We start from the raw sequence: 243,793 nt of genomic DNA on the forward strand, positions 1-243,793 counted from the left end.
AGGTGACCCTTTCAGGAACTCCTAGTCCTTTCACTGAAGGCAGGGAATGTCCTGAGTAAACATCCTTTTGCTCCTCCTTGCAGTTGGCTCAGAAAAGAGGAGCCTCTCGGCCTGTATTCAGGGAAGTAACCCAATACAGGTGCCCTGGGCAGTGCTGCCAGCAAAACAGCATTCCTGGAATGCAGTTTCAGATTGCGCCTCATCTGGTGTACCTAGCATAGGTGCTGAAAGCATCCCTCATGCTCTTTCCCTATGGTCCTGGTTATCCAGCCATTCATCCTTCTTTGCTGTGTGGTTGGAGAGGGCATGGTTCAGAAAGCTGAATGAGACTGAATTGCTTCTAGCATCCAAGTCCACCCACCCACAGCAGGGTCTGGTCCCAATACCACACTACAGATTATCCTACTTGCCCACATCAACTGCCAGCACTTCCCTGAATTCATGTACTAGCAGAAACGATAAATGCAAAGTAAAACAGTGACAGCAGCAAGGACTCCAGTGGTGCTGAGTGCCTGATGGGGACAATTCTTGGCTCTTCTCACAGGAAGTGTCTCTGTTGCTCTGATAAATGTCCCTATTTTTGCCATTGAAAACAGGCCCCACTCAGGGTCTGGAGAAAAGGATGGGTCTCTTTCTTGGAAAGCCTCTACATGACCCAGGAGCACTGCCCAGCCTGTCTCTGCATTTCTCTTTCACACGGGAATGATGGCAGCCTGTAACAATCTCACTGCCACAGGTAGGCACGAGGCAGAGTGACTATTCCCATTAGAAGCCCAGCTATGTGGGAGCCAAGTTTCTATTCAACTGCAGGAGGTAGGTAGACTCAGGTCAGAGGGAAAGCAATAACTGCTGCCTTGAAAGGTGATTGCTGGCAGTTACAGGAACTGTGTGCATCATGCCAGGACAGAAATGCTGAGCCAAGCACTGGTTTGGATCCAAACATTGAGCCAGTCTGCGTGCTCAGCACCACTTTCACCCAATCACATGACTTCGTGAGTTCTCAGCCTGGACATAAAACACCACCAGTCAAACTATGCATAGGCTTCCCTGCACCTATGGTGCCAGCTGTAGTCACGGACAGCAAACAGAAGAGCAGCCAGGGCTATCCTTCCCAAAACACAAGGTCTCACTCTAGTTTGGATGCACCAGGACTCTCCTTCATGTCCCATACTCAGCCCCAGAGAACCACCTTCAGGCCCAGACACACAGGGGAACAGCTGCTTCTCCAGGCAGAGAACATACACCACGTATTACAAACGATATTTTAAAGTAGGGGAAATTCCAGTCCAGAAGATTACAGACAGCTAAAGCATGGTTTGGGAGCAACAAAACAGTGAGCTGTCAAGAGGTGGTGCGTATAGCCTACCCAACCTTATCTCAGCCTTCTGCAGATGAAATGGCATGAAAGGGGCTGGAGCACTACCAATAAAATGAATTCTGGTCTTTCATCTGGGCCTGATGTTACACATCACTGCTAGCAGCAGCAACACAGCTCCTCTGTCCAGTCAGGGTCCTTAGAGATGATGCTGCAGTAAACCACTGGTATCCTGCTGTAGGCCTAAGCTTGCAGGAGGCCATTTGGTACTCACATCCTCTCTCTGAGCACAGAGAAAAGGTTCAGGTCTCAATAAAGGTATAAATAACGATTTAATGCCTTCCATTTTCAGAAAGTGCCAGCTATGATCACTGCTAAAAGCTTTCTACTACACTGTAACTCTCTTGAGTCAATTGTAGCTCTGAGCATTGACGTTGCTTCCAGAAGCCTCCAGAACTTCCCTGGGTTTGGTGGGCTCAGTTCATTTGCAAGTACCTCTCTCGCAGGTTCCTGACTCCAGTGTAGGAAGTTGTCCTAGCTAGTTGTCCTGCCTGCTGCTAGGCTCACCCAACTGGATGGGGGTCTCCCAGGTATGGAGAGACTTGTGGTCAATAGCACTCCTTCTCTTGACCTTGCAGGAACCAGCACACCACAGGTATGGCCATAGTGCCAGTGCTCTGTAGCTTGTGTACTCAGAACACCTTAACATGACTAATGTTTTCCCATTGCTCCACAGCCAGGGCTGAATACAGGGCTGGATACAGCATTGTCTTACTGGGAGAGGGAACTGGCTGGAGGATGAGGCTGGGTAGACTGAAAAGCTCAGTGTTTACTTCAGGGGTCTAGCTGTAAATCCACAAAGGCCTGGTTGGAAAGTCTTTGGACTGCAGCTCACTCTAACAGTGTATCCGGTTTTGTTGCAGACCTGACAGCAAAGCAAGGGTTATAGAAACCTGACATAAGAACAGGGTCGGATTTCGGAGCCCTAGGTCTGCACCAGATGTTCAGCACTGCAGTTCAGTTGAACCACACTGTATATTTCATAAAACAGCAGATGTCCCTTAACAAACTTCAGTTCAAAGCCAAAATTCAGTATGGGTTGTGCTGTACAGTCACAGGTTTCCCTGGCAGACAGCTGTCAGTAGAGCCATAATAATGCAGTGCGCTCACGGAGATGATGAATCATAGCACCAGTATTTGGGCTGTTACAGCACATTCATATTTCTAACAAGGCACTTTTATCTGATGGAGAAGCCAAGCTCAAGTCCTGCCCCTCTGAGCAGGGATCCCTGGGGCACTGCAGAGTGACTGAATGCTGTCCTAAAGCACATCTTTCACTTCTGAGGAGGAAAAACAAGAAACATAAACCAGGGGACCATCCAGCCGTACACTTTAGCTTGTGCAAATCAGGGCCATCCCAGGGAAGTCAGCAGCACTACACTCATCTACACCACTCGGAACACTGAGTTCGTGTGAGTGACACCAGCTTTCACTGTTCGGAGGGTTGGCACATGGAGGCCAATGAAGCTTTGATTCACAGTCATAGAGGAACTGCTCTTCTCCCCTCTTGCTTCTGGATCCTTTCCAATAACAGTGTGTGCAGCTGATTTCTGTGCCAGCGCTGAGTCCCTGCCAATCCCCCAGACCCAAATGGACACTAACTCAAGAAATGCTATGGTGCTGATTGGCCTATTCTTGTCTCTAGGGCCCCACATCCGATGCTGTGGCTCACCTAACCATGGCGAGCAGTCCTCCAGAGTGTTGCCACAGATGTTCTGCAGCTGGCTTTGTGGCACTGAGTAGAGAAGCTAATCTGAAGCCAGTAGGCAAAGTGTTCCTTAGGAAATCCAAGACAATACCTAAGACTCTATATACACAGTCTCTTCACCCACATGAGAGCTACATAAGCTGATAGATTGATAAAAATCTGATTTCCTTGGAAATCAATTCCCCTTCGTCCTTCTTGAGAGACAGTTATTTTTTTCCTGCTTTAAATTTATTAGGAACAAACATATCAAGAGATCTCTGCTATTCAGAACTTCCTGGGGGGCAAACAGTGGGCATTTCCTCTGTGAAGGACTAGTTTGATGTACGGGGATGCACTGGTGTGCAGGAAACCTAGGCTAAATTCTTTGCTTTCATCCTCACCTTTGGCCCCTTCATCAGTACAATAGCTCTCGCAGTTAGCTTCCCAGTGAAGTCCCCTCACCTCCTGGGTCTTGTCTCATTCATTCACAGAACAAGGCCTCACTCCTTCCTGTAATTCCTTGGTCCAAATGCAGCTGATCATCCTGGTAGGCCTGACTGACAGAGGACAATTTATACTTCTATCACATCAAGCAATATAGCTCCCCATACCTGTCAGTTGGGCTGATGTGATGCTGTCTCAAGTATCCAGACAGAGGACGTGAGCAAACAGAAGCAGCTGTTTCTGAGGATGGAGTAAGCACCAGTGTCCTAAGAGGGGCAGGGTAATGATCGCAGAGCAAGAACCTGACACCAGGTCATCCATACTCTAATCTAGACAAATCTCCATAAAAAAAGCCCAGCTCCTCCTTCCTTTCCTGCATGAAGGAAAACTTATCATAGCTTCCATCCCTAGAGGGTTCTGCGCTTCCTTTCCACATGGTTCTCTTCTCTCTCAGTGCATAGGCATTATGATTATTTGTCAAATTTTACAAAGGGAATTGAATGCACAAGAGTGGTAGTTCTTGAATGGTTTTTCAAAATTAGCTATTGCAGATCCCCATGTTCTGTTATCTCAACATATTCCCCTCTGCCTGCCCACCTCTAATAAGCACAAATTAAGTCCATTGCCAACACAAATTTCATCACAGGCAATCCTGCTAACTGCCACTGCTTTTCTGCCTAGGGTAAGGCACCAGCAAGGAATGGAGACAGGAGACTTTTTTCTTAGTTGTAAAGGCAGATTTCATTTTATTAACAGATCCTCCAGCAACTCTTTCTCCAATCCACTGCAAACAGGGAAAACCAATAAAGAAACAGTCACTTCAAGCTAATGGAGTTCAGGTGGCCCCTCCTCAGGAAATTTGCTTTCTAATAACATTTTCTCCAAGCTGAGCTTATGGACTAATCAATGTGTAGGCATCAGAACAAAGGCATCACAGAAAAACTTCAGAATGAGGGCTGTCAATCTGTAAATACAAGCAGATAAAGCACAGTGTCTGTGTTTTTATATCTAAAGTAGACCTGTGATAGGCAAGTACCAAATAATTCCTCAAACAAGTACCCAAATGAATGGCTCAGGTTGTTTGTAGCTTTTAAAACATAATATGTTTTTAGATAAAATTGTATTTGTTTTTCAGTTTGTTTTACATGTACCATGTGCACTACTGCATAGTCAGAATGTCCCAATAGCCGGTGCATCCAGTCCTTGGACAGACCAGACTCATGGTTTAACAGGGTACAGTAATATCATGGTGGTTCTGGGCCAGTCCGTGTTATTTCTTCTTCATTTCCTGGCCTAATCTGCCTTGCAGTGAGACTAAAAAGGCTTAGCAGGAAAGAGATTGCATTGCAGGCATCGGTAATTTGATTTAGTTGTGCATTGCACAGCTCAGTTTTACTCTTAAATACATACAGTAATTAGAAATGGTGAGAACCAAGTTATTCCACTCTTAATGGACAACAGCAGTGCACAAAGAGTGAAGAGCTCCCCCAAGCTAAAATTTGGTTGTAGATTTCCAAGTTGCAGGACACTATTTCAATCAGAAGGTGAACCTTCGGGCTACAAGGGCTTGTGTTTTAAAGTCTTTTGGGGATGATCTTCCACTTTCCGCAGTCAGGAGAATGACTTATTTCTGTATTTGAAACTCCTGCTGTGTTCTGTAACACCAAGCTCTGTCTGAGTTCAGATAGGAGCCCTAAACTGGGTGTTACCATAATAGAGCTAATATGACTCTCATTTTATGTCTCCTAAATTTGGCAAGATAATTATTTCTTATCACTGTTTCTCTTGCTGATGCTACTGACAGTGAAAGATTCAGAGGCTTGTGTTCTGCATCTCAGGTACAACAGCTAACTCCTAATTAGTCCCTGCAATGCACACAGGGATGCTTCTGTGTCAACTGCATGCAGCAGTTTTTGCCCAATGACTCTGCAATTATTCTGCTGTTGTAGCATTTCCTCTCTTTGAGGACTTGGTCTCCCTCTCAGTCTTTTTATGCTAGGTAAGTTGTGGGGAAGGATACCTTGGGCCTGATGGTTGTTCTGATGTTACAGTCCACAGCTGGGGAACAGAATCAGCTAGTGCATCTCTACTATTTCCACATCAAGCAGCCCTGCAATTAAGCTGTTGTGAGCAATTCTCTTCACTACATAAGGGGAGTAGTAGATGGGCTGGAACTAGATTCTGACAAAGGGGAAGATTTCTCTGTGTGGAAGAGAGATTACGTTCTGCCTTCCAGGAGCTGGAATAAAAAGGCAGAAGAGATTAAGGACTCAAACTCCTTAATGGTCTGAAAGCACAGCAGGTCACAGGTGTATGCAACTGCATTTGCTCTATTTGAACTCAGAGAAAGCATATTCAGGAAATCTTCCATACTCTGCTCTCTTGCTGCTGAGCACCTTCTCTCCCTGGCCTGGGGAGCAGGGGGAGGGTATAGGGAGAAAGCAGGAAAGTGCTACAGTCTACTTGTATAAAGAAAGCACTGAAATACACTGAAATCATTTATAGCCTGCCACATATAACCAGTATTGAAACAGAGGCTTTAAAATTGAAGTGATCTGAAGATCTATGTGAGAAAATTGATACAGATTTCAAAGGTCTAAGTGAGGAATAACAGTGAGAAAGAAGCCTTTTGAGATAAATAACTAGTTTTTAAAGACAGCTCAGTGTTCATATTGCAATATTCAAGGTTCTCCTGCAATTCCCCTGGCTATAAAACTCATTAGCTGATCCACACTTACCATTTTATTCTCTTTATATGGCTCTTCCTGTAGAACACTCTCTTTAGGAATCAAGAAGGATCTCACAAGCTTTGGCTCTATCAGTTTCCAATGGCAAAGAAATGCCTCTAGCTAATCTGTACCAGAAAGCAGATAATGAATAGGGTGTAGCATTCTTACCTAACAGCACTGATCACTCATAACTATGCATGGCACTTTGTTCTGTGCTTAGCACTGAAAGATCTCCAAGCCCATCAGAAACGTGGGAAGTTTTAGCCACAGGATGCCCATGGAAGTTTGGTATTAATTATACCCTTGCCAGGGGGCAGCAAGGGCTAGCTGCTCCCTAAGGGATGGGGAACCAAACATAATAACATGGCCAGAAGGGCAAGGGCCTCACCAGCCAGGACCCTATCTCACAGTACCCAAGCAAGGTGAGCAGGGTAAACTTGGAGACAGGAGCTAGGTTCATCCAAGAGTCCAGATCATCAGGCAAGCTCATAATAATGAGGCAAGTTCAAGTCAAGCTGGGAACTCAGTCTACAGGTCAGGGTTCAGGTCAACAGGGTCCATAACCAGGCATAGCTGTAGCACAGCAGCAGCTACAACATAGCTCAGGCACAGACTGAGTGCCCAAACCAGAGCTTTAATAGGTCTCCTGGGCCCCAAGAAAGAGGGTATGGGTGGAGGCCCCACCTGAGGCTTGTCAGGGACAATAAAGCCTATTGGTGCCCTCAGGGTGCTGACACCCCAGATAAAGGATTGTCCTGGAAAAGGAAGCATTGCTTGTAGTCATGAAGTGAATATGTTTCCTCTTCTCCAGCCCCTGGTCCACCAGAAGCTCTCACCTCCTTTTAAGAACCAAACCACAAGAACTGACCAAAAGTTCTTTATTAATAGTATTAACATCTGGGTTTCCAGCAAACTGTTCCAGAAAAAACATCTCTCCCTCACAGCCGAGTGTCAACCAGCTCCCCAGGAACAGGAAGCTCCCCAGGAAGTCTACAGGCTTGTATTTACTGCACTGAAAGGCAAATGGAGGTGTGGGAGGAGATATGTAAATATATAATTACAGTATAGTGATCTGCATACATGCCTAGGAAAGTTACAATGCCAGACTAGGCTTCTGCAGTTCTTAAAATTAATGGCTTTGCTGTGGAGTTCATCGCGCATATGAATCAAGGATGTTAACATCCAAGAGCACAAACTTGACTCCTCAGGGTGATAGTTGACTGACAGTTCTGTCACCATCCCACTTTGAGTTGCAAAGGATCTTTTCGGGACAGACTATGGAAAAGATGATAGAAGGTTTATTGATTTTTTTTCACCTGAATATTTATGCAAAATTTTAGATTCTGCATGATATTTCAAAAAGGAGAAAATGGGAGCAGCTATCTCTAATATAATCCTGTTTATTTACAAAGCTACACAAAAATATTTTTTTCTCTAAATAGGACAGGGAACAAACAACAGGAGCATTTTTTCTCCTGTTTGCAGAAATACTTTTGAATGTCAAACACAAAAATATTTTTGAAAGGAGAACTCTAATCCCAACATTTAAAATTGTTTTCGAAAGCACCTTGGTTGGCAGATCAATTTCTGTTTTTAATAAGACTGCAAAACCACAGGAGCAGCTCTGTTTGGCCAGCCACTTTCCTGGGAGAAGGGGGGAGAATTGTGACAATCTTCTAAATAGCTGCTACATAGACTTCTAATTAAGTGGGAGATTCAAATGATATCCTAGCACAGCCAGGAAAGCATTTTTAATGAGGTCGGCAAAGCACAGGGGTGTGGCATATGACGACAGGGACCTCAGGTAGGGTAGTGCAAAGATCCCTTATTGAAAAACACAATGGCCGGTTACATAGCAATCAAGCCCAGCCACTCCTCCAAGTGTCTCCTAAGCATTGTGGCATCTTGTGATAGGTAGGAAGACATCTCCTGATCCCTGGCAGGCAGGCAAGCAGGCCAGCAGGACAGGCCAACTGTAGCTGCTGACACGTAGGCAAGAAGGCATACGGTGACTGCTGGTACACAGGAAAGAAGGCCCATCACGGCTGCTGGTACATAGGGAGGAAGGCACTTCATGATCACTGGCAACACACGTGCACACATTCTGGCCACAGATCATAGTTACCACATCATCACTTTCTGTCTTAGAGATTCTCTGCTGTCTTACACAGTGCCATCCTATTTTGGTCCCCAACACAGGGGATGCAAACCTGCTTAGTACCTGCTTAGTACATATGCACAGCTAAGAGATTTTTTAAACAGAGCATCCATCTTCACGCTCTTCAAAAGGCTCACAGTAGCAATGAATAATTCAAGGTTTGGCGAGATAAATGATCCGAAACAATAGTGCTATCATGAGCCTCATAATAATAACAAGCAGGCATATAGAAGTTTGGTCCAGTGCATTTTCAAGCACACTAGGCAAGGAGCAGCACTGTTACTGTTCCTTTTACAGATGGGGAAACTGAGGCACAGAGAAGGGAAGTTACTTGCTCTGTCACACAGCAGGCCAGTTGCAAAGCTGGGAAAAGATTTTGTGTCTGTACTGTTTCTTTTTGGACTCACGGATCAGTATCAATCCTCAAAATTTCTACAAACCAGTCTTATCTTCTTTTCTCTAATAAATGCATGTGTGTGTGTGTATGTCTGTGCGAGAGAGAGAGAGAAACACAGAGAGAAAGGATCTTTAAAAGAGTCATCCTGAGAAGTCCATTTCAGTCTTGTCCCACCTAGTTTCTCCACGGCACTCTCAAGCCAAATGGTTCCTAGGGGAGAATGCAAGGTAGCAGCCTTCTCTGGAGCTGAAAGATCTGAAATCTTTTCCCAGATCTATCCAGACATCCAGGGAAAATAACTATTGAAGACATCCTGCTTTCAGAGTTATGGCACAGGTCAGTCATAGTGCTAGTAAAGTCAAAAATCTGTGCAGGAAAGAAGATGGCACTGTATGTAATAAACATGATAAATGGCATAGAGGCTTCCAAATGGTCTGAGCATTTACTGTGCCTGTCTAACAGCCCCTGATTAAAATATGTAATATTTTTCAAGACCAAGTTACAACCTCTAACTGGAAAAAGAACAAGACACACAGACAAAAAGCAAAAAAAAGTTACAGGAAGTGGAATCAAGATCAGGCTAAAAACATATGCAGAGAACAGAAAGGTTCTCAGTGCACAGATCAATTCGCAAGATGGAGAAGCAAGAAAAGAAAGGTGTAAATCGGCACAGTTCTTGAGTTTCTGTCTTACTTGAGCTTTGCTATCCTTGAGGAAATAACATAAAAAGATGGACTGGCTTGCACAGATTAAAAGCAGAGAAAAGAGAGAAAACCAAAGAGGCTGTAAATATGTTTTTAATTGCATAACAATTTAAGACTTTAATAAGACCTGGTTAAGCCCTCCATAAAATGTATATATTGCTATCTCAGTCCCACCTACAAGAAAAGAAATAACATAAATTGCTGGGAATTTCTTTTAACACCCAAAGCGTGATCATTTCCAAAAATCAACTGTTAGAAAACAATATTTTGTTTTGCCTTCAGAGAGAAAAAATAAGTTGTTTAGAGCAAACCAAGGGCTCAGTCAATACTGATGGTGACGGAGATATTCTAAACAGACTGAAGTTAGATTTAGCACCCCAGTATAGGCTTGGGTAGTATAAGGACACTGTAGATTAAACTGCTTCAAAAGTAATGCCTGTCAGTGGCAAACTGAGCCTGGATTATACTCGTGGCTTAAAGTGGGCAGAAAATAATGACGACTACCTGGAGACTACAGGCTGTCAATGCCTTCCATTTATGCAGTGCATGCTCCTCATGCATCTCTTATGCAAAAAAAATACCCAACACAATCAGAAGGGTTAACAGCCAGCTGCAGCTTGCTGCAAAAATTCCTCCTCTCAAAGTGGGGTCCTCCTCCAGCAGCACATCTGCGCAGGAGGCCTGAGGCTTTGCCAGAGGCATCCGGGCGCGTTGGAGGCCAGGGAGGAAGGGCCAGGACTCTGGACGCTGATGGCTGGGGAAGGGGCCTCAGAGGAGGCTGGCCTGCTCCTCACTTACAAGCAGATCATGCCCGAGTGCCTGCCAAAGGGGCTCATAAGGAGCCTGCCTTCTCCTCGACAGCAAGCGGATGCGTCCTGTACCCACACCGGGCCCTTCTGGGGGAAGGCAGGAGGATCCTTTGGTTAGCGCACGCAACGGTTCTCGTTTTCTGCCTCTGGGAAGGCTGAATAAAGTACGCTGCAGTAAGTTAGGGCCTAAACACGCAAAACAACACCTTCCGCAACAGCCACGCTCATCCCCACGCACACCAACAGACACACCAAACAAAAGTCTTCCCAGAAGAGAAAAAAAGAGCACGCTGCAGCACCGCCGCCGGCCTCCTCTTCTCCCAGGGGCAGACAGGTATAAAACTACATCCAGCCTACCGGCAGGGGGCCGATACTTACACCCAAAAGGCCTTCACACCTCCTCTCAAAGTGCAGCACACGGCACACACCGAGACAGTGAAGCCTGGGGCTACGCGCCCGAGTTACAGGCGAGCCCGGCCCCAGTAACTGCCGCCCGGGCGTGAAGCCCCGCGGGCAGAGACCTCGACCCCGATTACGGAGCGGGCAGGCGGCTCCGGGTACCAAGGGCCTAGAAATACGTAGCCCGCGGCTCCCACCCTGATTACAGGGGGCCACGCTACGCAGGCTGCCATTGCACGGCATAGGGCCGCCGGTGCCGAGACCAGGACCCGGTTTACGGGCTGGTCCCATGGCTCAGGCACCTGAAGAGCTCCCTCTCCCCCAGAAATGGGCAGCACGCTGACTTCCACCCTCCTTACAGGGCAGTCACTCTCACCAGCCGGCAAGAGGGGTAGCTGGGCAGACGGCCAACTGAGCAGAGACCGCGGCCCTCGTTACAGGGCGGCCACGCTGCTCTGGGCAACAAAGGGGCTCAGGAGCAGCAGGGAACGTGGATCTGCTTCCGGAGCCCTGCCTACACGGAGGTGCCAGCGTCAAGGGTCCCTTTCCTTCTCCTCCGTCTTCTCCGACTTGCATCTTCGGCCTCGTGACTTGCTTGCAGATTCTTCACTCTCGTCGCTTGCAGCTTCTCCAAAGCCACCTTCTTCTTGCCCGCTTCACCCTTTGCGGGAGCAGGGAACCGGGAGCAAGACACAGATGAGAGACGAGATCAGGACATCGAGGAAACAGCTCTGTGCCCCGGTCCAGCTGGACGGGAACAACAGAAGCGCGCTACCCCGCAGCGAGCCCGCGGCCTGGCGCTCGAGCTCTAAGGCCACCACAGGCCCTGCCCCGCCCCGCCACCCCCCCACACGCACACTTCTCGGTGGGTCTTCCGGCTCCCCTCCGGATGCCCCCGAAACAACAAACCCACCAAGACCACCAGCCGGCAGAAGGCCAGCTCCACGCTCCACCCAGGCAATTGCTACGTGGCCCCATTCCAAGTGTACCGGGAGAAAGGAAGGGGGCTGCCGGCGACTTCCATACAGGCCGGCTCCCGAGACAGCCATCCAGAGGCACGCTGGCTGCACCTTCACCTCAGGACTGCTAGAGGGGCTGCCCTTCTTGCCCTTACCCACCGCAGAAGCGGGGTCCTCCTCCAGCAGCACGTCTGCGCAGGAGGCCTGAGGCTTTGCCAGAGGCATCCGGGCGCGTTGGAGGCCAGGGAGGAAGGGCCAGGACTCTGGACGCTGATGGCTGGGGAAGGGGCCTCAGAGGAGGCTGGCCTGCTCCTCACTTACAAGCAGATCATGCCCGAGTGCCTGCCAAAGGGGCTCATAAGGAGCCTGCCTTCTCCTCGACAGCAAGCGGATGCGTCCTGTACCCACACCGGGCCCTTCTGGGGGAAGGCAGGAGGATCCTTTGGTTAGCGCACGCAACGGTTCTCGTTTTCTGCCTCTGGGAAGGCTGAATAAAGTACGCTGCAGTAAGTTAGGGCCTAAACACGCAAAACAACACCTTCCGCAACAGCCACGCTCATCCCCACGCACACCAACAGACACACCAAACAAAAGTCTTCCCAGAAGAGAAAAAAAGAGCACGCTGCAGCACCGCCGCCGGCCTCCTCTTCTCCCAGGGGCAGACAGGTATAAAACTACATCCAGCCTACCGGCAGGGGGCCGATACTTACACCCAAAAGGCCTTCACACCTCCTCTCAAAGTGCAGCACACGGCACACACCGAGACAGTGAAGCCTGGGGCTACGCGCCCGAGTTACAGGCGAGCCCGGCCCCAGTAACTGCCGCCCGGGCGTGAAGCCCCGCGGGCAGAGACCTCGACCCCGATTACGGAGCGGGCAGGCGGCTCCGGGTACCAAGGGCCTAGAAATACGTAGCCCGCGGCTCCCACCCTGATTACAGGGGGCCACGCTACGCAGGCTGCCATTGCACGGCATAGGGCCGCCGGTGCCGAGACCAGGACCCGGTTTACGGGCTGGTCCCATGGCTCAGGCACCTGAAGAGCTCCCTCTCCCCCAGAAATGGGCAGCACGCTGACTTCCACCCTCCTTACAGGGCAGTCACTCTCACCAGCCGGCAAGAGGGGTAGCTGGGCAGACGGCCAACTGAGCAGAGACCGCGGCCCTCGTTACAGGGCGGCCACGCTGCTCTGGGCAACAAAGGGGCTCAGGAGCAGCAGGGAACGTGGATCTGCTTCCGGAGCCCTGCCTACACGGAGGTGCCAGCGTCAAGGGTCCCTTTCCTTCTCCTCCGTCTTCTCCGACTTGCATCTTCGGCCTCGTGACTTGCTTGCAGATTCTTCACTCTCGTCGCTTGCAGCTTCTCCAAAGCCACCTTCTTCTTGCCCGCTTCACCCTTTGCGGGAGCAGGGAACCGGGAGCAAGACACAGATGAGAGACGAGATCAGGACATCGAGGAAACAGCTCTGTGCCCCGGTCCAGCTGGACGGGAACAACAGAAGCGCGCTACCCCGCAGCGAGCCCGCGGCCTGGCGCTCGAGCTCTAAGGCCACCACAGGCCCTGCCCCGCCCCGCCACCCCCCCACACGCACACTTCTCGGTGGGTCTTCCGGCTCCCCTCCGGATGCCCCCGAAACAACAAACCCACCAAGACCACCAGCCGGCAGAAGGCCAGCTCCACGCTCCACCCAGGCAATTGCTACGTGGCCCCATTCCAAGTGTACCGGGAGAAAGGAAGGGGGCTGCCGGCGACTTCCATACAGGCCGGCTCCCGAGACAGCCATCCAGAGGCACGCTGGCTGCACCTTCACCTCAGGACTGCTAGAGGGGCTGCCCTTCTTGCCCTTACCCACCGCAGAAGCGGGGTCCTCCTCCAGCAGCACGTCTGCGCAGGAGGCCTGAGGCTTTGCCAGAGGCATCCGGGCGCGTTGGAGGCCAGGGAGGAAGGGCCAGGACTCTGGACGCTGATGGCTGGGGAAGGGGCCTCAGAGGAGGCTGGCCTGCTCCTCACTTACAAGCAGATCATGCCCGAGTGCCTGCCAAAGGGGCTCATAAGGAGCCTGCCTTCTCCTCGACAGCAAGCGGATGCGTCCTGTACCCACACCGGGCCCTTCTGGGGGAAGGCAGGAGGATCCTTTGGTTAGCGCACGCAACGGTTCTCGTTTTCTGCCTCTGGGAAGGCTGAATAAAGTACGCTGCAGTAAGTTAGGGCCTAAACACGCAAAACAACACCTTCCGCAACAGCCACGCTCATCCCCACGCACACCAACAGACACACCAAACAAAAGTCTTCCCAGAAGAGAAAAAAAGAGCACGCTGCAGCACCGCCGCCGGCCTCCTCTTCTCCCAGGGGCAGACAGGTATAAAACTACATCCAGCCTACCGGCAGGGGGCCGATACTTACACCCAAAAGGCCTTCACACCTCCTCTCAAAGTGCAGCACACGGCACACACCGAGACAGTGAAGCCTGGGGCTACGCGCCCGAGTTACAGGCGAGCCCGGCCCCAGTAACTGCCGCCCGGGCGTGAAGCCCCGCGGGCAGAGACCTCGACCCCGATTACGGAGCGGGCAGGCGGCTCCGGGTACCAAGGGCCTAGAAATACGTAGCCCGCGGCTCCCACCCTGATTACAGGGGGCCACGCTACGCAGGCTGCCATTGCACGGCATAGGGCCGCCGGTGCCGAGACCAGGACCCGGTTTACGGGCTGGTCCCATGGCTCAGGCACCTGAAGAGCTCCCTCTCCCCCAGAAATGGGCAGCACGCTGACTTCCACCCTCCTTACAGGGCAGTCACTCTCACCAGCCGGCAAGAGGGGTAGCTGGGCAGACGGCCAACTGAGCAGAGACCGCGGCCCTCGTTACAGGGCGGCCACGCTGCTCTGGGCAACAAAGGGGCTCAGGAGCAGCAGGGAACGTGGATCTGCTTCCGGAGCCCTGCCTACACGGAGGTGCCAGCGTCAAGGGTCCCTTTCCTTCTCCTCCGTCTTCTCCGACTTGCATCTTCGGCCTCGTGACTTGCTTGCAGATTCTTCACTCTCGTCGCTTGCAGCTTCTCCAAAGCCACCTTCTTCTTGCCCGCTTCACCCTTTGCGGGAGCAGGGAACCGGGAGCAAGACACAGATGAGAGACGAGATCAGGACATCGAGGAAACAGCTCTGTGCCCCGGTCCAGCTGGACGGGAACAACAGAAGCGCGCTACCCCGCAGCGAGCCCGCGGCCTGGCGCTCGAGCTCTAAGGCCACCACAGGCCCTGCCCCGCCCCGCCACCCCCCCACACGCACACTTCTCGGTGGGTCTTCCGGCTCCCCTCCGGATGCCCCCGAAACAACAAACCCACCAAGACCACCAGCCGGCAGAAGGCCAGCTCCACGCTCCACCCAGGCAATTGCTACGTGGCCCCATTCCAAGTGTACCGGGAGAAAGGAAGGGGGCTGCCGGCGACTTCCATACAGGCCGGCTCCCGAGACAGCCATCCAGAGGCACGCTGGCTGCACCTTCACCTCAGGACTGCTAGAGGGGCTGCCCTTCTTGCCCTTACCCACCGCAGAAGCGGGGTCCTCCTCCAGCAGCACGTCTGCGCAGGAGGCCTGAGGCTTTGCCAGAGGCATCCGGGCGCGTTGGAGGCCAGGGAGGAAGGGCCAGGACTCTGGACGCTGATGGCTGGGGAAGGGGCCTCAGAGGAGGCTGGCCTGCTCCTCACTTACAAGCAGATCATGCCCGAGTGCCTGCCAAAGGGGCTCATAAGGAGCCTGCCTTCTCCTCGACAGCAAGCGGATGCGTCCTGTACCCACACCGGGCCCTTCTGGGGGAAGGCAGGAGGATCCTTTGGTTAGCGCACGCAACGGTTCTCGTTTTCTGCCTCTGGGAAGGCTGAATAAAGTACGCTGCAGTAAGTTAGGGCCTAAACACGCAAAACAACACCTTCCGCAACAGCCACGCTCATCCCCACGCACACCAACAGACACACCAAACAAAAGTCTTCCCAGAAGAGAAAAAAAGAGCACGCTGCAGCACCGCCGCCGGCCTCCTCTTCTCCCAGGGGCAGACAGGTATAAAACTACATCCAGCCTACCGGCAGGGGGCCGATACTTACACCCAAAAGGCCTTCACACCTCCTCTCAAAGTGCAGCACACGGCACACACCGAGACAGTGAAGCCTGGGGCTACGCGCCCGAGTTACAGGCGAGCCCGGCCCCAGTAACTGCCGCCCGGGCGTGAAGCCCCGCGGGCAGAGACCTCGACCCCGATTACGGAGCGGGCAGGCGGCTCCGGGTACCAAGGGCCTAGAAATACGTAGCCCGCGGCTCCCACCCTGATTACAGGGGGCCACGCTACGCAGGCTGCCATTGCACGGCATAGGGCCGCCGGTGCCGAGACCAGGACCCGGTTTACGGGCTGGTCCCATGGCTCAGGCACCTGAAGAGCTCCCTCTCCCCCAGAAATGGGCAGCACGCTGACTTCCACCCTCCTTACAGGGCAGTCACTCTCACCAGCCGGCAAGAGGGGTAGCTGGGCAGACGGCCAACTGAGCAGAGACCGCGGCCCTCGTTACAGGGCGGCCACGCTGCTCTGGGCAACAAAGGGGCTCAGGAGCAGCAGGGAACGTGGATCTGCTTCCGGAGCCCTGCCTACACGGAGGTGCCAGCGTCAAGGGTCCCTTTCCTTCTCCTCCGTCTTCTCCGACTTGCATCTTCGGCCTCGTGACTTGCTTGCAGATTCTTCACTCTCGTCGCTTGCAGCTTCTCCAAAGCCACCTTCTTCTTGCCCGCTTCACCCTTTGCGGGAGCAGGGAACCGGGAGCAAGACACAGATGAGAGACGAGATCAGGACATCGAGGAAACAGCTCTGTGCCCCGGTCCAGCTGGACGGGAACAACAGAAGCGCGCTACCCCGCAGCGAGCCCGCGGCCTGGCGCTCGAGCTCTAAGGCCACCACAGGCCCTGCCCCGCCCCGCCACCCCCCCACACGCACACTTCTCGGTGGGTCTTCCGGCTCCCCTCCGGATGCCCCCGAAACAACAAACCCACCAAGACCACCAGCCGGCAGAAGGCCAGCTCCACGCTCCACCCAGGCAATTGCTACGTGGCCCCATTCCAAGTGTACCGGGAGAAAGGAAGGGGGCTGCCGGCGACTTCCATACAGGCCGGCTCCCGAGACAGCCATCCAGAGGCACGCTGGCTGCACCTTCACCTCAGGACTGCTAGAGGGGCTGCCCTTCTTGCCCTTACCCACCGCAGAAGCGGGGTCCTCCTCCAGCAGCACGTCTGCGCAGGAGGCCTGAGGCTTTGCCAGAGGCATCCGGGCGCGTTGGAGGCCAGGGAGGAAGGGCCAGGACTCTGGACGCTGATGGCTGGGGAAGGGGCCTCAGAGGAGGCTGGCCTGCTCCTCACTTACAAGCAGATCATGCCCGAGTGCCTGCCAAAGGGGCTCATAAGGAGCCTGCCTTCTCCTCGACAGCAAGCGGATGCGTCCTGTACCCACACCGGGCCCTTCTGGGGGAAGGCAGGAGGATCCTTTGGTTAGCGCACGCAACGGTTCTCGTTTTCTGCCTCTGGGAAGGCTGAATAAAGTACGCTGCAGTAAGTTAGGGCCTAAACACGCAAAACAACACCTTCCGCAACAGCCACGCTCATCCCCACGCACACCAACAGACACACCAAACAAAAGTCTTCCCAGAAGAGAAAAAAAGAGCACGCTGCAGCACCGCCGCCGGCCTCCTCTTCTCCCAGGGGCAGACAGGTATAAAACTACATCCAGCCTACCGGCAGGGGGCCGATACTTACACCCAAAAGGCCTTCACACCTCCTCTCAAAGTGCAGCACACGGCACACACCGAGACAGTGAAGCCTGGGGCTACGCGCCCGAGTTACAGGCGAGCCCGGCCCCAGTAACTGCCGCCCGGGCGTGAAGCCCCGCGGGCAGAGACCTCGACCCCGATTACGGAGCGGGCAGGCGGCTCCGGGTACCAAGGGCCTAGAAATACGTAGCCCGCGGCTCCCACCCTGATTACAGGGGGCCACGCTACGCAGGCTGCCATTGCACGGCATAGGGCCGCCGGTGCCGAGACCAGGACCCGGTTTACGGGCTGGTCCCATGGCTCAGGCACCTGAAGAGCTCCCTCTCCCCCAGAAATGGGCAGCACGCTGACTTCCACCCTCCTTACAGGGCAGTCACTCTCACCAGCCGGCAAGAGGGGTAGCTGGGCAGACGGCCAACTGAGCAGAGACCGCGGCCCTCGTTACAGGGCGGCCACGCTGCTCTGGGCAACAAAGGGGCTCAGGAGCAGCAGGGAACGTGGATCTGCTTCCGGAGCCCTGCCTACACGGAGGTGCCAGCGTCAAGGGTCCCTTTCCTTCTCCTCCGTCTTCTCCGACTTGCATCTTCGGCCTCGTGACTTGCTTGCAGATTCTTCACTCTCGTCGCTTGCAGCTTCTCCAAAGCCACCTTCTTCTTGCCCGCTTCACCCTTTGCGGGAGCAGGGAACCGGGAGCAAGACACAGATGAGAGACGAGATCAGGACATCGAGGAAACAGCTCTGTGCCCCGGTCCAGCTGGACGGGAACAACAGAAGCGCGCTACCCCGCAGCGAGCCCGCGGCCTGGCGCTCGAGCTCTAAGGCCACCACAGGCCCTGCCCCGCCCCGCCACCCCCCCACACGCACACTTCTCGGTGGGTCTTCCGGCTCCCCTCCGGATGCCCCCGAAACAACAAACCCACCAAGACCACCAGCCGGCAGAAGGCCAGCTCCACGCTCCACCCAGGCAATTGCTACGTGGCCCCATTCCAAGTGTACCGGGAGAAAGGAAGGGGGCTGCCGGCGACTTCCATACAGGCCGGCTCCCGAGACAGCCATCCAGAGGCACGCTGGCTGCACCTTCACCTCAGGACTGCTAGAGGGGCTGCCCTTCTTGCCCTTACCCACCGCAGAAGCGGGGTCCTCCTCCAGCAGCACGTCTGCGCAGGAGGCCTGAGGCTTTGCCAGAGGCATCCGGGCGCGTTGGAGGCCAGGGAGGAAGGGCCAGGACTCTGGACGCTGATGGCTGGGGAAGGGGCCTCAGAGGAGGCTGGCCTGCTCCTCACTTACAAGCAGATCATGCCCGAGTGCCTGCCAAAGGGGCTCATAAGGAGCCTGCCTTCTCCTCGACAGCAAGCGGATGCGTCCTGTACCCACACCGGGCCCTTCTGGGGGAAGGCAGGAGGATCCTTTGGTTAGCGCACGCAACGGTTCTCGTTTTCTGCCTCTGGGAAGGCTGAATAAAGTACGCTGCAGTAAGTTAGGGCCTAAACACGCAAAACAACACCTTCCGCAACAGCCACGCTCATCCCCACGCACACCAACAGACACACCAAACAAAAGTCTTCCCAGAAGAGAAAAAAAGAGCACGCTGCAGCACCGCCGCCGGCCTCCTCTTCTCCCAGGGGCAGACAGGTATAAAACTACATCCAGCCTACCGGCAGGGGGCCGATACTTACACCCAAAAGGCCTTCACACCTCCTCTCAAAGTGCAGCACACGGCACACACCGAGACAGTGAAGCCTGGGGCTACGCGCCCGAGTTACAGGCGAGCCCGGCCCCAGTAACTGCCGCCCGGGCGTGAAGCCCCGCGGGCAGAGACCTCGACCCCGATTACGGAGCGGGCAGGCGGCTCCGGGTACCAAGGGCCTAGAAATACGTAGCCCGCGGCTCCCACCCTGATTACAGGGGGCCACGCTACGCAGGCTGCCATTGCACGGCATAGGGCCGCCGGTGCCGAGACCAGGACCCGGTTTACGGGCTGGTCCCATGGCTCAGGCACCTGAAGAGCTCCCTCTCCCCCAGAAATGGGCAGCACGCTGACTTCCACCCTCCTTACAGGGCAGTCACTCTCACCAGCCGGCAAGAGGGGTAGCTGGGCAGACGGCCAACTGAGCAGAGACCGCGGCCCTCGTTACAGGGCGGCCACGCTGCTCTGGGCAACAAAGGGGCTCAGGAGCAGCAGGGAACGTGGATCTGCTTCCGGAGCCCTGCCTACACGGAGGTGCCAGCGTCAAGGGTCCCTTTCCTTCTCCTCCGTCTTCTCCGACTTGCATCTTCGGCCTCGTGACTTGCTTGCAGATTCTTCACTCTCGTCGCTTGCAGCTTCTCCAAAGCCACCTTCTTCTTGCCCGCTTCACCCTTTGCGGGAGCAGGGAACCGGGAGCAAGACACAGATGAGAGACGAGATCAGGACATCGAGGAAACAGCTCTGTGCCCCGGTCCAGCTGGACGGGAACAACAGAAGCGCGCTACCCCGCAGCGAGCCCGCGGCCTGGCGCTCGAGCTCTAAGGCCACCACAGGCCCTGCCCCGCCCCGCCACCCCCCCACACGCACACTTCTCGGTGGGTCTTCCGGCTCCCCTCCGGATGCCCCCGAAACAACAAACCCACCAAGACCACCAGCCGGCAGAAGGCCAGCTCCACGCTCCACCCAGGCAATTGCTACGTGGCCCCATTCCAAGTGTACCGGGAGAAAGGAAGGGGGCTGCCGGCGACTTCCATACAGGCCGGCTCCCGAGACAGCCATCCAGAGGCACGCTGGCTGCACCTTCACCTCAGGACTGCTAGAGGGGCTGCCCTTCTTGCCCTTACCCACCGCAGAAGCGGGGTCCTCCTCCAGCAGCACGTCTGCGCAGGAGGCCTGAGGCTTTGCCAGAGGCATCCGGGCGCGTTGGAGGCCAGGGAGGAAGGGCCAGGACTCTGGACGCTGATGGCTGGGGAAGGGGCCTCAGAGGAGGCTGGCCTGCTCCTCACTTACAAGCAGATCATGCCCGAGTGCCTGCCAAAGGGGCTCATAAGGAGCCTGCCTTCTCCTCGACAGCAAGCGGATGCGTCCTGTACCCACACCGGGCCCTTCTGGGGGAAGGCAGGAGGATCCTTTGGTTAGCGCACGCAACGGTTCTCGTTTTCTGCCTCTGGGAAGGCTGAATAAAGTACGCTGCAGTAAGTTAGGGCCTAAACACGCAAAACAACACCTTCCGCAACAGCCACGCTCATCCCCACGCACACCAACAGACACACCAAACAAAAGTCTTCCCAGAAGAGAAAAAAAGAGCACGCTGCAGCACCGCCGCCGGCCTCCTCTTCTCCCAGGGGCAGACAGGTATAAAACTACATCCAGCCTACCGGCAGGGGGCCGATACTTACACCCAAAAGGCCTTCACACCTCCTCTCAAAGTGCAGCACACGGCACACACCGAGACAGTGAAGCCTGGGGCTACGCGCCCGAGTTACAGGCGAGCCCGGCCCCAGTAACTGCCGCCCGGGCGTGAAGCCCCGCGGGCAGAGACCTCGACCCCGATTACGGAGCGGGCAGGCGGCTCCGGGTACCAAGGGCCTAGAAATACGTAGCCCGCGGCTCCCACCCTGATTACAGGGGGCCACGCTACGCAGGCTGCCATTGCACGGCATAGGGCCGCCGGTGCCGAGACCAGGACCCGGTTTACGGGCTGGTCCCATGGCTCAGGCACCTGAAGAGCTCCCTCTCCCCCAGAAATGGGCAGCACGCTGACTTCCACCCTCCTTACAGGGCAGTCACTCTCACCAGCCGGCAAGAGGGGTAGCTGGGCAGACGGCCAACTGAGCAGAGACCGCGGCCCTCGTTACAGGGCGGCCACGCTGCTCTGGGCAACAAAGGGGCTCAGGAGCAGCAGGGAACGTGGATCTGCTTCCGGAGCCCTGCCTACACGGAGGTGCCAGCGTCAAGGGTCCCTTTCCTTCTCCTCCGTCTTCTCCGACTTGCATCTTCGGCCTCGTGACTTGCTTGCAGATTCTTCACTCTCGTCGCTTGCAGCTTCTCCAAAGCCACCTTCTTCTTGCCCGCTTCACCCTTTGCGGGAGCAGGGAACCGGGAGCAAGACACAGATGAGAGACGAGATCAGGACATCGAGGAAACAGCTCTGTGCCCCGGTCCAGCTGGACGGGAACAACAGAAGCGCGCTACCCCGCAGCGAGCCCGCGGCCTGGCGCTCGAGCTCTAAGGCCACCACAGGCCCTGCCCCGCCCCGCCACCCCCCCACACGCACACTTCTCGGTGGGTCTTCCGGCTCCCCTCCGGATGCCCCCGAAACAACAAACCCACCAAGACCACCAGCCGGCAGAAGGCCAGCTCCACGCTCCACCCAGGCAATTGCTACGTGGCCCCATTCCAAGTGTACCGGGAGAAAGGAAGGGGGCTGCCGGCGACTTCCATACAGGCCGGCTCCCGAGACAGCCATCCAGAGGCACGCTGGCTGCACCTTCACCTCAGGACTGCTAGAGGGGCTGCCCTTCTTGCCCTTACCCACCGCAGAAGCGGGGTCCTCCTCCAGCAGCACGTCTGCGCAGGAGGCCTGAGGCTTTGCCAGAGGCATCCGGGCGCGTTGGAGGCCAGGGAGGAAGGGCCAGGACTCTGGACGCTGATGGCTGGGGAAGGGGCCTCAGAGGAGGCTGGCCTGCTCCTCACTTACAAGCAGATCATGCCCGAGTGCCTGCCAAAGGGGCTCATAAGGAGCCTGCCTTCTCCTCGACAGCAAGCGGATGCGTCCTGTACCCACACCGGGCCCTTCTGGGGGAAGGCAGGAGGATCCTTTGGTTAGCGCACGCAACGGTTCTCGTTTTCTGCCTCTGGGAAGGCTGAATAAAGTACGCTGCAGTAAGTTAGGGCCTAAACACGCAAAACAACACCTTCCGCAACAGCCACGCTCATCCCCACGCACACCAACAGACACACCAAACAAAAGTCTTCCCAGAAGAGAAAAAAAGAGCACGCTGCAGCACCGCCGCCGGCCTCCTCTTCTCCCAGGGGCAGACAGGTATAAAACTACATCCAGCCTACCGGCAGGGGGCCGATACTTACACCCAAAAGGCCTTCACACCTCCTCTCAAAGTGCAGCACACGGCACACACCGAGACAGTGAAGCCTGGGGCTACGCGCCCGAGTTACAGGCGAGCCCGGCCCCAGTAACTGCCGCCCGGGCGTGAAGCCCCGCGGGCAGAGACCTCGACCCCGATTACGGAGCGGGCAGGCGGCTCCGGGTACCAAGGGCCTAGAAATACGTAGCCCGCGGCTCCCACCCTGATTACAGGGGGCCACGCTACGCAGGCTGCCATTGCACGGCATAGGGCCGCCGGTGCCGAGACCAGGACCCGGTTTACGGGCTGGTCCCATGGCTCAGGCACCTGAAGAGCTCCCTCTCCCCCAGAAATGGGCAGCACGCTGACTTCCACCCTCCTTACAGGGCAGTCACTCTCACCAGCCGGCAAGAGGGGTAGCTGGGCAGACGGCCAACTGAGCAGAGACCGCGGCCCTCGTTACAGGGCGGCCACGCTGCTCTGGGCAACAAAGGGGCTCAGGAGCAGCAGGGAACGTGGATCTGCTTCCGGAGCCCTGCCTACACGGAGGTGCCAGCGTCAAGGGTCCCTTTCCTTCTCCTCCGTCTTCTCCGACTTGCATCTTCGGCCTCGTGACTTGCTTGCAGATTCTTCACTCTCGTCGCTTGCAGCTTCTCCAAAGCCACCTTCTTCTTGCCCGCTTCACCCTTTGCGGGAGCAGGGAACCGGGAGCAAGACACAGATGAGAGACGAGATCAGGACATCGAGGAAACAGCTCTGTGCCCCGGTCCAGCTGGACGGGAACAACAGAAGCGCGCTACCCCGCAGCGAGCCCGCGGCCTGGCGCTCGAGCTCTAAGGCCACCACAGGCCCTGCCCCGCCCCGCCACCCCCCCACACGCACACTTCTCGGTGGGTCTTCCGGCTCCCCTCCGGATGCCCCCGAAACAACAAACCCACCAAGACCACCAGCCGGCAGAAGGCCAGCTCCACGCTCCACCCAGGCAATTGCTACGTGGCCCCATTCCAAGTGTACCGGGAGAAAGGAAGGGGGCTGCCGGCGACTTCCATACAGGCCGGCTCCCGAGACAGCCATCCAGAGGCACGCTGGCTGCACCTTCACCTCAGGACTGCTAGAGGGGCTGCCCTTCTTGCCCTTACCCACCGCAGAAGCGGGGTCCTCCTCCAGCAGCACGTCTGCGCAGGAGGCCTGAGGCTTTGCCAGAGGCATCCGGGCGCGTTGGAGGCCAGGGAGGAAGGGCCAGGACTCTGGACGCTGATGGCTGGGGAAGGGGCCTCAGAGGAGGCTGGCCTGCTCCTCACTTACAAGCAGATCATGCCCGAGTGCCTGCCAAAGGGGCTCATAAGGAGCCTGCCTTCTCCTCGACAGCAAGCGGATGCGTCCTGTACCCACACCGGGCCCTTCTGGGGGAAGGCAGGAGGATCCTTTGGTTAGCGCACGCAACGGTTCTCGTTTTCTGCCTCTGGGAAGGCTGAATAAAGTACGCTGCAGTAAGTTAGGGCCTAAACACGCAAAACAACACCTTCCGCAACAGCCACGCTCATCCCCACGCACACCAACAGACACACCAAACAAAAGTCTTCCCAGAAGAGAAAAAAAGAGCACGCTGCAGCACCGCCGCCGGCCTCCTCTTCTCCCAGGGGCAGACAGGTATAAAACTACATCCAGCCTACCGGCAGGGGGCCGATACTTACACCCAAAAGGCCTTCACACCTCCTCTCAAAGTGCAGCACACGGCACACACCGAGACAGTGAAGCCTGGGGCTACGCGCCCGAGTTACAGGCGAGCCCGGCCCCAGTAACTGCCGCCCGGGCGTGAAGCCCCGCGGGCAGAGACCTCGACCCCGATTACGGAGCGGGCAGGCGGCTCCGGGTACCAAGGGCCTAGAAATACGTAGCCCGCGGCTCCCACCCTGATTACAGGGGGCCACGCTACGCAGGCTGCCATTGCACGGCATAGGGCCGCCGGTGCCGAGACCAGGACCCGGTTTACGGGCTGGTCCCATGGCTCAGGCACCTGAAGAGCTCCCTCTCCCCCAGAAATGGGCAGCACGCTGACTTCCACCCTCCTTACAGGGCAGTCACTCTCACCAGCCGGCAAGAGGGGTAGCTGGGCAGACGGCCAACTGAGCAGAGACCGCGGCCCTCGTTACAGGGCGGCCACGCTGCTCTGGGCAACAAAGGGGCTCAGGAGCAGCAGGGAACGTGGATCTGCTTCCGGAGCCCTGCCTACACGGAGGTGCCAGCGTCAAGGGTCCCTTTCCTTCTCCTCCGTCTTCTCCGACTTGCATCTTCGGCCTCGTGACTTGCTTGCAGATTCTTCACTCTCGTCGCTTGCAGCTTCTCCAAAGCCACCTTCTTCTTGCCCGCTTCACCCTTTGCGGGAGCAGGGAACCGGGAGCAAGACACAGATGAGAGACGAGATCAGGACATCGAGGAAACAGCTCTGTGCCCCGGTCCAGCTGGACGGGAACAACAGAAGCGCGCTACCCCGCAGCGAGCCCGCGGCCTGGCGCTCGAGCTCTAAGGCCACCACAGGCCCTGCCCCGCCCCGCCACCCCCCCACACGCACACTTCTCGGTGGGTCTTCCGGCTCCCCTCCGGATGCCCCCGAAACAACAAACCCACCAAGACCACCAGCCGGCAGAAGGCCAGCTCCACGCTCCACCCAGGCAATTGCTACGTGGCCCCATTCCAAGTGTACCGGGAGAAAGGAAGGGGGCTGCCGGCGACTTCCATACAGGCCGGCTCCCGAGACAGCCATCCAGAGGCACGCTGGCTGCACCTTCACCTCAGGACTGCTAGAGGGGCTGCCCTTCTTGCCCTTACCCACCGCAGAAGCGGGGTCCTCCTCCAGCAGCACGTCTGCGCAGGAGGCCTGAGGCTTTGCCAGAGGCATCCGGGCGCGTTGGAGGCCAGGGAGGAAGGGCCAGGACTCTGGACGCTGATGGCTGGGGAAGGGGCCTCAGAGGAGGCTGGCCTGCTCCTCACTTACAAGCAGATCATGCCCGAGTGCCTGCCAAAGGGGCTCATAAGGAGCCTGCCTTCTCCTCGACAGCAAGCGGATGCGTCCTGTACCCACACCGGGCCCTTCTGGGGGAAGGCAGGAGGATCCTTTGGTTAGCGCACGCAACGGTTCTCGTTTTCTGCCTCTGGGAAGGCTGAATAAAGTACGCTGCAGTAAGTTAGGGCCTAAACACGCAAAACAACACCTTCCGCAACAGCCACGCTCATCCCCACGCACACCAACAGACACACCAAACAAAAGTCTTCCCAGAAGAGAAAAAAAGAGCACGCTGCAGCACCGCCGCCGGCCTCCTCTTCTCCCAGGGGCAGACAGGTATAAAACTACATCCAGCCTACCGGCAGGGGGCCGATACTTACACCCAAAAGGCCTTCACACCTCCTCTCAAAGTGCAGCACACGGCACACACCGAGACAGTGAAGCCTGGGGCTACGCGCCCGAGTTACAGGCGAGCCCGGCCCCAGTAACTGCCGCCCGGGCGTGAAGCCCCGCGGGCAGAGACCTCGACCCCGATTACGGAGCGGGCAGGCGGCTCCGGGTACCAAGGGCCTAGAAATACGTAGCCCGCGGCTCCCACCCTGATTACAGGGGGCCACGCTACGCAGGCTGCCATTGCACGGCATAGGGCCGCCGGTGCCGAGACCAGGACCCGGTTTACGGGCTGGTCCCATGGCTCAGGCACCTGAAGAGCTCCCTCTCCCCCAGAAATGGGCAGCACGCTGACTTCCACCCTCCTTACAGGGCAGTCACTCTCACCAGCCGGCAAGAGGGGTAGCTGGGCAGACGGCCAACTGAGCAGAGACTGCGGCCCTCGTTACAGGGCGGCCACGCTGCTCTGGGCAACAAAGGGGCTCAGGAGCAGCAGGGAACGTGGATCTGCTTCCGGAGCCCTGCCTACACGGAGGTGCCAGCGTCAAGGGTCCCTTTCCTTCTCCTCCGTCTTCTCCGACTTGCATCTTCGGCCTCGTGACTTGCTTGCAGATTCTTCACTCTCGTCGCTTGCAGCTTCTCCAAAGCCACCTTCTTCTTGCCCAACTCAGCCTGCGCAGGAGGCCTGAGGCTTTCCTGCACAACCTTTTGTCCTTTTTCTGTTTGCACTTCTCTTTTCTTGTTCTGGAAATAGGGATGTCAAGGGCAGATGTTAATGGAAATCTTCTAATCTTTCAAGTTATTTTATACATTTAAGATAGAAATTCTACCGGTTTAGTATTTTTAATAAATTGTCACCATAACCTGTCCCCCTCCTCTCTCAGTTAAATCGAAGGAAACATGACCCCATCTCCCTCCTTAGTAATTCCTACTAAATTCTGCCCATTTGTCTCTTCACAGCAATTCCCTTCACTTTCTTCCCCTCATAGGTCCCTGCCATACCTTGTACCCCACAGCTGTTCCCAATTTTTCCCCAGTAGTTCCTGATACCATTTCTTCCTTCAGTGCTTCCTCACGAATCCTTATCTTTCAACCCTCAGAGCATCTTTTAATTACCTTTCCCTCTGTCTCGCCTCAACAATTCCCATAAAAAACTGTCCCCTTCACTCCCCTCAGCAATTCCTGTCAAAAGCTTTGCTCCTCTCTCCCCTCATCAGTTCCTGCCAAAACCACTTCCCCGTCTCAACAATTCCCTGTAAAACCTGGCCCTGTTTCTCCCCTCACAGCTTCCTGCCAAGCTCTGTTCCCTACATCTCCCCTTTGTGATTCCCACATAGTCCCTTGCACCATCTCTTCCCTCAGTTTCCCATAATAAGCCTCCCCTGTCCCTTTTCTCAGTAATTCCCACAGAAACACCTTTCCTCTCCTCTTCCCTCAGAGATTCCTGACAAAACTTATCCCCCTTTCTCCTCAGCACTTACCACCAAACCCTTTCCCTGTCCCTCCTCTCAGCAATCCCAACAACAAAAAAACACTTTCCTTCTCTCTCTCCTCAGAGATTCCCGCAAAAACTTCCCCTGTATCTCCCCTCAGTAATTTCTGCCAAAACCACTTCCCCTGTCTCCTCTCAGCAGTTACCTACAAAACCTGGCCCTGCTTCTCCCCTCATAGCTTTCCACCAAACCCTGTTCCCCACAGCTTCCCTCAGAAACTCCCACCTATTATTTGGTGCCATCTCTTCTTTCAGTGCTTCCTCACAATTCCCCATCCTCATGTCACCCCTCAGAGCTTCCTGCAAACACCTTTCCCTCTCTCTCCCCACAGCAATTCCCACACAAAATCTGTCCTCCTCTCTCCCCTCAGAGATTCCCGCCAAAACCTCCTCCTCCGGCAGCACCTCCCCTCACACCTGTCACGCGCCTCTGGCAGCGTCTCCCTCTCAAACTTGTCTCGCGCTTCCCCTCACACCTGTCACGCGCCTCTGGCAGCACCTTCCCTCACGCCTGTCGCCGCGCGCCTCGCGCCCCTCCCGTCCCTCGCGTCCGGCGTTTCCCCCCACCGCCCGCTCCAGCTCTGGCCCCGCTCTCACGGGCCAGGGCTACGGGGCTGCGGGCCCCGCTGTTCCTGGCGCGGGGCTTGTCCCCTCCCCTCTCCCGTGGTACTGGGGTAGTCGCTGCTCCCCAGGGGGCAGGCGCTCAGCCAAGTCAAGGACCGTAGTACCTCAGGTTCCCCTGTCACCTGCCCCCGCCCGGGCTCCGCCCTGTCAGCCCGCCCTTCTCACCCGGCCCTCACCCGCCCCCGACCTGGGCGCGGCCCTGCCGAGCTGCCCCCCCCCCCCCCCAACATCCCCGGGATGCCCCGCCTGGGCTGTATGTGGCTCCCTGCATGCCCGCGCTGACTGGTCCCTTGCCTGCAGGCTTTGGCACAGGGCAGCGGCCCACCCAGCTGCAACCTCCTGCCTCCCATCACCCTACTGTACCCCGGCTTTCTCAATCAAGGGTCAAGCCCTTAAGCCTCCTTGCACACCGTCTCATCTCTACACTCTTGGCACTAACAGGTCTCTCACGCTGTGCCACTAGCTTCCCCCATTGGAAGCCCTTAGCTTATTTGTGCTTATTTGCATTGGGGGGCTCTGTGGAGTTCTCTTCAGGGCAGGTGTAGTCACCAGGGACTGCTCTGAGAAGCAGCAGAGGACCTTGGATAAGCAGCCATTCTAACAAGCTACATCCCATCTGTTGTTCCACAGTGATTGCCCTTGTGCCAACTTTTTATCCCTTTGAAAATGCAAAGGGGTTATACTATGTCTCTCTGAGGGCATGGTAGTGTGGTAGAAAACACAACTGCTTAAGGAGTCATAAGACTGCCACTACCCTGGCATAAGTTCAGAAAAACTTCACTAAATCCAGTGATTTGCCTTGTTGTAAATGAAAACACAGTTTAACCATGGGAGGTCTGAAAACTGTGTTAAGTTGATTTGCCTTTGAAAAAACACACATTCAAATTACTCTTCTAATAACCAAGCTAAATTCAAATCAAACAAATGTCAATGATAGTTAGAAAGATTCCCCAAACCTCTAAGTCTATAAAATTTCCACATCCCTAACAAGTAAATCCCTGTAAATGGGAGAGAGGTCTTGATAATGGTGCAAGTTATGGAGCAATTTCTAACAGCAGCTCATTGCTCTGAGGTGCTGAAACTGCTTTGATTAACAAAGATCAGCTGAATTCCAGTAGTTCTCCTCTATGATGGCAGTATGGCATCACCTTGTGGTTTGTTACAGTTCATAACTTTTATTTTATTTCTCACAATCTTATGGATGGGAGGACACTAAGAGATGTTACCCAGTACTGAATTATTCCAGGCGCTGGAAACAACACAAAAGCTTTTTACATAGCTTTAGCTAGTTTGAGCACTGCTAGCAGTATAGCCCAACAATGCGGAGGCAGATATTCATCAATGACTGCAAATCAGGCCAAGTGTTCACATAACTGTTTATAAACAGCTCCAAATGTCCTGCAGGATAAATGGCAACACAAAATGGAAAGTTTTTCCCTCCTCATGTCTCTGAGGAAGCATGGATTACTACTTTGGGAAGGCGTTTCACTGAGCAAATGTGATTACCTGGCCATGTCTCAAGGATCACAGGCTGAGCCTCTGCATACTAATGGTAGGTTATCATGTCACAGCATCTCAGGCTGCAGAGACAGGTCAATGCTTATCAAGATGTGTGCAGTTTCATAAGAATATCATAATGACTTTTTGTGACTACAGCTCGTCTAGTGTCATTTGCTCTGTTCCAGTTGCATTTACTTTCAATAGCTCTCAGCAGCTGACATACAGGTCACTGATGGACTGGATCTATGATTATCTTTGACAGGAGAAGAGCTTAGCCGACAACGGAAGAAAGAAGAAATGACCAAAGGCAACAGACCCAGAGATTGTTCCTGTAGAATGGAACACTGGCAGCATTTCTGTCAGAAGTCTGATGAACAGAGGGAAAGGCATTATGCTATTAACCACCAGAAAACATTAGCAGTGACCATAATCCATTCAGTCACTCAGTAATAAGCACTTGGCTTGTTGCTACAAGGCAGAAAGCAAAGAGTACAGTGTTCTCAGAGCCTGTATGCCTTGCTTGTAAAGTCTCTGGACATTACTAGGAACAATCAAGCCCAACCAAATGGCGTTTTGCATTAACACACTTTTTTTTAATTTTACGTGTAAATCTGTAAATCTGCATGTCATGTTACATATTCAAGTCTTTTCTACTCCAAAGCCTTGCTTATTTTGTGTAAGTTTTCTTTTTAAATGGTGCCAAGAAACATAGAAACAACAAGAACCAACAGACAAAATCTGCCACATGAAAAGCAACCTGGTAAAAACAATCAGTCCCTGACACCCAACACTCTAAGTCACCCTCCACTCGACAATAACAACAAAGTAATTCTGAAACAAATATGATTGGTGAGGAAAGCAAGTTTTTTTAACTCTTTCAATGGTTAGTTGTTACAGACAAGAGCGAGCTTTAGTTCTATGTTTTTCCATATGAAAAGTCTCTCTTTGATGTTTATTTACTCTTGCTTTTGGAGCTGTTTTAAAACTTGCGTAGATTGGATTTCTTGGTGTTGCATGTGGAGGAATGACCTCCAAAAGCAGCTAGTAAGCCTTACTGAAGAATAAAGGGTTCTTACTCTGACTTTGCTTTAATTGCAGTTTGATCATGATAGATACTCTCAAAATGCTGCTTTGTATAGTGCAGTTGAGCCAGCTATATAGATGTAATACTACAACAGCACATTTGACTACCATTCCCATAATTTAGTATTCACAGTTTCATGGTACTAACTGATGACCTGGCTATAAGCTTTCAAAATGCTACATCCCTCCATATGCTTAAAACAGGCAATTATGAACTGTTCACCATGAAGCTGGCACAGTAGCAATGTACAGCACAGTGGCCATACCTATGAGAGCTTATCAATGAAGGAAGGCGAATAGTCTGCTATTTAAAACTCCAAATCCATAACTGCGGTTGAAAGAGAATGGTGTGTAACAGAAGGGCCCAAGACTTATCTCAGAATACTTTTCAGAAATACCAGCGGTTTATTTTTAGAGGATGCACAACCAGAACTGCTAGATCTCTATTTCAGTCAGTGATGCACAGTAGATGCAATAAGAGCAGCAGCAAACAGAGGTTCCTGTAGTCACCATGCAGACAAATAACCTCATTGCTGATGTGGAGGTGCTTTTAACAGAAGTCGTGATACTTTTGCCACACCTTTCCCATGTAACACTTAGCATCCCTGCTTATACTGCTCAAAAACCAATCTAATTAGTAGCCATTATAGCTACAGGGAAACTACTTTGTGAAAAAAGAACCACCAAGACTTCTCTCAGAAACCAACAAAAAGCTGACAAATAGCAGTGCTCTGGAACTTATGATGCAGGCTCTTCCTATAATACTTCTACTATCTAACTTTCAGTGTGTCCTTTACACATGACGGTAAGGGTGCTGGGGCTGTTAAAAATGGACATTCAGCTAATTATTTGTGCTTTTTGCTATAGGAAAGGATGGACAATGTGGTACAGAGATCCTAAGAAAGTGCATAGAGCTGAACAAGGAAGAGACAGCAGAAGATCTGATGGAAAACCACTGAAATTGTCGTTTGGCAGATGGAGCATAACTCCTTGCCTGCCCATGAGCATCAGGGCTGGAATGAGCTCCAGCTGCCTGTGTGGGTTCTGAGACTGACACTATCCACCATCCAAAGCAGCTGCTTCAACATGGGCCAACAACAGAGACCAGGTGAACACTAAGCAGCTCACTCCTGAGTTCTGTCCCACTTCTGTTCACCAACTTCCTTTCCTCTCTCCCTTCAATGTTCCTGGCATATATGAACTGTAAATGTCATTTCTAGATTCCCCACAGGATGAAAACTTTTACACACTGCAGCACTGCATAGACGTATCCCACTGGTTAAATTCCTTGTGCAGCACACAGCAGTGGTTAATGCCATAGACAGACTGTGCTACAAAACCCTTCACTGAGCTATGCAGAATGGACATCTCCAAGTAGGTCGGTTCCTTCTTGCTCAGGGAGCTTTGGCAACAGCAAGGACTAACACTTTCATTGGTGCAGCTGCTCCTTCAGGGAGGTACAGATCTGGCCCATTTTGGACAGAGCTGTACTGGACAGCAGTGAATGGCTAGCTGCATAGTGTGAACACGCTGATTTGTCAAGGCCTTTCACAAGACCTCGGCAGGAACAGAAAAACCACAGCATTGCATGTTGCAGCACAGAGAGAAAAGAGTGCCATGATAATGCTCCAACTTGCCAAGAAGGTAATGCCAGTGTTAAATATGGGCTGGGAAGAACAGTGCTCGTTAAAAGTACAAATGAAAAATTAAACAGACATGGCTGGGATGAGGGAAGGGATGATAATTTAAGTGGTTATATTTGGTAATGTAAATTGGCTTAAACTGTATTGTTTTAACTTTTTAACTTGTATGCAACGGAAGCATCCTGCAGAGTCACAGTCTGCTTTATTATCTTCCCTATGAGAGGGAAATGCTAAGATGAATCAGCTGCTGCTCGTGTAGGCAGAAACCCTAAAATCCACCACTAACTGTTCACAGCGGTAGACAGCGTAGCCTGCCGGACAAAAGGCAGGATCCAACACGCTGTCGCAGTGACGCCGCGCCTCCGGCCTGCTCCGGAGCGGCGCGAGGCCCGCGGCAGCCCGTCCCCGAGAGCGGGAGCGACCCCGCCGGCAGCCCCCAGCGCCAGGCGCACATCTGTGCCATCACCGGCGCTTGCGGCGAGCCGGCGGCCGTAGCCGCGGCAGAGGAAGCCGCCGGGAGCGACCTGGCGGCCGCAGACGCCCACACCAGCGCCCCGCGCGGGCGGGGCGCGGTGCCTGCGCGGGAGCCCCCCCGTTGGATGGAGGCCGGGGCCGGGACGCGACGCCCCTGCCCCGCGCGTCCCCGCCCCGGAAGGCCGGGCGGCGCCGCGCTCCCACGTGCCGGCGGCGGAGATGGTGCTGCTGGGCGCGCCGCGCTGGCTCCGCAGCCGCCTCACCGACCGCTTCTGGAGGGTGCAGGAGGTGCTCAAGTATGCGCGGGTGAGTGTCCCCGCGGCCCCGCTCGTCGCCCTGCGTGCATCCGGTCCCCGCTGCCGCCCCCCGCGTGTGCCGGGCCGGCGGCGGGTCGCTCCCTGAGGCTGCCCCGCAGCGCGGGTGGCAGTGGCAGCGCTTCCCTCGGCTTGTCCCCCCGGTGGCTGGGGAGCGAGTATGCTCCCGAGCGCGGGGGGACCTGTCGTTTTGTGCAGGTGTCCCTGAAGTCCTGCCTGAGCAGAGGGATGTTAGGTTGCAAGCAGTATAATGGTCTTTGCACCTAGAAACGTCGAGGATCCATGAACTCAGCTGGTGTAAATTCAGCATTTTATGTATATGCGTATATGTCTCTATTTGGCTAAAGCTTGAGGCCAAAAAATACATCTGACATGCTTGCCGTGACACAGCATGTGTATGCATGTAAATTGGTACAAATAAATGTAACTGAACCCAGTACCGGAAGAAATACAGGCATTACAGGAAGAGCAGCCTGTCAATATGGCATGCCATAAACTGGCAATTTTGTTTGCCTTTTTTTGATTGGACAGAGCAACACCAAAAAAAAATTATATTTGCTTTTCAAGTTCATTTTAAAAGATGAAAGACATTTCTTGAAAACATGACTTCAACTGAATTTCAGACTATTGTACCTAGGCTTGTGAAGAACCTTTCTCAAGGGCAGACTGTCAGCATTCTGGGAGGTAATACCCCTTGCTGCAATATGGAGAAGGAAATTACTGAATTCAGCCATATCTCAGTCTTGTAGTCCCTAAGCTGCCCGCAGTAGCAGTACTGGTCAGCTATTTTACTACCATGCAGTACTGGTTGCTGCTTCCTATTTCCTATTAGATGGAGGTCAAGGGTAGCTCCAGTAAACTTCTTTACTAATGCTTTCCATTTGAGTAATGGCAGTGTTTTAGACATAGTAGAGGCTCCTGTACCATCCCTGTAGTTGTACTGGCAAAATTGAGAGGGTGGTTCAGAAATTAGGATAAACAGCTAAGTTTAGGGGTTGGAAGCAAGCACTGAAGATGATTTTGCTGCTGCCCTCTCCCCTGGAACCACAGCCTAAAATGAAGTCTGCCTTTGGCTCCCTCCAGCTTGTACTGAAATTTTTCAACCTGCTTCAACTTTTCAGCTTCAGGTTTCTCATGCTGTAAAATGAGGAAAAAATATTTGCATTATATGTCAACTGAAGGCTTAGCTGATGGTTTTGAAGTATTTTGTGATTCTTCTTATGAAAGGCTGCATAGAAATGCAAAAGAGCATTTATCAATGTTATCGAAGGGATTAGCAGCCTTAAAGATAACTGAACCAGAACATCTTGTTTTTGTTTCAGCATTTTCGTGGAAGGAAGAACCGCTGCTATAAGCTGGCTGTACGAAGTGTTCGGAGAGCTTTTGTGAAGTCTACAAAAGCCAGAAAAGAGAAGAAGAGATTCCTAAGAGCGGTAAAGAGCAAATAAACAATAAAATGGGAAAAGAGCAGGACTCAACTCAAATAGCCATTTTCTGTAGAAAATAGGGGGTGGTCTTTCAAAATGTTTTAAAAACAGCTGGTGGAAAATAGTGCTATGAATTTAAAGGCAAGCATAGTCCCTCTGTGGTCTGAAAAAGCTCACATTCTGAAATTTGTAGAGGTGTATGTTGTACTGAGAAGATTGTAGGTCTGAATGTTTTATTTAATAAGTGTGAGCAAATCACCATGACTAAAGCTTTATTTTAAAATATTTCATCATCCAAAATGATACTTTTTCTACCTTTAGCTCTGGATCACTAGGATTGAAGCAGCTTCTCTTGAACATGGTTTGAAATACCCAGCTTTTATAAGCAATCTGCTTAAGGTAAGCATGATGCTTGAAGAACAATTGCTTTGAAACAAGTTGGACAAAATATCTGATACCAGTCTTCTGAAGTGTCAGGCAAATGGATTTCTTAAAACCCTGAAAACCTTCAAGCAGGTGTAGTCTGACAAAATCTATCAAAGGGTTGCAGGTTACAGCCTCAGGACAGAACTGGAAGGAATTGAAACTGCAGCCCCCACATGCCAGTCTTTGAAGAATAATGGTGGGGACTTCCAGATTGGAGCTTGAGGAGGCAAAGAGCTGCTCATTGAGCCAAGCGTTGGCACAGAGCTTAGTGGAGGGGCTGAAAAGCTCCTTCTGTCAGACAGAACTGCTGCCAGCACTATACTGCTTTCCAGTTCTAGTGATGTTTAGTATGATACCACTTATGAAAGGAGTTTCACTCACTCCAGGAACTGAAGTGTGCTCTAAGCCTGTTTCTCTTCTTAATATGCATAATCCCCTTTTACCCTGGTGAACATTGTTGCTTCACACCTTTCTCCTCTCTTCCCCCAAACTTTTACTGCTTTTTTTAAGGAGGAGACTATTTTTATTTATTCCATAAAGGGGGTCAGTCAGTATAAGTAATTTCTTATAAAATGATTTTGCACCTGTTGCTACCACAAGTATTAAATAACTGCTGCCTTTCTTTTACTTGAAGAAATGTAAAAATATAAAATTTAGATTAGCAACAGCATGCATAAGAAATCTCCACTCTTTTTCCCTACTAGTTTTGTGTTTCACTGAGCATGAACAATGCAGATAGTGCCATTGTCTCTTGTTTCTTAAACATGCTGGGGAATTGATTTTAAATTGTTGATACTGGAATTGTAAAACTAAATATGTTATTCTTGACCATGATCATAATAAAAAGGTATTATTTCTGCTTCTTAAAGTGGAAAAATAATAGAAATTTAGTGGAATAGTAATAGAAATTTATAGCATACTTCTAAACTTATTTTAACTATAGGTCTATTGAATAACTAGGTAACTCTTCATAGGCTAACTTGCTTACAGTAAAGTAATACAGTTTCTGAAGTTAGTACACTGGTTATTGTTGTCATTCTGTAACCAAGAGAATCAAGTACTGTCTAAAAGCTAATCATGAGTCTTTTTTTTTTTTTTTTCCCCTGAGATGCCTGTCCCTTTGTCTCTTGTCTCAGAACTGTATTTTTCTGTAAGGTTCTCTGTTAAAAATTCCAAAAGAACAGACTGGTTTATGTAACAACTCCACCTTAGAATATCGTCCTATTGTTCTAGATACTGTTTAGAGCATTTGATCCTGTATTTTTCCACTCCAAGATGCGTTTTAAGACCCCAGGCAGCTCCTAGCACTACTAGGAAGCTTGAATATAACTAAGAACCAAAACAAATGTTAAGGGCTAACTGGTAACACAGTCTTCCATGACAGAATGGATTTTTTTTCCCTCTTCTTTGTTTCTACTACAAGGACTTTAACGTAATGGCTTAATAAGACATCCATGACTGGGTTGTCATGTCTCAAAGTTTTTTGACTGTTTCAAAATTGTAACATGTTGAAAAAAGACAGTATGTTTTAAAATGTGAGGTAATTGTCAGGAATTGCAGCGATGTCCCTAAAGATTACAGTACTCAACTAACAATTCTTTTTGCATTTAGTCTCAGGTCGAGCTGAATAGGAAAATGATTGCTGATTTAGCTATTTATGAGCCAAAGACGTTCAAGTCCCTAGCTGCTTTAGCCCAGAGGAGGAGACAAGAAGGCTTCCTTGCTGCCCTTGGAGATGGAAAAGAACCAGAAGGGATATTTTCACGTATTGTACACCACTATTGACATCAAAATAATCTGTGGATATGCATTATAAACAAGAACTGCAGGTGCTGCAGTTAGCTGTAGAGCAAAATCCTCTGAAGATGCTTCTAGCAAGGAAGAAAGAAGGGCAAGTCTAAACATGAAGTTTGCGAGTTGATGACTTTTTTTTCCCCATGTGTTGCTCTGACTGAAATGCATTGGGTTAAAAATTGCCATCTAAAGTCAGTGGTAAGTCAAGCCTGTAAAAGTTATATGTTAACAAGATACATAGTATACATATACCTTCTGTTAAGGACTTAATAAAGATTTCTTTTAAATACTATTGGAAAAACAATCTGAGCAGTAACTTCTAGCATTGCACTAGAAAAGCAAACTGCTTGGGTGGATCTTGGTGTTCACAGCACAGATGTGAGCAGCACCCCTGCTTCGTCTGTAGTGAGTACAACCAGGGAGGGAACCCCTGAAGCTCTGCCTGCAGCCCTGCTGACCCTCTGAGGGGTCTGGCGGTGAGCTCAGTGCCAGCTCCTGCGTGCCAAGGACGTGTGCCGCCTTGTGAGGCCGAGGGGTGCTACGGGAGGCAGCAGCCCCCCGTCCCCGCAGTAGTGCGGGTACAAGTGAAGGCCGGCGGCAACGAGACATGGCGGTATCAGCCGGGCCTCCTGTGGGGGTTGGGATGCGCTGCCCGCGCCGGAAGTTCCGCCCGCTCTACAATGTTCAAATTCCCAAGTAGTGCGTCACGCCGCTCCTTTCGGCCTGGGACGAGCGTCAGACGTAGCGACGGCCGAGCCAATCGGCGAGCGGGGCTTCGCCGCGTCCACCAATAGGGGACGAGCGGAGGTAGAAAGGGGTGGGAAAGGTGGTGAGAGACAGGCGCTGGCCGGTAGGAAGGGAGAGCAGAGTCAGGCGAGGCCGCAGCAGCGTCAGCTCCACCACTACAAAATGGCGGCGGGGCCAGGCAGCGCGGCGGCCGTGGCGGCGGCGGGGTGCGGTGGCGGCGGCCTGGTGGGGCCTCAGGCCGGTGGGGCTACGGCGTTGGGGGCCACGCCGGCGGGAAGCAGCGCGTCGGTGCTGGGCTCTGGCGCGGTGCTGATCGGGGACCGTCTGTACTCGGGGGTGCTGATCACGTTGGAGAACTGCCTGCTGCCCGAGCACACGCTGCGATTCACTCCATCCATGAGCAGCGGCCTTGATCCCGGCACTGAGACCGAGCTGCGTGTCACCGGCTGCGAGCTTATCCAGGCGGCTGGCATCCTACTGCGTCTGCCGCAGGTAGGCCTGGGCCTGGCCCAGTCCGGTGCGGAAGGCCTCACGCGGGCTTGAGTAGCTGGCCCGGCTCTAGGACGGACGGCAGGCCCTGTTGTGGGGGTGATGGAGTCGGGCGTCTTCCCTTCCTGGTGGGGGAGGGGAAAGGCTTTGTTCACCTGGCCTCGGCCCGCTCACACCGGCGCAGCCGTCGAGGCGGGGGGCGGGGGGGGACTGACCGCTGTCACTAGGCCAGAATCGCAGTTACAGAAGGGAGGAGGGCCGGAAAACTGCCCGTTTGGGTTGGTATTAGGGATGGAAACGCAGCGGGGCCTCCCTGCGGGGGCCCGCGGTTTTCCCCCGCCTGGTCGGCCGGGGCAGGAAGTGGGTGATGTAACCGCCTTCCTGCGCCTCCCCCGCCGCGTCCCCAGGCCGGCCGGGGCGGTGCGTGCGGGGCGGGGGCTCCTGCCATGCTTTGTTAAGCACGGGGTTTGCGGAAAGGAGAGTTGATGAGAACTTTTCGATTGTAGTGGTCTTGGAAAGCTTTTGTTTCCTGATGAGTTTCAATTACAGTCAATTTCGGTGATGTCTGGAGTGTAAAACTTTGTATGCATCTCTTGGCTGCCGAAACTTGGGTGCTCAAATCATGCTGTGAGGAAATGAAGATCACATACAGTTAAATGAAGGGGAAAAAAACTGTTTTTTTTTGGGGGGGGGGGGCGCGGCACCTTGTCAGAACTTTCAGTATCACTAAATTTTGTGGGTTTTCTGATCTTGAGTATATTTCTGTATTTGGTATAAAAGAAACTTTAGTTTTAAAATATGTATGTTAACCCATAAAAAAAGGGTTCGTGGGGGTTGGTGGTACTATTTCAAATGACTTTAGTTATTGAGATAGTGATACCAGTTTTCTTTAGACACCGCTGAATTTACTACCAAACCTAAAAATAGTTTAGTATGGTATTATTTTGGGGGGGGGCACAATACAGGGATATTTATATGTGCTTTTGGTTTTCATAATTGTTATTCTGGTCCCCATAAAGTATTTTGCTAGGGAATCATTGCAGATAAACTTGAGAGCAGCCGTTTAACTCCGTCTAATATAGAATGGTATGGGCTTTTTGGAGTGGAAGCATGCATTACAAATATAATCTGAAACATTGTGACTGCTTGTGCCTGGGTATTGCAGAGTATTTGCTACAGGTTTTTCAACCAGTTTTCTGGGTCTTAAACCTGTTGAAGTCATTCTAGATAACTTCTCTTTGGAACTGAGAGGGTTTTTGTTTGTTTTTTTAATACCTGTTGTGGTTTCTTTGTTTTCAGGTGGCTATGGCTACAGGACAGGTGCTGTTTCAACGTTTTTTTTATACCAAATCTTTTGTGAAGCATTCCATGGAGGTAAGAAACTTTTTAAAGACACAAAATATTAAAGATGCATATGGCTACAAATGCGATTAAATCTTTGAACTAGGTGTGGTCAGAGCATTTGGTAACAAAGCTATAGTTTTGATTTACTGATCTTACACAGCTATATAGAACCAAGTACTGATTTTGCTAAGTTTTGAGTATTTCCTGGTTTTACAATTCTCTGTTGTTATCCTTCCTTAAGCTGTTGGAGGCAGTCAGCTCCAGATTTGAGTAAAACATCAGTATGTTGCAATACTTATATTTCAGCATGTGTCAATGGCCTGTGTTCATCTCGCATCCAAAATCGAAGAAGCACCAAGACGCATAAGGGACGTTATTAATGTGTTTCATCGCCTTCGACATCTAAGGGAAAAAAAGTAAGCTTAGACTCTGAAGTATTACTTTTTGATGTATTTTAATAATTAAACTTGATGGGCTGAAATTACTATTGCTCCTTCCCTTATAAATCAGGGAACAGCTTGAAAAGATCTCATTAGGGAGAAAAACACGTTGACCAGTGTAGTGGTAAAGTCTTCATTTTTACGCAGATGCAACTTTAGCTGCATATGAATCCCCCACGGTGTTAAGAGTGTCTTGTTTGATGGAACTTGAAATTGTCTTGCAGAAAACCTGTGCCTCTAATACTGGATCAAGAGTATGTAAACCTGAAGAACCAAATTATTAAGGCAGAAAGAAGAGTCTTAAAGGAGTTGGGATTTTGTGTTCATGTAAAGCATCCTCATAAGGTTTGTACTGTTTGAAATACACTGATTACTTCTCAAGTTATGTTTCATATGGTTTGAGTAGACTGTTTAAATACATAGAAGATCTGTGATTTGCACCTGATAACACTAATTTAGTAAAGCTAGCTTCTTACAATGTTGATGTCTTCTTTCTCATTTAAGAGATTCTTACTAGTCGGTCTTGTATCGCTGCTGAATGACGACTGGAGGTGGATGCAGATGTTAAGTATTCCTTGAAGTCAAATGCATTCTAATTGTTCGCTTTAGAATAAAATTTACTTAAGCACGTAGCTTTGATGTTAGAAAACTTCTTGCGCCACAGCATTTAGAGCTCCAGGGTTGCAGTATTTTTATCATTATTGGAGAAATAGTGTCTGTCACGAATATTTTTTGTAGAGGTATGCTGAGGATATAAAACCTATGTGATGTAGTAAGCAGTGTTTCATATGTTCTGAAAGTTCACTCAGGTCTGAAGTAGTTGACTCAAAAAGAGACTGTTACTAATTTTAGAGTACCAAGCATCAGTAGAGTGACACTTTAAAGGTGTAACTATTGTAAACATTTAAGGTGGTACTTTCTAGTACCACCAGTATTAGCATTAGGCCTTAAATAGCTGATAAGAGGGATGGTGAAAGAATCTTATCTCTGTATCCTCAGAACTTGGGATCTTGCTCTTACTTCTAATGGTTACTGTTGTGTTAAGGTCTTCCTTCAGAGCCTACTTGATTTTTAGTATATGCTCATGTTATCAGTGCCTCAGAGGGACAGTTGTACTCGTTTGCTAACTGTTACAATTTTTTTGTATTTTAAGTAGTTTATCTGCATCCTGCTGGGCTTGGGGTGGTGGTGTTGTCTTTTTGCTGTTGTTTTCAAACTGAAATACCTAGGACTGAATAAAAAATGACACATATCGCATGCTAGGTCTGTTCTCTGCAAATACTGTTATGTTTCCATTGCCATTTATTGCAGATAGCTGTATTTTCTTCCAAGCTGCAGCTAAAAAGGAATGATGATTTGTGTAGGTGAACATACCTAGCTTGAAAACAGTTGGAAAACGAGAGTTGTAGATGCATAGCATGATGACTGAGCTCAGAAGTCAACGAGCTAGGAAGGTCAAATTTGGTTGTGTGTCAACTCATGCGGGCTTTTGCACTGGAAGGCAGAAGCTGTGCGGGTAAACACTGGGTGTGTTGCAAGCGCTCTTATCGGAGCATTTTAAAACTTAGAATAGCAGATGCCTCATGGATGTCCCTTTGAATTAAATAGGTGGCTCTCAAGATTCTTGGTAATAACTCAATAACCCATATCTTCCAGATAATCGTTATGTATCTTCAGGTATTAGAATGTGAACGTAACCAACACCTGGTCCAGACTTCATGGTAAGTTGATGGTTTTTTTTTTGTGTGTGTGTATGTTAAGAGACCAGCAGGGGCAGTAGCAGAAATATGTCACTTAAGACACTCTGGGCAACATTGTTCAGAAATGATTGTGGGCCAAACCAGACAGCTCCACTGTTTCTTGGAGTGCCTCAAACTACTACCCAAGTGTTGATCGGCCTCTTAAGTTTGAGGCACTTGTAATGGTAAGGTAGCTCTTCACCCTGGCTTCTCACTTACCTCTCCTCTGCTTCTACCTTCCAGCTGAAGGGAAAATGTTGAGTGGGTTTGCAGGGTTACTTTTTTCTTGTGCGTTTGTTATTTTTGGTTTGTTTGTTCTTTGCATAGATTATATATGCAGTTGAAGTCTGTTACCAATGTTGGGAAAAGGCCTTTCCCAGTGCTTGAGCTGTTTATTATAACAAGTGTATCAAGAACTCGCAGCACAGACAAATTCTTTTTAACCGTATGGATAATGCAAGATGTCAGCTTCTAAGACTGGATAAACTCAAATGTTTTCATGTTTGCCAAGAAATGTCCTCTACCTTGTTGCTCTCACTACTGTAAAGATTCTCTTGGGGATGGGCAGCTAACATAAAATTCCAGGTCTTTAAATTAAAAATTGAGAATGTTTTTAAACAATACTGTTGTTTAAAAAAAATCTTTAGTGAATCCAAAGATCATATTTCTGCTGACTGAACTGTCTGGTACTGTGATCTCTGTGTGTAGAGAACCAGTTTTGACTTTTCTTTTCTGTACTCTTTTAATCAAAGGGTAGCCTCTGAGGGTAAGTGACTAAGACTTCTCCTCTGCTGCCCAAGCGCTATGGTGCAGGGATAGCTGCCGTCTTCAGTCAAACCAAAGCAGGCTCTACAATGAGAAGGCTGACTCTAGACAGGTGGTATATACATGATAGTATAGTAACTGGCCAACTGCTTCTTGTGCTTTTATACTTTTTGACCTCTTACTGTATGTTATTTTTGTGGTGCCTTTTGACAATTGTGTACTTTATAACTTGGTGGTTGAAATTCTGAAAGATTTTTTTTTTAATGTTAAATTCCTATGACTGTTAAAATGGTGTTGTCTTAGATGATAAAAACAAATGAAGGTGGGGCTTAAATCTTAAAGGGATGGATTAACACAACAAAAGCTGAAATTAGTTTCTGTTTTTAAATTTCTAAGTAATTGAATGGATGTGAAGCTTGGAGTCAAATGTAACATTGACTGCGGGCTTAAGGAAATTTCTCATTACCAGATTCCCCAATACCATTATGTAGGATATTCAGATATGAATTGTGGACTATTAGTTATCAGTTTTTCTACTTGTTACGAAAGCAGAGATGAGTGAGGAGGAGGAGGGAGGAAATACCCCAGATCAGAAATGGTTCAAATGTTAAAATTATGTATTTGTGTACTGATGCTTCCAGTACATGAGAACTGGTGGGTATCCAGTATAACTGCTTTTTTAATTTTGTTGAAATGCTTGTTTTTACAGCATTACCTTCTTAAAATATTGTGACAAGTATTCATTTCCTCATACATCTGGATTCTGAGCCCACAGGGAAATTATACAGAGGGCAAGCTTGGAAGTAGGCAGTGTTAACAAGTTAGAAAAGGTCTATATGACTTCCAGATATTTGGAGTACCATTTTTCTCCTCGTATCTTATTTGCCAAAACTTTGTGCTCTCTTTGTAGAGTGGCAAAAAAGTAGTTTTAACATTATTTTCTCACAGAAGAATGAGCTACTATTTGTCACAGCTTTTCTGGGGTAGCAGTTGCTCTTTGTATAAACAGGAATATAATGGAGAGCTTGGGCAGGTGGGAGCTTGATATTGATGGATTTCAAGTTCCTTTTGTCTTTCCTATGTAAACTGGGTTTAAGTGGACTGTGGTCTCTGGTTTGGATGTCTTGGGGCTTAGTGAATCCTTGTATGCTGGGCACCCATATGGTCAAATACTGACTAGTTTCAGAAAGCTTATTATATAGAGGCCTCGGGGGATCTGCTTTTAGCTCTTTTCCGATCTGGTACTTTGCTTTGAAATATGTACTCAGAAACCTAGATCTATTTAAGCACTTCAGCTGACAGATTGAGAGGAGTTTACTCACTATGTTTAAGACTTTAGAAGAATAATTTTAAAGTGTACTGACTGGAATATATGCAATATTTTACAGTTTTCTCATTCTGTGAATATTCATTTTAAGCAACCTTATTGAAATGGGACAATTTGGATACCGTATTTTATATGCCAAAGAAGAGATCTGCCTGAATACTGAATATTCTTCTGAGTTGATGTTGCCAAATACCCGTTTCTTCTATGACTGCTTTTTTGCACCAAAATGGCTTCTGTTCTGGATGGAAAACAACCTTTTTTGAAGGAAAATGGACACCTTGAAAAACCTCCCAGTGGAAGCTGGCACATGCTGAAGTGGACTGCATTTTCATGGGACAACTACCACAGGACCTGCAGCTTTCAACAAACCATCCGAGTTCAGTCCTATTGCAGAGAAATATGTGAACCTAAAATTCTATAACTGAGTACTTCAGATTATATTGTATGTTGTCTTGAGGGAAAAAAAAATCTATTGCATGAGAGCAGGCCAGTAGAGATTCAGGGGGAAAAGTGAAATTAAAATTGGTTCTCTTCTCACAACTGAATTTTCAACAGCCAGCCAGTCAGTCAAACTTAATTCCTATCTCACATCCCTCTCCTTGAGGGATTTTTTTTTTAGTAAAGCTTTATTCAACTTTTCTTTAGATTTACAGGAGTATAATGTTGAAGCTTAGTAACTGAATGCAGAGAGGAAATAGTCCTTGTAGAAGTAAAAAGAACAGGAAAAACTTTGCAGCATTGTGCAGTTTTGTTGATATCTTGTCTTTCAGGAATTACATGAATGATAGCCTGAGAACAGACGTCTTTGTAAGATTCCAGCCAGAAAGCATTGCCTGTGCCTGTATTTACCTTGCAGCTAGGACACTGGAGGTGAGCACACAGTTCTGCTCAATTCAAGTCTGTTAGGTCTTTTTCACAGAAGCAGAAAATAGTGTGTGTTATCCCTTCCCTTTCAGATTCCGCTTCCTAATCGTCCACACTGGTTTCTACTCTTTGGAGCAACAGAAGAAGAGATTCAAGAAATCTGTTTAAAAATTTTGCAGCTTTATACTCGGAAAAAGGTTTGCTTTCTCACATCATGAGCCTTTGTTGTAGATACCACTTAGAATGGGAGTCAGAAATGCTTGTCCCATTCAAAGCCAGCTACAAGCCCGGTAGAGTAATGGAGCAGCATATTAGTCACAGGGTCTGGGTCTCTAGGCTTTTTTCCCCTGCCATGAGTCAGTAGAAAGTTCAGGTTACAAAATTTCATTATGAGCAGTGTTCATGTCTTTGCAGGTTGATTTAACTGATCTGGAAAGTAAAGTAGAAAAAAAGAAACTAGCAATTGAGGAGGCAAAAGCACAAGCTAAAGGTTTGCTACCTGAGGGAACCCCGAGTTTGGATAACACATCAGGATTTTCCCCTGTGCCAAAAAATGGTAAGTACTAGATGACTTACTTGGAATACTCCTTGTCTTGCAGGCACGGCATGTGTACTTTTGGGATGCACGTACAATGTCTTAAGAGTTTGGGGGAGGGGAGGGTTCTTTTTTTTCGTTCTTTTAAGCTGGCTTCTACTAGCGCTTCTATTGCCAAAGTTTATCAATAGCACTGTAACTTTGATTTCTTGAAACAGAGCTGTTAAACTCAAGTTAGTCTAAAGTTAAAGCTACCATGTAAACTTACACTGTTTGGAGACTTACTTGTATGTGGTTTTGTCAATAAATCTGAACGAATACTTGCAATCAGCATGTTATCCTAAAGAAATACAAAGGTGCATATGTGATTAGAAAATCTGGCAGGAATAGTATTTTTATTTCCCTGAATGCTTAGTCTGACAGTTTCCAGTCTAGTGCACGTCTTGTCTAGAAGATAACATTTGACATCTTTCTACTCAGTATCTTCTTAAAGGTAATCTGAATAATTGGCAGGAAAAAAGTTAATGTTCTACCACCTCGAAGTGGATTTATAAGCAATATGTCTTTCACAATTAAGTCCCTTGTTTTATGTATTTTGGCAGAAATGCTTCAAATTAACTTGTCTTTCCTTGAAGTTCTTCAGATGTGCTTCTGGTGGATGGTTGTGTGTATGCACACACGTGTGTGCAGTGAAGACTATCACAAAGAAAATGTTTTGGGTGTGGGTTTTTTCCTTTTCCAGTCCTTATCATCATTCAGTCACTACTCATCCTTGCAAAATAAGGTAATGGACCACTTGTTCTTTTAGAGTCTCCAAAAGAAATTAAAGGAAATAAACCTTCACCACTACCTGTTCAGGCAATGAAGAACGCTAAAAGAAAAACTGAGGGAGCAAAAAGAATGAGTTCAAATAGCCCAGTAAATGGGTAAGGTTTACATAATGAAGATGCTTAATTTTTTTTCCTTACTATTTTAAGCAAAATACATTATTCAGTTTATTATCCCTTGCAGCATTCAGAAAGGGAGAGAAAGTAGAAGTCGAAGTGGAAGTAGAGATCAGAGTTATTCAAGATCACCATCCAGGTCTGCATCCCCTAAGCACAGGTATGTGTTCTTGCCAAAGCAGGGCATGCTGTGAGAGAGCCTCCCAGATTAAACTGGTGCAAAGCTAAAATTTCAGGAATGAGCTTTGATAGTCTCTCAACAAGAGAGACTGAAATAACACGGCAGTATGTTCTCCTAGTTAGACCTCCAGAAATGATAAGGCTGAAGAATAAAATTTCTACCGTCTTGGCTCACCTGTCAAGAGAGTTGTAGAGCGTCTGGTGGTGTCATACCTGTGCAAAATGCACTGAAAAAATGTAAGCATAGTATCAGGTAGTTCTTGAACTGCAGCCTGTTTGTTGGTGGCATATTACTTAAGAAACAGGATTTGGTCTTTGTTTTGTGTTTCTATTTCATACTTAAAGTTGGGCTTTTGTGGCTACAACCTAAGCAAAACCCCTCTTTGGAAACTGGGTGAAGATACCGTGAGTGATAATGACAGGAAGGTTGGGAGAAATTTGCTATAGAAAGGCAGGCTATGAATAAGTATGTAGAAAGTACCAAAACTTAATCTGCTGACTGATAGTCTTCAATCTGTGAATTTATAATTACATTTTAGTAATTATCTGAATTTAATGAGAACATCTTTCTGAAATCCACTTTCTGCACTGCCTTTGACTTTTAAGTTCACCGTGTAGCCATAATACGCAGAGAGGGGAATTCTAAGAGACGTTAAGGGATTACCTTAAATACAGACTTAGACCTTTTGGTAATAGTGACACTAAAACTAAAGCATGAAAAGTAGTGTGTCTGTGGTTTTTTGGTGGGTTTTTTTTGGTTTTGTTTTTTTTCCTCTCCTTCTGCCTTGTTGTTGGATCTGGTAGAGTTAGTCTTAGATATTCGCGCAGGTTTCCTTAATGGTGAAGGAAGAGGAAAATCTGAAATGTGACTGCAAAACTTAAAAAGGATGTGGTTTCTAAAAACCAGTACTTCTACAGAAACCAGTCATAATCAAGTCGTAATCAAGTTTGGGACACAGGACTGGTTTCCATGGAATACTGAATAACACCTAAGAAACTGTGCTTGCATATGTAACTCTTGGTGAGCGTCTCACTATGTTGTATTCAAAGTGTGTGTGTGTCATGAGGATCTTTAGGAGCTAATAGTAATGTAGAGCAGTTCTGCTTCATCGTATTACGAAAACAATGTAGATTCTCTTCTGTACTTTTTTGCTATAGGAAAAGTGAAAGTTACTCTACTTCAAGTGGTTCCAAATCCCATAGCCGCTCTAGGAGTCGCAGTGACTCTCCTCCAAGGCAGTTCAACCACAGTTCTAGTTACAAAGGTTCCAAGATGAGAAGTTACAAGAAATCAAAAGACTACAAATACTCAACACACAAACCGAGGAAATCCCGCAGCAGAAGTTCGTCACGTTCTAGGAGCCGGTCCCGGGAGCGTTCTGACCATTCAGGGAAGTACAAGAAGAAAAGTCACTACTACAGAAATCACAGGCATGAGCGTTCACGCTCCTATGAGCGAACAAGTCATCGCTATGACCGAGACCACCCTGGCCACAGTAGGCATAGGCGATGAGGAGGACAAAGAGTTCTTTCCTTTGGAATTCAAACAGAGGAGTTCTTTCCTCCAGCTGATCTTTACAGCATAGGGTTAATCTGTGGTTTATAAACCACTTTAGTTTGTGATGTCCATTCTGCTGCTAATTCTGTACTTTAATCCAAAGGAGATATGCAAATGGGATAGGATGATGTGAAAGGCTTAATCTGATCATGTTCTGGTTGCTGTCTGCTGGAGTGTCATATAATAATACTTCAGAGCTTGCCTCTGTGGGTGCTCCTGTTGCCTGCTCTTTAGTTATTTACATACTGTGGCACAGTGGAGTGTTACTTGGGATTTGCAGTTCTGCAAGCAGGAACTCCATTGCTCAGTGGCTGAAGTACTGTGTGGAGCAGTCCTTCACTGTGGAACTAGAAGGCTCAAGACAGTTCATAAAAACGTTGGAGTGGCTTGGTGCTAACAAAGCTGTCTTTTCGTACTGATTCAACTATGTTGTACAAATGTGAAGTGACTTTTTTAGAATTATACCTATATTAGGTTATATATGTGTATATATATTTTGCAGTGTTACAGTATAGTATGGGAATATGGCCTTACTAGCCTTTACACTTTATCCACAATGTAAATAAGCATTTGTTTAATACAAGTGAAAGATATATACAGAAAATTCAAAACTTGAATTCTATCAAAAACTTGTGTGGAAAGTTCTGATAAATGTGAAAGTATTTAGCTCTGTGTATTGAAAGTAGTATATTTTTTATCCGTGCAATGCTGTGTGCAGGCCACCAGCTCATAATAGATGTTTCCTATATATACATTCTGTGTGGTATGAAATTCTTTACTCAGGATCTTTGACACTCTGAAGTAGTAGTTTGTCAATCTGCTTGCTTGTTGGAGAACAGAACATGTTTTTTTTTTTGTTGTTTTTTTTTTTAAAAAAAACCAAATACAGCCCAGTAGTATCAGTTCTAATGGTATATCTGAGCTGTTGCTCTCATGCTCCCTAACTTCATTAAAGTATTTGATTTTTATATTAAATTTACTTCATAGTAGTTTCTTATGAGCTATACATACATACCATTGTGCCTCTTAAGGAAAGAAGAAATCTGGTCTTGAATGAAGAGACAAACAGATTGTAGTAGACTTATTTTTAGCTTAAAATGTGACATCCTGAATATAAGTATGGTAGATGTCATGCTGGAGCCCATTCTGGCTGGAGGAGTAGATTGGTGCAAGGTAAAGTGTGAAATAGGGTGCTTTTTATTTAAGTCCTATAAGTGATGGTGGTAGATTTTTACAAAAAACACTAACTGCTGGGTTAACCTTCCTTTGTCCATTGTCAGCAAAATAAGATTCACGAGAAGCTCTCTGTGGTCAAGCTTTTAGGTGCCTCAGAATGACAGTGACAGATAACATCCATCTGTTGTGCTTCAGCTTCAGTACCCAGGATGTGACAAGAAAACAACTGTTTTTGTGGCTTCAAAGTAGCTGTTTTCACTCTTCCTTTTAAGTCCAAACCAGTCTCCAGATAAGGAGGCAAGGCAGCTGAGAGGGTTTGCATTCAGCCTTCCTCTAGCAACCTCTAGTCTACCAGTTTCCTGAGTTGGAGGTTACCTCTGAACTACTGTATACCATTTCTAATGGACCTACTCTTTGTGAATTTAACTGATTTCTTTTTGAAGATGATGCTTTTGGCCTCTGTGGCTTCCTCTGACATATTCTGTTCTATAGCACAAATTACTTATGTAGCAGGAATTTACACAACACAACTAGGTTACCTGTTTTAAATGTTTTGGCATTGGATAGTTTCAGTGGGTGCTGTTATTTCCTATACAGAGGAGAAGAGTGAATAATTATTTCCTGTTTACTTTTCAGTAGCAGTTGTCATTTTGTACATCTTTATCAGAGTTCTGATTAGTTGTCTTTTCTCAGCTGAGATGCAATTGGGAGAGGCAGCTAATACAAGGAAAGTCAGGGGTAGGGGAAAAGATACTTGCATGGAGTTGTGCTGTCTGGTTTTTAACTGGACTAGCCTCTTGTTTAATCTGTTCCCAAATCAGCAAACAGTCTGCCTTAACTTGATCTTTGCACACAGAATGAGAACTAATTATTCCATACTGGCTATACTAAAGAATTGAGTTAGAAGTCTTAGTATTAAAGTAGCCAAGACAAAATGCAGTATAACAAAGTAACTTTGATCTATGGGAAATTGTGTCACTATGCATAAAAATCAGCAGCTGTCTTAAACTATTGTGCATGTGTACAGTGCTGAATAACCAGTAATCTATTTATAACACATTTGTTAGAAGCTGGAGAGAGAAAAAGAATAAAGCATGGGAGAAATAATAGATATCTTTGTACCTTGAAGTGGCTTGGTCCCAAAACAAAAGGATTAATTATATCACAGGATCATATCCTGTTCTAGTGGAGAACAACCTGTTCTTACCAACAAAAAGTACAATACAGATAGCTGCACAGAATGTGTTGTCAGTGAGTTAAGTCTGGGAGAAAGTGCTCACAAAGTAGCAAGAGAAGGCATAAGATAAAACTGTTGAAAGAGAGGCTGATTCCTTAGCTGGGAATACATGCATGTTTTCTGACTTCAATAGAGGTATGCTTGTGTTTGCTATCTGGTGGTGTGATCAGTGGCCATAGCAACAGGAAATGCTGTCTAGTTTTGCTCTGATCAAGAAATCCAAGATTATCGAATATATTTGATAACTCTGAAGGAATTTACAAGCAAGTAGTTTTTCTGCTTTATTGGGCCGAGTGCTAAGGGCTGTAGATTCCATCTCATAGTTTATGGATAGCTGTGATGAGTTTTAATAACTTTTTATACCCCTTGTGTCCAGTTACTCAGCACTAGAAATACATGCTATTCCTGCAATAGGTCTATGCCAGAGGCTCTTTGGGCCCTTAGGAGACCCTTTCATTGATTGTGTATATGCCCAACAGTTGCCATCTGCCTGCAGAAACTGATCCCAGAATTGCTTCAAGACCTATCAAGAAGACAATCTCCTCAATCCAAATACCAGATTCCCATGATGTGAAGCCTGTGGGCCTCTGCCTTTTTTAGGAATAGGAGGCTGACTTATCAGCTGAAAGTTCCGCATATACAAGGTGCGCCATGCAGTCTTGTTCCCACAGACTGTATGGTTACCTTGGCTACCCTTACTTGTGAGTGGTGGAGAAGGTATTAAGCAGCAGTTTTTTTAACCCTTGATTTGTCAAGTGTCTCAGGGAAAGTGAAAAGAAGAAATAAAGCCAGTGGCAGCCAACCTCAGTATCCCAGAAAGGGGTCCCTACCTGCTAATGAGGAAGTGTGGTGGCTGTGAAATCAAATAAAAGTTGAAAGCAATAGAGTTCATTGGAATGAGCTCGGTTATACTTTTTCCATGTAACTTTGTATTTTCAGATTCAAAACCTAGATGAAGTTCTTCTGGTACTCTTGCTGAAGTTGCTGAACATCTGTGCTTTGAAAATGGGGGATAGTATTTCATTTCAGTCACTGGATAGTAAAAGGAATAGCTGGGAATAATTAGGGCTTAGGAACTGTTTTGAAAAGGAAAACTTCTTAGTAAACACTGAAACTAAGTGTATCCAACTGGTCTTGTTGGTGCTGAGGTCTCAGCAGGTAGCTGTATATAACCATTCCCACTAAACTCTCCACTCAGTAGTCAGCTGTGCTAGTTCTGTACTTTCCAATGGCCCTCAGTGATTTAAAAGTCAACATGCACCTCTGGAAGAACATGAAGCTTAAGCAGGTGCTAGCTATCAGCTAGGTCAAGATCTGAGGAACTTGCGGTTAGTTACAAACACATTAAAATCACATGTGCTTATTCATCTTCCAGTGACATGCTGAAGTTTTTCAGTATTTTTTTCCCTCTAAAAGCCATGTGAACAAACATCAAGACTGTGGTTAATGTGTCTAAAAATTACACTTAGCCCTTCTGAACTAACTTTGACTGCATAGTTTTGGAGTTGAATGTAGATCAGTACATGGTTTTCTGTATGTTCTGTTTAAAGGCGGGTTTTATCTATTTCAGCGGTTGCAAATGGCTGATTCCATAAAATGCTAGTTATACCACTCAGTGATTGAAGTAGTATGTCCTTGCTAGGAAAGGGCCTGGTAGCATGAACACATGTATCACTATTGCTCCAAGCCAGTTTTGGTCCTGTGGCAGTGTTTCTTTTCTGTAAAACAAAGCAGTGGTTTGCAGATGCACTGGCCTCTTTTTGTAAGTGGTGAAATGGCATTACAGAGACACCTCTTCTGTCTGGTAATGAACAGGTAAGCTGTCTGTCTTACTGCATAAGCCAACATAAACTGTCTTGGAATTAAGCCCAGTTGCTTAGATCTCAGTTAGAATTTGCAATGTAAAAGGTTCAGTTGAGCTCCAGCTGGTGACTGAGAATCTTCATGTTAGAGTTGCTTGATGTTTTCCATCTCCATCACAGTAAAGAGCTGTGGACAACATTTGTCTCATATGTACAGCTGTGTAACTTGGGTATCTACCTCCCATTGCTCAGAAAAATGCTTTGCTAATGGGAGAGAACCTTGCTTGTCCAGGGGAATCTTGTCACTAACCCTGTGCTATATGACTGTTCCCTGCCCCTATTTTCCCACCTATAAGGGTGGGGTACTATTCTGCTTTTTTTTTTTTTTTTTCCTAGGAAAAAACCTTGGAGACAAAACTTCCTTTGACTTCAGTGGGATTTGATGCATTGTTTTCTTTTAGCACAACAGCTAGTGGAAGAAAAATACTCAAAATAGCTCAATAAAGAGGTGCTGCTACTGCCAAGAGCTAGATCAGAGGAGGGACACAGTAAGAAGTCGGGTAAGAATTCAGGCAAATAGCAATGAAAAGTAGTTAGCGTTATGTATTTAACATGCCGTCACTGATACTCGGGCTTGATTGCAAGTGCATCGCCAAGCATGATGGAATATCCCTAATGGTTGTCTCTAATGCCTTGTGTCTGCAATGTTGTGCTATAAGCACATCAATCCTCATTTTTGACCTGTTGTGCTGTGTAAGGGGTTTCATAGGCTTACCAGTGCTTCTGTACTGAACAAAAACACATGAACACAGAGGCTGGCAAGCTGAGTACTGCCACTGTGGACTTAACTCACACGCACAAAATTCCAGCCCTGCCTGGAAGCACTGACACTTGCATGTGTTCACTGCAAGGACAGAATAAAGTACAAACAGAGGTCAACTAAGCAATCTTATGCCTGACAGGGATTTTTTTGAAAATTCTCTGAAACAAAGAAAATGCCATTGGTAATGCACAAGAATTGTTCCAAATTTACTATGGCACGCATGGAAGGGAGGTAATTGATTAAACTGTTTGGAAAAGAAGAGAATATCTGGAATGGGCTTTGTTTGGAAGAAAGGAGAAAAACATTGGAATCTGTATATGGGGTAACTTTACTACTGACTTGTCACATCTGATCTGTGCATAAAGATGAATTTTTCCTATAAGCTTTAGAGAACAGTTGAATCTAATTCTATGGATCCACTTTAAACAACGGGTGCTGTATCCACACTTTTTCACATGTCAAAAAAAAAATCAGTTGACTGTTTTCATGCTCTGAAACCCCTTGACGTTAGCCAGAGCTGCTGATTTGTGTGTGTGTGTGAGCAAGCACTTGCAGTTAATGCATGGCTGAATATGTATTTGTTCCAAATTGCCATGCATGAAACTGAACTCTTATCTGTAAGAGTGAGCTAAGCTTCAATGAGTGACTACAACCCAACACTGTCAGGGTAATTAGTCTATTTTCAAAGCCACCAAACCTTGAGTGAATAGGGAGTGCCTGAATTTCCCTCATTTCTGGGAAGCCGACATGACAAGAGAGGGATGTCAACTGCCAAAATTTGGATGTTGCTTTGAGAATTGTGTGCTTTGCTCAGCAAGAGCCTGGGACTCTACTTGAATGCTCTGTTGAAAGAAGAGAGCAGGCTGGGAACTCTTCGGTGTATAGAGACTTGGTACTTCAGAAATAAACATCACAGCTGTGCCTTTCTACACAAAGATAACAAAAACACCCAGCTCAGGTGATATGCTTGAGTCTCTAACAATGGGAGTCTTGGCACCAGGCACAACTGACCATCTCAGATCTTGGATCCAGTTTGGCAATGTTGCTTGAGAGTGGTATGGTAAGGAAAGGCTAAGCCTTCAGTGATATTCATTCATTCTCTCTCTCTTTTCTTTTTTTGAGTCTCCAGTCAATCGTGAAAACCTATAGAGTATAGATTACTGCACTCCAGAGACTGGTACTGCAGATTTGTCTTACTGTATATGAAAGGGATTTTGTCCCTTCAAGACCTGTTCCCCATGCAGACTGGGCTGTAAAGTTAAGTGACTTTTTGTTTCCATGCTAACCTGAGCTATCAGTGCCTGCCTTTTCTCTTGACAGTGATTCAAGCTGTTGGATTTTGTTTCCTTACACTTCATCTTGTGGTAAATGATTTTATTAAAAATTCTGCTCAGTATGAGCACACTGTCCCTCACTTTCTCTCCTGGATTAGAGGGTGAACTTGGAGACCAACGACTTAGTTCTTTTAAATTCTTCTCTGATCTGGCTTGGTAGAGTAGCATTTCCCTGTTGCAGAGTGCAGGGAGGGGAAAGATGGTGGGGAAAGGATGAATGAAAAGCCTTTTAAAAATCCTCTCAGTTTTGAAAGAAAAACTGGCTAAATATGCTTAGCTACTGGCAAATCCAGTGCACATCATGAGGGCAATAGTCAGCAGTGATTTCATAGCGGCTGAGAGTTGTCCAGAGAATCTCTCAGCAGAGCGTATGCTGTCACACAGACAACTGTGTATCTCAGAGTCCTCCAACAAGTTGACAGATTAAAGCCTGTGAGGTCCTGGCTTTAGAAAAAGATGCTGGAGCAGAGTCTGACTTTGCTTTTCCTCTGCTTACTACAGCAAGCAGCATATCTCCTGTAACTTGTTGACCCTGGGATGATGCCAAACAGCTGCAAGCTTTTGCATGTGAGTCTGTGATGGCAGAAGTTGTAATAACTTGTGGTCTTGTGCTAAATACCTCCTAGGTGGTGGCCCTCACAGAATATTTGCCTAACAAATAGGCTTTGGATCACATGATAACATGCAGCAGGCCTGTGGGTGGCTCTAGATAATCCTGCCCCTGACATGTACCATGTGGGACTCCTTCAGCCTGGCTTTGATTTTGGTGTCCTTTCACTTGGGCTGCTCCAGCACAGCGAGTGGAAGCAGCTACAAATGTCTTGCAAAATAATCCTGATGTCCCGTCTTTGCACTCCAAATGGACAAAACCACAGTGTAGTTATTGTGAGGTGGTCTCTATGGGCTCATGGACCCATCTGTAACTTTTCTTTCCCTATCTTACTCTTTCTTCCCCTACCCTGCCTCCCCCACCCCCAAAAGGGACAAAACTCTGATCCAAAGTCCAAGACACCTAATGATGGTGTAGTTCTTGTAGCTCCCCTCTGAGTTGCTGAGGTATGGATGAAGTGGCTGTCTGGGGAAGCAAAGTAGCTGAAGGGATTGAAATGGCCATGATGTGAACCTGTTCACAGTGCTCTGTGCTCTGCTTGGCTCTGCTAGGCTGTGCTGAAAGACTGAATGTGGGAGCTCATGACAGGAGCACTTCTTGTTCCTCCTGCCCTCCCCTAGCTGAAGTGTGTTCTCAGGTGGACAAGAACGCATTCAGTTTCTCACTACTCAGAGTCCTCTACTGGGTGCTGGAGGGCTTCCAGGGCTTAATATGCTGTTTCTCTTCCTCTGAAGTTGGAGACAGGGTTACTAACAGTGCTGTGTCTGTTCCCTTGTCAGAGACAGAGCTCTTGCTGAAATGCTTCTGCACACTGTCTTGGTCAGTCTTTTTCTTTGCTACGTATTTTAGCAATGCGGTCTGCTATCAGGAAGAGCCGCTGATCAATCCCCAGAGCAGTGCTCTAGCAAGATAGATCTGCTAAAGCAGGCAAAGTGGGCATTTTTGAAGGAACAGCACTGAAGTCTGGCTCTTCCTGAGTCAGAGGACTGTGGATTTGGTAGTCTGCAGCAGCTTGGTGTAAATTCTTACATAATCAAGCAATAAATTGCCTGTACACTGTGATACTCAGTAGCCTGTCTTAGAGGGATGCAGGCAAATATGAGGCATCTTTTGCTTTTTCCTGAGTGCAAGGAGGAGGATGCAAAAGGATACCTAAGTACCTCTTGCCTGAGAAAGCTGCCTGCATGCTACTTAAGGTTGGGTTGATAGCTTCCAACTGGCCTAGAATGGTCAAGCCCTTTCCAAGAGTTGTAACTGGAGAGAATAAGGCTTTCATAAAGAACACAAAGTAAATCTTGCCAAATGACAAAGACAACATAACAATCCTGGGTGAAATCTAGCAATAAAGATTCTATGTACTGATGAATCTGTACCTGGAGCTTGAAGTGCCAGAGGATATTGTTTAAATGGGAGTTGGCTGACTCTTTGTTAACTGTAACTAAAATCAGTAAGCAGGAAACAATAGATATTAATCACACTTTACATTTCTACTTGCAGTCTGTAAGAGTTGACTCTCATGGGTCACTATTCAGATATCAAACACTTTTAGAGTTACTACACTAAATACAGTACTGGGTGTTTTGTGCTGTGTTTTTTTCAATAGCATATCAGAGTATACTAACTGTAAATGACTTATCCTAGAAGGTTGGTTGTACCTACTGTCTTTGAACAAAACTGCTTACAACTGGGCTGCACTGGCTCTGTTAGCCTGTGCTCTGAGATCCTGGCTTCCAAGCAGTTTAACCTACTTCACCTACATGCAGCAGCTCTGTGCAAGCATGTTGGCATGGGCAAAGAAAGCAGAAGTCCGCTGCAAAAAATGTTGCATACAACTTTGCTTTTGGCAAAGGCATTTGGCAGATGACCATAGTGAGCTTTGCGGAAGCTTATGCCCTCAGTGGGGAGTCAATAATCTGTCTCTGTATACATTGTAAGAATGTGCTTGGAATCCTCTGGATTTGGAAGGTTTTTGATCTCTTAAATCAAAACTGCTGAGTGGAGGAGAGGAAGCATACATGACTGGTGACTTGAAATGGCTATTTCTGATTCTGCTGTCATTAATTAGTCATGGCCCTCTGGTCCACACCTCACTTCTAGTCATAGCTGGGAAAAGAATGGATTTTCCTGCAGTTTTTAGGTTGCCCAGTTGGGTTTTTCAGCTCATGTTTGTATTAGGTGGAATAACACCCTCTGTACCTGCTTAAGACCAAAGCTGTCTAAGTTAGCTTTATACCTGGAAGCTGCTTCTGAGAAACTCAGACCTCTGAAGTGGGAGTCACAGGTTAACTAAGCACTTAACTAAGTGAAAAACTATTGAGTTTCAAACCTCATCTCCATGCAGTAGTTGTAATGGCCATGCTGTTTATGCTTTGGCAAGTACATAATGCTACAGTGTTTGGAGTTATTTGCACATATAAGTGCATGGGTTATTTGGCAGAATATGAAGTTCTTACAATAAAGTAGCAATATACTTCTTCAAGTACTTGCTCAAGCTTTTGTTACAGGTGCATATGACAGCTCAGTTCAAGAGGATCTTTGTTATGGAGATCAATAGAACTTGTCAGTTCTTAGTTCACATGTGTTACCTATGAGCATAAAATACACCTTAATCACTCCTTCAGAAGCCCCTGAATTGCTGTCACTATACAAAACATCTCTGGCCTTCTATCAAAGGAGGATTATCCCATTCCTTACAGTTAGCAACTTGTTTCTGTCAGATAGTGAAGCAATCTGAGCATAAGTAAATGGACCTTTAGAAGCCAGAGCACTCCTGGAGTTTATTACGGAGCAAGTGATGCTGTCAAACTGAAGTCCAGGGGACAGCCCAAAGCCACATAGCTATTGCAGGCCTTGGCTTGTGGCAGAACTATTTCAAGCCTGGGTACCAATAAGCCAGACAACGTGCCCTGGGCCTTTACACTGTTGAAACTTGTCCCATGCAGCACTATCTAAGGGAAGTTATGTCTTTCAGTCTTGTGCTTGTGAGTTGTTTCTTTTTCCCTCTCATCTATAGTCTTAAATGCAATTGTAGATTGTCCTCAGTGGGAGAACAAATTCTCTAAACAAGCCTGGAGAGAATCCTGTAGAATATGAAGTGAGATAAAAGAACTATTGCATTATAGCTTAACAGAGGACATGGAGTCCCTAAATGTCTCCAAGTGCTTCCCACTTGGCTGCATGGCACAGAAACCTAAGTATTCCAGCTGTGCCAATAAATCCAATTTGAGCACACCTTGTCCAGCAGCAATACCAGCATAGCACTAAAGTTCTCCAAGAACATTAGCTGCTCTTCTCTACTAAGAGGAACAAGATGACTGAAATATAACTATCTAGCAGAGAGAACATGGTTGTCTTGGGCAGTTGCTGTGTATCTAACCAATTTCCTCTGTGTTTTAACTTGAATTTCAAGAATTGAAGCTAATGAGAGTGCTGGGAGGCAGAATTTCAACATGCAAATCACTAGGAAACTCTTCCTGCAAATAGTGTTTCCAAATAGCTTTTTTTAAAGCAATCCTGTTGGCCTAAACTGATCACTACTAGTAGCTGAACTTCTAGACAATTATGTTTCTCTTGCAGAAGATGGGAACTACTGGCTTGGAATGCACTCTGCTTCAAGGTTCAGCAGACCTTGTACTCAACTGCAGAACCTGGAATGGTAGTCACTTGATCAAAGACCTTTGGTTAGACTGCAAACACCCTCTAGATGTATGCACTCAAAACTAACCCTGTAATCTAGCATTCTGGTATCTTTACTGAGCAGCTGAAGAGTCTAGTTTCTTGGAGGGGTTGATCTTGCTCTTGGGAAAGCTACTCAGCAGGGTGGGAAAACAAAGTAGTGCCCCTTCCTGTGGTCCAATTATGAAAATAAATGGCAGTTACAGTCCCGGAGGTGCAAATCCCAAGCTGTTTTATGTGATGGCTATAAATACACACAGAAAAGAAAGCACACGTAATTTCTTCTTCCTAGGAACTCCAGCAGCTTAGCAAGCAATACAGCAATATCAGACTGCTTCAGCTGGGTGAGTAAAAAGGCTTAAACAGAAGTTCTACCAAGCCAAGTGAATGCATCTTAAGATGCTGGTCTCTTGGCTGATCAGTAGCTGTGCATGGCTTCCAGCAGCTGAAAAAGATCTGTAACTTCACCTTTATCTGATGATAACACTAGAGAAACAACCTACCTAAAGTCTTCTGCACGTTGTCTCCATCTCTGTGTGCTGACTAAATGTCCCTATTTAGACTAATGCCTTAGCTTTGTTTTAGCAAGTGTATGTTTAGTGACAGATGGCATTTGAACCACACAGTTCACTGTGGCTGTTTTTACCTTCTTCATGCAGATGAGGTCTGTGAAACAGTATCAAGAAAGTAGTCGAGGAAGTGAAAGAAATTGTGGGAGACAAAGGGTCGAACTGCCTCATTAACAAGGCTGGCATCAACGTGCTCACTTCCTTGGAAGAAGTCACAGCAGAGACAGTGCTCACCATTTATGAAATGAATACAGTTGCCCAGCTGATGGTCACTAAGGTAAGAATTGGGAGAAATGTGCTTAATCTATGGTACTGTGCCACTAGTGAGCTGGACATGTAACCCTAGAGTCTTTGTGGCCTCGGAACTGCACGGATGCAGACCTGATATCAAACTGCACTGGTTTTCTACCAACGATTCCTCTCTTTATTTAAATTCACCTGGTGTGAGGTCAGTTTAGTGGACAGGTTGGGTTGGAAGGCAGAGAGACTGAAGATCTTTCCTACCAACAGCTGACTGTTATAGAGAGGTTTCCTAGAACCTTGCCTTGAGAACCATGATCACTTTGTTCTGGTTGCAGAGTTGTATTGCAACTCTGCATAGAGCAGAACTTGAGTCTAGCTTGTCTTGAATGGGCCAAGATAAACGCTGACTGAATTAAAATGAACCCTTGCTTTTTACAGGCTTTTCTACCACTTCTGAGGAAGGCAGCCCAGCTGAGCATGGGGATGAGTTGCCACAGAGCTGCTGTTATCAATATGTCCTCACTTGCTACCTCCATGCAACTGGTCCAGGCAAATTAGATGCTCCTCAAGGGCTACCCATACAGTATTGCAAAGGCTTGTGGGTTTCCTGAGGCAGCGTTCACCGGATGGGGGTGGACCTGTGGGTTAAAGACCATCCTGAGCTTAAGAAGATGGGGTGAGGTATGCAGAACCCCTCTGGATAGGCTGATGCAGGAGCTGTTCTTGTTCTTAATGTGGGTGGAAGTGGGGTCAGTGAAAGCTGTACCTCTGGAGCAAGGCTGCCAACCTCTTACCATGAGGCTTGCAAGTGCTCTGTCATGCCTCTGATTTAGACCCACTTCAGAGGGACTCGGCATTCAGAGAAGAACTGATGACATGAAGTATGTGTCCTTTTAGCTGTGCTGCTCTCCAGCCTAAGCAAAATAGCCGACATGAAACTCAACAAAAGGTATGCTGGTCTCTACATGGTAATGCTAGTCAGTGAGAGGTGCAGTTTAGTTTTGGCACATCCAGAGACTGAGTTGGTATAAATAGACAAGAGTAGGCATACAGTTTCTCCTACAGCACCTACTCATAAGCTATTAATACTAGTGTTTTCCCTGTTCAGAATAATGATGGGTCTCTCCTGGAACCATCTCAACTAGAGTTTAAAAACTGTATGTTAGATCCAGGGGCTGGTTCCTCTTCACTTACAAAACCAAAGTGGGCCTCTCTTTCTCTACAGAAGTTATTGATCTGACCTCAGAGTTAGGCCAGTATAGGGTGTCAGATTTCAGTATGCTGGAGACACTTCTCTGGAAAAGGTCCTTTAGTTTGTGTTTGCAGGTAGAGGCAGAGATCAAGAGCAACTCTTGTACAATATAGTCTTATAGGCTAAGTGAGCCAAGGCTGAAATTGCCCTGCCCTAAATTAAATGAATTTGGCACTTCTGTAAACTCCTCAGCAGGCTCGCTGAGTGTCCCCAGGTTGGCTGCACAAGACACTTCCTTTGTTCCTAGCAGGTGACTAACACCCTGGTATGGGGGTGGGAATGCGGTTCTGTACATAAACTTCTGAAGTGTCTTCAATAAAGTCTTGTTTAAACAAAGTGTCTGTTTACTGAACTGCTTGAGCTAATTTCTGTCTGTAGCTTTCTTTCCCTGACTAGAGAGCTGTACCGCTACCTTTCTGGGAGCAACTCTAGACATTGCTGTCTTCTTCAGACTAGATGGGTTTAATATGGTGGGTCTGCCTGAAAATGAGACCGACCTTTGCTGTGTTCTGAAATACTGATCACCGCTGGTGAAAGATCCCTGTGCTCTGGCTGAGGTAGGGATGAAAGCAAAATGTTCTTTGAAATATGGGATTGGCTCGAACATGGATTCCTCAGGTCAGCTGATGAGGCACTTCCATGCTGTGGCAAGATGGTGGGTTCCTGTACCAAGTAAGGAAAGACAAACAGCAGCAAGGTTGGTGGGAGAGGCAGGTGTGGTCGTTCCTGGACAGCAGCCACTGTGAGACTTGCCCGCTGATGCATCTGAGGGTGCGTAAGGGAAAAGTGCCTAACTACCTTCTGCAATCCCTGAATTGACAGGGATGTGAAATTTTATTGTAACAACAGTTTGTTACATTACATTGCTGTGTTCTGACATTTTTAGCTATGTGCTGCTGTGACTGAACAGATGAAAAAAGTTGAGCTTTTTCTATCTGCTGAGAGCCATTGACTTTCCATCCTGAAGTGCAACTATAGCAGCAGTACAAATCTGCTAGGTTGAAATATTTGATATTTAGTTTGAATCAAACAGATGCTGGGTGGAGAAAGGGAACTGGTGTACCTGCTGCAGTCAGCCGAGATGAGTGCCAAAGGACACAAGCCCTACTCCACAGTACAGCTGTGTGAGAGCAGGAGAGAAGTAGTAGCTGAGGGGAACACATGACCTATTTGCAAAAGCCTTTGCTCAGATGTATGAGAATTGTTTCCTCCCCTAGACAGTCCAGCTCAAAACTAAGTCCAAACCTGGAGCCCTGTGCTTCCCCGGCCCCTCTATTGCAAGGAAATGCAATGCCCTGTTTGCTAACAGACTCAGCAGGGTGCAGGGCCTGGAGAGTTTGCTGCCCAACTGACTCAGAGGAGGGTGAGGGCAGTCAGCTCATGGCTGGCCTGGCCTGCAGTGCCGCTATGCTCCAATGTGTTCAGAGCCTGCTTTGTAGCCCAGGCTGTCAATACAGACGCTCTTTCTGAGCAAGGGGAGTGCTACCTGCAAGTAGCTTTATCTCACAGCTGTTTACCTATGTCAGTCTAAATTACCACCTGCAGGAACAAAGTGTCTTCCAAAAGCCATCCTCTTCCAGCCCTTCAGGAGAGGGGAAAAATCTGATCTGGGCCACAAGTGCTTGAAAAGAGAGGAGATTCGGATAGCATCTCCTCAGGTACTGTCTCCCTGCCTTAGCTCCTGTGATCTGTGCTTTTCTGCTTGGAAAGAGGCAGACAAACTGCAAGGGCTGAGGAGCAAAGGGGACAGTCTGGTTCACCCCAGAGCCTGGAAGAAGCGGAGGAGATTGGGAGCTGGCTGCTGAACCGGGGCGGGGGGGCTCCTTCCCCTGAACGGCTGGTGGCGCTGCTCCTTGCCGCGCCTCCTACCGTCTCTGCAGCCGCGGGCCCCGGGCGGCCCTGGCGCCAGCAAGGAAGCTGGCGGCTGCCGCAGGGAGCCGGGCCCGCGGCGGCGTCCCCGGCCCGCGGCGCCGCGGAGCCCCGGCGGCCTCGTCGCGACAGGGCCGGCGGGCGCCGGCTGGGGCCGCTGTGCTGACGGCGCGCGGAGTCTCGGGAGCGGCGGCGGCCGGAAGCTCGGAGGAAGAGGTGGGCGGACGGGTAGGGATGGTGAGTGATGGCGGAGGCCGGCGGGGCTGGAGCCGGGGCCGGGGCCGGGGCCGGGGCCGGGGCCGGGGCCTGTGCCCTGCGCCCTGCGCCCTGCGAGGGGCGGGGGTGCTGTCAGGATCCCCAGTCGCTTCCAGTATGCGTTGGCCTTCGAGGTGGAGGGAGCTGTGGGGGCTTCATTGGCTGGGCTGGGGAGAGGGCGGCCGTCCGCCATCACAGCGCGGGGCTGTGAGCCGGTTCTTGTCAGTCACGTCCCTGCGTTAAGCCGTGCTGCTCTTTCTGATGACCTGAGGTAGCAGATGGCTTTTGGGACACTCCAGTTCCTGCTGTGGAAACAGCGTGTTACTACAGGGCTGGGCAGAAATATGCAAGTGGGACTTGGGCCTGAAGTTGCCTTATTTTTAAACTCGAAGCAGTGGAAACTATTAATCATCTGTGAAGCAGCTATGGGGCTGTAAGTACTTGTGGGCCAGCCCCCTACAGCAGAATACAGCCGTGTGTTGGTCAAACAAGAAGGATGTTTAGAGCATCTCAGCCCATCTGTTTGGGGTTTTGAGTTAAATTTAGAGGATTCTTTTTGAATTGTCAGAAGTAGCATGTTTGCTACATAGAATAAATGTGCTTATTTTAACAGTCACTACTGAATCTAGAAGAGTGAAGAAGGTGAAAAAAATATGTTAGTATCACAACTGACTTCCCAGTTAGCGAAGGCTTCACGAATTGCAGGTAAATAGATACTGAGCAACCTACTTTTCTGTTTTTTTCTGGGATAATTAAGCTCCCAGAAGTTCCTTTTCTATCAAGCAATGCAAGAGTGGTCAAGTTGTTGATTCAGTCTTGGGATGTTACTAAGTCTCTCGTCTTGTCTGTTGTTATTGTGTAGCTCTGTTTTAACTTCCGTTAAACTTATGAGGAGGTTCCTTGGCAGCAGAAGGGTTTAATACAGAGAACTGTTTGCAGTCTTTTCAAATTGCACTTTCCTTACACTTCTTATACAGTAAAATTTTCAATAACATAATTCTAGCAGATAGACTTATGGTAATGTAAGTAGAAAAGACTTACTTGATTTTATGGAGAGAAAACGATTGCTTGTAAGCAGCTTCCTTTATTAGATTATCTTGGTTCTAGAGCGGGGCAGTGCTTATGTTAAGATAATGTTTGAAAATTCTGCCTCTTAAATGAAACTCTTTTCTTCTCAAAGGACACCTTTTGCCAAGGTCAGTCTCTTCCATTCTTTGCTCTCATTCTACATCTGCGAAGTATAGCACTCAGCCATCTAATAAGAATGGAGCCCAACCTCAGCGGTGGTATGCGCTGGACCCTGAACTGGAAGAGATGCTGGTCCCCAGAAAACTATCCATCAGCCCTTTAGAAAGCTGGTTGACAGTTAGATACTCCCTTCCTAAAGCGGAAGTCATCAGTGTTCATGGAAAAGAAGGCTATGAACCTGTCCAGCGATATGACTGTCCAACATCTGATGTGGAAGCTGATGTGGAGGAAGGGGAAGGAACACTTGGCAACAGGCTTGAATGTAAGAATGTTTTGAAGATCCGCAGGAGGAAGATGAACCGACACAAGTTCAAAAAACTGCTGAAGCGAAGAAAGTTTGTACGGAGGAGGATAAAGGAAGGTCGCAAGAAGAAACGTCAGGTAAGCTTGCATTAAAGAGAACAACGTAAGTGTACCTGCTTCACAAACTGGCTTCTGTTTCCTTTAGGTATGGGAGGAAAATTTTGGGTAGAATTGATTTAGGGGAAAACAACAGCAGCTCTGAGAGCCTTGGTGAATTCAGAGGTACTTTTTTTTTTTTTCTGTTTTTATGATTTGTTTGACCTGGATATCTTCAGAAATCATAATTTAGAATATTTCTGTGATTGTAAACAGATATGTGCGACAGTGGCTGTGCACGATTTTTCTTGCATAACAGTTAACTTGTAAAGATAGTGGCTAATAGAAAAGAATTTTTCGTGTCTCTGTGTGTGTGTGTGTGTGTGTGTGTGTGTGTGTGTAAATCATTAATTCATCAGCTTCCAATATATCTGGGAGGTTGGTTTAGTCTTAATTTCCTGCCTGTCTTGTCAGCATCCTGAAGTGGTTCCACGGAGCCACTGCAAAGAGAGAATATCCTATTTTCTTCTTCCATCTAGAAACCTTTTACATTTTTTAATAGAGGGGGAAGGACAAGACATGGGCCTTCTTTCAAATCATTATAGATGTTTTTAGTGACTATTCAGCACTGCCTTTCAATAGTCTGTTAGGTCTGCCATGCTATAGTTTTTTGTTTATTTCCTGTTAATTTTTCCCCATACTTAGACATCTCTAAATGTCTAAGTACTAAATGTACTCTACATTTAAAGGCTAAATGTACTTCCACTTCTTCAAATTTGTGGGCAGCAGGGTTGAACACATTATGGTGAGGAATCCTCTTAGTTTTCTTATGGTTTTATTATCTATGTTCTCCGTTTTCCTAATACAGGATTCTTAAACAATACTCTCAAGTTCCTCATGTGTTTCGCATGTATATTCTGCAGTAGGGCTAACTGCATTTAGACAGATAGAACAAGCTGCCTAGATAAAAACATTTGTTTCCTTTATGTAGATTATACTTAGCTTCTCCTTAGGCTACTTGGGCGGTGACTGAGTGATTGAATATTGCTTCTAAGCTATGTTACCTTTCCCCCCCCCCCGCTTCTGTTTCAGATCAAGTTTGAGAAAGATTTGGAGCGCATCTGGAAAAGAGCTGGTTTGAAAAATCCTCCTGCAGGATGGCAAACACCCAAGATATTTTTGAAAAGTTCAAAGCGATAAGAATGCTTGTAATGAATTTTGACCTATAATTTTAATTAAAAAATATTTAAGAAAGCAGATTTCTTTTAACCTTTTTCTGAATGTGATGAGATTAGCAGGAGGTCACTTTACATCTTGGTAAGCAGTTTTCCAAGGGCAAACCTGACATGGATGTGCTTTTCCTCCCCAAAAAATGGTTTGAGCCACTGTGCAGTGACTTGACGCTGCTGTGTGCAGTCTTGTGCTGCTGCTACCGACTGTGCTTTGGAGCAGAGATATCTTTTAGACTGTAGCTGAATTTCTGAAGTTGCTATTTAAGATGAGACTGGACTGTGTATGATAAAAACAACTGGCTGTGGGAGATGAAATGAAAGAACTTTTCTGATTGTTAGTGTAACTATATAAAACACCAGCAATTTGAAAGGTTATGTTTAAAATGACAACATTCTTTCACAGTCTTACTATAGAAGGCCTGCTATTTAATAACAGTTACAGTGAAATAGGCATTGGGTCAGAATTGCATTAAATATTTCTGCAAAAGAGCTTTCGTTTTCACTTGCTTGAAGTGTCAGTGTGCAGGTGGCTTAAAGGCATTGTATGAGCAGCCTTAAAAGGCAAATTTATTTTTTCTGCTCTGCTTGCACTGAGAAAATTTGTTTGAGCTTACTATTCACTGACAGCAAAAACTGCTTTTTGCCTGAGATGACCCTCTTGTAATCTGTTGTTTTTCCATGGTAGAAGAGAATAATGAAAGCTACGAAAAACAGGGATATTTATTTCAAACCCTGACAGTGGACTTGATATCTGAGTTCTGTTTTGGGTCCTGCTTTGATTTTCTATTTGAGGCAGTTAACTTCCCTTCTATGTGCTTTAGTTCCTGTTTGTATCTCAGCAGATAGATGTGGGGTGGACAGACATCTAAGAGAAAAGAGGAGGGGAAAAAAAAAGAGATTTCTTAGGTTCATTCTGCAGCCTATAGGGGAGCTAAGCTGAAAGTATGTTCCTTTTATCTACTAGGAGCAGAATGCTTGACTAAACTGAAAAGGAAGGGAAAAAAAAGGAAAGCAAGCCGTGGAACTCATTGCTACAAGCTACAGTTTCATCTAGCTGCAGGAAGGACAGGTGACTCCTGGCATATAATATAGTGAACTTTTCTGAGGTTCTGTGTATTGCTCTCTGATGTAACTAGCAGAAGCCTGTATAAAGCAAGCGTTTTTGGACAATGGGCGTAGTAGCTTAGTCCATCCTTCTGTAGGAATCTGTGCAACCAGAAAACATCTACTGCTCTGTCGGTAGATGGCAGTAAAGTCACAGCCTCTGAAACTCCTTAGCAACAGCTGCAGAAGCTCTCTGGATCTTTCTGAAGCTATTTTAGAGAAAAGGTACACCCAGCTTTAAAAATCGATTAATCTAGCCAGAGAACTGTTGGCAGCATGAGAACTGTGTTGGAATCCTGTAGAAACATGTGACTAGCACATTTTCGTAGTTTTTTTTCCAGACCATATATTAATAGTAGATAATTTTTGATCAGATAATTAAAAAGACTTTTCTTCCTCTTCATGCTTTCCAAAGGTGCAGTTGCTTTTAACCAAGACCAATAGGACTCTTTCTTTCAGCCTATTCTCAGGATTTGAATGAAGAAGATGATCTCTAGCCCTGTGCCTTAAAAGCTTACCAAACAAGAGAAGATGGAGTGTTGATTCTGGCTGACAGGTGTGTGTTAGATATGCAGAGTGCACCTAGGTATTTCTAATCTGTCAGTACACCTTTTCTGCACGAGCATGCATAGATGAAAGGCTGGGGCCTGAGACAATTAGCATCTTTGGAGTAAGGTCCCTGTCTTTTTCCCCCAATCACATTTGTTCCCAAGAGCCTTTATCCCAGCAGTGTTGTGCTCTCTCATGCGTACTACTCCTCTTACTGGCTGTTAGTCCAAACTTATCATTCTTCTGTATAGGGAAGAATACTAATCAGTTTGCACATTTCAAGAGCATTTCTGGCCGTTGAAGTGTTGGGATGCCTTAATAACTACACTGAGCAAAAGATTTTACAAAAGATAGCAGTAGCATGCCCTATTTCATTTAATGGTGATGTACCTCTGCATTTTTATATGTTCTTGCCAACCGGAAAAAGTCAAAGTCCCGGAGTTTTTGCCTTAATCTGAGAAGTACTGGTCTATCATTCAAATTTTCAGTGTAACAAAAGTGACCTTGGATAGCTGCAATTGATTCCAATTTTGAGGTTTATTCCTCCTTTATTTTCTTTTCGTTTTGCTTAGTAGCATCACTTGCATCTTTGTTCTTTGTTTCTCATGTTCCACTGCAAGTTAACCCTTGTTATGTCACAACCATTTTGTTATATTAGGGTATCTCTGGTGAACTGCAAGTCTTTGCTATGTAAACTATCTTATTAAATGGTATGCTCTCTAAATAGTAATCCAGCCCTCTAAATGGTAATCTGGCAAATGTAGTCACTATTTTTACGTCTGTTAGACATAATTACACATCCATCTATGGAAGTCTGGAAGTATAGTGTAATTTACAAAGGAATTTGTAAACTAGCCCTAGGAAGTTACTATAAAATTACATTCCAGTGACCAGTCTTAGTCATCTCAATGCCATATTCCTTTTTGCTGAAGTATCTCAAAGCATGTCTGAGGATTTATATTTTCTTTCTGTGGTAGATACTGCAGAGACTCTTTATCTTATGTGGTACTAATGGGGTAGTATACAGGGTTGCATAAACTTGCTTTAACTCTTGACCTTAGGATGCAATTTTCTACCCTTTGTTACTTTTCTTTCTCATGTTGCTAATTAGGGAGAATGAGATGGAAGAAAACTGGATCTATTTGTCTGCAGGGGGAGCACTAGTACATAATATTGTATTCACAAAGCTTTATTATGAGTTTCTGTTCCTCCCCAAAGTACACACATATCAGTCTACCTGCACATTTAATAAATGTATGCATGTATGTGCATGTGTAGTTGTGGTAGCAATAAAAAGCACTGTAAATAGGAAAGGTTTGATTTTTATCATTCTCAAAATATTTAAGGCTTGTAGATTTCTCCTTCTTCTCCCTATTATTCTGCTGTTCTGAGAGGAAATGGTTGAAAGTCAGCAGGAGGCTGCTAGAGGAATTCATGCTGTGTATTACAGAGATTGGAGATACCCAGTGAAGACTGATTTATATTTGAAACCTTGCCTGACAGCTGTGGGTCTGGAGAGATCCCTCAAAACTGGAATGTGAAACCAATTACACTCATGCTTACACCCCTAGTTCTTAGACTTTGTGCACTTAGATGCGGACAGCAAGCTTAGTTAGCTGAGCAGAACATCCAGTTTGCTAGTTTTATCACAATGATTGGGTTTGTGCTGAAATGAGATGGGCTCTAAAATAGGAAGTCAGCTGACTTCAGAAGGGATGAAAGTTCTGAACTTCATTTCTCCCAGCCAAAGCATCATATTGTAAACTCAGCAGGCTTTCTCTCTTTCTGAAAGGTCAAAACCCAACAACATGATGAAGTACCATCTCTTTGTAGTGCTAAGGAATAGCAGGTGTTAGCAAAACTTGAGAGTTTAGTTGTCTCCTTGACCTGGATAGTGATGACTTTCACTAATGCAGGAATTGGGTGCATTTTTAAGAGTCTGCTCTTGAAAATGTTTCGGTCAATTGCATCAATACGGACCTCTGAAGTTTTTCAGGGGCTTCTGGCCATAAAATAACAGCTCTTCCCTCCACACAAATGAATTCAATGTAATTTACAAATGATGTGTGGTGAGACTTGCATCTAGCCAAACTCAGCGCAGTCCTTCTGAATGCACTAAAATTGTATTGATTTCAACAGCTGAGAAATGGGGCCCATTTGTATACGGGAAATGGAACAATGCAGGAGAACTTGCAAAGATCAGACTGCTTGCTTAAGCTTTTCTTCAAGTATTGTGTTATCTAGCACAATCCGTGATAGGTTTGCTCAGCAAAGTGGGGGAGAAGCCCAGAGCAACTGCTAGTACATTGCGTACCTATACAATTTCTTTGTGGTTCACAGCAGTGCAGCTGAAGAGGTGTTAGCAATGACTGGAGATTTTTAGAAAGAAGGATAATGCAGCTGAGATCTGTGATACTGATGAGAGAAAAGGATTTATTTCAATTATGTTTTCAGAAAGGTTGCAACCACACTGAGATGTTGATGCTGTTTCAGTGCAGTTGGGGACAGGAAGCCAAGAAGCTTGATCCATTTGGTAACAAGGATTGAACCCCAGATGGGTGGAAGGTTGAAATGTGTGTAAGTATCTGAAGGGAGGGTGTAAAGAGGATCGAGCCAGACTCTTTTCAGTGGTGCCCAGCGATAGGATGAGAGGCAACGGGCACAAACTGAAATAGAGGAAATTCCATCTGAACATGAGGAAAGTCTTCTTTACTGTGAAGCTGACTGAGCACTGGAAGAGGTTACCCAGAGAGACTGTAGAGTCTCCTTCCTTGGAGATATTCAAAAGCCTCCTGGACACAATCCTAGGCAACATGCTCCAGGTGACCCTGCTTGAGCAGGGGGGCTGAACTAGATGATCTCCAGAGGTCCCTTCCAACCTCAGCCATTTGGTGATTCTGTGATTTAAAGTGTGTATAAACTGCAGCAACCCATCAATTTGGCTTCATCTCTTCAAGCACAAGCTGCAGCTGATTGTAGCAGTTCTGTCTCCTTAGAGCATTAATGCAGGATCTACTGGGCACCTTTGATGGCAAACAAGTTCCTGCTATTCAGGCAGTGGTATGTGAACCTCCAGTGGTCTGGAATCTGTGGCAGATTTCAGCTCTGTCTGGCAGCCATTGGTTCCAGTTCTCCACATAAATAGGCTTCTTGGGAGTTGTATACTGTAGTTTTGGCTCACTTCAAATTTTTTCTGTTCATCTCTGATTGATTCTGCCCTAGGAAAAGGGAAAGTCCAGCAATCAATAGAGTGTTCCATTCCTTTGGAAATCTTGAATTTACCCCAAAGCATGTTGAATAGTCTGCTAACTGGTAAAGCAGCCCTGAGGCCATGGAGGCAATGAGCCTGAGCTCATGAGTAACCTGTCAGTTAATACTGCCCTTGGCATAGCCAGAAGGGCGGTTTGCTGGCTGTCCAGGGAGCAGTCATGTGGAGGAGACAGGGAGTAGACTGTAGTGATAGCTTCTCTAGCTCCCTCTCTTGAGATCAGATCTGAAGCTGATCCAAAACAGGATCTGCATAGGTTGTAATGGGGCTGGGGACTTTACACTGAAGAAAACACTGATTTTAACTGAGGCTAGTTAGAGACATGCAAAAGGTTTGGGTAGCCCTTGTTTAATCCTAAAGCATGGGGAGGCCTGGAAAAAAATCTGCCACCTCTTAGTTTATGCTGGTACTACCCAGACAATGAAACTTTGTTAGGCTAATGGACTTCCTTTAAAGAGTCCAGACTGAAAGAGGCCTATGTTATGTTTGTTGGCAGTGATTTCAGCTATGATTTCATGGGAGCAGGTATGTGTGTATTGAAGTGCTGAGGACAGGCCGTGGGATGCCCAGTAAACCTGGCTGTACACAGCTGTAGCGGCAAATGTAAAGGGCGACATTTTTCATGCTTTTGTATTGGCTGCTGATAGGTAATGTGCCTGGGAATCTGGGCATCTTCACTGGAGTACAAGGCTGATGCCTTCTTTGCTGTCTCAGGATTTCCATGCATACCATGGCTCTGGCACTGGAAGCCCAGTTCTTTCTGTATCTGTACTGTGGGCACTGTTGTTCTTTCTTCTGTTAGTAAACTCAAGGCCTGTCTTAGATGAAGGGGTACATGCCATCAGGCCCATGTCAGGGAGTGTTCATGAGCATCTGGTGTACAAAACACCTTTCAGGGAACTATAGGGCATTGCTCCTGCTGTTACTGAGCTGGCTTTTTATAGGAATTATTAAAACTTAAGGAGCAACATTGCCCAATAATTCCTGAGCAGAAACAATGTGTACCTTTACATTGGTGAGCTAACAGGGACACCTTCATATTAACAACAGTGTGAAAAAGATACTAGGATAAGCAGGTGTATGTACATTGGCTTCAGTAACTCTGAGCTGGTCCTTTTCAAAATATGAAGTCAACTCTACTTTTGCAGGTGTGAACCCCAGTCCATGTCTTCCAAAGTTAATAAACCACACTTGTTTACACTAACTGAAAATCTTGCCAGAGTGATATTACTGATCTTGCAAGCATTACCTGTAGATTACTAAAATTAAATCTTTTTTTTTTCCATTCATGCTGTTCTGCTGTTGGCATTTCTGTTCAAATTTTAAAATAACCTGGTTTGAGTTTGCTTAGGCTAAGTGTGGTCAATCATTCTCCAAAAATATCAGCACTTAGTACTTAATCTGGAGCTTTGCATTTGCAGGACTGAAGCAGTTTTGAAGAAGGGGTTCTGCTCTTCCCACTGAAAGGAGTTTCAATGACTGCAGCTCATGTGGACATCTAAGTTAGCTTTAGGCAAACAGAAAGTGTGCTGGCTCTCCTGTGGAATTCTCCTTTCTTCCTTGCCTTTCCCCTTAAGACAGGGGAACAAAACTGAAACAAGGAGTTCTGTGAATCAGAGAGCTTAAGGCCATCTGATGCATCAATCTTGTGTCAATACCCTGAAATAAGACAGGGTTTTGTAGTCTTGCCCACAGCATGAGTGCTAATGCGTCTTTCCTCTGCTCTCTTCTTGTTCTCACAAAACTTGTAAGAACTGTAAAACTATGAGACATGTCCCCTGCTCTCAAATGTAGCCAAAATTGGCTATTATGTTTCAAAATGACAGGAAGAAGGGAGAAAGGAGTATAGATGGATGATCAAATAATTGCATGTGCCTTGTTTCCTTAGGAAATCTGGCTAAAATTTAAGTAGAACTATTAGAAATTGGGAAAAAATAACTAAAAAATAACTAACAGATTTTTCTTTTTCACTTGTTCAATAAACAGGTCTTCGTGTAGCTCAGGCAGGTCTTGTGCTGAGGGAGTGTCACTGCCTTTGGTATGTCTTGGTCTGGAGAGGACTTAGCACTCTGGGAGTTTCTCAGCAGCAGCAAGCATTTCTGAGTCCTGTAACTGCTTGCAAATGCATTGCTATTAAGCCAAGAATCCTGAGTCCTGAACAAGGAGTCGGCACATAAGGTGAAAAGTAATAGCTTGGCATTCCTAAGGTTTATTTTAAGGGAATTAGCAATTCATGGCAGGATGCTTCTGGTTGAGCTGTATCACCAGCCAGTGAGGAATTAGTTAAATTTGAAGAATAAGCAGTTGTGGAAGAACATGCCAAAGAAATAATGGTAAAAGAAGCTAGAACTGTTATGGTCAGCAGTGCGACTGTGTAAACAGCACTGTGTTACGCACCTTTCCATTCCCTGGGTGCTTTTGAGTCAGAGCTGTTTCCTCTACTGACAAAAGGTTTTCACTGCTCTGAGCACTGAGGGAGCCAGTTCATTATGGGACAGCCATCTGGAGTCTGTTCAGCAGCAGAATCACCAGATTCATCCTGAAGGCAGGATCTGTGATTGGTCGGTCACAAGCATCTTCCCACAGGCTTTGCGGGTCTGGATTTGGCTTCCCAGGTCATTCATACCGTTTCAGTTATTGTCCAGAAGATGTTTCTGCAGATGATCTTTTCCATCGCTTTCCTTACAGAGGTCTGAATGGGCATCCTCCAGAGAACACTCTAAATGTCTAATTTTACTGTATTTTTGTGATGTGGGAGAATGACCTATTTTATTATCAGCATCCTGCTATCTGTAAGACATTCTACTGTGGGCCATCAGAAGGTAGGACAGAGCTAAATGTGTCCTACTTCCTGATAATACTATCCATTCCTTGGGGAAGGGAAGAGTTGTATCCCTCAGAAGGGTAGGAAAGGCTTTCCCTCATGAGGAATTTCTGCAGAGACCTGGGACTGTGCAAAGAAAGCAAGCAGAAAATTACAATCTTAATATCCCTGTCTTGGGTGCAACACTTTCTGCTTGAGTGATTTCTATTTGTGAAATTGGGCAGGGGATTGGAAAGGAGAGCAAATAAAAATATACATATGTAGTTTTCAGTGTACAGACAACTGCTTCTGGGAGTTAGGCTGCTAATTTAAAGTAACTTGAACATCTTTATGTTGTATTGATAGGTGACTATGTATTGCTTCATTCAATGTTGTAGATCTTCTCTTCATCTTGGAGTAGAAACTTTAAATGAGCTTTACTGTTTTCTTCCCTTTCCCTTTCTTGAGGTGGTTTCTGTTACCCAGTCATGCACAGGAAGGAATGACAGGTTCCATGGCTCTGCAGAGCTCTACAAGCTTGTGTTGTCCTGCACAACTGTGAGGAGCTGGATTGGGAGAGAGCAGTGCAAAACACGTCTGCTGTAAGTTGGGCACTAGTACAATTTGCTCCAGGCAAAGCTTTCTCTTGTGTGCCTGCCTGGCATTTAATTCAAGGTGAGCATTCAGGTTTCAGGTTTATGTTTGGAGAGAGGAATGGGATCTGTTCCACTGAGCCAAGGGGAAATTGTCCCATTTCATTCTAAACGGATATTGCAAAGAGTGTAAAGCAAGTAAGGGGAGAGCCAGTTTGTTTGCTGTGCATTCCAGCCCAGAGTAGGCTAAAATCAGCTCAGATATACATTTGGCTGGATCCTCTTGAGTGATTATTTCTTTTCCCTTAATGCAGCTCAATGTTAGTGTGTATCAGGGTCCTGTAAGCTGCACTGAAGAGGTGTAGTGTGTTTGATGAGAGAAGCCTTTTCCCTTTTGTGTCTGGTTTTCAGAGACCTCTAGCAATGTTCTTAAAAGTGCAAGTGCATTTTTCCTCACAACTAGCAGTTCTGTCCTGATTAAGATGGCAAGTTTTGCAATGATGGAAGCTTTGACTTCTACTGATGGGCAGAATTAGGTGCTTGAGTCTTTGGGAGTGATTGACAATGCCACAATATCTTTAGGTTGGGGGGGTCTCCAGGTGGGTATCTTTCTTTTCTCTGTCCTAAACTATTATATAGTGGATTTTGTTCTGTGAAGCACTGCCATGTTCCACTCCAGAATGGCTACATTTTTATCATGGGTGAACATGACTGCTTTGAACAATGCTTTGCCATTTCTGGGTGAAGGCAATATGGAAATGTTCCTTCAGTTTCTCTAGAAAGTGGTACCAAATAGCATCAGTTTAGTGCTTCAGAGGAATGCTTTCATTTACTGTCCTGCACAATAACTCCAACAGTTGTATAGACACTCATGTCTATACCTCCCTTATTTCAAGTACCCAATTCCCCTATAGAGCCAAGAAGTACTAAAGGAACAGCCTTCTCTGCTGTGGTTCTGGCAGGAGCACCTCGTTATCTCTGACTGTAAAGAGCTCAGTTTCTATAAACTGACAGGATCAGTATTTTTCTCATCTAAACCATTCCCTGTGGAGCTGTCTATTTTTGAAGTTAATTTTGCTAGAATCATCATGCAGGAGCTTTTCACTTCTATAAGTCCTCAAGGGCCATTTGAGGAGCAGGCAGTTTTTGCAAGAAATATTAGGCAGTTACATGGTTTTCAACCCTGTTTTCATAAATCACACTTATCAGAGGATGCACTAACTTTAGAAGACCATTGTTAATTTCTTTGTTGATGGTGGCTGCTCTGCTAGCCTTTATGTTTAATGATCAGGTAAAATTGTACCCCAGAGCTGTAGGCTGATTTCATGGAAGAAAGGGATAGTAATTATGCTTATTACGCTAGTAAATCCTCAGAAACTAGTGAACACTGAAAGGTTCCATGCTGCACCACCATTTCAGCTGGGATTATTGTATTATATAAAAATTAATAACAAATGAGGAGCCAGGGACTTCTGAGCTCTGACCCATTTCCTTTGTGACATTTGGCAAGTCACTCAAAATTTTTGTTTCTCATTTTCATTCACCTTCTGAAAGGGGATAAATATCCGTTTCTCAAAAAAATTGGTGCTAGAAAGTTAAATTAAGTAGTGTAGTATGACACTCAGATCTCTCGATGGAAGGAGTGGTACTGGGTCAGGCAGGTAGGTTTATAGGCAAAAATATTCTCAGAGGATCTGATTTCTAGAGGAGGCAAAGCCAGCAGTGCTCTGTTTTCTTCAGATAAAGTTAAGGATGTCTGGGTCCTCTAAAAGCTGAATCTAAAGCAAATACACAATTCACATAGGCTACTCTTGCAGTGCAGGGTTTTAAAAGTTGGCCAAGCTCCATGTTTGTGTGTCTAAATTTGGCAGCAAGCTCATATTACATTGTGGAAAGCAACCTCCTTTCAGCTGAAGTATTTTTATTTTAAATGAAGTGGCCTGAAAACCTAAGGTAAACAATAAAACTCCTGGAGGCAACCTTTGAGCACAACTTTCAGAGCTAAGCTATTAATTTTTCCACTCTTTCTTAGTCATTTCTGATCTCAAAATAAGATGCTGTGCCTGGAATGCCACTGGTTAATTATTTTAGGCAGGCACAACAGATGAACTGCAATTACTGTGCCGAATGGAGTCCCCCTTCAAAAGCTCACTGTACCAAAACACTGTTCCCATGTGGAGAGAGACCTAAAGATGTGGTTTGAAGCACAAAGCTGATGGTTCGAAAGTGGACTCAGAGTGGCATCTCTCAGTTAAACGTGCCCCCTCCATGAGTACTTCCAGGGCTTCTGGTTCTTCACAGAAATACAGTGCTGTGTGCTTGTGGCTTAGGTCTTTTCCATGTTGAAGAAATGTGACCTAGTGCTGCCTGTGTGGGCGACTGCTGGAGAACTCATTTTTTGAGAAGTGCTCTGTTTAGGCACTGTATTAGCACTAGATCAATGCTGTTAGTGATCACTGCTTTTAATTTTGCTCTAGCATGGAAGTTTAGCACATGACTGTTGTGAGACAAACAAAAATAGAGAGGGCAATAACAATTACAGAGTCAAAGCCTGTTTATGTGAATGTGAATCTTCCTTCTGGCTTCAGAGTGCTTTTAGGTTCAGTCCTGGATGTGTTCCTTGTTTCAGAGAAAGGAGAGCAGAACCACAGGGCTTCTTGGTGCTGTATCTTGCAATCAGGTCCTGACAATATTCTTGGCATAATACTGCCAGCCTTGATTTCCCCGTGCCAGACTTGTGTTGGTCAGTGTCCCATCATGAAATTCCAGCAGTACAGCCAGAGACTCCACTAGTAGGTTATTCTGGCTGCAGTGAGAATGGGAGGAGCAAGGTTCTGATTGTGCTGTGTTCATGGTCAGTCAGGACTATGGTGTGGTCAGTCTGCTAGGCAGGCTCTAGGGACGTGTGATTGAGGAGTCCTGGACAGGTATACAGGATTTCTGGACACTGTTCTTAAATGTCACTTGGGCCAATTATGCATACCATCTTTTCCTCAGGTTCTGCTTACACTGTGTAGGATTAACAGCTTCTATGTAAACTGCCTTGAGAGCTGGAATGAAAAGGTGTGCAAGATGGAGGTCATTCCCTTACACCAGAGTGTTGCTTAATTGAAAGATGGGGCCCAGGCTTGCTTGTTTGGTGCCTCTTTTCTCTTCAGTCTGTGTCCTGTTTTCTTTCTTTTCTGGAACTTAGAAACTTTAGGAGCTTTATCCAGATCAGTTACCCACAGAGATGAGTAACAACAAGGTGGAATGTCACAGTTCTGAGCTGTTGCCTACTCTTACATTTCTTAAGACAAACACATTGGCTGTGTAAATGTTCACAGAGGTGACCTGATCCCTCTGTCATTTCCTTCTCATTCTTAGTGCTGTCTCCCATCTACTGAATTGGACCAAGACTAGGTATCTATCCCCTGGAGGGGGCCTAGTGGTTTCAGTGTAGGTTTGAAAAAGCCAAGACTCCACAGAACCACTGCTCCCATGGGAGTGAGTCAGTCCTGTGTCACAGGTTGCATACCCTTCTGTCTCAGGCACTTGATATTCAGAAGTTAATTTGGGGGATCTCATTAGTCTGCACAGATCTATAAGATTTGGAGGCACTTACATGCAAGCAATGGCTTTTCAGGAGCCCTGGAAAAATCTGCCTGCTTCCCAGCAACACGCAATTGCTGGCTGCTGCTGTGAACCTTAGAGGAAGATTAAAGGGTGCATATACATGCATAGAGCCAACTCCTGAAGTCATGGTTGATGGTAACTCCAATTCAGATTTTGATGTTTTCTGTCCCCTGAGTTGCTTGATGGTGCATGTTGCGATTCTGAGCCTAATACTTGTTTTTTTTAATTCTGTGTTTTGAAGGTACCACTGGCTTCTCATAATAGGTTGGGAGATAGTTAAGTACTTCATAATTAAAAAAAAAAAAAAAGCTTTTTCACTATTGTCTCCTGAAAAGAAGCAGGAGGTAGTAATGACTGTTGCCCTTCCTAGGGAATCAGGGTTCTGGAAAAATCTGAGAGGCATGAGCGATGCAACAGCCACTTTAAAGTTAAAAATCATGGTTCTGACTGAATGCATTTTGTCTCCCAGAGCTCCATGTATCATTGAAGCTTTCCAGAGCTGAAAGACAGGAAGGCGATTTTGTTTAACTTTGCCCTTCAGTTTGCCTCCTTGGCAATGTTGGCCGTCCTATGTGCATGAGTCCTCCCATTGGCCAGGATTTTCTAGGCCTCCTGAGAGGACAGAGGCAGCAGTCTAGGGAGTAATGTACAACTAGGCTGACATGCAGCTGGTCTGAGTTGTATTCCTAATTCTGCCACTGATCTGCTCTGTGATCTTCAGTGAGTCATTTCCTTTTGTGCTGTATGGCTCTCTCCTGCTCCTGTCTGTCTGACTACAAACTTTTCCTACCAGGAGCTGCCTGTGCTACGTGTGTAGAGCTTGCCTCTCTGGAGCAACTGAATGCTGGCATGATGCCACCAATAAAATGACCCTTGCAAAGATGAATAAGGGGGCAGGAAAAAAACATACAGTCTGCTTTTAGGTTGCCTATTTTTAAAGCCATTTTAATTAAAGTAATCATGGCAAATTACTTAAAATCAGCTCTTTTTACACTGGGCTATAAGGAAATGATTTTTGTAGAGAACTGAGTTTCCAGGTTTCCCTTTTCACATGCTTTGGTGTATGCCAAAAAAGATACCAAACTTAAGGGAAAACTATAATTTACACCTGCTTTGTGGATGTCAGTGAGGTGTTTCTTCATGTCTTGATTTCCATTTCTGATTTGCTTGTTTGCTTGCTTGTTTGTTTGTCTGTTTTTTCCCATTTCTCATTTGTTTGGTCTATGTGTTTTTTAGGGTGAGGACTTTGATTCTGTATGTACCTTCTCTGTCCCAAGGGGATCCTGATAATAGTTGGTGCCTACAGACATCATGAAATTTAATAATAATTGTGACACTTGATGTCTGAGAAAATGCTGGCTGCATGTGTGGAATTCTTCTCCAGTGGCTAGCCCAGTTATAACATCGTAGCCCGTTATGATTGTCATCTAATAGAGCTACTCCTTTAGCTTGAATAGGAGGCACCACTGTAGTGCAGGAGGTCATGGATTCAAATCTTGATTATGATTTATGAACTAAAATCAATTCAAAAGAAATAAGAGAAGAGATGAAGTCCAGTACTCTAGTGCTCTCTTGGTCAGGTACTTTAGACAAAGTTTTTGCCTACTGAGATCACAGAGGTTGTGCTTTAATAAAATACCATTAAAAAAACTCAGTAAAAACATGTATTAACCTGTGGGAGTTTAGTTAACTTAAAACTTAGCCTAATTACATGTAATTCAGATGCTTATTTGGAACAATGTGAAATTTGATGCTGATGCAAAAGAACTTTTTTTTTCTTTCAAGACGAAGATTCATTATTTACATTTTTTTGTCAGTGATTTTCACAGGCTATGAATTCCATGATCCATTGTATCAATAGGCAAATCTGTCCAGAGCAGAAAAGAACATTTTATGAAGCAGAGCTCTGTAGGATCAACAGGAATAAAATACCAAGCCAGCTTCGGCTTCCTGTGGTGAAGAAAAAGAGGAAAGGAAGGAGGAAGAGGAGCAGCATGGGAAGAAAGAAGAGGAAGAGAAAGAGACTGTGACTGCATTTTCTTCTGTTTAATGAAAGGGGTAAATAAATTTCACCATTACCTAAAGTTCCCTAGTGGTAGGATTTAATGATCTAGTAGGTCTGGAAGTGTTTCACGGAAGACAAGATTTTATGAGAAAGATCCTTAGCTGATGTAAACTGACATAGGTCTCTGTCAGTTTGTATAGGCTTGCTATTTTATACCTGCTGAGTATCTGCCTCTGATAATCTTTCAGGCACAGAAATCTATTTGGCTTTTCTCCCACACTGAACCCAGCCTTTTGGAATTTATGTTGTGAAAAAATCACCAAAATCTTTTTTTATCTTGGAAAAGTAATCTTCAGGCTTCAGTCTGGAAAAAAATCTCTTTTGGTTTCCTGGTCAGTTTTTCTGTTTTTCTAACTTGGTTTCTGTTAATGGTTTTGAGATGAATCCCAGGAATCTGAGGCTGACTGCCTTTCAACAAAAAGAGGTGCTTAAATATAGCGTCATTCAAAGATGCTAGATGACAGGAACCACTGAGCTGCAGAGATGCTTTACAGCGAAAGATGCAGACAGGGCTCTTTGACCTCTTACAAGGACAGAAGTATTGGAAGAGCACATACATGCACACACATATGTGCACACATCCATTGATTCAGTAAGAGAGCTGTCTGCTTGAATGCTACAATATAACTCCTGCTTTGTGCATATCTAGGTCTTTGCTAGGCAAACTGCAAAGCCCGGTGCTTTAAGCAGATTAAGAGCACCTTAAGATTCCATCTAACTAAATAGCTTACATCCTTGGACAGTTTTACTATTGCTGTATATGCACACATCACATCTATGAATTTATGCTTAAACACTTTTCGCACATAGGTGAGTGCAGCTTTCCATCTGGACATCTTGGGCAGGAAGAAGTTGAGAAATTACCTGCAAAGGACATTCCCCAAACAGCACTTGTTCGTGGGCAGCCTTCTTGTTCTGCTCCAGGAGTGCTTGGGCATAGCATAACTGAGGCCATTGCAGTGACTACAACTGTATGGTGGTTTTTTGGACTTCACCTTTGCCTTTGCCAGAAACAGGTCATCGCTGGGATGTTATTAACTGAAATTGCTGACTATTGCCATGATACTGTTTTGCATATACCTAATATAAACGGCATCAGAAAGCTGCAGTCTCATACACTGGGCATGTGTATTTGCCTCAGCTGCTGGTTTAGTTACTGCATTACAGGCTGGTAATCACTGAGGTCTCCAGGGGGGAAAAAAACAAAGCAGGAAACCATCTGGCGAGACCCTCAACTTGTCATTCTGAATATACTCTTCAGAAAAGGGATATTGGGGTTTAGCATTTACAGCTGGGGAACACAGGAAAAAAACATTGTAACATTAGGTCTATAAGAGATGCCACTGCTGTTACATCAGTAGAATAATGACATACTTCACTTGACAACCCTGTCATTGCAATTGGGTTTCAGTTTTGTCCTTTTAATTCACAGCTCTTGCTGCAAGTTAGATTATTTCAGGCTCACTTACGGGATTCATTGCAGCTGAAAGATTCATTTTAATGAGAAAAGCTTTGCAACCAAATGAAGCCTCCTGAGAAACATGCACCCTCTAGTAATTCACATCAATCTGTGTTACGCTGTTCTTTTCCATTGGTAAAAACAGCACTAAAAGCTCCTGCTACCCACACCAGGCCTTTCTCAGAAAAGAGGAGTGAATATGGATGTGTATTCATCCTGCTGAATGTTACGAGTTGTTCGTACCTAGGGCACAGCAAGGGTTATTTGACCAATTCCCACTGAAAGATAGATGGTGTCAGTGTACCTTAATCAAGAACTGCAGTATTCCTGCCTTTCCCTCTTTTGCTGTTTCCATGCAGAACTCTACTTATGCGTATGTTTTTGGCTTTGCGAGATCCATAGTACTTTTGCCACTGTATCTGTCAGTCGGCACCCTTCATTCCCAAGCTGTAGTATTCTCTGCTACTTTCCAGTTCTAGGAATTATGCTTGTTTCTGCTCAAGTGCAGACATTTTCTCCTTTCTGTTGACCATGGCAGAGTATGATGGTTGCTGTATTTAGAGAACATCTAAATAAGCTGTCAATAATATAAACATGGAATGTTGGCAAATCCTCTGCCCATGGCCTTGTGCTAGAATTTGTGTCTTCATGTCAACAGAGCACTAATCCTGTCATTCCTTGTTAATACTTTGCAGGTATTATAGTTGTGAATATGGGGCAGAAGTGGACACTTCTGCTTCTTCTTCCCAAGTTGTATGATTCTCCCATAGAGAACCCCCCCCCAGAAAACAGGGACGGAGGGTAGCTTTCTACATCAGACCTTCTTCCAGGTCTGATATTTGCTCAGTTTTCCAGATTGGTGATCTTCAATCCAGATTTATTGGGAGGTCTTCCCATGTGGCCTACAGCCACAAAATGGAAATTTCAAATGAAAATGGAATTTTTAAATGGAAAATGTTACAATGGAAATGAGCAGGGAGAACAAATTTTCTGACAGACATGGCTTGTTCAATATTATTTCCCACAAGCCAATTAATCTTGTGACCCCTGCGCTGCCTTTGGGCAGGGCTTTTTTCCCTTAAGTCACCAGCACTTCCATCTGAACTTGGGTTGACTCTGGAAACAGAAAAGCCTTTCTTCTCCCTGCCAGCCTGATCTATGATGAAGACAGCAGGTGAAGAGCTCCGGGAAACAAAAAAACCTGTGTTGGTGCTGGTGGTTACCTTTCCCTTGCATGGAGAAAGTCACTTTTTTGGACAGGCTTTGTGGTCAGGACAGGTAGTTAAGTTATGCGACTTGTTTTGAAAATCAATACCCAAACTACCACTGGAAAGGAGGAGGGGGGTAAGGTTAAGGAACACAGCTCAGGCCAGCCTCCAGAAAAGATCTAGTTTAAAGTTCAGCTCCTGATTGGGCAAAACATTGATACAACTGCCCTTCCAGCATTAATTTGGGCTAGCAAGGCTCTAGGAAGGCAGGGCTGACTGCTGTACAAGAGAAGAATTAAAAAGTGAGGGAAGGGCAAGGGTCTGTGAAATACCCTCTTGTGTCCTTTTCCTTTTCTCATCCTGAACCCCAAGGAAGCTCCTCCTCTTTCCTTCCACCGAGTTGTTTTCTTTAGGAGGCTCAGTGGGTTCAGCCTGGCCTTGGCTTCTTTCAGTCAGGAAATAGCCAATTCATGACAGCAGCAACCACAGCAATCTGCATCCATCCGAGAAGTCGTGCAAGAAACGACCAGTAACCTCTGCAGTGCCAAAGCTAGGTGACAGAAAGGTAGAAAAGCAACCTGCAATTGCAGCCTGGAAGGTTCAGCCAGTAGTTGAGTGAAACCAAGGGGAGAAGAGGGTGCATTGTCTGCACAACGGGAGCAGCTTCTTGCCTCCCAGGCAAACATTTTCCAGACTGATGATGCAGCTGACCAAAAGGCTGTCAGATCAGAGCCTTTTATCTAGTTTCCTGGCCTGACAGAAGCAACAGGAAGAGCTCCTTCCATTACACTTCTGTCTCAGCAACAGGTCAGCACATCAGTTGCTGTAGTTCAATACAGTCTTTGTTGTCATACTTACGAAGATCAGCTGAGAATCTGGCAAAAAGTCTTCAGTTTAGGGACATGGAGTGGTAGGAGCCTTTGCACACAAGTGATTATGGAGTTGGACTAATGCAAATATCTGAGCTTACATTTTTTACAGTAGGGTTGCAAATGGACTGGAACTGTGAACATATAGGCTATTGACATAGCTCAGCTGATGAGTTTGAGAACTTGCACGTGACATACTTGAAATTTGCAGTGAACCTTCATGGGGTTCTTATTGAAGATGATTTTAGAACTTTTTCTGGAAACAAAACCAGCACTGATCTGGATCTGCTCTGGACAATGTGAAGACTTGCTGGGGTTAACAGCAGGCTTTGTGCATGGCCAGATTATTTAATAAGAACAGCTCAAATTTCTTGGAATGTCTTTAGAAGCATCTGGTTCTGTCTGCTGCTGGAGACAGGATCTTGGACTAGATGAAGTTCTGGTCTAATTTAGTCTGTTTCCAAAATTCACTTGTTGCAGAATATATTTATATGTGTTTATCTAGGTTTGTGTTATAATGCTTATCTTTCTCTGTATCACCTAGCAATACAGGCCCCTCTAGGCTAGACTAAATCTATCATCTAGTATACTGGATGGTACAGAAAAGGGAAAAATTCTAGTGGGACAGTCAGGTTTCTGTCCTTGGTATGCCATGGGATCTTCACCAGCTTTTATTTTTAAGCTCTCATATGGGAGTCCCAAATATATTTAACTCTGTTCTACAGGAGGACATTTAAGAATGATAAATTAAGATATAATTCTCCCCCCCAAATTTTCCACTTAAAGACTAGTTTGATTGTATTGTTAAATCTGCTAAACGGCCATAAGCAATAGCAATCTAACAACAGAATTCAAGCAAACAGAAAGCTTTATTGTATTTTTTTAACATATACAAGCATCATCTGTGCTATCTCCTCAGTTTATACTTATGTAATTCTCCTGCAAGTTTTGGAATAAAAGACTCTCTCTGGCTAACTCAGTCATCTACATGGGCTAGGTTGTTTAGGCCTACACAAGGCCAGATTCAAATGGAGCCATATTCTTAGTCTAAAGCAACATTTAAGCCTTTCATTCCCATATCCCAGAACACTTTGTGGAGCAGCATGTTGAATACCCTAACTCAGTGTCTTTTACCATCTTGAAATTACCATTTTTTTCTTTTGTTTAATTTTGAAATTAAAATGCATTTTTTCACTGGAATTTAATTACTTGTTCAAGAACTCACACTGATATGAAAGAGAAATTACTTAACACTTACAGTGGAGTTTGGGCTGTCTTGTTGCTTGAGGTTTGGGTGTCTTCCTCCTATATAAGGATGCATTCTTCTTTTCAGTTCTGTGAAAAGAAGTTGGTATAGCAGGAGCTCTATCAGGTGTGTTGAATGTATGTCAAGAGTGAAGAACATGGTCAGACATGCAGTAGAAATACACAGAAATCTCAACTCACGTTTCAGTGTTTATGGGTTTCAGATATACGCCTTACTATTACTTTTAACTCTTTTCCTTTTGTTTACCTCTAGGGAGAGTTACCAGACCTGCCCATGATGAGCAGTTCCAATTTTCTGTTTCCTGTACTAGCTCCCTCCAGTGGCTCAGGGTATCTGTTGACCTCAACGGAACAGTATTCTGCTGAGTAAGGCTCCTAGCGTAGTTCGGTTCTTATATCAAGGGTTGAAAACAGAAGTTCTAAACTTGACTCAGCTTTATGTGTTCAGGCCTCTTGGATATGGAAACCTACACCCAACACTGCAGTGTTCTGGGGCTTTAAGTTATATTCTAGTCTCTTTTGCCTACACTGTCCTAAGCTCACGCATATTCAGCTCTTTGTCATTATTATTCTTTTGCTGGGATAGTTGCTGTTAAGCTTTCGCTTACAAATCACAGTCCAGAGAGTAAACATTGTTTTCTAAGTTCTTTCGAGATTTGAGCTTAAAGTAAAACCATATGAGGAGACAAAGATCAAAAAAACACTGAAGGCAAAAGAATAAATCCAGTTTCAAGCAGACAGCTGGATGAGTGTCAAACAAAGGAAGGAACAGCTGGTTCAAGTAAAGCGCAAGCAAAATTATTTCCATCCCCAGGGAGGGGAAAGATTGTTTCTAGAGCCCAGAGCTGAGTGGGACTAACTTTAACCAATAAAACTTTTACATCAAAGTCAGGGGCAGAGCAGAAGTTCCCAGAGGGAGGGGACAGGGTAGAGTGTGTGTTTGGAGTAATTGTGCAGAAAGCATTAAGGAAAGGAAGGAGGTGGAGTGTGAGTATGGGGGGGAGCAGAGAGGGGAGGTGGGGAACTGGAAGTTGTAGGTGGAGTAATTCTGCAGAGTATGAGCTGCTGTCCACAGCTTTCTGGCTGTAAATTGATGAGATCATAGTGTTTTAAAGTTACCAAAAAAAAGAGAAAAAAAAAAGTCTTTGACTTGTTTTTCAAGAGAGACAGAAACACAGAGAAGCTGAAGAAATGGAGCGACTAGCAAAACTCCTCCTGTGGCAGCTTTTGCTTCAGCAAAGTAAGCTCCTAGCTGATTGTCATCATGTTATTTGTCTTTATTTCACCTGTGAAGGACAGGGGGATGGAGGTTATCTGGGAGATTTTGAACTGTCCTCTCTGTAACATGTTGTTCAGATTCCTAAGCTAGCTGGGTTTTGGTCTGAGTAGAGGAAATCTTGGATTTCTCATGGCTTTTGGAGAGGGAAGGAGAGAGAACACAGAAATGTTTGGGGACTCCATTCAGCATGTTTGCACATTTTTTTATTATCTATAAATTACCTTGCTCAGCAGATTTAAAAGCAATAATGGGAATTGAATGAGAGTGCAGTAAAGCTTGGATAGTGTTAGATTTATGTGATCTGAAATTGCTTTACACTTTTGAGGATGCAGAAACAGATGATTGATAAGTGTGGATGTTCAGGGTGGAGAAAAATGAAAGGTTTTTGTACTGTCAACATAAAGACAGATAGTAATTCTTTTGAAGGTAAGGTGTAGGAAAGAGATGGGTTTGCAGTAGCAGAATGGCTTGTTTGCCCTTTTTTTATCACAGAGTTTTCTGTAAGGGCTAAAAGCAGATCTAGTGTCCTGAGAGCCTGACCCCAAGCTGAACAGACAAACCCCAGTAAGGCTTGGATGAAGGGAGAAGGCTTGAGGATAGATTGTAAAACTACAGCAAACCAGCACTTGCAAGACTGGGCTCTAAGGAAGGCACCTATGGTCAAGGACTGATTACAGCTCTAAGAACTGTATGGAAAGACTTTCATTCAGGGTGCTGACAGTAGGAAGTGAGGAGTGAACATTTTTTGGGACAAGTGACCTCTTTGCTCTTCACAGCCCTATTAATGAGAGGCTGCGGCTAGCCATCTGAGTCTCTCACATGTCCTTCAGTACATCGATGGAGTAAACTGAGCACTTCTCAGGCTGGTCCCTAATGAATCTAGCTTCTCATCTCACCAAATCATCCCCAGTTTTGCAGTGCCTCAAGGCAAGGTTCAGGAATGGGGCAACATATGGGATCAGTTGTAGAGGTAGAAGGTTGAAAGTAGCTCAGAAAACTAGTGTGTGTTGCGGGGTTGTGCTTGGAGAAGGACGAGACGCACAGATTGTAGTTCAGAAGGACCAACCAGTCCAACTGCTTCCCAGTGTGGTTTAGGCATGCTGGCAGAATCTAGGGAGTGCCTGGGGCAGGAACAACAGGTTGGGTTGCTATAGAGCAGTGGGAAAGCTGTGTAGAGGCAACAACATTCCACCTAAGGATGGAGGATCTCTGGCAGACTTTTTTGGTTGCATTTTGGAGAGATGCCTGTCCAGATGCCAGGCAGCCATGATGTTGAGCCCTGCCATGCCCACCCAAATCAGGTTGGGAAATCCAGGCCCTTTCATATTTGCTGAGATGATCCCCTCTGAAGAAGAACCGCACCCTCAAGTGTTAATCTCTTGCAGGGAGGAACAGCACTGTGTTTGGAATGGCAGTGCAAACTATTCCGTGGGCCTGAGGCCAACATAAAGTACATAAGGCAGAGAAAGTGTTTACGAAGCTGAGCTAATATCTGAGCTGTCTGTGAGAAAGTTAGGGCGAGTCTATGAGGGATCCTCGTTGTGCAGCAGCCAAAATGGCGACTGGTTTCTTGTACAGACAGAAGGCTTTTTCCTTTATGCAGAGGCAGCACATTCTTTCTTCTTGCCAACTCACGGACATGTTCCTACTTGCAGTGAGGTGCTGGAATTGTTGGGATCAGATGGGTGGTTAAGGGCTCTCCAGTCCTGACATCCTTTCTGAAAGCAAAAAACCCTGCTGCTGAGAAATTTGGCCCAGCAAGACTTTAGAAATAAAGAAATATAAAGACTTTTAAAAAATCCCAGTTCAAGGCCTGTCTTGACCATCAGATGGCTTTGTAAAAGGAACCTTATTTTGCTGAAAATCTTGGTCTTGCAGTCCTGGACCAGCAGGGGCAGATGGTGAATGGAAGATGTCTAAGCATGGAACTGTGTTGCTTGCTCTCTCCCTCCTCTGGCTGTTTGAGATGAGCCCAGACGTTATTCCTGGTCACTGTTCAGCAGGTCAAGAGAAACTGCTACCAGAATAGAGCTGAGCTCATTTGTGTTGCTTTTGCCTTCACATTACCATGTTGTGAGCCATTATGGCCCCTTAGATGCTGTGTCAGCTCCCCAAGGAACCAGGACAGAGCTGCTGCCATTCTTCAAAAATAGTTGGAGATAGCTCAGTAGTAGAAGCTTCTGTTTTTGTACTAATTGTATAATGGCTCTAAGGGGCCATTAAATCCCCTGCATAAGAGTTGCAGTCAGAAAGATAAGGAATCTGACAGTTAGACATTTCCTGAATAACAAGTCCTGTCTCCAGGACTAGATCATCCCTCAGTACCCCTAATGTAAAGGTGATGTTGCTTCCCTTTTAAAAAGAAAAAAGAGACTGAGACAGATCAAGAGGCACTAGAGAAGGTGTGCAGGGGGCCTGTGAGCAGAGCTTACTTAGGCAATCAGAGTGTCAACCTCAGAGATTATCCTTTCAACCCACATGCCTGGTGGGATGTGACATTCATTTCTCCCGGGATTTTTTGTTTGGTTTTCTTTCCTGCCCACCACTACAGTTTGGACTTCAGTGATGCTTATTATCTTGTAAGGTGCTGTTCCAGGCAGCTTATCCTGGGTCTGCTAAAATCAATGGCAAGGTTCTTCCTGAGTTCAGCAGAAGCACTGCAGTTAAAGCTGGTGGTATCATGTCCTGTGGAGCGTATGCTCCACTTGGCAGTCAGGCTACCAGTTATGACGTTTTTGCAGAGTTTCTTCTTTTGTTCTGGTACAGGCTTTCATTCTCCAGCATCAGACAGGAGCTTAGTGATTTGAGTAACACACACTTCTAGTTGTGAAGCAGTCCCTCTGTCAGCAGCTGTTTCCGCTGAGGAGATAAGTGACAGTATTGTTCAGGCAAGGCTTGAGGGGCAGTTTTCCATTTGAACTGCTCCAAGGGCACTGCCTAGAGAGTTATGAGGAGGTGAGATGTTTTTCAGAACCTGGGGCTTTTACTTCTACGTTGTTTGCTGTTTTCTTGGCCTAATTATTTATTTGAAAAGTGGATGAGACTCAAGAAGTAAGACCTGGCTGTGTATTTTATTAGGGATTAGGAGACTGTTGCAGGCAGCTTTTCTCTTTCTATATTGTGGGACCAGTACAGTACTTCCAGGATCCTGCTGAGAGGCATGCTGAATTGTACAGAACATGTCAGGGGACAGTATATAGACTGCTTTCTGCTGTTTTATAAGTGCGTGCATTACACAGAGATAGGTCAAAGTGATTATCCTCCACATGGGATTTGAAATCTTAAAATGAAAACTAGAGTGAGTTCTGTGTTTTCAACTATCAAGGTGTTTGGTTGTTTTGAAGCTCCAGGTCATGGAGTCCTGTGATTACAAAAGACTCCAGTCTTTTAATAGAAGCATAAATACTCCTTAAGCTTACAGTTGCAGGTTGGGAAGTGTGACTCACCAAAATAGCTTTTTCCAGTTGACCCCACTCCTGTAGTTCATAAGCTGTATACTTTGCAGGGTCATGGACTTATCCCTGCCTTTCTTTAGTATCTACTGTGTTATACAAATGATAACTTTAGAAAGTATGACTGGGGGACTTGTCTCATTTGCTGGATGCAGGTGGGGACTCACATAGCAGAGCAAGATCATATAGCAGAGGCAGGAGACTCTGAAAAGAAAAAAGGGCTCATTCCATATTTAACTACTGTTCTATGTCCAGGTTATTGAAAGTCAGTTGTTTTAACTTGTATTTCCTCCAGCCATACAAGGGACCAGAGACATTCCAGATTCCTTAGCTATCTAAGTGATTTCATTTACAGCCATCTCAAATAAGTTTGAGTCTCATCCATGGTGTGGTGTATGTGTGCAGATTTCCAGCACAGCTGGGGAATCAGCACAATCAGTTCTTCCTTCTTTGCCTTGTGGGTTTCCCATGTTTCCTGTAAACACTGCAGTATGCCTTTTCTCTTCTTTCCCCTCTAAAACTTTGGCTTTTGGCTGCTGTTTCATTATTACTTTGATATTCCCACCTACCCCTTTGAGATTATAAATACCGCAGGGCAGACTTCAGGCCCAAAGCTTCTGTCCAGAGTGTGTATGCGTGTGTGTGTGTGTGTGAGAGAGAGAGCGCGAGAGAGCACACAGATATGTTGTGAAAACTCCTTTTTCTCCCACATCTCATCTCTGTGCTGAGCTCAGACATACTACTTAATTAGGCCTGCACTTTGGATGGGTTTTGTTCTAGTGCATGATGTCACTGTAACCTGTGAAATCTCATGGGCATGAAGGATAGAGCTAAAAGGACCCAGGAGTTCTGGAATGTAATTGTCAAGTAAGCAAGAAGCAGGACTGCTGCTCTCCTTCTTATGGAGCTGCTAGCAAAAGCTTTAATAGCCAAATGAAAGAAAAGCTGTCACAACCCACAGACAGCTTTTCTCACCTAAAGCTGGTACGTTACAGACAACTTCACTGCTGCCTTGTTTTACAGAGTTGTGTTTGGAAGAGTGCTGGAGAAATGCATGTGGCTGGCTGACAGGGCTTCAGCAGCCTAGCTTGGCAAAGGGCCCCTTTTGGTGGGATAAAGAGCTAGGAGCTGGGTGGTTGTTACCATGCCAGTAGGCCCAGCACAAAAATCCAAAACTGGGGATCAGTGCTATTGTTAGTTCAGGACTGGGGCAGGCTGCTGAGGAGTGCGTATTGGAAGGCTTGGGTGGATACCTTTGTCAGTTAGATTTGTGATGCCGCATTTGGCATCCATATTTTTTACATTAACTTGCAAGAGGAAAGGAGAAAAGTAAATGCATTCCTGTTGCACAGCCAGGAAAGGACATTTCTGTAGCACCAAATCAATCTGCAGTAAAGCAAGGCTCTGGAAGCACGGGCTGTATAGCCAGCCAACTCACAGGCATCACTCACTAGCATGCAAATCACTATTCATGTTGTGATACCGCATTCCCTTGTCACAGTACAAACAACACCAGATCAGACACACAAGCATTGCTGTGTCACTCTGTTACAAGCTGATGCTATTATACTGAGGGCTGGCTGTCCCATCACAAGAGCGTTGTGAGACTTACTTTGCTGAAGTCTATAAAACACTTTGGATACCAGCTTTGTTGTTGTCCTAAACTAAATCTAAGCCCTGGCTCCCAGAGGCAAAGGCTGGCAGCTTATCATAATCTACCATCGTTTTTTTTGCAGCTTATTAAGAAAGACCATGAAATGATGGGAATGTAATGTCTGAGTATGATGTCTCTTTCTTATATCCAGGGCAGTACAGGTTTTGTCCCAGGATTTTTTTTTCTTTTTGTGATGCTGAGATTGTAAATGTAGAAAAAATGACTTACATTTGGAATGTCTTTAAACAGGGCAGTTCAACAGACAGTACTGCTCATTTTTATTCTCTGTTTTCACTGCCTTGTGTTTTGTGATAGGAAAAAGAAAGGAAGGAGAGTTTATTCTCAGCCCATGCTCTGAGGGTGTGGTTAAAGTAGCCCCAGTCTGGAGTTAATTTATTCCCTTTTGAAATGAATAAATTCCAAGGCTGGAGAAAATACACTCTTTGTTGGGAGGGCATTGTGCCTATGACATTAGCAGGACAAAACATCTAATTATCTTGCTGGAACCCATTTGGGCTTGACTGGTTAGGGAGATGAATGATGTCATTGTGTTGGGACTCTGAATTGGCCTTTCAGTGGATGATGCCAGAAGACCTCCCAGGCCCATCCTACACAAAAGGCAGGAGGGACTGGGCCACTGAAATGCAAAAACAAAGGCATTAGTTAATTTCTTGCAAAGTTCTTCCTACATAGATCTGAGTCAGGTGGGTTGGAGAAAGTTGCAGTTGCTTCCGGAACGTTACAGTGTTAGCAGTGCAGACAACAAATGTGAGGGGAAGACACTCCACCGGGCATGCTCCCAAAGCAAGCAGGTTTCTGCTCAGCAAAGTGCTGACAACAGTGTGTGTCACAAGTGTAAAGTGAATCAGCCAAGTCACATCATTCCTGATTTGACAGGTAGGCTCAGCATCCTGCAGAGCTGTAGAATTCCCTTAAATGCATTAATCCCAGCATCAGTTGTATAGGAGTTTTATTTGGAGTCTCTGAGATGAAAGTCATCTTTTAGTCCTCCATCTAGTGGATCAGCAGTGTGGATCCTCTCCCCTCCACCCTGTCAGCTCTGACCACCAGGGAATGAGAGAAATGCTCAGTCTCCAGGTCCGTTAAGGCCTTTGTCTTGGCAGAGAGAGTTGACTGAGATGTGGGTGTCTGCTAAGGCAGAGAGAGGAATGGGACTATCACATTAATTCCCCAAAGGTTAAACAGCACAAAATGAGCAAGGTTTTAACTGGTGACATCTAGCTAGTTCTTTAAGGCACCCAGTGTCTGCCTGCTGTTTCATTCTGTGGGCAAGCTATGTTGCCACGGGGATAGTAATGAAAGATGAGCTGAACCCAGTCCAGGGTTACTGTTGTTTCTTGTCCCTCCTCCTGATTGACTGGGCTTTGTGGAAGAGCAGAACACGTCTTTTCCATATTAGAAGGCTCCCACTCCCAGGCAAATATGTACGTCCTGTTCAAACCAGGGACTCCTCTCTTCCAAAAGGAAATAGAGGGAGAGCTATATCCTTGCTGACTATACACTAGCAATAAGTAAAGCTCATATTAGTTATGGTGTGCTGGCTAGAAATTGCTGGAATGAAGACAATAGCCAGACAAGAACTGGAATATGAATATTTGGTCTTGGCAAGAGCATTTGGGTCTATCGACTTGTTCCATCATATCTTATAGTTTCCTGTTGGAGTGCAAAATGCTATTCTATCTATCCTGGAACAGAGCAAGTCTGTGTGATGAGTTAAATGAAATGTCAGCAGCAACATGCAAAGTCAGCATTCTTCTCACTGCTTTTGCTGGCGGGGAACAGTCCCACTGGTAGACGTTTGAGGGGGAGGAAGACCATCGAAGAGAAGACCCCCTTTCCCGTGTCTCACCTCTCAGTGGTGTGAGCCCAGGAGATGAGCCCAGAAAGTGTATTCCCAGACCTAATTACAACTCTGAGCTAGAGATGGATGCTGTCTCAATACAAATCTACCACTGGCAAAGGGTATGTGAATGGAAAAGCATGGTAAACACTGCCACGACTGCCTTGGGACAACTGCATGGCAAGTGCTTCAACAAAAGCTAGTGAATAATTTTTTCTATATTCCCTTAGTCTGAATAAGGTCCAGTCTAGGATAAGTGAAATGAGCAAAAAGGGGTAGAAAGAATGTGGGAATGTATACCTCAGTGATGTGGTTTGATAAGAGCAAGTTGAACTGTTCCTGCCCTGTTTCCACTGGTGCCATGTTATTTACGCGGGATCAAGCAGATGCTATGATGTCTGTGCCTCCCTTCTCCTTGCCCACTCCTAGCTCCTTGGGTTCTTGTTTTCATCTTACACAACTTGTGTTAAATAGTTATCCTCTGGGGCAGAACAGACCTTTCATACAGTTCTGGTACGTGATACATTGACACATACCTTTGGTGTTATTTTTGAATAGCATGGTGGAAAAAATCCTGTGGCTTTAGATGATATGGAATAAAAACATGGGTAATGTGAAATTCAGTTGCAGGATAAACATTTCCCACAGTGCTCTTAAGCATGAGTTTGTTGGGTGAGGCACTGTCCTCTGCTGTAGGTGTACAGTGTCTTCTGCAGCATGAGGCAACCAAGGTCTGAGCCTCTGGGCTTTACCACAATATGTTTGTTAAATAAGAATATTAATAGAGAAGGGAGGATGCAATAATAACAGAGGAGATGGCTGCTGGCTATGGGTATATTTATATTTTCCTTACTTTTGTTGTAATATTCTTTTTATCTCCTTTGACAGGTTCTGTTGTTAACTTATATTCAGGTGAGTGACATCTTTGTAATCTGCTTGTTTTTTGTGATTACAAGAAGAAATGAGAGGGACCCTGCTTCCATGACATGCAGTGGGGGTTTCAGGGCTGACTTTAATAGTCATGGACCAAGTGTACCATGAACAAGTGTCTCTAAACTTTGATATGACAGGGGGGTAGGATTAGGAAGGGTAGGTAGGACAGGTCAAATTTAGGATCTTGATAACAGATGTCAGAGACATTGCTTTCACTGAATGAAATTAGTGTTTTTATTGACTTTCTACTGTACTTCTCCATGACAGAGATCTGTGTTGGTCTTGACAGTTACTTTCTTTTGGTTGAAAGATGTGCAGAGATTCTAGAAAAGGACTGAGTCCTGCTCTAGTGCCTTCTTCACATGCCATTAATTTGATAACTCTGTTTTTCTTTCCTTCTTCCTGGCTCTCAGTCCCAGCTGATGCCTCAAACCCAGACAGTGTTGTAGTGTCCGTATTAAATATCAGTGCTACACTGGGGTCACAGGCTGTCTTGCCCTGCAAGAGTTACCGCATGGTGTGGACCCAGGATCGTCTGAATGACCGCCAGCGTGTAGTCCACTGGGACGTATACAGCAACTACTATGGAGATAACAAGATGGAAAGGCTGTGTGACATGTACTCAGCTGGAGACCAGCGTGTCTACAGCTCATACAACCGGGGGAGGATATTTATGCCCCAGAATGCATTTACAGATGGCAACTTCTCACTGGTTATCAGAGGTACTAAACAGCATCCTTTCTTGTCTTACTTTCTGTAGAGAGGAAGCTTCATGACTGAATTAACTTTGTGTTTTCCAGTGCAAGTGGCTATTTTACAGAGCATTTTTCTCCAAAGTATCAGTCTAATGAGGTTCTCTGCAGCACTGGCAACAGTGTTGTATTCCCCTTTGAAATAATCACATTTTGAAAAAGAAACTGATAACAATTCATTGCCTGAAAGTCACTCGGGCTCCTCATGGACCTTTTAGTGTCTGTGCCTGAACTGTGAACTCAAGATTACCATTCTGCCTTTTACCTGCTCTTAGCTAAACTTAAATCAGCTTTCTCCTTCCTTCTGTTAATATAAATATGTACCAAGCAAGAGCAAGTAAACTGAAGAAATTATTATATTAGGTCAGATTCTTCTCTGCCCTTTTGTATCCACTTAAGCATTTGGGCTTCAGCATAAATGACAAATGTAATCATTGCCTAAGCATGAAACATTCAACTTCCCCTCTCTTCCCTGTTGTACTAGATGTTGCAGAGAGTGATGAAGGCACATATTCCTGTAATCTTCACCATCACTACTGCCACTTATATGAAACTGTGAAAATCCAACTAGATATCACCAAAAAAGGTAGGTGTGGCAGGCAGCTTGCTGCCCCTTTCTGCATGGGACCTGGTCTCGCAATTGGAGTCCAGTAGCCATCAGGACTGTGTTGAATTCACAAGGAGACTTGACTACTGATTTGGGCAGGCCTTGCATGCTGTCAGTGTCCAAGAAGAGCAGTGTGGATGCAGGGTTCTGCTCAAGCCTTCTCAGTTGCAGGTTCAGGGCCCAGGTGCTTCAAGAGTCTTGTGATGTGTCAGGAAACAGTGGTGCTCACTGTGCAGCTGTTTGTGATCAGACTCACTGAATTTCAGAAGTTTTATTCAACATATGTATCTATGAACCTCTCTTTCTTGGCCTGTGCCAAACAATGCAAAGAACCCATTAATTTAAGTGTTTACACTAGGCAGCCTAGTTAGCTAACTGTCCTGTCATTGCTCCAGCAGTAAAACATCTCTTGCAACATCCATCATCAGTGGGGTTAGCCACAGAGATCTGCCTTGTACATGGGTCAGTGAACTTAGTCCTGGGAGGCATCTGTAGTTAAGAAAACATCTTCAAGTGACTACACCTTGGCTCCAGCTCTAGTAGCAAGCTTTTACGGGCCATTGGCAACCATAGTGTGTGCCACCTACACTGCACAGACGTCACTGCCATCTCATTTAAATCAACCTTCATATAATGCACAAGTGAGGCTACTGGGACTGATTTTGCTGGGAAGCTGGTGAAGGGCTGAGTTGTCTAAGAAAGTGATGAGGCAGACCAGAAGTGTATTTCTTGTGTTGCTGTTCTGACAGCTTCGCTGCAATAAAAACACCCAGCCTGGCCCCTGAGCTCCAATCTGCTCATTTGTGTTTTGGTTCTTTTATTAATCCTCTGTAAGAACAAAATGCAGAACACTGCTTCTGAACTCCTCTGACAATTAGAGCATTTGTGGGCAGAAAAGCATTTCCCGTATGGAGCCTGCATAAGCTGTTTGGAGAACTGGGGCACAGCATACTGAAGATGAAATCTGTTATTCTCATTCCATTCTTAGTCTGGAGAGAAAACACACTTCCTGCTTTCTGGAGCTAGAGATGAACTGTGAGTTATAAGGAAGGGAAGATGGTCTTGTTTAATGCACTGCCCTAGGATGTGGAAGATCTATGTGTGTTTGTTTCTATACTAACTGCTGAATTGAGTGTGAACAGAGCACATTCCGCCTGTGGCACTTGAAGATCTTTGGAGGGGATGTGTTATAGGAGTGCAGGGTTTGAGAGCAACCTTAGGTGTGTCTCGGTGTCCTAAGCATAAGACAAGTGTATAAGGATGCATGTACCAAGGTGTACCACTTTTGTCATATCCACAGCTAAGGAAGCAAAGCAGTACTGGGATGGGGAGAAGGCTGTGATTGTTGCCCTGGAAGGCAGCACTGTGATGCTCCCTTGTGTGAACCGGAACCACATCTGGACTGAAAGGCACAGTGAAGAGGAGCAGCAAGTGGTCCACTGGGACAGGCAGCCCCCAGGGGTTCCTCATGACCGAGCTGACCGCCTCATTGATCTGTACGCCTCTGGCGAGCGCCGCTCTTATGGACCTCTCTTCATTCGTCAGAAGATGAACATCACTGACACAGCCTTTGCTGTGGGTGACTTCTCCCTGTGGATTTCAGAGCTGGAGAGCGCAGATGAAGGCACCTACTCCTGTCACCTGCACCATCACTACTGTGGCCTGCATGAACGCAGGATCTACCAAGTCTTTGTGACAGAACCAGTGAGAGAGAAGAAGGTGGTGAACCTCACCACTCACAACACTGCCCCAGCCATAGGTAAGTGGCCTTTGAAGTGGTTCTCCTGTCTGAGGAAGAGATGAGTATCGGTGGTTGCACCTTTGAGCTCCAGTACAAGAGCTCAGGTAAATCATGGGGCAGGAACATAACCTATGACTCCCCATCTCCACCTCAGGAGTCCTTTGCCCCAAGTGCCAAAATGGCTTTGCCTTTTCAGTCCCTCTGCAGTGGTCTGCAGGGATCACTTAGGGCCAGCAAGAGGATCATGGCAGACCTATGCCCTGCAGAAGTCCCATAGAGACCACTGAAGTGAAGGTGTCATTTAGAGCAACACTGAGGTTTCCTCGATGAAGGTTTCCCAAGTTTGAGCCAGAGGCTATTCTTGTCCATAGTGTTGGAGGAGTAGATGACACCTTGCCTCCCTCACTACTAGTGTATGGCCCTAGTATATGGGCTTGGTTGTTTCCGGGCTGTTTCCATTACGCTGATATGCTTGGAGCTGTAGATCTAGAGATACCAGTAAGGATACTATAGCGTGGCGTTAACACTTTGCCCCACCAGAAGTGGAGTGTCCCACCCATCAGGTCTAATTGCCCTGTCTGGAGTGCTGCAGAGACATCATATCCTGCTTCTATTTGCTCTGCTGCACAGCAACTCTGCAGCCTGCTCTGCTCTGTGATGCTGACATGCCCTAAGGCAAACAAACTGTTTTTCTAATAGACTTACTTTTCTGATTGCTTGTACGGAACTGGAGAGGGTGCGGGGTGGAGGTGGGAGTTGATTCTGCTCTGCCTTTGCTGTTACATCATGCCACTGTTCTCACCAGTGCAGAGATTGTTAGTCTGGGGTCTAGGCACCACTGGAGGGTCTAGGCAACACAAGGTACCACTGTGCAGAATCAAGTACCAGGAATTATTCTCCACCCTTCAGCTTTTTTCCTTCTTTTTTTTAACTGATTTTCACATTTTCCACTGCAGTGAGTTGCCATCTGACAGCCTGTCCAAACCCCAAACCATCATGCTTAGCTCAGGCAGAAAACGAAAATAAAAATCCTCGGTTTAATAATGTTTTAGCCTTTTGGGTATTGTTCCTTATTAACATTTTAAAATATTCACTGTGGTTTAATATTTACTGGCTGCTTCCTGCAGAATTTTGACATGCTTCATACATTTTTAAATAGGTCTATTGTGCTCTAGCAATTGGCTTTTTCAAGTCACGGAAACCTAAACCTCCCTGCTGAGATTGGGATGGGTGTCCAGAAAACCCAGGCAGTACTGGGGAGAGGTGGCTGCTCCTCTCACACGGCTGCTCCACCTCCACAGAGAGGCCAGGACATACAAATATCAGTCTCCCTACCAGGGGCTATTTTGCTGCCCATGAGCCTTATTCAGATCACATTGTGCAGATGGAAACTACATCTTGTTTTCAGAGTTGCCCATCCAGGAATCTATTTTTGCTTTTCCTAGCAGTTATCTGATTTGTTGCTTACTAGTTATCTACTTGCGCGGGTGTTGGACAGAACCTACAAGTAATTTAATCCAGACAAAGCTATCTTAATCCCACATTAGTGCTCCACTACTAAAATTCCTGTAGTGTATTATTACTCATCTGATTGCAGAGGGTCAAACTCTGCCTGTTTACTTTCCTCTCTCCATTTCAGTGGTCTGTATTCTCTTTGCCATATTCCCTACTGTTGCTTAATGTTGCTGTGTGGTGTCAGATGGCTGCTGGTCTCATTGCAGAGGTATGTTCCAGTACTAGCTAAAAAGATTCTTCTTCAGTTCAATGTAGTCAGGGGGCACCTTCCTTTAGGTAGGTCACATTGGTCTCTTATGGTCACCAGTAGAAAAATAAGATCAGTTCTGTTCCCTCTGAAATAAATGACAGAATTCCCGGGGATTGCAATAGAAGAAAGATCTGACCAAGAATCAGCCTTTTTTCCTGTACAGTGTGAGGGAAATGTGAAATGGAAGTTTCTCAGAAGCTTTACATCATGCTCGCATCAACTGGGTGTCTGATCAGACTTTGTCATCCTGAGGCCTGGTGTGAAGACCACTTTTGATAGTACAGTTTGGATCCACAGGCCGTGGTTGAAGCAAAGTGAGTAGTTTCCATTGCCAAACAGAACAGCTTTAGAAAAGCTTTTCCCCAAGGGGCCCTGAACGCTCAGCTGGTCTGGGAGCATCACACACAAAAATGTGCTGAGTCGATGGGAATGTGAAAGAAGCCGAGACATACGGATTGCCTATTTCAAACCCATTGCTGATGAGCAGCCTGCTGGGGTAGGCCTTATTTGTGTGTAGTGGGAAAGGCTGAGATACTGCCCCACTCCCTGAAAAGCTGTATAGAACTCTTCTGGGGAAATAACATAAAACCAAAATGAAACATAAGGAGATAACAAAGCAAAGCAATGAGCTTTTTCAGCAAGCAGCCTTAGTTCCAGGCATAGCTCCAAGGCTCAGAGCCATTTCCAGACAGGAAACTTCATCCTGTTTTGAACTATAAACATGAACTCGATTCTGCTCTCAGTCCCAGCAGTATAGATGTGGTGTAAGTCTACTAATCTAGGTTGTTTTACCTGTATTTTCTTTGAAGTAAGTGATTGAAAAAGGACATCCATTCTATCTCTTGCTTATTTCTGAACTATTCTCAATCCTTTCCCAACCTTGAAAAAAAAATGGACCAGATCCTTATTGTGAGCTCTCTTGGGGGAGCTCTCCATTTTTCCCAGCAGAAGGATCTGACCCTTAGCATTTTGGTAGAGTAATCTAAAGGCAGATCTGTACTATTTTTCTTCCTTGCCATTAGAACTTTCAAGTAGTTAAAACAAATAACGTGTCTTTGAAATTGATTTCTTACTGGGCACCTCAGTGATCTGTTTGTATCCAAGACTATTGAGGCATTTACTAGATTTAATTCGCTAAAGCCCCCCATTCTTGGTTGGGAGTAGATACAAGTATTCCTATTTCACAGTTTGACTAGCTGAGGTGCAGAACAGCCAGCTGACATCTGGTAACTCTCAGAAATCCTGGTCTATGTTAAGGGAGCTACATACACTTCAGTCAGAGAACAAGTGCAAAATTGGACTAGAGAAGCCGTTCTCATTAGACCCAACTCCTGAGCAATGGATAGTGCCAGCTGCAACACCCTGTGTATAAGTTATGGCTATAGGATAATAAACATGTTTGCTAGGTCATGTGTAATACTATGTGTTTCTAGAACAGAGCCCAAAGATTGTGTGCTGTTAGTCTGGTGATGTAATTACTGAAAGCAGCTCTGTTTTGCCTTTCCTTCCATCATTTCTGCAGTGAGATCACTTAGTTTAGCTGATGCCTTGGTGGTGTTCTATCTGGTAGCACAATAGACAGAGATCACCACAGTGGTCTTCTTTTTAATACAGACTCTTTGTTTCACCCACTCCTTTTGACTTCCAGGGTACACCATGCTGATGTCATTAGTATAGATCCAACACTGAGATCTGGGGTTTTCATGTATGAATTCAGTTTTGAAAGTTTGATTTGCAAGCAGGAGAGAGAACAGTATCAGCTCTTTCAACTGGTTGGTAAACAGTGCAGAATATTCTGGGAAACTTCAGAGCAGTAAGTGGAGGAAGATGGGCATGCCATTTTGAGAAATTAAAAGATCAGTTCTCAGCTGCAGAATAAAACTGCATAACCTCAGTTTAAATTCTGATGTAACACAAGGATGGGGAGGAAAATCTGTATTATTTTGGTGATACTATTCTAGGCTCTGCCATTCTTCTACTGGGGTGATAGTGAGTCAACTGTTACTCTGTGCCTCAGTTTTCCCAACTATAAAATGGGATATATTCCACTGCCCACCTGATAATGAACTTTGAAGTCCACTGGTGGTGCCTTGTCAAAAAAACAATATGGTAAGTATTCTTAGTATTACTTCATTGAGTAAGCCAGGGAGGCCCAAAGTTACTGAATATTTGTCTCTATTTTTTGTTGTTTTAGTGATCTCTCCTATGTTGACTGAAGTTTAACCCAGCTCCCATCCTATCTTGAAGTATTGTGGGAAGGCAAAAGCTCAGGAACAGCATGCATTTAGGTCTGCTGACTTCTGACTCAGCTGCTGCTCCAGTGGCTACCATTACTGTATGGCAGCTGCTGAAGCCCTTTATGAGCCAGGATTTGGTAAAGTGGAACTGCTATGTATGCTGTTTACAGCTTTGCAAATAGTTTTTTTGGATTGGTATTTTTTTAGCTTAGCTGTTGTTATAAAACACATGCCAGTTTTCAGCGCCAGAGCCAACAAACAAACACACAGCATCTAGCAGTGTCAGTAAAAAGGGGAGTGTTGCTGGCATGAAAGGCTGGGCTACCCAAATGGATAGAGTACAGGATAAAACCTGATTTTCTAGGACTGCTGTTAATATTAGCAAAGAATCATCTCTGGTTTCAAAGTGTTTATTTCAATCCACCATCATCTTGTTTGATTTTATTGTTGGTGGGTTGGTGTTTTTGAATACTGAAAACAAAGTTTCAATTGACTTTCTTGGAGTGGTTGGGGAGTAGGTGCTCTCTTACCTACTCCCTGCTTTTTCCAGCGCCAGAGCTGATCCAGAGACAACGATAAGCTTCCTAAGTCTTAACTGCTCTGGACCTATTGTCTTAATTCTAGTTTATACTTAAGCATTTTCCCATACCCAGAGGCCCTGGATTGCTCAAGTGTTTAAGGGATTAGTTATTAGCTTAATGAGCTTTTTACTTGCCCTGATGTTACTGAAGGCAAGGTGAGACAAGATCAGTATTCTTAGTGCTGAGTTTCTTGGGGGGGATATTGAGTTTCTGGACTCAGCTGTGTTGGTGATACTGTGCTGATGGAAGTGAGCAGTTTCTAACATTCCCAAAGGGCCTCAAAAGCAAAACCAGCTGTTGAAATCATAATGAACTTGTTGGCTTAGCTCAACTGTGACATTCTCACTTCTGCTGATTAGCTCTGTGCTTAATTAGTGCTGAAGGTGTCACTTCACTTAAAGAGGAACACCAAAAAACTCCTGGAGAGATCTGGCCATGCTGAAATACAGACAATTAACTGGGTTCAAAAGGATGTTCAATAAGAAACAAGACTGGCTGTCTGACTCTCACTCCCATGACTACTTGGTTCCCATGACAAAATCAGTGCTTATTGTTGGCATAGTCTTTGCTTGAGATGGGCTCAGGACGAAGCGATGGATTGATAAAGAGAAGGCCTTTCTTGAACAGTGTCATGGAGGTGCCAGAGAGTGTGTAGAAAGGTGTCAGCAGAGCTCTGACCTTATCTTGGTTTTGGCCACTGTTGCTCTTGCAAGCATCAAACCTTACTAACAAATAAAACAGGAAAAGGAATCTGCTCTCGCTTCTGCTGATATCAGTCCGTAGTTTGCCAGGGAATGTCCCCCAATCACCATGGAATAACAACGAGCAACATTTGGCTAGTGCTTATAATTAAACATGTATGGTAGATACTGAGAAACAGAGCTCAGATTATTTGCTTTGAATCCGGGTGATTTGGAGGCTGGAACCCAGGATTCCAGGCTCCTCACTCCTGTCTTTAGGACACATCTACTAAATCATACTGTGGCTCTAGGTATTTGTCCCCATCTTTTTCCCTTATTTCCTCTGACTAATTCATTGGAATTAAGCTCCCAAGAAAATGGTCAGGCCAGAACTGCTTACTGGTGCTTGCTGATGCTCTATGAATGTTCCCTGTTAGGGGGAGAAGGTATCACTTTCAACTCTGTTTTGAACAGAAAAATTTACCACAGCACAGTACGTCTTATGGATTTGCTGTCTGTGCCTGGGCTAGACTTGTCCAGTGCTCTCACTGCTGCAAGCAGAGAATTTACTTCTTCTTTGTATGTGTAAAACATTGACCTATTTATTTGAGATCTACAAAAATGTTCCACATAAAAGTTTTGAGTTACCATTCCCTGTGCTGAGGAACTGAAATGCTGCTACACCCACAAATGGAATGCAGTCTTGGCTTTTCTTTGTGAGTTTTGATTTTATTTATTTTATTGCTTTTTACTTTATTTAAAAGGAAATTCATTCTTTGGCATTGAAAATTCCTCCTGCTCTGTAAATTATACCCCTTGGCAGGGAGGGGCTGCTTCATACTTGAGCTGTCTGGAGCCGAAGCAACATGGTACATGTGTCGTAAGGGACTCAGAGGAGGGTTGTGTTACCCTGCAGAAAGACTTGGGGCTGTCTAGTGAGGATTCTGTCTGGACTTCCCCTCCACAGTAAACAAGAACAGCACACTGATAGCCAGGCAGCGGCAAGGGAATATGAAGTGGTCATTGTTATACTTCATACGCCTGAGAAGGGGAATGGTCTGTATGTTGTAAATTAGGCAGCCATTTATTCTTTACCCTGTGCTGCTCAGAAGAATCTTTAACTGAGCATACTTTTAGGTTCCACAGATGAGCGCACTAGGGACCCTGCTTTGCTTTGGATGACAGTTACAATTGTCAGCCTGTTTTTCTTTCCCTTTGCAATCAGATCCAAATGTTGTCAGAGGCCACAACGTGATAAACGTCATCATCCCTGAAAGTCGGATACACTTCTTCCAGCAGCTGGGCTATATCGTGGCGACTCTGCTGCTCTTCATTGTCCTCCTCATCATTGTTGTCCTCATCACCCGCAAGCGCCGGCAGAGAGGTAAGCACTGGAAAAGACCAGCCTCGTAGTAGTAATAGGAATGTCCTCAGCACGGGAGAGCTGATCCTGCAAATAATTACTGCAAAGCACAATGTTGAAGGTAGTGATCCTCTTCTGTAAAACCAGCAACCTTCAAAGCGGGGGAGTCTTTGCAGAAGTTGATCTGAAGAGAGATTCTTCATTAGTATGTTGTAAAGATTTCCAGGCCTTGATTTGCTGAATTGTTCTGGTATAAGGGAGGAAAAGATTAGAACCACTGGATAGTTGCTCTTTGCAAGTGGAATTCACCTAAGGAGAAGGCCCACGTGCATCCCTTAGGGACTAAGAGGTATAGGTCATTGCTGGCCCCTCTGCGCTGGGGTGAGGCTCTCTGCTTACAATGAGATAAGTGGATGCTGAGATCTTTTGGTGACTTGCACACAAATAGCTTTGGATACCAAAAGAAAGCAAATAGTGGGGAATGCCTGTCTTCTGTTGAGTTCTTTTGTATTACTGCATCCATCCTTATTTACATGTCAGGGGACTAGACCAACACCAAATGGGACTGTCTCCATATCTGCAGCAGCTCCGCTGACTTAAGTGGAGTTGCTTTGCAATCACAAAGAGGACAGACTCCTGGCCCTGATCTTGCTATGGAAAAGGAGCTGGCAATCATGACTCCTTGCTGGGTGGAGTAAGACCAGATACCTGGCATGTAGAAGGGTTATGGGACCTGACACCTGAAGCACATGATGGATGCAGGCCTAAACAATGGGCTGGGGATGGGCAAGTGCAGCATCAGCACAGAGGAGATGACAGATGTGCTAAATATTTTAGTAATAAATGGGAGGTGGAAAGAAATGAAATATGGTGATGGTGGTAGTTTTTCATGCCTGGTCATTCATAGATCTGGAAGGAGGAGGTGTAGGAAGGGGCTTACTCACCAGAAGACTGGTAGTAGTAGAGGAAGGGGGAGCTCTGCGTGGTAGTGGAACACATGTGAATTCTTGTATGTTGAAAGGGGACTGTGAAAGTGCTCACTGTAAGCACTATGATGAAGAAAACTGTTGAATAAGTACTAGGTGTTGTTATCACTGCTTGTCTCAGGGCAGGGGGTTAAGTGGACTGGATACAACTGCTCATTCTGTTTCTTCTCCCTGTCTAGGTTATGAATACAATGTGAAGAAATACGGAGAGTAAGTATAATTACAGGATCTATTATCTATGACCAGAATACTTAAAAAAAGTGAGCTTATGGGCCCCAAGCCTCAACTGCCATTCTGTTCTAGAGTACAGCCATGTAAAACAGATGCTGTTTCACAGAGTTTATTCATTGCTTTGCAGTCAGAATGCAGCCAGCATTCCTTTGTAGCTTTACCCTTAAGTCATTATTAGTGTAATGTTCCCAAGGCTATACACTTGCATAATGATTGCATATCAGGGAATAACTAAATTTCTGTCAAAGCATGGAAGGAGAGAATGGTTTGTATGTCTGATCTGGCAATTGCATTTCCTCTGGTTATACTTTAGGAACTGATTCACAGGTCACATTTCTGTGAGATGTCATTAGGAGTTAATAGTAAAGGACTAATGCACAAGTCCACTGTAAACCCTACTGTGAGCTGGACCTAGTCCAACATCCTCTATCTGGGTTCCCTTACGTTTTATTACATGTATTAAAGTGGCTCTGGGCAAACCCATGGGAAAAACAGCCAACTCGCTGTTCTCACCGTGATAATAGAAAGCACAGTAAAAGCAAGAGAGGAGAACCAAATTCATTAATAAGCAGTGTGACCTTCTGAAATCCGTCTGATAGGTTAGAGGCAAACTCAAGAAAAGTATCCATCTGTACTGGGGATAAGTGCTGTTACCTATCTGTCATGCTCTCTCCAGGGAAGCCTTGTAGAAACTGGAAAGGATCCTACAGGAATTACTATGAAATTTGCCAGTACTTAATAGAGAATGAAATCTTCTATGGATTTTTTTCAACCATCCTCCACATGTATAGCAAATAAAGAATGTAAATTACGTTCTCTAAAGTAGCACTAGAAAAGCTATTATGAAAAAGTGTGAAAGGAGCCAGATATTAAAGGATGTGACCATACCATTTTTCTCCATTATTCCTTTTACAGGAAGGACGTAAATCTTAAAGAATTTACAGTCGACACAACAGATCTGACTCAATACAAAAGCGAAGACATCAGGCTGGGTATGCATCAGCTAGCAACTATTCTCCAAGCCAGGTCAAAACTCATTATAACTGAGGATTTCCTAATGGCATTTAGATGCCTAGTTTGAAGTGATGTAGCTTCCTGATTTTAAATCGTAGCTTTGAGAATCTCAACCCGCAAGTCAGTGCAAGCAGGGGGACTGCAGTTGGAGAGGGCAATCCTGAGTTTTGGGTTAACCTAGAGGCTGACTGATGAGATTGATCAGTAACAAGGCACAGCTTCTTTGGTTTTGCCTGGAGTTTTTGGAGTTCTTTGACATGCAACTCAAAGCCAAATTCAAGTGAGTGCAAAGTGATGTGGAATGAGATCAAGATTGCATGTAGGGAAGAAGAGCCCTCCAATTTAAGCAGTTTGTGTAGGGAAGAGGAACTACAAGACAGTTCTCTAGAATCTCCTGTCCAAGAAACTCAAAGCATTCATCAATATGAATGTCATCATCCTATAGTACATAAAAGCTAAGTCAGACTCAATGAATCATTTGGAGAAAAATTAGATCAACAGTATCTAATACTAATTACTGGCCTTGCCACCTCTCTTGGAAGTGGGCATGAACTGTAGTTGACTGAAACAGGGAAAAAGAGAGGTCAAGAGTTAACTGAGTTCATTGCCCTCACCTTCAATTGAAGCCAGTTTAGTTTAACTTTCTTCAGTCTCATTCTCCCTGGATGTCAAACCATTCAGTGAATTAACTGGGCCTTCTGCCAGGACCTGTGATAGCAATTTGGGCAAATAAGCCTGGAGAGCATCATAGGAAGAAAATTTGCAGCTAAGTTCCTAGAATAGAAAAGAGGGAAAATCTCTGCACTGGAATTCATGGTAACGTAAAACATACTGAAGAGAAGGGAAGGAAGCTAATCTCAGCAGTGGTCTATGAAAGTATTATTGTTGGGATATATAGGACTAACTGAGGAATCTTACAAAATTCCTGAAGATGGATGCTGCTCCTTACTAGAGCTTGAAACTGCAGCCTTGAGTTTATTGTGTCAATAATTAATCAGGTGTCTTCTTTCTTGGACTTTGGAGTGTATTGTCTGTAGAGCAAAATTGTTCTTTGTCTGCCCTATCCTGAGATTCTGAAAGGCATCATAATGCCAAGCTCACACCTGCTACAGCTTGCCATATGTCAGCAGACATGTTGATAAACCAGGAAACAACTGACACTGTCCCTTTTTTTCTCTGTGCCTGCTGACTAAAGGTATAACCTTTAAAGACAAAGCTACAGAATTATAGTAAGGGCCTCAGAAAAACAAGAGCTAGATACAAAACGCTAAAGTAAAGAACAAAGGGGTTGCAGAGGATAGGTTGCAGACCAGGACAGCAGCATCAGGACAGCAGCAAGGACAAATTCTTCTGTGTGTGTGTCTCAGGAGAATTCCCCTGTGAGCAAATTCCTTAAGTAACTGCATCAATAAAAGTCTTTCAGATGACCTTCACCCAGATAATCCAGAGCTTTTTATTACATACTGGAAGAATCTGTGGTAGCTATGAGAAGCAGGAAACTAAAGTATGCATACCTGACTGGTGCCAGGGGAAAACTTAAGTTGTGGCACTTTTCCTGCTGAGTGGCTGAGTAACTCCATGAGTTACTCCTAGAGATCTGGAGATGCCAGGCCTAGAGCCCCTCAGGGAAGGACTGATCAGATGTCCCTTTTGCCAGTAAAGCTTTGTTTTCTTTTAATGTTCTGATGGCTGTCTGAATTGCACTTACACAGATTACAAAAACAATATCCTGAAGGAGAAGGTTGAACAAGCCAGAAGCTTCCCAGCAAAGAACATTGACTTAGACAAAGGTAATAATGACCTGCTCCACCCTAACTGGTGGTTGTAGAAACCTTCCTATGGGTTATGGGAAGGAGGGAGGAGGGGAGAACACAAATTAGCAGTGAGCCGACCAAGCCACAGTCGAATGAGGAATGTATAAACATCTTGACAGATGGTAGCAGGAATGAGAAGCCAATTCCCTTCCTGTCCTTTCATCATGAAGCCACAAGATGTAAGTAGTGATTAGGCTTTTAAAAGCTTTTGGCAGGGCACAAGTAGAATTTTTTTTTATTGGAAAAAGAGTGCTTAGCAGGGCTGGAATAGTGCACCCTGTTGTACAACCTCAGAGAGGGATTTATCTCAAAAGTGTACTGCCGTGGAGTTTGGGAAGAAAACAGTGTGTGGAGGGGAATGTTTTGGGCTGAATTCATTTATGGGCAATGGGCAGTCACTTAACTCATTCAACAGAAGCAAACAGGTCTCCCTTCCGAGGAGCTGTCTCCTATTGTTTATCCAGTATTAATCCACAGTTTCCAAAACCCCACAGTTTGCAGGGTTGCACTTATGAAAAGCCAATGCCTGTAAGAAGAGAATTTGGTTCCACGTCTCCTGTCATATGAATTTAGAATAGAAAAGGGGATGGTCTAGAGAGTTCAAGTTTTCCCTTAGATCTGCTGTTCTTGCTGGAGCTCTCCTAACTTATCTAAATTCTGCAGAAATGATCTGGGCAATAATTTATACACCACTCACTGTGGGCTTTATGAAGAGAATTTTGGAAACATGGTTGACTGCAAATGATTGCTTGTCACTATATAGCTAAGTCCATGTCTCAGTGTGCTTCTTTGGATGATTTGAAATCTCTCTCCAGGTGCTAACCTCCATTCCACTTTGCTTTCAGATTTCAGGAAGGAATATTGTAAATGAAGACATTCCCAAGCTGCTGGCTGGACCAGAAGCTGCAGTCAAAGAGAGATAAATGCAAAAGAGATGCCTTTTCTTATTACTATGTCCTTCCAGTTACCTTAGAGTTTTCATGTAGACTTTGTCCCCACTGAGCACCAGGGTATTTGCAAATGCTTCCTGAAAGAGTTAGACCATCTGTCTTATATGTACTTAGGATGGGTTTTGGTGGCCTTTTCTTCTTTTGTTCTCTCCTGACACACACATGCGCGCGCACACACACACACACACACACACACACACTTTTCTTTCTGATATTATTGTTGTTCTTACGCATCAATGATTTTTATGAGCTGAATCAGCAGACATTTTGCTTTTAAATAAACCAAACCTGCACCACAATCCTGAGCCATCATTATATCAGGCATTTTTCCACATAGTATATTCATCAGAAAAATAATAGCAAGGCCTGACTATGATCTCCCATACGCTGGCGTAAATCAGGAGGAACTCTACTGTCACTCAGCACTTTAAATAATCCAGGTAAAGTATAAACAGTCTCTAACTCACCCCTTCACAAAGGACAATGTAAATATCCTCATTTTACAAATGGGGAAATGTAAATAGCCTTATTTTGCAGGGGAAAGGGAGGCACACAAATCTGGCTACTTGCCACCATCATATGGTAGTGTTGGGATTAGCTCCAAAGAGGTCTTGAAGTATAACCCTGTATTTCTCACTTTAAGCTTGTCTGTTGATTTGTTTTTGTTTCATGGCAGACCAAACCGTATTTGGCATGAGCAGACACTTTCAGCTGAAGTTGATGGAGTTACAGTGCTGTAATACCAGTGTCAGTTAGATCAGAACCAAAAATCTCATTATGGAGAGGGCTAAACTCCTCTGTGGAATCTGGAGTATGATTTTCCTGCAGTCCTTGCGTGGATCCTGCTCACACAGTGTGTGTGTGCACATCAGAACAAAGGTATGATTACAGCACAGGTAGACAGATTGTTAAAGGAAATAACTTCCCAAGGGCAGACCATGAGAAACAAGAGTAACAACACACTCCACCAAATAGCTCATCAGGCATTTTCACTGGCCAGGCTCCCGGAAGGACAGCTGAGGAAAGAGATGAGACTATTCTTGTAGGTTTTGGCATTGTTTTGGGGAGCAGATGCCTGAGATAGGGGGCTGTGGGCTGAAGGGGAGTTATACAAATGAGCAGTGGGTCAGCTGGAGATGTCCAAAAATTTGAAAAATGAGAATTCAGTGTTGCAATCCAAGCAAGTTAAAGTATCAGGAAAGCCAGAAAATATAGAAAATTTACAGAAAATAAGGGTTCTGCACAGCTCCTCTGACTACTTGTGATATGCTGTGGCACCATTCCCAAACTAAGGCACACACATGGTCCTTGGGACATGGAAGAAAGGAAGGCCTTTCCTATTGTGAGCATGATGACAGTGGCTTGTGTTCTTATTGTGTTCTTGTGTAAGGGTGAAGGTGCCAAAGATTGCTAGTTTTGTCTTTGGTGGTCTGAATAGAGGAGGGATTGCATGTGAACCTGGTGACTGAATGGAACTGGGGTAGGAATTCCAGGGTGTTGCAAATGATGGAAGTGTGAAGAAGAGCTTGTGTGGAACTACTGTGAAGGTGAGAGAGGAGGTGAGGGTGATAGTGCAGTTTTGGTCTTTGAGCAATGCTCTGCTTGCAGCTGGTATCTCAGCATGGATTTCTTCCTTCGGCTGGAGAATCTTGAGGTCTTTGCTGACAATAAAGTAGTTGCAGTTCACGGAAAGTATTTCAGTCTACCAGCTAAACAGTTGGGAACATGACCTGCTGCCCAATACGACGTGTCTCAGCCATTGTTCTAAGCAGCCTCACCACTTATCTGGGAACATATCGGTGCTGCCTAATAGGGGCACAAGTTTCTTGGCCAAACTGGAAAGAGATGTTGTCATGGTTCACTGAAGGTGCCCACTGCCCAAGTACACATACTACAAGAGCCCAGGGCTGGTTTGAGTACTGTCCAGCTCTATGGGCCTCAGTAGAGTTGGAATCTATGTCAAATCCCATATCTGTCCCATTTCTTTCCACACCTACCAACCTGGCTGTCTTGTTTTATTGGTGTCAGTATTGTCAGACCCCCTCTCCCTCCTCCCACAAACAACACTGATCTCCACTGTTGTGTGGCAGGGCTCAGTAAGACTCAGCATCTCAGGGCTGTACTGCAGTGAGTGTGATGAATGCTGAGTTGTAGCCATTCACATTGAAGCTGAGCTCAGCTCCCTAGCTCTGCCAGAAGAGTGGTGGGTGAGGCCTCCTATCTACCAGAAAATCTGTATCATCTATTCAGAAGCCAGGATGTGAGTCCTTCAATGTACACTTTCCATAAGAGTGGAAAATGGACCACAACATGCTGGTGAGGACTTTGGCAAAGGAGAATTATTTGTTGAGGAGCCTCATTTTTAATGACTTCAAATATTAAAAATAGTAGTAGAAAAATGGTGGAATGGAGATGAGCCTTCCTATGCTACAGCCAGGCAGATCCTTATCTTTTAGTTTGCTTAGCCCTTCCGCTACTGTCTAGACAGTTTCTGTGATTTCTGATTAGCTGCCTTTATCCTCACTTAGGATTCACCCCTATAAAAGTGCTTAGGTTGGACAGACCCATGGCTAGTTGGGAGAAGGGCCTGGATTGGGCCCAGGCTCCTATTTTTCTGTCCTTCCCCAAAAGTGGATAGCCATTCTGAGATTGCCTTTGGCTGGACCTGATTGAAACCCAAGCCACATTCCTGCAGCTGCTTAAGACTGCACTGGTTATTACATCAGGGCAGCACAGTCTCAAGTAATCACCATTAATGTCTTTCTCCCTCCCTTTCATGTCTGTGAGTCAAAGGTTGGAGATCTTTACTTGCCAGTTCAAATTGCTTAGCACAGCTCATATAGACACCAGCTCAAAATGGGTTTACTCATAAACTCCAGAGGCATTTAAATATTTTATTTGATTTCCAGGCTGCAAAATAGCTTAAGGGGAAAGAAATTAATATGTTCTCTGAAACAGGCACTAGAAAGAGCTTTATGAGTTGCTCCTCCCTGCTTTGATCATCAGCTTGAATTTGAATAATGGTCAGACATTTCCTAGATTGATTCAGATGGGAGACCAAATTGGGATTATACCCCCTTTTGCTTCAGGAGAGGGATATGTGTATGTGATTAGACTGAAGATCAGGACAGTGGTTTTCAAAAGCAGCCTGCCACATCCAGTATGTAATTTAGCAAGTTAAAATTCTGGCAAAAAGAGATCCAGGCAAGACTGCTGGATAACTGGCCATATTTTCCAACTATTGAAAAAAAGAAAGAAAATGAACAATGAACTGAAGAAGGTCTTTTTCTGTTTAATGCAGAGGAATCATCAAAGGGCTGTTTGCCCTCAAATACTCATGAGAAGCCATTTATGTCCCTTATGTATGTCCTTTGTATTCTTTTGGTCTTTAGCATTGGCATGAAGTGTATGTCGCTGATTTTGTACATGAAAATTGGAAGAAGGCTGGACTTGCAATTAAGTCACTACATGGGGGGCAGTAGCACTGGGTTCTGTTCCCACTCTGCTAGAGGTTCAGTGTGATCCTAGATGGATTAGTTTTCTCTCTCTTTCTCCCATCTCCGGTTTCAGCCTTTCTCTCTCTCATATGGGATGCTAGCTTGCCTCTCATGGAGAAACAATGTTTTGACATTTGCACAGCACTTTGAGAATGCTAAATGTGCTTTGTCTGAGTTGTTTAAAGGACTGTTACTGCTCTAACAATGGAATGCTGCATCTCAGTAGACTTCTTTACCTGTCACTTCATAGGCTCTTGGCAGGCTTTGCCCCATTATAATCTTCTCAGTTTCCTGAGACATGCATTTTATGTTCGGTTAGTTAAAATAACAGTAAACCCTAATATTTTTATACCAAATACTTCTCTGTGAGTAGAAGAAAGCAGAGAATTGAATGTACCTCATAGGGTAATTCAAATTTTTTGGACTGTAAGCTCTTGCTGCTGAACAAGGATACAGAATTGACCTTAAAAGGGGTTATGCTACATGCCAGCTGGACTCAGATTGGCTTAGTTCTTTGGAAGCAAGAAATTTCCAAAAGCTTTCTTCATAAAGAAAAGGATTCTTTATTTTAGTTTGTATTACAATTCCTGGAGTTGATATTTTTTAGTCCTTGTGTTTGGAGTAATGAAAATGTTATCCTTTTCTCATGATTTACTTTATCTTGATTGGAAAACTACCATACTTTTTTTTTTTTATTTCACCTGTGTTCCTGTTTAATTTGGCCTTGCTCCTCCTCGGGCTGTTTGCTTCTTTCTTTCTTGTTATTATTGCATGACAATTTTCAGGGGAGAGAGTGTATATACACAAATTCTAGGCTTAGATGAATGAAGATCAAGACATTGTCATGATCTTAATTGGACATAAATAGAAGGAAAACTCATCTACAGAAAGGAAAGTAAATACAGATGAAAGACTAAGGCACCTGTGTGGGATCAGTGACTTGGAAAAAGGAGAAGAGGGGAGAATCTATTTCAAAGAATCTGGGGAAAAATTATCTTTCCATAAGCTGATGAGGTCTTAACTGAAGAGTTATTGAGCTTACGCAGTTATACAGATGAACAATCCTTACACAAATGCTAAAGGAATAGGGATTATATAAATAGTAAGTTGATCTTCTTTTTTAATGCTAAACTACACAGCTGCCTCATAGTACTTGAAAATGGTGCTTTAAAGGGGGGATGTTTTTGCAAATTAGAACCTTCCAAGTGCTGTGGTCTACCCTATAGGTGAGACTGTGATAGGTGTGATTTCCAAGGTGGCTGCAGCTGTATAGTATATGACTTCACAGAGTGAAGAGTGAAGTAGGTGGCATTTCCTCCACTGCAGTCCCAGTCATTGTCTGTGTTAGGCTCTACTTACATTAGCAAGTCATGCAGCCCCATACAAACAAATCTGAGAGTGGAGCAGTGGTTCTGAGAACCTGACACCCACGCCCTATGTGTTTTGGGAGGGGGAGCTTACTTTTGATTTGCATCAGTCTGGTCTTCGGTCCGAAACTATTAGTAGCTGGAGCATGCTTTTTTAGTTAGTTTCCTCTGAAATGAATTCAGCTTGTGTACGTTAAGATTGCTTCAAAATGCAAACCAAAGTGTGCTATGTGGGAACAGTCACAAGATTTGCTCTAAAGCATGTTTCTGATCTGAGGTGCTGCTGCAGGTGAACTCTTCAATTTCAGCCTGGAGACTTGTTGTCTGGAGGCTAATGTCAACTTAGAATGCAAAGCAAAGGAGAGCCACTTTGGCTGACACAAATAAACAAAGCCCCAGTGCAATCTTATATTTCTGCTATTTGGTGATGATACAGAGCCCAAGACTTACAAGCAAGGTAGAGCAGAACTGAGGATACAGAGCTACTCAATGCAATATTGGTTTGCCAAAAGAGACACAGCAGGCCACTGTCATAACTCAGACTAGAACTAGGTCCCCTCTTTTCAGCTCTGTGCACATTCTGCTTCCTCTCAAGGCTGAGAGGAGGACTGGCTCCATAAAACTTGTTTTACTCTTTACTGTAACTGAATTAATTTTCATTATTATTGCTACTTAACTGTTACCATTTATCAATCAGTTGTGTAACTCTCCTAACATTTAAGAAATAAAGGAGAATATAATGGAGTTTCAAGTTCAGGTTGATTTTATTTCTTGCTCTTTTGAGATGCTGTCTAAGCTATTATCCAGCATTAGCTCATTCTTCCCAGTAGCTGTGCAGCATGTTTCATCTCAGAGCATCCTAAAGTGCTTGACAAAGTGCAGACCTGATGTAGTTAGTTATTGCAGTAATTTCAGTAGTTTCCACATGGGACATTATCATCTGACTTGGTCATGGGGCCCATAGACAAATTTTAGCTCTCTGAAAAGGTTGCATAATGAACATAGAGCTGTACATGGAGTTCAAACTATCTATCACAGAGAAGGGTGGCAGCTCCTTCATAACACAGAGTTCTGCAGGATCAGCAGGGAAGATAACATATCCTGCTGGAATAGTTAACTGCACAGTTATTCACTTTGCTCCCAGTCCAAATTCCTCCTCTCCTTGCAGAACTAACACCTCACAAAGCTTCTGCTGCACATCCTGCTCTTGGAGGGCTGCCACTTACTGAGTAGTATCCCAGCTGGCATGACAGAGTTCTTCCAGGGACATTGATGGAAACAGTTTGTAGTGCTGCTTGGATGGACAGTGCGGGGTGCAGGTGCAAGAACTTTAGGGATCAAAGCAGGATATGAAACCAAAAAGTGGCAAAGAAGCGCATTTACCAAACTAATATTATTGACCAGCCTGCCTGATTCTAGTGAAAGTATTACCTTCTCTCTCACCTGGTTGGAAATCATATTACAGCTGGCCTCCTGCCATTTCATACCACCTCTTCAATGGGGTGATTCATCCTGGGATGGTTCCTTGTACTCTCTCAGCAGACCAGAAAAATAGAAGAAGGGGGAGGGGACAAAGATGGGGAGTAGTTCCTTCTGCTTGGGCTCTCCTGGTGTCCAGAGAATGAATGATAAGAACTCTTGAACAGTTGGAGTCGGGCCATATGCAATAAAGATCTTATCCAAGATCTTATCCAAGGTCTTTATTGATTTACCTGGTCAGTCATGGTTATAACCTGTAAGTCAGATTCTTCACTGTGAGGGGAAGCCAAATGAGAACTACTGAAAAAGAGATACTTTGGGCAGGTGAGATCACCCTGCGATTGGTGCCAACTCCATTGGGAACATCTAACTCAACAGCATTTTTCCAAGATTTAAATTTACCTTATTTTTTTTCTTAAAAGCCACAGGCAAAGTACAGCACCATGCCACAGAAAATTTCTTCAAATTACACTGTTGATGCTGGGAACCAGAGATGCCAGCATTTTGCTGGACTCAGATGACACGTGTTGGATAGTATTTCTATATTTGTTCATTGTTGGGGAAATATGGAGCTCAAGGGTAGTGTTCTGTAAGCTAAAAATATACAAATACAGTGTTCGCAGGCCTGCATATTTCTACTCATCTGGCACTATGCACATACAAAAATGCCCAGTTCCTTCTTGAACCCAGCGTGGCATTTTTTTTTTTTCCTACACAGGTGAGAAAGCCTGCAAAAAGGATATCTGCAATTATGCGATTATCTTGAAGAGATAAGAGCCTTAGCCTTGAAGAGATAATAGCACAGCCTTGGCCAGTCCCAGGGGTCATTAATGCTTTAAGCCCTGTTCATTTCTGCTGGTACAGTGGGTCTCTCCTGGCAGCCTCCGGACCAGGCACTGTTGATTATTTGGTACTGGGGCCTCTTGTCACTTCTCTCTGTCTCTGTCGGCAATGGGTCTGATGTTCAAGGAAAGCAGCTGGGAACAAGGAAAAGCTAATTTAGCAACCACAGATCCTGCTCCACAGCCCTCTGAAATTAAATATTTTCATTGCCTTCAACTTGTCTGAAATGAAGTCCAGATTGTTCCTGTTCTCTTTCTGCCTCCCAATCTGGGAAGAGAGTCTTGCCAGTGGAGGGAGAGTTGCTAGAAGAAGCAGAAGAAATTTCTGAGGAGAAGAAGAAACAGTGGGATCCTGGTAGAAGTCAGATAAAGATCCGAATAGACATTCCTTAGCAAAAACCCACTGTTTCCTTGAGGTCAAGTTTCTAAACACGTATGTGGCCCATGAAGTTTGCAGATCGGCTGTTTGGAAAACAATTGCCATAGGGAAGTTTTCTAAGCGTGGCTCTCTCCATTTAAGCAAGTGCTGCGGGTAGTAAGAAGAGGTAGGAGAACCAGAAAGTGGCCATGGAAAGAAAATAGATTGAGTCATGATGAGTTGGAGCTGGGATGGACCCACTAAACTCATTGGTGAGACGTGCATCTCACAAAAATATTTGGAAGTGCTTGGCTCTGCCGAAAATGTACGTGTGCAGTAGTGACTGATTCTCCATGCTTACCGCTAGGAGGACTTCAGAAAAAGTGTAGGAGCACTGAGTTTTCAGACTGGGTGTACTGGCATTCTAACCCACAATGTCTTGTGTATGTGGTTCAGCAACAGATGAGGTCTTGTCTAGAAGATGTCACTTCTTCCCTTCACCAGAGGGTCTCATGGAAAGTTCTTTTTGAAGACTCAACCTACAGCAAACGCATGATGGAGAAAAAGGTATTTAATCAAAAACAGCTTGATATCACTCAATGATTTGATGGACTGCTTCAGAGCTGTGTTCAGGAGAGCCTTCCCAAGCAAAAATTACAATAACTTCAAAAGGAGATGTTTTTTTTTCTGCAGAAGAACTGCCTCCCTGGCATATGAACAGTAAACTGATTGGGTTGGGTTTTCTTTTTCCTGCTGCTGACAGTGCTTCCAGTTCTTCTGGCTTCTAAAACCCAAAATGTACCTTTCCAATTCAGATATCATGGTTCAGATGGTTCTCTGGCTGGAAGTGGCCATTTTGGAGAGTGATGAATGTAGCAGAAACACTGCAAAACTTTCAGAAATGCTGCACAGGAACAGATTAGATGATTAAGTGGTGCTTAGAGCACTTTCGCTCATGAGATCATTAAAGATCCTGTAACACCTGTTCCAAGAGATGCATCTTTACATTAGAACTCATAGCTAGGACTTGCACCAACTTTCATGCTATTTTGTTCTGACAACTTATGTTACCCTTTGCAACATTTTACTTCTTTGCAGACTCACCTCTACTGTTTTGATTGTTGCTTTAGATTATTAAAGTATGGTTGTGTTCCAAAACAGAAGGAGCAGCATTTTGGCAGTGAGAGTAGGGAGAGTGTTCTTAAATTGATGCCATTCTGTGTGAGAACCTGATTTTTGCTTGAGGTTTGCTGTTGCTGAGAGATACAGGAAGGACAGGAACATAATTCATTCAGTGTCTGCTAATTCCTCCATCACTACGGGTCCCTATAACAGGACTGAGATGCATCAAACTTTCGGTAGCAGTAACTGAACAACGGAAAACGAAGACTGAAATCAGAGGAGATACTCTTCATTCCTCTGAATCCGGAGAGTTGCGTGCATCTGCTGACATTGTTTGTTAATGTTTTCAATTACAATCTTCTCATTTCTTTTCAGCAGTCCCTGTGGAGCACCAACATGAATGTTGTCCTTTATTCTTCTCCTTTCCTTTCCCTTATGAACTACACAGTGCCTCATTTCTACAGATCTGTAGAATAATATCCATGCATAAAACACATATTGCTCAATTAAGGAAGTTCTCAGAAATGCCACTGAAAATACCCACCATCATTTCCCCCCTGGTTTATATTTGAATCCAGTGGCAACGAAAGCCCTGGGGAGCTTTGCCAAGGAGGCTGGAGAGCTGGCATGCTGAACTGCAAGGCTTTTGCTTCCCTCTAGTGGTTATGTCTTTATTTTCTTGTAAGCTGATCAGGACTGAGTTCTGCCATGACCTGAATGTGCCCAAGGTCCACTGTGGAGAAAGGGAGTTTAAGAGGAAAAAACATGCAGACCTCTTAGACCAGATCCATAAGCAGTGTAAACTGACTTGCATTGTATCCTGCTGATATATAACAGCTTAGGAGCCAGCCTACAGCATCTTAAGTACATCAAAACTGGTTGTAGTTACATCTTTCTACTTGTCTTTCTCTTTTAGGATCATTTCCATGTTTAGTTCTCATTCTGCATTGGAGCTAATCTTTTCTATGTGAATGGGTGCAGTGAGATGGAAACCTGTGTCTGCCTTCAGAGATGAGGGCCAGCACTAGCTGCATAACTTGCGTTTTGAGTGTGCTGAAAGTCTTTGTGCAGGGCCCAGTGTTTACACAGGGAAACTCGTGATCTCTGAAGAGAGGGAATAGGTTGGCTAACAATTCCTTTGTGGTTCATTCAGGTACCAACTTCTGATAAATCTCTAAAGATAAAAGTCTAGAATCCATTTCCCCTGTTATTTTTGAACAATGATAACTTTGGAGGAAAAAAAGAGGGAATACAAAGATCAGTCCTACTGATGGGACTCAATACTTTGGCAACTTGAAATTTGTGTCTTTAGATCATTACTGTGACTCCAAGCTGCAAGGAATCTTCCCTGGCTAATTGGTGGCCTTAGTTTTGTTTTTAATGCTACTAATCTATATTATGGCCTCCTTGTTTGTACCATCAGCCCTACAAGTGGCAAAGACAGCTGGCAGTGGAATGATGGAAGCTTGCATTGATGCTAGCCACAGTGATCCTGCTGGGTTGCTGAAACAAATGAAAACCAGTCAGTTTCCCAGGGCTGGGCCATCCAAATGCAAGTACTCATAGTCAAACCTGATTTCATTGATATGAGTGGCAAAGCTGCCAGTGACTGACCCTTGAGAAGAAATGATGCTCCATGTGAAAGATGATTTTGTTCTTTCACAAATACTTTCTTGCAAGTGGTTAAAAAATATCCATGAAATCTCAGAGTGGGTCCAAGTTACAGCTCTGGTGAATGTCAGAGTGCTCAGAGCTTTGGTTTTCTTTTTGTCCCATCTCTAAAGCAAATGCTTACTTGCTAAGCACCCAGAATACAATGAGCTTTTTGAATACACAGACAACCATCATTACAAGTTTTTAAAAAGGCTTGGTTATTCTCTGTCTGGTAATGAAGTGCATTGCTTTATAAATGAAGAAAGGGGTGAGCAGCTTTTATGCCTCAGGACATTATCTACCCCCTGCAGGGGTCAGCAAGACTATTTTCTCCATCATAGAGAGTACTGCACTAATAGCTAGAGATTTTACACCTTATTTTTATTTTCTACTACAGTGTTAAGCACTGAACTCTGCAAGAAGAAAGATGTTAGCCCTGATGGATCAGTGATTTGCTAAGGTGGCAAATTCTGCATTCCTTCTGCATTGGATTAGCTTGTGGTTTGACTGTAACATGAAAGTGGGTTACGTCCTTTTTCATGGAGAGACAGAAATCTTTTTGTGAGTCATAGATCCAGCCTCATCATGCCTGTTCTGAGGTAGTCATCTGACAATTATACAACTCATTATATTTTCAGTTGTCAAAAGTGAAAGCAAAGCTAGTAGGGCAAGAACTGACTTCTTTGCAGACTTGGTCTGCACTTGGTGGTGCAGCTACCACCTGGGTCTCTGAAGAATTCAGGAGGTCATTCAGTGCCAACTGAAGAGACCATAGGGTTGGATGTTAATACTTTGCCTGGGTTTCCTATTGAAAAGACTACATAAAACTCAGTATCTCAGGAAAATATAGCTTGTACTAAAGTTATCTTATAGTCCTGCCAAGTGGGGCCTTCTCCATCTTGCTCAGAGATTAATGTGTGTGGTAATATTGCTGGATTCATGACATATTTTCTATATTAAGAATATTCTCAAGTGCTAGCAGAACCACAGCGTGTCTGTGCACGTATTGGGGACAGAAATTTGAATGCATAATTTTACAGAAATCTTCAGTACCTTTTGCCTCACTCTATCAAAATTCCAAAATTGAAGCAGTGAGAAATGGCTAAGCATCAGTTGCTTAACCTTGGGATGCTGAAGTAGAAAAAAGTATCAGGTGAACACTCAGCCACTCCTGGAAAATACTCTTTGAAGGGTACTAAATTGGTCATTCACAGTTTAAGACAGTACCCTACCACTAGTTACATGATGAAGATTAAGGCCATATCTTTACTTTGCGGTATATTGTATCTCGTTAAATGATTATATAAGCATTCAGGTACGGCAACAATGATTGGTATGAATTTCAACAGATAGACAAATCACTAGAGCTGGAGAACTGCAATGAATGTGATTTTTTAATTGCTTCACTATACCAGAAATGACAGCAGGTACCTGATGTTGTTATTTTGCTTTCTCGATATTGTCAAATCTTGTTGCATTGAATGGTGGATTAACCATGCCATTGGTAGGCCTGTACCAAGATCTGTCTCTGCTTGGGATAATTTGGTTCTGGAAGTAGTAAAGCAGCATTCATGTGGCAGTGTGCAATATGGATCTATCATTTCTGGTCACTGTTTGTGAAGTGATTTTTGTGTAGACAGTCAACAGTGTCATCAACCTGTTTTTTTTTTCCCCCTTTATATACTTATGGTATGTTCTTATAGCTTCATTTACAAATGGTTTATATGAACTCTGGATTTGCTTTATCTGGATTATTTCGGTATCCCCCATTAGTTTGGGTAGTCAATAATTTGCTGATCTCCAAGTCTTTAAGAGCATCAACATGTTTTTGACAAGTACGTTGAGGAATAAATTATACATCCAAAGAACAAGTAAATATCTTTTATTTTTGATTACTCTTGTGCCCTCTGCTGTTGGTTCTCTATCAGCCCAGTGGTAGCTGCATTTCAGTACCTACAATTGTGTAAATAAGGCCTGACCCATCTGCACTTGCTGCAGAGGGAGAAAAGAATGTTCAAATAGCAATCTTTTTATTCTTGCACTTCCAGATTGGGCCCTTTCCTTTTAAAACACCACAGAATGACTGGTGTAATGTGAGATATGGGGTGGCATTTGCAACAGAGTTTAAGGCAACCAGACATGTGGAGCTGGGAACTGATAATGATTAAACTTTCAGAAACTTGAAAATAATAAATAGCAATAATGTTAACAAACCTTTTGGCAGCAGCTAACACAATTGGCTCCTTTTTTTCATGCTGGTAGAAAAATCATTCCAGTGCCATAGGTAATTCAATCACTGAGCTGTGATTTACTCTTTTTAATGAACAGCAGATTCCTTGGGACCTAAGCATATTGTTCGGAAATCTGCATCGTCTTGCTTTCATCAATTGCAAAACATGTCCCTTTAAAGATTTTTCTCTGGACTGAGTGCTCCGAAGAACAACTGTCTCACCTGAGCATGGGACAGTGACTCTTCTGCTGTTCTGTGAAATTCAAAAGATGATAGGTCTAAAGTTTGCTCCATGCCTAGCACCTCAATGGGATCTGTGCCCAGTGGGCTTCTACTGAAGCAACTATTAAGGGAAATTATTTCTGAGCCACAAATATGTCACTGCTGTCTTGTTAGCATCAACTGTCCTGTGACAAATTTCATGATCTGTAGAGATTCCGTGAGTTAATTGCTCAAACAGACTCCACCTTAATTCTCTTGAAATACAAAGGGGCATTAGTGGCACCATAGGTCTGCTGGGCACAGGGAGTCCAGATTTTTGAAGTACAATAATCCGCCTATCATTACAGTTCAGAAGTAATGTTAGCTTTATGCTCTGCCCATGTCTCTCATAATACATTGGAAGGGAGCTTACTGAGTCTTGTAAGGGTCACTGAATTAGAATATAAAACTTTACTGATTGAGTATACATATTTTAATGTACTTAATTTTTCCCACTTTGTAATGTGAATAATGATACTGACCAGATTTGTGCAGTGGCTAGGAGTCTTTACCTGGAAAGTGTTTACTAATTCCTAGAAACAGAAAATAATAAAGGAAAGAGCTGTAAAGGCACTAATAACTTTTATATAACCATTTGGGAACACGTACTGGGGCACTAAGTGGTTTTTAATCAAGCCGAAGCCTGCGGTGCTTATGCAAACAGAGCATCTCTTGTGTGTCACACTCAGGTAAAGCACTGCCAACATCGGAAGTACCCGAAACAGTATTTGTGCATGTAAGTGGTTTGAATTGAAAACCTGTTTGCTTGAAGGAGCAAGGGTGTAGCACCTTTGCTCTTATTAATTGTTGCCTTAGAATAGACAGGCTGGTGCGATCAGTTGCTAAAATCAGCCCTGTCTTCCTAAGTCGTGCAGTGTGATTACTGCCTATTAGCCTGCTAATCGCAGGCTTCCAAACATGGCAACCGTAAATCGCGAAACGCGTTCATCCGGCTGATTTATCGTCGAGCGGGAGCTGAAGGTAGAGAGCAGTTGCAGCCGGGCTGGCGCAGAGGCCGTGGCCCGCCCGGAGCGGGGGCGGCCCCGCAGCGACCGTGCGTGGGGGAGCGCGGGGGCGGCGGCGCCTCCCGCTCGGCAGCGAGCGGGGGAGATGCGCCACGACCCCTTGGGGGGAGGCCGCAACCGGCTCTGGCCGGCGCTCCCAGAGGTCATGCCGCAGCTGGCTGGGGCGGGGTTTGCTGTCCCGCGGCGGCGCGGAGCCGGCGGGGGCTGGGGGAGCGGTATCACTGTAACGCCGCTGCGCCGGCGAGGCGCAGCGTGCGAGAGCCGGTCTGGCCCCGCGGTGAGCGCGGCGCGGCCGCGGCAGGCAGGAGGGCCGCCCGCTGGCTCGCCCTGCAGCCCTGCTCCTGCCGCCGCCCCAGGCGATGGGGCGCCGCGGCGGCGCGTGTGCCCCGCGCCCGCCGCCGAGTGCGCCGGGGGGCGGCGGGTGGCGGCGAGCGGCGGGAGGCTGTGTGCGGGGCGGGCGGCGGGCTGCCGTTCCCGGGTCGGGCAGCTAGAGAGCAGTGCAGGGAGCGAAATCCCGGCCGAGAAGCCCCTGCGCGGCGGTGGCCGGGCGCTGGGAGCTCCCTTCCTGTCTCGGGTGGCTCTGGGCTGCAGGCTGTGAAAGGAGCCGAGAGGCGGCGGAGACTCGGACCCGTCTCCCCTCCGCTCCCCCGCAGGTTGCTCCTCGCCTCTCCCCTCCTCCCCTCGCCCATGGCGGAGACTAAAATAATCTACCACATAGACGAAGAGGAAACCCCTTATCTGGTGAAATTGCCCGTCCCTCCGGAAAAAGTCACTTTGGCTGATTTTAAAAATGTCCTCAGCAACCGACCTGTGCACAGCTACAAGTTCTTCTTTAAATCCATGGACCAGGATTTCGGGTGAGTTGCCTCAGAGGTGAAGGCTCGCGGGTGTGTGTGGGGGGGCGGTTGGTCTCCGTGTCTCAGGAATGCCGTGCGGGAAGGGGATTTGCGTCCCTCCCTTCTGCCTCTCCTCCCTTCACCCCTTCCCGGTGACCACCGAGGGGAGGTCTTTAAGCCTCCCTCTGCCCCCAAATAGAAGAGCACCTGCTTTGATGGCAGCAGGCGGCTGCCGTTTGTCCTGGTTTTCAACTTTAAACCCCCGCGTGTGTGCGCGTGGGGGGGGGGGGGTCGCGCGGGCCGTGCCGGGGCGCTCGGCGGCGCGGCCCGAGGCCGTGCCTGGGGACGGGGAGCCAGGGTGGCGTGGGGCCCGTGGGGCGGGCGCGGCCCAGCCGCCCTCGCGCCGTCCGCTGCGGCGCCCACTCCGCACTAGGCCGCGGCTGCCGCCGCTGACGCCGGGGGGAGCGGTGGGAGCCGCCAATAAAATGGCGGCCCGGCCCGGCCTGGGGAGCGGCGAGCTCAGGGGGACGGCGTCGCCGGACGGACGCTGGGCAGCGCCCTTGTCCCGGTGGGGGCGGCCCCCCGCTGCGCTTGGCGCTCAGGCCAGTGCCTCCCTTTGCCCCTCAACCGGCGCCGAGGGAGGCAGGACCCCTGCGGCCCGCCGGGGCTCGCGGGGCTGCGGCCGTGGGCCAGCGGCAACCCGGGAGGCCGGTCCCCGGCGGCGTGGAGCTCGGGCGGGCACAAAGGAGCAGCTCTTGGGGTGTGGAGCGGAGGCCGGTGCGCGCCCCCGGGAGCTGACTGCTCTCCAGCTGGATCCCCCCCCCTCACCCCCACCGTGGTAAGGCATCTCAACTTGTTTTTCCATAACTCCTCAAATTCCAGCCTGCCTGGCAAGATGGGTGATTAATAGAGAAGGCTGGGTTCCTCCAGCCGCTCCCTTCCCACCCTTCCCTTCCCGGTTTGTGCCGTGTAGGAGCATAAAATCTGGCACGGAGTTGTTGGCAGCCTCTAGTTGTAACTATCACCGTGTTGGGGCAAGGCTTTGACTCTTACTGAAGAAATGCTTCACCGGGGCAGGGGTTTTTTGAAGAGCTAAGGAGAATCAGGCTGAAGATGTACTGAAAGATTAAGCCTTTTGTAAGTGAAGAAATGCTTGCCTGAAAATTTAGTGGCTTTTCTGGATCCACATTCATATGTCGTTGATCATAGTAGCAGTGTGAAATAAGCAATTATTGAAATAACTTCTTTAAAGGGTGTGCTCTTCATTCACCACAGATAACATATCCTGCTTATTAGGAATGCAGAAGACAGGGGGCCGGACTTTAAAATGCCCTTTGTGATCATTTAGGCCCCATTTCTGACTGGAGTTAGGAGACACTTGGCATCATTCTAGTTTACATACACAAATGTGGGTTTCATGCCACTAGGCTTATTTACACTTGTAGTAAAATAAAGCAATAAAAATCCATTTGACAGTTTGCCAGAAAGTAACTTTCAAAACATATTTATCCCTTTGTAGTAAGTCACTTCTCTTTGTACTCACATCTGTCATGGGCAAGACAATCTTGCATTTTAAGTGCCTTGCCAGGAAAAAAAAGAGCAGGTTTGGGAAAAGTAATATGGACCTGATGATAAAATAACACTACGATTAAGGTATGAATGTAATGTTTGAAATATATTCTCCTGAGTGTCCTTTTACATATTGCATAGACTTTTTCTTTTCTCTTACTTCAGGCATGAGACCTGAAGCCTTTAATTGTTAATTGTTCTTTTATACATGATGGAATATGGATATTGTTTTGTCGACATGTATTTCTTAAATGGCAAGTTGTTAGCATTGCCATGTTATCGCAGGAATGTTCGTGCATTGACTTGTTTTAGTGGATTGTGGAAACATTTTGGGAGAAACAAATAACTATAGGAACTGCTTTTTTTCAAAATAAGGTCTTTGAAATTGTCTATTCATAAATTTTTCTCCTGTACCCTCAAGTGACAGCGGCACATGCCTTACAGTAGTCTTAAAATGCCAGCTCTCAGTTTTTGTGGAGCTACCTCAGTAAAGGATGTTGGATTTACTGAGACAGCATATACATTCGCTGCCACCACTAGAGAAAACTGGAGAGAACATAAACTCTTCTGAGGCATGTTGAAGTATAACGGGGGTATATCCAACCCATTTTGGTTTTTTTTTGGTCTTTCACTAGGGAACAAGGTCAGTATCACAAATCCTTCAGTGGATTTTCTTGTTAGTCTCAAAACCAGAGTAAAAACTATCTGTTCTTCTTGCCTTATCATGGAAATAGAGATGATGGAAAATGAAGAGTTGCAAATGGGTGATTAGACTTAGGGTCTGTAAATTCTCTTTTCCTTATTTATACAGCAGCCTTAAATATGACTGTGCAACATTTCTGGTATTTAGAGCCTTGTCTGTGAGGAGGATGACTGTGCTTGAGTTTGTGATGCAGTCAAATAACATGGAATTGGATGTGAACTGAATCAGTAGCAAATAGAGGTGTGTAACTATCTGCCTAAAAGAGGACAAACTCTGGAGAAAACTTCCTAGGGTGTTGGCAGATGAACAAGTAACTGTGGGATATGTGAAAATACAAATTTGCAGCTAGCTGGTTGCTTTGTGGTAATCGGTTGTGTTTATTCTTTATGCCACAGTACAGTTCCAGCAAACGTAAGTAGTTACCTGTTGATGAAAAGGGGGTTCTGCTTCACGTTCACTTGAAGATGCATACAACTGAGCGGTTACTATAAAGCTGTGGAAGACGATGGGCTGTAAATTCATGCCAAACTTACCTGGTCATATAGAGCTTCCTAGTTTTTATGTCCATCCCCTCAGCGTAACAGTAACATTTGGAAAAGGTTGCATGCGTTAGTAATACCACAGGATGGAAGAAACTGATTATCTGAACCAAAAATTTTATTTATTTATTTTTACAATAGCATTGGGGGCTGTTATGAAAGGCATGCTTTGATCAAAAGCACATTATTACTGGCCTTAAAAAAGGGGTCACTGGAAGGGATTCCAGTGCCTATAGTAGACAGTAGGTCCCTCTTGTCATTAAAAGCTATGAAAAGCTACATCTGGTAAAATAAAAGCTAAGGAGGATTGTGATCCTGCCTTATGCTTAATCCTAAGTAACAGAAGCTTGACTCCAATGTTGCTTACGTACCTCACCTGACATGCTGTTAAATGCCTGTATGTAAATATATATAACTTCGATTTGCAAGATTTGTGCTGTATTTCATGGCCCACCATAGGAGTACAAGCGTGAAAAGAAAATTGGCTTCAGTGTGGGACCCTATATTATCTAAAAATTTTCCTCTAAACTATAAAAATAAACAAAGCCCTACTTTTTCTCCCTGAGCATTTATTTTGGCTTCAGAGCACAGATATTTGCTTGTTTGTTTTCTTTTCTGTTAATCATCTGATTGCAAGCTGAGGGGCGAGAGCACCTACTGCTGACGATACTGCTGATGTCTGCTCTGCCCTCTCCCCTCTCTTCTTTTGAGCTAGTTTGCATGAGTGTTTTGTTAAAAAGCTCTGTGAAATATTTTCAGGGATGAAAATACTAAGTTTGTCTTTTAAACCCTTTGCTAAAAGCCTCCAAAAGTCTAACGACACAGGAACTTACCCATTGGCTCAATGGTGGTAGACATGCTCATTCATGCAGATTGAGTTTTAGGATTGGGGCCTATATGTAAAAATAAATGACATTTCTACTCACTTTTTTTTTTTCAGTTGAGTTGTGAAACACCATAAAATTGCATTTGTAATAAAAAAGCTGATGCACCATTAAACACTTCTAACAATAACACAGTCACATCACAGTTCTTTTTCCTTCCATGACTGTTGGATGTAATCAGGGCTTGAGATATCATAGACCCAGGAGTGCTGTCACTCTCTCCCCTTTTGTTCTTTATGGGCTCTTCTACTTTTGCAGTATGCCATCTTCCTGTGACAGGCTCATCTCTTTAATTCCCATGAAAAATAGCTGTGTTCAGACTGAAGGTGTGATTTATGACCAGGGCTATCATGAGGGTATCTTTATGAGTTTTTTTAATATAAATAATAAAATAAGGTTATAGCACAGTCCAGGTTAGAGTGGGTATGCCTGATTTTCAAAACAACCCATATGGACAATGCTATCTTGCAGACTTTTCTTCTGAACTTAACTCAGAGGTGACTATAAATTTGGGCCCAATGTCTTCTGTGTAAATATGGTGTCTGCTGTATGCTGAAGGCCTTCTTGTGAAGGACATATTTACTTGATGGCATGTCAGAGAATAATTGCACTACTCTGAACATGTCATCTTACATGGAGTAATTCTAGAGATGATGCAGCTTGCCTCTTGAGGAAAAAAGATGAAATGACAGATTAAAACAACCTCATTTCAATTCTTAATTTGTCTCCCTCCCTATTCTGTTAGTATTGCCCATCTCTTCATTCTGGCCTCTTATTAACTTAGGCAGTGTTGATATGAGGACTTTCTCTGTATCTCCTCTGATGTGTACAGCCTGCCTTGCTTCGTCCACTTTGCGGGCTCATTCCCTTTATATCAAATCTTGCCAACCTCAGTACTTCATCTTTTTTGTTTGTGTCTGTTCTCTCTCTCTCTCTCTCTCTCTCTCTCTCTCTCTCTCTCTCTCTCTCTCTCTCTCTGCCCTGTTACTTAATTCTGTAACTATGGTAGCTGACATAGTTACACAGAGTATTCTGAAAGGTTGTACTACTGAATGCATTGGGGTGGGAATTCGTTGTCTTGAGACAGCTAGAAAAAACTTTATAGCTAGTGACGCCTATCAATCAGATTTGCCTAGCCATCACACCATTTTTTTTGTTCCTCTCTGATAACCATAATTTCTTGTGAAAATTAGGGAATCAGAAGAAAACTAATATGAATCTTGGCTGTCTTAGTAAGTGTTAATAGTAAATATGGGGTGGCGTTAATAATCTTGTCTTCAAACTTACATATTTTTGTTGTTGTTGTTGCAAATAGGGAATTATAGCTGCAGTTGCCACTAACCATAACAAAACTGTATATCTAATTTCTCCCTTACGTGCCTGAAAATGTCCTTCAAAGAAGGTTTTTTCTGTGTCTTCTGTAAGTGGTACTTAGACCTAAACTACAGTAACATTTTGGTTTTAAATGTAGTGTTCTGTAGTTTTAGTCTTCTGTTCCTCACATTGCTACTTACTGGCTATGCAGAACTATAATTTGGCATGTTGACTGCTGCTTGGCAGGGCGGTTTGTAAATCCCAATATGGAGTGAAAAGTAGTTCTTGTGTTAGGAAAGCATTTGCTTTCCTAACACAAGTGAAGCCTCCTTGAGAAGCCGGTGATGAGGAACTGACTTTGCAATACTGCACATGATACTGTAATAAAGGCACAGCCTTTCCTAGATCCTGAAATAATGTAATAAATAATTCTGTTCAGAAACAGTGTATGCATTGAATTGTTTCCAACTGTGAAAGATCAGAGTTCCTTAGAATTGGAGTGGAGCTGGACTTGGGGCACAGAACCATACCAGGTTGTGATTCAAAAGTGAAGCAGTTGCATATTTTGTATACCTGTGCTGACTGACTAGCCTGCATTCAGCTTTGTTTCTTGGAAAGTGCAGGAGGAGAATGTGGCAGGAGTGGTGTATTTCTTTATGAATTTCAGTTGCATTTTAATTTAGTACTGTGCCTTGCAGCGCTGATGTTATACTATCAGTAAAGCTGTAGAAAATAGATATAATGTGGACCTTTATCTTGCTTTTCCTGACAGTGTTACTTTGATATAAAAATACTTTTTTCTGTGCCATTTCCTTTTTGATGGTGACTAACTCTTGATAGTATAGACCTGTTTTTCTTCGGAATACACAGGCTTTCCTACTGAATTTATGTGGGTATGAAGTGTTGTCTTTAAGAGGCAAGTTGTTTAACTGTGTTTGTTCTAACTGAAAGACTCAACTCCTGGCAGTGGTTTGTAGCATCTATTTTTCTTCTAGTCAGTAGCAGATCAAGATGGGACATTACAAGATCACATTCCATAATGTGGTAGTATCTGCCAATTTAGAGAAGGTGCTATTTGTGATATATGCCTTAGAGAGAAGGGGGATTGTCATCAGCTGATGTAGTTGCTTATAGCAACTGATTCTCTTCTCTCAGGGGAAGAGCTTAGAGGTCACTTCCTATCTCTGGAATTGTTGGTTATAAGGTTACAGCCACGCATCCTTGTAATAATCTGTGTAATGCAATTTTGTTGATTCTTTGATGATTAAAAAATGACAAATAATGAATGCAACTAAAAATAAAGCTATAGCTTGTGATGCTTAGGCTCTCATCATCAAAACTCTGACAGCTGCATAAACTGTGTAGGATTCAAGTGATTCATAATGAATCTACATGACTGATCCCATATTAAGAATTCCTACCTGTCTCCTCTTAAATGTTAGGTGTTTCCAGAGCTTTTCTATATTGTATTATAAAACCCTATAAGTAACTTCCAAAGTACAAAGCTATAAATGCATACGATCCAGGCATTCCCATCGGTTACCTGTTTTAATTTTGCTATAAAATAACCTACTTTGAGATTCCATTCTACTGTTTTACCGCTTGTTAGTATAGGACGCTATACTGTGATATAATTGTGAGAGATTCAGAGGAAGAACTGTCGCATCTCAAATACATGGCCTGGGCCAAGTCCTCTGTGCAAAAGATCATACAGATAAATATATTCCATAGAGTGTTGCTCTGGTTTCCTTTGTGCTGTTTAATCAAGGTGTGAGTAGAGCAGGAACTACTGATAATGTCTTTCAGTACTGCAGGATAAGAAGAGCAAGCCTGTCCTGCACTCTGTAATCTTCATCCATCAAATACCAGAGTATGTCTGTTCTGCTATCCTTCTGGATGAGGTTCAAGTCCTCATTCTTTCCATTGTGTAAACTAATACTCTTTTGATTATACTTCTTTAGGGAGTATTTGAGGAGTGGCTTTTTAGACATTCCTTTGGTATCAGTAACAGAACTTCCTATTAAACTACAGTTCTAGGAGCAGCTGTTTCTTGTGCAGAAATTGCTTTTCTCGGTACCTGCTGTGTTGAAAACTAGCAAGCAGTTGTGATTTAAAGCTTGGGATTATGAGCTGAATGAGCAATTTTTAAATGGAAGAACAATATGAGACACACTGTTTTGTTTTTTTCTCATGGAGACAATGTGCATGCTGTGTTTTTACACTTGTCCTAAAATAAGTTCTAACTGGAAAAATGTCTAGCTGTGGAGATCTAGAACAACTTCATCACTGGCTAAGCTTTAGAGGAAAGAAATTTAAAAACAAATTTTGTCTTTTTTTTTATAGGGCGAAATAAAAATAGGACTCGTCTATTTGTAAATGAGGCTTAAAAGATTGATGCTTTAAGTGCCATTTGGACATTAGGCATATATCACCTAGAAAACAGAAAGTTAACATGTTTTATACACAGAATTCTGCACTCATTGAATGTAACCACAAAAGTGGTTGTAAAAATCCCGCAAACAGAGGAACATTGGACAAAAACATGGAAGCCTTATTTCTGCCTATTTTCTGTCAAGCAGATGCTGTGGCAGTTCTAGACTCTGAGCTAGCCAAACTCAAGAGAAAGCTTTTGGGCAGAGCTCTGTGCTTGGAAAACTGTTCCTGTTCTCATCCAGGGATAAGGCAGCAGACTGGACAAAAGTGGCTTGCAGGTAGGATTCTGCCTTTTAGGTGGACTCTGTTGTGCCAGGTAGTAGTTAGGGCATAGACTTTTTTGTTGTGTGTGGGGGAAGGGTGAGGGGGGCAGGTAGTTGTTGCAACGAAGATTTTAATGAGGTATTTTTTGCTGGTATTTTTAAGGAGACCTCCCAAGACTACAGGCAGCATGAAAGGAAGCATACCTCCATACTTATTTGAAAACTGAACAAGCAGGTGAAAGAGGCTGATATCGTAGGTCAGTTACAGGTAGGAGTTTCTTTTTTTTTGAAACAGAATAAAATGAAGTGGTTCACGTTTGCATTAGAAAAAATGGAGCTGGTGGAATAATGTGCAGAGAGGGCATGTAATAAGAATACATGCTCCTTGCCACCCTGTGGTAGAAGGGTGGATACCCACAGAGCAAGTCTGTATGGGTCAGACCTAGACAAAGGGGATGCTGAGTTTTGACTGTGATCAAAACTTTGACAAGAATTTTAGCTTTATAAATGGAGAGTTTCAGAAATACTACACAGAGAGTGTCTGCAAGACTTAAATGTAGGTTGGATGTGTCTACAGAGCAGTCAGAATTCAAGATGATATCCAGGTTACTGACCTGAGTGACAAGCAAGTAGATGAAGTGTTAAGAAGTTGTGTGCCAAGTAACTTGCAACACTAAAATGTATGCAAGGTTATATTCACAAAGCAGTGATGTAGAATCCACTTCTGTGTGTTTGTTTTTCCATGTGCACCTCTGTCTGCTACTTGTCTAGTCCCATTTACCCTCAGTGTTACTGAGCAAAGAAGATGTTTTCAAGAGGGGGATTGAACAAATAAGTTGTTCCCTTGGGGTGGAACTAACTAAACTAGGTTTCCTGAAGATTTGTGCCCTTTCTGTGTTAACTCACCCTATTTTCTGCCTCATTCCTTATCTCAGACTCCTTGGTCAGTTAGCAGATAGTCAGTTTACTTAGACACAGGGGTAAGAAGGATTGGGGCCTCAACTGGTAATGCAGTCACTTAATTTACTATATATATCTTTGTAAATGCCTATAGCATGTTTACTGAAAACATCTTTCTGATGGCATGTGAGTTTGAACAGATGAAGTAACAAATGGGTTCCTTTTAAAGCTTTTTCTTCTGTGCTCTTTTTGGCCATGCTTGTCTGTCTGTAAGCTAGAAAGGAATGGTTGCATAGTAGTCAAAGTTGTCTTAAGGTCACACAGGCAGCTCTTCCATGTGATGTAAACAAGCATGGCTGACCAAGAAAATGAATGCATGGCCTGTGCAAGGCTGAATATTATGGTCTGTCGCTAAGTTTTACAGCCCTCATCTGCTGCTGCTGCCAGCTTTGCTTTGCCTGGGGAGGATATAGCAGGTTACATAGTAGCTATGAGGTGCTCTTTGGGACTGATCCAAAGCCTGGTGAAGTCCCTAAGTCTTTCTCCTGATTCCACTGGCTTTTGAGCTAATTCTCAATGGAACTGTTCTGTCACACGAGCAATACTGGTTTGAATGTGAAACTTGTTGTGGGTGGAGGGGGAGCAGAATACTTATTAAAAAGGGCTTTCCTCAAAATTATGCTTAAAACAGTGGTTAAGTAGGTTGAGATGAGAGTGTTAAATTTATTCTCCAAAGCTTTTTAGCAGTTTGATGCTGGGATTTTTATTAGTTCTTTGAGATGGCTAATAAGACAGAATACGGTGACTCTGACTTAACAGTTCAGAGGGTAGGTCATGGTTCCTTCCAGCTTTCATTCCACTCAGCATGGTCTGTTGCACACCTAAATGCTGTAAACTTTGCAGCACTCTTGATCTGCTCTTGGCAGAGGAGCTCAAAACTGAAGACCAAGTTTCAGCTTAGTTCAATCAATTAAATCTGGAATAATTTTGAAAATAGTAAGGGTAGGACCTAGGCCTGAATACCTGGATCAATAGCAAATGCACAGAGGCCTTCAGGAGGAAGGGCAGTCCTTAAGACAGGAAGGGAGATTTCAGTAATGCCTGTAGAAGGTCGAAGTACTGTTACCTAGTGGAAGAAGATGGTTAGTTACATAGTTAAAGCACTGAATTGAGACTTGGGGTATGGAAAGAAGAATTTGCTTTCAGCCACAGTCTTAGGCTTTGACTCAGCAAAGTACTTGGACATACTGAAGTGTAGTGCTGAATTGAGGCCTGTTTTAGCCGCTTGCCCAGTAAGAACAGTCTGTCTTTCCCCTAGGTTCTTCCTGTTTTCTCTGCTGAAATCTGTGGAGATTTTTTTAGAAATTGTGTCTTACTGCTTATGTTTATACAGCACCTAGCACTGTGGTGCTTTACTTTTTGCTGACATCAGAAGGCACTATTGTAATACAAATAATAAAAATATGTATAAGAACACCAGGTTCATAGACCCAAAGTCCATATTTCTGTAACCACACTAAGTAAGCTTATGCATATTTTGCCAAGCTAATTCTGATAACTGCATGCAGTACAAGTCACTGCTTATTTTAAAGACCCAACTTTCATGTAATATAAATACTTAAAACAAACACTTTTTCTGCTGGAACCTGAGGACTGCCCTGCTCTGAGGATGGAGTATGTTATATTTATTAAAAGCTAATGCTATGAAAACATGCTGAAGGGATACATCAGGTTTGGTCTGCTTCCTGTAGCTAGTGATTTGCAGTGAGACAAGTTAGAAAAACAAGTTTACTACCGTTCATTTAATGAACGCCTTGCCATAGTGTATGCACAGTTTTCTTTCCAGTGCCCAGGTAACCTTGTTTTGGCTTAAGCATACACACACAGACTGTACAGCTGTTAAAAACATTAGCTGTCTCTGCAGGATTTAAGTTCAGCAGCATATCTGTGTTTTATCTGGGATTTATGAAAAAATAATTTTCAAAAGTTTATCGCCCTTCTAGCCTGCTGCAGGAGAGTGAACAGGCAAAAAAAGATGCACCAGGAGGAGATCCTCATCCAGCACTTTGAAATCAACCATAAATAGCAAGGAGATGGATTAAATTTTGAGTTAAGTAATTCATTTACATGCAGTATTAAAACCTGTAAAGATTGCCATGCTGTATTTGAGATTAGCACAGCAGGCTGCTTTCACTTGGATTCTGCTTGACTTCCAGCACGTGTCTGGCACTTTTGAAAACAGCTCACCTTTGAGATTCCACTTTAAATGCAGTCTGATGGGTGTTACCATGACTTGTGCAACTTGGTTGATTATCATTCTGATTAGTACATTCAGCGAATCGGAATCTCAGAACTGAGAGGTATTGGTTGACCATGAAATTACATTCCCTTCCCCTTGAATGCATAAGTTATGGTTAGCTTATATGTGACTTGATGGCTAAATACTAATTTAGAGGACATTGTCCAGGGGCACCGAGCATTTATTTCTGCTGTTGTGCTATGGTATTAAGTGAAAAGGTTGACAAGGTGGTGTTTATGAAATTTGGTGATTTTTCTCTATCTGGTCAACACTGCTAGAATTCCCTCCCTCTTCTTCCCATCTGTATCTTCTTTAGGAGTCATGCCAACTGTTTTGATATGGATGTCTTGATAAAGTTACTTCCTTTCTCTCCTGTTTTGCACAGCAGTTGGGGTTTCTGAATACTTGTAGCTGGATTAGGTAGGCTGTTGTGCTTGATATGATCAGCAGTAGCTTTTTTTTGCCCTCATCTTCATACAAAATTGTCTTTTAAATGGTGATTTTTTTTCCCCCTGAAGTTTTGGCTAGTTCTCACTCTTTTCTGTAATGCCATAATTCCTTCATCATAAATGGACATGGAGAAAGGGTATCCATCAGTGCCTTTATGGAGCTGGTGTTTGTCTTAAGGATGTACTAGACCTCAATTAACTTACAGCTTGCAGTCTTGACCGCCTTTTGATTAGTAGGGATTTCTGATGCGCTGTTAGAATTTCTATCTAAGGGCCCAACTTGTTAATGTTTCTCTTGATTAAATATCTAGTCTCTCGTCTTTATTGCTGCTTGGTCCAACTTTAACATCTCCAGGGTAAATGTGTAGGATGGTTACTTGCAATTACAGTAATAGGCTGTGTTTACAGCCTAGTCATCTGTCTTTGAAATGAGGAAGGTTGAAGTTTCTATTCAATCTCCTTTTGTGTTAAATAGCTCAGGGATATCCATTGATATTTGCAAAGTTGCAAGCTTTTTTGTCTTAAATTTACTTAAAATTTCTGCAGCACAGAGGCAGATTTTTCTCTCAAGCAGGCAGGACAGTTGCGTGTTTATGGTAAGCTAAAAGAGAGCAGTGTTATCCCGGAAACTTTCAGCAGTGCGAGAGGTGTTGCAGTTCAGTCTTATGTAAAAATGGTTAAGATCAAAGGCAACTGTATTAAAAGCCTTGAACCCTGATCTGCTTTCTTGTCAAGGATATACCTGTCTTAATGTTCCCTGTAGTATGAGAGGGCAAAACCAGTAGAATCAACTGATCTTTCCAACTAATGGTGGTGGCTCACCCAGTACAACCCTTTACATATGCATTATTGTAGTTTATTCAGTCTGGCTTTCTGGTTGTCTAAAATGCTGAGATTTCTGGATTTTATTTGGGAGAAAAATAATAGAGAGGAGGCTAAGTGGCAAGTATTAAATTTACTGAATGAAGTCAGTATGTGGATGAGTTTCATCCCCATTTTCTATCTACGTGGGAAAAAGATGATGGTTCAGTATTTTTGTGTGTCTTGACCATCTATTTTGTGAGTACTGGAAGTAAAGTCAGCCTTTGTTGTTTTGGTTTGCAACTGATAGTCCTGAGGTGAGCGAGTAAGTTCTGAGCATTTCCATTGCTTTGATGCCTGCGTTAGCCAAAGCAGTGCTAAACACCAGACATGTGAAACAGCCAAGGAGATCTTGAGAAGAAAGCACAAAGAAATGATCCTTTGTCCTTTCAATGACTGATGGCTACAGATAGACTAAATTTATCCTTTGCTTCTTGAAATCTAGCTTGGTCCTTGTATTGTGAGGACTCGACCTGCTGTACGTAGAGCAAGCTGTGCTGTTTCCAACACCTTGTTTGAATGATTTGGGTAGTTTAATACTACTGAATAATGGAGAGGAGGTGAATGGCCTCCTATAAAAATGGACAGGGCACTGAATCAGAATAGATTAATATTACTTGGTCTTACAGGTTTTTTTTTTTTTTCCTTAAAGCTAGCTTGTCTCATGGTTACTCTCTATGTATTCCATTATTCGCATTCAGTTTATGTAAAGAGCTCCTTGTAATTTACTAAAGCTGAAGTCTGAAAAACCACTATAATGTACGGAGCACAAATCATCTTTTCCCATGCTGTTTAATGACTAGTTACATATGATATTCCTCACTGCATCTTTTCTTTGGCTATGTTATTTATAAGGAAAACATATGTCTCCTTTTTTGCCAGCTGTCTGCATTACATGCTCAAATAGTGATTACAGAATATCATCGGGATGGGTACTTGAGTTAGTTCTCCTGCAAGGAGGGACACTTGAGTGATATCTAAGTGTATTCTCTTCTCTGGTGGTCCTGAGTAAATGTCAGAAGATTGTAGCCCTCTGTAGCCAGCATTTAGAAATCCCTCTAGGTGTAGCTAATGGGAAAAACATCCTTAAGTTTGGTTTAAGCACAGCTATTTATTAAGAATTTTGCAAGACATAGTATATGCAAGCCAAGTTCCAAAGAACTGACTGTTTTCAGACAAGATATGATGGGTAGGTGGGATGGATTAGGAAGGTTCAGAGGGAGAGTAAAGTATTCTTGACAATATTAAATATCAGTTTTACGGCTTATTTAATCTTGTTTGCTGTTATTTACTTGGCTCGGATGGTATATCTGGACAGATGGTTTAACTTGTCTGCATTTCCTGTCCCAGCAAAATGCTTCATTCTTTTGTAGTCATCTGAAGTAGGTCTAACTCTGCTCCTGGTGAAGTTACAAGAAAGCCTTTCCTGAAAATCTTACCAAATCAGAAATGGAGTCCTGCCTTGCCTTTTCAAAAGTTCCAAGACAGGTTTATTTTTGCCTTTTTTTGTCTTTTGTTCAAAGATTTAGTAGTGAATGCAGGCAATATTGCTTTTAAATTGCTGTGCATTGTTAGTTCAACTCAGAAAGCTAGTAATATGGTTGGAAGCCTAATAGTAATTGAATCGAAATGGCTGTTTAAGAGCCTGTTGCTAGTAATAAAATATATGGAAGCTGTAAAAATTTCCTTTCCCAATAGAGCAGTTCAGTCTTGGTCTTCAGTTCTCTAAGCACTTATCTATATACTGTACAAAGCAGCCTCATGGAGACCGACTTGAAGTGGTGCTAGGTAAGCCCTCTCTGGAATTGGTGTAGTGTGGTTCTTTTCCTGATAGAGTAGACCCCTTGAAAGAGCAGAACTGAACAATGTTCAGCCCCATGCCAGTGTGATAATAAAGGCTTGCAGGGCCTAAACCTTTACCTCTGCATGCTATTACACTATGGTACATATACTTAGCTTAGATGAGCTTCAAACATGCTGAAATCTTCTACATGGCACAGGACTGTGTTAGACATAGTGCATCACTAGCTAGTTAAATTATTTTGGAAGCTGTTTTTCAGTTGGCCAGAAAAATCAATGTGTTAAGAAGGGCAAATTCATGAGGGATGTCCTCAAGGAAGGAACATCTGTTGATGGTAAAATCTTAATTTTTTTTATCTCTGTTCATGGCAGCTCCCACTGTTTTCTGATCCTCTTTTACTTTGACAGCATACAAGAAAGAAAATTCCTCTCTCCTTACCCATCCTCCAGAAATTGGCAGACAGATGAACCTGTTCTGGAGGAAAAAATGAAGTCAAGTCTACTGTCTGGATAACTTGCTAACCCAAGAGCTGCACCCAGCTGTCTCTTGAGAAGACCTTCTTAGATATTAAATTTTGTTTGCCTGTTTTTCCAAACATGACTGTGACCTCAAGGTGAAAGATACCACTCAGAGCTAAACTTGAATCAGACTGTGGACAGATAACTGTCTTTTCTAGTGGAAATAGTGTCGTATGAGAATACGTGAGCCATCTGTTAGTCATCCTTGCTTCAACAGGGAAGAACAGGATATCTGTACCCATCTTTATATTTGCAGAATATTTTGTTCTGGTTGCTTTATGCCCTACATGTCTGTGTGTGTGTATGGGAGAACATAGTATAGTAAAAATATGCTCCCTTCTAAGATGAAAAATACAGAATTTCCAGCGTTCTAGTCAGAGGTGGCTGGTTCCCTCTCTGCATTCTCAGAGTGAATTCATTCTGTTCACTCTATCTTTATAGACATTCCAAAATCTACAGACATCTCAGGACATCTGTAAGAGGAGGACTGTGTCCTGTACATAGTGGCTTGTACCTAATTTCAGCTCCTGTAGCCTAATTGAAAACCTTCTGCAAGCTGTCTATAAAGTGCCAAAAACAGTTTGTGTCATTTCTTGTCTCTTCCCCCCCCCCCATACTGATGTGCATCTTTTTGTCTCCATGCGATAAAACACAACACTCCATGCAATAAAACACAACACTCCATGCGATAAAACACTCCATCTTTCTCTCGCGCTCTCGCTCTCTCGTCAGGATACTGTATTCTGGCAAAATGTGTCCTGGTACGTGTCTGGCCTTCTGTCCTCTGTGTTTCTGGAAGGAGGGTTCAGGGAGATATATAATTATATATGTAATTATAGTTATATAATCCTCCTTTCTTTAAATATGAAAAACTGCTCTGACTTTGATGATGAAACTTTAAAAGCGGTGGCAGAAATCAGAGAATCTTCACTTAATACTGTGCTGTGTATGTGAAAAACTTTCTAGTATGTTAAAAAGTATTTGTGCAGGGGGAAACAGCAGCACATTTTATGCATGTAAGAAGAGAGACTGATAGTATGGGAGTGAGTAATGGGAGACTTGTGCCTTACTTCCAAAAGCAGTTATTATCCAGAGTCCAGAATCTTGATCTTGACTATAGTGCCTGAGCCTTAGATGTGGTAACATCATTATACGTTGCCATTATGCTATGTGGGGAAATAAGAGGGTGGGAATTGATGTACTTTCACTCACTGGTAAGCTGCGTAATTAGTACATTCTTGGATGGAAGTTGTAAGCAGAGATCATGGAGGTGGGCTGGTTTGTCATCTTGGACCTTTCTTTCTAAGGTATCTAGTACTTCAGGTGTCTGTTTATTTTACTGCTGCTGCTTCATTTGTTGTTTCTCTGTGAGTAATAACAAATATTTAGGTGTTCTTCAGGAGGTGTTCTTCATGGAACTCAATGTAAATCTCTCTGGCAGAGTGAGAGGGAGAGTGTTCCTAAGGCCCCATTGCAGCGATATCTAAGTATCAGTTTATAGCACATGGGAACTGATAACACACAGAGCTCTTAAGCCCTAATTTAGTCAAACACTTAAGTGTTTGTCATTTAACTTAAATCTCAGGAACAAATACATCCATATTTAGTAATGTGATTACACAGGTGCTCATAACTGTTTGACATGTTCATAATTCTCAGTAGGGGCCTGATTCAAACCCCTTAAAGGTAACTAGAAATACTGCCCATAGATTTAATGGGCTTTGGGACAGACTCTTCTGATTGTCCAGGTTTTGTTGGATACCAGAAGCTGTTTCCATAATTTCCCTTTATGGGATTGCAAGTGGGTACAGTGAATATATAACCTTAATTTTGTAAGATTTCATTTGCATAAAGAAAATGCCTGGCAACAAAGGAAGAATGTTGAGAATGTATGCGTGTTTCAGGGAGTAATGGTTGAGCATGGGCAGTTCAACCCAGCTGGCTCTTTGGAGCTGAGTTTTAGAATCAACAGAGATCAGCGAGCTGGGTGCTGAAAAAACTAAAGCTGCTGCAGAAGTATAGTCTTCCTGCTGTGCTGACTTAAGCAAAAATATGCCAGTGCTTGAGCCAGCATTCTCCTGTCAGCTCCAGTAACGTGCATGGATAAGTTCTTCCACAATGAATATCATTGTTGAGGTAGAGTGCAGTGGGGATATGGTATGGGCATACAGTTCTCTGGATCTTCCGCTGACCTTCAACTCTGTTTCAGTGCAAGAGTCAAGAAAAGATTTTAGGTGCCTGTCCTATGTGTGGGTGGAAAAGCTTTGGTGTTTAGGCTGTGCCTTTTCTCTCTGATTACTGCTTGCCCTTTAGCAAAGGACATTTGGAGTGGCTGACACTAGAATGCCATTTTATAAGTTAATTAAGCATCAACTCAAGGTTTAATGAGCATGTTGGGGAAGAGAGAGGATGTCTCTAGTGATAATGGTGAAATGCTGCTTTGGCATCCCGGTTTTTGGAGGAGATTACTGGAGGCTTGTTCTCCAATTTCTGCTGTAGAGATTAATAAATTGAGACAAGCTGCTGAGCAAATACAGAGGAATTTACAGTGCTCAAGGAAGGAATGACCTAAGTATTTGCCCTGTAGTTCTCTGTTGTGGCATATCTCCCTGATAAATATGAGTAGTTGAAAGGAAATTAATTTGAGGAAATAATCATTTACAGTTATTTCTGTGGCCTTCATAAGATAAAGGATGATGAAAATCCCTTGGGAGGACACTCAACGCATACAAAACGTGATATAACATTAAGAACAGGAAAAGTCCAGTGTTTCAGCTGTTGGAGATGAAACGCTTGAGGCTGATAGAACTTAGTTACACCATTGATTTGCTTTGTAGCATTTGGCTATTGGGTTTACTTTTACCTTTGTCTCATCGTTTGTGAAGGCCATAACATCTCCCTTTTGAAAAGTATTCTGGCTTATTCTTATCAATTAAGCACAGTAAGGGCCAACATTCATGGCTTTGTTCGACAATAATATAGTTGCTGAAGACCGTGCCTAATCAGTGTGAGAATTTTAGGGCTGAAGTTGTGGCATTAGTGGGAGAAACGCTATTAATTTTTAGTAACAGCAAAACCAGAACACTGGAAAGTCTGATTTGTATGTAAGAGGGTGCATCTGCTGCAGGCAGAGGGTTACAGTGATGTGAGAGGTGAATCAGCTAGTCATTTGCTAACTGGAATGTGACCAACTGGTGACTTGATAGGGCTGTTGGTGATGTGGGAGTTAAATACTGAGGTTCCTCAAGTCAAAGTTAAGGGTGGTACTTTCAAAACAACTTAGTTTTCAGCCATGTAGTGGTAGTGTTTTGGTCTGTAAGGCTGCTGACTTAATCTTCCTTCATACTGTACCATGTATTAACAGAGTGCATTTTTGTCAAAGCTGTGTTTTTTCAGGTCTTTGTGCAAACTGAATAGAGGGCTTTTCTGTGCTACGGTCTTGTCACAACAATTCTGACAGCCCAGGCAGCATCATCTTAGAGGAAAAGTGATTGAATGAGACTCTTGCTGCCATTAACTTCTATTGCTTTGCACTTACAAGCTTTGAATTGTGAGAGCACACTATGCCTTGGTGTATAGCAAACACCAGACAGGCTGGCTAGATGCTGCAGTGCAGATGGAAAGGGGGCAGAAGTTGCCTGCTCGTGTTTTCAGGAAAGCATGTGGAACTTGGACTTTGCTTTCATTTGAAAGGTGGATTTTTAGCACATTTTTTCCAAGCTAAAAAAAGTTTTGCTAAGATTGAGGATATATTCCTCTTAAAAATCTCATTACTGAATTACAGGATTTGAGATATTAATGCTTTCAGAAATTCTCAGTTGAGGAGTCAATTTTAATCCAGCTTTGCCTATACAGATGCGTCCACAACAATATGGTGTCCTCATATGAACTGTTTGCATGCATCTTTGAAAGAATGGGGAGCTAGAAGTTTTTGTCCCTCCCTACTACTGTCTTGCTGTGTCTCCTGGGATATATCCTTTAACCTCTCTGTGCTACGGTGTTTCTGTTTATTTAATGAGGTTAATGTATTTTTGCACTTATTTAGAGATGGAAATCTTTACCCAAGAGGTGAAGACAATATAGCTGTCGTCTCTTCTTATTGTCTGTAGCAAAGGGTTGCTCTCTGTCTTCTATCCTCAGGGCAGGCTAGCTGTTTTTTAGCAGCCATTTGGTCTTTTTAATTGATCTTCAATTAGAAGGTAATGGTGGGAATAGTACTAATCCTTTTTAGGTTTAAGGAAATAGTTGAGGTTGGTGGTGGGGTAAATGGCTTCTGGTTGGCAGCTATTAACGTCTCTGCCCTCAAAAAAAAAAATGGGGGAGGATGGGAAGGGTGCCCAGCTAGGTAGAAAAGTGGGCTTGGTTGGGGAGGAAGTAAACATAGAGTTGGCTGTGCCATGTTCCGTTGAAGCGAATCAGTTCAGAGAGAAATCTTGAAAGAGCTACTGTGTGGCTGCCATTAAATCCACTTCATAGCTGCAGTGTTAGTGAATGTTGTTACGAAAATGCTGCAAGATGAAACTGTTTTCCAGAGGAGTCTATAAGATTTAAGGGCAAGTATATGTCTAAAATAATTAAGATCTTCACTGTTTGTGCCTATGCCAAACTTCATTTGTGAGGGGACCAGCTACTCTCAGGATCTGTTTACATTTAGGGGTGCAAATTAGAGAATGCACATAAAAGCTTCTGTTTCAGAAAGTCTCAGCTTCCTGCTGGAATGCATAGTTATTTTTTTTCTGCTGATAATTTAGCACTTGGAGTCTGCCTCAGAGGAGACAGAACTTTGGTCAGCTATTGTACCAGTGCCTCTTAATCTGTCAGAAATCATACAAAAAAAATGGCATACAGGAAATGATGGAGCTTGATAGTTATAATTGCAATAAAACTGAAAACTACCATTTGACGTAGAGTACTGTGAAAGAGCAGTTTATATTATTAGAGATGTATTCTCTGGGCTGAATATATGTTACAGAATATCTTGAGCAAGTTACAATATCTTGTATTGGCATAAAGTAATTTAGTATCGTAGAGTGAGTAGTCAAATAATGTTTTAGATAACAGTTTTTACAGTTGTATGATATGTGGCTGGAGTTTCTCGTGTGTGGTTTCGTAGTTCAGCAGAAAAAAGAAAGCTGAGGCTCATCAGTTCTGTTGTTGGCTTTTCATTGACTGTACGATACTGAACAGTTGCTTAACTTGGTGTGTCAATCCTCCTATCTGCCTAAAAATATTTGTGAAGCATGGTTTTCGTAAAATACCTCTTATGTAGCACTTTTAATTGAAGCATCTTTAGCATATGATTGGGATTTTCCAGTTACAGAATTGGAGAAATTACCAGTGCTTGTGCTAAAGTATTATGGCAATTCAGTTTCCCTAGATTTATGCAAAATCTAACAAGTCTTCCTGAACAGTTTCGATATGATGTGAGTTCAGGGGAAGATAGGAATGGACTACAGAAGTCTTGGCTTCCAGGCCAATACCCAATTCGTTAAACTTTGATAATTTCTTTTCCTGGAGAACAGGACAGAAGAAGTCTTCAGAGGTGTAGGAGGTTGGTTCAGTATTTAAACTTAGGTTTTGTTGGAGCATGTGGTCAAAATGCCTTTTTTTTCCTCATTAATTGTAAATGACCTTTGGCATACATAAAGTGAAAGTAGTTTCTAGTTTATCGTGTTGATAGATCTCCAAACTAGAAGATTACAAAGGAAATGGTAACAAATGCTTGTGATAAGTTGTTTTGCCTGAACAAAGGTTTTCCTTGTTTTGCCTTGACTATTTGCTTTATACTAATGCATATTGGCTTTTTTTTCCCCACTGTTCCAGTATTTTCAACTTGGAATGACTGTCATTCGAATACTTTTTTGTTGTAAACTCCAATTGATTTCACCCCACCCCACAGGCTTTAAGCTCAGAGTATCCAAACACATCAATGGATTTAGCAGAAGGAAGGAAGTTGTTAAATATATGTGCCAGGGAAGAAAATACATTCATCTAAAGAGTGTAACCTCCAGTGTGTTCACAGATTATATTGAGTCAAGTTCAGTGGGTTATAGTGTCTACCCTGGTTTTCTGTAAGTGGAGGCTTCTGGGGAATTTACATTTTGCAAATAGACTACAGTATAGTATTTGTTATTTAATGTAAATTACCTATGAAGGCTCATTGGTCAGGGTAATTCTTGATAATGTGGATTGCCTCTGTAGTTTGTATCGTGGGTACCCAGGATAACATAATTTGGCTACAGCTAATCTCACACTGAAAGGCAATTTGCAATGCAAAGTGTATCTAGTCTGACTGGGTCTATTTCATGTGTGTGTGTAGGGTTGGAGGGGTGGAAATGAAGCTTCCTTCTGCCTCCTCTTCCCCTTTGCTTTTGTTGGGTCTATCTAACTAACTATATATGTTTTGTTGCTGATGGTGTAGTGTACCTGTGGAAATATGTTATTCATAATGAAAATATAGACTGTTACTAGATACCTTACTGAAATTATAGCATTCCTCCATGATAGCAAAATAAACAGGCTTCCTCCGTCTTAGCAAGTATCCTACGGCAGTCCTTGCCCGCAGAATGAAAAAGTATCATAGCTAGATGTTTGGGATGTTAAATTGGTTACAAGAATATTTGCAAAGGGAAAGTATCTGTTTGTCCTCACTGATCCTTACTGTTCAGTTGAGATGAGGCTCTTTGCGAAAAACCCAGAAATAGTTGCTAAGGTTTGCTGTTAAAGCACAAAAGGCCATTTCACTGTTGGTGTCCCTGCTGCCATGTGCAGGAGAGGATCATAAAGGGATGGTACAGTAATTTCTTGATTATAATGAAGCTTTGCAGCTATCTTTAAAAGGGTATGGAATGAATAAAAATATTTTGATTCTGTGTGTCCCTTGAATATTTCCTGTTAATTTCAGTAGTAATTATACAGATAATTAGAAAAGGAAGAGGAAGAAAACATGCTGTTATTGAACAATATGCACAGTGGTGGAAGAGAAACTTAGCGGGGGATTCTCCAAGGGTCAATCAGAGGCTCAAGGTTTTCATAGTAGAAAGCCCTCATTTCTCTTCCTGCTGATTACTTTGAAACTATGCAGCCATGTGACTGCAGTAGTTTGAGTAAGTCTCTGCGCTGGGGGGTTGCATGGAGATAATGTCCAAGTTCAGTATCTCCCAGGTGCATGTGTAGCATGTAGAGACATGATGTAACATTGATGATCTCTGAATCTCTGTTGTTCTAAATTGGTGTCCCAGCCCTCTTTATGTCAATTATGTGATCTATGGATGCTGGCGTCTTTGAGCCTTAGACTCTGGTGTAGATGCCAGAGTTGTATGTCTGAGGACTACCATCTGCTCTGCATGAATAGAGCAAGCCAACTGCATTACAGCCTATGGAATTTTATACTCTGAAAGCCCCCAGCAAAGGGGGGGGGGGGAATTTTATACTCTGAAAGCCCCCTACGGCAAAACATAGATGTTCATCACATTCCCTTTGTGGCTGGTGGAGCAGTGGGAATTCTCTTGGATGAGAGCACCACGTGTCACTTAATGAGTTTCCATGAAAGTTCCTCCAAGTACAGATGGCATTTGCTGAGCATTTTTAGAGACCGTAGTATAGTATCTTCTTGTATTAGCATGAATGGCAGTTATGACCGGTGAGTAGAAGTGAGAATCTGTGCAACCTTGCGTACCAGGTTGAGACTGGAGGGCTTCAATTCATTTAGCCCAGGATGCCTTTCAGTGCTTGCTTCCCTATGTAATAATACCAGCGTTTCTAACCAAAGATTAGTTTATTTGCTTTCTTTATATGCTCTATGGGATTAAGAAGGAGATCGAAGACTCAGAAGGCTCTTGTATCAGACTCATCATACCACAGTAATCCTAATCTTAGAATGAATTCAACCTGAGCTAAAATGTGAATACAGTGGGAAACAGGCCTTGTGGATTTTTTTCTATTTTAGCAACACTAACAAGCTGTCAGTTTGTTTGACAGTTGGGAATCTCCCTTCAAAAATAGCTTTGAGTCTTTGCAGTGTAGCTGCAGAGTTTTTTCAGTACGGCAATTTATCAGCCTCTTCTTGTGCAACTCTTTACATTAAGACAGCAGTTTCAAAAATATCTAGATGATTTTTAACTGGTCCATTCCTTTCTTCTTGCTATACCTGGACTGTGATCCATCTCTTCTTTTTTTTTTTTTTTTTTTTTTTTTTTTTTTTTTTTTTTTGGGGGGGGGGGGGGGGGACTGTACAAAAATATATCTGGTTAAAGCCTTTGGGTACTCCAGGTAATAAAATGGTTGCATGCAGAACTGCCAGCCAGTCAGTCTGGCTTCTCCTGAAATTCTCACAAGCTCTTGGTTTTCTTCTGCGTGTTTTTTTTTCTGAGTGTTTTTTTCTGCATTTCCAGGTTCTGATGTGTAGAAGTTGAAGAGGAACTCATAGATTTGAAAATTACCTCAAAATAAGAGTTTTATTCTTTAAAAAACCTACATTGAAGCCTGCAATCTTTAAATGACTTCTCTCCTCCTCCTTTTATGGAATGTGAAGAGTAGAATGACCGTATGGGCTAGGGCACTGGTTTGGGACTTAAGGTCTGAATTCCATTTTTGCCTCTCTCTTCTACGCCCTATTTGACCTTGAGCAAGTGATCTAGTGCCTGATACAACAACCAGTTAAACTTGTGCCTAGCTTAATTTACATGCATGAGTTGTCCCTTTGGAGGAGACTATGAACACATTCAGTGCCTAGGTAACTTGTAAATATGAGTTTTTATCTTTTGGGTTTCAGTTCCCCATTTGTAAAAACCTTTAAACCAGAGTAAATTTTGGTTTCCAGCAATCTAATATAAACATTGACCATTTGCCTTTACAGAAGGATACAAGTACAAATCCACAGTAGCTTATCATATTTTTCTTTCCTTTTGTTTTCTTTGATGACAGAGAGGCTCATTCTCCCCTGTCCCCACCCATTGCTTTTTGGCAGCCATTGTAACAGAAGTTCCCAGCAATGGTGAGCTTCAGGGATTGTTCTGTTTGTACCTGGGAAATATTTCCATTGAATTTACTTGAATTTTTAAAATATATAAATAATCTGCCAATTCAGGAAGAACAGAACTACTAAAATAATAGGTTCTCATGACTTTTGGGGGCTACTTTTATATATGCTGATTTCTAGTTGTAATTTATGTACTATTTTAGTTATAGACCCAATTGAAGAAAAGATACAGTAAATTGAACAAAGCTGATCAAGCCCAGAGATTTACCCAGTACCTGGCTGAGGAGGGAATGAAGATGCATGACAAAATTTATCTTTATTAGAAAAAGAATATATAAAGTAGCATCTGATGCTAATTACCTTTCTTCTTACTGAGGGAAAAAAGCTGCACAGTGGTGATGGCAAGATTTGAATGCTGCAGAAGACATGAATATTTAGGAATCTCTGTACCAGCCATGTTGATTCTAAGTAGGGGTGCAAGGCTGTTGGATTCAAGGGAGAGGTTGGTTTTCTGATGTCATGGGGAAACACGTGAGGATAGTTAGTCATTATAGACTGTTGAGCAAGCCCAGTGCTTGCAGACATACTCGACAAGTTCCTTATTTCAGTCTACACAAAAATTCTCACTGGCTTTAGTGGAATTAGAAGCTAATCCTGAAATTGTAGAGAATGTGCCTTTGAAGAGCTTTGAGTATTTGGAATAAAGGTAGACTGAAGGATGGCACTGCAGCTAGTGTGACTGTGTAGCTGGACCATTGTTAAGGACTCTGGTATATTACTAACTTGTATCCCAGTGCTTCTTGCACAAGGTGTTTTGATCAACCTTGAGTCAAGATAAGAAGTCTTCAATGCACAATTTATATGTTGCTCTCAGTGCTATTATGCAGGCCTTAATCTTGTAAGAATAAGCTATAGGGTAAATGGAAATCCTTTTCATACAGTGATATTATATAGATGCATCTGAAGTAGAGCAATCAAATAGTTAATGTTCAAATGCCTGCCTCTTCTGTCTTTCAGATCATCTCAGCAGGGGTTGCATTACATGGTTGACATTAGCCATGCTGTTCCAGCTCCTGCTTCTTTCACATCCTGCTTTTTATCCCCCACCTCTCTCCCTACATCTTTTTAATACATCTCTTACTCAATGTGGTTAATAAGCAAATTTGTCATCTGCTTATTTTTGTCTTTGTTAATACTCAACCCCCCCCCCCCCCCCCCCAGTCCAAATTAGTTGTAAGCCAGTGAATTGAAGCTAATGCTACTGTGAATTATCCTTTGCTGCAGGGCAGCTTTGTATTTTTAGTGCCAAGCTGACTTTAGTTTGTGTGACTAAAATCAGTCAGTGCATAAAGAATGGGGATTTTCGTCCCTTCCAGGAGGGGCTCATGGGTGTTCAGTGGTAGTGACTGAGCTTTAGGAGGCATCTCCTTGACAGGTTCCTTTTATGAGAACATCTGTAGCTGGTCTGCCTTGGCCTTTGCCTGTGAGTTGCTGCATGAACTGCACTTACTCTTTACATTTGAACAGAGAGCAGAGACGAAAACAGCATGGTCGTTTATTGTTGTCTGTGCTGTGAGGAATCCTTGTGAAGATAGGCATCATGTTCTGTGAGGTATAATGTAAGCTCCTAGTAAAAATATCATCCGTACGTTGAGGAGCTTCCATTGCTGCTAAGCAAAAAAGACAAACGTAAGGATAGGAGGCATTGAAGGTTGGAGGAGGGAAGTGGTTTGCCCAAGTTCACCTAATAGCTTGTGGGCAGAATTGGGACTAAAAGTCTGATATCCCGATTTCTAGTCTTGTGTTTTAACTGCTGGAGAGTTTTCCCAGGTGACTGATTGATTTATTTATTCAATGTCTAATAGCCTAAAAGGCATTTAAGTGCAGTTGTTCATTTTTTTGTATGTTTTTTTTGGAGTGAGAGGATCATGGGACAGTAAATAATGGGCTTAAAGTAAAACTTGTTGAGACAGGTTTGATCTCCACACTTGAAGATCTTGTAGGCACAAAAAAGATCTCTCTCTTCCTCAGGAGAGAGAGAGAAAATTTAAAAAAGTGAGTATTCCTGTAATCTTACTGGCATAACATGAGCTTCACTTCTCACTCCACTAATGAGGCGGCCAGAGTGTGCTCCATGAGTGTTACCACTTCTTCTAGCAGTTCTTCCAGCTATGTAATATTGTTTGTATTTTGATTATACCCTGTAAAACCTTCTGTTAGAAGGGCAATAATTGCTATTTGGATCCATAATGTTCTATACCTCATTCTTGGTGTAGAGGTCTTAGCAGCATGTGTCTTACACATGCAGAGAGAAAGGAAGAGAGAAAGGTTGGCCTATTATTATATTAAGTTCTCTGAATTGACCTCTCCTGAGCTATCGAATTGTGAGCTGTACAGACTCAGCTGTTCTGTGGTTGTACTTTGCTTGTGTTCCTGCTCCTGATAGCCAAAGAGAAGGGGAAGTGTTAGGTAGAACTTGTTCCCTGTGCCTTGCAGTTATTTGGTTCCTATTTACTAAATGCTTCTTCACACTTCCATAGTTATCACGGTGACACAGATGTGATAGGTATGTGTGTGTAATGAAACAGATGAAGTAAACACTGTGGCTTTCCCATCTAGTGGGTAAAGAGGTTCCATTGTGCCATTGTTTCCATTGATAACTACTGAGCACTGGTAAAACTTTTTCAGCTGGATGAGGGTAGTCTAGAGAATCATGACCCAAGTGCAGTCTGACGTACTTAGGAGCAATGGCAGGATGAGTCTATTGTACTAGTTCTGGATCATATCCCAGTGATCTCTCTGCAATTTTAAAGTTTTTAAATCTGGCTAAACCTTGGTCTGCTAAGTTGAAATAGTATTTCAACATTTGTGTGTGTGTGCGCGTGCACCCCCCCCCACACACTACATAGATGTCAAAATATCAGAAATGGGAGAAATTCATCAAGACAGAAAAGGTATCTCCTTTTTAAGAAAAAAATCGTCTTTTGCTCTGTAAATAAAATGAAAGAGAAAGCAATATAAGATGAGATGAGCAATATAAGATGATCAAATTATAAGACCTTTCCTCTTTTTCTTTAGTACTAGAAACTCTGGGTTTTTTTGTTCCTTTCCCCTTTCCCCTGATGGTTTGTAGGAGTATAAACAGTGGTGATTTGTCTCTAGATCTAGATTCCAAGAGGATGGCAAGAAGCATTACAATATATCAGTTAATAACTGGAGCACTGTGAACTCTCAGCAGCAGATAGCGCTTCTAGTTATGATATTCATTCTACTTGATTTCTTTGGAGTAATGCCATGTAAATCAGGAAATGGCTTTGTAATTCTGAATACAAATGGAATGTTCTTGTGAACTCTCATGACCTTAAGGATCTGGTAAGGTTAAGTGGCGGTGGCTTTAGTGTGGGCATCTAGGTTTGAAAATTATGCAGTGCATATTGGATTGTTTGAGCAATTGGTTTAACTTCTAATGCCTGAGAACTTAGTAGTAGAGAGGCCACCATTGTTCTTTGCCTCTTTGTCGATAGCCTCAACAGATGGGTGAAAGGTTGAATCTTTCTCTGAGAACAAATTTATTTGCAATTAGAGGTTTCTCCTGAGTCAGGATTGAAGTGTATCATCTGTACTTGCTTGTTGGATGAATGGAAGGTTTCATTCTCCAGTGTTAGGAGTTTGCTTAAACTTTCTCTGTTTGAGTTGGTGGTCCTCTCATTCACTCCAGTTGATGCCTTTTTGCTGTTTTGACCTCTTAGGACATGGGAAGTTGCATTGCCCTCAACTCAGTGGTCCTGTGCGTGTAAAGAGGAGATGTATGAGAGAGATGTGTCCAATGCTGAATGCTGTTGAACAGATGTTTCAGTATTTATTCTAAGAGTTTGCTTCAAATATTTGCTTAATTTTTTCGGTCTTTAAATCGTAAGTGTTAGGATGTAAGTTATAGACACTTGTGAAGTCTACTGCAGTGCTGACAAGTAATCTTTTGAGACCTTTACTCTGTTGAAGGCGCAGCACTAACAATGTTGCCACCTCTATCTAGCTGCTGGTGGAAACTTGACTCTTAAGAATTGAATCAACTCTTAAAAATCTATTTTAAATAGTTGTAGGACTACCTTGATGTTTCCTTGCCAAGACTGCTCATTTCTCACATCCATGTATAAAAATTCTATGAAGTGTTTTCTTCTGACTGATAACTGCCAAATGAAGCAAATAAAAATAATGAAGACCTGCATATCTGTCAGTTTGTGAAATTTTAAAACACTCCTTGCTCTAAGGATAGTAAGCATAAAAATGTAAATGCCTAACTAAAGCTGCCCTTGAAAAATGTATAATTTCTTTCCTAATATGATTCACACACCTGAGTTAAAACGTAAGTGCAAATGTCAGACAGCATTCCAAAAAGTGTTCTGTGGAGGCAGCATACAAAAGCTGAACCTTTATTAAACCTGTGGCATCAAAAGAAGCTGCATCTGTAGGGGCAGAGGCACAGTGCAGCTAGACAACAGTGTCTGCCAGGGTACAGTAAAGCAGCTATGGTTTTTGTACATCTGGCAGTACCTCCTTTGGTTGCTGTGTTTCCTTATGGACAGATTTCCTTTTGAAAATAGTGACTTACGGCATGGTCAGAAGGTAATGTTTGTGTTAAAACTCTGTAACTGAGGTATTGTCAAGTTGTCTTAAACTACTAGCATTATCCTGCCCTATTTAAGAGTCTGTAAAAGAGATGGTTGCTTAATGTATAGTTCTGATTTCCCTGTAGGACAAAGTGACTTTTAAAATGGTTTTTGGTGGCTTATTGGATAGTGGCTTTAAAAGCAACAGCTAGACCTGTATCTGTGGATAGCTACTTGGTATGTCTTAAGGCAAATTTAAACAACCAGCCCATGTTTCAATCTTCATAACTATGGCAAGGAAGTAATAATAGTATAGAATAGAACTAATGGGAAGCTTAAGAAGCTGAGTCTAGTTTAGCCTAATAGTGACCTGAACAGGGAGGTCTATCTTTGAGAAGTCCCACTGAAATAGTAGTAGCAGGACTACTAAGGACTGCAGAATTGGGCCCCTCACTTGACCAGTGAATGTAGCTTATAATGAGTACTTATTTTCCCTTTAAAGTAAGCACTGCCAAATGAAACCATTGTCAGCATCTGTATTTTAAGGCTTGTGTTGTATGGTCTGCTTTATTGATTTCCTTCCCCCCGCCCCGCCCCCGGTAGATGTTTAATAAAACCACAAAGGGCTGTCGTCAACTCTTTTGGAGTAGTCTGAAAGATCTGTAGAAACTTAATTAATAGGTGTTCCTTGGTACTGTATGGAAGGTACAGCAGTTGTGAGCACCCACAACTTTGAGATTTATTGGTAATAAAAGGGAATATGCTATGCAGAGAAGAAAAATGTTAAGAAGTTTTGACTGTATTGGTTTATGTGAAGCTCTGCACAATTGAATTTTATTGTGAGATATTTGTACAGAATTGCCAGCCTGAAGATATTTGTAAGAACAATGATATAGTTTGATAAGTTACATGAATGACTCTTTCTAGCTATTCTGACTGGCTCCCAGAACTAATTAAATTGGTATGCAAAATAAAACAGTTTAAATGATGTCCTAGTGAAGACACTAGTTGAGTGATGGCTGCAGCAAATTGAACCAGATCTGGAAATTGGAATAGAAAACTACAGTGCCCCCAAGTGTTTGTTTAAAAGTCCAGGGGGTACATCCAGTTACCATGGACAGTTTTAATATATGCAGTAAGTTTAGTTTTCCACCTAGTAATTGGCAAGTTGAATGATGGTAATGGAATAGAGTTACGAGATCTTACTCCAAAGGATCTCAAAGCACGTGATGAATTATTGACAGTTGTTTTTTTCTCTACAGGATAGAAAGGATAAGTGTTTAATGATGCAGTGATCATACTACAACATGTTGGGTCTAAAAATGAAGAATCCTGTGTTAAACTGCAGAGAAAATTTAGGGTATCAATTAACAAAATTTGGTTTTTTGTGAAGAGTCATAAATTAAACTCATCGTAGCTTTAGTGACCAAGCCTGAAGTTTACTACTTTGCACTTCTGCCAAAAGATGAGTACAGCCCCTTCTAATGCCATAATGAGCAGTTCATCTTTAGCAGTGACACTAGTGGAATGTAATTATTTGCTATCATGTTTATTCCATGAGAAATGGTTCCATGAAGCTCTAGCCTACTTCACTTTGCTTAGTCCTCAAGAGTTGTTGGGTGGGCTCACCATCAGCTTTTGGAACTGTGGTGGGAATGAGTATATAAATCTCGGATGTTTACGCCTTTCGGGGGGCATCTTTTATGAAAGGTGTCTTGTCCATTTCACTCTGTACATGTGGAAAGGGGTACTGACAACAGATATGTCGTTGGCAGGGACAGTTTTACTGAAAGTTTAGTCCTGTCGTCCCCTGTGTCCCCCCTCGCCCTCCTCCCCGGCATCGAAAAGCTCAGGAAGTTTTTCAAGTTTTATGGTATAGCTCGATTGAGTTGGAACTGTTCAGCCACCCTCTTTACTGTGTTTGTAACGAAAGCAGTTGTAAAATCAACCTTTACAGTTTACCTGTTCCAGAGTTAACAGATATTCATTGGTGCTGTTGAATCAATTAAGAATCTGACTTGTGAACAGCTGTTTTGACTGATGGATTGTGGTCCAGTTGGCATACGTGATTTTGGTGCTTGCGAACCCTGTGATACGAGTTTGGGCTTTTCTCATTATTTTAAACTTGATATGGCAAACAGCTTTTGATTCTTTTAGTATGATTTGGAGGAAATCTGTTGTAGTCCTGCTGAATGGCCCAAGCTGAATGTTAGACAACCCAGTACAAACACACAGTCTGGCAGTGTCTGTCTTTTCAATGAAGGCTCCTGGTGCTCATGGTACAACTTTGGCCTCTTCTCTAGGGAGAGGCTAGAAATCTCAGCTATGCAAGCTGGACCAGTGCCTGACTTTTTGTAGTCAGAGGCCCAATGGCTTATGAAGTTCCCAAGACAGGAAAGTACTGAGTTTAATGAAAGATGGATGATGTGACACTAATAACACTAGCAGCGGGGAGAACTTAAACCTTATTCCTAATTTCAAACTCAGCCTTCTTTTCATAGTGATAAATTAATTCACCAAACATTCCCTGGCGATGCTGCCTTTCATTTCACAGTGCATGTAGCTAGTCAAAATGGATTCTAGACAGGAGTGGTGAAGAAGCTGTGCTTTGCACTGAAAAGATGTAAGTGATTTTCCAGTATTTATGCACATAGTTCCCCAGGGAGTTAAGAAGTGCTAGTTCATGCCTTGGGTTAGTAAAGCAGAAAGGCTATCAATTGTGTTCTTTGTGGGCCCATCTCTGGGGAGTACTGTCATGTGTGCCTACCTACAAATTTTATGCAAGGTTCAGGATGTTTCCTTTAAAACATTGGGCTATTCAGAGTGTTATTTGCTGATATAGAAGCAGTGGGAGATTCAGATTTCCCTGTGATGCACTGCTTGGCCAAAGTAGATAATAACCCAGAGCCTTGCTACATCGCTCAAGAGCTGTACCATCCACAGGAGGTACCACAAGTAGTCCCTAATTAGACAGCTGAATAGAAACAAAGGGGTATATGTATGTGTATCTTCCAGTCTGGATAGATAAAATAACATAATTCTGTGATGATACCTATCTTAAGAAGTACTTTTGAGAATGGATAAAACATCCAATCAGGTAATTAGTACAGTTAATATACTTATTAGGGATCAGAGATCCTTAGATTAGGGAAATACAATCACTGAATCCAGAAGAACCACGAGGCTGGCACAATGCACTTTACTATTACTGTAGCAATCTTCTGAGTGAAGCTTGCAATATTAAGACTATAGAAGCAAGGGGGAATATTTGTTACAAACTGAAAATATGAATTTCCTGTGGGTGGATATGGCTTCTTTTTTTGTTCATTTAGTTCTTAGTGAAATTCCATGTTTGTAAGAGTGGTAGAGACTCTTTGGAAGGCTGTCTGTGGCTAAGGTGATTACCCAGCACTTGGAAGACCTGAGTTAAGTTGTAAACCCTGCCACACAGTTCTCTGCCTCAGCTTGCCATCTGTTGGAAGGGATGCAATAAGTCTTTCATCTTATGTTTTAGACCATAGCTTTCCCTGCAGAAGGCTTATCTCTTTTTGTATGGTGCCAGGATAATGAGAGCTTGCTTTCAGTTTCAGAGGGCTTTAAATGCTGCTTAAATAATAATAAAGTAACTGGGCTCTGTGTTTCCCCCCACCGCCTCTTCCCACGTTGTAGTACACAAAGCATTATTAGCTAGTAAATTAAGACAGAGGTTCTGTTGAGTTCTGTATTTAAACCTGCAAGTATTTATTTAGAAGTCAAATTTACTTGGGCTTGGACAGATCTGGAATGAAGGGTTTGCATTTTCCTTGTTCTGTTCCTTTCGCATATGGAAGAGGTTTGAATTTTCCTTGTTCTGTCCCTTTTGCATATAGAAGAGGTTCAGTTCTCTCCCTGTGATGCCTAAAATCTAAACAGCTTTTATCTGAACTGTTTCTCTAAGCAGCCTCTTAGGCTGCTGAAATGACTCTCAAAGAGTGGGAGGTGAGGAACCAAACAGGCAGAGCTAGGCAGGCAAAAAGCATGTACCTAACATGCTAATAGGCGCCCCTCCCAGAACGTTTTGCCTTTGTGCTTTACCAGCTGCTAGGTAATAGTTACATAAGTGCAATATTTGGAGAATTTCTTAATGAATGTCAATTCTTGGCAGGCCTGCTCCCTATCATTTGAGGGGTACCTTAGCAGAATGGTTCAGTGTCTTAGACTTTTCTGTTTTCCTTAAATGGATGCTGTTAAGAGCTGTTGGCAAATGCTTTCTGCTGCATTAATGAGGCGTAAGGATTTGGTGACATGATGGGAAAGGCTGTGGTGCCCTTGGAGAAAAGCTGGAATAAAGTGTTGTGGGCTCTTCTCATTGCAACTTTTGAGCAGTCCTCTGACTTTCCGATGGCAGTTTTATATGCCTGACTGCTAGGGCCAAATCAAAACTCTTCAATACTATAGACTCATAGCTAAGCTTTGTCTCATTTTCTGTGAAATGCCAAACTGTGGTGCTGGCCTGAATACTCTAAAAAGTGAATTCTCTCCATTTACAGATGGAGGCAGGCTCTTGTTCATACCCCTCTGGATATTTAGGGTACTTTCCAGTACTGAGAAGGTGATGGTGGGGAGTTGCTGCATGGGCTGAGCGTTCTCTGGGGGAAGGTGGACTTAGAAACTATGTGAGATTGCAAACAGTCTGTGACATTTTGGCCTAGGCATGATCTGCCTTATGCAAGACCTTTGTAGCCTGTATGCTATCCTTGATGTAGCTTGCAGCTGTATATATTCCAGTTGTCTGCAGAGAGCTGTCTAGCTGCAGTCTGCCTTAACTAAACTGCCTGAAAGCCTTGATGCAGCGTGACTCAGAGGGATGGGGAGTTTTCTGTCCTGCCCAGTAGTAAAATTTCACGTCACGGAATGGTCAGTCCCATTCTAAATGGCTGGAAAAGTAGGAGTAAAGATCTTTTTGTGGAAGAAAAGGGCAGACCCCAGAGTTAGTTATGGGTGAAGTGTCTTCTCTGTTCAAAGATAAGTGGCATAGAAAGGGCCCATCCGTATTTCACTGCTCAGGATAGTAGGAGTTCTAGTTTCATTCTCAGTAAATAACAAGATTGCCAGATGATAGCTGGAGGGTAGCAGTGTTCTGATTAATATATATCCTATGATAAAAACAAGATTTACAAGAAATAAAACAAGGAAGGGAAGCAGAATGGGACCAGCTGCAAGGGGTGATTGTGTACCCAGTTTGTCTGACTGGCTTAATTTGAGAATGAATATTATTTAGGAGAAGACAACCTTAATTTTCTCTGACCATATTTGGCATTTAAAAGCCCTTGTCTGAAGTATTATTCATGAGCAGATATGTGAATTCTGTTGAATGTAAGTTCTGTTTCCTGTGTACTGTTTGTTGTTGAAACAGGAATGGTCGGGAGAGTGGAGTGTCTGTGATGAGATTGATGCAATTGACAGAGCCTAACTTTCCCAAGCCTTTTCCCCTCTCTGTCCTCCATTGATATGTGAGCAGTCACCACATTGACCCAAAGCGTCTTGCACTTGCATGTGTGGAAAATCTGCATCCTTCAGTATTGCTGAGTATTCTCGTGAGAATGCAGTGAACAACAGCTTGAAGAAATATTACTTTATAAAGAATTCAAAAGACTATCAGGTCCCTGACCACTGCAGCTTTCTTCTTGCTTAGAGTTCTGGAGGCGCATAATAGGATTTTATCTTGCCTCTGCCAATGTCTTCCTTTTATAAACTGAAGGGACCACTCATGGAGTGAGGGAGGTTGGCTTATTGATACTCTACTGACAGCTGTCTTACTTGATTGCTTCCATTTTCTCAGAGCGACACTGGTCTTAATCTGGTTTTACAAGAATGTTGAATGCATGTTAAATGCATGAATCCATGTGAATTGTGCTGTCACTCTTGGCCATTTTTTTTTAAATGAAATAGAATTTTTTGTAAAATGTGTTGCAGTCTAGCCTGAAGTAGAGTAGTGTGCTGAGGTTCGTTTTTGCTTGTCTCTGTGTTCTGCTTTCTCCACTGGAGCTTGTTTGTGATGGTAAAAACAAATATTTTTGGTTTATCTTGGTGAAAATCTGTTAGAATGATCACCATCCTGTATGGGCTTGCATCCAAAGACTACCTGCTTCTTTATTTGTCTCTGGCTAGGGATTTTGTGACAAGCCGTATATCATTTTTCAATGCCTAAGCAAACCTTTAGGCCCAATTATTCTCTGAAGTCGAAGAGTGGGTGAAATTTAGAGCTAGGTCTGAATGTAAGAGCTCTGACACAGCTTTTAGTTATATTAGAAGTTTGTCTTGCAGTGTTGCTATTCCTGGGAAATGTTAGAGGGCTATATTTGTGCTTCCCCTACATTAGTAGCATGTCGTTCCTAATGGGACAATAGACTTTGAAAGGGCATGGACAAGAGCAGTTTTATCTTGTGATGAGCATTCCAAAAAACTCTTTCCGTAGCAACATGGCCTGGACAGTTTCTGAAACAGCTGTGAGATATAGTCCTGTGTTATCTCCTTCTTGGTTGCCTTGGAGACTTGATGAAGATGTTGGGAATTGTGCATTAACTTGATATCTGTGAATGGTACAGTAGACTTTAAGCATATACACAAAACTGACTAATGAAGGCTTCAAGTGGCTTCCCACAGGAAAAAAGGATATGTGGTCTTCTAAAATTTTTCAGTGTAATTCTGTGGGAGAATTACCTTTTGCATGTGGTTTGGAGGTAAACACTGATTGTAATCTTCACCTTTGTGCCTGTGTGCATTATGTAGGTCTGCAGGCAAAAAGGCGCTATCACATGAATTCAGCACAACATACTGCTTGCTAACTTGTCATGTGCTGTGAATTATACTTCTGTACTTCTGGAAGCTAGAGTAGGGTAGACCAACAGACCTGATTAAAAGAAACTAAGTAACTTTCACCACATCAGTGACCAGAATTATGCCATTTAATTAAAGTATGTCTAGACAAATAACCTAAGGAGAGAGAGATACCATCTACAATAAGCATTTGAGGTTTCTGCATAGGGACCATACTAAATAAACTCGTGAATAGCTTCTTTTCTCTCAAGTATCTTGAGTCTGGGAGTATGGCAGCCACTTCTGGGGGATGTGAACATTTCTCATGTAAGTTGACTGGCATTCATCTCTGTTAGCAATTATTTTAACTTGTCTGTAAGTAATATTTTTCTGTGGGGTATTGATGAGCACTTGTGGCTATTTTTTTGACCTAGCTTTAGAATTCTAATGAGATACTTTTAAGGGAGCATAAAGAAACCATTTCAGAGATGAATAAGAATTTAGTTGTATCTTGATTGCTTTCATGTATGTTCAGCATTTCTTGTTTTGTGTTGTTTGGAGCTGACACTGTATCTATCATGGTTGTGTGACACCTTTATTGAAAGTGAATTAAGTACTTCTAATAAGAGGTTTAGAGTTGCTATCACATCCACTAGTTACACAGAATGGTAGAAATACACTCTCTTAACTTGTATTTTATTAGGGAAAAAATGCTCTACTTTTTCAAGACTTTATGTTGAACTTGTTTTTTCTTGCTATCTTTGTAAAGGGCTGAACGTCATTCAGACCCAAAAGAAAAGAGGTAGGATGCGTTTTCAAGTGGTTATTCTCCTTGTTCTGCCTTGCTTTCACAGAGTCATTTCACTCCATGTAGTGGTTTGCTCTAGATAGGTGCTTCATTCCGTATTGAAAGTGGTTGTCTTGGTAGAATCTGAGGGATTAGGACCAATGGCATAGTCCTTTGACTCATTCCTGGAGTTTATTGCACTACAATTGATTCCTGAAGGACAACTCAGTCAGTGTCATCATTACCTTAGTTTGACACCGCGCCTTCCCTTCATAATCTTAAAGGAAAATCTCATCACCTTCCCTATTCTTTTAGCAGAATGCACACCTACCTCCTCAAAATGGCGCATGCGAAAGGTGGACATCCAAATTCTTGCAAAAAGTAAATACACAGTTATCTGTTTGCTGAAATGAGGACCCGTTTGTATCTGGGATCTTTGTTATACTTACGCATTGATGTTTAGAGACTGTGTTTTTAGATGAAAATATAGTTATCTTTAGAGTGGCATTTGGGCAAGAAAATGATTAAAGTAAAACTGATGTCACCTTTTTAAGGGCAAGTATTGTGCATGCTTTTTATCATATGCTATGAAATTGCACTGATGCCAGAATAATTACAGTGGGAAGAAAATTAAATGATTTATGTGTGATCGTGTCAGTGTTATTGGTGACAACAATGAGATTGTAGTGAGACTGAAGTAGTATGGTTCTGACATGTTTTCCTCCCTCCCACCCCGTCTTTATGACAGGAAATGGATTCTTAAGGTTACAATACATGATTGGTGGTAGTGCCTTTGAAAATGGATTGCTTGACATCTAGTAATCCAAATACAGGGCGCTGGCAATAGCCTTTAGCTGCGAAGCTAGCTTTGCTGTTAAATTCTGCAGGCAGTGTAAGAACTTGTGACTCTTGCTTCATTTACTTGCTTTTATAGATGCATGCATATGATGGTTTTGGGATTGTCAATGTATTTGTGTGTTCTTTTATCTGCAGAGAAACAGCGGCTGTTCTTGTGGTCCCTTTTTTTTATGGTTGTGGTTTGATGTATGTAAATATCAGCCTTTCCACTGAATATATTCAGTCCCTGAAAAGCTTTCAACAACCTTCAAATTTTATTGTTAATCTTGCTATGAAACAAGGTCTTAACTTGGGGGAAAAAATAACAGCCTGGGCACTTGGCCATTTTAAAATATGTGCAAATACACAAAGATAAGAGACATCCACTGCCTCTGGGCTTTGTTTGTTCTTATTGATGATAAATATTTTGAAAAAGAAATATGGGCCATTGCTCACTAACCTTATGGGATTTTGGATGAGGATGTAGAGCACAATGGTCTGGTTATCACTCATTATATTTTTATAAAATTCTTCTGAAGCATTTACTGTGCCCTCTCCTTCAAATTATCCTCCTTTATCACAGTTAGAGCTCTGGCCAGATCAGATCCATCCCTGTGTTGAAGCTGATACGTCATTTAAGACTGAGTCAGGTAAAATGTAGTATTTGTGCTTGGTTTTGGTCTAGGCATGACTTTTACCTTCAAAAGTTACAGTATTGGGAATTTGAGTATATAATTTCCTAAAAATCATATTGTATCAGACTCTTGAGCAGACTGTAGTGTCCTGACTCCCATCTGTTGTACTGTTTCTGAAGTATAAACTACTGGATGCACAGATGTAACGTCCTATAATTTCATCTCTTTCTGAAATTTTACTTTTCTGAGCAGGTCCTTTTTGCCACTTGACTTTTCAGACTTCTGTTCCTTACTCAGTGTCAGCTTGAGTTGCACGCTTTGTAACCTCATCAGCTATTGGCACTTCATGCAGCAATTCCTTGGAAAGACCTAATAAGAAGCACTCGATTTGGCTACTGAAGTCAGTCATCAGCAGTGACAGAGGTATGCTAGATGCACCTGCTGTGCTGCTGCATGTGGCTGTAGCTCACATCTCATTTTTGTCACTCATCCTTCAGAGTATTACTAGGTGCTCTCTGTCTGACTGATAGAGGAGAGTTTGCTGTAACTATGAGCTGTGAGATAAGGGACTATCTGCATACCATTTTTGGATGTGTGATAGGGCTGAGAACTGTTGGTGGTTTTGCAGAAAGCTTCATGAACCTTGTCTTTCAATTCTCCACTTCAGAACTGTCTTGGAGAATGACACTTGGAATGTGCATTACAAGCTGCTGTGTCTCCGTGCATTAGTACGTAGTTCTCAGTGTGCAAGTGTCATGACCTGAGTTCAGCCTGCATAGGCTTAGATTTTCAACAGGCTGCTTCTCTGCTTTGACTTTGTGTGACTGTTGCCTGTAAGTGCTATTTTGATAGTTTGCTGCTCTGGAGTTTTGAAGATATTTGCACCCTGGGGAAAGCAAAATCGGAACCAGCTGTTTCAAATGGGCATTCCACAACAAACTTGCTGCTGGCAGTAGCCTGTCCTCTTTTCTGCCTGTTTTCGTAGGTCATTTTTGAGAAGAACTACTCAATTTTATGGGGTCTATTTAATATTTATTGTTTTATAATTAAGATATTGGACTGGGACTTGGAAATTTGGGTTCAATTCATAATTATGCTGACCTGTCCTTTCATACTGTGACTTTCTTACCTTTACAGTGGACATGACGATATGTGTCTGTCACTTGGGACAGTTACAAGAATAGATTCATTAACACCTGTGAGATGGTAGTATTGTCACATAAATAATTCACTAAATAATATGGGGGATAGAGGAGAGGGGAATTAATAGGAAAGACTGAAGACTGGCAGTGTGGCTAGATTGCTTGTTTTGGATAGTTTGGCCTGTTTTATTCCAAATCCTTTCAGAGGGAGTAGGTAGTATTGGTGAGAATGAATGGCAGAGTCTGAGGACTGCGAAGACTCCAACCTTTTTCCCGACTTCTCTGTGCCCACAGTTTTTGTTAATCTGGTCTCTTTACCTCCATTGTAAAGCATTCTGTGAAGGTAGAAAGTCCTTTTTACTTTGGCGGGAGGAGAAACCAAGGGTTACAATGAGAGGTGCAAGCTGCTCTGCCTGTAAGTCAACATCAGAAAACTGGAGTCTTGTGTGGCCTTCATGGTTGAGTATGTAGTCTCTGTAGGAACCGCAGCAGGAGTGGAGGATAGTGTGCAATACGATTCCACAAAGGTTTCTATGAAATAGCACCCATTAACATCAATGAGCTTCTGATCAAACCTCTAGTGAGGCCAATACTAGCTGGGACAGCAAACAAGCAGTGTTATGTATATTTCATTAATGCTTCAAGCTTGAGCAGCTGTGGAAAGGAGCAGTCTTGCCTGCTGGTAGCTACCAAGCTTCTAGTTTCCTCTCCTTTGTACCACCATGGAAGTTTGGCTCCACAGCGGAGTGGGTCAGGGGAACCAATCTGGCTGAAAACTAACATGACATCAAAGTGGGTTCCTCAGCCTTTGCATAGACTACAGATACTTGCTGTAGTACAAGGGGAGGAGTACATGGGACATGGAGGGCCGAAACTAATGATAGTGTGCTGGCTTTTTGTAGCAGTGCTGGCTTACAGGTATTTGAAATTTTGTCAGATTGTGACACAAAAAATAAAATTGGAAACTATACTCTCACAGTACAGTATCAGTGAAGCCTGAACTAATTATATTTGTGTGTGTGTACAATGCAGTTGGTGGGAGAGAGGTGTTCTGATGGAATCTTTTTCTTTTTCAGGCTGTGATTCTTTTTTTTTGCCTATGCTTGCAGGCTAGGCAACCCTAGTACAGCCTCGGGATGAATGAGAACTTCAATTGCAATGAAGGTGGTGTTTGTTGGCATCTTTTGTACCACTTTTCGTTATATTGACTGCCTTCAGATCAGCTCTTTTGGTGCGGAATGAGTAGTGAAAGGTAAATTATGCAGTCACGTTTGAGGCTTAAAAGATGTTGCACTAAATTTTCTTTTATTTATGATCTGCCAAAACAGTTGGCTCAAGGAGTGTGAGGTTGTTTTCTCTTTTTAATTATAAGCATTTTGTGAAAATTGACTTTTATACCCCCCCAGTTTAATTTGTCATTGGATTTATATGCTTTTACAATAAACGTCAATATACAATGTTCTTTGTTTAAATATCTTTTTATATCTATATATAGTTAACATATTTGGAGGATAAGGAATATTTTTAAAGTGACACTAGGTTTTAATAATTTTAACTGTCTCTAAAATGCCCTACTACTTTAGCACTTCCTGCCAGAATCATGTTTTGAGAGTTTGCCCTTTATTCTTAGACCTTCTGCTTCAGAGCTATCTTTTTGTATTTGTTATTTCAATTTAAGAGTTTATAACTTACTCTGAGGTTCTGGAGATCTGACCAAACGCAGGACCCTATTATGCCTAGCACTCTTCTGGATACAGTAAGAAAACCCAAGCTTTCTGAGCCAGGGATGATCTGAAGCAAGAGGGCAACAAAAATAACTCCAGAATCTGTGCTGTCTTTCTGCAGAGCTGTAGGACCTTTCAGCCACATGAGGTCATGATACTTGATCAAACTTGTCCTAGCAATCTCTAACAAGTCTCTAACCCTGCCATGGTGCTCATGACACCCTTGTGTCTCTTTTCTGTTTTTATTGCAATAGGTAAAGTTGGTGTTGAATAAAGTATGAATAGCGCTCAAAAACTATAGGATTCTGTGAGGGGTTCTCAACCAAAGATGTAATACCACACAGTGCAACATCTTGTAATGCTAAGGCAGAGCAATGAGAAGTAGCATATCTAACAGGTTGTATCCACATAATCTGCATAGAAAGAATAGCAGAAGTGAATGGCAAGTCATTAGGACTGCCAGGTATTTTGCAAGAGATAAAATATGCTGCAAAGCTAAAAATGGGTGAAAGAGAGAGAAGCAGTTGTCAGGGAAGGTTTGAAGCAAGTACAGGGAGTAGTGCAAATAATACTCTTCTTTACTTCTGCCTGGCCACTTTGAAGGCACTTCTGGCTAATGCAAATAAACTGTCTTTCATCTAAGTCAGGCCTTTACAATGCATTATCATCTTTGTGGCCCTAAGCTGAGCCTCTGCTAAGTATTATCATCTCTCCTGCAGTTACTTCTGTCTGGCATGGTGCGTAGTATACCAGACAATGGCTGACAAGTGTGGTATTGAGTAATGTCATCTCTTTTGTTCAGTATCTGTCACTGTTTGTTAGTACATCCATAATGCCTCCTGTTTTCCCCACCTTGCCACTTTTATATATAATCAATGGGAACATCACCTCCGTTGGGTTTTGTGTGATGTTGTTTTTTATTTCAAGTGATGCTGTCAAAATTCCCATCTCACAAAGCTGCTTTTATTATTCACACTGGAAGAAGTTTTTGAAATGGAATATGTGTTCCTAAATTTGTGATGCCTATTTAATTTTTTTTCTTTATGTTGTGAAATTAAAGTGACCAGGTTCATTTTTCTACTTTGCAGGAATTGTTGTGTTGTAATTTACATGTGCTTGAAGGATGTTGCTTTTTGTTCTTTCAGTGCTGTGGAGGATTATTTAGTAAAGAGTAAGTGATTTGTTTTTCTTTCTTTCTTATTTTTTTTTTTAAAGGTTGGAGACTATGTTTATCTGAAAGATTGTATGAAAAACTTCTTGAAATGTGTATTAACTAAGGTCAAAAACACTGATTTAAAAAAATACTCAGATTAATGACCCAGTCCAGTGGGTAGATGTGGTAAACTGTAAGCAGAATATGTGAATTTATTTCAAGTTGTGCTAATGATTCATGGCATGCTTTCAAGTGAGTTGCTTTCTATGCCTCAGATTCTTGACTTTTTTCCCCCCTGTTTTGAGATCTGTAGGTACAAATCCCTCCATATTTAAGGGTAGCATTTGTCTGTTGGGTTATCTAATCATGGATTATGAATCCACTGATTCATCATCATACAGATTCTTGAATTTTGTGCATTGCTTATCAGGGGTGTGAGAGGGCACTCACCTGTGCAGTACTGCTGTGGTGCTGGCATTCGCACATTCACTTATGCATTTTATGGTTGCATGCAGCTGCTCTCACCAAATCATGTTGTTCCACTAAGGGTTGAGTCTTAAGGAATGAATATCTATTATTGCCCTTGTTTTCACAGTCCCTTTTCTGAGCTCAAACAGTGCCACAATTACACAGACATACTTTGCAAAAGCAGAAGGGCAAACCTTTCTATAGCCACTAAATTTCACCTGGCTCTGTATGTGCTGTGAATACCTGTATGTGGTACATCTGCATTGCACAGGTGTAACCCAGACTCTTACATAGGCTTTAAATCTTATCCCTCATCCTTCCTATGTAAGAAGTCTTCTGACATGGAGACGCCTTAAGTTTAGGTTGATACTTGGTATAGGACCTTAGTGCCAAAATTTCTCCAGTGTCCTGCAGTTCTCTTGAAAGACAATAAGTTATCCTTAGCATTCTAGAGAGCTGTAATGCTAAATTGCTTGATGTGCCTCTAGGAATAACACAAGCGGATAAACAGGGAGGAGACAGTTATGTGGGCAAAGATGTTCAGTGTAGTGATGACCATCAGATGCGGCATAGGATAACCTATGTATGGATAAATGAATGCATTAACTGCTGTTTGTAGGCAGTATCACTGAGACTGTGTGTTTAGATTCTTAAATGTGTTAGGAAGAACATGAGACAGAGGGTAGAAGCTAATTATATAACTGAAGAAAAAGAGAACATTTCTCAATGCACTCTTTGCCTGTGCAGGAAGAGGTGGTTTTCCTAAACACCCGTTGCATACAGTTTGTTGCTGAAGTTTCCTGTAAGAATGAATCTAGTGTGCATGGCAGAAGGACAGAAGATTAATGTCAAGCTGCAGAACACAGTCACAAGAGGCTGCTTAGTAAATGCCTTTATGCAGAAGGGATATTGATCCTTCTGGCTGAGCCTGCATAGAGCATTCACATCTACTGCTAAGCTGTTTGTTGGGAGAGCGCTCTCATGGATTCAGGGTAGATATCTTTGCTTCTAGAGTGTTTTGAAGAGGGCTTTCTTCTGCAGTTGGGTGTGTCATTTATACAGCGATTGCGGGTGGCATGCTGAATATTGTTTTTTGACAGGTTCACGTGAGAACTGGCATACAAAAGCGCATACATGGAAATGCAAAGCATTTTCCATGTTGTTTATAACAACCTAGATAGGAGACCACTGGTTCCACTCTGGCTCTGTGGTGTTTTGAGGAGTGATTGGCATGAGCCTTCCATAGAGAAGCACCTGCTGATCAGCCTCTGAAAGCTTCTGCAATTCGGCACAGTTTCTTGCTCACTAGCTCAGTGGGGTGCAGACAAGATCTAAGGCTTTTATGCATCACAGAAGGCTATGGATCTTTTGTGTTGAACAGAGCCCTTCTGATGCTGCAGTGCAGTATGGTGTTTATCTGCGTGGCAAAAAGATTGTTCTTCTCTTCCTCTTTTTCTTATTTCTCGAATAAACACAATGTCCAATCCAAGCCTCACTTGTAAATTCAGGGGGTGACTTTATTTTCATTCATTTCTCTGAGCTGAGAGGGCGACTAAAGGCTGTGTTGAAACCTCAGCTACAAAAAGCATAACGTTTTACTCTGACATTAGAGATTCAAACTGAAATGTTAATTGGCTTCAGAAAGGTTCTATTTTTAGAGCTGCAGCATTGGTTTCCAGTCCCAAGTTGTCATGTGATCAGAAGGGTGAGAGTGTTTGTCTCTTTCCCCCCCCCCGCCCCCCCCAAAGAGCCAGAGAAAGTGTCTGTGTCAGCTCCTTGCTGCTGGTTTGCTGTGTGTTTTCTGCAGTCTACACCATCCTTAAAGGAACTGCGTATCTTCATTTATTTTATTTAGGTTTTCCTAAAATGACCATCCTCTGACATTCAATTTTGTATTGTAGCAAACAGTCTGATCTTCAGAGATGTTTATATTCTAAATGGAAGTTTGGCCTGATGTTGCTAGGAAATACGAAGTGAGTAGTTTGATAAATTTGTGTCTTTTTCAGAAACTTCCTGGAGAGCTTTAAAAATACATTTTCATGGCTAGCAAAAGCCAGGAGAGCTTCAGCGGTTTCAGTGAAATAGCTTGCACCAGCTAGTGAATAGCTAGTGAAACATTTCTACTGCAGTTTTTGACTGCTAGTTCTATGTGCAAATAGTATCAAACCAGATTAGAAGTTGGGAGCTTCCAAAGCAAAAGTTGCTTTTGAGTGAGCTTAGAATTCAGGTCTATCAAAGCAGTTAGTAGACTCCTACGAATAACTTCCCTTACTATAAACACATTGCAGATGCAGACTTATGATTACTTACGTTTCTACTAATTTGAACAGCTGCTTTGTAAAAATGCTGCTTCATAAGTGGAATCAAGTTGCCCAGAGAGGATGTGGAATCTCCATCCTTGGAGCTATTCAGAACTCTACTGGATATGGCCCTGAGCAAGCTGGACCTGCTTTCAGGAGGAGGCTGGACTCAATGACCTTTGGATTTCTTTTCCAGCTTGCATGATTCCATGATTCTATGAACTAAAACTGATGCTTGAATAATCTCTTACCCTCCTTTGTGCTGATCTGAGGCATTGAACATCCATATAGGACAAATGGCTTAATTACCTTGCCCTTCCTCTCTAGGAATCTCCAAGCAAGTTATAAAATGAGTTATAAAAAAACCAATGAAGCTTCCCTCCCTCTTCTCCCATCAGTAAAAGATGATGAGAAAGCGTTAAGAAAGGAGTTGATTAGGGTCACAGTGACAAGATGGGATTCATTTGCGGATAAGGTCTGTTAGATGATTGTGGCATGGTACGTGTTAACCTAGGGTGATCACTGACACAGTGATTCTATGGAAAAGTTCTGGTAAAGGGAAGCAAAAGCAATGGGACTCCTTTGCAGAGCTCCACTGTTTTGGGCTTGTAACACTCTTCAGAGCTTCTGTGTTTTGAAAGCTCTGAATCTGTATTGGCCACACTGCTGCCTCACCCCTGTCTTTCCCTTGGAGGGTTGGGTGTGCAACTGGTCAATCAGGCAAAGAAGCATTTCCTTGTTAATGTCTTTTTTCTGAGTAGAATGAAAAAGTCCTCTAGCTAATTCTGGAGAATAAGTTGCTCACAAATTAAGTTGTGTGCATGATGCAATCAAAATGCAAGTATATGCAACGCTATCAAAACTAGTGTTTAAAACTCAATTGCCTAAATGGTTATGAATCAGAGAGCCATTAGAGGTTTGCGGGGTTCGCTTAATATTCTTAATATGGAGTCAGCATATATTCTGAGGCAGCAGATGGCTTGGCAGAGGGATGAAAGTGAGGTTAAGCCTAATCAATTCTTGATCTTAAGGCTAAAATCCTCTATTGGAGGAAGAGAAAGCAGGATACTAGGAAGGTAACCAGGAGCATAAACTTATCAGAGAAGCAGGTGAGGTATCAGAGGGTGAACAAGACTGTGGTGTTGGTAAATGCACAAATACCTATTCCTACAGAGTAGAGTGTTAGCAGTGTCAGGGGATCCAGACACAATTCCAGGAAGTGAGAGGAAGGAGGGGCTGTTACCAGCAGTGATTGTTTCATTTAGTAATTAGTTCTTAAATCTCCTCTAAGTCAAATAAAGCAGAGGATGTGAACTTCTGAGAACCATTCCTTCCCCACACCCTCTTTTGCACATACTCTTTCTCAAGTGAAGTCTGTATTCATGTGAGATTTGATAGTGGGGAGTTTGCTGACAGTACTGAATAGGGGTGGGTGGGTGGGGTTCAAGAGCATGGTTTTTTTTTCATGATCTGCGATTGGTGTACTGTGTAATCTTGGATGAATTGTTCCGCTGTTCTTCATCCTTTTACCTTTCTTTTACCTGGTAGGTGAGTTTGAAGGTCAAACTAAATATACTGTTTTGCACACCAAGATTTTTTTCTGGGGTATGGTGAGGTAGAAAATGTTAATGATCCTCTGAATATTGAAGCAAAATCTCTAGCTGAATTGTTGGTGTGCTGGCACAGTCGCTCCTCCCTCCCGTTCACAGAGGAGAATCATGTACAGCTGGAATGCAGCAGGGCAGTATGGGGCGGACCTGCTACTGAGAAGTATTGCAGCCCAACTTACTTGGAAATGACGATCTTGTCTGTTACCACCTGCTATTCATTGAGTGGTAGTTTTGTAAATAGCTTTGTGGGTAGATATGTGCTTCCCTTAACTCATAATCTGAGTTAAGTAGAAGATTGTGTGCGCTGGAGTAGAGCTCGCATATGATCTAACCTTGCTAGCAATTGTAAAGGCACAGTGCTTCCAGCTCCACTGTTTCCAGGCTGCAGGATGTGATGTAGGAGACAGATATCCCCTGTTCTCAAGGGAAGCTTTAACTGCATGAGGACAGGACTTTCTTGGTATCAGATGGTCTTTGTTCTTATTGTCCAACAGTAAGCCCATTAATGAGTGCGTGTGTGTGTGTAAGCACTGAAGTCATATCTCTGCAGTGGACCACATCCAAAACCAGTAAGACTTTGTCTCACCTGCTCAGTGGGAGGTCTTCGGCAGAGAAAATCTGGCTATCACCTCTTCTTCCTTGCTGTGCTAGCTTGCGTTGGGTCTGGGTTGTGGACTTACTACTCAGGGCCCTATCCACTCTGGTGTTAAGCTGCTGGTATATATTAGTACCTAATGGACCATGTGTCCAAGTTCTTCTCCCTCAGCCATGTGTCTAAGTTCTTCTATAGCAAAAGAAGTTTTCTTGATTACAAAGCAGTCCCCAGACAAAAGCACATGGGTTGATCCATTAATTTTCTTATCCAGCCCTCTCCCCATTGTGTCCCCTTTGTGAGTATTGAAAGGGGCTGCCTCTTTAGTTCAAATAATGATTTATAAAATACTGATATTTGAAAGTAGTGGCTGCTGCTTCAGTATTTGTTTTTGGCACTGTTCATTGCTACCCAAAGCAAGCTGGGAATTAGTCTGTCATTCTGTTGCCTCATAGCTTGGGGCTATACTCAGTAGTTCAAGTTGCAACAAATTTGGAAGATGTTCCCCTCAACTGCAGCAGAAAGCTAATGCCATAGTACAGTGCATTGTTTTGTAAGTGGTGACTTCAGTATGCTTGTTTCCACCAAGAGGACAACTAAACCCGTCTGTGTGGTATTGCAGGGAACTCCTGGCTGCCACTGTATGTGTCGTATGTGTCAGCTTTTAAAAAGACCCCCAAGCCTTTCTCTGGAGAGAATCATCGGTATGTTTTGAATCCTTGACCTTGGCTTGTAGCTTAAAACTTCATGCTAAACTTTTACATGTGATCCAGTAACTGGCATTTCCTTATTTAAAAAAAAACAAAACAAAACAATCCCCCCCCTTTAAAACATACAGCTGTCAACGTAAAATTGTTGCAGCATCTTTAGTCTGTGATCCTACAATTGGATATTTGTTGAGTGTCCTCACCAGGACTCTGTGAAACACAAAAGGTCATGTCTGAATATGAGTCAGTGCACTGGGGCTGGAGACCAGTGCTATGGTGAAATTGTGCGCATTGTGATAACAATGGAGTTAATTGCCTCTTCAGAGTCTGAGTATGAATGACTAAAAACAATAATGAAACTGCATAATCTGTTTCTTGTTGTCAAAAAATGAAGGGAGGACAGATGCAGTAGAAGTCTGAATAAATTAGTATTTTAAAATGTTTTTCCTGTAATAGTGGGGAAGAGGTACAGTGTCCCTAGCTGTGAATGCTGCTAATAAATGTAGAGAAAGAGGAGAATGTTCTTTTTCTTCTTGAAAGAATAGACTGAAATGTGAAAATGCAGGTATTTGTGGTGTTATTTATTCCTAATTTTTCAAAAGTGAGATGGAGAGAAACTTTTTCTCCATTTGCTTTTCTCTCCTTTTCCCTCCCTCCTATCTGGTTTTGGTCTCTTAATATGATTCTGTTTCATGCACAGTCAGGTTTCTTGTGGCTATTGTGGTTTTTTTACGCAGCAACAAGAAAAACATAAATAAAGGAAAATGTGATTATGGAACCACAGATTTTAATCGAGTTTGACTAGATTTCAGGTTGGCCTTTTTAAAGCTGAGAGATTGTCAAAAACAAGATGTCCCTGTCCCGCTGTATATGGACTTTAGGCTGGAAATCTAACTCTGCTACTGACGTACTACTTGACTTAGCATTAATGTAATAACCTTAAGCATAAGGTAATAAATTCTCTCCTTCCACAGTCCCTGCTCTGTGTCTAGCTCAAAAGGTTGCCAATTTTGACTGGAGGCCTCGAGTAACAAAAAGAATGTTTTGAGTATCCAAATCAAAATTCTGTAGTAAAGCTTTATACTTAGGAGCAAACCTGGTGTTTTCACGGGCAAGTGACTTTTTTGTTAGGAAGTTCAGTTTTCTGAAGTTGTATATTAAAAAATAAATGAAAGGCCAATTCTCCCTTATTTAGGGAAATGTACAAAGGTGGCTGCCTAGCTCTTAGGGGTCATAAAACAGGCCCTTTCTCAGATAAGGGAAAAGCTCTCTCTTTTCTCAGACAAGTGACTCCCAGGATTTACTACAAGTACTTGGTCAGTCTGTGCTGTCATACAGCTCTGTTATATTTGGAGCCAGGTGGCAACAGAGAAGGAGAGCTCTGCATCTTGAAGGAAGCCATGGGCTAGCAAACTTCATTCCTGTAACACTCTGATTTATATAGTAGTATAGATTAAATGAATTCAGGTAAACTCTTTCAGTTCTAGACTTCTTAACTGTTGAAATAAGAGAGTGAAATGGTTTGAAATGCCCTACAAATTTGTTGTGTTGTCTGGAAGTATTTCTGCAACGGTACAAGAGGTCAGAACAGGGAAATTTGGCAAATCCTTCATTTGAATCCTTGCATTTGAGCCCTGCTTGAGTCCTTGCTTGTGGAATTAGAAGAATCTTGCTACAAGGAAAGCAGCAGTGGCATCCGAAGAGGTGTTTGCATAGGCTTCAGGTTTCAGTAACTGCTGCACACGGGGGTGTGTGGTGTAGTGTGTGATTCTCTTTGCTGCCCTGTCTGGAGCTGTCTCGCTCTTGTCAGATGCTGGGTTTAGAATTTGCTCCAATTTGCAGATTCAAAGAAAGGGCACGCAAAGAAGCTTGTCCTTAAGGTCTGCTTTCTAGGTAGAAGTGATTTGTGCCCTATATTGGGGGAGTGAGGGGAAGAAAAGAGTGCTGTGTAATGGACTTTGTGGGTTGCTATTTTGAAGGATGATGTTATGCTTTCTCTTAACCAGAGAAACCAAGCAGGGAGCTAACTGCCTTAAATTTCATCTGTATCTCTTTACTAGAGATAGCCAGACCAAAGTGCTTTGATAGATTCTGTGGACCATTTCTGTCCTCTGTCTTTTGGATCATCATCATCAAGAGAGAATCCACCATAGTACTGGTTCAGAACTGAGTTATTTTTGAGGGCTGGTGACTAGTCACAATCTCATTTTCTCAGCGATAGGGCACATCGGAAATGAAATCACTGAACTGCAACAGTGAAGCAGCCCAGCTGTTTTACCAAATCCTTTAGTCTGAATTTCAGAATTAGCTGAATTCACTGGTTCTGATTTTAAATTAAGTAATAAAAAGCAAGCTGAAAACTGAAGCATGTCAAACTCGTTTCTGAACTGGTGGTTTGTTTATAATTTCTCATTTGATGGTCTCTTCAGAAGCCACTATCAATGTCTGCTTTTTCTCTAAAGACAAGAAGGACTTTCTGAGAGGTCATGGCCTTGTATGAATGAGGGAAGGTTGTTAGGAAAGCTGATGCAAATGTGGGTTTCCTTAATCTTAATCTTTGCTGTTCTAAGTGGGAACTCTCCAGCCTAATGCAGCAGTCATTAAAAGAAAAAAAAAGAAAAAAAAAGAAAAAAAAGAAAAAAAAGTTTAAAGTCCCCTGCTGAAAGATGACATCTGTAATTGTTTTGTGGAGTTAGAAGCTGACTCACTGGGGGCTTGTTGTGAACAGAATGCTTCAAGGCAATCGCTAATTACTCCCAGTAGTACCTAACCGCTAGTTGATTTTGAACCTGCTCTATTCATCTGGATGATTTCAAAGGTATTGACTGTGGTGTAGCCAACAGTCCCATTGTTTTCAAATCCTAGATGGGACTTACAGAGGCCTTTTAGAATGTGTTCAGCTGTGCCAGCTACTTAGTCCAGGAGTTAAAGGAGAACTGTGGACTCCTTTTGCCTCCAGCAAACCTGACAAAGACCTTGCTAATTTAAAACCTGTTTGATTATTTTGCTTTCTGAAATGAAAAGTGAGCACTGAACTGTTTGAAGAATTGAGTATATCTTTTTATATTTATAAGTATATTGATTGGCTACTTTCAGTGAAAATGAGGCTGGTAAATGGTGGCCATGTTGGTTACTATGTTAGTTTGAACAACAGAAACACCTGAAGTAACTTCCATTGCTGCTGAAGTGGAAGCTTGGAATTAAGCCCAGTGAAATGGGTGCATTTCTGTTTTCTCAGTAGTTGTGTCATTTATATTTGTGGATCAACCTCTGAGTATGACCAGTCCCAAACTGTTGAAATACTTGCTAATTCTGAGATACTTAGTCACAGTAAGTGTCTAGAATTGAAACCCTTATGCTAGTAAAATGGATTCCTGTTTTTATTCTCATTATCTGTAAAAAAAATTGAGTTCTGGATTAAGCTTTTAACCAGGAAACCTTTGGAATGACCCCTAGCTGCATGCTATAAAAGTATGCAGGGGCAATATTGCTGTATGCCTGCCTTTTTGTTATTTGTCTGTTTCCTGGGCAACTGCTGTTAGCCTTTGTCAGGCTTGTTATATTGGGCTAAACTAACCTTGGCTTGACCTAGCTTGGCTGTTCTTGTGTTTTTTATAATCGTATGACTTCACTTCTGGTTTGGCACCGCTTTGAATCGTTCCCATTCTTTTAACTGCAGAAGTATTTGACGTTAATGGAATGCACAGCTCTCACCCACGCGAGCAGGGTGCTACATGCTTCAGCTCTGTGCTTGTGTGTTTACATTTACAAAGCTTATGGCCATCCCCCGACCGCCCCAGCTTTGATGTTCCCTTCTTAGAAAGCCAAGTTGGGCTAACTGGGACCCTGCCCGATGAGTACTTGAAAGGCATGATCTTTAGGAAAGACTCATATGCAAATACAAAGCAGCAATAGGGGTGGATTCACGCTGCAGAGGGTTCCCTAGGAAGGCTATTGCCAAGTAGCTCTTCAGAAGGCTACTCTGATGCTAATGTAGCATGCTCTCTCTCTGCAGTGCATCTTTGGGTGGGAGGGAGAATGGATGTTGGCAGCTACGGAAAGACAAAATAGACTTGTCAGATAACCCTTTTGGTTAGTACTTGTCAAATGTTTGCTTCTGTTTTTCTATGCAGCCATAAAAGTGGCAATAAAACAGCATTCAAATAAACTCTATGTGGAATCTGTAGTTTTTCTACTTGAGGGAAGCTACTGGGAGGAGACAGTTGAATTCTGTGACTGTGGTCTTTGTAGGAAGCCAAACTAGAGTCTATTGTGTAGCAAATGAAATTAGCACACTTAATTTCTCATTAGTGATTGTATATACCTTCTGCCATAACTGGCATGGCGCAGGAGTATGGCTCTACTGATTCCCCTTTTGTACTTAAGGGATCTGAATTGCAAGTTGGAAAAAAATGCAATATTGATCCCACAGGTCTGGCACTCTTGTTTTCTTGTCTTTGTTCTCATGTCAGGCCATACTGCAGATAAAATCTTGAAGAGAAATATCTCTGTGGCCTAGCAGTCTCCCTGATTTCCTATTGTTTTTATTTTAGCCTTCTTAGGGCTCCATGCAGCTGTTAAACACCTAATTTGTCCTGTGTCTAAGATCATAAAATACTGGTGTAAGATTTTTTTTTAAAAGGGAATGGTGTAGGAGAGGAAACTCAAAGCCACAGCTGCACCTTGGTATTTGTCCATGTCACCCCTTTCCTTGACAGGAGGCAGCCTTGGCTTTGCAAACCATTTTGAAACCATCTTGGAGTGAAAGGAGGGAGATGTAGGGAACGAGAGAGGTGTGTGGATAGCAATAGTGGGGAGAGTGCTTGAATTAATGAAGAATGGATGTTTTGTGGTTGAGATGCTTGTTTGATGTAAAGGAGAGCAGCATTCAATATGCAGCATTGCCGCAAATCCTTCAGAACCTTGGGGAAGCTGCTATGTTTTGGCCCCAAACCTGGTCTAGAAAATGGAGATAATTGTCCTTTCTTTGCTGACCAAGTGGCCTTAACTTGTGGACAGTTGGACACAGAGACTGTATAAAACAGTGAGATTTTAATCACCATTAGATCTTTAAAAAATATGGTGACGTGGAAGAGTCCAGAGTGGAGAAAATGCTTGTAATTCCTGTTGTGCCTACCAATTTGGGATGATTTGTCTGGAAGTGTGCTATTCCTCCCTTTATTTTTACTTTACTTCCCTTACTCTAGTAGTCGCTTATCCTTTAAACGTAGAAGACTTGCTGATACCAACAGTTTAGCCAAAATTTGTATTTTTCCTGGGCCATTTAACAAAATCACTGTCCTTTCTGATCCGATGTCATTTCAAATGCTTGATTTTCTTCCTATTGTTATTATTTTTCAGGGTGGTAAAGGAAGAAATCTCAGATGACAATGCAAAGCTACCATGCTTCAATGGAAGAGTGGTGTCCTGGGTATGTTGGCTCATGTATCTGTCTGTATATATATTGATGTGGTGGGAACCTGGCCGGGTAGTTGGTACATGGATTCTGATTGTCAGAAGTGCCTGGAAGTATCGCATCTCAATTTACATGGAAGCAAAGGCTTAGTTTTTCATTCTGTCTATAACATCCTGTTATTTTATAATTACTTTAGAAATTAAACTGAAGTCCACAAAGGTGTGCAGGGCTGAAAATGATGTTTAAGCATGAAGCCTTTAATGTTAGTAACTTCTTGTGTCTTCTTTTCTCTCTCATTGTTGTCTCTCCTCTCTACCCCCAAGTAGTACTGAATCTGATGGAGCGCTCTGAAATAAATGCTGTAAAACCTCACAAAATAAGCCTAAACGTCTAAAAAGATTCACCTATTTACCTTTTGTTGAAGACAGTAATAGGCAAACCCCTAATTCTCGTTAAAAATATGTTCTGCAACATAAGGTGAATGTAGCAGCCAGCTTGCCATCAGTAGGAAAGCGGAAGCACACTTTTGGAGTTTAAACAAAACAACTCCCAACCCCAAAGTATTCCACATGAGTAAGGATGAAGAGGACTAGGATTACTTCATTCTCCTTTATCTCCCAATTCTTCAACCTCCTCCTCCTTCCCCCAACCAGTAACCCAGTGTGAGCCAAGGCATAAGGCATTAGATCTCAAGTTGAGAGGTGAGTCGTTTTTCCAGTTCCTTAAATAATATGAAAACGTATGCCTTTTCTGTTTTTTTTTATCTGAAAAAAGAAATAATTACATTTTCCTTATAAAGAATAGTAAGATCTGAATAAGGAAAATAATATGTAGAGGAGTTAAGTGTCGTGTTTTAGTTTGGTGACTGTTACTAATTTCAGAGAAACATTACAGTTTCTGAAATGCATTTTAAGGGTGAATTTATTGTGATTCCTATGTCAGTAAACATTGCTGGCTGCTTTCCAAATGTAGAATACATAATCCTTGCTCCAAGGATTTATACCTTATCTCAAAACGTCCCACCCGTTCCTATGTGAAATAGGGTCTGCTGCTGTCTATTTTTTTTTTCCCCCAAATTTTGCTTGGAGACCTCAAACAAGATCAATAGTTGCTCTCCTTTCTTCTCCCTTGTGCCAGGCGCTGTACATGTGGATGGTGGGAGACATGGTTTCTGCTCCAAAGAACTCGATCCTTCATTTTCTTTTTGTGTTAGGACTATTTGTTTCTCCCACGTTATAGGTGGGAACTGAGACACAAACTGTGTGTGAATTTCTTCTTTCCCCCTAAGGCCACGTAGGAAGTCTTCTGCAACTGATGGCAGATCTTCCATAGTCTGATTACTTAGACTTAAAGTCATCCTCCTTGACAGTTTTTAAAATGATTGTATGGGCAACTCTGATTTGAAGGTAGCTTTTTAGAAAATACATAGCATTTGATTATCTTGAACCTTTAACGGGGTGTCTTTGTGGAAAGCAAGTTGACCATGAGCCAGCAACGTGCCCTTGCAGCACAGAAGGCCAACAGCATCCTGGCCTGCATTAGGGAGAGTATTGTCAGCAAGTCAAGGTAGGTGATTCTTCCCTTCTGCTCAGCACTGGTGAGGCCGCATCTGGAGTGCTTTGTCCAGTGCTGGGCTCTCAAGTACAGGAGAGGCATGGACATACTACAGCAAATCCAGAGAAGGACCACAAAGATGATTAATCAGTTGGAGCATCTGTTATACAAGGAGTGGCTGAGCAAGCTGGGATTGTTTAACTTGGAGAACAGAAATCTCAGGGGGGATCTTGTCTTTACATAAATAGCTGAGTGGAGGGGGTAAAGAAGATGGATCCAGACTCTGCTTGGTGATGCCTAGTGATAGGATGAGAGGCAATGGGAACAAATTGAAATACAGGAAATTCCACTTAAACATTAAAAAAGCATTTTTACATTGATGGTGGTCAAACACTGGAACAGATTGCCCAGAGAAGTTGTGGTGTCTCTATCCTTGGAGATGTTCAAAACCTGACTGGACGTGGTCCTGAGCAACTTGCTGTAGTTGACCCTGCTTTGAGCAGGAGATACGGACTCGTTGACCTCCAGAAGTCCCTGCCAACCTCAGTAATTCTGCTAATGAATTCACTGCTTTTTTCTGTAGCTTTTGATATTTCTCAAACTTGCATTATCCTATTTTGGAGTGATGAGACTAGGGCAGTTTCTCATATGCCTTTAAAAGACAATAGAAAGACAGTTGGTTTTCCCAAGTCAGAACATGTTCCCTCCCTTCATTTTTCATTTCCTTTTCTTTAGGAAGAATATAAGTTCAACTTACCTTTCTTTCTTAGGTAAAATAAAGTAATTCAATGATAAAGCAGAGTGAAATGGTTTTTGTTCTTCATGCCAACCCAGGATCTAACATAGAAGGAGTCGAAGCAAAGTTTCTGAGACTGTGAATGATGCTATTACAAGGATCTACAAGCAAATTTTAGATGTGTGGCTTAAATGGATTGTTTCAAAGAATTAGTACTGTATAGCCTTTCATGAGTTCTGTTGGCTCTTCACAGACTCTGCTGCTCAGCAGCAAATGCCATAATGCATTAAAAAAAACATTTATTTCAACTGAGGCATGAATAGTTGAACAAGAGTTAGTGAGCGCAGATTTGTGCAGGTAATATAAATGTATATGTTTCTTTGAAAGACTTAGACTCCCTCTTTCCTTCCTTCCCATCCATCAGCTTGCTTCCAAATTTGTATGCATATCCCACGCGTGTGGATTCAGTTTATAGCTCTCTTCTTACAGATCATTTAGAATGCTTTTTACAGATGATGTTGACAAGAACTCCTGTTCACTGTTGTGAACAATCAGCTGAGACATCTGTGCCTGACCTACATTATCAGTTGCAAATCACTTTTTTTTGCACTAACACCCATGAAATTGTCATGCTTATCTGCTTCTCCTTGCTACTAATTATTGTAGGAGTTTTATGTAAATCTTACTGTAAATTAATTGTTCAGTTTGGAATCCCTTAATATCCTGTTCACTGGAACTGAATTGATAACTACATCCATACACTTCAGGGCTAGCAGAGTTGGTCCTTACCTTTTGGAAAAATTGTGGTTTTGGCAGGGCCGTTTTCTTGTTTGGCTTCCACGTGATGGACTTGAGCCTTCTTTGTCTCTCTTGTTATAAAATACGCATCAGCTGGTAGCAGACAGCTTGGATTCTTTCACCAAACCATGTGTGATAATTGTCCTTCTCACTGTAAGTTACTGCAGTGCATATGTGTGTATTTCACATCTAGACAACATATTTAAAATTGGAACATCAAGTGCACACAATATAGCTTGGCTGCCTCCTCCTCCACCACTCCCCTCTTGACTAATGCAGAGACTACTTTGATGTTTACAAGATGACTGACATTTAGAAAGTTGAGAGTTTCATCTTTTTTAGTAACAGCTGAATCTTTATATTTGTCATAGGCAGGAACTTTGATCTTAGTGTCATATGCAGGCCTGATTTCCATAGGAGAAAGTGTTTAAGGGAGGTTCTGCAAGTATGTAATAGTTGCTTACTTTTGCTGTCCTGGGAACTCAGTGTAGTTAGGTTAAGACTGAATTGGAATCTTGTTCCTAATTAGCTATTTGGACCTCATCCCATCCCTCCTGTGTCCTGCTTGCTTTTCTCATCTGCATCTTAGATTTTGTGTGTGTGTTTGTGGGGTTTTTTTGTTTGTTTTTTTTAAGGACTAAATAATTTGAGCACAGAGGGCTTCTGCTTATGAGATGTATAGAGTGTCAGTGGGGGGTAGCCTGATTTACCTTTAGGATTTTCAACAACATAGATACTAACATTAATTATTTGACAGAGTACTTCATTTACTACTTATTATTGTAACTGTATGTACATAAACACGCTCTATATCCTGCCTGTTTTACATAGGACAAGAATGGAAGTGGGACTGACAAACTGACATCCGATGGAAGTGGGGCTGACAAACTGACATCCACACTGACAGGAACTGAGATCTTGACATATTGTGGGAAGTAAATCTCATTGTAATGTCATATTTGAGGTCTGACACCCCACCCACACCCCAATTCCTCCTCCCCTCAAATTGCAGGCATCAGGCAAATGTATGTGACGTGGACCCTCTTGCTGCTTTCTGAATTTATTTGGTCTCAGAGAAAGGAGGGTTGTACCCTATTGCGATTTATGTTTTGTCACTGTCCCATGCAATCCTGGTGAGGTTTGTTGTTAGAACTCTCTTAATGCAGTTTGTTCTAGAGCGAGTTCTTTGTACAAACTTCTCTACCAAAACAGTGGCTCATATCTGAGGTTGATAACAATCTTTGAATTGATAAAGCTGCTATGATTTTTGCACTAACTAAGAATCAAGTCTATTGTTTGTACAGATCTTCCCTTTTCATTAGCACAGTATTTTAATTTTGCTGTAGGCAGTGCTGGACATGGTGTGCCAACTTCCTCTTCTTGCTTTAGCTTTGGCCAAGTGCATTAAATCACAAAACACCATACAAATGTACTGGTTCAAGATACTGAGCATCAGCATGGGCCCTAATCAGCTATTTTCAGCTGCCTTTTTTTGCTCTGGACATTATGATCTCCTTCCCTTTTCTTTCACATTCACTTACACAATCCTGTAATCAGCCTGCACTCCAGGGGAGCTGATGAACAGTTTCTTTTTGAAGTTTTTCGGTTCTGTTCTGCACTTTAACCAGCAGGTGATTATCCTGACTGGATGCCATGGTTATAGTTTCCCTTGCCACCTAGAAGCCCTGAATAAAATAGCTCTGTATGTATTTCTACAAAAGCAGATTTCACTTTTTACAGGACAATGAGCAATCCAGCTTTATGCTATTTAAGAAAAGCATAGTAATTTTGATGTCATATTAGTCCCAACACTTGCACACAAGTACTCCAAGCCCATTGGCACAGGCACGGAAATGCAATGAGCAGATCTGGTGTGTCAGCAGCAGTAGTTCTCTCCTTGCTGTGACCCAGATGCTGTACTTCAGGTTATTGTGACTGGTACTTTGTGGCCTAAGGAACCCAGTCTTGAATAGCCTTTTGAGTAGGCTGCTGGCTTACCTGCAGCTTTGAGAGTATGCCAGCAATACTTTCGAACAAGTTCACCTATTTAAAAGAGCTTCAATGGTGGATTTTTTTTTTTTTTCCTCCTGAGTCATTGGTGCTTAGATCTACAGGGGTGCTTGGTCTGTGGCACATGTTTTTTGTTGGGGCCAGAGATCAGGTGAGTGAACATGAAGCAACAGGCAGGTGCAGTTGCATATTTTCATTCCGTGGATGAGCAGATCATAGGTGAGGTGATAGCAAGGCGTGAGATGTTTTGGGGCCTAGCCAAGAATTCTCACCTTGCTGACTTTTACTGAAGATGACTGTCTGCAAGATTTCTTGCTTTCAGAAAAGAAAGCATGTCAATTGTGATTATCCTGCTAAGAAAACAGATCCTCTTAGCTGTGTAAAAATCGTTAACCTGTTCTCTGGGGCACAGCTGGAGCCCTGGTGAGTGCATTTTGGTGTGTTTTGCCTTTCATTAGCGTTCTAATAAGAACCATAACATGATTTGTCAGATGCACTTGATGGAAAAGTGTGACCTTTCCCATTTGTGAGTTAAATCACAAATGAACTTTGTTTGTCTTGCAGTATGGATCTAAATTGCATTCCAGTTCTTACTTTGGCTAGACTGCTGTGCAGTCACTGTAATATGCAGGAAGAGGAGGTTGTAAAGGCCATTTGAACATGCAGAATAAAGAAAGAAGGAACACAAAGTCTATTAAAAAAAAAAAAAACAAACAAACTGAAAAACAAACCCAAACTTTGTATGCTGTGAAGTACAGTTATTTGAATTCTCTGCTCTGCATTCCCCATCTCCTCCCATTCTAGACTAGACTTCCCCATCTCCTCCCATTCTTCTTAATTACTGACATGGGCAAAAGTGTTCGTATATACCAGTAGTGGGCTGTACGACTTGGGGCCAGAGATGGAATGTGATTTTGGGAGAAGGAGAAGAGGCAGGAGGGTGAAAAATTTGAGATTCCTAATAGAAACTTGGACTTCACAAAGTGCTAACTGTGCATCTCTTGGAGCACTGTGCCTCTTTTAGGTGTTTAGGATGAATTATCTAAGTCAGTAAGTGCTTGTGAAGATCTTGAGACAGATACCTAGTTTTAATGAGCAAAAACTCTTCCATAAGAAATAGCGGATGTGGACATCTGTTCTAACACGCGTGCACGCACACACAGGCGCACACGCAGGTGTATAATTTCTCTTGGGAGATGGTTCATTTTCACTTCTGTGGGACTGCTTTATGTGAGTGGTGTTTGCAGGCTCAAGTTCTTGCCGGGTGTTTTGGAAAAATAGCTTGCGGGGAAGGGCATATGTTACCTTTGGGCTTTTTGCAAAAGTTTAAAATGCTTTCCTATTTTCTCTACGTAGTCCAGGGACAGCCTCCCAGTGGAATCTGGGAGTGTGGAAAGAATTGGCCTGTGGTTGCTCCAGATCAGAGCCAGCTGACTGGCCTCTGCCAGCAGTTTGCACTGAGTGAGTTGGCCATTATCTGTGTTTTTTAGGAAGACTTTTCAACATCTGGGGACAGTTCCCTGACAGGCTGCTGAGGATGTGCACTATTTCCTTTTGGCTGGCAGTGATGTCATAGCTGTGTGCGAGTTAGTTCAGGCAATCTTGGACATGTCCTTTGGTTGTCTGTTACTTGGATTTGCTACCAAATAAGATGTCTATAGGTATGATTGACACTGTTCTTGCAGAACTGTAGGGTAGTAAGTCTAACATGAGGATTCAGTAATCTAAGGACTGTGAACAGGTATTTGCTGTGCAAATGTGTGCACTGTCAGAGGTTGATGCCCCAGCTGTTTTGTAGCAGAGTGGTTCGTGAGAACATTCCCTGACCTGCTTTGGGCAAATAGCACATAGAGGTTTAGATATGCGATCTAATGCAACTGATACTTACCTGAAGCAATTTAGTAAGTGTTCACTCTAACTGTGCTATTAGCAAATTATGGGTTCAGCAATCTGTAGGTGTTTGGTGGCAGTGAACAGGGAGATGTGCTATCGTCCTCTACAGCTGGATCTGAAAGAGGTCACCTATTAAGCATTTAATACATGTAGCTTTTGAATTAGTTCAGACCTAGGATGATAGAGGGGGACAGATGATGAAATCACAGAAAGAAGTAAGAATTTTATTTTGAAACTCAATTCTTGTCTTTGTCTGTGCATCGGGAAAGGTCTCTTTTTACTTGGCAGCTGATTTTCCAAAGCTGTTCCTTCTAGGCCAGGTCACAGCTTCTGATTTCCAAGCTATAAACTTGACCCCATGTTGTGTGAGCATCTGTGGACCATGGCTGTAGAAAACCCCAGATAAATACACTGTAGTTCTCAGCAAGAAAAAAAGGGGAAGCCTAACTTACCCAGCATAGGCAATTTATAATTACTGAAATAAATGTCACATTCCTGGTGAGCTTTTGCAGTTGTTCTATCAATGTGGAGTCCTGTTGCCTTTGATAGAATTCCTGGTGGAGTAAAGGGCCTCTCAGTAAATCCTTTTGTGCAATTGGTCCCTCATGAGCAGCCTTCATGTGGATAATGGGCCATGTCTTTGAATCTTTGACTTCGATTTGAGATGTCTGTGATTTTATAAGAAATAATTGCTTTCCACTGGTAACTATACGTGGCTATTTTGACGTTGTCAGCAAAAATGCAAATGGATCTTCTTAGCTGGGTATTTCTTTAGCCACTGTTATCAGTCCTTCGCATTTCCCTCAGGTGGGAGAAATATAAAAGAACTGCTGCTACTCTTGGTATCAATGAGAATTTACATATTGTAGTTTTCATTCCAGTAGCCTAATAAATATTTAGCCAGATGAGAATAAGAGAGCAGAGTGCACTAATGTTCGCTTTTTCTCCTTCCCCTGTTGTCTGGTGTCTTCAGCCATGGATGTTGATCAGACTGATTTCCTGAGCTGGCTTAATGTCAGTGTGTGTTTGTCGTGTTAAGATGTCTGCTAAGTGCAGAGCACTATAAAAGGCAGTCCTTGCCCTAATTAAGTGAAAAGCATAAGCAAATGTGATACAGAGGAGCAGGAGCGAAATTGAGCCACAGGGAGGTGAAGCAATCAATCCGAGGTCTCGCTTAAGGTCAGCAGCAATAATGGGAAGAGAATGAATATCTCCTGACACCATTACCATTCACTGATCTGATGTCATCCTCTGGCTCTAACTGGGGAGCTTAAGCCTTGTTTGTGTTGGAGAGTCCAGCTTCCTACTGATTGCTCTTCCATCACTTGAATTTGCCTACAATATGTAGGGTGGACTAGTGTGAAGTTTGCCTTATGCTAGGACTTCAGATTGGAAGTCCAGCTGCTAAAATGAGCAGCACTGGCACAAAGAGAGAGTGGACTGAGAATTTACTCTTGCAAATAAGTTCCAAGACAAAGGTTTCTCTAGCAGGTGCCTAGCAATGCTCAGTAACCTGTCCTGGCACAGAAGGAAACATGCACTTTTTGTCTGCCTTGATAGGCTGTGTGAGTTGTTACCACAGCAGAGCGTGTCTAAGTTGCACAGCATACTTTTGAATCTCTGGGGATTTCAGAAGAATGTAAGAACTTTATGTGGTGTGCACAGAGTCAGTATGCTTTCTCCACTTCATAGGAAAGATTTAGTAGGGGGTATGATGGTAAGACCTCAGTTGAAAACATAAACAACATCCAGTGTGATGGAGTGAAGAGAATCAACAGTTACAATCAGTTCCACACTTTTTTATTAACCTCCTCCATGAGAACCACACACAAGACATCGATGTTTCACATTAGAATGCAGTCCTCCTCCTCAGGTGGAACCTAACAGCTGTTTCACGGCGCACACAGGCACACTCTTGAACAGCACAGAGCACAAAAGCAGTGTAAGTAAAGAAGTGGGATAAAATGCTGTAGCCAGTCAAAACTGCAGGAGAAGGTTGATGGCTGAAATGTAATTAGTGGGGCTAGCTTCTGGCCAGGAAGCTGGGGTTAATACTGCCTTTCTCCTGGAAATACAGTGAGAAGCCTGTGATGTGGCAGTCTGTTAGTATGTTATCTTCTTCTTTTGAAATAATGTAGTGTTGGAGTATTTTACTACTACTATAAGTTCACAAAGGAAAGGACACAATTTATCTTAAAGCTGGTAATATATACTTAATGATCTGCGGGGTGTCATTTGTTGTTGGAAGAAATGAGGAATTCTTAACTAGCATTGCAAACCAGGGAGCAGTGGTTTCATGTGCCCCCACATGCAGCCAGGGCCTTTGCAGTGGCGTTTGAATTCTGTGAATAAGTGTATGCCCTCACAGAGTTCTTCCTTTTCTGCAGTCACCATACGGCCCTCATCAAATTGAAGGGATTTGTGGGGCACCTGGAAAGGGACAGGGCTGCTAATGCACTGCTCCTGGTATTGTATGAAGGCTCCAGCTGACTCCAGTATTCCATTGTGTTAGATGATGTAGTGCCTTTCTGATCCTCGTGATGGTTGGGGAAAATCAGCTAAACTGTGCTGTCATAATAATCTTGCTGCATGTGTTGTCTTCTACTGCAGATTTTCTTTTCTAGCATAACAAGCACTTTTTTAGTGATCTTTTGCAGTGTTTTCATTGATTTGGTCTGCAGCCATCCAAATACACACTTTTATTCCAGTTTTCTTGAACACAGAGATCTGTAAGTCAACAGTGTAAGCTTTGGTGGGGGGTGAGAGTGCTCCATACGCTGTCATCAGACATAGATTTAGATAGCCTGTATTTTGTTTTAATAACTTTATTGCTTCAAGACCTTGTTGATGAAGTCTGTGAAATCAGGTCATCTTGCAGGACCCTCCAGGCCCTGGTTATCAGAAGAGCAAGGCCAGGCTAGGCAGCCCATATAAACTGTTACACTCCTGACACTGGGAGACAAATTTGCACCCAAACTATGTATCTAAATTACAGCAAGTGCTCTTTGTGTGTAAATGCCTGAGCTATGCTGTAACTAGCAGCACAGCAAGGGCAGCATGGATCTTAACTTGGGAAGATAACCATGAGAAAACTAGTAAATATTCAGCTGTTCTGCACTGGCCACTGTTTTATCATGGCTGTTGTGCTTACGACTTATTACCAGAAATCTGAAAGATATTTTTCTAGGATTTACAGGCTACTCAGAAACAGGAGATATTGCCAGCATATTGAGTTCAAACATGTGTACAACTGGTAGTGAACTGATTCATGTCTAAGGTGCTGTATTTCCTGAATGCAGCTGAAAGGTTAGTCCAGGTAATTTCCACAGCTCTCTTCCCTTTATAATGGTCATAGCATGGCCTGAGGCTGCTTTCAAGAGCTGGGACCAGCCACCTGCCTTGCCTCAGTGAATGCAGATGGCTCAGTCAAGCCTCAGTTTCTTTCTCTGCAAAATGTTGTGATAATAGTTCTGTAAGCACAAAAGAGACAAAAGAAGGAAAGTGTTCAAACTCCACAGCAAGAATTATTCAGGATGGCAGAAAGGTACAAAGGTGTCTAAGGCTGTTTGTGGCTTTAATCTTGCAGGTGATCAGTAAGAAACAGTCATGCAGTACTTTATCCTTCAGGAAATCCCAATCAATGGGCGGTATTCACAGAACAGTCTTGCTGCAGTGGCTTCTGCCGCTTCTCGGCAGCGCTCCAAGATGGTCTGCCACCTCGAGCAGTACAGAGAGCTTGCCTGCAGAAAGGGTTCTGCATTGCCAGAACTTCTGCCTCCAGGTTCAGGGAAATATTTAAGAACAAATATCCCGAAGTACACAAGGCATTTGTCTTATTGGTTCATCTTGCTTTTTGCATCCAGTGCATGTTTGTGACAGGTGTTTTCATCAGCTAAAAGTCTTAAAGAAGGATCATGTTTTCCTGCTTTGAAATAACTGGAGCCATGGTTGTTTGCATAGCTCGATACAACTTAAGAGTGTGAAAGGATGTACAGATCTTGTTTACATCCAGTAATGAGTTTGAATAACATAGCTGACTCCGTCTGGTGCTGGAAAACTGTTCTGTCTTCAGATTGTTTGTTTTTTACAGTCTGTTTGCCTTCTCATATTTATGGTATATGCTCTTAAGAGTAACATACTGTCTTCTCCCCTCCCATCCCATTCCCTCCCTCTCCTGCTCCATCCTATTCTTTAACAGCTTAGCACTTATCTGACAATTATATTAGGATTAGTCTTTGATAAATTAACCACTTACAGTTGGAATGTCTTATGTAGAGCTAGTTTGTGCACAGCTAAAAATAGAGGGAGCTGAGACCTTGGTTGCCTCTTAGTAAAAGATAATAATCTATACTGATATTTGAGCATCTACTTAATTAAAGACCTTACAATCATATTGTTTGAAGGAACTCAGCAAAGAGATTAGATGGCTTAGGGAACCGGTAATAGGATATAGATTTTTTTTTTTTTTTTTTTTTTTTTTTTCCCCACCTCCAGGTCACTAGTTCAAATCTAACTGGTGTTGGTAGTGGCCAGAAAATGTCGTGTGGGGTCAGTGGTCTGTGTGAAATACATGAATCTGTTTTAGCTTCCTTTCTGGTTCGGCAGGACTTTTTCCCCTGTTCTTGGCAAAACATCCAAAATACACTGAGGAAAGATGTGCTGATTGGTATGGACCTAGATTAGGATGTGCAAAATCTGTATTTGCTTTCAGGACTTCTGTAGACTTCCTGTGTGAGGCTGAGAAAGTTGCTTCATTTCGCTTTGATTTGTTCTCAGTATAGTGGTATCAGCAATGCTGCCTCACTTTTTTTCGATCTGTTGTTTGAAGTGCAGGCAGTCCTCAGCAGGGTTAGTCTGCGTAGGATGCATAGCAAATAGGAGACAATTTTTGTACTGATAATGGGTATACTACGATCATTTATAACATGAGTCAAGTCTTTCAGATAGTGGAATTCTAATTTCATTTTGGGCAAAATCCAGCATGTTAGCCATCTGCCTTCCTGGTTTGGGTAGTGGAGGACAGGAATCTATTTCTGCATTGTTGTGCTTTTTGATAGAAAATTATTTGACTACTTAAACTAGGAGGCAAAGTTGAATCAGAACTGGAACTGCTATTTTGGAATTACCATATTCCGTTTGCAGAAATGAGTTAAAAGGCATCTAGGACCAGGGCACACTTTTGGTTTTTTATAGTGGTGTTTTATGTGCTGTGTATGGTTCTTCAAGGATTTAAATTCTGTTTGTATATGTTAATTACTTTTATCTCAGCTTTATGAAATCAGTAGTATCCTGCCTTTCTGGATTGGGGAACTGAGGTACACGTGCTGATTTTCTTATCTAAGATTTTACTGAATCATTAGTAGAGAAGGGACCAGCACTGTCTGGTTGCCAGGTGTACACTTCAGCTAGTGTCTTCCAGCATCAGTAAGATTTTGAAAAAAATAATGTGGAAAACTAATTTCACTTGGGTATACAAAAAGATCCCTTAACACAAAGCATCTCTGTCATCTTTTGCAAAGTACAGAATTTGTATTTTTTTTTTTTAACACAGCATTTTTTTGCAAAATATAGATAAGTAGATACTAGGCTGGCAGATAGGTAGATAGAATTAGATCTCACTTAAATGCAGGATCCTCTGTCAAACAGTGTATGAGCTACATACCAAGAAGGTGGGATAGGAAGAGGGACTTGTTCTTCTTTCTATTGTATATTCATCAGCTGAGTAAAGATGTCACAAAAGACCTAGTTTTTCACATGCTGAATGGAGATGGTCTTTCTATCCTGAGTTTATTGGAAGCAAAACGGAATGCAGTAAGTCTCTTGTGTGACCTGGCCATCCCTGTGATTCATTATCCAGGAGATCCATTATCCCTTTGTGTGATTGAAAGTGTTGATAGGAAATAGAAATAATATGATCCAGTATTAGCTGTTATCTGAAGATTTTGCAGTTTACCTTCTGATGGAACTGGAATGTATAATCATTCCAAGTGCACCAGGCTGTATATAGATGTTTGGTTTTTGTAGTGGGAAGACTGACTATTATGCCGTATCTCCATTACCTATTTCTATGTGAGTGCTGTGTGTCCAGTGTTCTGCATCCTTCCCTTCTACCCTGGTTGGCAGGCTGCCAGGAGCCTTCAACTTCCATGAATGCAGATGTTGGCATCAGTTTTAAGGTATTACTTATAACAATGTAGTTTTATAAAACTTTTCAGGTGGTTATGGATTATAGAGGAGTATACACGGCACACCCTGGTTTTCACAGCATGTTTGGGAAATGCTATTTTGCAGCTCTGTCTTCAGGAAATATTAAGAGACAGAATGGGCTCAAGATGCACGAGTCTGACCAACATCAGGAATTTGGCCCTCCTTCTAAAGTTTATGGAGTTTGCGATTTGGTGGATTTTGTTTTTAATTCAGACACCTAATAAAGATGGGGGGCAACTCTGATTTGGCTCTTGGTCCAGACCAGTTTGTGAATTTTCCTTTTTTTGGAAGGTCTTTGTATAATAAGTTATAGCATATTTGGGCATCATACTGACAAGTTTCAGCTTTTGTTTTTTATTTTTGTCACAACAAATACAGACTTAAAGTGCAGTCTTGCAATGTGCATGCATTTCACAAGGGATCCTGACAAACTGCAAGCCTAGGAAACGCAGAGGATGCTGAAAAGACAAGTCATAAGGAACACTGCACTCTCTGCCCAGTGTGATTGTTCTGAGATGAAGAAAACTCTGTGGTGCTCATAGAAACTTTGTGGAAATCCTAACTGGTGCTGTTTTTATGTTGAGATTGAATGTAACAGGCTTTTCTGAAGGATTAGCAGGAATCCATGCAGCTAGTCACCAAGCACTTTTCCCTCTAGTTCCTCTAGATGCTCACAGAGTTTGCAGAAAAGCAGTGGTTGAATGCCTTATGTCAAGGTGAAGAAATTTGTACAAATATGTCTAACTCTCTGTCCTTTTTGTTGACAGCTGGTCCTGGCTGAAAGCTCTCACTCTGACACAGGTTCCCAGTGCACCGAGAGCCACACAGATCTTCCGCCTCCCATTGAGAGGACAGGTGGCATTGGAGACTCCCGGCCTCCATCATTCCAGTAAGAAAAAGTTGTCTTCTCTCCCCCCGCCCCGCCTTTCCCTTTAAACCAAAATATGCAATTCCTGTCTGCCTCTTCCCGATATTTCTCCCTGCTGCTGCAAACTAGCTATTTATTGTTAGAAAAATAATACACTTATTAGACTGAAGAATTAAAAGGGGAATGGGAAAAAAAAAATCTGTCATTATTAGAGTGAAATGTCCTTTTATGTCTCATTTTGAAACTCACTGTGGAACAGTTAAGTAGAAAAGGAGATCAGAATGAACCAGTGTTAGTCCTCAAATATTCCCTCATTTTCAGGGAGGCACTCTGAATTTACCCAAGGGAGATTTAAAGTAGGGCCTGGTTCTGAATAATATATAAAATATTGGGAAATTGTAATCTTATTTACTGTCTATTTCATGGCACAGCAAGTGGCTTCCCAAGATGTGCCTGAAAGCTGGTATTGTGTCTTGTTTTTAAATATTGCCCAGACCAAGCCTGAACAGTGCTAAACTTTGAAGAGTTCAAGTTCTGAATTTTACAGCTTTCTGTTTTTTAAATGTGGTGTACCTAATACCTGACTCCAGCTTCGAAGGTAGCTTCCCATGCATTGGTTCTTTAGGAAGATGGAGTTCTGCATTTAAACTTTGAGCTGCAAGTCAAGAAAATAGTAAATTAACATCGGTTGATGCACAATGAATAGAAGTGATTGACAGACAAGTTTCTGCAAAGGCTTGTACAATGCTGGAGCACCTGCGTCAGAACTGAAGCCCAAGTTCCTGTCTTTCTCCTCTTGCTCTAACTGCCAGAAACTCACCCCCACCCCCTGGTAATCAGATGGTATTATTCTCTAGGGCTTTCTTGCATCTGTTGTAAATTTGGTGTTAATGTCTAGAAACAATCTTTTTCTGTGTATAGTGAATAATCCTGCCCCATCTGTCCTAAGGTGTAAAAAGTGTGTCTTGTATAGCTAAATGAGCTTTCAGTAGCGCTTGCATAGTCTACTTGGCAGAATTTCTCCTGCTTATCACATCAGGGAGTGCTGAAGCTGTCTTCAGTTCCTGATCAGGCCTTGTGCTGCACAGACCACAGTGGTAGATAGCCCTAGTATGTAGGGGTTAACATCTGTTTCATTTCCCAGGCTTGGCCCAGCCCCTTGCATTTCCCTCTGCATTGCTGACCTTAACAAGTAGCCAGAAGGATGGGCTAATGCAGGGAGCACAGCCCCAGCACTAGCAAGCCAGTGGCACATGTATTTTGAGAAGGGCATCCAATCTTGATTTGTCTGTTGTCACATTTTTCCATTGCTTTCTGGGATATCTGTTGCCTAGAAGAGCCCTTTATGCTCTGTATGAGTCTTTTAGAGATAAGCGCCTTCTGGAGGGGACAAGAAATCTTGGGAAATGCTAATGCTGTCTGACACTGCGTTTCTTGCAAGGGTTTTACTGCCCTCCTGTGATCATGAATTACTTTGCGTTGGCCGGGAGAGGCCTGTATGAGTGTAATCACATGACCGGCAAATATAACTAGTTCTTTGTCTACTAGACCTATATCTAAATGTAATAACTGCAAGATCAAATTTTATTTAAAAATAAAATTTAAAAGTAAAATTATATTGTAAGTTACAGGATCGTGTAGACCCACTCACTGCCAATAATTGGAATGTAGTAAGACTGGAGAAAATTAACCTGTGCTCTGCAAATATACCTACTGTCCTTCTCTTCTTGCCTCCAGTCAGCACAGTGCTGCAAGTGATGCTACCTTCGTATTACAAAGTGAATGTGAAAAGCCTCAAAGAGTTGAAGTAACTTACAGAGGTCATGCTGACTCAGGTGTAGTAACAAAGGAGGTCCTTTTTTTTTTTTTCTGGCTTGAGTTCTCATTCCTAAATAAACCATCTTCCTTTCTCCTCTTTTTACCTCTCTCTGCCCCTTTTTACTTTTTCTTTTTTAAACTGTGGTAGAGATTCTGACTTAAGGTCCTGGCTTGTAGGCAGGCCTTCCAGACTAAAATTTGCTCTCCCTTAAAGCCTTTTGTAAGTCCAGAAGAGAATCTAATGATGACCTAATCTTACCTCCATGACACAGGGCAGAGAATCTCACTCAATTGCTCTGCACCAGGCCCTTAATTCTGTTTAGCTATTAGCATTTCATTTAGAAAGACATCTAGTCTTGCTTTAAAGATTCCAAGTGATAAAGAATAGACTGCAATTTGAAATAATTTGTCTTAGTGGTTTGTGACTCTCTATTAAAACTGTTTGCTGTATTTCTCGTCTGGATTTGTTTAGCTTCAGCTTCCAGCAATTTCCCAGTAGATTAAAGAACCATCCATTGTCAGGAATTGTTTCCCCACATGGATGTTTGTAGACAGTGATAGTCATTTCTTCATCTTTTCTTGGATAAACTTAAGCAAGTTGAGCTGCGCAAGTCTTCCAGTGCAAAGCATGGTTTCCTGAACATGATTCATTACTGCAGTTCTCTTATGATCCATTTTCAATTTTTCAGTATTGTTTTTAAAGGATGGATCTTGGGAAATGCATGTGGTGATTCTGCAATACTGTCTCTAGTGGCACTTCTGCTTACTGTCCTCTTGAGTTGTATTTTCCTCTAAGAGGTCAGTAGTGCAACCCTGCAACTTTCACAACCCTAACTTCAGTATCACTATTCCCACATATCACCCCCCCCCCCCCCCCAGAGGTGACTTACCTCCTTGGTTCCTAGATCACTGAGACTTTAATGCTACTAAAATCACCACAGACCTGTCATCTCTTATCTTCCTTCTTCAGTAATGGTTGTTAAGATAATTGGGGTCTTGTTTGTATGGGAAGCCCCAACTGAGCTAGATGTTGTGTAATTGCGCATACAGAAATGCAGAAGTGTTGCTGGCCTACAAAGACTATGAGAAACGGATGGAGTGGACAAATCCGCAGGCAGTATCAGCTAAGGGAATGAGGTACATATCAGAGGGGAAGTGTTGGTTCTAGCTAGCTGTTTGACAGTGTTGATAGTTTGTTTCATCGCTGATTAAATCCAAAGGAAATGTACTTTTTTTTTTCTCTCTCTCACTGATGAGGGTTCTGAAACATTAGGAAACAGTCACTCTCTTCCCCCCTTCAGCTGAACAGGACTGAAAGAAGAAATGCGAATGTACTTGGGACAACACTTAAAAACGTGCTTCTGTTTGAATAGCTTCATTAGGGCTTAAAGTGTGCATTCAAATGATTCCTTGAATAGGGACCTCTATTTCCTAATTTATATGGTGGGCATGTCAATACATTTCATTCATTCAAAAGAAGTTTGTGCGGTTAGAGAAGGCTTTCAGCAGTCATCTTAAATGTAACACCATGCAGATGTGCTTGCACATATCCCAGTTCTGGGTCCAGCTAAATTATGTCTTGGACAAGCCCTCATTTGACTACCCAGCCATCAGGCTATGTAGCTAGGTTAATGCCCAGGTTCAAGATTAGCCTTAGAGAAAGAACTCTTGGTCAACAGTGCAGGCATTTTGGTAGAGGTACAAGGAAAGCAGGCAGGAGCAGCAGCAAGAGATATGGGCTAGCAGCAGCACTGTTGGACTGAGTTGCTTTGTGGAGGCATCCTTGTACAAGCTCTCAGTGATATTATCCTAATACTGTTTGTTTAATCAACAAAGAAAGTCTGCAAGGTTCATGCAAGTTCCGTTCTTGCTTCTTATCACTTTAGGGTGTGTCTGAGTGAAGGGGGCGTAATTCATAGATAAGAGTAATATTTTTTTGTGGAAAAGATCTGTTGCCTAGCATCTTTTAGGTTCATACTTAAGAATAAGAAAAAAAGTACCGAAGCTCTTAAGGAAGTTTTTCTGATGGGTGGAATCTATGGGACAGAGAGGAAGAGTATGACCCTCTAAGGGACATCTTTCACAGCAGAGCATTAGCCCATGTCAGACCATGTTCTATTGCATTTTCAGGAGCTATAGGTCAATTTCCACAATATAGTCCATTGAAAAGAACTGTTTTCTTTTTCAGCACTCCAAGAGGCTTTTCTCATTGCCTTCCATGTGCATGCCTCAAGGTAGTTTATGAAATGCAAGAATGGCATAGATCCTTAAAAAACATTGAGACTGAGGTGAAAAGGGAAGAGCTAAGCTAATTCTATGCAAGGCGAAAAGAGTATCTCCCTCTTTGCTCCAGCCAGCTCTGCTCTAACATGACTTTTTTTTTTTTTTTCCTCCTCAGCAGAGATCTTGAAACAGATGGTTGCAAATAAGTGGTCTTACAGACTCAGTGCTTTGTTCTTGGCTAGCAGACTTGACTCATCTATTGGAATTACAGGTGACAGGCAGTATTATTGTTTGTATGAATTGAGAAATGGCCATTTCTGAATGTCTGGAAGTTCAAGAGTTAGGGAGCTGTTGTTGATGTTTGTTTAGATTCATCCCAGAAAGTGGTCCTAAACCACTGTCTCTTTGAAACCTTTTATTCTGGCTAATTATAATAGTGGAAAAGTTACTCTCAGAAAGTAGAACCATCACAAAAGCAGAAGAAATCTGGCCACTGAGATGGTCATCAGGGTCCTTCTGATCTTTCCCCAAAGTTTATTTGTTCATAATGGCCCTTCACTGGGCCTTGCCAGATTGAGGACTGTGCTGCACTGATGTAGCTGTGTGACTTTCAAACAGTTGAGAGCATGAGAGGAGGTTCTGGGATCATTTTGTATATCCTACAGATGTGCACTTAATTATTTTGAGCCTTGCTGTGACTTGTAAGAGTTCAGCCTTCAAGGTCACAGCTCTGTATTAAAAGTGGCTGCAGTGAGTTGTGGCTTCTGCTATCTGGCTATCAGCATGCCATATGTCTAGCTCAGGTTGTCAGGGAAACAAGTCTGTCTGTGAATGAACAAGCAACCAAGGAAGTGAGTTGAAACACTGGGTTTAATAAACAGGACTGTCCTAGGTAAACACCTTTGCAATATTGCAGAAAAGGCAATTCAGTTCACACTTCCAGTACTTTTCTGAGAATAACTCTCTTTTGGAGCATGTCCTCTGTTGGCATTACCAGAGGAGCTTGTGCATACTTGTATATGCTTCTTGAATATGTGATCTTCAGAATGAGGTTGGGAGGGTTTGAGAGATGTGCAGGGTGTTTTGGAGATTGAATGGGTGAGAGAGTCAATGACCTTTGTTCTTCCAAAAAGTGTTTTGTGTTTGCTCCAGTGTTAGGCAGGTATGCTCCTAATTTGCGATATTAAAACTCTCACGATGGGACTTAGCTGAGCTCCCAGCTCCTGCGAAGTGTGTTAGTTGCAAAAGCTGACTTTCTGTTGCAATATCAGTGCACCAGAGATCTGTTCAAAGAGCAGTGTGCATTAAAAAAATTCCTTTTCTTTGCCCATCAACAAGTTTTTCCTCCATGAAAATTTCATGCAAATGTTTTGTGGCAGCTTTTTCGATGTAACAATGATACTACTTCTGCAAATAGTGCAGTGTCTCAGGCCAGGGAGATTGAACTGTCCTTTCACCTTTCAGGTGATTTTGGGATGAGCAGAGCAGTCTTGGGGAGCTTGCACTGCTGCTGCCCAGACTAGCTAATCTGTATAATAGTCGTCTGGGTCTTCTGAACCAGCGTTCTCATGGATGCACCAGTTTTTTTGTCAAAAGTGACTCCACTGCTTCTTCCTATTTGTCCTCTTACAGCCCAAATGCTGCCAGTAGTCGAGATGGATTGGACAATGAAACAGGAACAGAGTCAGTTGTTAGCCACCGGCGAGACAGACATCGACGCAGGACTAGAGAAGGGCATGAAGATGGTGAGTTCCTTCCCCTTTTTCATTCACAATTTTTCTGTTAGTCTTTCAGAGCCGGAACTACTTTAGCGTGAATACTACTGAAGAGAAGTATGCCTGGGTTCCTGTGTGCTTTCAGGGACTATTATTATTATTTTAATGGAAAAACTTAATTGCTTTGAAAGACTTTGAAGCTCAGGATTTTCTAGGAGATCTGGACAGCCTGTAGTGAAGTGGCAGGGAGATTCTGTCTGACGATATAAAGACGTTTCTGTAGCTTTAGAAGATGATCTGCTTGGAGAGAGTGATAATTTAGCTGATGCTAAGCTCCATGCTGTCATGGCTAGACTGCCTCTGTTATTCAAGTTTGCTCATTTAAAGGTAGGTCACAGTGTCTGTATGATGTGTTAGAGTTTGCAATGTAGGCAGTTTGAGAGTCTTATATTTTAACATTGTGAGATCTGAGCCCAAATCCTCTGAAATAGTTTGATTTCTCTAGGCTTAAATCAGCAGTAAGTTTGATTTCTCTAGGCTTAAATCAGCAGTAATGTTATATGCTGGTGTAGCTATGGCACATTGGCTCAGATGATCCTTCTTTAAACATATGTACATCCAAGGTACATGCATAAATTACAGAACTTCAGCTCTTGCTTCTAGTCTGTACGTCAAAGTAAGCTTGTTTTCATTCATTGCCAGACAAGAATTTCCAGGCTTAATCGAGAATTAATAGATGCTAGGCATTGAGTCTGAAACGGTCCTGATCTGGAATACTTGGGCCCAAGAGATGCCATCACAGATTTTATTCACAGACTCACCCACTGAAGTATTTGCCTCCAGTTAGAAAACTAAAAGTCACATATATATTGTGTATTAGAAGCAGGTGTCTTTCTGTTTATTTAACACTTCCGGATTGTCAGTGGCTCAAAGTGAAAGAGAATTACTCAAACAGCGGGTGGAGCAGTGAGCTGTCTTTGCATGGTACTGACTGCACATTCCTTTGGGAAACGACAAAGTGAGAATCTTCTAATATGGTCAAAAAGGTTGTTACTGCAAGAATGTTAAAAGGTGATTTGTTTTAAATGTTAGTTTTTTAGATCTGCCCGTGTGAACTTGATAAGAGGGAAGCATGAAAAGACAGATTTTTTTGGTCTCACTTTTCGTTTTCCTCCTGTTCTGCTTCACTACTTAATGCTGCATTCCAGAACGGAAGGGAAGTGCTGAAATTCTTCCTACATTGCTTGCCTCCTCTGTGTGTGTGTGGGGGGGGGGGTTTCTTCCCCCCTCCTCCTAAAAATGCTGGATCTTTTATGTGCTTTCTGAATATATTTTCCATTCTGATCTCATGGGGCTACTATTGTAACTCATTAGGTAGAGCAGAGCAACTCAGCAAAGTTTCCCTGTTCAAGGATGCTGTTGACTTGATCTCCTGTGCATTATGATTCCTGAGTGTTATGCTTAGTTTAAGGTTCAGGACTGAGATCTTCAGGAAAACTATGTCAAAGCTACTACAGAACATACGATTCCATTGTAGAATCAATTTACCAGTTTACTATAGGCCATCTTAAATGTAGTCCCTGTCTCTTTGCTAGTTGACTTCTGGCATATTATAAGCTATTGCCTTGTGCTATTTCTTTTCATTAGAGGTTTGATCTTTAAGGTGCTTAGTTACATTTGACATTGCTGAATGCCCTACATTCCTGGCAGGATACTTACCTGCTCATTTAGTGTATGGCAAGATTATGCCCTGAGGGCTGCTCACCAAAGAACTAAAAATACTATTTTCTCAATGTCTGCCTGTCTTAAATGCATGTGGTCTTTTCCATTCATGTGTGTCCCTACCTTTCTTGCTAGCTTAATGTAGCCAGAGCACCTATTGCAGGCTGCCTTTGTGGATGGGTCTATATTATTACAAGTGAAACTGACTTGAGATTCAGAAGAGGCAGCTGAGAGATTTTTTGTGCTCTCTGCTTGGTTTGGAATAATCATCTTCTTTCTCCTGCTCTTTCTACCCTGTTGTGAGCTGATCCTCTTGTAGTCTGCCTACTGTGCTGCCTGCTCACAGGCAGGGACAGGAATAGGGAAGAAGGTAGTCTTGCTGTCTGAGATGATGTTCCCTAGACTAGTGTCTGGGTCACTGAGTGGAGAGGAACTGCAAGGAACCCATCTGCCTGGGTTTGTGAGGCTCTGGGCAAAATTTCCATTTCATTCAATCCACGTGAGTGCTTTATAGTCTGTTTTCAGATTCAAGAGAGTCTCTCTGAAAATTCAAATTCACATGCAAGAACTTTGTTTTATTGACTCTTCCTAGGCCCAAATCACCAAATATTAATTTTAGTTGAAAAACAGTTTATACATGTGTTTCTTCTCTAGAGTTGCTGAAGACTTGCTTCTGCAGTCAAGTCCATGCCTTGTGGAAGTCTTATCCATCAGGTGCATCTGTATCTGACTGCCCCATATAACCATGGTGATGGAAAAACTGTGCTTGTTTTACAGTGTCAGGAATGCCATCAGCATTTAATACAGGGCAATAGCACCATGGTAATAAGTATCAAGTGACCTATGGTAAACTGGGGTACTGATAATTTCAATTCTTCAGTTAATTTTGAAGAGGCTGTCCCCAGCAATACTGCAGACCTTACAGTGCTGGAATTCTGGCTTAGTGCTGACTCACAGATATGAACTGTCATCTACCAGCCTTTAACACCACTTCTTATGGTTCTGAGAATATTCTTGATCTGCTTCTCAATTCTTTAAATAGGTAGAATTAATATGATGGCATTGTTAACTCTGCATGGAAGCTTTGTAAGGAGGAGCTCATTTTTGAGTGACTCTTACAGAGTGGGTATGAAATTCCGCGAGAAGAGAAAAGAAACGGATCACATTTACAAAATGGTTGACTGCCATTGGTTTAACATGATGAGAAATGCCTCAGAACACTGCATGGCAGGCACTTACTTACCTGATCTTGTTACTTTTTTTTTTGTTCACTCTGGAGTCAGGATGTCCTATAGGAAAAAGAAAAGGGGCCTCTTTTCCCACACCATGTAGCACTTCATTTTTTAAATGAGAGAAAACGAGAGAAGTTGTGTCTTCTTGCTGACTAGCAGGTACTGAAGATGCTGAAGTGTATGGGCTGTGAGTGCTGTTGTCTTTTCACAGCTGCTCCATAGTCCTGTTCCTCTGGGACTATGAGCCCATTGAGTCTGCTGTAAGCTTTCAGCCTTTGTTCTCCTTGCTCTTCAGTATTGTTAATTTGCTGCCATGACAATCACTTGGTTTCTATTTTCAGAACTACAGTTTGCAATGGGAAAGTATCCTTTTTACTTGGTAGGTGTACTGACTGCTGCTTTCCACTCCTCACTGTGAGATCCCTGGGTCCTGACCTGTCAAACAGTGACTAGAATATGTCTTGTCAGGTCTCCTTATGAAGTGAGTATGTATATTTTTGGTTGCAATTTGATGTTGTGTTAGACAGAATCCCCTGAAGGCTTGTGTGTTTTGTCACTATAGTGTGATGTAAAATTACAGATGAGACTTACTACCATTAAAGTTGGATAGAAAAATATTTTAAGGAGTCCTTTTCATGGATATAGCTTTGTGACCAGAGACTGGGTCTGTGAAGTGAAAAAAGTCTGCTGCTGTTTTATGCAGTTATTCGATCAGGGAGCCATATTTATAACTTTTTCCAGTGAATAGGAATGAAGTAGGATGGCATTGCTGGAAGGAGGCCATAAAAAACAAAGGATAAACCTGTCCAGAGATGAGTCTGTTGTATTGCCTTTGCCAGGGGCCAAGACCACTTGCATTGCTGTAAGGTACAAAAAAGTCTATATGAGATAACTGTGGAACAACCTGCTAACTTTGGCAGTTTGTACTCAGTTCCAAGGGTTGGTTCATGTACCAAAGCAAAATGATTCAGCACCTTCTGATTTTTTTTTTTTTAAATTAATCCTATTCCATTATCACTGAGGGTGCCTTTATTATCCAAATAAATCTCTGATCTCTTCTTGTTAATCTGGAGGTGGGATTGATACCAGCGACTGTTTAGAGTATTTCCTAACACTGCTAAGATTGGGACCTAAACTTTGGGACTGCAGCCTGTCTTTTTATTTTACTGAGATTTGTGTTTCACAGTAACTTTTTCTATGATAGCCCTTGCTGCTGAAATAGGAGCTCTTGCATCTTCAGAGAGCTTTGCCAGTCTTAACTAATTACTAATTGGTCATTGCTAAACCCTGATGAGGTAGATGGCTTAGAAAAATGGCTTTGGTTTATTGATGATATGGTATGGAGCTTTCATTAGAGAACTGGATTTTACCCCATTCAAGCCAATGTATATTTTGCCACGGACATTCATGGGAATAGGGTTGATGATCACTGGGTGGCTTATCTAGGGCTATCTGTCATCCAGATTGATCAGCTGGTATGGCTGGAGTTCAGGAGTTTCTGGCTTCTAGTGCTCTGAAATTAGCTCATACTTTTCCCTTTAGCTAGAAATGGGATAAAATTCCTGATTCTCCTATCAATCTGAGCTGTGCTCAGACAAGTATATGTAACTCAGTAATGCAAATGTTATCTGTTCTCAAAATGATTTAAAGCTCCTACATGAAACAGGCTGTACATGTGAGCAAGAGGTGAGTCTTGTTAGCATGCATAAAGCAAGAACAACTGCTGTATCATTTGGTCTCATGAAATACATAATTCTATTTCCTTAGTGTTTCTGCAGTCATAATAATATTTACTAAAAAAAAAAAAAATAACAGAACAGTGTGTTATTTTCATTTGAAAGGGCTTCACCAAAATGCATAGTTCAGCGCTGTATCCCGACTGCCATTTAAATAAGATTATAAGAAGTGAAATACCCTTACAGTGGAGAAGGCTTTAAGACTCTTCTATGACAAATGTCATAAATTAGCAGAGACATTATTTTCATGAGTCTTCATGCTGCAGAGTTGGATGTACAGTGGAAGAATAGGCATATGAAAAGGCGGACAAGGGTGGGGGGGCAGCAAGATTGTGACACCTGGTTCACAGCCCACTTCAGAGGCAGAAGCTGTGTGCATCACTTGTCATTATGAAATAGTAGTAAATCCACTTTTCCGTGCAGAAAGAAATAAATGCAGTTAGTGCGTTTGATTTTTGCCCTGTAGAGACTTATTTAAATAATACCAAAATTACAGCTCCAATAATTCACAGAGGGGCAGGCTGAGTGATCCTCACAGGAACACCATTACTTTAGCTTTGTTCCCTGGGTATTAATTATGCTGAGTAGCAAAACATATGTATGGTACTGCTAGATCACTGAGATACGGTAACACATACTCCATAGTGTTTGTTTGTAACTTTGAGCTCATCATTGGTATAAAGTGAGTGATGAAATGCCCACCCTGAGAAGATAAGTGTCCCTGGATATTGTATCATGGGAAAGAAGTACCTGTTCCAGAGGAAGGATTGAACAGTTTATTATAGCCTTTGTTATAACCTTAGTTTCAAACAAGATGAAGTGAGAAAAGATTTTAATGAACTATTTGGGAACTATATAGATGTAGGCACATTGAGCTAAAACCTATACAGGTCAGGCGGACTTAGATTCCACTAATCCCTGATCTGTGTGGAACTGAGAGGTCCAACAGGATGAGGTTCTTGTTCTGACTTGAAAAAAACACACGGCAGGGAAGAGAAGGGAAGCAAAATAAAGATCTGTTGGAAGCACAGAAAAAATGAAAATCACCCAAGGCAACGTAAGTAGAAGAGCAAAATTCTAACTGTGGGCTGTGTAAACTCCCTGTCCTGTCAACCTGTTTTTTTTGTGCTTTGTGATTTTGTCCCTCAGGCGGGACCTACTCTGCTGTTGATAAAAGTCGAGGAGGACATACGTTAACCTCCTAGGCTATGCTTTGTCCTAATCACTGTGACACAATGAAAGGCTTTTGTTGGACAGTCTCAATGGACTCTGCCATCCTCTGATGAAGGAATAGGAGCAGGAGGTCAATAGGACTGAAAGTCATTAAGGTCATCAGTATTGAATTCCCAGATGGGTATTGAGCATAAAGACGAAAGGAGTAGAGTGCAGAATCTGTCTGTGTCAGGGAATTAACCAGAGTGGAGGATAATTTATTATTTACACTAGGAACTTGGATATTTGGGAGAACGTCATCAGTGAAACAGGTGTAATCATGGTTCATGAAGATACTTTTTCCAGTATAGTAATGGCTTTTTCTCCTTCCAGACAATGTTGGTTAAACTAGATAAACTTATAAAATGCTCCCCCCCCCCGCCCCCGACAGATTGCAGAAATTCTGTGGATTTAAATATGCACCTTAATCATACAGGAAGGCCTTTCCTGGGAATTCAAGGCTATTTGATGCTGTTTGGGTGGTATAAAACAAGGTTAAAATTGAAGCGTATTTGCCTACTGTTAAAGCCACTTTTATCTATTGGAGCAGTGTATAGGAGTCTTTGTATAAAACAAAATCTAGTTCAAACAGGAAATGTATGTAAAGATGAAAACATTTTTTGCTCAAAATTTAGCAGAGAGAAGATATGGCTGGAAGAAAGGAAATGGAAAATATGTAAGTAGGAGGCACTATTAGGACAGTGAACTCTTCTGATCTAACAGGTTTTTTTTAGTTGGAGTGTTTTGAAAGATGGATGTTGATCTCAATTATCAATGCCCCTTCAGAACTGCAAAATTGGACTAAGAGCTCTTCTCTCTACCTCACAGCTGTTCACCAGTTCTAGTTCCAAGTGAATCCAGCTGTGCACAGGGAAACACTGAAGTGAATCTTCTAAAGTGCTCAAACAACAATTCTCTTCCATTTTTGGTTTAAGTTTGGTTGAATGATACAAGAAGAGTCATAAACTGAAGCTTTAATTTACACAGATAGGCCAATGCATTGCTAATTAGAACATTTTAAAAGTATGTATTTGTATAATACTCAAAATATTCCTCTTTATTTTTAATAGTGCTCCTATTCTGGAGGACTTTTGAAAAAAAGGACTGGGTTCTCTGTTGGGTATGATTTTGTTTAAATCAGTGGAGCTGTGGGAATTTATGCAGGTTGATAATCTGCTTCTGCTGGCTTTTTTCAAAAGGAATTTAAAGGCAGTTACTGCCTTGGAGGGATCCATGTGTGCAGGTATTTAGGTATTTAGTTGTACACATTCAGCTATTGGAAGGAGAGGTGGTGTGTATTCATATCTGTACCATAAGGACTGAATGGGCCTTTTATGTTTTCTTCTCTTTTATGTAATTAGCTTGATAAAATAACTATTAACTTTTTGTAGTGACTTTAAAGGAAAAAAGGGAGGGTAACTCCTTTAGGTATGGTCCAGCTGACCTGGCTGTGTTTCGTTTCATAATTTCTACTTTTTCTTAAAATGGACATGTATCTGGGAATAAACACACAGCTCAGTTAACTGCCTGTCCTGGAACAAGAGGCTGGTGATTTTCTGTGGCTGGACAGAGTGCCACCTGTTAATGCAGTAATCTGCTTTTTAACAGAAAAATTTGTTTCTAAATAATGAGCTGATTCCAGAGCCTCTTCAGCTGATGCCCTGTTTCCTGTGTGTCTTGTCTACGTGGGAGCAGCAGGAGTAGGTGGACTAAGTTTGACATTGCTCTGTTACTGCTTCATTGCAGTGTTTTCCTTGCAACACATCATCAGTTGATTAAAATGTTTGGGGGTGGGGGGAGCATTGAAGGGCAGGCCACCCTCAAGGGCAATTAGAGCAGCAACTGTAATTTGCTTTCTCACAAGTAATTATCCCTGTGTTCTCAATTCCACTTCTGCTTTCGACTGTGAGCAAATGAGAATGTTAGGTGATGTCTTTGTCTGTCTCATAGTTCCTTGCATTTGGAATGCTTTAGCCTGGCAAAGGCAAGATCCTGCTCGCTCAATAGTGGATGTGGCTTTTCACCTATAAAGTCACCAGTTCCACTGTCTGCTCCCTTCTAAACATCAGCAAACTCTTAAGAGTCAGTACCTGCTGTTAGTGCAGCGGCCTCCCAAAATGGAGCGGTTCTGTTTAGGAGTGAAATGCTAGGGTGGGCTGAATCCTCTTACCCTCTGTTACTGGGAGTGGTTGAATTTAAGATCTACTCTTAGCACCTATGAATGCTGCAGTTGCAGAACTAGCGCCAAAATATGTTAAGGATCCTTGATATATTCAAGGATTCAAATATACTTTCTAATGGAGCGCTATGGCAGCTGTTCTGCTTGAGGGCAGGGCAGTTATTGAACAAGGCCTCTAAGTTGCAAGGGCGGTTGGATGAATGAGTTTCGAAGAACAGTTGTTACTGAGAAATTTGCACTTTAGTTCAGCTCAGGTGTTGCCAAGGTAATGATCAAGCATGATTCGGTATGTGCTGACCTGCACTGTGAAAGTAAGTGATCTGGAGGTCTCAAGATAAAAGAAGAAAATTCGTAACTTGAACAAGAAGTAACAAAGCCTGGTTTCTGATGGATTTATGTCTGTGGTTGATATGGGAATACAGGAAGGTGTGAGCATTACCTGTGGTTGGGGTGTTTATATAATCTTTCTCAATTTTACTGGGGTCTTTCATTTGCATCCCTGTAATAGGACTAAGTTTTGTTGCCTGGATGCAGTATGCAGAAAAGAACCTGGACATTCTGACATATAGAAACTGATGCCATTTTTCCCTTGGAAAAGGACCTTAAATCTGGACCTTTTGGCTATTTCCTTCACCAAGTCTGTGTTATCAGTGTTTTGGCTGTTTCTTTTGCTGTTTGGAACTGGCCTCAAGGTGTCAATGAACTTCCACTGATGTGGTGTTCAGATTTGATTGCAGAACTCCAGGTGTAGTCCTGCTGCACCAAAATCACGTGTCAGATTGAGTCATAGCAGACAGAGAAAATATACACACTATCACCATCATCCATCCATCCCGACTCATCTCTGCCTGCCATTTTCTTTGTACCTAATGCTTGTGAAGAATCCAAGGATCATAAAAAATACCATATAAATTTCGCTCTTGTCTTCTGTGCTGCATATGATGCAAGCTGCTCTCATTTCATTTCCCTAACAGTGCTATATCTTGCGTGTAAAAAATCTGCTTTCCTTCTCCATTAGAAAGAACAAGTAGGAGGGATTTCACAGTGGAGGGCATTGCAGAAGGATTGTTTATTCTTTCTGGAGGGTCTCCTGAATCCACAAGGCAGCTCCTCTAAAACGCACATTCATGTGCTCTTTGCATACTTGGAAACATGAAACATTACAACTACAGATCTTAAAGGAGATTCTGTGTTAGTAGGACTATCCCTCTCACTCATGCCTGTGCGTGCACACTCTATTGCGTTCTCTCTCGCTTTTTTTTTTTTTTTTTTTTTTTTTTTTTTTTTTTTTTAAATGAAAGCCTTGGTTCTACTAGATTAGTTTGTCTCAAGTTATTCAAGGAGTAGATGGAGATTGCCTACACCCCCAAAGGAATTCCATTCCCAGGAGGAATGTTTTGTTTCTGTGAGTGGTTTTCCAGTTTAAATGGAAGAACTCTAAATTCAGTGCCACTCAGGAACTGCCTAAATTCAGCTGAGTTCATACCAGTCGCAAAAACGGAATCCCCATGACCTTCTTGTGGCACTGCAGCCTCCTGTTGTCCTGGCTTATGGTGGCGGGAGGAATCGCTTCTGCACCCTGGCAAGACCACGCAGGCCCTGCCCCACGTGAGCAGCCCCTTATGCACGGCACAGTGGGGAAGATGGCCAAGAGCCACCGTGGGACCCCAGCTGCTGGGGCCCCGCCGGCGCCACTGGCCTGGCCTGCAGTGCCTCAGGTGTCGGCTGGCAGGCGGGGGCTGCGCAGAGGAGTGAGCAGACAGCCAGGTGGCAGGTCCTGCTTGGATGAGATTGTGCTTTCCCAGGAATATTGCCTGCAGGTCGCAGCACGTAGGGTTGCGAGGTGCTTGCCCATCACTGGTTCACCATGTCCACAGTGGCTGGTGGGGCCAGGGAGGGTCAGGGTAGTGTGTACGAGAGATGGACCGTGCTACCTGGTCCAGGGTGGCACAGCTGTGGAAAAACTAGACTGGCCCTCACCGAAAGCTGGAGGAAATGTTCTAGTGGTGAGCAAAGGATGAAAGTATGTTTCTGTATCAGTGAAGACAAGCAGCTCTTAGTCTGAGGGGAGAACAGGGGAAAGGAGATTACTGGAATAGTAAAGATAATGATATTTTCAGGAGTGAAGGTATTTTTCCAAAATGCTATTCCCTATGAAACCTTAAAACTATAAAGGCCTGTTAAAAAACATTGATTCATTCTTCACCAAGTGTAAAAATATGTAAAATGGTGAATTGTAAATAGTTTAAAGATATGATGATGATTATTATTAATATTATTATTCTTATATGTTAATAATAATTGATTAGGAAATATGCCTTCTAATTTGTAATATAACTGGGAAAACTGGGCAAAGCCAAGAGTGAACACACATGCCTGTATGAGAGAAGTGGGGGTTGGAGGAGGCTTAGTCATTTCTGAAAACACCTTGCTTATTCAAAAAAAGAAGCAGAAAAAATGGAAATCAGTAGGCAAAGTGCATGTACATGGGAGAGTCTCTGAGCTGGATGACAAAAGTGATCTGCGTGATGTTAGAGAGTATTACTTTTTGAAGAGCTTGGGTCAATCTTGGAATAATAGGATAAATCTGTTTTGAATTTAATCATCTGAGGTACTGTACAATAATGCCACACAAGAATGTTGGGACTATTGTAATATTAAACAACGTTACCATTAATGATACTAAAAGCAGGCACTAATTTATTCTGCGTTATCATCATCTTGCATCTGTACCAGTTCCCTACGCTTCTGAGGGATAGCTGTTAAGAAAGGCTACTGGGAAAAAAGCCCATGTCAAAAAGGAGGAGAGTTGGAAAACATTTGTGACAAAATTTTAATGTCTCTTGGAAGGATCATCCTTTTAAATGCCCAATCCTAATGAATTAATGCTATATTACATTGTTTTGTGTTTGTCCTGAAGACCCGATTCAAAAGAAGTGAAACTGTTCCCAAAGTGTGTAATGTTCGAATGGCTGAACCTTGAGAGGAGCTGAGCTATTGCGATCCCTATTAAATTGCACAGAAGAAGCAAGCATTCACTGTTTCTGAAGATTTGGCCCTTCTGTAGGAAGTTAATTATTCAACAAACATTGCTTCTATGGTGCTGTAGTGATGTACATGGTAATAATGCCAAGGCAAGTGGTTTGAGAGAATATTTGAAATACGTCAAACAGAGTTATATCAACCTTAAGTCAAGCACAGATTTCACCAGAATGAATACAAACATCTGCTTGAAATCAAGACATGATCAGTCCCTGGTTCTGATTGAAAAAAGACCTCAAATGACCTCAATGAACTCAGCTGGACATGAACATATAGCCAGCACCTAAGCGCATACTGCTGTTGGGTATCTTGATTTCAGTGCATGGTACGCAACTTTATCAACTAGGACCTTGTATATGAGATCCAAAGACTGTTTTTAGATTGTGGCTGTGGTTCTGGCACATGACAAACATCCACTGATTTTGGTGAAATTTTTCTGTTTTCCATTGTTACAGTTAACGCCAGTATTTACACCTTGTGAACTCTTACAGTTGCCTGCTTAGCGGTTTGTGTCGTGATGGAGTAATCCATCTGTCTTAAACTTTCTCTAGAGCAAGTGGAGTTGCTCAGTCATCAGTATTAATATTAGGCTGAAGCTGTGAAACATATGGTCCTTGTTAAAGATGCTAGTATAAGCGTATGCAGTTTAAGGATGAGAAACATATGTATATTTGGGGTTTTTTCTTCTCGGGTGAAGGATATGTCCTGTATTGCAGAATCCCCTTGAAAATGTGTCTGTAAAGGGATTTGGATTTTCAGAGATGATCCATGGAAAAAGAGTGACTTGTGTCCTGCAGATGTGATTGCAGAGTGTGTTGTGAAATGACAGAGTGAAAAAGTCAATGCAAATTCTTTTTGTTCTGTTTTCCCAGTCCTTCAAGATACACTGTTCACCAGATGGGCTACCTCTTGGGCACAGGCTTCCTTGGGATTATGTCATGGAGGAAGAGCATGCAAAAATGTATATGTTTTTTGTAATCTTTGAGTCTTCAGGAATGGAATTTTATCAGTGTCCCAGCAGGAGCCCTGAACTGGCTCTTTTTTTTTTTCCTCACACTATGCATGAAAAGTAACTACTTGTGGGAAGCTGTTGTACATCTGGATATGTTTGTTGGACTTGGACAGAGTGATAGTCACAGTGCACACTGGAGATTTCTGTAAGTGGGCGCAGTGTGGGCAGGGAAATGGTCACTCCCGTTTTTGGAGTGTTTCGGTAGGAGCCAGCCACAGCAAGAGAGGCAACAGGAGCACCACCCACAGCAGCGTTTCCCTCAGAGACCCACTCCCAGTAGGAGATATTGTCACAAGTGGTGTCACCACCTGATGAGGCCATTGGAACCGGTCAGATGCTATCCGGAAGCACAGCCCCGCGTGTAACACTGTAGGTATTAACATTCATCTCAACTGAGATTCCTAAGCAGTCAGTGACCTTGGTCTATATGGGGTAACTGAGGTATACGGTATAAAGCAGATGTAATGCACACTGTATCTGAAGGATATGTGAAAGTTTGAAGGGTTGTTACTGGTTTTGGAGAGTTTTATGTCAGGAACCCTTTTGGAACCAAAGGCCATGTTCATGTATTGCAGCACTGGTAAAATCTTCAGCTGGATGCTCCCCAGGTTCTTGAACTTGGATTCTGCCAAAGTGGATCCATTGATTGCTCTTGAGCATTCCTTTGGATGCATAGGCTGAGTACTGACTGTCCTTGCCCTCTTGGCACAAGTTCTGTTACCTTTGCACAGAAACAGGACCTTACATCTCCATTTCCTGAGGTGCTCAGGACTGGTGCTGGCACTGCAGAATCTTGAGTGATTTGTGGCACACTTTGCAGCATTCCAGCCTTGTGACTCCTCAGAGTTAATAGTGCATCCCCTCAGGGACAGACAGTCATTGAAAAATACCTGATATGCAAGCCATGGCACTGTTTCAAACTGGAAATTCTTTATACTTCAGTTAGCACGGGAGATGTGCAGGCTGAGGGGAGAATATGGGTCCCATGGATCCCATTTCTATGCCTTGGCTTCCTCTGTATTATCCTGATTGTTCTTGTGATGCAGGAATATTCTTAGTAAGCACTAAGCATCACTTGTCTTAAATCTTCTCTGTTACTTCAGTTGAAAAGTAAATGAACAGAAGTTCAGCATTTCCACTGTCAAACACAGGTGATCTAGCAGTGTAACACTGTTCTACAGAGGTATTGCTCTTTCACTGAGACTTGCAGTCCTAAAGAAAACACTCCATTGGTGACTTTTGCACAGCATGTTTGAGGCAGCATTCAGCTTGTTAAAATTCTGCACAGTCTGAAAATTGTCCTTTGTGAGAAAATTCCCCTTTGAGACCTAAAGAGCATACAGCATTGATGTTGGCCTTTAATTCTTTGTAATGGTTGTGAGCTGATGCAGTTTGTCTGGGATAAATTATTTACCTGATAATGGATGGGGAAAGTGTTTGAGACTAAATATTTCTCATGGGATTAGCAGTCCGTTCCATCTTATAGGAACACAAGTCATAGCTTCAAGTTCATAGCCTCTGAAACAACAGCCAAAATGTACTTCGGGGAAATGTAAATCGTGGAATATGCTGAGAAGCCAAACGGTTTCAGCTCTTGTCAGTGATTATGTAGAATGCAAAATAATCACAATGCATTGTATGTGCCTTCTATGCTGTAATCATAGATCTTAAACCAAGCAGGAGAGCAAGAGCATTTCATGCAAGAATTAAAATAGTATGATAGAGTCAAAAAGCTTGTATCTGATGCTAGGCAGTCAGACCTAGGTGACAGCTGAATTACTTTATTCTTCAGTGGCATAAATATTAAGTTAAGTTTTGAAGGAAGCTTGCTTAGAGACAGCCTGAGAACAGCCTTTTACAATGTTAGCAGAAAGCAAATTCGGATTTGGAATTCAGAAGCCTCTTTCTGGTAGAGGAGCAACACGCAGCAGCTGACTGGCGTCCAGTGGTTAGAGACATGAACAACAGATCTCCTATGCAAATCAGCTGAGTTAGTTTTGTTTATTGAAAGTATTTGGCAAAGGACTCTGAATGGCAAATGCAATAAAATAACCATCTGCTTGTAGACAATTTATGAGCACAAAAATTTCCTGAATAAATAACTCACTATAGATGAGGTGTGACACTTTGAAAGATGTCCCATTTTCATAGCAATCTTCATTGCCAGCTGCGCAAGGTCTAGTTGAGAGCTTGGAGATTGCAGTTTGTAGATCTCTATCTTTAATGCTCCCTAGCGGATGACATCCAGAATTCTCAGCAGAGGAGAGAATGCAGGATGGAATTTTAGAGAGGAGAAGGTGGTCCACAAGTGGGAAAGCCTTTAGACCATCCACTTGGAATGAAATAAAGAAACTGTGCTGTCTAATCGTTACTAGTGATGGGAAAGACGGGACTGGTGATTTCTAGTAGGTACTTCAGGACAACCCACCTATTGATGATCAGACCCTCCTCCACCCCTAGCGTCAAAAACAGAGAAGAACTCCTGCAGAAAAGGAAGATTAGAAAATGGTGTTGGCAACTTTTTTCCTGGGCTGTGTACTTAATGATCAAAAACAAGTGTAAATAAAATTTCTCTCCTGAGATAGGCATGCTGCCCAAATTGCTTCCTATTTATACCAGTTTATTGGGGATAAAATCCAGCTCATTGTTTTCTGTAATCTTTACTACCCACTCAATTGGAAGTGGGAAGCTTCCCCTGACAGGGGCTTATTTTTAATATCAGGCCTCTGTTTAATGTCAACTTCTGCACATAAAATCAACATTATCACCTAAAAGTGATGTGACTAGTTTTATAAGTTGTAAGTGATGAGTAGTAGAAGGAATGCAAGAAAAGCAAGTGCTCTAATAAAATCATTTTTCCTGTGGAGGAATGAAGTCATTTTTCTCCATGGCTTGTGTTTTGACCTCTACCCCTTCTAGCTTATATACTGCTCCTCTATTAAAAATAGATGTCTAAAACCTATAAAGGGCAAAGGCTAATAAATTTGTTGTAAATTATGCGTCAGCTAGTAAATTTCGAAGACTTGCTGTAGCTTCCTATTGGAGTCAGAAAGAAAACTTAAGCAGAAGCAAGGCTATTAAGTAATCAGCAACCAGCTCCCAAAGCTGCTTAGGACTATGTTAGATTTGCATTTGCTGAGAGTCTCTGTGCATCATAACTCAGAATCCTGGATGCTTTGCTACAAAGTATTATCTGTGCATCACCCTTCTTGGTTGTCATTCCCTATTCAGGATAACTTGCATAGAGCTTGTGTGGATGATAATGTGGCACGCATTCTGCTAGTCCAACATACTTACTGGCGGGTGATGATATTCTCACGTGCCAACAGCTGCTCCTGAAGTTAAGTTTAAAGTTGCAGTATTTTTAAAAGGGAGCCAAGAGGTTCATGTTCTCTTTGCCTTGAAGGTTATCATCTAGCTGCTACATAGCAATACCAATGTCAAGCAAGTTAGCTGTTTCCCAGTGAATGCATGTAGAGGTTATGCAGTCTGTTGTGATAAGAGGCATTATTTTATTCCCTAGTTTCTGGTGTTTCACTGTGCAGAAGCTAAGAATGAAATGGACAAGGTGGCTGGACTTGGTTTTTATACTTCAGCAGAGGCTGAACAAATTGGGTTGAATTTGTCTTATTTGTGTGATGCTGGGATTAGCATCCAGGTTTCCAGATCTAGTGAAATATTTTGAATTTTAGTCTGCACAATGTAAAGATTTAAAAATCTAATGCTTAACACAAGGAAAAGAGGCCTGTTAATAGTTCAAGTTTGTGGCATTCGCCTTAACCTTAACAGACAGAACTCTAACTGTCTTGAGCCTGTTAATTTGATGAAGAAAGCTGTTTTCTCAGCTTTGGAATCTGGGTGTTTTTCCCTTCTCCTTCCTTCTTTTTTTTCCATTTTTGTTCTGGGTGAAAGCACCTTTGAAAGAAAAATTTATTTTTAAAGCCTGGCTGAGTAGCTGGGGTTAGACATTCAGGGAGTCTGTAGAATGGACTACTTGAGATTGATTCTCAGAGGTCAGAGTTGTTTGTTTCCAATGAGAAGAAACAATGCAATTTAGTCTTGACCTCCTCAGTATCTGTGCCATAAACAGATGTATCAATTTCCGTATCACCTGTTTGAGATACCACCTCTAAGCTATTAGTACCAATTTAGAAAAAATAAAATTTGGTCAGCCTCTGTGTTTCTTTCTATCTGCATGCATCTAGCATATGCAGGCGTAATTGTCTGTTTTCTAAGCTTCAGTTTAAAACAGAGCTAGGAGACCATTTGAGTACAGATGTGGGATTCCCAAAGGTACTTTATTTTCTGCTGATCATGCCTGGTGCTGAAAGCATATTAGTAGTCAATTTCTGGCTTAAAGTAGACTGTAGAGTTTGAGGAAACAGATGTACACTTTTTTATTCAGACAGGACTGAAAATTCAGGCCTTTAAATACTCCCTTCTCATTGTGTTGATGAAGAAAAGTCATTCTGAAGTCAGAGTTGCGGTTGAGAAGCTGATGAATTGTATTTCAGTGAGATCTGGTGTTGCAACCCAACACTGGGATCCTGTTGTGATAGTTATGATTACTGAGTCATGGGAGGAAAGAATTTCTGTACTGTAGAATGTGCAGTATAAAGAGTTCTAGGAGAGAAAATGTTGTCGTGTCCCCATTTTACACAAGATGGAAGTGCTCAGAGAAACAAGGTCACGTAAGGAGCTCTGGAGGCAGAGCCTGGAATGGAAATTCAATAAACTTCATTCATTTCACTTTTCTGAATTCAAGGCAGTTCACAGAGACAGCAGCCAGTCCCACACTTGTTATTAATATTATGTGCTAGCTGCAGAATAGTGTTTGGGACTTGGATAAATGATACAGTCTCAACTGCCCTTCAGCATAGCGCAGGATAGAAAACAAATACCAGTTCTGAAAGGGGTGACATGCTACTTTTCAGCTTCTTTTCAACCAAAACTTAGTGCCACTGAAGGAAAGGAGGAGTTCAGTACTTGCTCTGTGACTAGAAAGAAGATTTGGTCTTCCTGGGTAGCCAGTTAAAGAGTGTTCACAACCATTTTATCTGTCTATAGGTGTACCTAGAAGCTGAGTGATGAAATGATGTAGCAGGAGGCTTTGTTATAGCCTTATGTATCAACTGTTTGGATTTACAGCAATGAATGAATATGTCTTTTATAAGAAATGTGATGGTGTCTTATACATCTGTTACCTTTTACTGAAACTCTTAATAAAACACTTCAAAGACATAAATGATTAGGCCCATTGTCCCTCTGGCAGGAAGAGAAAAGTAGTTTTTTATTTTTATTTCACAGATGAGCAAACTGAAACAGTGGGAAAGGGTAGCTAAGCTGGACTTCACAGCCCAGTGTCCAGGCCACCTCTTAGATTTTCAAGCAGTTTTACTTCAAAACTTAGCAAGAACTGTCTTAATGAACTTTTGATGTCTGCAGTTGCACAGAGTTTTCTGTAAAATTAGTGGAGACATTCCTCCTTTATGAAGGTTTTCCATTCTGTAATTGAAGAGCAGGCCCCTTGGATATGGGAAGGATTTGAGAGTTTGGAAAATGTGCTTAAAAATATTAAGAACCCTGTTATGTTTGTTTCTTGATCAGGTGGCTTATCAAGCTGAGCCTTTCTTGTTTCAGTTCTTGATGAATTAGAGCACTTGTGGGTTAAGGGTCTGCTAAGAGAGATTTCTGAAAGCAAGCAGGCAGAGGAGTTTGCTTTGCAGAGGAAAATCCTTAGAATTTCTCCAGAGAAAGATGAACCACTGGTGCATTTAAGTAAATGGCATTCTTACTGGAGGGATTACCTAGAGAAATGTCTGCACATTCTGACATCATCCTCACAGCCAGGGATTAGTTTAAAAAAAAAAAAAAAAAAAAAAAAAGTTCTGAAGTACCTTATGCATGTGAAATGGCCAAGACAATGTGACTTTGATAAGATCATATTGCCCAGACAAGGTGGTATAGGTAAGGGGATAGGAAGGAGTAGGGCAGATCAGGGAAATGGGGGATTTTACGGGTGAGAAGTTAATAGAATTCATCAGGGAACGTTATCTAAAGCTTTCTGTGCTGTTTGGCTGGTCCATACAAAACTCAGGTGGTGTTGTCTGCTGCTTTCCCAAGATCTTTTTGTGAACCTTCCTTTTGATAATAACTGCTTGTTGCCGTTCTAGCGCACGTTTTAATACCATTATAATACCTGTTTGTGCCTGCTACTGCTTCCTTGATCCCCTTATGCCTTTGCCTATTCAGTCTTGAGTATAGCACATGAACTGAGCCACAGACAAATAAACAAGTTATGAAAGAGGCAGTTATGCTAGGATAATGGGTTTTCAAGCTGTTGACTGAAATCGGGTTCTACAAAATAACTCAGTTTCTGCATAGGGATCCTCCTGTAGGGTTGTCCCCAGCTGACACTGTGAATGCAGTGCTAACCTCAGTGATGCTTTATGTGCTGTTTCTTCCTTCCTCTTCCTCTTTACCTAATAATACTCCATTGAATTTCTTCTTGCAGTCCCTCGGATCAATGGCCATCCCAAACTAGACAGACACCGTGAGCACCCTCCTGGTTATGACAGCTCCTCCACCATGATGAGCAGTGAGCTGGAATCCAGCAGCTTCATTGACTCCGATGATGATGACAACACAAGCAGGTAGGGCGTTGGCATAGTGATTGAGTTGTTAAATACTCTTTGCATCTGTTTCTTAGCCTGTTGACTCTGTTTCTGGGCTTTACTTAAAGATGTTGACTGAGGAGATGAGATGATTCACATTCCTTTGCCTCTTCCCTCACCTCTTTCCTTGCCTTTCCTCCATTTTTCTGCTAGCTATGATTTGAGTGCTGATAATTCATCAGTCACATCATACTGTATCCTAACACTGCTCATAGAAACCAGCTAAATTTTGGGGGTCCTTCCTATAGCTTAGAGCCACTGTTCCAGTTAAGAAAAAAGTTCTGTTCTTGTCCTTACCTTTTAATAACAAGGATGATTACATCTTAGAACTAAAGCAATGTGCAACTGTCTGCCGATTTGTAAAGTAGTGTTGTGAATATCATAACAAAATACTTTCATCACTGATTCCTAATAAGTATACATTTAACTAAGGCAGAATTGGAAAGGAATTCCTATGGAATTGCATACTGTCCGAGACCTGTGAGTAGAGGAATTCATCCAAGTTAATGTCTTAAAAAGGCAGGTCATGTCTCCAAATATTTATATGACTTTTTAGTTAACTTGTTCTTTTCATGCAACCAGGGAGAATGTGGTGAATTATTCCTTGCTGTTAGCAAAAAAGCCTTCCATTTCAAGGCATCCTCATTAATCTCTCAAGATATTTTAGTTATTTTTTAAAAGGCTGATAACCTGATGAATTCCTCAGATTTGAAAAATATATATATTTAAAGGTGCAAAACCAGTCAAAACTAATATTGTTGCCCTTCCTGGCTTCAGTGATAGCATTCCCTAAGCATTGCTTCTAGAGCTGTTATAACATCTCATGCATCCAAACAGGATACAAAAACCCTTTACAGATCTGTGGTTGCTCAAAGAGACCTATAGCTAAAACAAGGTATAAATATGGCATTCTTGAATTCCAGGTAGATGAGAAACAGCAGAGAACAACCCATGAAAATGACGCTTAAATGTTTGCCATATTTACCGACAGATGAAATGTTTGCCATATTTACCGACAGATGATTAGCTTATTGAGTTCAGTGGATATATTTGTGGTCTTAGAGTTGGTCACAGCCTAAATACCTTTTGAAGAATACCTGTTCCTTCAACTGCTGTTTAAATGCTGAGTGCTTCTAAAGGGATGAAAGGGTGACTACATTAACATTTAAGATTTGGTTCTGGATTAGCTGTGAGAACCTATTTTGCAGTTACAGCAAAGTTGCTGACACCTGAGGATACAGAAAATTAGTCCTTAGGATGCTTTGTAGTTCACTTGGATGTTCACATGCATAAATGTTTAGCAGGATCAGTGCTTAACCTGAAGGTACTCTAAGCCTTCCTAAAGCCTTGAGGCCTTCCAGCCCTCCCTTCCCCCAACCTTAAAAAAAAAAATGCAGACGATTTTGTTTCTTGTAAATAAATGAATTACTTCCATGGCAGCAAGGTACGCGGTAGGAGAGACTTACAGTACGCACATACAGTAGCACAGTCAGGGTGGCTGCTGAAGCACAGTATACTAGACCCAGCAAATCCCTCCATCTGTTAATAAAGTAAAACTTCCTGTGCCTGACCTGAGAAGAAAGAGGCTCTTCAAAACTGCTGTGGAGGCCTTTTCTTTTCTAGGTTAGAAGCTTTTGGCACACAGAATAGCTGTCAGGCCAGCTAGTCAGGAAGAACAACGTAATGGAATGCTCCAAGGTATGCTGTTGTGTTGCAGTGATGTTCTCAAGCAGATGAGAGACTGTGCTGGCAGGGAGACGTTTTCTTAAGAGGCAAATACAGCCAAATAATCAGACATGCTCTCTGCTGGAGACCAGGGCCTGGGGAAGAGGTTCAAGGGGGTAAGTTTATTTAGTAACAGCTGATGAGCTCCAGTGTCAGAATCTGCGTTGTGAAGGAGGTTGTATATGGAGGACACTGAGAGAAGAAATTAGATGTGAAGAATATTACTACCTTAAAAGTGAAGAGGTTGTAAGATTTGGGATGCTTTTCTAAGGATGTTTGATGTTGTTTTATATTTTTATTTTCAATTTGGAGCAGTGAAGCAGATTTGGTTAATTTCCTGTCCAAGGAAGTTATATTACATTTAGTCAGAGAGAGGGAGCGCAGTTTTTTTTCCAGCGAGTTAATCGTTCACAGGCATTACAAGACAGTACAGTTCCCTACATTCACCCTTTCTGCTTTAAGGATGTATTATGTTTAGTAAAATTCATTTGGCTTCTTTTTCTTGTATGGCACGTTTTTATAGTACAGGCAGATCTCTGTCAGAAGTTCTTCAAGTACAGTGGCAGTTCTATTGACTTTTGAAATTCAGGGAGCAGAAAGCTGCTGTTTTGGTTAATCTTTATTTTTCTTTTGGGATGCAGGAAAAGAGACAAAAAGTTTGCTCTTAAAAAGGGCCCTTGAAATAATGTGAACGTAATAATTTGAAGACAGAAGAAAAAAATCATGATATAATTGAATGTTAGTGACATTTGCAGGTAGTAGGTGATATTTTGAGTACAGATTGATGGATGGAGCTCACGGTAACCTTTTCAATAACTGTTGTTTCTGCCTTACTTTTGTTAAGCAAATAAGTATCTAGAACTTGGGAAGCCTGTGGCTGTAGGGTTATTGTGAGCAACCAACAGTTAGTATTCTTACTCCAAAGTAACTGAAATAATTCACTGTCAAAAATATCAACTACATTTATTTTTCACTTCAGAATTAACAGTGGTTCTTTTTAAACCATATGGATAAGCTTTCCTTTAATTTAACAAATCATTTGTTACTTTTTTTGCCTTCACGGAATGTAGATTGGACTTTTTTTTTTTTTTTTAATCTTTCCTGTGGCGTTTATTAGCCTTTCTTTTAAAAGTACAGTCAGGGCTTTGGCCAGTAGCTAGCGCAAGACATTGATGGTTACGATTCCCAATTTCTTTTTTCATCTTTACACTTTATTTTTCCCAAAAGCTTACGTATACCACCTCGTCTTGCTCATCAGATTGCAAGAATCATATCATTTCTGGGGATACTAGAGAAAGAAAAAACTAGGCTTTGTTAGAATACTTTTGAGCTGCTGTTTAGCATCCAGATACTAGTATAGGAAATAAGCAGTGTTTATGAATTATTCAGCAAAGATATATTATGACTATAGATTTTAAAAAATTGACAAGTAGAGATGGTTAAATGTACCATAACTATATGAAAAAAGAATTGGCTTGACTCCTTTTTAAGAAATGGTAGAGACTGTGAAACCTGTTTACAAATGTGCTTTCACACAGTATAGGAGTCTTGCCAAAGCAAGCTGTGTTGCATGTAGGTTCGTTAAGACAGCTTAAGTTGTAGTCCAGCTTCTCACAAGAATGGATGAAAACTGAGTTGAGTCCTCCATTTGTGGTTTCTCCAGTGTAACATAGCTTCTCTTTTTTTTTTTTTTTTTTTTCTTCTTCTTCTTCTTTGCATACATTTTTCAACACCAACTTCTAATGTTTATCTATGAGGAAGCCAGTGTTTAGGCACATAAAAATGTTTCTATAATGCCTCTTGATCATGAACTTTCTGAAACTAATGTGAGAGACTGTTTTAGATCAAGTAGTTCCCTGGAATATTATCTGCCTTCTTGAAATAAATCTGAACTATGGCCTTTCTAAGGAACTGATTTCCATTCCTGCAATCTGATGCAGTGTGAATGAGAAAATACAGCAGATAAGAAGAGTATCACTTCTCTTCATAAATTACAATCTGGAAACAGAAGTGCCAGAAATTTGCCAGAAAATTATGTTCTTGGTGGTTTAATTAAAAAATAATAATAATAATAAAAAGCTCATTGTTTAGAGAAGGAATCTAACCATTGTATCGTTTATTAAATTTTGAACCAATTTCTGAAAGGAGTTTCCCCTTGCAGAGTTGCCAAAGTACATGAAGAGAGCAAAAGTGAAGAAGAAACATGATGCTGATATTAGCATGAGCTAATTGTTCACGCCTCCATCACTGCAGATATGTTCTTTCTGCAGTGTATTTAGACTTTTCTTCATTCTTTTCTTTTTTTTTTCCCAGTCCATCTTTTTGGGCTCATCCCTGATGTATCTCTGTAAAGATAGTAATGAAAGTATTTTTGAATCCTATACTTACTTACTCAGAGAGTCAGAGAGCAATTTTCCAACCATACTCAGTGTAAGCAAAAAGTTATTTTTGTCTAGCCCAATCTTACTAGATCAGACTAAAATTTGGGAGTAATAGTTCTTTGTTTTTCTGAGCAACAACTTATTGATGTACCCAAGAACAGAAGGAGGAAATTGACACAACCAGTCAGATTGGCAGTCAGTAAAGCTTTTTTTACTGGCAGTGCACAGGAACAATGGAAAATTTGAATTTGATGAGAAAACATGCTAACATACGTTGGTAGGTACTTTTCAGTTGCTTACTTAGGAAGGGCATAAGGTGCCATGGAATAGGACCAGGTTACTTCCAAGGCTACTTAAGGCAAAGAAATTCAGTAACCTGTCTGCTGAAGATCTTCTATTCCTATCCCATATTTCCATAACTTGCTATCCAGCCTTTGCCTGGAAAGTGGAGGAACAGCATTGAAAGTGGAGGAAGAGCTTTGCAACTGGAGATACTCAGAAGCCATCTGGACACAATCCTGGGCAACGTGCTCTAGCTGACCCTGCTGGAGCAGGGGGGTTGGACTAGAGGATCTCCAGAGGTCCCTTCCAACCTCAGCTATTCTGTGATAGTGGGTGAATTCCCTCCCTGATCTTCTGCTGCAGCAGTTGTGGCTTTCAGTATGGCTTTCTCTCCATTTTCCTTCACTGCTATACAAACATTGCTAACCTAAAATTGCTTTTAACAGTAGACAGTGTTAGCCAGAGGCATTAACCCTTTCAGGCACATAATAATGGGAAACTGAATAAATGAAATAGCATGCATAAATTTAATGACAGTAACCATTAGGGATGTTATTTTGAATAAGTTGGGACAGAAGGCACTGCATATTCCTTAAGTAATGCGCTGGGATAAATTGCATAAAATGTGGTATGGCAGTAGGTGAAATATGGATCTAAACAATGAAAATCAGTTGCCTGGCTCCTGTGAAGGATTTTAAGGTGCAATTAGAGTAGGCAAAAAGCAGATAAGATTGGATGTTTTGTCTTTTCTGTTATAGTCTAGCTCAGCTGCCTCTGAAATTGGTGGAAAGTCTTGCACCGTCATGCAAAAGAGCAAGCCTTTCGTATCCCTGTGTTGCGTCTGCAGCAAGGAATGGAATCTCTAGGCAGAGGGTTTGTTTGCAGCTTGGAGCACTGAACTTAATCCGTGGAAGAAGGACACTCACATCTGTCTTACAGCCTTCAAAGGCATTTTGTTGCTTGACTTGGATTCGGGCAGAAAAGCTCCCCCAGTCCTTTGCCTATTTTCTTTTTGCTGTGCTTCTCAAAGAGGAGGCAGGTTCACTGTGGTGTGAGCAATATACCTTGCCTTTCTTCAGATTCTCCCTGACTATGGTGTGTTGGAAGGTTTTAGAATCCTGCTTATGAGATGTTTTGAGAAGAGAAGGAGTGTTAAATTGGAGAGGAGAAAGAAAGAGGGAGAATATTGTTAGTAAAATGGTTTGTAATAGGCAATGTAAGGCGCTAACATCAGGTATTGTGGTATTGCTTGTGGTATTCTAACATTTATATATGTGGCTAGAGCTTTGAAGACAGCAACATGGAGACTGGGGAAAAAGACTGGCACTGTCGTCTTTGTGACATTGCCAGTTCACTTACTAGTGTGATAGGGCTGGATCTTTTTTCTCCTGATTAAAGGTGGAGCATTACCGATTTTGTCTGTTTTAGCATTCTTTAAGTTAATAAATAGAGGAGAGATGTCTTTGTGGTGTTACACTGGTATCTCTGAAAACTTGGCTTTGTTCCAGGCTTTTGAAGTTAGTTTGGGCAAAAGAAATTTCTCTTTCTGAGTCTCGGTCCTCCACATGTAAAATGGGAATGGTTAATATTCTTAAATGTTGGGGGGATCTTCAGGATATTTATGTAGAATGTGGCAGAATCTGGGAGAGCCTTAAAAAAAACCCCTATAACCAGAATAAAAAGAACAAAACATGTAGAGGTAAATCATGTTCACTGTTCCTGGGTCACTCACTGTTTGGTAGTAGCTATTGTCTGCTATTTTATTTTGTAAAATTCAAGCCCCTATATTAAGTTCCCATGAATGTGATAGATAGCAGCACAAGAAAATAAGAGCACTGTGATAAGGCTCACAAAAAATAATATTAAGAGATTCTTCAGGTTGTCTGTTCTGGAGCTTCTCTCAGAGCAGAGATTAAAATCATTACTTAGTGTACGGCTGTTCTTACAGTGTGCATTTTCTTTGATGGGCATGAGGTCAGGACCACCTTTAAGTACTGGAAGATAGCTACCTGTGACCTTTGTGTGGTTAAATCAGGATGATATATGTCTGTTGAGATGAGGCTTGAGTTCATTCTTATTCCGAAAAGGAAGAAAGCTAATAAATTATACTCTCTAATCCATGCTGCAATTTAGCTGGCAACTTTCCTGTGCCCCTACACAGTGGGTAGGATAACAGCACATGCTGGGGTCAAGCAGCAATTCAGCAACAAGCAGAACAATGCATTGTAAGCTAGTTGATGGTGTCTGCATGATTTACACTCTTCTGTATCTGTGGTAATCAGCCTTTTTTGGAAGGGTGCAGAGAATGGCAAATGGCTCAGCTTTACAGAGTTGAAGTTTTGCTCTGAATTTCCCCCAGGTTGAGTAGCTCCACCGAGCAAAGTACTTCGTCCCGGCTCATACGGAAGCATAAACGCAGGAGGAGGAAACAAAGGATGCGGCAGATTGACAGGGTAAGGCTGGCATCATAATTTTCCAAGGAGGTGAACCGTAGTTTTGAGTGTAGCATGTGAATTAGGAAGGGATTCAGATTCTGTGTCCTATTGAATTCATTGGGAAGACTCTCTTGGCTCCAGTGTTCTCTGGACTAAAAGTCTAACATTTCAAATGCTGCAGCATGATTCAAAAATGTTTTTCTCCTCCCTCTTCCTGCTTTTGTTTTTGAGTGATCACATTTCTTGTTGCCTCTTTTGAGACCATTCTGTAAGAAAACCTCCATTATGCTACTGTCTGGTCTGAGCAAAGGGTTAATGTGAAGATGTCTATAGTGTTAGGCATCTGATGTGTAAAGTGCCCTGTCTTGTATTCTGCTTGAAGGAGAAGTCTGAGTTTATAGAAGACTGCAGATCTTTTCTCTTGCCCTTTTCTGTGCTAGTCCTCTAGTAGCAGGATGAGGGTGGTTCAGATGGCACTTTACCTTCATCAAGTACTTATTTCATTCTGCTATAAACATCTGTCTTCAGCGATTAAGGGATGAATATGTATATATTTTATCACTGGAACTGGAGTAATAGTGAGAAAAGCTGTTTTAAAACATATTTTTGGAATATATTTGTATTTCTTGGTTTGTCTTCTGACTTTCTGAAAGGTCATGTGTTGTTCACACGTCCCTTCACGGAGAGGCTGTGGGTGTAATAATTCATGCTACACTGGGCACTTTAGTACTTAAATGTCTCTGCCTGCCAGTCATGTAGTCAGGAAGCAGAAGTGATTCAACTTGTACTACGGTTGAGAAACCTCAGTATAGGAACTTGTTCTGTGTGTTTTGCAGACAAGCTTTTGGAGAACACCCAGATTGTGTTCAGATGTTTTTTCCTCACAGATTCTAAATGAAGAGTAATATTTGGAGGAGGCCATAGTGGTTTCTGGATACCTTCCAAACAGAAACCATTAATCAGTTCCCAATAAAATTGTCTTCAGTGATCATTTTTATTGTCTGTCTTCGAGCCATTTAAAACCTGGAGAATTCTCTGTTGTGTTTTGCAGTCGTCGTCGTTCAGCAGCATCACTGATTCTACCATGTCCCTAAATATCATCACTGTCACGCTCAACATGGGTAAGAGATGAGCAATACTTTTTCTATGACGAATTTTAAGTGATCCAGATGTATTTTTGTCATGGTGCGGCAGCCTATGAAGCCAGTTGAAAGTTCCCTTAACGTGAAATGACTCCAGTTTGAACTAAAGGATATGGCAGTTGAGAGTTGTTCTGTTGACGGTGCCCAGATTCCTGGTCCAACACAGGATAGTTGTGAGTCAGTTGTACAAGCAGATCAGTGTTCTTGCTGATAAGCCCAGGAAAGGAGCTGGACCTCTAAACCTTGGAAATGGAGTTCTTCTCTTATTCCTAGGAATGGTAAAGGGTCACGCTTATGGTAAGGAACAAGAGTAAAAGGGCACTGAAGTTTGCATTTCAGCTACTCATACATTTCTTTGTTTAGCCAGATGAAAATGTTCAGGACTGTCAATCCAGTGTTTTTCAGTAGCACCAAATTCTTTCTGCCTTTCTGAGGTGTGGAAAAACAAACATTGCCTAATGCTGATCACATGCTTAATTTCTAGGTGTAGACATGTCTTTCCAATGTCATTTCTCTTGCTTATTTTTAAATTCAACTTTTCAATGTCTTGTATGAAAAAATAGTGTTTAGCAACTCTTCCTTGCTGCAGCGTACATGCCAGGCCAGACGCAGACCAAAAGGGTAAACTGAGATAGCTGTAAATCAAACATGGCCCAGGTCATTCTTGAGAGAAAGCCATGTACTGATTTTGAGGACTGAAGTAGCCTGGTGGTAGCTTTTCACTATCATTCTAATCACCTTGTTTGTTTGTTTGTTTGTTTGTTTTCCCACCCTCCACTTTCTATCTGTATAGAAAAGTATAACTTCCTGGGGATCAGCATTGTAGGACAGAGCAATGACCGGGGCGATGGTGGCATATACATTGGCTCTATTATGAAAGGAGGGGCTGTGGCAGCAGATGGACGAATTGAACCAGGAGACATGCTTCTGCAGGTTGGTCCATGTCCAAAAATACGTGCTGCTGGCTCATACATTAGTGGCTTCAGCTCAGTCATCCCACCAGATCCAGGGACATAACAATCAGTTAACAGAGTTCATCTGTAGTCGGAGAAATGTGTTACAGACTGCTGTCACTTGAAACTCTAAATCTTTGCCAACTCTTTGCTGGATGGTTTATGTGCTCTGAGAAACACAACATTTCTGCAGCTGCTCAGGAGAATGGAAAAGCTTATAAGGCAAATATATTTGGAAACAAACAATTAAAATGTCTTTACCTCTCCTATTGCAAAGCCAGACTTCTGTCTCTTGCAACATTTCAGGTGAATGACGTCAATTTTGAGAACATGAGCAATGATGATGCAGTACGAGTTTTACGGGAAATAGTCTCCAAGCCAGGGTGAGCATATTACAAAATCTTCTTTGTTACTTATTCTCCTTATGCAGTTATTAGTGTTGAGCAAATATCAGAAAAATCAACATTTTGGTCTGAATAAGTGACCAAGCGTGGCTGCTGATCTCGACCCTGAACTTCTCAGGGTAAGTGAGGAATAGGTGAGGCTGGTTCCAATTTACCAGCTAAAACCAACACGAAGTAGGAGTTGCCTGGTTTTGATGGCACTATTTGTTTATCCGGTCAGAGTTTTAAAATCTCAAGAGCTGATCATTCAAGTTTTCACCAATAGTGCTGCTGATATATGGAAAAACTGAAATAACCTGATACTGGCTCATACTGAACGTACTTTGACCGGCATCACAAAAGCATTCTCAAAATGTACTTGACTACTGCTGCATAGGAATAAGTTTGTTCAAAAGAGTTCATTGTGGTTCTCACAAATTCTTCAAGGAAAGTTAAGAGTCATCCTTGCCTATTTTCTTTCTTTCTAGACCCATCAGCCTAACAGTAGCCAAATGCTGGGACCCTACTCCCAGGAGTTATTTCACCATCCCCAGGGGTAAGTGCATGTCTGTGCTCCTTGCTGGATTCCTGTAGAGCCTTCAAGGTCTAAAACATTTTCAGCTACTCTGATATCTAACAGATTTCCTTTCCCTAGAAGTTCCATGTTTTTATTTCAAGGTTGTGATGTATTGTTTGCTTTTTGTTTTGAGAGGCAAAGGTTTAAGATAGCCAATGGGGTATCTTAAGTGTTTAAGATTAAGCCTTAAGTGCCCACTGAATTTGTGGGAGTCCTACTTTTGATTCATGTAGCTTTGGATCGCACTGAGAGGGGAACTCCAGGATGCTCCATCTCTGCAAATACTGAGTCTACAATTACTGTTTTATTTCACCTTCACTAGAGGACTCATTCTCTGAGAGGTTATTTTGGGTCCAAAGCCCTTAGAAGTAGGCAGTGATTTTCCTGTTTGTGAGGATACTCACACGCACATCATAGTGAAATCAGAAGCTCTATCTCACTGTACAGAATAATAGTAAATTATTATTACTGGACTGATAACTTCCTTCCCACAAGGGAAATGATTTCACTTCTCCTACAATTACAGGAACATGAGTGTCATGGTTGTATCCTATTAGGCTGGTGCAGCAATTTCCAGATAAAATCAGATGCTGCTGGCAGGGTGCCTTCTGTTTCCCCATGCTGGCAGTTGCATGATCAGAATGACAAGGACTTGGGCATTCAAAAAGCATTCCTTCTTATTTAGATCCTGGTGTTTACTGCAAATCTGATTCCGTTTGCTTGCTTCTCCCTTTCTGATTGTTTTGCAGCTGAACCAGTGAGGCCAATTGACCCTGCAGCATGGATCTCTCATACCACAGCCATGACGGGAGCGTACCCCCGTTACGGTATGAGCCCCTCCATGAGCATCACCACATCTACCAGCTCCTCACTAACAAGCTCAATTCCCGATTCGGAAAGTAAGTCACACTGCGGCCAGCACAGGGCAGGCGTCTTCTGCTCGGGGCCTGCAGTGCAGAGGTGTGCGCAAAACCGACCCCAGCCACAAGCACGATGAAAACGACAGCCACCACAGAACTCTTGAATGTTTTCTTGTATCTGTAAATCTTGTGGGGAGCATAAAACCCTTTTTTTTTTTTTTTTTTTTTTTTGGAAGGTCAGAAGTTAATGCAGTGATGTTTGCCATAGTTCACATCCAGAAAGTGGGGATGGCTTTTGGTCCTTTAAAAGTTAAAAGGCAGGCCTCCAAATTTACCCCCTCAGAAAAATGTGAGGTCTTCCTCCTTGCATTTGACTGTGGGTTTTTTGTTTTTGTTTTTTGTTTTTGTTCTTCTTAGAGATGGGAATCATTTCCCTTCAGGTAGATACCACTGGGTAATAAGGTACGTTGGTATATGTTAGGAAGCCTTCCACTGATATTCACATAGACTACTTTATACTTTTAGGTTGCATAAGTAGTATGGTACAATTCCTTTTCATAGAATTTATTGAACAAGGGAGAAACAAGTTTAACTTCCCACCTGAAATTAAGGTTAGAGTTCAGCCTCCTTTTCTGGTTTGTCTGTCTGTGGCAGTCTCCAGAATAGTCATATCCATGTAACCAATGAGTTTTCATGATTCTTCATCTTGGAAATTTTTATTTGAAGAATATAAACTCTTCCTCTCTTTGACTCTTCCTTTGCTTTCTGATATGAGTATAGGATAAAAGATGACATTTGGTTTGAAATACGTGGCTGTAAGGCAAGGCAAATAAACAAGGAGCATATATTCCTCGGATCACTGTCCAGTGAAGTCCTGGTTCAGGAAAGTATCTATATTTAAAACAGTACTTAATACTGGTATCTTGACATGAAAGTTTTGAAGTACTTTGCATCCCATTAGGTATGTGTTTGTTTCCTGTAATACTGATATGGAAGAATTTCTTTAGAGAAGCAACCTCTCTGTCAAATTTGTTCATCTGTAGCAAGGAGATTTATACATTTATACACGCACACAAATCATGAGGTGGCTTTAAAGTTCTGAGGAGAATATCTCATTTGTGAAAAGATGCTAGTTCAGTATGCATTCATTGAAAATCAGATAAATAGTTACGTGCTTAACGAGGCAGATATGTTGAAGTATCTGCCAGACCCAGAGTCCAAATTGGAAAGACTCTTCAGAGAAATTTTTCATTTCGTAAGATTTTTCCAGAGAGAAAGGACAAAAAAAGGGGAGTGATCTTTTTAAGGACCAATGTGTTGGTGATTAGTGACGGAATCTTTCTCAGACAAATGCATGGCTGAAGTGTGAAGGTTCTAATTTTGACCCTTGCTGATGTCTTTGCATTTAAGGGGACTATGTGAGTGTCTGCCTTTCTTTTTTCCACTCACCCACTCTGATTTCATAAGCAGATAAATCCTGAAATTATCACCCCACCTTGAACTGAAAGAGGTTTTACCTTTTTTGTAGGTGTAGTCGCCCAGCTCCTCTTTAGATAGCAGGTGGCACCACTGAAGGGGAAATATATCAGTAGTAAAAAGCAAGTGAACCACTTATGCCATGACTGTTTTATCTGGAGATCTGTTTTCAGGCTTATTGGTGCTAAAGATTGCTGGAGTTGAATGTATCTGCTGATCACTGTCAAACAGCAAGAATCTTGCTCTGTTTACATTCCTCTTGAAACATTCATGTATCGGGTGCCTTGAAATATAGTAAAATGGTTGAGAAATGTGGAATGCACACACCTTCTCAATCATACTTTTTAAAATAAAGTTTTTTGGGAGCAGAACCATGTTTCTGGAGATAGCTTTTCATTTCTATGCCAGTGACATACAATGTTTCGTTTTCTCAATGCAAGAACTCAGGGAGTATCCCTGACCTTTATTGCCACCTCTACTGCCATTTGTTTAATCCTTCTTCCCTCAGTTCAATGCTTTAAACCCAACTGAACATTGGAGGCAGCACCTCAGGGCCCTGGGGACAAAGAGCACCTGTCATGTGAACTTCTCTGCCAGGAAAGGCAAAGTTGGGGGAAAGAGGAAGGAGGAGAGGGGAGAGAGAGAGAGAGAGAAAGAAGAAGAGAACATGTGTTTACATCCCAAAGAGCAAAGAGCTGCATGCAGAATGGGGCTTTCTGAATTTTCATGTTCCAGTGCAAGATTCACCATTTTGCTTCCTTTGAGGCTAGAGTCACTGGTATTCGAAGCAGATATAGTATCTGTTCTGTGGTATCTGGCTGTAAAAGTGGAGGCAATGAATTAGTGGAGTCCTGTTAGATGAGGGCAAGTCAGTTTCAGGGTTTCTTGTTTTAAGTATTGTGAATGTCTTCTGCTTTACTCTGTTTATATAGTGAGGCCAGGATAATGTAAATGGATTGAATAACTTTGCTTTACATCTGAATAGCTTCCCTTTGCTCTCTAGCCTCTGGATCAAAATTGAAGTTCTGACATCTGAAGCATTTGCACAGTCACCATTGCATCCACATTAGTGGTTAAAGTAGCTGAGATTTTGGGGCCATACAAATCACCATCACACAGTGGAGGTTATTCTGTATTAGTTCTTTATTTTTTCAGGTGCATTCCTTCAAACACAGGACTACCCAAGCTAAGGCAGACTGAGTTCTTCATAGTAGTTATTGCTGAAAAAAATATCTTGTTCTCCAGTGGTGTTTTGGCTTATGCGGGAGACCGTTCTGTCACAGTAGTGCATCTGTGTTGGAGCTGCTGTCTCAGTCAGTACAAACCCCAGTGCTGGTTTAATATGCTAAAGGTAGATCTTTCCAGGCCCTCTTCAGCTGCTGTGGGAGCCCCTTCTGCACAGTAGCACTGTCCCATTGCAGGAGATTAACTTCAAGTGTTGCAGTGTTTCTTGAAAGCCCTGCTGTTTGGAAGTTAAAGTCTGCTGGTGTTGTTGGAAAGTTCTCTTTTGCTCTTGCATCGACTTCGGAGGAGTTTGGATTGCGACTTCAAACTATTTCTACTTGATAGAATTCAGCCTAGAGGTACTGCATGCTTTGCTGGGGCCTTTGTGTCTGGGAAAATGTGCGCTTCCTCACACAAATGAGGATACAAACCAGAGGTGGTTTAACATGTGGTAGGACTTCCTTTTCCTGCCGCATATACCTCTTTTCTTACCAGGATCTGCTAATGGAAAAAGATGCCACTCAAAGCAAAAAACTATAGCACTGAGAAAGAGCTTTGCAGCAGATCTGGCTCCTCAGAAAGGAGTTACTGTCTGTGCTGTTCTTCAGTTATTCATGTACCTGTACAGATGGTCAAGTTGTCAGGCTCGCAGTTGACTGACAGGGTTCAGCCCCAAGTGGATGCACTTCAGATGCATATGAGAATCACATTTAGATAGCAACTAGCAAACTAGAGACTATTGATCATTTGGCCACTGTTGTTTTTTATATGCAGACCACATGTCTCCAAGAAACTGAAGTTTATTGCTCCCCACATATTTAAATCAATTTCTGATTTTTTTCAAACGTTGCTTTTTGCCACTAACCAAACTAACTTAAAAAAAGCAAAAGCAAAATTTTATTGTCTGTTCAGACTTTAAGGTATTGAAACCTCATGCATAGATGGCATGTGATATTTTAATCTGTTAGTAGTGCATGTACTGAAAGAAGCATTTTCAGTTTTCATTGTTTCATTCTTGCACCTTTTATCAAAAACTTGAGTCGCTGGAACAGAGCAAAATTCGTTCTCTTGGAGAATGGGTGATGTGGGGAGCTGGGAGAAGGGAGCGGAGGAGGGTTCTAAATTCCTGCTGGAGGTGGGTGTGAGCTGTAAACAGAGGACATGCATGCTGGATATGAATTTTCTAGGGGTGAGACGATGAGAACAAGAAAGAGGACTGGGTGGTACATCCAACAAACATAGTCCTTATGGACAGACAGGATGATTGAACTGAATTCTACACTCAGCACAGGAAAGCTAGTAGACTCTTGGGCCCAGATTCACCCCCTGAACTTTCAGTATTAGATGCCAGTTTGCTTTCCGTCTCTGGTAGAAGAGGATTTTTTTAAAGGAGCTAGACTCCAAAGATAGACGCTTTAGTTCAGCTGGGTAAAACTGGGCCCTGTTGTTGTGGTTTTATTATAAAAATTGATCAGGAAAGCATGAAGCCTCTGGTGAGTCAGCTCTGCCCATAAGGGAGTATGAATGGAGCAGTGATGGCTGCTGAGGCATTTGGGAATAGCTTTTCTAAGTCTTCTGCAAGAAAGATGCAGGGAGAAAGAATGTTTCTACTGGGTTAAATGACTTGGTGGCTTATATAAGACTGACAACATTGAGAGCCTGGTAAGATTTTGTTTGTTTGTTTTTTGGTTTGGTGTTTTTGTTTTTGAAGGAATCCACTAGCCTTCAACTTGATATGATGGAAGCTTTCTTTTCTAATTTCAATACCTCCCCACTTGTGGTCTTGTCCAAATCTTAATAAAACAAGTGAAGATTGATATCCATGCTGAAGGAAGAATAGACATGGTCATTATCTTTCTGCGGACGAGCGTCTATCCTGACAATTAAACCAAAAGTTAAAGCACAAGCCAAAAGGCCTTGCCCTGAAGAGTTTTGGGTTGGCAAGGGCTATTAATGTCAATTTGAAATGAAAAACTTAAAACTCTTGGGGTTTTATTTTTACAAATCTTCATGTAGTGTGGATTGAAACGGTGCAGGGCTGATCTATAGCTGGTTGGTGGACTCAAGATGTGTAGGGACTCAGCATTCTCAGTGACTAAACTGGTTGCACTGAGCACAATTTCTGAAGAATTAGTGTGAATGTTGTAATTTATGCCATTGATGAGGGTGCACTTGGGAATCTTTGTGTCTGTGTTTTGCATCTGTTGGAAAAGTTATGTCTTGAAAAGCTTCACCCAGATAAGCTGAGAAGTTCTTTTCAGAATCGGTTGATTTCAGAGAAGCATGTAACATTTTTTGCTTTTAGAATTAGAAGAATCCCCCTTAACTGTGAAGAGTGACATGGCTACTATTGTCAAGGTTATGCAGCTACCAGACTCAGGCCTTGAAATCCGGGACAGGATGTGGTTAAAAATTACCATCTCCAATGCAGTGATAGGTAAGCAGATCAAAGGAATGCTGGGGGAAAACCCAATGGCTCTTTAGAAATAGGCTGCAGAAACTGTATATATCATTTTGTTTTCCCTGTCACCTCTTATATTCCCTTTACTTGGTATTTGTGAAAAAATTTAATTGTGACAGGAAAGAACCAATAGCTCATTAGAGCCTGGACAGGCAAACAGTGTAAATTTCCCACAGCTACACACAGCTGCTCCTTAAGCTTACAGGTAGCTCTGGCTATCTGCCTAAGTTCAGAAGAGCAGCAGTCCTTGTAATTCCAGTCCCAGACAGCCACGTAACCTTAAAACATTTTAATTATATTTCAGATTACCACAGGTAGTCCGCCTTTGGTCTGAGACTATCCTGTGACCCAAACTGTGCTAGTATCTAATAATCTAGGCTGTAGTCACTTTTTGCGTAGAGGAGGATTGGAACCCAGGTCTCTTGACAATCTAATATCTGCATTCTGAGGAAAGTGAAGGGATTGAAGAGCTTAACAGTGAAATTTTCTGTACACATATTTGGTGTCACTGATAAATGTAGTATTCAACTGGGTGCAAGATAATTCTTTGCTTTCTTTGTTAATATTTGGTGGTAATGTGAATTGTTAAACAGCTCTTATTTGGCTGCAAAGTTATTGCAGTTTAGCAGTGGACTGAATTGACCTGCTGATCAACTGAATTGTGAAAATGACGTATATTAAGCTCTTTGCAGCAGGATATTTATATATTTGTATTTGTGTTCAGTGCCTAGCACAGTAGTACTGCTGGCCTACTTGATAACATGAAGATTAAAAAAAAAAAATCACTTGGATGCTTCCATGTCTTCTCTTCCTGTTCTCATTTTAGGAGCAGATGTGGTTGACTGGCTTTACACACATGTGGAAGGCTTCAAAGACCGACGGGAGGCTAGAAAATATGCCAGCAGCATGTTGAAACATGGCTACCTCAGGCACACTGTGAACAAAATCACCTTCTCAGAGCAGTGCTATTATGTCTTTGGAGACCTCTGTGGCAGTAAGTTCCCCATCTGTGAAGGGCAAAGCTGCATGCGTATTGTCTGTTCTGTGCTGGCAGGATGCACAGAGGAGTGTCCTGCAGGATTTCACAAATGGGCCATTTGGAGTAGGCCCCTATTCTGAGGTTCCATGACAAGTGGTTGACATTTCCTGTTAGACCAGCAGTTAGACCATCTAGAAAAGGATGGACTCATCAAATAGGACATTGCACTGGGACTCAAGAAAGCAGGGTTTATTTCCTGGTGATGACACAGACTTTGTACTTATCAGTCACACTCAGTTCCCAACCTATAAAATGAGGATGATTCCTCCCTGACTTAAAGAAATACTGCAAAGGTACTTTGGCTCTCAATAGTAAGTTTTCATGTCTGCCCTACCATGTGTGATATTTTGAGTGAACTCTGGAGATTGTCCCTCATAGGCATACCAAATGCTATGTCAAACATTATTAATATTCAGGAGTCAGCTGCTAGGGAAGAACACAGTCTTCACCTTTTCTTTCTTTTCCAGATATGGCTGCACTGAACCTTAACAATGGTTCTAGTGGAGCCTCGGATCAGGATACGCTTGCCCCACTTCCACATTCTGCTGCTCCCTGGCCATTAGGCCAAGGATACCCATATCAGTATCCTCTGCCCCCTCCGTGTTTTCCACCAGCATATCAAGACCCAGGCTTCAGCTATGGTAGTGGCAGTGCAGGGAGCCAGCAAAGTGAAGGTAAGCTACTTAATCTGGCATATATTTCTATAATTGCCATTATCCCTGGCCATTTGCTTGAGCTCCCTAGTATTGTCTGTGCTCCTGTCTTGTGGTTTTTGTATGCTATCTGCATGGATTTAGTGTGACTGCACTTAATCAAAACTGTTTGTATATGTGATGGAGTTAGCCTTTCAGCTCTGTATTGAAACTGCCAGTGGCATTTTAACTAAGTCAGTGCTACATGCTGTTTTTAGTTATACTGGTGTTTTGTATTCCATACAGAATGCCAGTGGGGAACTAGAGCCAAGCTCTTTGTTGTATCCAGGGTAGCTTGGGCATCTGTACCTTTCCTACTCAACAGCACCATACAGAAAACTAGTGCTTAAATAATGCTGATCAGACCAACGTTAAGCCCTGTTAAACGGATGCATAAATACTAGTATTACCTCTTTTTTAGAGGTCGGAGCCATTGCCATCAGTGGAGGCTACAGTCACTTCATATTGCTGGAAATCAGGCCTTTGGTTGCTGATGAAACAGGGATTAGAACCAAGGTGCTCCTGGCTTTTACTTAAATACAGACTGTGAACGGAAAATCACCCTCCTCACTTCTGTGAGGCAAGTGTGAGGCAACCAGGCTGATGGTTTACAGGGCTGAAATACTGCTCACAGGGAGGAGAGTCTTTTTTGTAATATATGTTAGGGGAAAAAAAGGTAAAACTGCATGGGTTAAAAACCTGACCTCCTCCTTTTCTGCTCTAGGATCATTTTATGATTCATTCTTAAAATTTAGTAAGGAAAAATGGTTTATTTTATGGCTGTCCAGACAGTGCCCCACTGTTTTTTCTTTTTTCTTAATTGTTTCTAAATGGAATTTTGCTTTTGAAAATGCTGCCAGTAAAGAAAAGGTGAGGATTCTCTGTGCTTTTATGATAAACATCCAATAACTTGGGTGTAGCTTCTTCATATTTACTGCAGCCAGTTAGATTTTTGCAAAGTTGAGCAAACAAATTTCATAACAGGAACTTTTTCATAACATTTTAGCACTACTACTTCCCACCTTATCTCAAAATATGAATCCTCCATGAGGGAGCTCACAGTGATGTCCACAAGTTTTAGAACTGCAGGCTGATTGTGTTGGGAAGGATTTGGCTTCTTTGGCAGCTGGTTCTGTGGGCAGTAGACCAGTGCTGCTGGAATAGGAAAGGTACGGAATTTTATCCATGCAACCTGTGTTACCAGCTAAGAAAGCCTTGTGAAAGGCTTCAGGAGTGTTTAATTTTGAAAAATTTCAACTCTTTCCTTGTTCATCTTTTGGAAACTACACTGCTGTGTTGTTTCTTGTTTTGTAACTGTTATTCCCTTGTTTTGTTCTGAGCAAGCATTAGACTGAAGGATTCATAAAGGAATGGCTGACTCTAGGGGATTGGTAAGCTTCAAATGCCTCCATAATAATAACGAATTCACAGCATGATCATTTAGACTCTTGTGACCCAAATGTTTAGCTGTATTTTTTCTTTTCTTTTTTAATTGTCCTGGGTGCTCAGCCTCTCTCAGTGCACAGTAGTCTAATACCATGGCATTAGCAGAGTGAGCTGTTGGACCTCTATGTAACTGTGCTGCAGTAGCCACCGGGGGAGTTACCTCATTGTCGGCTCAGATGGGAAAATCCTATCACTAGTCTCTTCACTGTCCTTCATTTAAAAAAAAAATCACTGTCCTTCATTTAAAAAAAAAAAAAAAAAGCTCCTTATGTAATAGTCTGATGGCATCTGTCTGAATTGGATATGTCTACCGATGCCCTTCAACTCTAGATTTAGTGAAAAACACTTCAGTGTTCTCCATAGGTCTCAGGCAGGTATTAAGAGTCCTGGTCCACAAGGTTATGCTGGTAAATCTTGATGTGGAGAGTTAGAATTGGGTATCTTGTGGTCTGCCCTTTATGTGCAGTATTAGGTCATAGCTGAATTCACTGAGTGGATGATGGCACTGCTCTAGAGTCAAGTAAATCAGTCATATGTTTTAGAGATGAATTCAACTTATTCCTGATGACTGAAGACAAAAGCCCAAGATATGGGTCGAGAGGCAGACCCAGATGTATTCTGGGAAAAAGGCAGGTGGAGAGGAAGATTCAGCAATGTTTTATGTGATGTTTTGGTTCTGTTGAAGGTTCTGTTCCAGTGTAGGTTGCTGCTTATTTAATTTGAGACATACTATTTGTCTCTGTTTGTGGTACCCAGGGTTTACATTGTTTTAAAAGGCTTGGGCAGGCTTGCTGAAGGGAAAGACACAGGTTTGGGGAGCAGATTCTCTGCAAAACATCATCTTGATTACAATAGTGTTTAGACCAAAGTCACATCCCTGCTCTGCTAGACACATACTATATAGATGATCTGTTAGAGATCATCAGGTTATAGTCTAAGGTGATGAAAGAAGTAGAATGGGAAATAGATGTCCAGAAGAAGGATTTGTTCAAAGTCACAGGATGTCAGTTGCCATAGGAATGACAGAAGGGCCTTCAGAGCCTTTATTCACTAGATCATATGTCTCTGGAGGCTCTCATGCCCCTGTTCAGGAGGATTCACACAGAAACTTCTGTTGCCATGAAATGAAGTTCTGAGGCAGCTAGAGTCTCTGTGGCTTTAGGGGGTGGAACAATGAATGGCGTTTATGTCTAATGGTAATGGAGTGAAGGCTGAAAATATATTGTGGCAATGCAGAGTGTGGCTTTTCGAGGCATTTGTAATGCAGATTCTTTAAACCAATTTTATGATACTCGGGTTTAAAGTTGGCCTTCGAAGCAAAAAGCACTACCATGGTTGTGTCAAGTTAATAGTAATTCAGACCTCAGCTTTAGGGCGGGCTGCCTGTCTCCAAGACAGGACAGCCCCGAGCTGCCAAGGAGGTGATGCTGTAATTAAATTGCCATTAAACTCAAGGCTTAGAAGGGCTTTCTGGTTGTTTGCTCTGTGACGGGATTTAAAAGAATGTTAGGGAGAGTGAACCTCAGCGTGACCAGAGGACTAGGGCTATGCTGCTGATTATTTTTAGATAGACTGGTGGATTTTATTATTTATTTATTGATTTATTTTGCCATGCAGCTTGGAGTGCAGCTGCAGAAAGTGAGGTTCTTCTAAGATAAGAAGTCTATATTAACTGCTTGACCTCTTGGAGTCTTGTCAGATCAGCTAGAGATGCTACTCTAGACAAACTACAGTTTGGGATAGTAATACGATGGATTGTCACAAGGCAGTTTCAGTCCTACAGAGGTTGTGTGTGGAAAACCTCTCAAGATCAGTAATATATGCTCTCGGTGCAGTCTTGCCTCTCCCCTGCCTGATCTTTACTCAGCTACAGGCTATGGAACTGGTGAGGAATTCTTTTATAGGGGGAGTTTACATCAAGGAGTGATGACTTTGAGGATGGTTTGCACAGTTGGAGTGGGAGGCAACAGGATGCCTCATGGGATAAAGGCTGAGGAATGTTAAGCTGAGGAAGTGTGAAAATAATATAGGAATTTCCTTCCGCTGTAACTAATGTGCTGCACTGGAGAGCTTACAGAGTCGCCCCTTGGGAACAGAACCCTATGGCAAGGTTTGTGTCACTCTTGTTAGCATTTGTGGATGATGGGGAGTGGTCAGTAATAATTAATACTTTGTGATAGATACTCTCTATGTTGTTCCATATCTGCTGTCTCTAGAGCAAAGGCTGTAACAATCAGCCTGCTAACAAGTAGTTTATCCTTTCTTATTTGTCTGTACTAGATTGTTATGAGACATTTGAAACAATAGCTCAGAGTACTTTACCTCTTCAAAAGGCTCATCTAAATAAGTCCTCATGGCATTTCATGGAGATGGCTGAATGCATATTAATATCTCCACTTACAGATGGAAAAAAACTGAGGCACAAAGCAGGACAGTATTTTTCCCAGAGTAGAGAAGAGCTGATAGGGGTTGCGGTCAGCAAGTCGTACTTCAGAGTCCCAGGCTCAGATTACCAACTTGAAGCCTGGTGATTCTGTATTCTGCTCTCCATGTATCCCCAGCTTTCTCCTGCACTCTGAAGGAGAATCTGAGCTTTCCAGCATACACACTGGTTTTCCTATCTCTTCTTCTTGCCTGCTCTAAACATAGGCCCTTGCAGGTGAAGGGAAGTGATCATCTGTAGTTCAAGAAGGGAGCAACTCAGAATCCTTCTTCCTTGTTTCCTATGTCAATAACCCCAGTGACTGGCTCATTCTGTCTGAAAAGCTGTCTCTCCATTCTGCTGGCTGGGGATCCTTTTTGGGAAGACAGCCTTGCACTAAGGGTTTTGGCTTAAGTCATATTATTTAATTCCAAATACTTTGGATATTCTGATTTTTTTTTTTTAAAAGACTTGGAAGTGTCTCCTGTCTTATCTTTCATGATAACAGAGCATGACCTCTAGCTTTCATTTAAAAACAGTTCCAAAGTTTAGTGAAGCTTTTGTGTAGCAACAGCTCAGCTTACATACCAGTAGCAGTTGTTTATTCTTCCAAATTGATTTAAATATAATTGTCTTTGTTAGGAACATCCTGCATATTTTAAAATCTTCTAGATAATTGTATTTACTGATTCATTGCAGAACAATTGAACAAATAACTGTTTTTGAAGAATTCCCCAACAACAAAGCAATGTAGTGGTGAGGGGTTTTTTTCCAAAGAATCTGCTTTGACCCCTCTGAGGCCAGCAAAAGGACATCTTTTCACCTCAGTGTGATTTGGCCCTGAATTTGGCCCAGTGTGACCAAGAATGACACAGGAGAAGTCAAATGAGTTTCATTTTGAAAAGCATACACCAACAGAAGATAGCAAAGACAGAGACAGTTAAAATTAGGTTAAACCTTGTTTGCTTGTGAGTCAGAAAACAAATGTCTGCTGGTCCATTCAATTTTTATTCCTCCCCTTTCTCCAGTCATTGAGGAGGCATGTGAACAGATGGTTTTCAGCCGGTAGTTCTAAACTAGCTCTTTCACTGTGCAAGCTCTGGAGGTATATATGTGTACCTGTGCATGGCACAAATTTGTCAGCTTTCTTCTACCAGTTGTCACTGCTAAATCCCATACACCACCAATAGCACGCTGAGGCCTGATTTTACCATCATCGTGGTCACATCTGGATCTGTGGGTTTTAGTAGAAGCTGATGTGGAGGCAGCAATGGAATTGAGATAATTCTGCTTTTCTGTGTATCCCTTTCACTTACGGGCTGTAGGAAGCAAAAGCAGCGGCTCGAACCGAAGCAACAGTGAGAACAGCAGGAGAGCTCTTGGCAGAGAGAAGGACCGCAAGTCGGCTGGCAGTGGCAGCGAGTCTGACCACACTGCCCGCAGCGGAGGTGGCGCCAGCATAGTGCGTCGGGAAAGGCCTGTCAGCCAGCTCAGCCACCAGAGTCATGTCTCTGCCACCCAGAGCGAGAGAAGCCACCACAGCCATCACTCATATGGGCCTCCAGGAGTCCCACCCCTCTACAGTCTCCCCAAGCTGGCTTCCAAAGTCTACGGGACAAGCGGACCTCCTGGAGGGCCCCCAGTGAGGGAACTAAGCTCTGTTCCTCCAGAGCTGACAGGGAGCCGGCAGTCCTTCCAGAAGGCTATGGGCAACCCTTGTGAATTCTTTGTTGACATCATGTGAGAGGAAGTGCCTTCAGACTCTGCTTGGGGGGAGGGCTGGGGTGGGTTGTTTTTTTTGTGAGGGTGGGATTTTGGTGTTGTTGAACACTTAACAGAAAAAACTTGGCTGTCTTGCATGTCACACCTTCCTGGTTTGCAATTGTGTGTTGCAGAAAACCCAACAAAACAAAACAAAAAACACACAAAAAACCAAAAAAGACAAGCAAAAAAAAAATCTCCTGGGATTGTTAAATATCAGCAAATTGATATATCAGCATTTTTTTTTTTTACCCTTTTGTTTTTCTTCCCTTCTTGTTTCTGATTGTGATTGGCTGGTGTATATTCACAATTTAATGGTCTTTGGTAATTGTCGCACCTGCTTTCAGTGCAATTAGTGTGTCTTTTGGGCTGATGTAAGGACTAATATTTTATATAACTTCCAAATTTCTCATAATGCATAGTAGCACCTTTATTCACCCCCCTCCCCTTTTTCTCTTGCAAGAAAAAAATGACTGTTGGCTAGTATCTTTGATACCTCCCTGCAATGATGTTTCTTGTCAGTCAGTGCTCTAAGCAGATACGGCATCTGAAAGTGTATGGACAACATGTGCTTGGAAAGGATCAGGCTCAGACCAGTTTCCGGCAGAAGACAAGGCTCCGACTACCTTCCTCTGCTGACTAGGGATTATAAATCAATTTTATTTTATTTTATTTTATAGATATTATCCTATCAAGGGAGTGGTGGAGTCTTGCTAGTGTATGTGTTCATTGTACAGAACTTGTAATATTATTTCATTTAGTATCATAATGGTGACTTTGTCAATGCAGTCTGTTCCTGGGCATTTCAGTCATATCCCTGCTGACAGATGTGTCCATTTTTTCTGGTTGTAGCACATGCTTGCATACTAGTTTTAAAAGCTGTTTCCACAGAAATAGGACAATTGCTGCTACCTCATTCTGTTAGTGTAGCTGCAGCTCTTCCCTTTTAAAGGGAGTATATATCCCATTCTAGCGGAAAGGTAGGTGAAACCTTCCTCCCACTGGGACACGGATATTAGTTTTGATCACCTCTTTCCATTCTTCATTTCTGAACAGTATATTTCTCTTTTTCCCAGCTTCATCTCTGCATTGAAATAGAAACCTGGAGGTGGCTAATCCCAATTGCCATGTTACCCAAGTGGACATGCGTTGAACATAAATGGGGGCTAGCTGTTAGCAGAGAGGCAAGTGGGTGTTTTGAGAACAGTCCATAAATGGTGCAATGATTGAATCTTTATACCTGACAGAGCGAGACCTATGCTAAAGATCATGTTCCTGCTAGGGAGCTTTGGCTTAAGAAACTGTTTTGTTGCATATCCCCAAGATTTCATTGCTGCATGTTTTTGGCTCTAAGCCTATGGGCACTTGATAAAATGTATTCAGGATCTTTTACTGAAGCTTAAGAATCTTTTTCAAAAGCATCTGAATGAGGGCGTGTTAAGAGCACACCCACACCCAGTTATGGAGGCTCATCTAATAGAAAATAATATGTTAATCTGCAGTCACTTAGTGGCGTTTGACAATGGGGCTGTGCCTCAGTTAAATCCTCCTTTGTGAGATACCTATTTCTGACAGGTTTTAGGGCAGGTGCTTTAAAATCAGTCTTTACTGTATATAAGCATTTCCTTCCCTGATAAGCTTCTTTCTGTTATGTTCTGTGCTTTATGGAGAGTTTGAATATCCAATATGAATGTCAGAAGAGTACATCTTTCTTACTGTATACATGTAGTTTCAGGTTCCTTTGTCTTGTTGAAAAAATATTTTCAAACTGTCCATTTCGTATGTTGTTCGTTCTGTTTTGCTACTTCTGTTCATATGTTTTGCTACTTCTTCTATTCTTTTTACAGATTTGTGTGTATATAAGCAGATATCCCTTTTCCAAAACTCAGAATAACATTTTCAAGTGTTTGTGTTTCTTGGAGGCCTAAGTCTCATTTTCGAAAGGAATCTGTGCAATTTAGGGAATTGTGCCACTCAGATAAGGTACCCAAATTATTGAGCTTCTAAACCGGCTGAGTGTTTTTGGTTACTTGCTCACCAAAAATCCCCCCCGAAAGCTGTATCACATTTCAGACAGTGGTGCTTTCCTTATAATCTATCTGCTGGGCTATCATAGATTGCAAACTTGGTGATGATTTGTTCAAAAGATTGATACTATCTAAAGCTTGACTGTGCAACAGTATTCTTTCTATTTCTTTTCTTCTTCCCCCACAAATGCAGCAAAGACACTAACCATTTGGAAAGACTCACATTTAAAATAATGAAATAAATCAGGATAAAATCCTTTGTCTCCGATGTCTCCAAAGACACTGTTACGGAGTCTGTGACTTTACTGACAATCACTAGTGGTTCTACTTTTAAATGAATTTAACTATTCTGATCTCTTACTTACTATGATTTTTCTGTCCTACTTTGTCTTAAGGCAGAACTTGTAGGACAGAAGGAAAAGACTGTTGTTTTGATAAGGTATTTCCAAAAGGATAAAGGCTGGGGGCTGAGCACCCATGGAAGCCAACATGTTTAATTGCCTCACATCTTTTGAGGAGTTGCAGTATACATACTTGCTTTTGTGTGTGTGTGTGTGTGTGTTGTGCTGTTGGCAGAAGCTGTTGTGTGTCTTGTTAGTGTTTGCTGCTATGTTGAAACAACTGTATTATATACTTCCATGTGCGTGGGTAACTCTGAAATGAGGCTAACAGTCCATAACAGGGGTGTGGGAAAGCGTTTGTTTGCAGAGGAAATCAGGCTGCTAAATCCACCTTTGTCTGTGGCTTAGCAATCCATGTCTGACCTGAACTAGCTCCATCCAAGATCAGGCATCTATTTCGAGCAAAACATTAAGTACTCTGAATGTACTGACAGATGTGCTAACGGTTGGCTAATACTGTACAGCATGTAGAGCCTGCTATTTACAAAGAGCAATAGAATGTAGATGCCCATTCTGTGAACGGTGCAATACACAATGGCCACTGTGTGTAAACCAAAAGGCTTATTTTTCCTGCTCTCTTGTAGCGCACAGATGAGCTCCAGTGGAGGGGCTGGTTTGAGTGAATGGAAAGCTGTCTGAAACATTGCTATCTATTCATTTTCAGAAGTGTATGAAGACAGGAGATTTCCCAAATCCCATCCTTACCTTTCAGTGCCTGTGCATTTCTTCGTAATATGGGGGCCTTTGGGGCTTAACTGTGCAAGTCCCTACTTACTGCGTGAGGTACTACTCCCTGCAGAGAGAAGTGCCACTGAAGTCAATGAAGTTACGTACAGTAGGAAGTAATGTGCCAGGTGGAAAAGAATTTGAAGGCTGGAGTCTGGCAGAACTGTCTGTTTGTTGTATCAGGGCCTGAAATATAGCTCTCTTTTTAGTGTCGAGTAGCTGGCACTGGCTAGGCTCTAGAACGTAAGATCTACCCTTACAGTTAAAATGGGAAGTAATGGGTTTGCTATACAAGACATTCAAACAGCCTCACAACAGGAGTCTTAAATAGTGGACATTTTTATAATTCTGCAAATGAGACTTTCAGCGTTTGCCTGTGCTCTGCAGCTGGGCTCAATATTCACGCATACCTGTCCACAGCTTTTAACAAGGACTAACAGGTATGTTTGGAAGATCATAGAAAATAAATGTGCAAAATAAACAGTTTGGGATAACACCTCCTATCTGAATGTGGGGTAAGGCACTCAATGTATTAACTTTCCAAGGTGCAAGTTTTTTGGCAAACAGTCTTAAAAGTACTGCTGTTGTCTTTGACCTCCCATTAATAAATTTACTTTTCAAAGGTTACAGTCCCCTAGACACTTTATCCAAAGGTATATTGGATGGCAAGCAGTGATGCACAGACATTGATTTTCATTATTGTTTTTGTTCTATTTGAATGGCAGTTTCATCTTGAAACTGACAGCTCATGAGTTGATGTAATTGTTTTTGTTTTGCATTTAACTGGATTGTAATGAGATTGACTTAAAAGTATTAATTCTAATCAGTGATTAGAAATACCTGTAAAGAATTTTTATGTACAGTAGAGAGAAAAAAGTTAAATGATTTTAAATAATGAAAACCCAGACTGTCACCTATTCTAGAACTGGTTATACTCCAAGAGTGACCTCTTACTAGCATGGACTGCACTGTTCCTGTTAAATGTCTATTGCATAATTGAATTCTTTTTTTTGTAGATATTGTATTAAAACCCAAGTGTCTATATAGTTAATATATAGCTGCTTATGTGTAAATGCTATTTTAAACACTAAAAAGCTTTTAATTTTATGTGATAACTGCAATGTGTGTCTTCAGTTCTTTGCACTACTGCATTTTCTTTTATTCAGGAACAACGAAGTATTGCTTAAATCTTACTCTCGTTTTTTGTTTCCCTGCCCACAAGGAAGTTATATCTTCTTTACAGGAGAATATTGTTCAGGAACTAAGACTAGGAAACCGGGAGTTCTGTGTTTTAATGGTACTTCGGAAGTGCTGGCAGATGAAAGTATGAGAGGAGCCCTGTAAATGTTCACGACTAAACTGGGTCATGGATGAAAGAAATGCAGAGACCTGACTCTCCCGTATAACTTAATGACATCTGACTGGAAGCACAAGACCCTGCCATTTATGAGAAGTGCTGTGGTTTTGATCTAACAACTAATATATTGGTGTAGAAATTGTGCTTTCTTCTTGAATTTCCCCCACTGCTTAATTACCAGGCTTCTCCCTCTCACAGACACCGTATTTGGCAGGAGTAGGCACACAGGGAAGGCCAAAGAAATTTTGTGGAAATAGGATGCATCTTCCAGCTGTCTTTTATTACAAAGATACCAGCTGGAACAAATTTTCATGCCTGCAGACCCAGGAGATGAATCTGCTCGTAGCACCTGTCAGTGTATTCAGACGGTTCATGTGAATATTCCTTTTGTTCTGGGTTCTGTGCAAAAACTCCAGCAGAGACAGGCTGGGATCATTGGGATGCCACTTTGCAGACTAACTGGTAAGCTTTAAACCACAGTGAATTTACTCTGCAAGATAAGGGTACGCAGCCTTCTTGTAAGGTCTGAGTGGTTCATGTGCAGAGAACATCCACAGCCTGATGGGACAGATTCCCTTTCTTTAGCTGGTAGAAATCAAGCAGAAGGGGGAGAGACAAAGTAGTAATCATTATGGAGGCACCCATTATAAATGGCACAGTTCTGCGGCAATGTATATAAAAGACTGTGAGACGAAGTCTTGAAGAGTTTCCCATATTCTCCCTTTAAAACCATGTTTGCATAGGGTGCCTTACAGGGAGCAAGATAGTCTAGCCAGCCTTTTCCCAGTTAGGTGGCTATGACGGAGATCTGAATTTTGGACATACTCTTGCAGCCTATGCTTAGCATTGTATCCCAGGGCTTGATAGACTCCAGCTGACCCAGCATGAATTGCCTGCAGGTGACAGGAATTGGCTGAATGTTCTAATCAGCTGCTTTCCAAAAAAAAAAAAAAAATCTGTCTATCATGCGTGTAGCTTGGTCAGAAAGAGGAGCAACAGAGGTAAATTTGGTTTTCCTTCTCTGTTTCTGGAAGGCTGATCATAAGTAGCTTACTGCTGCTATGTTATGAAATCACAGCACTGAAGAGAGGAATACTGCTGGGGTTCTCAGGTGCAACCATATGCTCATGAAGACTTGCAACGATTTCCGAGACAAGGACTTCAGGCTTCAGGTTAGATTTTGCTATCTTTAATGACACTGAGGAGTACTTTCATCAAATGTTTCACATTTTTCTCGAATACTCCAGGAAAATTTTATATGCAGGTAGCCACAGAAATCTAAGATGGCTGTTTTGGTGATACACCAAACACCTTTTTATCCACTCAATGAATAGCTGTAAAAGCTTGAAGTCTAATGTGATGAATAAAGGAGCAATATAGCTGCTTGTCAAGTGGGTGGGGAAAAAAACAAAAAAACTTGGTGATGTTTTACTTTCTATTGTTTGGTAGAAATGTGAAGTAATATGGAAGCTGATCCCTTTTCAGTCTTCATGGCTGGCCACTTTACACTGACACAATTTGTGACAAAATGAGTGTAGAATAAGAATTACATAATGGATGTAAAAAAACCCCTCAAAGTCTTTACTTCTGCCTTGTATTTCTGCTTTCACTTTGAGAAAATACTTGGTTTTGGTTAGTTGCTCTATTTCAGTAACATGAAATCAGTTTTTTAACTATTGCATTAGATTCCAGTTGTACTTTTGCTAGGTTTGTGAAAGGATCAGTATGATGGCATTGGTTAAAAACTGTGGATCAAGTTGCATCCTTTGCTTTTGATGAACTGAGGGCCAGTTCCTCAATTTGTGACACCTGTGTGTGCAACTGTGTCAGGATAGTTCAAATAAGTCACAGCAACTACTTTGAAAGACCTAGAAAATTCAGACTTGGGTAAAGCAAAACAGCAGCAGCTTTTGCACAGAAGTGTTGTGAAGCTGTTGAGTGCTTTGTGATCCATAAATATACTTAGTTAAGTACAGCAGTATTATCTCACCACCACCTGCATTCTAAAAGTAGCCAGCAGAACATTCTCAGACTGGTAGCAACACTTAGCCTTTTCTGTCCTGGATCATTGTCCTTTGATCATGTGGACCCAAGAGACTGAAAAGACAAGAAATACAATGTGGTAGGTGTGTTGGGATAGAGGAGAAACCATTATGACACTTTTTGTCTGTTTCTACATAGCATGTTAGGCCCCTCACTGCAGCCAAGAATGATGAATTGAATCCAGGATAATTGCTGACATTTTAGACATTGCTGGTTTCTGGAGCCCAGCATAAGGAAGCTGCATAGTGCTATGCCATAGAATAGATCATCTGCACATGGGTCCCTTGTGTATTTTGCAATCCTGAGACATGCTAGTAGTCTTAGAAACCCAGTAAAAGAGGATGAAAATTAAGACACTCCCCCAGAAGTCCTAGAGCATGTAGATCGCCTACCCATCATGTCTGTTCAAGTGGATCT

General features: G+C 43.1%; 5 protein-coding genes and 3 long non-coding RNA genes across 21 annotated transcripts; 7 read left to right on the forward strand and 1 right to left on the reverse strand.

Moving 5' to 3' along the window:
• Nucleotides 1-9,594: 9,594 nt before the first annotated feature.
• LOC135330729 (uncharacterized) lies at nt 9,595-26,639 on the reverse strand. Its single transcript, XR_010392827.1, has 10 exons — nt 25,337-26,639; nt 23,647-24,883; nt 21,957-23,193; nt 20,267-21,503; nt 18,577-19,813; nt 16,887-18,123; nt 15,197-16,433; nt 13,507-14,743; nt 11,817-13,053; nt 9,595-11,363 (listed from the first exon to the last, which is right to left on the reverse strand). It is a non-coding gene; the product is annotated as an uncharacterized LOC135330729 (long non-coding RNA).
• A 6,224-nt stretch (nt 26,640-32,863) lies between these two features.
• Nucleotides 32,864-36,970, forward strand: MRPL20 (mitochondrial ribosomal protein L20). Its single transcript, XM_026100587.2, has 4 exons — nt 32,864-33,023; nt 34,354-34,464; nt 34,780-34,857; nt 36,496-36,970. The coding sequence occupies exons 1-4, from the start codon at nt 32,937-32,939 to the stop codon at nt 36,667-36,669; spliced, it is 450 nt and encodes a 149-aa protein (XP_025956372.1). The 5' UTR covers nt 32,864-32,936; the 3' UTR covers nt 36,670-36,970.
• A 520-nt stretch (nt 36,971-37,490) lies between these two features.
• On the forward strand, nt 37,491-48,585 carry CCNL2 (cyclin L2). The gene is made up of 11 exons (XM_026100608.2): nt 37,491-37,917; nt 39,214-39,288; nt 39,565-39,674; nt 39,923-40,043; nt 41,355-41,419; nt 44,300-44,399; nt 44,486-44,590; nt 44,808-44,949; nt 45,737-45,854; nt 45,940-46,032; nt 47,211-48,585. Exons 1-11 carry the CDS (start codon nt 37,588-37,590, stop codon nt 47,563-47,565), a joined length of 1,614 nt encoding a protein of 537 aa, XP_025956393.1. The 5' UTR covers nt 37,491-37,587; the 3' UTR covers nt 47,566-48,585.
• Nucleotides 48,586-57,449: 8,864 nt separating this feature from the next.
• Nucleotides 57,450-60,637, forward strand: LOC112983494 (uncharacterized). Its single transcript, XR_010392760.1, has 3 exons — nt 57,450-58,611; nt 58,927-59,113; nt 59,518-60,637. It is a non-coding gene; the product is annotated as an uncharacterized LOC112983494 (long non-coding RNA).
• Nucleotides 60,638-62,184: 1,547 nt separating this feature from the next.
• AURKAIP1 (aurora kinase A interacting protein 1) lies at nt 62,185-65,299 on the forward strand. 2 transcript variants are annotated; one of them, XM_026100667.2, is made up of 4 exons: nt 62,185-62,416; nt 63,069-63,160; nt 63,636-64,084; nt 65,135-65,299. In XM_026100667.2, exons 2-4 carry the CDS (start codon nt 63,109-63,111, stop codon nt 65,240-65,242), a joined length of 609 nt encoding a protein of 202 aa, XP_025956452.1. In that variant the 5' UTR covers nt 62,185-62,416; nt 63,069-63,108; the 3' UTR covers nt 65,243-65,299. The 2 variants fall into 2 exon arrangements, with proteins under 2 accessions (XP_025956452.1, XP_025956451.1); XM_026100666.2 differs by having other exon boundaries at nt 62,186-62,437.
• Nucleotides 65,300-77,048: 11,749 nt separating this feature from the next.
• On the forward strand, nt 77,049-84,429 carry LOC135330735 (uncharacterized). Its single transcript, XR_010392837.1, has 3 exons — nt 77,049-77,341; nt 79,024-79,264; nt 84,327-84,429. It is a non-coding gene; the product is annotated as an uncharacterized LOC135330735 (long non-coding RNA).
• A 565-nt stretch (nt 84,430-84,994) lies between these two features.
• On the forward strand, nt 84,995-113,581 carry MXRA8 (matrix remodeling associated 8). Of its 4 annotated transcripts, XM_064525473.1 has the most exons (12): nt 84,999-85,060; nt 85,236-85,313; nt 93,208-93,231; nt 93,666-93,974; nt 94,489-94,590; nt 95,912-96,370; nt 102,841-102,999; nt 104,144-104,174; nt 105,111-105,187; nt 106,922-106,999; nt 107,143-107,202; nt 107,869-113,581. In XM_064525473.1, exons 2-12 carry the CDS (start codon nt 85,265-85,267, stop codon nt 107,892-107,894), a joined length of 1,374 nt encoding a protein of 457 aa, XP_064381543.1. In that variant the 5' UTR covers nt 84,999-85,060; nt 85,236-85,264; the 3' UTR covers nt 107,895-113,581. The 4 variants fall into 4 exon arrangements, with proteins under 4 accessions (XP_064381542.1, XP_025956391.1, XP_064381543.1 ...); XM_064525472.1 differs by having other exon boundaries at nt 84,995-85,313; XM_064525474.1 differs by lacking the exon at nt 93,208-93,231.
• An 8,399-nt stretch (nt 113,582-121,980) lies between these two features.
• On the forward strand, nt 121,981-241,091 carry DVL1 (dishevelled segment polarity protein 1). Of its 10 annotated transcripts, XM_064525485.1 has the most exons (17): nt 122,536-122,664; nt 130,232-130,363; nt 130,512-130,616; nt 174,878-174,947; nt 188,932-189,019; nt 194,672-194,784; nt 213,404-213,542; nt 220,311-220,404; nt 221,438-221,507; nt 222,322-222,461; nt 222,788-222,864; nt 223,353-223,420; nt 224,191-224,340; nt 229,307-229,438; nt 230,289-230,456; nt 230,969-231,175; nt 236,387-241,091. In XM_064525485.1, exons 4-17 carry the CDS (start codon nt 174,920-174,922, stop codon nt 236,803-236,805), a joined length of 1,893 nt encoding a protein of 630 aa, XP_064381555.1. In that variant the 5' UTR covers nt 122,536-122,664; nt 130,232-130,363; nt 130,512-130,616; nt 174,878-174,919; the 3' UTR covers nt 236,806-241,091. The 10 variants fall into 10 exon arrangements, with proteins under 10 accessions (XP_064381550.1, XP_064381551.1, XP_064381554.1 ...); XM_064525483.1 differs by lacking the exons at nt 122,536-122,664; nt 130,232-130,363; nt 130,512-130,616 and adding exons at nt 123,086-123,481; nt 232,538-232,584 and having other exon boundaries at nt 188,898-189,019; nt 236,387-236,447; XM_064525480.1 differs by lacking the exons at nt 130,232-130,363; nt 130,512-130,616 and having other exon boundaries at nt 121,981-122,664; nt 188,898-189,019.
• Nucleotides 241,092-243,793: the final 2,702 nt, after the last annotated feature.

The sequence above is a fragment of the Dromaius novaehollandiae genome, chromosome 24 (genome assembly GCF_036370855.1).
Source record: "Dromaius novaehollandiae isolate bDroNov1 chromosome 24, bDroNov1.hap1, whole genome shotgun sequence".
In the NCBI taxonomy this organism is placed as follows: domain Eukaryota; kingdom Metazoa; phylum Chordata; class Aves; order Casuariiformes; family Dromaiidae; genus Dromaius; species Dromaius novaehollandiae.

Excerpts from the sequence above, each read along its gene's own strand:
- MRPL20 (XM_026100587.2), top strand. The coding sequence starts at position 32,937 with ATGGTGCTGCTGGGCGCGCCGCGCTGGCTCCGCAGCCGCCTCACCGAC. Across the intron at positions 34,465-34,779 it reads AGAAGAGATTCCTAAGAGCG|CTCTGGATCACTAGGATTGA; the intron begins GTAAAGAGCAAA and ends TTCTACCTTTAG. Across the intron at positions 34,858-36,495 it reads TTATAAGCAATCTGCTTAAG|TCTCAGGTCGAGCTGAATAG; the intron begins GTAAGCATGATG and ends TTTTGCATTTAG.
- CCNL2 (XM_026100608.2), top strand. The coding sequence starts at position 37,588 with ATGGCGGCGGGGCCAGGCAGCGCGGCGGCCGTGGCGGCGGCGGGGTGC. Across the intron at positions 39,675-39,922 it reads CGACATCTAAGGGAAAAAAA|AAAACCTGTGCCTCTAATAC; the intron begins GTAAGCTTAGAC and ends ATTGTCTTGCAG. Across the intron at positions 40,044-41,354 it reads ATGTAAAGCATCCTCATAAG|ATAATCGTTATGTATCTTCA; the intron begins GTTTGTACTGTT and ends CATATCTTCCAG.
- AURKAIP1 (XM_026100667.2), top strand. The coding sequence starts at position 63,109 with ATGTTAGTATCACAACTGACTTCCCAGTTAGCGAAGGCTTCACGAATT. Across the intron at positions 63,161-63,635 it reads GAAGGCTTCACGAATTGCAG|GACACCTTTTGCCAAGGTCA; the intron begins GTAAATAGATAC and ends TTCTTCTCAAAG. Across the intron at positions 64,085-65,134 it reads GTCGCAAGAAGAAACGTCAG|ATCAAGTTTGAGAAAGATTT; the intron begins GTAAGCTTGCAT and ends CTTCTGTTTCAG.
- MXRA8 (XM_064525472.1), top strand. The coding sequence starts at position 85,265 with ATGGAGCGACTAGCAAAACTCCTCCTGTGGCAGCTTTTGCTTCAGCAA. Across the intron at positions 93,975-94,488 it reads CTTCTCACTGGTTATCAGAG|ATGTTGCAGAGAGTGATGAA; the intron begins GTACTAAACAGC and ends CTGTTGTACTAG. Across the intron at positions 104,175-105,110 it reads AATGTGAAGAAATACGGAGA|GAAGGACGTAAATCTTAAAG; the intron begins GTAAGTATAATT and ends TTCCTTTTACAG.
- DVL1 (XM_064525479.1), top strand. The coding sequence starts at position 123,129 with ATGGCGGCCCGGCCCGGCCTGGGGAGCGGCGAGCTCAGGGGGACGGCG. Across the intron at positions 123,482-174,877 it reads CCCCCCTCACCCCCACCGTG|GGTGGTAAAGGAAGAAATCT; the intron begins GTAAGGCATCTC and ends ATTATTTTTCAG. Across the intron at positions 194,785-213,403 it reads TAGAGAAGGGCATGAAGATG|TCCCTCGGATCAATGGCCAT; the intron begins GTGAGTTCCTTC and ends TTCTTCTTGCAG.